This window comes from Meles meles, chromosome 1 (assembly GCF_922984935.1).
Source record: "Meles meles chromosome 1, mMelMel3.1 paternal haplotype, whole genome shotgun sequence".
NCBI classification, from domain to species: Eukaryota; Metazoa; Chordata; class Mammalia; order Carnivora; family Mustelidae; genus Meles; species Meles meles.
The window spans coordinates 216,212,230-216,483,879 of record NC_060066.1 but is presented as its reverse complement, the minus strand read 5'-3'; the positions used below and the strand labels follow the sequence as shown (position 1 = coordinate 216,483,879).

The 271,650-nt window shown below is 57.9% G+C and overlaps 11 protein-coding genes, 1 long non-coding RNA gene and 1 pseudogene across 35 annotated transcripts; 6 read left to right on the top strand and 7 right to left on the bottom strand.

Moving 5' to 3' along the window:
• The first annotated feature begins 4,060 nt into the window (after nucleotides 1-4,060).
• VWA1 (von Willebrand factor A domain containing 1) lies at nucleotides 4,061-9,245 on the top strand. Its single transcript, XM_045981117.1, has 4 exons — nucleotides 4,061-4,214; nucleotides 5,310-5,867; nucleotides 7,499-8,203; nucleotides 8,284-9,245. The coding sequence occupies exons 1-3, from the start codon at nucleotides 4,142-4,144 to the stop codon at nucleotides 8,161-8,163; spliced, it is 1,296 nt and encodes a 431-aa protein (XP_045837073.1). The 5' UTR covers nucleotides 4,061-4,141; the 3' UTR covers nucleotides 8,164-8,203; nucleotides 8,284-9,245.
• A 4,069-nt stretch (nucleotides 9,246-13,314) lies between these two features.
• LOC123943383 (ATPase family AAA domain-containing protein 3) lies at nucleotides 13,315-36,050 on the top strand. The gene is made up of 16 exons (XM_046007520.1): nucleotides 13,315-13,617; nucleotides 17,808-17,884; nucleotides 18,601-18,702; nucleotides 19,027-19,086; nucleotides 20,558-20,627; nucleotides 20,931-21,096; nucleotides 21,306-21,375; nucleotides 23,673-23,828; nucleotides 24,839-24,895; nucleotides 25,101-25,226; nucleotides 25,437-25,561; nucleotides 26,033-26,084; nucleotides 26,596-26,666; nucleotides 27,415-27,582; nucleotides 28,921-29,029; nucleotides 35,086-36,050. Exons 1-16 carry the CDS (start codon nucleotides 13,416-13,418, stop codon nucleotides 35,248-35,250), a joined length of 1,776 nt encoding a protein of 591 aa, XP_045863476.1. The 5' UTR covers nucleotides 13,315-13,415; the 3' UTR covers nucleotides 35,251-36,050.
• An 82-nt stretch (nucleotides 36,051-36,132) lies between these two features.
• Nucleotides 36,133-41,930, bottom strand: TMEM240 (transmembrane protein 240). Its single transcript, XM_046007533.1, has 4 exons — nucleotides 41,776-41,930; nucleotides 41,265-41,371; nucleotides 37,129-37,337; nucleotides 36,133-36,898 (listed from the first exon to the last, which is right to left on the bottom strand). Exons 1-4 carry the CDS (start codon nucleotides 41,830-41,832, stop codon nucleotides 36,750-36,752), a joined length of 522 nt encoding a protein of 173 aa, XP_045863489.1. The 5' UTR covers nucleotides 41,833-41,930; the 3' UTR covers nucleotides 36,133-36,749.
• Nucleotides 41,931-43,003: 1,073 nt separating this feature from the next.
• On the bottom strand, nucleotides 43,004-69,324 carry SSU72 (SSU72 homolog, RNA polymerase II CTD phosphatase). Its single transcript, XM_045999066.1, has 5 exons — nucleotides 68,973-69,324; nucleotides 59,362-59,505; nucleotides 45,416-45,555; nucleotides 44,894-45,012; nucleotides 43,004-43,493 (listed from the first exon to the last, which is right to left on the bottom strand). Exons 1-5 carry the CDS (start codon nucleotides 69,050-69,052, stop codon nucleotides 43,392-43,394), a joined length of 585 nt encoding a protein of 194 aa, XP_045855022.1. The 5' UTR covers nucleotides 69,053-69,324; the 3' UTR covers nucleotides 43,004-43,391.
• Nucleotides 69,325-70,235: 911 nt separating this feature from the next.
• Nucleotides 70,236-71,825, top strand: LOC123938078 (annotated as a pseudogene).
• Nucleotides 71,826-76,479: 4,654 nt separating this feature from the next.
• FNDC10 (fibronectin type III domain containing 10) lies at nucleotides 76,480-78,511 on the bottom strand. Its single transcript, XM_046013933.1, has one exon. It carries the CDS (start codon nucleotides 78,509-78,511, stop codon nucleotides 77,834-77,836), a length of 678 nt encoding a protein of 225 aa, XP_045869889.1. The 3' UTR covers nucleotides 76,480-77,833.
• Nucleotides 78,512-93,640: 15,129 nt separating this feature from the next.
• Nucleotides 93,641-105,896, top strand: MIB2 (MIB E3 ubiquitin protein ligase 2). Of its 10 annotated transcripts, none has more exons than XM_046010535.1 (21): nucleotides 94,075-94,211; nucleotides 95,222-95,375; nucleotides 98,941-99,017; nucleotides 99,205-99,474; nucleotides 99,556-99,727; nucleotides 100,538-100,644; nucleotides 100,729-100,923; nucleotides 101,089-101,231; nucleotides 101,337-101,444; nucleotides 102,389-102,493; nucleotides 102,574-102,736; nucleotides 102,978-103,111; nucleotides 103,203-103,351; nucleotides 103,437-103,593; nucleotides 103,680-103,840; nucleotides 103,944-104,070; nucleotides 104,172-104,405; nucleotides 104,871-105,049; nucleotides 105,140-105,327; nucleotides 105,403-105,468; nucleotides 105,558-105,896. In XM_046010535.1, exons 4-21 carry the CDS (start codon nucleotides 99,228-99,230, stop codon nucleotides 105,794-105,796), a joined length of 2,874 nt encoding a protein of 957 aa, XP_045866491.1. In that variant the 5' UTR covers nucleotides 94,075-94,211; nucleotides 95,222-95,375; nucleotides 98,941-99,017; nucleotides 99,205-99,227; the 3' UTR covers nucleotides 105,797-105,896. The 10 variants fall into 10 exon arrangements, with proteins under 10 accessions (XP_045866526.1, XP_045866519.1, XP_045866491.1 ...); XM_046010525.1 differs by having other exon boundaries at nucleotides 98,908-99,017; XM_046010519.1 differs by having other exon boundaries at nucleotides 98,827-99,017.
• Nucleotides 105,897-106,041: 145 nt separating this feature from the next.
• On the top strand, nucleotides 106,042-109,739 carry MMP23B (matrix metallopeptidase 23B). Its single transcript, XM_046010715.1, has 8 exons — nucleotides 106,042-107,601; nucleotides 107,933-108,072; nucleotides 108,159-108,298; nucleotides 108,389-108,556; nucleotides 108,879-109,043; nucleotides 109,115-109,225; nucleotides 109,323-109,449; nucleotides 109,538-109,739. Exons 1-8 carry the CDS (start codon nucleotides 107,443-107,445, stop codon nucleotides 109,710-109,712), a joined length of 1,185 nt encoding a protein of 394 aa, XP_045866671.1. The 5' UTR covers nucleotides 106,042-107,442; the 3' UTR covers nucleotides 109,713-109,739.
• Nucleotides 109,740-110,786: 1,047 nt separating this feature from the next.
• LOC123945741 (cyclin-dependent kinase 11B) lies at nucleotides 110,787-126,432 on the bottom strand. 3 transcript variants are annotated; one of them, XM_046010593.1, is made up of 20 exons: nucleotides 126,201-126,432; nucleotides 125,611-125,734; nucleotides 124,953-125,068; nucleotides 123,966-124,093; nucleotides 122,785-122,923; nucleotides 116,743-116,879; nucleotides 116,172-116,294; nucleotides 115,796-115,891; nucleotides 115,561-115,719; nucleotides 114,991-115,056; nucleotides 114,362-114,531; nucleotides 113,878-113,968; nucleotides 112,859-112,980; nucleotides 112,531-112,636; nucleotides 112,121-112,242; nucleotides 111,930-112,037; nucleotides 111,736-111,852; nucleotides 111,475-111,623; nucleotides 111,201-111,390; nucleotides 110,787-111,106 (listed from the first exon to the last, which is right to left on the bottom strand). In XM_046010593.1, exons 1-20 carry the CDS (start codon nucleotides 126,359-126,361, stop codon nucleotides 111,014-111,016), a joined length of 2,517 nt encoding a protein of 838 aa, XP_045866549.1. In that variant the 5' UTR covers nucleotides 126,362-126,432; the 3' UTR covers nucleotides 110,787-111,013. The 3 variants fall into 3 exon arrangements, with proteins under 3 accessions (XP_045866549.1, XP_045866539.1, XP_045866558.1); XM_046010583.1 differs by having other exon boundaries at nucleotides 110,788-111,106; nucleotides 114,362-114,537; nucleotides 126,201-126,423; XM_046010602.1 differs by lacking the exon at nucleotides 126,201-126,432 and adding an exon at nucleotides 125,883-126,163 and having other exon boundaries at nucleotides 110,788-111,106; nucleotides 114,362-114,537.
• A 1,732-nt stretch (nucleotides 126,433-128,164) lies between these two features.
• Nucleotides 128,165-152,384, bottom strand: SLC35E2B (solute carrier family 35 member E2B). 10 transcript variants are annotated; one of them, XM_046010653.1, is made up of 9 exons: nucleotides 152,258-152,384; nucleotides 140,999-141,430; nucleotides 140,678-140,813; nucleotides 140,136-140,263; nucleotides 137,645-137,765; nucleotides 135,900-135,953; nucleotides 135,335-135,407; nucleotides 132,918-133,063; nucleotides 128,165-131,136 (listed from the first exon to the last, which is right to left on the bottom strand). In XM_046010653.1, exons 2-9 carry the CDS (start codon nucleotides 141,318-141,320, stop codon nucleotides 130,899-130,901), a joined length of 1,218 nt encoding a protein of 405 aa, XP_045866609.1. In that variant the 5' UTR covers nucleotides 141,321-141,430; nucleotides 152,258-152,384; the 3' UTR covers nucleotides 128,165-130,898. The 10 variants fall into 10 exon arrangements, with proteins under 10 accessions (XP_045866609.1, XP_045866617.1, XP_045866634.1 ...); XM_046010661.1 differs by lacking the exon at nucleotides 152,258-152,384 and adding an exon at nucleotides 151,799-151,936; XM_046010678.1 differs by lacking the exon at nucleotides 152,258-152,384 and adding an exon at nucleotides 150,953-151,067.
• A 3,837-nt stretch (nucleotides 152,385-156,221) lies between these two features.
• NADK (NAD kinase) lies at nucleotides 156,222-180,001 on the bottom strand. Its single transcript, XM_046010701.1, has 12 exons — nucleotides 179,827-180,001; nucleotides 166,648-166,866; nucleotides 165,617-165,700; nucleotides 162,394-162,523; nucleotides 161,688-161,796; nucleotides 161,445-161,530; nucleotides 160,509-160,611; nucleotides 159,991-160,145; nucleotides 159,679-159,778; nucleotides 159,433-159,590; nucleotides 158,694-158,776; nucleotides 156,222-158,290 (listed from the first exon to the last, which is right to left on the bottom strand). The coding sequence occupies exons 2-12, from the start codon at nucleotides 166,824-166,826 to the stop codon at nucleotides 158,116-158,118; spliced, it is 1,362 nt and encodes a 453-aa protein (XP_045866657.1). The 5' UTR covers nucleotides 166,827-166,866; nucleotides 179,827-180,001; the 3' UTR covers nucleotides 156,222-158,115.
• A 4,604-nt stretch (nucleotides 180,002-184,605) lies between these two features.
• Nucleotides 184,606-270,964, bottom strand: GNB1 (G protein subunit beta 1). Of its 4 annotated transcripts, none has more exons than XM_046006895.1 (11): nucleotides 270,832-270,964; nucleotides 214,510-214,612; nucleotides 208,182-208,220; nucleotides 206,395-206,501; nucleotides 201,685-201,748; nucleotides 200,168-200,330; nucleotides 191,209-191,275; nucleotides 189,672-189,873; nucleotides 188,686-188,902; nucleotides 186,575-186,690; nucleotides 184,606-186,328 (listed from the first exon to the last, which is right to left on the bottom strand). In XM_046006895.1, the coding sequence occupies exons 2-10, from the start codon at nucleotides 214,564-214,566 to the stop codon at nucleotides 186,584-186,586; spliced, it is 1,023 nt and encodes a 340-aa protein (XP_045862851.1). In that variant the 5' UTR covers nucleotides 214,567-214,612; nucleotides 270,832-270,964; the 3' UTR covers nucleotides 184,606-186,328; nucleotides 186,575-186,583. The 4 variants fall into 4 exon arrangements, with proteins under 4 accessions (XP_045862851.1, XP_045862874.1, XP_045862868.1 ...); XM_046006918.1 differs by having other exon boundaries at nucleotides 184,606-186,323; XM_046006912.1 differs by lacking the exon at nucleotides 270,832-270,964 and adding an exon at nucleotides 270,605-270,706.
• LOC123942764 lies at nucleotides 248,769-256,581 on the top strand. The gene is made up of 3 exons (XR_006818468.1): nucleotides 248,769-249,634; nucleotides 252,446-252,617; nucleotides 255,295-256,581. It is a non-coding gene; the product is annotated as an uncharacterized LOC123942764 (long non-coding RNA).
• Nucleotides 270,965-271,650: the final 686 nt, after the last annotated feature.

The window sequence follows — 271,650 nt, the reverse complement described above, 5'->3', positions numbered from 1 at the left end:
GGGCCAGTGGTCTGCTTATAGAGGCCGGTCGGGAAAGCCGAGGGCTGAGGCACAGGATTACTGCTGGGGCGGGCACAGATCTCTGTTTTGGGCAACAAATGCTTTTTTCCCAGGTGCCCACGCCCCTGACCTGTAGTGTACCTGGTCGTGGGGGTCTCCACAGTGCGTGTGTGTGCGTGTGTGTGCACTGCATGTTTGTGTAGATGTGCACGCCTCCGTCTGTCTGCTTCCCGAACACCCCAGGCAGAGTCATAGTCCCAACCCCACGGATGGGGACGTGAGGCTCTGTCAGGTTCCTTGACCTGCCCCAGGTCATTTATTCATTCAGAGTGTTTCCTGCGATGGGTGCTCAGGCATTGCCCTCAGACCCCGGGGGCAGCGAGCCGGGCTCTGGGAGATTAGGCCAGTTCATTCCCTCTGAGGGCTGAGTTCCTCGCTCCTGCTTCCTGGGCCCCACCCTGACCTCTGTGGAGCTCCCCACCAAGGTGTTGGTACTGGTCTGTCCCTCCCCGGTCTCTATTTACCAATCCAAACTGGACTGGACTGTGCCTGGGGCTGGAGCGGGCTTTGGCGATCAGCTCCCTGTGGCAGAAGTTTCCAGCAGAGGGAACCAAAGCTGGGCTCCCACCTCAGGAGGGGCCCAGCATTCAGGTCTCTCCAGGCTGGAAACTCAGGAGTCTGGATGCCGGCCTTCCTCTCTGCCCCCTCCCACCCCCACCCCGGGCCTCCTCACTGCCCTGACGCACCAGCCAGCTGCCTCCCTAGGGTCTCAGCACTTCCTGCAACCCGGTGTGACATGGCCCCAGCCTTGTCCGGGAAAACAAGTAGACGTGCATCCTGGCAGGCACACGCCTGCTTGTCCCCCAACCAGCTTGGCAGCCCTTGGAGGACAGACAAGTCTGTGTGTCCCCAGAGCAGAATATGGCATCGGCTGGCCCTCGCAGAGACCTGATGGGATGAAGGCAGGCAGGGTGGTACCCGCCCCTCGCCCAGGCTGCCCGCTCTGCTGTTGCCGGCTCTGGGACCACAGTGGGCAGGTCTGGGTTCCTGGGCCATGAGAGGACAGAATCCAGACCCTTGGATGCTGCCCTGTCCCTGACCACTAACAGGCAGGTGGCATCTAAAAGGATGTGTGGGTGTGGCAGCTGGGCGGGGCGAAGGGACCTCTGGGCCCTGCGGCTCTGGGCCCCCCGCCCCCCCCTTCCGTTGTGGGGTGGCTTCTGAGGGCCTCTGGCTTGCCCCGCACCCTGCCTCAGGACCACAGCAGCCCCTCGCCCCCAGTGTGCGTATGTGAGGTACAAACATGTGAAAAACAGGCACAGGGCATCCCACTGGGTAGGGCGGGGACAGACACTGCTCAGGCCCAGAGTGCCCTGGGCTGGGGTCAGAGGCCCCGGGAGCTGCCCTTTTCCCTAGGGTCAACATGGCCACAGTGAGCTGGGGACAAAGGGCCCTTCTTCTCCACAGAGGCCTGGGCTGTGTGGAGGAGGAGTGTTCCCGCGGACCCTGTGGGGGCAGGGCCTTCAGAGAGCCGTGTCCCCAGGGTCCACAGAAGCCCCTCCACCTGCCTGTGGGAAGTGATGCTCTGGGGCTCTCAGCCGGGGCCAAGGCAGGGGCTGGGTGAGCCTAGGGGAGGGAGAGGGAGAGAGAAGGAGGGAGGCCGACTCCTGGCTGCTCTGTCCTTCTCAACCCCCCTGGCCTCCCAGCCTGTCTTTCTTCTGAGAGGAGGTTTCCGGATAATTATATTTGTGCTTCCTCTGGCGTCTGCCTCAAGCCTAGCCCTGACCCCGACTATGACACTCACTCCTGGCTGACCCCCACGCTCCCTGGGAACCCTCCATCTGCCCGAGTCTCCCGCGGGGAAGTGCAGGATGCTGGAATGAGACTTGCCTTGATGCTGGCAGCAGGAAAGCCTCAGGGGCTGGGACTAAAGCCGGCCACACTGCAGGGGGCGGGGGGGCTCTCCCAGGGGTCAGGTGAGAGCTCAGCTCTGTGTGTGAGCAGCAGGGATGACGAGGAGAGCGGAGGAAGAATGTACCGGGGCTGGTGGCCAGCTCAGCCAAGTCTGGGCAGAGGCCCTGGCAGACCAGTCCGAAGACTGGGCCTCTTATCCTTTCTCTGTCTCACGGAGAGGCCGGGGGGAGGAGGGCAGCTGCTTCCTCGAGGGCCTGAGTCACGGCCAAGAAGACCCGCTCAGTTTTTCCAGAAGGGACGGAAACTTCCCTGTCGGCCTGGCAGCACAGGCCGATGTGGGGCTGGGGCCTGCCTGCGACAGGCGTTTGGGGGCCAAGCTGGGGAGCTCCCGCCTTGCCCCAGGGCAGTCCGCCATGGCCCAGGACCCGCCCCTGGCGGGAGGGGGGTGCCCAGTGAGACAGAGGATGAACCAAGAAGTGTTTGCTCACGTTTACCTGGGTGGTTCCACCCCAGGGTCCCCGGGGTTGGCTCTGGGTGGGAGCCCCAGGCTCCAGCTGCTTCTGCTTGGCCATGGCCTCGATTCACTGTCCCCAGCAGCAGCAGCGGCCCCGGTCAGCCTTGTGTGCTTTGGGGGCGGGGGCCAGACAAGGCCCCCATGGGAGGCACACCCTGGACTTCAAGGGCCCAAGCCTGTTGTGCGTGCCTTCCCCCCACCCCCCAACGACAAGGCGCAGGCAGAAGCACCAGGCGGTTTCTGGTCCCAGCAGAGGCCTGAGGTCTGTGGAGCTGAGCCAGCACCACCGTGCCAAGACTCCCTTCGAGGGGGTGGGAGCGGCGGGGACACAGTTCCCGCTTGTTCCTGCCCCGGCTCCTCCAGCCTGGCTGGGCCACTTCCTTTTTTAGGCAAAGTTGGAGCTCCGGCCCGTCTCACAGTGTCTCACCTGCCATAAAGGGAGGAAGGAAAACCATTGAGTCCCATCCGTCCATGCTGCTGAGCGCCCTCCTAGGGAGGGGGGAAGGGAGGGGACATCCTCGCACTGGGGGACCTGTGCCTGCCCAGCTCCACAGAGTAGTGGCAGAAGTAGTGGGAGAAGCCAGTGGTCTTCGTAGTGACAGACCTTGGGGCGCCTGGGGTGCTTAGTGGGTTAAGCATCTGCCTTGGGCTCGGGTCATGATCCCAGGGTCCTGGCATGGAGCTCAGCATGGGCTCCCTGCTCCACGGGGAGCCTGTTTCTCTCCCACTTCCCCTGCTTGTTTTCCCTCTCTGGCTGTCTCTCTCTGTGTCAAATAAATAAATAAAATCTTTAAAAAAAAAGAAAAGAAATGGTGAGAGACCTCATCTGGACCCTCAGCTCCTGCCCAAGGGGAGGCCATCTGCCCTAAGGCCTGAGCAGCCTCAGGATGTTGACTGCCAGTCAGCCACCCCTGTGCTAATGGGTCCCTCCAGAGGGCTTGGGGGCCCGCCCTTGGGCCCGGAGTTGGATCTTGGGTCAAGCCCTGGCCCCTCATTGGGCAGGGTGTACGGGGACAGCACTAGTTCTGGCCCGGCCACACTGGACCGCCTGAACCAGCCACTCCCTGCTCCTACGCCTCTTCCTCCAAGCAGCCAGGCAGGGGTGGGGGAAGCTCCCTCCAGACCCCGCACCCTCCCAGGGCCCCCTTCCCTTTCCAAGTGTCCTGCCCACAACACCTACCCCTCTCAGCCCTGTGGTAGAGGTGAGTCCAGGGCCCCGGCCTTGCGAGGGTGACCTCATGCTCGGTGTCACCCCCGCCCCGTCGCATCCCCCGGGTTTCCCTCGGGCCTGATTTCAGAGACTCCTAGCACGGGGGGGTGGGGACACGGTGGTGGGCTCGGGTGCGAGTCCAGCCCGAGAGCTCCCTGCTCTGCTCCCGGCTGGGGGCAGGGCGCCCTGGGGACCCCGAAGCCTCCCGCCCAGGAAAGAGAGCTGCAGCGTCTGTGTCTGCGCACGCCCACGCGCGTGGGCCGCGGTCGCACCTCCCGGAGCGCTGCGCGTCGCTACCCGCCCGGGTCTCCCCGCGCGCACGCCTCCCGCCTCCCGGAGCCTGTGCGCCTCCGCACGCGGGGTGAGTGTGCACCGGGGGCGGGGCCTCGGGGACGGGGCCTCCCGGGGGCGGGGCCGGGGCCGGCCTGCGCGGCGGCGCGCCCTGCAGTCCCCGAGCGAGCGAGCGGCGAGCGGAGGCCGAGCGCGCCCCTTCCCGCCGCGCGATGCTGCCCTGGACGGCGTTCAGCCTGGCCCTGAGCCTGCGGCTGGCGCTGGCGCGGAGCGGCGCCGAACGTGGTGAGTGAGGCCGGCGGCGGGCTGGGCTCCAGCTCGGGCGGCGCCCCTAACCCCCGCTGCCGCGCGGGGCAGTCTCTTTCCCTTCCGCCGCCGCGGGGTAGGGGCGGCCGCCGCGCACCCCACCCACCTGCGCTGGGCGGACCCAGGTGCCCCCCCGCCCCCCGGCTGCCTGGCGGGCGCCAGATGTTGTGGGGGGCGGGTCTGGAAAGGGAGGAGGAGGTGTCTGTCGGGGAGGGGGTCCCTACCTCAGTTTCCTTCTCCTTGGGATGACGCTTAGTAGAGGGCTGGGGTGGTAAGAGGGCTCGAGTCGCCCCACCGGATTGGGGGAAACAGAGGGATACAGAGGCCGCAAGGCACAGATCAGAACCGAGACACCGCAGCTCCTGTCTGCCCTCTGCGCAGTGGTGGAAGAGGTCCTGTTGCCCCCTGGGGTGCCGGGAGCAAGGGGAAGGGTTTGGAGGGGCTGGTGGGCCCTCGGGCTGCTGCAGCAGGTAACCTGCCTCCTGGGTCCAGAGGAGGGGTGACATCGTCTGCAAGTGGGGTCATGACTCCAGCCGGGCCATGTGGGCTGTGACCATGCCCTGCGCCCCTCATCTGTCCAGCCACTTTGTGCCTCCCAGCCCCAGCAACTAGTCGCTTTACCTGGAGGCCGGGCTATGGGCCTGAATCCAAGCCTGAGGAAACCACCCCTGTGACCCAGGCCTGTCCACCCACACTCCTGGGGGCTGGGCCTGGACCCTCGGCTCCAGCCTGCACAAAGTCGGCTGAGCAAAGGGAGGGTGCAGGGGCTTAGAGGGGGCGGCTCTCCGCAACAGATGAGACCTGAGCCCAGAGAGCACCTTGGGCACATGACCAGGGTGCAGAGCTCGAGCCCACTGAGACTGTGGGCCACTTGTTGGCTCAGGATCCCTCTCCCCCTCCCCCCAGGGGTGCCAGCTTCAGGACCTTTGGGGGTGGGGCTGAGCAGACTTTCAGGGCCTACTTGGGTAAGGACAAGCTCCAGCTTAGGGGAAGCTCAGACCCTGGGGGTTCCGCCCTGGGTGCGGGGCTGTCTGGGGGCCACCACCTGGGGCTGAACCCTCCCCTCTCCCCCAGGCCCCCGAGCATCGGCCCCCCAGGGGGACCTGCTGTTTCTGTTGGACAGCTCGGCCAGCGTGTCTCATTATGAGTTTTCCCGAGTTCGGGAGTTTGTGGGGCAGCTGGTGGGCCTGCTGCCCCTGGGCCCCGGGGCTCTGCGTGCCAGCCTGGTGCATGTGGGCAGCCGCCCGTACACCGAGTTCCCCTTCGGCCAGCACAGCTCAGGTGAGGCTGTCCAGGACGCCATCCGTGCCGCAGCCCAGCGCATGGGCGACACCAACACGGGCCTGGCGCTGGCGTACGCCAAGGAGCAGCTCTTTGCAGAGGTGGCGGGGGCCCGGCCAGGGGTGCCCAAGGTGCTGGTGTGGGTGACAGACGGCGGATCCAGCGACCCCGTGGGACCCCCCATGCAGGAGCTGAAGGACCTGGGTGTCACTGTCTTCATCGTCAGCACCGGCCGCGGTAACCTCCTGGAACTGTCAGCTGCCGCCTCGGCGCCCCCCGAGAAGCACCTACACTTTGTGGATGTGGACGACCTGCACATCATTGCCCAGGAGCTGAGGGCATCCGTTCTGGGTAGGTAGCCAAGGAGCCCCGGAAGAGGTGCAGGGAGAGGGACTCCAGGGCCTGGAGCAGGGGCCAGGGGCTTGGGCCGGTGGCACTTCGTGGGGGGCGGTCAGCAGGGAGGCAACTCACAAGGCTGCTCTCTGCATCTTCCAGGGACACGGTCAGGCTGTGCGCCCTGTAGGCCGCACTGCCTGGGGCTCCAGCGGGCAGAGGGTCAGGCCTGAGTAGACACATGCGGGGGCCTTCTCTGCTGACGCTGACGGGCCCACCCCAGGGTGGAGGGCCTAGAGGGGCCGAGCGACCAAGGGGCTGCATGTGGTGGGATGGGGTTCAATGGAGAGGAAGAGGGAGGCCCAAGCCTGAGGACTGTGCCAATGGACACCTCAGGCTCCTGTACGTGCCCGCGGGCAAGAGAGCTGGGTCGGGATGGGCCAGGGTTGCACAGAGCGCCGGCCGGTCACCCTAGGGGGGAGGATAGTCACGGAGTGACTTGGCGCCAGTGGTGGTCTGGGGACATGCTAGGGAGGAGGCTGGACCAGGGAGGGCCCACTGAGGGCTAGCGGCTCCCCACCAACCTCCTTACAGACCACCTCCACCTCTGCACCCGCCACCCAGCCAAACCTCACCGCAGGAGGGGCTGGAGTGAAGGGCCTGATTCCTGGCTCAGCTGGCTCTATCCACTGAAAAATGCCACTAACCCAGGATTCTTCCTGAGCCTCCGCCTATGGGCTAATCATCCACCAAACACTGAAAGGGGTTGGACTGAGGATTGCAGGAGGCAGAGGGTCCTTTCAGAGTTTCTCCCAGGGATACCTGGGCTCTGGTGGCCCCTGAGTCAGCCACTGTGACTGAGTCTGGAGGGGACAGTAGGAGGAAAAGCAAGCAGCTGGACAGGAAGAACCCAAGGCTGCAGGGCAATGAGGCAGTGGGGCGGGGGCTCCTGGGGTGGCGTGGGGTCTGAATTTGGAGGATGGGCGGGAGAATGAGTGCTGGGCTGACCGCTGGAGCACCTGACGTTAAATGAGGAAGCATGAGGACCCCAATGGGCACAACTCTGCCCAGATATTTATCAACCTTACCTGCTTGCATGGTCGCTCAGATGGCCATGTGGTGTCACAGGCTCAGGAGTAATGCACATTTGGGGGTCCCACTCTGGAGACCCCCTCCTAGAAACCTGAGGCAGGTGGTATTCTGACCGCTCGCTCAGCTTCTGTTGGAGTTGTCACGTCGTCCCCCCTAGGGGTGTCCCCCCACCCGTGGCCTCTCATCTTCTGGCTGTCCCAGGGGTGCCCCTTTGCGTGGACTGTCCAGAGCAGACCCCACACTCTGTGCTGGCCACTGGGGCCCGGGAAGGGGGCTGGCCCTCTGTTCTCAAACACCACCTTTGAGGGGCCCTGTTTAGGCCACTGGAGTGGTGGGAAGTGGCCACGACGGCTCCTCACCTGCGGGGGTTTGCCGCTGAGCGCCTGATGGAGTCCCAGGTTCGCAGCCCAGCCCTGTCACTGGGTCGTGTATCATTAGCACGGCTGCGGTGGCGGAGCCTGGGCTGTCCCCCGCATCTCCCTGTCCCGTCCGCCCTGAGTCAGCCGTCAGGGCCCCAGGCCGGGCGAGAGGAGACTGACGCCCTGCACCACCCGCAGACGCGATGCGGCCACAGCAGCTCCGCGCCTCTGAGGTCACGTCCAGCGGCTTCCGCCTGGCCTGGCCGCCCCTGCTGACCGCCGACTCCGGCTACTACGTGTTGGAGCTGGCGCCCAGCGCTGACCCGGGGACCGTGCGTCGCCAACAGCTGCCGGGGAACGCCACGGGCTGGGCCTGGACCCACCTCGACCCCGACACCGACTACGAGGTGGCGCTGGTGCCCGAGTCCAACGTGCACCTCGTGAGGCCGCAGCACCTGCGGGTGCACACGCTGCCGGGGGAGCGGGGCGCGGGGGGCGGGGCCGCGGGGCGGGGCCAGGACGAGATCCCGCCCCCGCCGCCCCCGGAGGAGGCCGGGCCGGAGCGCATCGTCGTCTCGCACGCCCGGCCGCGCAGCCTGCGCGTGAGCTGGGCCCCGGCGCTGGGCCCGGCCGCGGTGCTCGGCTACCACGTGCAGTACGGGCCGCTGCCGGGGGGCGCGGCGCAGCGCGTGGAGGTGCCCGCGGGCCGCAACGGCACGACGCTGCAGGGGCTGGCGCCGGGCACCGCCTACCTGGTGACCGTGACGGCCGCCTTCCGCTCCGGCCGCGAGAGGGCGCTGTCGGCCAAGGCCTGCACCCCCGACGGCCCGCGCGGCCGCGCCCCGCACCCCCAGACGCCGTGAGCCGGAGCCGGCCGCCCCGCCCGCCGGAGGGCCCCCCGCCGCCGCCCCCGCGCGGCGGGGCAGCGCGCGCCGCCGCAACCTGGGCCTGGCCCCGCGGCGCCGGCGCCCGGACCCCCGCACCCCCAGCCCCGATCTCCGCCGGCTCGGGCGTCGGCCTTCCAGGACGGGGGCCTCGCCTGGCTCCCCAGCCTGACCCTGGGGATCCCCTTGCCATCGCGACCCCTGCCCTGCCCGGGCCCGGAGCTGGGCGCGCGGTGCTGTCCTCGGGGCAGGAGTTAGCCGGAAGGTGGGAAGGGGCCTGGGGCGGGCTGAGAACATCAGACGCAGGACTGGCCTCGAGCCCAGGACAGGAGGCGGCCGGGCGGAGCGGCCGGACCTGTCGCTTGCGAAGGGCCAGTCCCTCTGGGGGAAGGGCGGGCATCGGCTTGAGCGGGCTTGGTCCAGTCCGCCCCTCCGAGTCCCTGCGGCCACTCGGGTCCTAGATGTTGGTAGAAGGCGGTTGGGGAAGGGCAGGACCTGGCTCTGGCTGGGTTCCAAAGGCTTTCCGGAGGCGACAGGATCTGGAGAAGGGCAGGGAGTTGTGGCGGCAGGTAGATGGTGCGGTCAGCAGCTGGGTGAGCAGAAAGCTGGGCTTTACCAGGGCCTTCGGTTGGCCTGCGGGGTAGTGCTGGGGACAGTAGGCTGGGGACGGTGGCCCTGCCTTCCTGCCCAGGACCCCGCTGGGTCCCCCTGCAGCCACAGAGATGCCGACTGCACCTTCCGGAAGGAGCAGGACCCTGCAAGCCCCAAGGCTAGCCCATGCACAGGGTGGTACGTCTGGGTGGGGAGCTTCCATGCCTGGGCGGGGACAAACAAGGGTCCCCCGGGGGGGTCACCCCAGCGATTCTCTCTACAGCATCTTCTGACCCCACCTGCTGTCACTGCTACTTTACTGGGGCCACCAGACACGTCATAAGGGCAGCACCCACTGTCCCCCAGCCCCACCAAGGCGTGTAGTCCTGTCTTCTCCAACTCCGTGCTCACACTGCCTCTTCCCCACTAACACCCCAGACTTTGAAGTACATAAACTAGTTGTAAACTGAGCTCTGCGATCTCCTTGGAGTGCTTTACGCCGTCCGAACACTCCAGCCCTCTAAGAGCTCCAGACCGAAGGCCCGTGTTTGGTGGCTGGTGCTGGGGAAGAGGAGGGGAGCAGAGCCCCCCCCACCATGCGGAGGCTGGGAGCACCCTGACATCCGCACCTCCTCCTCAGAGGGCCGTGGGCATTTCCACAGGCCGACCCCGCGGTTTGGAGCACTGTGGCCGAAGGCAGGAGCAGGACCGGGCTATGCCCGGTGGTTCCCACCGCAGCTTTCAGACCAAGGGTGGGGCTGTGGCATCCTCTGCTGGCAAGACCACTCCCTCAGCAGCCGTTTGACGGGTTTCCCAAAAACCCCGCGTTGAGAGAGGTGGTCTCGGAGTCCTTGACGGCGTTCTCGGTTTGCCCACTCGGGCTTGGTGGGCATGGGTTTGGAGGCCGACTTCAGTTGGGCTGGACTGCCACCATTTCTCGAGGACCAGACTCCCAGGAATCACATGGCTCGCTAAGCACCCAGGGCCTGCAGCACACACTGGTCCGTGTACTGAACGTTCGTGGGGGCCGGCGATGCACGAGCCCACGGTGTGCCTATGTAACTGTGGCATGGGGGACAAAGGGCTCCTGCCCCTCCTGTGTGGCCGGGGCCGGGGCCGGCAGGGCAGGCAGGGGTGAAGGTGGTGGGTCCAGGGCACCCCGGTAGTGGCAGGCCAGGCCAGACTTGGTCAGAGGGTAGGGAAGCACTGCTGACTGGGTGTTGGGTTTCTCCTACATGTCCCATCAACCCCTGGCGGGTTCAGGCCCAGGGAAGCCAAGCGGCACTGTGTGGTCCATGTACCACTGCAGTCTCCGGCTTATACCCTGACCAGTGGTTAGCAGGCTGCACAGTCGGCTGACCCCTCCCAAGGCTGATGGATGTGAACAACAGAGTCTTAGGCAGTGTTGACCAGAGAGGGAACCCTTCCCCAGGCCTGATCAGAACACCCCATATGCAGGCCAGGGTGCCCCGCCCTGATGCCCTGGATACCTGTAGGTCCAAGCCCACTGGGCCCCTGGAAAGTTTCCCCTTCCACACTGAGCCCCCTGGTCCAGCCTGCAGAGTGGTGTGCAGGCGACAAGAGAAACAAGAATACTGGCACTTGCTTTCCTAACGGCTGTCATGCCCTTGAGACAGATGGGCTCCTCCCCCAAACATGCCTGCAACCCCAAGCAAGGGCAGAGTGGCCAAAGACACAGACCCTGCTTCCCAGGAGACGCTCCAGCTTCAGCCATCACTGCTGGATGCTGAGGGCAGGGAAAGGAGCCCTCACTTCCACGCCAACGAATGTCTCTTCTGGAAGCCCTTACCTTGGAAGCGCTGCCCTTTGCACCGTTCTAGGCAACTTTTTAAGATTTTTACTTATTTATTTGACAGAGATCACAAGTAGGCAGAGAGGCAGACAGAGAGGGGGAAGCAGTTTCCCCCACTGAGCAGAGAGTCCAATGCCGGGCTCGATCCTAAGACCCCAAGACCATGACCTGAGCCGAAGGCAGAGGCTCAACCCACTGAGCCACCCTGGTGCCCCTAATTTTTTTTAAAAAATATTTTATTTATTTATTTGACACAGAGAGAGAGAGATCACAAGTAGAGCAGCAGGCAGAGAGAGAGGGGGAAGCAGGCTCCCTGCAGAGCAGGGAGCCCGATGTGGGGCTCGATCCCAGGACCCTGATACCATGACCCAAGCCGAAGGCAGCGGCTTAACCCACTGAGCCACCCAGGTGCCCTAATTTTTTTTTTATAAGTTTTTTTCTTTGTTTGAGAGAGAGAGTGAGAGAGCACGTGCACAGGGTGGGGAGAGGCAGAGGGAGAATCTCCAGCAGATTCCACACTGAGCACAGAGCCAGATGGGGGGCTCCATCCCATGACCCTGAGGTCACGACCTGAGCCAAAATCCAGAGTCAGACCCTCAAATGACTGAGCCACCCATGCAACTCTTAAAGGTTGGTAAGTCTGGGCCATGTCTGGGAACAACCTCCAGGAAACAGTTTTGTCCTGGTGTCCCCCCACACCCCTGCTGTCTCCCCGATCTACTAGGTCCAGCCAAGGCTGCCACCTGCAGGGACAAATCCATGTCACTTTGTGTGCCGTGACACACGGAACTATGAGCCTTTGACGCAGGTGCGAAAATCAGAATGGGCTGTGCTCTGGTTACTTCCGGTCAGACAAGAAAAGCAAGACGGTGTATCGCGCCGCAGCCAAGGGCCCACTCCCAGCCCCTCTCGGAGAACGCATCTTCCTCAGTGGCCATGGCTTCTGACGCCTTTGCTCCCAAGGTCTGTCCAGACGGTGTATCTGCCCCTGCTTCTGTTGTGAGAAGGGCAGGCCAGTGGTCACAGTGCGTCTCCTGCCGGCAGGGTGGGGGCCTGTGCTAAGGACCCCTCACGCCAGGTGCCCGTGGGGATGTCCTGGCTGTGCAGACCTTCTGCAAGGTGGATGCACAGGGGGAGAAGACAGCCGGCCAGGGCATCTGAGTAGGCGACTGCTTACCTAAAAGCATACCGTACTCGGGAAGACAGAGTGGAGGCGCAGAGCCCTGGGCTCAGTCCTGAGTCACTCTCCAGACCGGGGCCCAAGGCAGCGCATCTGAGGACTCAGCACTATGACCCCTCATGCCCTCTTCTGACCCTCTGGAAGCCCACGGAAGAGCTGCAGGAGCCCGGTGGTCTGGGAGCCCTGCTTTGGTGGCGAGCATGGGACCAGCAGCCCGCGGCCCTTCTGGGGGCTCAGTCCTGGGAGGGCCGGCCGGGCAGCCTCTCTTTTGGCAGGATTGGAGTCTGTCCCATGAGGGTGGACGTGGGGTGTATGTGGGTTTGGGCGACTGTGAGCGACACCAGAACCAGCAGGTCCTTTTGGAAGCTGGAGAGAAAGAACAGAAAAGGGACCAGCATTTCCTCTTCTTAATCCAGCGCAGCCCTGCGGGGGGTGCTTTGGGAGGTCTAATTTGTGGCTAATCCATAAAAACCTGGAAGGCCACTGGTGAGGGGGAGGAGTGGCATCTGGCTGGGAAACTCATTTGGCTTTCTCTTGAGGATGAAAGATCACAGAATTATCTGTGACCCCCCCCCCATTTTTACTCAGGCTTAAAGCTGTTTTCAGTGTAGTGGGGACAACGCCATATAATTCTGGGACCTCGACCAATCCCATCAAGAAAAGAGTAAAGGGGCAACTTGGATGCTGGCCCCAGAAGCGAACGTTGCCAGCTCCGGGCACTGCGGGTTCTAGAGCCATGCTGGCTCTCTGCCAGCCTTCTCTCCCTCCGCCCCAAGCCGGCCGGCCTGGCCCTGTGTCCCGGAACCAGGCACGTGGCCCTCGCAGGTGCCCCCAGCCAGGACCCCTCCTGCAGCAAGGGCGCTCTCCTGGGGGAGCGGGGCTGAGGCTGCCCTGCGTCTCCACGCTTCTGGGGTTGGGTCGGCCTCCGTCGCGCTGGGAGCCGGATCGCACGAGCAGGGACCGCTGGGGTCTGCGGAGATACGTGGGAGGAGGCCGAGGAGAGCTCGACCTCCAGCCGGAGCGTGAACCTCCTGAGGCTGCGGGACACTGGCAGGGACCGCGGGGCCCGCCTCCGAACGTCCCATTCAGCGCCCGCTCTGTGTGCGAGCGCCCAGACCCACCGAGCTTGGCCTCCAGCCTCCGGGGACCCCGCATCCCCGCGCCCGGCCGGGTGCATGCTCTCCTCCGGCGGCCGCTCCCTCCGTCGGGGCCGCGCGTACCAAGGGCCCCGCCTCGGCTCCCCGGCACCCGCTCCTCCGTCCGCCTCGTGGGGATGCTGCGGGAGCCCGCCGCGCGCGGACACAGAACCGACGTCAACCAGGCGCACACGCACCCAGCCCGTCGAGTTTGTCCCGGATCGGTCCCCGTAATGAGGCGCTTCGGCCCGCCCCTCGACGGCCCGCCCCCAGAGCAAGTTCAGGCGGTCCGGGCGAGGACGCCGGTGACGTCACGTCACCCACGGCCAATCGGAAGGCCGCACGGTTCGCGTGCTTAACGCGCTTCCGTCGCCCGGGAGGAAGAGGCGTTGTTGCGCCTGCGCGGGACCTCTGACCGCCGGCTCGCGGCGCGTGGAGGCTGCTCGGCTCCTCGCGCTTCAGCTCGGCTTCGGCTCCCCGCGGCAACAGCGGCGCGTGGCCGTCTCGCGCCATGTCGTGGCTCTTCGGGATCAAGGGCCCCAAGGGCGAAGGCGCGGGGCCGCCGCTGTCTCTGCCGCCCGCTCAGCCTGGGGCGGAGGGCGGCGGGGACCGCGGCGCGGGGGATCGGCAGGCGCCCAAGGACAAATGGAGCAACTTTGACCCCACGGGCCTGGAGCGCGCAGCCAAGGCGGCGCGAGAGCTGGAGCATTCGCGTGAGTGCGGCGGCGAGGGTGGGGGCCGGGCTGGGGTGGGGGCCCGGGGAGCTCGGGGCTCTTCCCCGGAGAGCCGGTCCACCGAGCCCCCGGGCATGCCCGGTCCTGGGGCGCATTGGGCTCCCTGGCCATCCGAGTGGTAGGCGGCTGGCGGCAGTCCCACTTGCCCGGCGAGGAAACCGGCCTACGGGAATAAACCTGGCCGGAGCCACCGTGCGTGCGGGGACGCGGGGTATCGATACCGGCAGTCCTGGCGCCTTCCGCGCGTCCTCCAGCAAGGAAGCTGGTGCAGACGGAACTTTCGGAGGTCACAGGCAGCAGGTGCCGGGGCTGGAGCCTGGGCTTCGGTGACTGTCGCGGAGGGTCGCGGAGGGGAGCTCCTCGCGCCTGCTGCTGCCTCCTCGTGGCCAGAGCCTTGGCCAGATCCGGTCCGCGTGTGGGGCGGGTAACAGCCCTCCGCTTGGGCAGGGAAGTACGGTCGAGGGCCGTTGGCTTCGTGGAAAATAAAGCAGACTTGTGCTTGTTACTGGAAAGCAGGAGCGTTCACATGGGAGGGGTCTGTAGTGCAACGCAGGTCAGTATGGCCCGGCCTCTCCCGCTAGCCTTCCTGACTCAGGGCCCTCAAGGCACGGTCATCGGCTGGACCTTCACTAAGCCTGCATCCTTTCCTCCCAACTTCCTTTGCTCCTGTTGCCTTAATGACTTGTCTTAGGACGCAGTCGGAGTGTTTGAGAACCTGGGATGTAAAAGACACTGAATAAATACCGATTGAAAGAATACGGTTGTTCTCAAATTATTGCTTGAGCAGAGATGCCCGTTTTTCAGAGGCCGTGTGAAGACGCCGTGTTATAAACAGGTGTAAGGGAGAGTCTATCTGTTTAAGGACAGAGAGGCCTGACACTTTGTGGTTCAGTCCCTGCCCTTCCCCAGGGGACTGGGAACATTCTGGTGCAAGGATGCCTGGCTCTCAGGTCCCCTGGGGACATTAAATAAAAACATTTGGATATTTGGGCCTGGGCTTAGGACGGCCTGTTTCCTTAGGCATGCCTGGATAATTTCAGTTATGAGGTTGGGCTGGGCATCAGGGCTCCTCGGATGATGACAGATTTTTGACATGTGATCCAGTTTCTTGTTAACGCCTTGGAGGGAGGCACCTTTCTGCCCCAGCTCCTGTGACATTTTATCCACTCAGTCCTGCAGAGAATTTCAGAGTTTTCCCACTTGTGGAAGCTGAATCATACTGTCCCCAAACCCTTGCAGTTATAGGGGCCTTTATGAATAGCCTTGAGTGTGCCTGCGGGGAGGCAGGTCAGGGACCTCTCTTCCTCATCTGGTCATGCCTCTGAGCAGCTGCCACGTCTCTGGGACCAGCTGCCCGAGAGCTCCTCCCCCAGAATATTCTCCAGCTGAGTCCCCAGGGGACACTGTAGAGGAGGTATGGTCCCCTCTCAGTTTCTACATCTAGTGGTGTTTGTTTTTTTGTTTTTTTTTTAAGGTATGATTTATTTATTTGACAGAGCAAGAGAGCACAAGCAGGGAGAGCAGCAGAGGGAGAGGGGAAGCAGGCTGCACATGGAGCCGAGAGCCCGATGCGGGGCTCGATCCCAGGACCCTGGGATCATGACCCGAGCTGAAGGCAGAGGCCCCAATACACTGAGCCACCCAGGCGCCCCCTTTTTTTACTTTTTAAGTCATGTCTACCCCCAACTTAGGGTTCAAACTTAAAACCCCAAGATCAGGAGTCGCATGCTCTCCTACTGAGCCAGCCAGGCGTCCCTCTACTTCAGTCTGTTCCTGTGAGCCTTCCTGGCCTAACTGCTGGTCAGTGGGAGAGGTTTTTGCCCTGGTGTACCACCCTCTTTCTGTCCCCAAGCCATTATTCCCAGGGTGCCTCTTGCCTCTGCTCAATAGCCATTCTCCGGGGCCACCTGGGTTAAGCGTCTGCCTTCGGCCCAGGTCATGATATCAGGGTCCTGGGATCGAGCCCCGCATGGGGCTCTCTGCTCAGTGGGGAGTCTGCTTCCTCCTCTCTCTCTGCCTGCTTCTCTGCCTACTTGTGATCTTTGTCTGTCAAATAAATAAAGTCTTGAAAAAGAAAAGTAGTCGCTCTCCAAAACCTGTCTTTTCGGTACCCCCAGCTCACAGGCAGCATTGCCTTCCCGGCTGGGCTGAGCCTGTCCGTTGACCTCACTGCTCTCTCCAAGCAAACCGAGAAGCCGTCAGCAGCTCCTTGTAGCATGACTACCTGCTCTGTCCTTTGGGCCCAGCCTGACGCTCCCTCATCCCCTAGGCCTCTAGGCCTTCCTTGGAGGCCAGAGAAGCACATTTGGCCTTGAGATCTCTGAGTGCTCCAGTCCGCGTGCCTGTCCGCTCCACGAACCTGGGTGTGTACAAGAGCCCCTTGCCTGCAGGAGGCGCTACGGGGACGCTTAGGACGGCGCAGCTCCTTTCACGGGATGATCTCGAGGTGGTGGTAAATGGTCATTGGTAGTGTGAGGTCGGAGCTTGGGACGAGCCGGGCGTGTGCCAAGCCTTGGCCGAGGTCCTTGCTCTCCCCTTTCCCTCTTTCGAGGGGCAGTGGCTGGGGGATCCCGGATTGCCCTGTCTGCAGGTGAGGTTAGCCTGGCTGGCCAAAGGTCATGCCGGGAGTGAAAAGGGCTGCCGGACCTGGTCTCTGCGTTGTTGGCCTGAGGCGCCCACGTTCCTGTCGCTGCAGCAGGGTGAGCACTGTTGTGCCCTCACGCACTCCTGCTCAGATATTTACGTTCACGGGTCGCTGTGGTCTGTTCGAGGTTTGGCTTTGTGGCTTCCGATTTTATGGTGCAGGATATAGGACCCCGGTGCCTTTGTGCTGCCTCTCCTCAGGGGCGGGTCCCCCAGGGTCCCGCGCCTCCGATCACCAGACACCCAGGGAAGAGCCTTGCAGTGGAGGGTGGGAGGCTGTGTCAGCCCGACCCGGACTGGCTCGGAAGGTCCTTCCCAGGCGCAGGCACCATGTTCTCGTCGCCCGCCAGGGACCCTCCAAACAGGCAGCTTCCACCACGTCCACGTCCGCCTGTGCGGGCGCTGACAGCCCTGTGCACCGATCTGCTCAAGTTCTGGTGCGTGCGCTGCCGCTTGGGGGTGGTGGGCACCGGGGTCTGCAGCATACTTCAGAGGCTTCATAAACCAGGTTGTGGGTCTGGGGAGGAAGGGTAGATGCTCGGTACACAAAGGGAGAAAACCAGGTGCATTGTTTTGTCAGGGAGCTGGGTTCCCAGGGGTTCCCAGTTCCGCACTGTCGTATAGTAGAACGTTTGTTATGGTAAAGTCTCACGTATGGGAGAATTGTGTCCTCACCGAAATATTTGAGAAGCCAGGTGCAGGGGCTTTTTGGTTCAGAGAGGACCAGAATTGAGGTTTTTCCCAGAATACCCAATATCGATGGATGCGAATTGTACCTTAGGAATAAAATACACAGAGAAGGGACGCCTGGAGGGCTGAGGTCATGATCCCAGGGTCTTGGGATCGAGTCCCACATTGGGCTGCGGGCTGCTCCCCCTGCTTGGGCGCCTGCTCTCTCTCTGTTGACAAATAAATAAAACCTTAAAAAAAAATACACGCAGAAGACACTGATACCGTATGTGTTCCCGAGGTCTGTGAAGAGCCTTCACTCTGCGCGTTGCCTTATTTGTAACGTGACTGTTTACTTCCTGTTGCTCGTGCTACGTGCACCTGTTCCGTATCGGGTTAATAACGATGGGTGTTGGAGACTTGGGAGAAACCACCTACCGGGAAAACCGAGACACCTCGCCCCAGGCTGCTTTTTTATCTAACCGGGATGTGACTGTCCGGTTGACCCTCCTCTCAGCTGCGTGGGGCAGCCTTGCTGATAACCCTCCAGGCCGCAACAGCTGGTGGGGCGCGAGGCCTCGCATGCAGGGCGTTCTGGGGGGGGGAGCGGACACAGCAGATGAGAAGGGGGCAGTGGCTTGGAGGGTGGGGAGTCACCAAGCAAGACCACGGGAGTGAGGTGGGCACAGGCCGTTGCGGTTGAGGTGAGCTGCAGCTGCGGTCTCCCTGCAACCCCTCCCACCCCACCCCCACCCCCCCCCACCCCCCTCCCGCCCCCCCCCCACCCCCCCAGCACACAGGGACGCGCGCCTGGTGTGCCGGCGTCCTGACACCCACTCTGTCCCTCTCCCCGCCAGGACACGCCAAGGAGGCCCTGAGTCTGGCGCAGATGCAGGAGCAGACGCTGCAGCTGGAGCAGCAGTCCAAGCTCAAGGTGAGCCGCCGGGGCGTGGGGGGGGGGGGGGCTCACCCTGTGGCGCAGGGAGGGCCTGGCAGGAGAACGTGCAGGTGGGCGGTGGGCCCCGGCAGGCTTCCTCGGGCCTCTCCCTTCTTGGATTGGCCTTTGTGCTTCTGTTTGAGAGGGAAACAGGAAGAGGCCAAAGGCGCGCTGGGTTTGTGGCCCGGATGCTTGCTGTAGCCCCACCTGGAAGGGCTGCTGTGGGATGACCGTCTGGTCTCTCGGAGGCACGTTCTCACCTGGTCTGTCTGCATTTGGCGGGACCTTTAGCCGGGCACGCAGCAAGCCTAGGAAAGGCACAGGCTCTGGCCTGCATTGTTGGCTGTTGTCAAGCGTAGTCCAGAAGCGGGCATGGGACCTAAGCCATGGAGACAGCGTGGGGAAGGGAGTGACAGACATCCCAGCAGGTGTCCTGGATGCCCTTGCTTCTTTGGGGCCCAGCCTATCCGTTCTCCTGGCACTTCACTGCCCGTGGGACTGGGTGGTCCTGGGCCACGGTGCCCATGCGGCTGGGAGCCGACGGGCGTGCGGGGTGCCGGTCTAGGCCGTGTTTTCTGGGCGCCTCTCCTGCTCCTGTCCAGCCCCTTTGGAGCCCACACAGGAGAGGGTTGTTGAGGCACTGAGCCCCGAGCTCCGCGTCCTGAGAGGGAGGCCGCGGCAGCTCGGGGCTTGCAGCCGCTGGCATTCCGTAGGAGTACGAGGCCGCCGTGGAGCAGCTGAAGAGCGAGCAGATCCGCGTGCAGGCCGAAGAGAGGAGGAAGACTCTGAGCGAGGAGACGCGGCAGCACCAGGCCGTAAGGACCGCAGGGCCACACAGACACAGGGTGACCGGGGTGGAGTGCTGCTGGGGCACGCCATGGCCCGCAAATTCAGCCTGGGTCTGTCGCCCATCGAGGCTCTGGGAGACCGTTGCAAACCTCGGAAGCCCATGCATCGGCCCGTGCTGAGCGTGATGGGAGCACACGCGGCCCCAGCGTGTGTGCTCGCTCGCAGCAGGTAGGGGTGGTGGCTTAGCCCAGGGCCCAGCACCCAGGAAAGTCTGGATTCAGGTGTTGGTTTCAGGCTGTCCACCAGCTTTTCCGGCTGAGCCGTATTCACGCTGCCCTCTTCCTCCCTAGAGGGCCCAGTACCAAGACAAGCTGGCCCGGCAGCGCTACGAGGACCAGCTGAAGCAGCAGGTGAGCCACCTCCATCCGTGCCAAGGGCCCGGCATGTTCTGGGGCCGCTGGTGGGCCGGAATTAGCGCTGTTTTAACAGCAGTAGGTGCTGGGTCCCAGGGACGCACACGCACAGGAGACACGGGCCTCCGGGCTGGCAGCGGGGAGGCTGTTCTCGGTGAGAACCTGGGAACCCAGCCGTGACAAGGTCATGGCAGGGGTGGTTTCCAAATGCTGGTACCTGTTAGGGCGTCACAAGGAAACTCAGCCTTCAAAAAGAAAGAAATCTTCCCGTTGGCTACGGTTTGGATGGAGCTAGGGTATATAATGTTACGCAAAAAAAGTCGGTCAGAGCGAGACAACCTGATTTCGTTCATATGTGGAATTTTTTTTTTTAAAGATTTTATTTATTTATTTGACAGACAGAGATCACAAGCAGGCAGAGAGGCAGGCAGAGAGAGAAGGGGGAAGCAGGCTCCCTGCCGAGCAGAGAGCCCGATGCGGGGCTCGATCCCAGGACCCTGAGATCACGACCTGAGCCTAAGGCAGAGACTAACCCACTGAGCCACCCAGACGCCCCTCATATGTGGAACTTAAGAAACAAAACTGACGAACATAGGGGAAGGGTGAAGAGCAAAGGAGGGAAGGAAACAAACCATAAGAGGCTCCTAATGATGGGAACAAACTGTGGGTGCTTGGCGGGGGAGGGGTGGGATGGGCAATGGGGATGAAGGAGGCACTTGTGGGGGCGCCTGGGTAGCTCAGTCGTTAAGCGTCTGCCTTCGGCTCAGGTCATGATCCCAGGGTCCTGGGATCGAGCCCCGCATCGGGCTCCCCGCTCTGTGGGAGGCTGCTTCTCCCTCTCCCACTCCCCCTGCTTGTGTTCCCTCTCTTGCTTTCTCTGTCAAATAAATAAATAAAATATTAAAATTTTTTTTTTTCCCTAAAAGTAAATTTCACTGGGAAAGACCGTGTTCTGAGGACAGCTGTTTGTCTGGCCTAGGGTGCCCGGAGGCCTGGCCTCTGGCGGACCTGTGCTAGAGGCGAGGGCTCCTGCACCACCCCAGCCCCACGCACACGTGCACCTGCCCTCCGTGGGGCTCAGACCTGCCTCTGAGGCCCGTGGAGTGTGTAGGCCGCGGGCCGTCATGCCCAGGGAGGTTTGCAGACCCCGGGGCAGCAAAAGTGTCTCCACAGGCGGGGGCAGCTCAGCTCTTAGGTTGATTCCTGATCGTTTTTGTCATTTAAGAGTTTACTTACTTATTTTAAGGGGAGAGAGTGAGTGCCTGAGCAGGGGGTGGGGAGGCAGAGGGAGGAGGAGAAAGACAGGCAGGCTCCCTGCTGAGCACAGAGCCCGATGCAGGGCTCCATCCCATGATCCTGAGATCATGACCTGAGCCAAAACCAAGCTCAACCGATTGAGCTAGCCAGGCGCCCCAGATCAGTTTCCTAGTTTTGATAGTTTTCCCTTTTCCCTGTGGCTTCTTCTCAGCAACTTCTCAATGAGGAGAGTTTACGGAAGCAGGAAGAGTCGGTGCAGAAGCAGGAGGCCATGCGGCGAGGTAGAGTTGGGCTTGTGGGGGCTGCGTCCTCGGAGCTGCCCTAAGCTGGAGAGCGGCTGCTGGGGAACGCAGCCTGTGAGCAGGCACGTGCATCCCCAAGCAACACTGCAAGACTCTCGATAGGGCCTCCTAGGGGCTCTCCTTTCTCTGCCTGGGACCGCAGAGCAGAAGCCAGGCAAGCCGGGCATCCCCCGGCGACTGACAGGCGTCGCCTCCCTCCTGGGAGGATGGCTGCCTGGGCCTCACTGGGAGGATTAGGGGGCCACGGGCTGAACACCCTCTCCCTGCCCTTTCCCTGGGCAGCCACCGTGGAGCGGGAGATGGAACTGCGGCGCAAGAACGAAATGCTGCGTGTGGAGGCAGAGGCCCGGGCCCGGGCCAAGGCCGAGCGGGAGAACGCGGACATTATTCGTGAGCAGATCCGCCTGAAGGCTGCCGAGCACCGCCAGACCATCCTGGAGTCCATCAGGTGAGTCACAGGCCCCAGAGGCCCCTGGCGGAGCCCTCTGTCATCCGGCCTTGCACCTGGGCCAGGAGGCCCGCGGTTGGTACATCGGTGGGAGGCGGCCTCTCAGCAGGTCTTTCGTGTGCTGACCTTCCGGGCTGACCTTTATCGCCCTTGCCCTCTTCTCCAGCCAGGGGCCTAGCTCCCTAGTCACATAGCTGCTTCCTCTACAGGACAGCGGGCGCCCTGTTTGGTGAAGGATTCCATGCCTTTGTGACAGACTGGGACAAAGTGACAGCTACGGTAAGCGCCCCTGCCGCGTCTTCCTGCTTGTGGCCTGTGTCGCAGTCACTGCTGGGTCGCGTCCCCGCCTCCTCCCAGCAGCAAAAGGGGCCTGGCACCCGACTGGGGGACGCGCCCGACTGGGGGACGCGCCCGACGGGGGGAGGCCAGGCAGGGCCAAGGTGTGAGCCTTTGCTGCTGCCCTTCCCGTGAAAACAGGACGTGGTGCAGCCCCGGGGTGTGGGGCACGGCCAGCCCTTTGCTGTGGGCGTTGGGGTTAGGCTTTTTCGCCTTTGGCCTACAGGATGTGGGAAGATCTAGAAGCTAGACCTGAAGCCGGAGCTCCAGTTCCCTCTTCCTTAGAAGCGCTGCCCTTTGGAAAGCGTAACTGGAAATTTGCCCAGCAGCCTCAAGGGTGGGGCCCAGCTAGAGCTCCGGGGGCACCAGAGATGTGGCTGTGAACCCCTCTAAACCGTGCTCCTGTGAGGGCTCCCACCCTCTAGTGGGAAGCGGAGGGCAGCCAGCGAGGCTGTAGGACTCCAGGCACTTGTCCTCAGGCCCTGTGGTCTGTGCCCCGTGCTGTGCGGCTGGTCAGCACTCAGGGCAGTGGGGAGGGCGTCCGCCAGGGCAGGTTCCCAAAGAGCCCCCAACTCCGCAAGGCCTTCTGTGGTCGGCCTTGCGCCAGGCACTGCTCTGGACCATGCGGTGTGACTTAGCACCTGCTCCCATGGTAGTGAGGCCCGAACAAGTCGCCTGACTAACCAGCGTTGTCCCTTTACACCCGTGTTCCCGGCGCCCTTCCTGCTGGCACCCTGCTTTGCACGTAGTTCTAGCCTCGTTCTGGAGACGGTGAGGGGCAGTGGGGGAGGTCAGGCTGTGCCTCAAGGAGAGCGGGGGTGGACTGTCTGGGGAGGGCAGGACGCCAGTTAAGGAAACCTGCAGCTAGTGAGGTTGCTGCCTTTTTTTTTTTCCCTAAGATTTGATTTATTTAGGGGCGCCTGGGTGGCTCAGTCGTTAAGCCTCTGCCTTTGGCTCAGGTCAGGATCCCAGGGTCCTGGGATTGAGCCCCATGCTGGGGTCCCTGCTCAGCAGGAAGCCTGCATCTCCTTCTCCTGTTCCCTTGGCTTGTGTGCGGTCTCCTGTGTCAAATAAATAAGCAAAATCTTAAAAGAAAAAAAAAGATCGGATTTATTTATTTGAGGGAGAGAGTGCAAAGTGGGGGGAGGGGAGGGGTAGGAGAGGGAGAACGGGCTCCCTGCTGAGCAGAGGGCCAGATGCGGGGCTGATCCCAGGACCCTGAGGTCACGACCTGAGCCCAGGGCAGACTCTCTACCAACCAAGCCAGCCAGGTCCTACCACCCCCTCTCCCTGGAGTGTTTTAAGGTGAATTAAGGGCATTCTGACTGCTCCTGTGGTCTGAGCACCCCGTGCACTCAGATCTTTCCAGCTGTTCTAAACATCTGTGTTTGCCTTTGAATCTCTAACGTCCATCTTCGGTCTGGAAGTTGACCAGGGCTGCGTGGTGGGGTGGCATTCCGTCCCGGCCCTGCCCCCCTGACAGAGCCCCTCGGCAGGGAATTGGGCACAGGACAGGCTGAGCAGGAAATGCCCCTTGGCCGTCCTTGTTGGATCAGCTGCTCACGAGTCCAGCATGTACCTTCCCAGCAAGCTGGGGAGACACACCCAGGGGTGGTTGCTGGAGAACACCAGGCAGCGTTGGAGGCTGCTGTATTCACGAGCCGCTGGCTACCTTGGCTGTATTGGCGAGCCGCTGGCTACCTTGAGGCTGGCCCAGCCCCTGCTACCCTGCCACAGGCTCCTCGGACCCTTTTTCCTATCACTGTAGCTCCCACCTGGTGTCCTGGAACCTTGCTTCCTCCTGCAGTGGCGAGGCTTGTTGGCTTGTAAGGAAGACATTTCAGTTTTGTTTCCAGGTGTCGGCACACTTTCCAGGAGCCTCTGGTAGCTCTTGGTCCCGTGATTGTGCTCACACCACACCATTCGGTCCGTCTCCCGTGAGCTTTGGGGTCTCTGTCCCTCCACAGCTGGGGCTCCTGCCACCTGGAAGCTTCCCTAATCCCACTGGAGTGCACCCTGCAGTAACTTTCTTAGAAAGGGTGGTCATGATAAGCTTTTTGATATCTTGCCTATCTGGAAATACCTGTGCTCACGCGAAACTGAGCCCCAGCTGGGATGCTGCTGTGGGACCCTTGCGTCGCCTTGCATGGGATAGGATGAGCCAAGGGTGTGGTGCCAACCGCTGACGGCTCGGTGCGGGGTGGGCGGGCTCTGCCTGCCCTCCCACTCCCCCACTCCAGGTGGCTGGGCTGACGCTGCTGGCCGTCGGAGTCTATTCTGCCAAGAACGCCACATCTGTTGCGGGACGGTACATTGAGGCCCGGCTGGGGAAGCCGTCCCTGGTGAGGGAGACGTCTCGTATCACGGTGCTGGAGGCCCTGAGGCACCCCGTGCAGGTGAGTGCGGGCCCATTTCTCACTGTGGTCGCGTGTCCTGCCCAGTTCTTCCTGGCATTTCAGCTGAGTTCTGAACGTGTGTCTTCATTTCCCTCGTTACCTAAATACCGTCTGTTCTCTCCAGCACGTTGGATTTGACTGTGGCTTTTTCCTTCTTGGCGCTGTTCTGGGAGCCTGTCACGTCCGCACTGGGGAGACCCTCACCATATCCACTCGGTCACCTCTGGGGATCTGTTGGTGTGATTGTCCCTGGGCAGATTTTGGGTTGTTTACAAAATCCCGGGGCTCCTGTGTGCCATCATCCTGTGAGAAGTCGCTGGAAGTTGCACGCTGTGAGCTCCCTTCCTCAAGGGGAGCCAGGCCTCCTACCCGCTTGATGTCATTCCTGTTGCACGTCCTCCCACGGGCTGTGGCTAGATCTCCATAGTGATCACTGTGGGTAACGGAGAAAATTAGGATCCGTAAAGAATCTTTTTTCTTTACTTTTTTAAGATTTTATTAGAGGAAGAGAGCGCATGAGCGGGGACGGGGGTGTGTAGGAGTAGAGGGAGAAGCAGGCTCCCCACCGAGCAGGAGCCCCACGTGGGGCTCGATCCCGGGACCCTGGGACCATGACCCAAGCCAAAGGCAGGCGCTTAATCGAGTGCCCCCAGGCACCCCATGATCAGTACAGAATCTGAAGGGGCTCCTGGGCGGCTCTGTCGGATAAGCATTTGGCTCTTGATTTCACCGAGGCTCGTGACCTCCTTGTCATGGGATCAAGCCCCCCGTCGGGTTCCATGCCGCGTACTTGCTTGCGTCTCTGTATGTGGCCCAGCCCAGTAGCACAGGCAGCTCGTCGGCCGCCCTTCCGGAGCGGGCGCCGGGCCCAGGCACGTGTGGCCCGGAGTGTGCTCCACGGCAGTTGGTGTGGCGGCAGGCTGCTCCCGGCGCTCCGTGCCTGTGCCGTGTTGTGGGCTCTGCTGATGAGTTTACTGTCCCTGTGTTTTGTCCCCCATCCCCCCCAACAGGTCAGCAGGCGGCTCCTCAGTAAGCCTCAGGACGCACTGGAGGGCGTCGTCCTCAGCGTAAGTGGCGCCGCCCATCCCAGGGCTGTGGTAGGCTTTGGGGTGGGAGGCGCCCGTCTGCCCACAGAGCGCTCCCACAGGCTGGGGCCGCTTTTCCCTCCTGCAGCAGAATGCCTGGGATGAGCTGGCTTTGGGGCTGGTCCGGGTGCTCAGGAGGAGCACACTGGCAGCCGAGTCCCCCCCAACCTGCCGTGTCCCCTGGCAGCCCAGCCTGGAGGCCCGTGTGCGGGACATTGCCATAGCAACGAGGAACACCAAGAAGAACCACAGCCTGTACAGGAACATTCTGGTGTACGGGCCCCCCGGCACCGGCAAGACCCTGTTTGCCAAGGTGAGGGCATGCGCCGCACAGGTGGGCGGGGCGCCGTGGGCAGCGGCTGCTGCTGTGGCTCTCAGGGATGGGCCGAGCCGGGGCTGCTTTCGAGACAGGCGGCCTCCTAGCCGTGCCTGTGGTCGGGGCCCAGCTCAGTGCATGTGGGCTTCGGAGGGGAGGAGAGTGAACGGGCTTTGCCCTCCCACCCCCGGCCTCTTTCTCGCCTAGAAACTCGCGCTGCACTCGGGCATGGACTATGCCATCATGACAGGCGGGGATGTGGCCCCCCTGGGGCGGGACGGTGTGACTGCCATGCACAAGGTCTTCGACTGGGCCAGTACCAGCCGGCGAGGGTGAGCCGGGCCCCTCTGGGATGGCCCCCGGCGTGCATGTGCCTGCCTGGCCTGGGTTCCTGGCGCCCCCGGAGCGCCCGCTGGGAGGGGGGGTGAGCGGTGGGGGGGTCAGCGACTTTCCTTGCAGCGTGTCTCTGCTGGTGCCCCAAGCTGGGATACTCTGGGGACGGGAGTCCGAGGCAGAAACTCACCCCGAGAACAGGCTGGCGGCTACTGCTCGTCACAGCAGCCCGCGGTGCTTCTGGTTTTTGACCCGTGGAAGATGAGCAGCTGCCGGCCCCGAGACGTGTGCCGCATTAGGGTGTTTGGCACAAGCCAGTCGTTCCCCGAAGCACCGGCACCAGGCGCCCGTCGGTCCCGGTCCCCAGCCGCTGCCGAGGTCGCAGGCGCTCGGTTCCTGAAACGGGTTCTGTTGGCGCGTGCTCTGCTGGGCGGCCCTCACTGCTTCCGTCCGTCCTTTCCCCGTCCCAGCCTTCTGCTCTTCGTGGACGAAGCGGACGCTTTTCTCAGGAAGCGAGCGACTGTGAGTATTCTGGAAGCTTCTGTCTGGCCTGCTGGGCCCGGCCGGCCATAGATGCGTGGTCAGGAGTGGTGTCCGTTGGCCGTGTTTGGGCTTTATGGGGAGGTTGCCGGTTGCTTGGGATGAAGTCTGACCCGAACCCGCTCCTCAGCCGTACTTTCTTCATAAATTTGGTCTGAAAAGCAGGAGTTGGGGGCGCCTGGGTGGCTCAGTGGGTTAAAGCCTCTGCCTTCAGCTCGGGTCATGGTCTCAGGGTCCTGGGATCGAGTGCCACATCGGACTCTCTGCTCTGCGGGGAGCCTGCTTCCTTCTCTCTCTGCCTGCCTCTTTGCCTCCTTCTGATCTCTGTCAAATAAGTAAAATCTTTTAAAAAAACAAAACAGGAGTTGGTCCTGTGGCGTCTTCAGTGGCTTCTGAAGTGATGTTTAGTGCGGGGCTCCCGGAGGGCTGGAGCGGGGCCTTTGTTTGCCTCCGCGCAGCTGCCTCCCCGCTGACAGCAGGACTTTCTCTGCAGGAGAGGATCAGCGAGGACCTCAGGGCCACCCTGAACGCCTTCCTGCACCGGACGGGACAGCACAGCAGCAAGTGAGGGCCGCCTGCCGGCGCACAGCCGCTTCGCAGGGAAACTGAGGCTCCTGCTGCGGGGCCGGGCCAGTCGGGGTGCAGGGGGTCTCAGAGCCGGTGCCAGTCCTCGCCCACAGTCACCGCGCTTGGCATTGCTGGTTGCCCTCCATGGCGGGCTGCCCAGGTGGTCAGCCTACGGCCAGCTGCCCTGGGGCATAGGTTGCTCTGGGATGGGGCTCGCTGCTTCCGATTCCCCTACTCTTGCTCTCCTCCGTTGTTGAGGGGGGCCCCCTGGTCACCAGGGGGCTCCTTGCCCTCCGGTCAGCTGTGGGGCCACCCGGTCATACGCTTGCCCCTTGTCTGGCGCGGCTCCTGCCTGCAGAGGCCCTCGCCCCTGCTCAGACCTCCTGGGCGTCTGGCCCAGGTTCCTGCTGAGTTGGCCCTTCTGCTGAACTGGCTGAACCACGGACCCCGCAGCTCAGGCCGCTGCGGGGCTGAGGTCAGTCTCTGGCCGTGGGGTCCCTGTTCCTCCACACGGCGAAGCTTAAATGGCCACCCCATCAGGCCGGGCCATCGGTCAGCAGAGAAAGGTTTGACGCATGGGTGGGTGGCAAAGGGCAGTGCTGGGCATTGCTGGTTTTTTGGGTTAAAAGGCTGCCGAATAGATTCTCCTAGAAAATTGTCCTGTGTGGGTTTAAGAGACTCCCTGCCCTGGGGGCAAGCGCCCGGGTCAGCCAGCCCCTTAGTCCCCGCTGTCTGCCGGCTTCAGGTTCATGCTGGTCCTGGCCAGCAACCAACCCGAGCAGTTTGACTGGGCCGTCAACGACCGCATAGACGAGATGGTCCACTTCGGCCTGCCGCAGCAGGAGGAGCGGGAGCGCCTGGTCAGGCTGTATTTCCACAAGCATGTTCTGAAGCCGGCCACGGAGGGAAAGCAGTAAGTATCCCGACGGCTCGAGTGCTGCAGGGCCCTCTGCGACCTCCAGCTCCCCGCCCGGGTGCTGGCACCCCTGTCCTAACCCTGGGCTTGCCCGCGGGGGTCAGGTAGGCTCACCGGCTGGCCCCTGTGTCGGACTCTATGCCCCGTCATCACAGACCAGCATCTCTGCTTTTCTGCTGCGTGAAGTCTCCTAACAGTCCGGGGCTCCTGAGGGATCCCAGCTGCGGTCAGGCCCTGGAGAGCGAGGGCCTGTGATGGTGGTTGCCAGGCCTCGGCTGGGCTTTGTTCACCCTGAGGTGGTCGTGGCAATCTTGGAGGTGGACTCGCTCTTGTTCGCCGCTCACCCGGACTCCGGGGAGCCCGGGGCCCCTCGCCAGCACACACCAAGGCCCCCATTCTGCAAAAGTCACCCGGCGACGGGGGAGCCGTCCGCATTCCGTCTGGGCCTCCCTCACTCGTTGCTCTGTCCGGAGTGCTCCAGAAAGGAAAGGCTGCTCTAGTTTTAAGCATCTCCGGGGAGCCAGACCTCACAGCAGCACTGACCTGAATCCCTCCTGTCACTGGTGGCGGCGAGAGCCGTCTTCTGTTCTAGGACGGGCTCTGCCTGCCCGTGCTGTCCCTCTGCGGCCCGAGCCCCTGCGCTGCACTCCCCAGCCTCTTCCCCCTCGCACCCGGCCGCCGCCAGTACCGCCCCGCCTCCCGGCAGCCCAGACACCGGCTGCGGTGTGAGTTCCTGAGGTCTCTTTTCCCCGATGGACTGCCTCTCCCGGGTCTTTAGCTGGACCTGATCGGAAAGGGGACTCAGCATGTGATTGGCAGGAGTGGACCTCGCTCGAACCTGCAGTGTCCACTTTCCTGTGATTCCCCACTCGCCGGCAGCTCACCCCTGACAGGGTTTTGGCTGCTGTACCCTCTGGGCTCTGGGCTGGCCTGAGAAGGACGTGGTCCCTGCCCCCCGGTCTGGCGGTGGAGCTGGGCGTGAGGCTGCGGGAGCCCCTCCGCTCGTGCCCATCCCGGCCAGCCCGCAGCTGCCTCCCGCACGGCTGTCCCCACAAGCCCCTGCGCGGACACCTGGGCTCCCGAAGGAAGAGAGGTTCCTAGTGGGGCCGGGAGGGCAGAACTGGTAGCCGTGGAACCAAGAGCAGACATTAAGGCAGAGTTTGGCTCTTTAGAAGTTGGGGCGTTCGGATGTGGGGGTTCCTAGTACAGGTTCCTGCCCCTGGCCGATATCCCAGTCCTCCTTTCATGTGGGAGCCAAGGGGCCCTCCTAGATCTCTGGTCTTGTCCTGGGCCCCTTCGGTTCCAGGACGTCGCACGGGAATTTCTCCTTCACAGGCGCTTGAAGCTCGCTCAGTTTGACTACGGGAAGAAGTGTTCGGAGATCGCACGCCTGACGGAGGGCATGTCGGGCCGGGAAATCGCCCAGCTCGCTGTGGCGTGGCAGGTGAGCTGGCGACTCCAGGTGTGAGCCCGACCGGGCGGGAGATGATGAGGCCTTTGAAGGGAGCCGGTGCTGGCCGCTGCCCCCCCCGGGGTTTTCTGCGCACAGCTGTCATGCCCTGTCCTCCCCTGTGCCTGCAGCCTGCTTCTGCCCCCACTGCAGGAGGGCATGGAGAGGTGTCACTGACTTTGTGTATTATGGCCTGCCTCCTTGTCATTGTGGTTTTGTAGCAGGTCAGATAGGGCTCTGAAATCACGCGGGGTTTCCTGGAAGTGAACCAAGTGTCATACAGGCATCAAGGTCCCACAGGCCCATGCTTGATGTCTCGGGTACCACGGGAGTCTGTCCCACGCTGGAGCCTAGCACATTTGGGGCAGGCGATTCTGTATTTGGTGGGGGATAGGGGTCCACAGGGCCACATGGAGCGTCCCGTGAGCTGTCTGTGGGCTCATCAGAGGGCAAATGAGAGGAGGAACCCAGAACTGAACCTGACTTGATAAGGGGTTAGGCATCTCCTTCCCAGGTCTTTGCCCGATGTAGACCGTCGGTGCGGAGGGCTGTTTGCTTTGTGCACGGTCGGCTTTGCCGTGGGGTCTTAGGGCAGCGTAGAACACACGAGTTGGGCTGACTTTATCCTCGTGTTGTGACCCAGGGCGCACGGCCCAGAGTGGTTCTTGTCTTTTCCAACGCCCACTGTTTTCCTCCTGCAGTGTCCAACAGGGCCCCCCCCCCCAACCTCCAGGGAGGGGAGCCACTTGTTCCCCCAGGAGCCCTGGTGCAGGCATCCAGGAAGCATTTGCAGGTCGGTTATTGCTGAGGAGAGAAAAGCCCTGTCAGGTGGGGGCTGCTGAGTGGCTCCTGTTTATGGCCAGCCCTCGGCTTCGTGTCGGTCACTGCCTCGGTGGGGCCTGCGCCCAGATCTTCCAAGGCTGCCTGATGTCCAACCACTAGAAATTCCACGGTGCTTCTGAGCGGGCATGTGTTTGTTAGTGAGCATGGTAGCTTGGGTACCCCGGGGACTGGGTTAGAGTGAGACTGACCGGAGCAGGGGACTGGGTTAGAGTGAGACTGACCGGAGCAGGGGACTGGGTTAGAGTGAGACTGACCGGAACCAACTGCGCTGCTCCAGCAGCTGTGGAGGCTGAACTGCGTCCCAGTGTGGACCAGCGGGGCGGCTCTACGTCATCCTTAACTCAGGAGCCAGACCTCACGAGGGCGGCTCTGTGTCTGTAACCAGCCGAGGAGAGCGTCGCTGTGTGTCGGCTAGGGCTGCTCTGACAGTCCCACGGCCCAGGCCACCCCGACACAGACATTCATTTTCTAAGGTTTGAAGGCGGAAGTCCCAGACCAGGGTGGCAACACAGGGTTCTGACGGCGGGCCCTTCCTGCCTTCCGCTTGGTGATTTTCTGGCCTTGTCCCCCTCGTGTGGCAGAAACGGAACTCTAATGCATAAGGACACTAGTCCTGTGGGATCGGCCCCCACTCGCGACCTCGTCTGCTGCTAGTGTCGTCCTTGTCGGCCCCAACAGCTGCACTGGGGGGTCAGGGCTTCACGCTATCGATCTGGGGACACATTCGGTCCCTGACAGCAAACCACGCCCTGGTTCTCGATGTTTGCACCTAGAACCGGCACACCTCCTTTCTGTCCACGTCATATGTCGCCTGCCCAGACCAGGCGACAGGTCTGCCACAAGCCTGGTAGATGGAGAGTGAGGGATTGTCAGACACGGCGCCAGTGCGGGAGGCCGTGACTAGACCTCCGGAGCCTGGGGGCGTTCTCCCTGGAGGGTCGGTCCCTCCCCTGGGGGATCCCGTCACTGACCGGTTGGCCCAGCCTGAGGCGGGTCGGTCAGTCCTGTTGTGCTTGTGGGAGAGGAGTGTGAGGTCCAGAGAGGAGGGACCAGAGTGCCTCGGTGTCCCCTCTTGGGAGGAATGTGGTCTCCTTCTCTTTGTACCCTCAGGTGCCCAGAGGTGGTTTGGCTTGCGCTGGCCTCCCTGCCCCTCCTGGGCTGGACTGCAGGGTGGGGGCCCCATGCACCTGTTCCCTGAAGCCCAAGCCACTTGCATGACGTTTTCACGGCGGAGACCATGCTGTCCCCTAGCTCTCTGTTGTGGGAAGTCACTGTGTCGTTACTATTACTCTTCAAGCAAAGTTTACCATTTTAACCATTTTTAGGCCCGCAGCTTAGTGGCATTAAGTACATTCACATCGTTGTGTGGCCATCACAGGCATCCGTCCCCAGGACTTGTCCATCTCCCCAAGCTGCGGTGTCGTCCTGTGAAACGCTCACCCTCCTGCCCCCTCCCCATTTCCCGGCACCCGCTTTCCACCTTCCGTGACGGGGACTCCCCTCCGCGGCGCGTGTGAGCTGAACCGGCAGCATCTGTCCTTTTGTGACTGACTTCACTCAACATCATGTCCTTAAGGTCCATCCGTGTGGTACCTCGTGCCAGCATTTCGTTCCTTTTAAAGACAGAACCATAATTCCTTGTGGATATGTTTCATTTTGCGAATCCATTTATCCACTGACGTGGACATTTGGGTGGCTGTTGTGAATAATGCTCCTGTTAACTTCGGGTGTCCTGGTATCTCTGAAACCCCATTCTTTTTTTTTTTTTTTAAAAGATTTTATTTATTTATTTGACAGAGATCACAAGTAGGCAGGCAGAGAGAGAGGAGGAAGCAGGCTCCCTGCTGAGCAGAGAGCCCGATGCGGGGCTCGATCCCAGGACCCTGAGGTCATGACCTGAGCCGAAGGCAGACGCTTAAACCACTGAGCCACCCAGGCGCCCTGATTCCTTTGAGTCTTGATTCCTTTGAGTATGCACCCAGAGGGGAAATTACTGGATCACGTGACAATACTGTCTTCCGGGGCACCCCGGGGGACTCAGTGGGTTAAGCCTCTGCCTTCGGCTCAGCTCATGATCTCAGGGTCCTGGGATGGAGGCCCGCATCGGGCTCTCTGCTCTGTGGGGAGTCTGCTTCCCCCCCCCCCGCCTGCCTCCCTGCCTACTGGTGGTCCCTCTCTCTGTGTCAAATAAATAAATGAAATCTTTAAAGCAAAATACTATCTTTCATGTTTGAGGAGCTGCCGTGCCGGTTCCTGCAGCGGTTGCACACACTACGTTCCCACCAGGCATGCACGAGGGGTGTCCGGCCCGCTCACACACATTCGTTCTTTTCTGTCGTTTGGACAGTAGCCGTCGCCGTCCTAGTGGATGTGGAGTGACCACTCATGGCAACTGGGATTGCATTTCCCTGATGGTCAGTGATGTGGGCGTCTTGTGTGCTTTCTGGCCATGTGTCTGTTTTCCTGGAGAGATGTCTATTCATGTCCTTTGCCCATTTTTGAATCAGGTGGTTTTTTGTTGAGTTCTTTATGTGTTGTGGATACTAGCCATGTATCAGATATGTGACTTACAGATATTTCCTGCCCTTCAGTGAGTTGCTTCTTTACTCTTTATTTGGTGGATAATGTCCTTTGACGCACAAAAGGTTTAAGATTTTATTTTTGAGTAATGTCTACACCCAACATGGGGCTCAACTCACCAGCCAGAGGTCAGGAGTCGCCCCACTGAGAGCTAGCTGAGCAGCGGCCCCGCTTTTTTCTTTCTTTAAAGATTTCGATGCACAAAAGGTTTTAATTTTTTTTTAATGTTTTATTGATTTGACGGAGAGAGGTCACAAGTAGAGAGAGGAGGACGCAGGCTCCCCGCGGAGCAGAGAGCCCGATGCGGGGCTCGATCCCAACACCCTGGGATCATGACCTGAGCCGAAGGCAGAGGCTTAACTGACCGAGCCCCCAGGTGACACAAAACACAAATGGTTTTTGTGTGTTAGTTTTGTATCCTGCAAATTTGCTGAATTTGCTTATTAGTTTTATTTTTTACTCACAACCCTGAGATCAGGACCTGAGCTGAGATCAAGAGTCAGACACTTAATCCACTGAGCGACCCAGGCGCCCCGAGTTTATTAGTTTTAACTTTTGGGAAATCTTTAGGGTTTACTCCATATAAGCATATATTATCTTCAAATAGATAATTTTATTTCTTTCCTGCCAGTTTGGATCCCTTTTATTTCTTTTTCTTGCCTAATTGCTCTGGGCAGGACTTCTGCTCCTGTGCGGCGTGGAAGTGGTGAGAGTGGCCGTCGCGACTTGTTGCTGACCGTGGAGGAAAGTGTCGGTCTTTCACCATGGGTAACATATTTGCTGTGGGTTGTTCACAGATGACCTTTAGAACGTTAAGGAAATTTCCCTCCGTTCCTGGCTTATTGAGTGTTTTTACCAGGAAAGGGTGCAGAGTTTTGCCAGCTGCATTTTCTGCAGCCGTTGAGGTGGCCGCGTGGTTTTGGTCCTTCGTTCTATTAACGTGGTGCATCGGGGCGGTTAATTTTCTCTGTGGGCATCACGAGTGCTTCCCAGGAGTAAATCCCACCTGGCCACGGGGTATAATTCCCTCAACATGGTACTGAATGTGGTTTGCAAGTATTTTATTGAATGTGGTTTGCAAGTATTTTATTGAAGAATTTTGAATTAACATCAGGCAGGGTGTTGGTCTGTGGTTTCATTGCGGTGTTTCTGTCTGCTTTTACCGTCAAGGTTATGCTGGCTTCAGAACTGAATTCGCGTTCCTTCCTCTCCAGTGTTTTGGCACTTGGAGAAGGACCAGTGTCTTAAGTGTTGGGCAGAATTCACCAGCGAAGCCCTTGAGTCCGGGGCTTGCCTTTTTTCTTTAAGTGACGTTTCCTGTGTTTTAGTCACTTCAGGCTCAGAGGACGGTCGTGAGGACGGCGAGGAGCCTCCGCACGGTGCTCTGACTCCTCTCACGAGGCACGTTTGTCACTGTGGCCTCCACCTCGGACTTGGTCTTCTCCAGGCCCCCTCCAGAGCCCCCGTCTTCAGCTGCCATCTCTGCTTGGGCTCCTTGGGGCTGTGACAGTTCCCGGGTGTCTTTTGTTTCTGATGATCCTGGCGGTTTTGAGGAGTGCTGGTCAGGTGTTACAGAGACTGTCCTTCTGATGTTTTTCTCACAGTTAGACTGAGATTGTGGGTTTGGGGAGAAGACCGCAGAGATGAGGTGCCCTCCTGGTCACGTCCTGACAGGGGACACGTGACGTCCGTGCACCATCACAGGGATGTTGACCTGGTTAAGGTGGTGCCCGCCGGGTTTCTCCATGGTAAAGTGACTGGTTTCCCCGTTTCCTCATTTAGCTGGAAGCCCATCGCTCAGTCCAGCCATCCCTCAGTGGGGGTCCTGGCCCCCTTGGGCAGACATGTCTGCTCAGTTGCTCCGGGATTCTGGAGGGGGCTCCTCTCTCTACCTTCCCACCAGGGAAGCTTCCAGCTGCTTCGGGTGCTCAGCGTTCAGGGGCAGTTGGGCCCCCTGGGGAGCTCTCTTCCTAGGGCTCCTGCCCTCCCCTCAGTGTCAGAGTGGACCTGCCTCCCCAAATGGCGTGTGGTGGTTCTGTCGTGTGTGTCCGGGCCCGGAGCGTAGCTTCGCTCCCTGTGAGGGCCTTCCGGGTCTGTGCTGGGGGGCCTGAGCTGCCTCTTGACAGCCGGCCTCAGACCTGCTATTTTTAGAAAGTCACTGAGAAACTCAGTGATGCGAGAACATAGCATTCGTGCCAACTGGGGCCGTGGGCGGGGCCATGGGCATTGCAGGGGTGGTGGCTGCCGTGGCTGCGGGTTCCCTCGCAAGCGCGCTCCTGCACACATGGGGCGCCGGGCACGTGCTGCATGTGTGTGTTCTGCTGGGGGCCACGCCCCTCCCGAGACTGGCACGCGCCTGTGGTAGAGGGGACGGGCCAGCCTCCTCTTAGCGGACTCGCCGCCACCCCCCCCGGAGGCCTTCAGGTTCTGAGGGCATCTCCCAAGAGGCGAGCTCACGGGTGGGCCAGCCAGGCTGCCTCATCCCTGGGTCTGGCCCCGGTCCTGCGGGGCGCGTGGTTCCCGGTCACTGGTGGCACCCGGGGGCTGAAAGTCTGGGCTGGGGGACCCTTTTCCCCTGTGGGTAGCCCCTCCGCGTGCCCCACGACAGTGCTGTCTTTCCCTGCCAGGCCATGGCGTATGCCTCGGAGGACGGGGTCCTCACGGAGGCCATGATGGATGTCCGGGTCCAGGAGGCCGTCCGGCAGCACCGGCAGAAGAGGCAGTGGCTGCAGGCGGAGGGGGCCAGGCTTGAGGGTGACCAGCCCCCGCTCCCAAGCACACAGGCTCAGTGAGCTGGGCCTGGACGCCCAGCAGCCGCACTGGCCAGGCGGCTTTGCCAGGAAGAAGCCCTCCCCTCCGTGTCGGAATGGACCTGCCCCCCGCTGGCCCGGGGCGCTTCTGTTTTCTGCGCCCCGGGCCCGCGGGGAGCTTTGCTGTGAAGAGGCTCCCCTCTCCCGGCGATGGGCCTGCACGGCCGCCCACCTCAGCGTCTGCGTCTGCCCCGGGTCGGCGCCAGGACAGCCTTAAAGGCCCTCTGCTTGGGACCAAGTGCAGCACCTTTGTGGTAGGCTCGGCTCCTCTGCACCCCAGTCCGTTTCCTCCAGCCGGTGGTGCTTGCTGGGGTGGGCCGGACTGGGGAGAAGGCACTGTCCCCGAGCCCAGGGACGGACGGGTCATGCTGCCGCTGCCGGTCCGCAGATGCTGGCCGAGCTCTCGGAGCCGCTGCCCTTGTCCCCCGTGCTTGGCTGAGGGAGGGTGGGGCAGGGGTAGGAACCTGACCTTGCCCAGTCTCACCCGGCAGGGGAGGGGTAAGCAGAGCAGACCCCTGTGCGGCTGGCTGGGGGCTGCTCCCCCTCCCCCGCCTGCTGTCCCTGGGATCTCAGGAGAGGGACTCAGGAGTGGGACTGGGACACACCTAGAGGGTAAGAACTAGCTGCCGGCGACTGGTGGTGGTGCCTGGAAGGCCCCAGGACCCACTGGCCAGGGATGTCCAGTGCTGGGGGCGCTGCCCTAGCTGATGTGTGGTCCTCCATCCATTGGGGTTGGGGGCTTTTTATCCAGAATCCAATAAAATCTCCGACAGGATACCTCATAACGTGTGTATCTCATGGCTGAGTCAAGGGGCAGACGCTTGAAGGGGTCACAGGTTCAGCGATGAAAGAAGAGACCGAGACTGGAGCTTTCTGGAGAATTTACTGACCAGCAGGGGTGGGGGTCACAGTGAGGCGCCCGACCGGGGATGCCCTGGGCAGGGTGGCCGCACTTGCCGCAGTGGGGCTCAGGGGCCTTATTGCTGCTATAGGCCGGGGCCTCCACCAGACCCCCGCCCCCCGCCCCCCGCCCCCATTGCGGCCCGCGGACGCACACGCCCCATGCACGTGCTCCCGTGTGCAGACGTGGGCGCGGCCGGGGGGGCCCCATCCCCTGCGGAGCCCCTTTCCCGGCCTTGCTTCCCTGCGCCAGAAGCGGCGGGCTTAAGTAACAGACATGGTCCCCGCGCGGGTGCGGGGGAGACCGCAGTGTGCGGGGCGAGCAGGTGGTCCCGGCCGCCCGCACAGGTGCCCGCGCCCCCCCGTGCCCCTCGCGCCCATGCCCTGTCCGGCCCCGGAGGCCGGGGTCTTCCCCCCGGGCCGGCGGCCTGCCCCGCCCCGACCCCCTTTATAAAAAGAAGAGGAGACAGCACCTTCCGCTGGACACGCCCGGCGGCCGCGGGCGCCCTGGCCCGGGGCGGCCGTCCAGTCCCGTGTGCGTGGGCGCGTTGGCCGAGGGCCCCGCGAGTCCTGCGTGCGGCTCAGAGGTGCCGCGGGCTCGGGTGGCCGTTGTGGTAGAGTTTCTGCTTCACGTGCACCATGTTGCCGGCCGCCTCCTCGAAGGGTCTGTGCGGCCGCCGGCCCAGCTCCCGCAGGCTGCACAGCTTGGGCAGCCAGGTCCACGAGCCGTCTGCGGGGCGGGGGTGCGGTCAGCGCGGGGGCGGGCGGGGCGCGGGGGCGTTGGGGGCGTGGTCGAGCGGAGAAGCGGCCCGGGGGGGCGTGGCGAGGGCGGGCGGGCGGGGCGTTTGTGGGGGCGTGGCCGGGCGGGGACGCGCCCCGGTGGGGCGTGGCACGGGGGCGTGGCCGGGGAGGGAGGGGGCGGGGCCTTGCGGGGGCGGGGCCGGGGCCACCCTCGCTCACCGTAGCGCCGGCCGGCCCTCCAGGCGCGCACGGCGCAGTGCAGGACGCCGTCCATCCACACCAGGAACCAGCTGATGCAGAAGCCGAGCAGCAGCCCCAGCATGAGGTCGATCTCCTGCTTGGTGACGTTGTCGGTCACGAAGTAGTTCTCGGAGGCGTCCACCACCGACTGGTCCCCGTCGTAAGGGATCACGTAGTGGATGTGGTGCCTGGGGGCGGCAGGGCGGGCTGGCACCTCTCCCGCGGGGCGGGGGGGTCCCGGCGGTCCGCGGTACCCGCTCGCCCTGCTGGTCTTGAAGCGGCCCTTGTGCGGAGCTGAGGCCGGGAAGGGGCCCGCTCCCCGGAGGGCTCGGAGGCCGTGGTGCGGGGTCACGCGAACGCAGTGCAGGTGGACGAGCGTTCCAGGGCGAAGGCCCGGGGCAGGCTGTCCCAGCCAGGGGCAGGGTCTCGGCCTCCCCTCCCACAGGCCATCTGGTCCTCCTCCCTGCTGCCCAGTGCCAAGTGGGTCAGCCCTGTCCTGGGCCTCTGGTCTTCCCTCTCTTCCTTCATCCTTTGCGAGCAGCCCCGTTACTTAGTTCTCTGGGGTGGAGGTCCAGGGCGCTCTGCCCAGTGTCCATCTCTCACCCCCTCTCCTGCCCATGTCCCCACAGAGCGGCTTGTCCGTGGCCTGCCTGCGCCCCCGGGGATGCTCCAGCTGTCTGGGGTTCCCTGCACTCCCATGTGGCCCCTCCCCCACGGAGGCCTGTGCAGTGTTTCTCAGCCTCCCTCCCCTCCGCTGTCCAGCCTTGCCTCCGAGCAACTCTGAACTCTCCCCACGTGCTTCCTTCCCTCCAGTCGCAGGCCGTCTGGATCCCCTCCTGGGCCTGGAGATCCTGGGTGGGGAGGCCGTGCTCAGGCGATGGACAGCAGACTCTGGATCTGTCCCCACCCCCGACCTGGGCTTCGGCCTACTGGAGAGCCCAGGAGAGGGACCCGTGGGGTCCACCCTTTGCCCCTGTCATCATCACTGGCTGCAGCCCCTTCTGGCCTGGCAGAGCAGGGGCCGCTCCGGAGCCGTCCTGCCCAGGGGGCCACCTCCCATGGTTCCCCCTCCTCCCGCAGCCCCTTTGCTGGTCTTTCCAATTCTCCATGCCCCCCCCCCCCCCCGCCCCGTCTGCTGTGCGCTCTGGCTGCCTGTGCGGCGTCTCCACGTGGGATCTACAGACACCTCAAACTCATGCCTAAAAATAGCTCCTCCCTCCCCAAACCTGCTTCTCCGCATCTTCCCCGCACCTCCGCCTGGCGTTCCGCGGAGCTGCGTCCCTATTCCCCTCCCCCCAGCCTCGCAATTGGCCACGGTCCAGACTCCCCCACAGGGACCGTCTCAAAAATCCGAAGCCCCGCTTCTCCTCCCTGATCCCTGGCTGTTCCTTCCCTACCCGTGGGGTCCACACCGCGTCTTCCTCCCCGCAGGAGCCCAGCAGGGATGGCGGCAGGCGGGCCTCTCCTCACACCCCTCCTGCTCCTTCTGGGAACTCCTGGAGGCCATCCTGCTCAGTGGTGGGGCCTTGGCCACAGCCCTGTGGCACGGAGGCCACCAGCCCTGAGTCAGTAGCGAAGACAGCCAGATCCCTTTGTCCGCGGCTACTGTCGGTCCCGGTCCCCCGTAAGTGGTGGAAAAACTATTCATCGGCACCAGAAGGAGCAGCGGCTGCCGATTCCTCAGGCGCAGACGCCATTCCTGACCCGTTCGGGATCCCGGTCATCTGGGGTGCACCAGGCCAGGCAGGCCGTCACTGTCCCCTCCTGCTTTACCCCGCCTTTTGAGCCCAGGACCCCTACCAGGGCCTTCCTCAGGACACAGAGCTGGTCGAGGCAGGGAACTTGAAGATCGAGCTGCCAAAGGAGTCAGAGAATTGCCTGCTGCCCCACAAGCAGGGCGAGGCCAGGACCCCACGTGGCCCTGGTGGCTCAGAACCTGCAGCCGTCAGAGGTCACCGCCTGCAACCCGGTCCCTGGCCCACCAGCTGCAGCTCCTCTCTGCCCTGTCCGCTCCTCCCCTTCCAAGTGGGGCCCTGGGGGCATGGGCTCCGGTCTCACAGGAGCCCCGACTCTCCTGAGGCACACACGTCACCTGGGCCATGCATGCTGCATGCCCCTGTGGGGTCCGAGGCGTGTCGCATACACACGCCGGCCGCATGCATGCGTGTATACCGCGGACCGGCGCCACGAGCTCCACGCGTGTGCATGCGAGCCCGGGCACAGGCCCAGCGCGGGTCACATGCGGGCGCGCATGCACTCAGCGGGCGCACAGCCATCCCGGTGACACAGACATCGCCTGCCGGCACGTGCACCAGGAGCATTTACATACATGTCGTGGTATGAAACTGCACGTGGGCATGGCGGAGGCATACACATGGCAGGCTCATGCCTCATGGGGTAGGCGCACACGGATCGAGCCCGTGGCGGCAACGTGGGTACACGGTTTACACAGGGAGATTCGTGTGCAACACGGTTGTCCGCAGACACGGAGCACGCCCTTCGCTGGATGCTGCGTGCCACGCATGCACTGTGCGAACACACGTACGTTGTCGCTGTGTCAGCACGAACCACTGAATCCCATATCCCACATGAAGCGATGTGGACACACGCCCAGAACTCTACACCAGCGGCGGGGCCGTTCTCGGGTTTTCTGCGGCCACGGACACGCTAGCCTGCGCGCGCACGGCTCACTTCAGCGGCTTTCTGTGCACCCTCGTCCCACTCGAGTCCACATGGGACTCCAGGTGACACTCGGAAAACACCCCCTGGCTGCCCTGAGGGGTCCTGCTGGGGAGTCACAGGCACATACACGCGGGTCAGGACACCACAGCCCACACACATGTAAAATGTGCCTTCCTCATGGTTTCGGGACTCAGAGCCTGGGCCTCGTGTGTGCACACTGCCGGCCTCTGGGAGCGTCTCGAGACCCCCCCCCCCCGGTTTAACCTGCTCATAATAACGGCCGCCCCAGGAGACCACGGGGCTGACCTCGTGCCTTTCCTTAGCTGGGGGCTGTGTGCGGCAGGAGCGAACACGGGGATCTCTGGGAAAGAGTGGCCACCCCCACCGCCCCGGCAAACTCTTCCCATGGCTCTTGGGACAGCACATGCGAGGGTCATTCCACTCCCCTCTCCGCCTTCCCCGATGTCTGGGTTCCGCCCCCATATGCTGCTCGGCACCCTCAGGCATGGAGCCGTCCTGTCTCTCTTACACACACACCCACCGTGTGTGCGCACGTGTCCCCGGGGCGGAAATACGGGACAGGGGTGAGGAGCACAGCTTCTGGGCTGGGGCTCGCAGTCCCTCGCTGGCTGTGTGACCTTGGCCAAGTCTCTATCCACCCCAGTGCCCTTCTGTTTTCTCCTGGGTCCCGGCCTGAGGGCTTCCCGGGGGGCCGCTGCGCGTGCGGACGTGTGTGTGCTGTGTGCACGCACACGTATATGCACAGACAGTACACACACGCGCGTCTCGGGAGAAGATGTTTATTCTGTACACGGACGTACAAACATGCATGGCCAGGAAGACTCCGCCGGGACACGTGCACGGAATGGGGGCGGTCACGGTGCGCGTAGGGGCCGGGGCCCTCCCAGGGCTTCCCCGAATGACCTTGAGCAAGCCACACCCAGCTGTGCCTCAGTCCCTCCTCCGTGCAGGGAGAGGGTCGGACCCGAGGCCCCGCCCACCTCGACCTTCTGCACCTCCCCGTACCTGGCCTGCCGTTAAGTTCGTGAACAGGAGTGCGAGGCCCAGGCAGGACGGTGTACTCTGTGGGCACAGCCGTGCGCAGGATCCCTCCTGACCCACAGGGCTGGGCTGTGGCTCTCCTGGCCTCCAGGCCCTGGACCAGCAGGCCTGGGGCCCATTCTGCCCATCACCCTGGCACAGGCCATTTCTCTAAAGGCATTTTGGGAGGGGGTCCTAACCACTCAGGCACGCTCCCCCTCCTGGAACGCGATTGGCCAATCCCCAGGTGCCCAGCGGAGGCTGGGCAGTCCTTCCCCCACGGGCCTAGCGCAGTCCTGCAGCCAGGCCTGCCTGGGGCTTGCCCGCGCCCCAGTGGGCCCCACCGCCGAACATGTGTGATCACGCGTGTGCCCCACCGGGCGCGGACTCACCGGCCACAGTTGCAGTGGCAGACGCGGTCCTCGCCCCGCAGGTGCGGGAGGATGTAGTTGTGGAATCGGTCCAGCAGTGCGTTCATGTCCATCAAGCACGCGATGGCCTGGAAGAGCCCATGACCGGTCAGCGCCGAGGAGCGGGCCTGGCCGGGGCGCCCGGGGTGTGGGGTGGGGTGTGGGGGCGGCGCGCTGGGGGTGGGGGAGCGCTGGCCTGGGACAGGGGTGCCCGCGGCAGCTCCACGACCGGGGAGCTCAGGGCAGTCGGGTTGGGAAGCGCAGGCCAGAGATGGGGAGCTCGGCGCTGCCCGGAGACGGGGAGCGCAGCCCGGGGACCGGGAGCGCGAGGCCGCCCGGGACGGGAGGCGCAGGCCGGGGATGGGGAGCGCGGGGCAGCCCGGGGATGGGGAGCGCAGGCCGCGCGGGCCGGTAAACAAGGCGCGGGAGGTGGGGGAGGCGGCGCGCGGGCGCGGGAGGCGGGCGCGGGCGCACGGGAAGCCCCTCCGCTCACCATCACGATCGACGCCCCCAGAATCATGAAGATCATGGTGTTCGCGCTCATGGACATCGGGCGGGGCCGGGCCGGGCCGGAGCGCCGCCCCCCGGCCCCGGCGCCCCCCCGGCCCCGGCCCGATGCTGGGCCCCCGCCGCCTCCGCAGAGGTCAGCCCGCCGCGCACCCGCCGGGGAGGAGGCGCGGCGGGCGGGGCCGGCAGGGACGCGGGCGCTCCCGGGGTCGCTCGGCCGCGGGGCCGCCGCGCTCGCCGCGCCCGCGCGCTCCGCTCCGCCCTCGGCCTCCTCCCTCCGCGCGCTCGGCGCCGCTCCGGCCTCCGCTGCCTGCCCGCCCTCCGTGCCCGCCTCCCGGGAGGGGCCGCGCCGCCCGCCCGCCCCGCCCCGCGCCGCCGGCCGGACCCCTCCGGGCTCTGGCCCGATCGGGCCCCGGTCGCTTGCCCAGCGCCCCTGGACCCCGGGGCCACCGCCGGACCAGCCCCTGGGTCCTGGTGAGGGCTCTGGGGTTCCTCCCCCAACCCTCCTCCTGCGCCTTGGGGCCACCCGCACGTTGGTTGGCATCAGGCTTCCTCCAGCAAGTACCTGCCTTTGGCGGCGGGCCCTGCAGGGAGGTCACTCCAAAGCCATGGCCACATGGCCCAGCAAAGACCAAAGGATGCCCCGCAGTGGGGGCGAGGCCAGCCTCAGCACCATCTCCTCTCAGGGGTCAGCACCAGGCACCGGGACTGGGCAGCCTGGAGGCCCAGGCCAGTGTCCATGGCTCTCCCCAGGCTGCCCCATGATCCTGGGGTCCCGAGAGGAGCCTGAGCCAATCTGTCACCCACAGCCCCAGGTCAGCACTGCCTATGCGGGAGTCCCCAACACTTCCCCACGGGGACCTGAGGTCTTCCACGAGCTATGGGTCAGGAGGGGTCGTGGGGAAGTAAGGCCACCTGGGGCACAACTGATCTCAGCCCCAGAAGGGGCCGCGGGGAGAAGGGCTCCATTCTTCCAGCAGTCCCTGTGGGCAGCAGGACCCCAGGATCCTGCTGGGAAGTCGGCTGCCCCATGGGCTGTGCCCCCTTACTCCGTGCCCCCACCCCCAACCTTAGAAGCAGTCTGAGTTACAGGGTCAAGCCCGGAGGTCCCTCCAGAGGGACATGTGCCAGGCCTGCAGGAACAGGCCAGGTGGGGACTCAAGACAAAGCAAAGACGACCAGCAACGTCGATTTATTGGACAACTGCAAGTTCATTCCCAGCAAGATAGAGCCCACTGCTTTATTCAGAGTATTTGTACATTCCAGCAAGTTCGGAAGGTGGAAGGGAAGGAACCACGAGAGCCACAAATGCCTGGGGGAGACATACTACAAACCGTTGTTCACTGTTCGGGGTAAAGAAAAAAAAAACCTTTATAATCAACATCCCACCCGTAAGTACACGTGGGAGAGAAAAAGCGTGATTGTTCTGAATTGCGCATTTGTGTCTCTGCGTTTCCTGTGCACAGTCTATGGGTACCACTGCCGTCGGCCGGCAGAGCACCTGAAAGTAAAAACGAGTGTCAGGAAGGAGAAAGTATTAACAAAAGGAAGCTCGAAAAGACGGCTTCGGGAGGGTGCGCGCCAGGCGCCAGGCCAGCCGGGTCAGTAGAAGCAGACCGTGTGCAGGAAGGCTCTGCCGCTCTTTTCCTCGAACTCCTGAAGCAGCTCGTCGATCTCGTTCTCCATGTCCTCCGTGTGCTGAATCTGGGGAGAGCAGGTGGGCCGCCCTGAGCCCCGGGCCCGGCCCCAGCACCCGCCGAGCCGCCCCTCACCCGTCTCCGCACGCACGTTCCCACGTACCCCTGCCCTGGGCCTGCCTTGGCAGCAGCCTGCCGGGGAAGGGAGGCAGGGGGCACCTGCCGCGGGGCCCGCCCTCAGACGCCCCCAGTACACAAGCCGTGGGAGCGCACGGGCCTCCTGCCCCGCTGCGCAGAGGGGCAGCCACTTGCTCAAAGGCACGCCCCGCCATGCGGCTGAACACCGTCGTAGCCGCCACGCACCAGCCGCCCCTCACGTCCACTCCAAGCTGCGAGACCCACAAAAGTGTGCGGATGTGGCCAGGTGACCCTGGTGGAGAACTACTGCCCTAGAGGAGCCGCTGCAGCCAGCGGCCGACTCAGGGCTGACTCAGGGCTGGCGTGGGCCGGCCCAGGGCTGGGGCTGTTCGCTGGCCTAAGTCTTGGCCTATAAGCAATGCCTGTGTGAAGTGAAGACCAGCCCCCTGTGACTCATTTCTCGTCAGGGTGACCCAAACAGAAGTCACGTGTGCAACTTCTGGGACATGTGTTCCTCTTCAGCCCTTTCCCGTGCACAGTGGCCAGAACATGGGCACAAGTGCTGGCGCCCCAGCAGCCATGCTGGGCCCCGAGGGATCTGGGGAACAGAAGCTGTGTGGAAAGCAACAGGAGAGGAGGACCTGGGCCCCTCCCGTGGCAAACCAGTCCAGGCCCGCGCGTCTTGGACTTCCTGGTTAAGCCACTTGTTTCCCTCATTTTTCTGTCAGAGCCAGCTGACTTAATGCAGATCTCACAGGCGGAACAAAGGACAAGGCGTAGGGCTCTCTCCTTGGGTAGGTTCTTTCGTCACACTGAAGAGAAAATGTTTTGCTTTGGGCACAGCCACATCGCAGCTACAAAGCCCCTACAGTTTTCCACACAAGGGAGGATGCCCAGGGCCACTCTGGGAAGGCCAAGGACCGACAGGTCCTGAGGCTGAAGGGCAGGACACGACAGCATCCACAAGGCTCTGGGGGCCCCTGGGCTCTGCCGGACGGGACCGGAGTTCTGACAGGAGCTCTCGGTAGGGACACGGCCAGGCGCTGAGCAGGGCACTGAGCTCCCACCAACCGCACAACAAGCAGAAAGGCCAGTTCTTCAGTCAAGCCTGCGTGGTCGATGGGCAAACCAGCAGGGACATGGGCACTGACCCGGCTTTGGACCTGAAAATAACCCGACATGAACAGAACCGCGCGACAGCCCCTTTCCTGGTAAGACCTTCGTGTCAGGAGGAGGTGGTCCTGGTGTGTCCCTCCAGCACAGACTGCTCCCGGGGACCCCAGGTCAGGCCCACCTCGACCCTGGGCCAGAGCAGGGCCAGACACTCACACACTGGCACAGCTCACAGATGAGGAACGCCCCCAGGGTGGCCTCTTCGTGGTTGTCCTGGATGTCCACGTTGATGACGTGCACCGGCTGGCAGGTCTCCTGCTCTCTGGAATTCAGATCTGCCGGGAACAGAGCACAGCGGTCAGAGGCCGCAGGACCGGGGCACCCGCTCTACCTGTCCCTGGCCCCGGGGTGGTCGGCCAGGCCCGAGCGCTCCCAAGCCTGGTGGGGTCGATTCAAGGAAACCTGGGGGCCATCAAGCTCAACGCACCAGACGAAGCGCCAGACCCCCAGTTCCCTCGCTCCACACACGCCCTCCGTGTGCCCCAAGACCCCAAAACCTGCAGCGCGTGCTCCGACAACACGCAGGCGGTCTTGCACGGATGGGCACGCCCGCAGAGGGCACGCTCTCCCATCCCGACCTCCACCGTCAGGCGGGCCACGCAGGCTGGGGGCTTCCTTGTGAGGGCAGCCGCCGAGGCCGTGGCGGGCGAAGCAGGCACGATCGGTCTGCGGCCTTACCTTCCACCACCTGATCGTACACTCTCTCCTCACACGTGAGGATCAGGTCGAACAGGTCTCTGCAGTTCTGGAACCTTTCTGGCCGCGGCTTGATCCTCTTATTTCTGTCCAACATATGTAAGATGCCGTTCTGCGTGTAGCTACGTGCTGGGGTCAAGGAACTTTGGAAAGACTTCTCGGATGCAGGACGCGCCAGCCCCTGGCCAGCTCGGCGCCGGCGCGCACCAGCCCAGCTGCCCCCCGACCCCGGCAGGTGCCCTGGAGCAACGGAGAGGTGGAGGCCGGTCTGGGGAGCGGCCGTCCTCTGGGTCTCACAGGAGACAAGGAAGGCGGTCGGGGAGGCACCTGCCTTATGCCGCGCAGACAGGCTGCAGCCTTCACAGCAGCCCCTTTCCGGGAGGCAGCGAGCTGGTGTCTGCAACCTTCGCTCGCCTTTCCTCGACCTGCTGCTCTGACTCATCCTGGAGCAACGTGGTGACCACACACAAGAGCACAAAGACAAAGCCAGTCCCCCCAAGTCTGGCTCAGTTACAGCAGTACCAGAAAAATCTGGAAACCACCAAGAAGGGCAACTTCAGCAGCAAGAAGGGGGGAGAAGCCCCAGGTTAACTGGAAATAGTGAGCGGCCCAGAGCTCCAGCAGCCGGAGTCCCTCAGAGCTAAGGGGACACACACAGGCCCTGCAGCAGGAGTGCAGCCCCCCCGCCCCCACAAACCCAGTGACCCGGTATATACTCAGGGCCCCAGGGATAGGGTTCACTACCCTCAAGAGACAGGGACAAAGGCCCTAAAGGAGGTTCCTGACTACTGGGGATAAGCATCTCATTAATTCTATTTAAGAGACGGACGCTACCTGAGGATTTCCGAGTGACGCATTTAATGGTTTTCCCAGATGTTCGATTATGACAACTTATTAACCTCCTGTCACTCAGAATCCATTTCCTGCCTGTCCAGACGCAGAGAGAGCTTCCAGAACACACCCCTGCAGTCCGTGCGAGATTCTAAGTTGGAAAGACATGTCACTGTCAGCCGGGAGGTGCTTCTGTGACCGGTCATGTTTTAGCCAAGCGTCCATCCACTGTGCGTCCCCGGGGCCCGGCCCGCGCCCCACGGCTGCACCCAGGGCGGCCGTGAGCCACACGCAGGCAGTGGGGCGTGGAGCGCTCGGTCCTTCTTGCGCTCCGCGTCACAGTCCAGCGTGAAGAGACGGCGTAGGGCAGGCCCTGTGTGGGTGCAGCGAGGACAGAGGCGGCCAGGGCAGGCGGCACAGCACGCGTCCCCGCCGGCAGGAGGAAGACCACAGAGCACCAGCGTGTCCTCGGACCTGCCCCCCCGGGGCGCGGCTCCCGGCCACTAGGCACCCCACAGCAGCACTCCAGGGCCTCGCAAAACTGTCCCTCCCTTAAGCCTCCATGATTTATATGGAAGAGAAACAAACGAAACTGGGCTTCGTGTCAGGAAAAACGTCTAGTTCAGGGGCCACATCCCAGCCCCCCGCAGTGGCCCTCCTGGGCGACATTCTGGCCGACAGCAGCGACGTGAGGCCCGAGTTGGGCCGGGCGGGAAGTGCACAAGGCAGGAGCCCTTCATGATGAACCCACAAACCCACCTGCTGCTCCCAGTCACAGGGACCCGGAGCCCCAAAGGAACCACGCGAGGACAGGGACAGGATGTGAAGGTCAGCAGAGGGCAGTGAGATGCCCCACCACACAGAGGCCTGGACCAGCCCCTGGCCTGCCGACTCCCAGAAGCAGGGCAGCAGGCCCGAGTCTCGGCGGCAGGCCACAGCCTCCCGAGAAAGGGGCTCTCTTGACTGGCCTGGAAAACTGGGTTCCTAGGAGGTCGGGGGCAAAGACGTGGCATGCGGGCGCCCCCTCTCCCCAGCACCGACTGAAAGTGCCCTGGGAGCGATGGGGGGGCTCCTAGTGAAGCTTCAGCCTCCACACGAACCCCGAGATACTCCGAGAAGGCCGAGGGGATGAGGACAAAGCCACAGTTCCGCACTCTGGCTCCTGCAGGCCTCCGGGTGAGGACCCCCGGCCCCGCCCCGCCGAGCTCCGCGCCCGAGGCTCGCGCTTGTGTTGTGCACTCCCGGCCCCTGGTCTTCAGAAGACGCGCGTGCTCACTGCTCTCAGCAGCAGCAGGGGAAGGCGGCCTGTGAGCCGGTCCGCTGACCCCCTGCCCAGCAGCGAGGCCGGCACAGATCGGGGGCGCCTGGAGGGTGGGAGGGCCCAAGCAGCAACCTGGTGCTGTGCGATACCAAGGAAGCATGGAAAGGACCATCTTGAGACACCGCAGCGTCTGAACCAGCAGACGGACAACTCGGACCTTGTCACCAATGAGCACGCGCTCCTGAAGGACGGCCACGTAGTGCCAGCCTGTGGGCCCGAATGAAGCCCCCGGGCAGACACACGGGCTGCAGGAGGGGAGAGTATCCCCTGATAGAGAAACAGGAACGAGGCAGGATACCAAGTAGCCACAGGCGACCTGTCTTCTCTGTAAAGCTGAAATGCACACGGGAAACACGAGTCCCGTGCAGCAGAGACAGATGGGGGCCAGGGCCTGGGTGCAGCCTCGCCTGCACAGCCTGGGGCCCCGGGCCCGGAGGCCAGGCTAGGAGGTGCCTCAAAAGCCGCCCTTCTGGGACCCTGCACGTCTGTCCTCGCGAAGAGCGGCTCTAACCCTGACAGCCGAGGCACGCGGCTCTAGCTCGGATTCAGGGCAACTTTGCCACCATCAACCCTGATGTTCTCCTCAGCCCAAGACACAGAGGCTTAGCGGGACGTTTCCATCCTTAAAGCCACGTCGCATCTGGGGGACGTGGGCGCTGGGGCCCCAGAGAAAAGCCCTCACCGCGAGGCAGCCTCTCCCCACCCAGGGGAAGCCCCACGTGCCATCCTCGGAGGAGGGACGGAGGGAGCCGGGGCTGGCAGAGCAGGGCCCGCGCCCGTGGAGCCCGCCGCCGGCAGAGCCCGGGCTCAATGCGGAGACGTTTCTGCAAAGGAAGATGAAGAGAGGCAGAGGCGTAAGCTGAAGGCAACAAGGGACGAGCAGAAGAGCCATTTCCGAGCACGGAAAGGCGCCGACAGAAATCCAAAGGAGGGACCAGACGCTCGCTCTCCAAGGCCGCGGATTTACCAGCGGAGCCCCCCATCCTCCCTGAGCTGCGACGGGGCAGGGATCTGCGGCAGATCCTCCGCCCCAGGGCCTCGGCCGGGCCTGGCCAGACAGAGGCTCTTGCCAAGGACAGGTGAGCACAGCTCAAGCCTCATTTCCTCACAAGTGTCACGAGCCCAACACTAGACAAACCTGGGTGAGACAGGCTTGGGACACTGAGGACAGTAGAGCCCCAAGCGGAAACGACCGCAGCAGCACAAGGGCTCCCAGCGAGGTTGTGCCTGGGCACCAAGGGGCTTCGGGACCAAGGGCCTCGCAGCGCCCACGGATGGGGGCAGGGGCACAGGCCCCAAGTCTTCCCGCTCTGCAGCCAGGGGACCCCAGAGCTTCATCTTGGGGTAGGGGCCCCGGGTCCGCCGTACACCGCCGCGGGGTCAACACGCAGCTGGCAGCCGCCTGTGGCCCTGGTTGGACCAAGCACTGCTCACGCATCCCGCGCAGATGGTGCCTACCTCCGAGATACGGGGCAAAGCGCCCCAAGGACACGCACGCCAGGGACCAACACCTACTGTCCCCAAACGCTGCCATGCCTAATTCAGGTCCTTCCACTTTCTGGCCTTGGATGTGACCCAAATCTCTGCGGCTGAGTCTCCCCAAGAGTGGGCCGCGCCCAGATGCTCATCTTTTCGAATCCCCATAATCTAGTTTGACTCCGGTTCTAGACCTGATGGAACGGAAACAGACGCAAGACAAGAACTCTTACGCAGGGACCCACGTGCCCTCCCGGGAGGGAGAGCCAAAGGCAGTTCAGCTCAGAAATGCCCAAGTGCCAGCCGCCCGCCCCGCAGGCCGGGCCCCCACAGCCAGTCCTGCAGGACACAGTTGCGGGGGGCGCGATGCTGAGGAAGAGGGCCCCCCAGGAGGACTGGAGCGTCCGACAGCCCCTGGAAGGCTCAAGGACAAAACACAGCATCCAGGTAAGCGGGCCACGATCCCAGAAGCCCAGGGCCATTTCCCATTCCCAAACCCGTAACGCAGGACAACTCCCCGGCCTAGGAAATTAGAACCCCTAGTCAGGAGCCTTCCTCTCTCTCTTCTCTGCTGGGCTCAAGGATCTACACCCGCCCGTCTGCGGGCCTCCCTTTGGAGTGTGCGACAGGTGAGGGGCAGGGCAGTTGTCCGAGGAGACCGCTAGGCAGGGAGTGGTCTCCCCACCCCGTCTCCGGAAGAACTCGAGCATTTCCTTTCACTCTCAGGGCCGTGAGGCGGCAGCACCGTCTTCGCTTCAGATCGGCAACGAGGCGAGAACCAACAGCGCCGCGAGCCCGCGCCCTCGGCGGACACACGGGCTGGTCCACTCGGGGCCACACCATGACGTGGTGCCAGGCCCCACACACGCAGGGCCCCATGCTATGTGCCCCCCCCCCCCCGGTCACGGGGCATTTGTTGGAACAAAAGCTCCGGGGTTTCACTGAAGGCCCCTTTAGAAACACAACCCCAAGAGCCACAGGCAGTGGTCTCCGGAGGAAGCAAGACAGGCGCACGCCTGCCTCCGCGCAGACCTCGCAGGGCCATTTCCTGTCAGTCAGACGGCCGTGGCCCCCAACAGAACAGCAAGGATCACACAGGATCCTGCAGACGCACGCGGGAGCTCAGGGAACAGCCGTGTCGCACACTCCCAGAGAACACAGGCCCCGAGAGCCTGCCAGGAAAGGCCGACAGCGCCGTTTCTGGGGACAAGTGTTACTTACGTGATTAAAGAACCCTGGGAAAACAGGCCTCTGGGTTGGCACATCCAGAGTGCGGGGCCCGGAGCCCGCCCCCAGTCACCCACCTGCGCCACGCGGGGTGATGCTCCCAGTGGGGACCCGGGCCCGGGCGGCGCGGCCCGCAGGCAGCCGGGGCCAAGCGTGGGCACGTGGCGGCAGAGGTGCCCACGACCGTGTGGAGTCACACGGTGGCGGCAGAGTCGCTTCCACGGGGCTGGAATCAGCAGAGAACGTGCTGGAGAGGAGACGCTTGCGTCTGTCATCATGCTGTGCACGCCGGTGGCGGCAGCCACAGCCTCGGCTCCCAGGGCGCAGCATGGCCCAGAGCAGCGGCTGACGCCTGCCCCCCGCCCCCCAGGCTCGCTGGGGACGGGTCCCGTCCTGGCGGGGTCGAGGGGCAGCGGGGCGGACGCAGAGAGATGCCCATCTGCTTCACCTGGCCCTCTGCACGCTGTGCCGCCCGCGAGGCCAACCGCCCCGCGCGCAGCACGGCGGCTCCTGCTGGACTCCTGCACCAGGCACCAGCAGCGGAGGGCGGGGGAGGCCATCGCATTTCTTCGAAGGAAACACCCACCTTTGAACAGGGTTTGAAAGTACTGGCTGTCTGCCTTCCCTGGGTCTCCTGGGATCGAGCCCTGCATCGGGCCCTCTGCTCAGCGGGAGCCTGCTTCCTCCTCTCTCTCTGCCTGCCTCTCGGCCTACTTGTGATCTCTGTCAAATCAATCAATCTTAAAAAAGGACCGGCCGGAGGATCCTTTCTGCCGGGGGACACCAGGAGGTGGGGGCCGTGAGGCCAAACTTCAGGACCTCCTCTAAGGCTCCCCCAGCGTTGGTGAGAGCGAGGGTCTCACTCCTGGCCCCTGGAAGTCGGCCTGACGTGAACAGGCGACAAGGGTCATCGCAGTGCCCTGTCCAGTATGTCGTAGGAGACTTGATACAACTAGCAGACGACCACTTGTCCGAACCCGGAGAAACACTGCATTCGTTTAAATTTGAGAGAACGGGGCACCTGGGTGGCTCAGTGGGTTAAGCCGCTGCCTTTGGCTCAGGTCATGATCTCAGGGTCCTGGGATCGAGTCCCACATCGGGCTCTCTGCTCAGCGGGGAGCCTGCTTCCTCCTCTCTCTCTGCCTGCCTCTCTGCCTACTTGTGATCTCTCTCTCTCTGTCAAATAAATAAATAAAATCTTTAAAAAAATAAATAAATAAATAAATTTGAGAGAACATTCACAAAAAGACTTCAAGTAACTTGGCTGGACACATCAAATTGCAGTGGGAGAATTACTTTTAGTCTGTGCGCGCGTCTGAAGCAGCTCTACGCCCAACGTGCGGCTCCAAGTCCCGACCCTGAGCTTGAGGCACAAACTCTGCCCCGAGCCGGCCGGGCGCCCCTTGGTCTGTTTCAGACACACACGCCCGCCCCCAGCTGTTTAATTCTCTCAACATTCTAACCTCCAAACAAAAAGCTGACCCTGAAGATGAAGAATTTCAGTGAAGGTGACCTTACTTTTTAAAGAAAAAGCTTTAAAATTACGAATTAGTCTCCAACTCCGTGTCTTTTCTACATAAATGGTTCAAGACTGGACCACATCCCCAGCCTCCGTGGGGAAGAAGGGTGAGCCCAGCAGCGGGGGGCGTGCTGGGCTGCCGCGCTGGACACCGCCTGCCACCGGAAGGCAGCAGCATCCTGTGGGCTGGGGACGGTCTGCGGCGCCCCAGACGCCCACGTGACTGCAACACAGTACAAGGGAAAAAATAAAAGGACCCTCCTTCCCCACTGAAATTCTAATTACTAAGTGATGGAAAGAAAAATAGCGGTCTTACCATAAAGAACATTTAAAAAGGGGAGAGAGGCCAGCCAGAAGCAGGAACAGGGCACAGTAGCCAGACAAAGCCCGCGGAGCCCGCCCGCCCCGAGCGCGGCTTCCACGCTGTCCCGACAAGGCATTTTGCACGACGAACTGTCTGGCTCAAGGGGAGGGTGAGGAGCCCATGGGAGGGGCCAACAGTCCCTGGAAAACCACCCGCAGCACTCTTCACAGGGACCAGCAGGAGCAGCCAGAGCCACCGGCCTCCAAGAACGGCCAAGGCAGAGCGGTCGGCGAGGTTCACCAGCAACAGAAAGCCCAGCTGAACAGAGGCCACGGGAGAGAAGGGCGTCACTGAGTGTCTCCCAACTGGAACGCACCCAGAACTGCGTGAACCAGGGCCTGGCGGAGGCTTTTCATCATAAAGACCTCAAAATCTTACTCTTGGGGTAATGGGGACGCCCAGTGCGCCCTGAGTGAGGCTGGGACAGTAGCAGCTGCTGTCCGGGAAGAGGCCGGAGGCAGAACATGCGGCTCAGATAAGCTCTGGGGCCAGGGCAGGAGCCAGTCCTCCCCCCTCTTCCCGACGTGTGTCCCTGACGCTCCTTGCTTCAGGGGTCACACACCCACTGGGAGCCCCTCCTGGACAGAGGGCCGAGGGCATCCGCTGACAACACGGCATGGCAAGGCGACGCCCTGATGTAGTGCCCACACCCCCGCGCCCAAACGCAGGAGTCTGCTCCAAGGTGGACACAGCTGGAAAAGCGTCTCCATTCAGGGTGCCCTCCGTTGCCCTCCGCCCCCCAGGCTGGTGGGCAAGCTGTGCCTGGGTGAGGACCGCTGGGACTCGGACCCACACCTCCTGTCCGGCCTGGCGTCTCCCCGGAGCCCTCCTGCTCAACCCACTCTTGCCCCCACACGTCCTCCTGGGTCAGGGCCTGGGCAGTCTCCCCGGCCCGGGAAGAGGGTGCACTCCGAGCTGCCCCTCGAGCATACCCCTCTCCAAGGTCCTGACAGCTCACCTGATTTCCACCACCCAGAGCTACTATGTGCCAGCCACAGGCCGCGCCCAATCTAAGTTTAGATTCAGGGAAGAAAGGCCAAACGAGACCACACACGTGAATCACGCCAAGTAAAGGGGCACAGGCAGGAAGACCGGGCCACTCCTCACCTGTACGGATCCAGGAGACACCCCTCAGCCCGCGTTTTCAGGGCGAAGCACGAGTGTGTGGAAGCAAGAGGTTTCTCCTGGCTGCTCTGACGTCAGCAAGCTGTGAGGCTCGAGGGGCGCCCGGTGGCCTCCCCACACCCCGCGCGTCTGGTCTCCACAGGCCTCACAGTGACCAGCTGGACCCAGCAGCTCTGACCATCCCCCTTCCTCCCTCCCGAGAGGCGGAAGACCGCTGGAGAGGCCGAGCCCAGCGCTGCAGGGAGTGGGCGGATCTGGGGCCATCCTGGGGCTGTCGCAGGGCTTCCCAAGAACACAAACGCGGCCCACCAGCCATCAGAGGACAGGGACCCGGTGGGCGGGAGCCTCCGACAGAACCCTTGGCACACTTCCGGAGAGTGAGAAAGGCAAACAGCTTGGAGCCTGGGATCTTCTGCAAGGGCTGTGGGGACAGCTGGACCCTAGACCACACTCTGAGAACCACGACATGAAAAGCTTTCGAGCCAGGACTTCCTTGTATTAAAAGTCAGTTCATTCTGGAAACCAAAGCGGTTTCTGCAAAGCAGGTAGGCGGCACTAACAAGATGCCGGGAACCCCTGGAGGAAATTTCCACGCTAGCTCCTGAGCCCCGGCACCCGACCTAACTGTGGCCCCGTGGTGAGGCTCGGCGGCCAGGAGAGCTTCCGGTCTATGAAGTCCTCCTCCCGCCGTCCCTGGGGTTATCAGGCCATGGGAAACCACAGGTGCGATCCACTTGACCTAACCCACTCCCAACACACCTGGCATCAGCATCTCACCTACCGTGGGTTAGGGACACCACGTCTGTTCCCGGCCCTGGACGAGCTCTGGAAGCCGGGGGTGAGGTCAGCGTGGCTCTGTTACGCCCAGACACGCAAGTGACCCCTGGCAGCTACCAGCCAACCGTCTGTGTCCAACGTCCGGCCTCTCCCTAGAGGAGACACGATGGCGGCTCTTCTGCTTCGCTGGAGTAGTGTAAGGTCACGGCTTATATTTCAACCACAAGTGCTTTCCTAAAACCTGAAAGCTTAAAGATCAGCAAAACTAGATCAGAGTTTCTCCAGAAATCAGTGTTTAGCTTAGAACACACTCATTTGTTAAACAAACACTGTTTTCAAAAACTACTTAAAAACATAGCTGCCAACCAGCGTGCAGTGAGGTAAGGTCCAATACGGCTGAGGCAGGGGGCAGGGCCAAGCACCTCCAGCTCCGTGAGCCCACTGGGGGCAGGGAAGAAAGCGCTGGCTTGAGCTGCAGGAACCATTCCCATGATGGACCAGCAGCCCCGGCAGCTCCTTCCACCCGCGCCGAGCACAGTGGGAGACGGCCCGCTGACCTTGAAACAAGAGCCCAGGCAGACCTGAACAAAAAGGAAAAGACCAGTGGTCCTACTGCAGAACAACAGGACCTCTGAGAGGACAGAACCCTGAGCTTGTGTCCACTGGCCTCAGGCTCAGGACAGAGGTCAGGAGGCTGTGGGGATCCAGCAATCTCAGAATTCACTTTTATTTTCAGCTTTTACCCCAACACAAGAAAAATTGCACCTGGGCACACATCCAGCGGACCCTCAGACACTGGGGAGAGGGGCGCCCCCTGCAGGCGAAGATCCAAGTGTGACTGACTCTCCAAAACCTAGACCAGACAGCCCTCCGTCGCCCCGAAACCACACTGGTGACACCAACCCCACACCGAGACAGTTTGTCTACACCGCACGGTGTTCCCGGAGTCAGGTAAGCTAGAGAAACAGTGTTAAGGAGATCACGAGGAGACATTTACAGGGAGGTGCTGGGTCATCCGGGCAGCTCTGCTTTGAGGCCTTGTGTTACTGGGGCCTGCACACATATGGCAGCCCGAAGCCTCAAAGACGGAGCAGCCAGAGGACGACAGCGAGAATGTGGCTGAAAACCTAACCCGCGGGTGCCTGGCTGGCTCAGTGGGTTAAAGCCTCTGCCTTCAGCTCAGGTCATGATCCTGGGGTCCTGGGATCGAGCCCCGCATCGGGCTCTCTGCTCAGCAGGGAGCCTGCTTCCCCCTCTCTCTCTGCCTGCTTGTGATCTCTGTCGAATATATACATAAAATCTTAAAAAAAAAAAAAAAAAAAAAAGCCAAACCCCTAAGGCGAGTACACGAGAGAGAGAAAAATTAGAAAAACGTGCCGGATCCAGGCTCACACCCAGTGTCTCCCGACTGTGTGCAAAGCCAGGATCCCAGAAAGTGTTCGTTCTACTTGGGTTTCCAATCGGAGTTTAGGAGCAACCGGTCTCTTCTCCTATTAAAAATGCCACTATTATTTGCAGTTACTCTTCAAGACAAGTGATTTTAAGTGACTCTGTAGTTCGCAAAGCGATGATCTACTGCAAGGTTGGAAATGGGCTTCCGTGACACCTCACGAAGGCGCGGCAGCCCTCCCCTTGGAGATGCCCAATGGGGCCAGCGATCCGGGTGTGCGGTCCCAGATGGGCCCTTCAGACGTGAAGGAACTGTGGTCTCGTTTCAGCCAGACCATCCAGGCAGGCTGAGGGTTCAGCCGCAGACCCCACTCCCTCAGCGAGGGGAGCCCGGTCTGCTGGAGCCTGCATGCGGCTCCATCCCTCTGCTTGAGCCCACAGGGCACGGCTAAGGCTGCTCCGTATTCAAAATAACTCCAAGGTAAAGGAAGAAAAAAGGTTAAATCACATTAACACGTAAGACAGCCTGGCCCTCGCCAGCGCACGGGTGAGCCGCAAGCACGCTGGGGAGCCCACTCCAGGGCCCCGCGTGCAGGAAACGCGGGGGGCACCCAGGCACAGAAGGGGGTTTTCGGAAGGGGGCACGGGGTGACGGGCAACGTGATGGAATGAGGCCTGGGTGTTGCCGTAGCCGAGGAACCACTGAATTCTACCTCTGAGACGAACAATCCACTATATTCGCTAATTAAATTTAAATGAGATTTGAAAATGTGCTAAAACCTGCCCTGCGACGGCTGCTCAACCCTGAGGCACAGCAGCGCCCACCAGCCGCACTTCCCCAGCCACGCGCACCCTCTCCCGGCTGCGGTCTTCTGTGGCCCTCGCTAGCGAGAAAGTGGACGTTTCTGGTGGTCTGCAGAGGGTCAGGCCAGCGGGGATTCCCCGTGTTACCGGCAGATAATCCCCACGGGGAACTGGTAACCAGCCCGGTCTAGCCTCACTAGTTGAGAGTTGGTTTAACAAGGTTTCTGTCCCGACTCGCATCCCTGGCCTCCGCGTGCTCCCAGGGGCAGGTCCTGCAGGGACCGCAGACCAGTGCGTGGCCCTCCACCCCCTGGGGCCACCCTGCCCACAGACGGAGAGCCACAGGGAAAACCACCTAAAAGCAGCCAGAGTTTCAGAAATGAGGAGCTTCGGCACGAACAGGGCCGTGGGCCAGGACGAACTGAGAGCTCCGCGTCCCGGCCCTGCACCGAGCCTCTGGCGCCCGAGCGCGCGCAGGGGAGCCCGGCCCCCAGCCACGCCGCCTCACCGCCCGGCTCTGCCGTCAGGTACACTGTCCTCCTGTGACGTCACGCTCGCCCTCGAAAATGTGCAATTTACCGAACGTCCTGTTTCATCCGTGGTTGACATCCTAAAACCATCGCTTCCCCAGAAGCCCCAGTACCTGCGGCGAGACCTGGCTTCTGGTGCTCCTTCCGCTTTTTCCATCAGATGCCAACGCCGAAGCGGCTACACCAGCACCCCCCCGCCCCACTGCTAGTCAGGTAGTCCCCTCCTGTCCTCAGGGCACCTCCCAAGCCAGGTGTGGGACCCTCAACACACAGCTGAACGTCGCTGCCTCCTTCCGTTTCCCTCCTAAGGGGAAGGCCTGCACCCCCATCGCCGGGGTCCTGCCAGTGTGCACACCGACCCGTCCCCCCGTCCCCCCTCCCCGGGAGCAGATGCCCCTTCTTTACTGGCCCAGGGATGTACTTGGCACCCTTCCTAGAAGACAGAAATCCCACCCAAGTGAAGTCACTAACTGACAAAGGTATCTCTCTTCCAGAGCCTCGTGAGGGGCACTCAAAGGGGCGGTCCATGAAGGTGACCTTCCTACGCGGGGTCTCGGGAGGCAAATACAGCTGCTGACGGCGGAAGGAGCCGTGACCCCCAAGCAGCACACCGTCCCCAGGATGCAGCAATGGCGCACGTGAGCGGACGCCTCCTGGACCGGATGCTCTAGGGGAGACTGTGCGTCTGTGCGAAGACAACCCACAAGGACATTCTGAGTTCTGAGCAGCTGGTCTCCGCTCCTTCATTCAGAACTGCTAAGACGCACTCACCAACCCTCCTACTCCAAACCCTCTCATTCCGGTCTTCTTGAAACGTGGTAAAGTGCTGCCCACTCCTAGAAACAGAGCAACTAGGGTCAGCTCCCACGTCAGAAGGCCTCATTTGTAATAATTAAGGGAGTATGAACAAGCGCGTTATTTTCTTTTAGTTTCTCTGAGTACAAGAGCTTAAAAATGAATGGTGTTGGCTGGAAAACCTTAAAAAACAGATGTGGTCTCGAGAGAAGCTTCACGACATGTGGAGAGTTCAGACACAGTCAGAAAACCTGGAGTTACAGTCGGTGTCTCCAGGATAAGGGGGCTAGTGGTCACCTCTCTGCGAGGCTCAAGGGCGGCTCTCAACACAACAGAGAATTTCAGGGACAGCAGCCTTTCTGAGACGGGGCCTCTGGGTAAGCCAGGGCCCGCCCCCGCCCCCAACCCCCCGGCACGAGGGCGTGAGCAAGGCCCCAGCGCACGGCACAGCCACACGGAGACCGGACGCAGCTCACCGGGGCTGCGCAGGGGCTTCTCCCCAGTGCAGGCTCTGGCGCTTGTGAGAAAGGGGGGCACCCAGGACTTCCCAGAAGGACCTCGGGTCAGCTGCACCTCGAGTCCTGGACTCCCGCCTCCCACAAAGCCCTACACGCCCACGACGGCACTCTGCCTCAGCGCCCGACAGCTTTCTAATTGGAGCTGAGGGCAGCGAGCACTGGGCCAGACGGAGCAAGCGTCAGGGTCCAGTTTCACATTTTGCTAGCATGACCTCTGGGGCCATACTCCGTGCTAAGTAATCTACAGATTTACAAAAAACACCTGTAATTTATTAAAAATTGCAAGAGCGCCAACACAAAGACAGACTTTCCTCTCTGGTGCCTATGTTCCTTTCAGCTGGTGTATGTTTGAGTTCCATCCCGAGAACTAGAGAGCCCTCACTGTAGCAAGGCAGGCCCAGAAGTTCTAGAGTAGTACATGTGATCAGAAGTGTCCCGGGCAAAGGCCGGGCAACAGTGACCTTAACCACTATACAGGCTGAGGCCACGTTCATAATGAAAAATACCGTTTGTGGGGCACTGGGGTGGCTCAGTTGGTTAAGCATCGGACTCTTGGGTTTGAGCCTGGGTCGTGATCTCAGGGTTTTGAGACTGAGCCCCTCACTGGGCTTGGTTTTGAGACTGAGCCCCTCACTGGGCTCGGCACCCAGTGTGGAGTCTGCTTGGGATTCCCTCTCCTTCTCCCCCTGCTCCTCTCGCTTGTGTGCGTGCTCTCAGAATGAGTAACAATAAAAAATACCTTTTCTTTCACGTGAGTCTTAAGTAGCAGATCCGGTCTGTTTGCCTCTTCCTGAAATGAAATTCTCGCAAATTATTTGCTTCTAACATGCTTCCTTTGGTAGCAGACACGGCAGAGAGGAGTGAGGCTGCCTGTCTACCCGGGCCACCGCGCACGGTGTTCCTGTGTGCATATACACCCCCGCCTGCGGAGGGGAGCGGCCGTCAGCCCTGCAGCGGGAAAACCAACTCCGCTCTGTGGCTCCTGCCTCCTCACCTCTGCTGCCCTGGCCGATGTTACACCAGAACCCGCCCTCGACCTTGTCAACGTGGGCTCCACGTCTGCTTCCGCAGGCCCCACGCGTCCCCCTGCACACCACGTGTGCCGTGTGACCCAGCACTGCACGCCGAGGCAGCCGCTAGGTACCTGCATCACAGAAAGCCCTAGACTGGAGGCCAGAGCGACACCCACATCAGAGGACGCCTGCCAGAGACAAGCACGCGGGGTTTTTAAAAGGGCGACCCACTGGGATACAGTTCTTTGTCCTTCCTAAGGAGATCATTGTACATCTGATCATATGTAGTTTTGAAATCATAAACATTTGGCTTGTCGGGTGCTGGTCCTGGGAGCTTCACGTGCGTTCCCGTTCCGAAGGACCGGACGCTGAATCCCCGTTTGCTGAAAGACACAAAGAGAGAAAAAAATCACAGTTGGATTAAGATACAAAATTCTAAAGCCAAGGAATATGGAATGGAAAATAGACAAAATGAGTAACTGCTGATACTACAGACATGTTTTTAAATTCTAAACTTTCAGCGTATTATTCACAAATTTTTAGAAATTCTATAGCACAAGGGCGCCTGGGTGCTCGGACGTTGGGCATCTGCCTTCAGCTCAGGTCATGACCGCAGCGTCCTGGGATGGGGGACACCGCTTCTCCCTCTCCCACTTCCCCTGCTTGTGTCCCCTCTCTCACTGTCTCTCTGTCAGATAAATAAATCTTACAAAAAAAAAAAAAAAATCCTATAACATACTGGGGCATCCGAGTGGTCGCATGGTTGAGGGTCTGATTCTTGGTGTCGGCCCAGGTCATGTCTTGGGGGTCGTGGGACCCAGGCCTGCGTCGGGATCTGCGCTCAGCAGGGAGCTGGCGTGAGATCCTCTCTCCCTCGGCACCACCCCCCACTCACGCGCACAGAGCCCTCTAAGAAATAAAGTCCTTAAAAAAATTCTACAGCATATGACACCAAAACTGGATGAAAGCGATCGAGACGGAAGACAAGGGGTTGCTAGCGTGGTTACAGGGTGGCCGGTGAGCACCACATCTGTTCACCGCACGCCCCCCAGACCCTCTCTGACCGCCAGAGGCCCCACGGACACGCGGAGTTAGGAAGACTTCCTCCGGAGCACAGCTGACCACCGCCCGGACCGCTGTACAGGGTTCAGGTTCCCAGGACCTCCTCGTGTGTGACTCCTACGACTCTCCCACAGACAGGACCGCATGCGCCACAGACGGAGTGCCACGTGTCGGGCCCCCGACATCCTGTGGGCCGGGGCTCGCCGGGAAACCAGAACTGAGGTCAGAACTGAGTGTCATGAAGTGCAGCCCGTGAATGACAACTTGCACCGTAACAAACGTCCCCTGAAAGCAAACCTCCCAGGTGTCGCCACGGATAACCCCTCGGGTCGGCTGCGGTCACGTGCAATCGTCAGTCTGGCACAGAACTTGCTTCCAAACTCAGTCAGCAGAACTTTTAAGTGTTAGAAGCGTGTGACGAGAAACAGCTTTCTCATCACGGCTCCCTGCGCGGAAACCCGTACCGTCCCCATCTGAAGGAGCTCCGACAGGACGTGCGGCGAACGTATTCCCACCAGTGGCTCCGGCGTTCTCCCAGGCCCGCCTGGCTCCAAGATCCCCGGAGACAACGGTCTCAAGCTTTTCTAGGTCTTCCTGCAACTCCCACTTGACTGTGTCCAGAGATACGTCTGGTTTCCACAACGGAGAGGCGCTGCTGCATCTAGAGGCCAGGGGCGCTGCTAAAGCCCCACAATGAACGGACAGTCCTCCGACCCAAAGCGTCCTCAGGGCCAAGGCGGAGAACACCCTGACCTAGAAAATGAAATGACTAAACCCCACAGAGGGGCAAAGGTCTGAGCATAAAAGTCACAGGGAAGGAAAGAGCTTCATCTCACTCGTCCCAAGAGAAACACATCACGCAGAGGTTGAAGTCTGCTATGGGTCAGCACGGTCCCGCGGCCTCGCCAGGGTAAGGATGTGGTCCCTTCTGCTCACGGCCACGTCCCCGGCAGGCACACAGCAAGCAGCTGGCAAAGCGCAAGTAACACTTTTCACGGCAGGAAAACCTCCCTGAGATGGTGCCCCTGGGCACGACCTGCGAGCCTCTGGAGAAGGTGCCAACACCCGGCACGTGGACAGCGCTGTCCCCTCCAGCACAGACGCTTGAGTCCGGAAGCCGGTCCTACGGAACACACGCGGACCCGCCGCAAACAACCCCGCACGACACTCACTGCAGCCCTGAACGGACCCAAAGATGACGAGAGCCGCCCTGTGTGTTCCGCCCCCCAGCAGGGTCCGATCGCAATGGGAAAGAGGTGAGGGTGCCACACACACCAAAAAGCTCCTGCGATTATTCACAGAGAAAGCGAAGAGCGGAAACGCATCTGGCTCCAGCGGCACAGGGGCCCGGGAGAGGCCGCGACCCCGCGGAAGGGGGGCCTCCGCACCTGGCACACACTGAGCACCGAGCCCGCACATCCTGCAACGGTCGGTTTTAGCAGCATTCTCGTCAAGTTTCGTCCAAACACCTCACCCGAGTCCTCCGAGGTTGGTAAGAGCTGAGTCACATGCCTGCACCCCGGAAGCATGAGATGCGGAAACTGACCCCCCGAGGGTCGCTCGTGACCAAGAACGGAGCCTACCAGCACACTCCTGAGAAGCACACCAGGCCCCACGCACACCTGAACTGCTAAAACAACCCTCAAAAAGAGAAAAACCCAGCAACCCTCCAGACGACCAACATTTCCAATACCTGATCACAAGGCACCTGTGCTGTGACCACAGGGTGACGGGGCCCAGCCACAGGGCACGGACGCGCGGCACAAGTCGACGCGTGTGCACCGAGAAGGGGCGCACAGACCACCTTCACTCCAAATCCGAACCTGTTTCTGACCAGATGATGTACACTAAAATACATACTTTCTCCCAAGCACCAACAAGCCCGTGACGAAGGCAGCCTCTCAACAGCCCTCAAGGTCAGTCGGCGGGGCCCTTGTTTCTGCACAGGTCCCAAGCCCCTAAGACAGTCCCAGAGGAGCAGGCTGTGGCCAGGAGCACCGAGAGAACACAAAGCGGTGAGCCAACATGTCATCACAGTGCGAAGAAGGGCCCGGAAAAAGCAGCGCTTCGAGCTCCAGGCCCTTCTCCCCAAAGTGTCCCAAAGCCATTCTCCCACTGAGCCAGCGGCTTACTGGCTGCGGAAATGCGAAAACCACACATCGCTGGGGGGAGAAGACGAATTGCTCCTGAGACTAACTATGGGCAGCATAACCTTCCTTGAAGCTTGCCAACCCTCAAGTCTCCCTTGAGTTTTCTGGGTGTCTCACGGAAAAGCAAGGTGCCCAGAAGCGGCCAAGTGTCCTGGGCCCTGGTAAGCCGACATCACCGACCACTTCCCTTGTGTCCAGGAGTGGGTTTACTTCGAGGGCGCTCGGCCATTCACACACCCAACACCTGTATGTCACGGCACGGCCTCTCCAGCAGGTGGGGGAAAGGAGGGACGGGCACTGGGAAGCCACATGCGCCCACAGATAAGACCCCCAAGGACAGGACTGAAGCTTCAAAACCTAAAAATCACCACCACCGTCACTGGTGGCAGCCGGCCATTCCATTTCGATTCAGCAACTTTCCTGGGGCTTACTGCGCACCGGGGATACAACACGATCGAAACAGATCCAACACTCTCTCCTTCGACAGTCAGGGGCCGGCGGGCGGTGGGGGGCAGGACAAAGTAGGGAAAACCCCCAGTACACAGGACAGTGAGAGGACAGCGATGGAGAAAGCCACGGGGCAGGAGCAGAGCCCGCTCATGGGGAGAGGGAAACGGGACAGCGCACCTCAGAGCCTTTCACAGCACACACCTCACGATGCGGAGACCCTGGACAGGGCCCCGCGGTGTTTCGGGCCGGGGTAGGGGAGACAGGCCACCTGAAAGCTACCCACAGGGCTCCCGGGAGGCTCCAGATGGAGAGCCCCGATGCAGGGACTCACATCCCCCCTCCCGCCGGGGCAGCCCGAGACTGAATGGCCGGGATGATGGCACCTGCCAGGCCCACCTCTCTCTTCCACGCATCTTCTGTGGCTCGCATTAGCTGTCCAGATGGAAGATTCTCCACTTTTAGGCTAGCCACATCCGTAAAAGCAGATCGTCCCAAAGACAACCCAGCCCAGGGGCGCCTGGGTGGCTCAGTGGATTCAGCCGCTGCTTTCGGCTCAGGTCATGGTCTCAGGGTCCTGGGATCGAGCCCTGCATCGGGCTCTCTGCTCCGCAGGGAGCCTGCTTCCTCCTTTCTCTCTGCCTGCCTCTCTGCCTACTTGTGATCTCTGTCAAATAAATAAATAAAATCTTTAAAAAAAAAAGACAACCCAGCCCAACATTCCACCTGGCTTAACCAGGCTTCCGAGGGGGTGACTGCCGGAGCTGCAAAGGGACGGGTGGGGCTCGGAATGAAGGCAGCCGCCCCTCCCCCATCAGAAACAGCCCGGGGGCCTGGTGTCACTGGCCTCCCCAACTTTCCGAAATGGCGGTCGAGTGTATTTGAAAATAAAACCGAAGTGCCGTCCGTTCTTCCCCCGACGGAATGTTCCCGAGAGGCAAACAGGCTAATGAGCAACAGAAGTGCTGTTTCTTTGAAGCCGATGCAGCGCCCATCTCGCTGTGTGACCACACGCAGCTTGACGACGATCTTCCATAAAGAAGCGACGCTAAAAAAACATTCCCGACAACCTAGAGGCTCAACGTCTTTACAAGTACCAACAGATCGATCATAAAGAACCCATCACAGAAAATGTCAAGTTTTGGGAAAGAGAACTGTTTCCATTGCTATCCCCATGGCTAACGGTAAAACAAGGATGTTCAAACGAACCCGAAAAGGACCATAAGCAAACACCAAATTAACAGCATGGGCTACGCTTTGTTTTTTATTTTCCACAGTGAAATTACTAACCAATGCCATGCGTTTCTTTGGCCAAGACTGGAATCCTAGAGCCACGGCCAGCCTTCAGTAAGCACACTCTGCCTCTAAGTCGGGCCCAGCGCGCCCACAGCCCCAGGTCACCTTCCCTACAGGCACATCACTCACCGCTACCAGCCCGATGGCTGCCCGTGATGACCTCGAACCTACCGACCAATCGACTGCTCGCAAGCCAGCAAACCCCAATGCCTGCCTGCAGCTGCTCGGCCAGGCGCCGGCAAGATGAGCGCCCCTGAAACGTGAGCGCCCCAGCAAAACCCAAGTCATCGCCTGCTAAATGTGCGCTATAAACACGTTTTAGCAAACGCTTCCCAGGAGTCACACCTTGTTATCCTCCCACAAGGTCAACAACCAAACTGAGCAGCTAGGCCTGAGATGCCGGTGTCCCGCTGTGACAAGTGCACCTTCCGTTTAGCGCCACCCCCCTCTGGCACTCCCGCTTCGACGTCCCTCCCTCCCCGACTGCTCTTCCTCAACCTTGGCTTTCTGCTGGCCACCCTGCTCTGCTGGCTGCTGTCAGCCTGCCTGGTGCCCGCCCCGCCCCCCGTGACAGCAGAGCAGGCCCTGGAGATCCGGCACTTCGCAGGGTCAGCGACGAACGATCACAAGTGCGCTGCTTTCCTGCTCCAACCCTACGGGGCCCCAAGCCAGGATGTGTTACTAACACGGGCGAAACTGCTGAGCTATCTTCCCTGCTCCCGGCTCCACCCGTTCTCATCTGTAAAAGATTGGAGATGCAGGAAAGAATGTTTTAGCTGTGGGAGCGGTTACCCTACTTGGTCTACCCAGTTCTGAATCCGTGTTCGCATGGAAACTGCCTTTTCTCCAAACCACCCTCCTCACTTTAGCTCTGTCTCCGGAAGATGGAAAACAACGCAGTCCCTTAAAACCTAGGAAGGCAAATGTGTTCCTCTGTAGACACCTTTCCTGCATTCCCTGCCTTTCTTAAAAATTCATAATTTCTAATCCTTTCACCTTCCTAAACAGTTCCCCGTTTATTTTTTTTCAAACGTACCCAGAACCAAAATACCAAAAGAGGTAGGCAGAGAGGCTGCAGGGCACAGCTGACTACCGCTCCCTGGTAAAGGCAAGAGATTTCTGGAAATGGGTCCAAGATCAGGGAGTAAGTTTCACACCATGAATGGGGGTGCTCCTGTGACACAACCACAGACTTGGTCCCATCTGGGAGAGGATGTCCAGTTTTGCCCCGGTTCCAGTGTGGCTGGGAGCCCACATGACCTGGTGATGGTCTGAGAGCCCGACCCCAAACTGGAGAACCACAGGACCTGAGCTGATTCTGCTGCCTCCCCTCACCCTGGAACCTTCTTCAGCCCATGCTTTATCCATCTGGAGTCTCAGTTCTGTTACTCAACATAACCAGAGTCCCTTATGTCCAAATCCTTACTGTCCCTCATGAGCTAGGGCTTCCAGTTCTGGGCACTGCCTCTTCACATGTGTTAAATGCGGACATCTAAGGACTGCAAGGATGAAATCAAACGGCATTTAGAACGCACCTGGCATGGGGCGCCTGGGTGGCTCAGCTGTTAAGTGTCTGCCTTCGGCTCAGGTCATGATCCTAGGGTCCTGGGATCAAGCCCCCCATCAGGCTCCCTGCTCGGCAGAGAGTCTGCTTCTCCTTCTCCCACTCCCCCTGCTTGTGTTCCCTTTCTCGCTGTCAAATAAATAAAATATTAAAAAAAGAAAGAAAGAAAGAAAGAAAGAAAGAAAGAAAGAAAAGAAGCACCTGGCAGAGAGAGCTCAAGAGATTGACTCTCAACCTGGTTCCTTCATTTGCAGCCTCTCTGCTCCTGTTCCCCAAACCACACTGCCTTAGGACTGAAAACAGACCCGAGAACTCAGCTCAGCAATACGCAGAAGTCTGTCTCACAAAATTTGTTTTGAATGAGACTAAGAGGACTTCCAAGAATCAACATGCCCCTTAACATCCAGATTATTCTGAACAAAAAAATAAATTAATCGGCTCCAAAGGGAAATCTCGGTCTACAGCGTACAAAGAACAGAACAGGCGTCTGCGGAAAACACTCCCGGAGACCCTAGAGCTCCCACAGCTGGTGCTTGGAACAAGGCAGTCTCAAAAGATCAAAAATAATCACCCCAGGGAACACTGACATACGTGAGAGAGATATGTATGTGCGTGTGCGTGTGTACGATACATCGTGATATATGATGTAAGTGCCAACATTTATGACCATTTGTATTTGACTTGTCAGAAAACAGAGACGATTTGCGACAGGGCCATAACACATAAAGTAAAACAGGGTATCCCGCGTAAAACTAGCCCCTGCGCGGATTCACTTAACTGCGTTCCTTTCAGTACTTATTTCAGAAGACTCCCTGTGTTTCACAAACACCTTCTGTAGGGCCCTGACGTTCATAAGGTCTCTGGCGGTTTCTCTGCAGGTACCTTTAAAAACCACCATATCAAGTTCTGTAAAATCCAAACAGAAATAAAGCCACAAATAACTGTGAAAAGTGAAAGACATGGGAAGTTGTTCCATCTTAACAGCAATTTCAAAACTAAAGGAGGGTGAGATCCTCTTTTGCCCTAGCAGCATGAAAAAATGAAAGTAACGCCCAGCTGGAGAAAACGGGAGTCCTGTAAGTAGGTTCTCCTCTGGAAGGTAGTCTGGCAAAATATATGAAAACATGAACTATGCCCACTTTTCGAGTCAGCAATTCTACCCCTAGGAATTCACCCAAGGAAACAATCAGAAAACTGCGCAAATGGATTTATATGGCACAGGATGTTGACGTTTTAAGAATGAAAGATAAAAAGCAGCTAAAATGTCTACTAATCTGGGGTTGGCTACAAAATTAATTGCTCCACAGAATTCCTCTGGATTACTACTGTGCCCTAATTTTGTAACCACTGCCATTACTCAATATGAATAAACGTATTCAAATTCAATAAACAAAATAACCCCCAAAATCTAACATTATGTGGAGAGAAATTTCAGAACATTTTACTCTCCCTTCAGTGTACGCACACCCAGGACACACCCAGAAGGTGCCCCAGCGGTCCTGTAGGAACCATGGCTGCCTCTGTCTTCGATGCATTCTGTTTGCCATTTCTTCTTCTAAGGAATACTATTTTCTAACAAAGGAAAACATCCCCCGAGTTTAGGTATTTCAGCAATTCAAGATTCAGGTCTAAGTCAACATCATATTCGTGATGTCAATAATACAGATTACCCTGGAGCGCCTGGATGGCTCAGTGGGTTGAGCCTCTGCCTTCGGCTCAGGTCATGATCTCAGGGTCCTGGGATCGAGCCCCGCATCGGGCTCTCTGCGCGGCCAGGAACCTGCATCCCCCTGTCTCTGCCTGCCTCTCTGCCTACTTGTGATCTGTCTGTCCGATAAATAAATAAAATCTTTAAAAACTGATAATACTAATAGAGATTACCCTGAACTTACCTTCGTTTGGAGCCTCCTCTCGAAGCAAATTTGAAACACGGTACAGGGGTACAAGCACACCTAAGAACTCTGCCCTGGCGGTGACCGGAGGGTTCCTTCTGCACCCCCACTTCCGCAGGAGACCCACTGCCGGGCCGGCCACCACCGCTCTCAACTACACAAGGACGAAGCGTCCTGTAGGGATCGGCTTGGGGAAGTATCGGATGGGCAAGTTGTGGAACTGGTTTCATGACAAAACTGCCAGAGGTAGTTTAAAAAGAAAAAAACAAAAACATGTCCCTTCCGTCGAGTTCCCCTGACCCCTGCCCCGCGGATACTGAAGACCAGCCAGGATCAGCACCACGAGGGGGTCTCCAGATCCCCTCTTCTCACTGAGGGCACCAAGTTTCATTTTCCTTCAGTGACTCCGCAGGAGCGTTAAACTTACCCAACTCCGAACGCCTGTAAACTTAATACTAGCACTTTTCGGTTTAAAACAAGCTTGCAGTTGTAAAGGTTTCTGGTTAAAAACCACCTTCACACTGAATTGTGAGGTGCAAACCATCCCACTCTGACGGAAAACGGCAGTGAATGCGGTGGGCCGCGGGGACAGGTTAGGAAAGACGACGCTCCTAACTAGCAGAGCTGAACCCTGACGCGGTGAAAAAAAGAAAAGAAAAGAAAGAAGAGAACGTGCAGAAAATTCTAAGTTTTCCAGGTCACTGAGGAAGGTGGTCCCGGGGAGGCGGCGGCGCTGCTGTCCTCTGGGCCGGGGACACTCCGGGAAGAGGCTTCCCGCACACCAGACTCCACCCGCGAGTGGTCAGTGTCACGGCCTGCGAGGCCTCGTGACGGACGCCTCATGACACACCCGACGCCAGCGTCGCGGGAGACCAGCCAGCGCGGACGTGCAGCCTAGAAACGCAACACCGAACCCCGTGGGGCGCGCACGCGCGCGGCTGGAGGCTTATGGGACCGAGGGCATGCTCGGCCCCAAACTCAACGAGATACAAACTCGTGGCGTTCACAAAGCCGGCCGTGCCCGCGTTCGGGGGTTCGGTTTTCCCGGGCTAGGCCGCGTCGTGCAAGCTTTCCGGGGGGCCCGTGAACGGCCACGCGGCCTGCACCCCGTCGTGGGACGCGACCCGGGCTGGCACTCTCGGGCGGACACCCCACAGAAGGGCCGCCACCGCCGGAGGCACAGACGTGCGAACACAGCGGACGCCAAGGCACCAGCCCCTCGGCTTCGCCGGGAGCTGGGAGCGCCCGGGAGCCTCCGGGCTCAGAACCCGAAACCTCGCGCGGACGACCGAGCCTTGGGGCTCCTCGCTGCGCTCGGCCCCGGGACCGACGAGCCCGGCGCGGCCCACCCGGCGTCGGGCCTAAGGGAGCGGGGCGGCCGCCCAGCATGGGCCGGCGTCCGACGGGGCGCGCGAGGCCAGGGCGGAGACCCCAACTACCTGAGGATGTTGTGCGCCTCCATGCTCCGGTTCTGGTTGCTCGAGCACACCACCGCCACCCGCAGCGGCGACGACGGCATAGCGGCGGCCGCAGCGACCGCGACGCAACCGCTCCGGGACGCCCACCCAGCCGCGGCGCTTCCGCGCGAGCAATATGGCGGCCGCGGCGCCCGGAAGTCATGACGCCAAGGCGGCGGCGCCGGCGACGTAGCGCGTCAGGACGCGGGCGCGGGCGTGTGCGCGGCGTCCCGGCGGCCCACCCGCGCCGGCCCACAGCGCCCCGTCGCGAGAGCAGGGAGGCTCCTCCGGCGGGCGCCGAGCCCACAGCGAGCGCGCCGCTGTTCCCGGCGGGCCCGGCAGAAGCCCGAGCTCCTCGCAGGGGCCGCCCTCGGCCCGGAGCCCGGCGCTGGCGTGCTACGTCACAAAACCCGGCCGCCGTCGCCAGGAATGACGTGGCGCCGCGCCGTCGCCAGGAATGACGTGGCGCCGCGCCGTCGCCCATGACGCGTCGGACGTGCGGCCGTCGTCGACCAGAGCGACGCGCAGCGCGCCGCGCCGGTCGGTCGGCGGCCAGGGGCGCTGGAGCGTCGCTTCAGCGCGGTGGCTGGCGGCTGGGTCCCGCTCCCGCGGCCTGGGCCGTCAGTGCGCCCTCGGCCCACAGTGGGCTCATTCTCAGCGGGTCCCCGCGAGACCCCGCCTCTAGCCCCGGCCGCTTGGCCTCGTGTGCTCGGGCTCGCGCAAGCGTCCGCACGTCGCTCTCGGAGCCCCGCCGCGTAGCGTTCGGGCCGAGATCTGGAAGCCTTCGAGGAGGGGAGTCGTGCAGGGCCTCCCGGCTGGGAGCGCAGCTTGACCCGGGCCCCGCGCTGGCCTGGAGGCACCGGGGGCCGGAGTCGCAGGGTCGGGGTAGGACCGGCTTCGGTGTCCCGCCGCGTGGATCTGGCCGGAGCGTGGGCCCTGCTGGCTTCCAGGGGCGCGCGGCCGGGGCCGGGAGAGGACGGCGCCGTGGAGAGGCGCGCTGCGCGTTGGCCTGCAGACCCCGCCGGCGTGGAGGAAGGCGGGGGGGTGGGGCTGCTCGGCGCTGCGGGCGTGCGGGCGGCCGGCCGGCGGAGGAGAAGCTCCCTCACCGTGGCTGACGTTTCCCGGCACTGCCCTTGTCTTCGGGGGGGCGGGGGGACGCGGAGAAGGCCCTCAATTTTTCTACTTTTTATTTTTTTAGACTTGAGTCATCTCAGAGGCAGCCGAGAGAGGGGGAAGCAGGCTCCCCGCTGAGCAGAGAGTCCGACAGGTGGCTTGATCCCAGGATCCTGAGATCATGACCTGAGTGGAAGGCAGAGGCTTTAACCCACTGAGCCACGCACCCCTGAAATTGAACACATTTTAATGTGCTTCTTGGCCATGGCCACATTTTTTTTTTTTTAAGATTTTATTTATTTATTTGACAGAGATCACAAGTAGGCAGAGAGGCAGGCAGAGAGAGAGGAGGAAGCAGGCTCCCTGCTGGGGCGCCAGCCAGGTGCCCCAGGAAAATATTTTTTTATACTTTGTGTGTGCAAGGATTGCTTAAGACCAAAAAGATGCCTACAACGCAGAAGAAAATGACAAGTCTCACGTCACCAAAATTAAGGATTTCTTTTCAACAGAAGCTGGAGAGCAGCATGAAACAGATTTTCCCTCAGAGCCCTCAGAAGGAGCCGACCCTGCGGACTTCCGGATTTCAGACTTCTGGCCTCCGGCAGACCGTGCAAAATGTCCTGCTGTTTTAGGTCTCCCGGTCTGTGGTGACTTGTAGCCTGTAGTCAACGCAGATAAAGAAGTAGTCTCAGGAGGTCCTATCAGATAGGACTGGTTTAGAATATTTGTGGAACTCTTGAGAATCCAAAGGAAAAATTCCGAGTGATAGAAAAATGTACCAAGAATAGGAATAAGCTGTTCATTCAGGGGAAAGACTAAGTGATGGAGAGAAGTGACAAAATGTTAGTGCATTCTGCAGCAGGGGTTAATCTCAGATGTGATGCTGAGTAAAGACAATAAAAATCTGCAGCCCAGAGGCACGGAGGAAAGGAGTTACAACCAGCCGCCGAGAGGCCACAGAGCCAGCCGAGCCGCCGCCGCCGCGCCCCCATGGCAGCCGCCAAGGACACCCATGAGGACCGTGATACCTCCACTGAGAATGCAGACGAGTCCAACCACGACCCCCAGTTTGAGCCTATAGTTTCTCTTCCTGAGCAAGAAATTAAAACGCTGGAAGAAGATGAAGAAGAGCTTTTTAAAATGCAGGCAAGCTATTCCGATTCGCTTCAGAGAACGATCTCCCACAGTGGAAGGAACGAGGCACTGGTGACGTTAAGCTTCTGAAGCATAAGGAAAAAGGGACCATCTGCTTCCTCACGAGGAGGGACAAGACCCTGAAGATACGCGCCCACCACTACACACCGATGATGGAACTGAAGCCGAACGCGGGCAGCGACCGTGCCTGGGTCTGGAACACCCACGCTGACTTTCCGACGAGTGCCCCGAGCCAGCACTACTGGCCATCCGCTTCCTAAATGCTGAAAATGCACAGCAATTCAAAACAAAGTTTGAAGAATGCAGGAAAGACATCGAGGAGAGAGAAAAGAAAGGGTCGGGCAAAAACAATGATGCCGAGAAGGTGACTGAGAAGCTAGAAGCTCTCTCCGTGAAGGAGGAGAGCAAGGAGTCGGAAGACGCCGAGAGCAAGGCTGGAGCGGAGGAGGAGCAATAAGCCACCGCCCCGTTTTCTCTTCCTTCCGTTCTTTCCCTCCTTTTTCTTTTTTAAAATTTTGCCCTGCCCCTTCTTTTCAGTTTGTTTTTATTCTGTTTTGTTTTTACAAGGGACTTTTTTTTTTTTTAAAGATTTTATTTTATTTATTTGACAGAGAGAGAGATCACAAGTAAGCAGAGAGGCAGGCAGAGAGAGAGAGAGGAGGAAGCAGGCTCCCCGTGGAGCAGAGAGCCCGATGCGGGGCTCGATCCCAGGACCCTGAGATCATGACCTGAGCCGAAGGCAGCAGCTTAATCCACCGAGCCACCCAGGCGCCCCTACAAGGGACTTTTTATATAAAGAACTGAATTCCAACAACAACAACAAAAAATCTGCAGCCCAGCTTTGGGGTAAATTTTTTAAAAAAGGCACACACGTATCTGAGGGCACATCAGAGTGGTTGCTAATGAGGGAAGAAAGGAATGGGCATGAACGAATTTGTGGGTCTAGAATCCAAACTGAGCAGGTTGGAGACACCAGGGGCAAAGGACAAGGAAGTCCACATAAAAGTGAACGAGGAGGGGCGCCTGAGTGGCTCAGTGGTTTAAGTCTCTGCCTTCGGCTCAGGTCATGATCTCAGGGTCCTGGGATCGAGCCCCGCATCAGGCTCTCTGCTCAGTGGGGAGCCTGTTTCTCCCTCCCTCTCTCTGCCTGCCTCTCTGCCTACTTGTGACCTCTCTCTCTGTCAAATAAATAAAATCTTAAAAAAAAAAAAAAGTGAACGAGGGGAGAGGCAGATCCCGGACACCGTGAGGCCACATATTTAATGATGTAGGAAGAGGGACGTCTGGGTGGCTCAGTTAAGCGTCTGCCTTCAGCTCAGGTCATGATGTCAGGATCCTCACTAAGATCAAGTCCTGCACTGGGCTCCCTGCTCAGTAGGGAGTTTGCTCCTCCCTCTCTCTCTGTACCTTCCCGGGGCTCATGCTCTCTCCTCTGTCTCTTTCTCTCTCAAATAAATAAAATCTTTTTGTATTTCTTTAAAGATTTTATTTTATTTGACATAGAGTGAGAGATCACAAGTAGGCAGAGAGGCAGGCAGAGAGAGAGGGAGAAGGCTGAGCAGAGAGCCCGATGCGGGGCTCGATCCCAGGACCCTGGGATCATGACCTGAACCAAAGACAAAGGCTTAACCCACTGAGCCACCCAGGCACCCCAATAAAATCTTTTTTAAAAAAAGATTTATTTATTTTGACAGACACAGCGAGAGAGAACACAAGCAGGGGCAGAGAGAGGGAGAAGCAGGCTTCCCGCTGAGCAGGGAGCCCAATACGGGGCTCGATCCCAGGACCCTGGGGTCATGACCTGAGCCGAAGGCAGATGCTTAACCACTGAGCCACCCAGGTGCCCTCAAATAAATAAACGCTTTTTAAGAAATGTTGTAGGAAAGACATTATGGTTTGAAGCCAATGGCCAATAAGGAATTCTTGAGATGTCTTTGGTGCAAAAAGATGGTTTTATTAAAACACAGGGACAGCACCCGTGGGCAGAAAGAGCTGCACTGGGGTCACGAGGAGTGGCCCGTTATCTACTTTAAGTTTGGGAGGGGGTTAGGATAGCCTAAGTCTCTAAAGAATTGGGAAGCAAGGTTTCTAGGACCTTGAGGAGCTAACTGTAGTTGGGAAAGGTCACTTATTACCGCCTAATAAAACCTGAGTTCTGGGGCCCCTGGGTTGTTCAGTGGGTTAAGCCTCTGCCTTCGGCTCAGGTCATGGTCTCAGGGTCCTGGGATCGAGCCCCGCATCGGGCTCTCTGCTCAGCAGGGAGCCTGCTTCCTCCTCTCTCTCTGCCTGCCTCTCTGCCTACTTGTGATCTCTGTCTGTCAAATAAATAAATAAAATCTTTAAAAATAAATACATAAATAGAATCTGAGTCCTGACACCCTTCAGATGTGTATCAGTGGGTCACATGTTTGGGAGATGATTGCCAACATGTATCTTGGGGGGGGGGTGGTTAGAGATAAAGGAAGTTTCCAAAGGAATATCTGTATGTTAAAGTAGACTTAGAGGATCCTGGGGGTCGGACTAGGATTGTTTTTTGCCCTTAGCAAAGTGCCAACATCGAGGCAGTTGAGTCCCTAGAGGAAGGTCACTCTGCCTGTTTTAAGGACTTGTCAATGGGCTGTAGGTAGTAGGAAATTCAATACTTTTTCTTCTGCTTTTTTTTTTTTTCTAAATTTATTTATTTGACAGAGAGAGATCACAAGTAGGCAGAGAGGCAGGCAGAGAGAGAGGAGGAAGCAGTCTCCCTGCAGAGCAGAGAGCCCGATGCGGGGCTCGATCCCAGGACCCTGAGATCATGACCTGAGCCGAAGGCAGAGGCTTTAACCCACTGAGCCACCCAGGCGCCCCTTTCTTCTGCTTTTTTCCCCCACATCATTCAACAGTGCTCACAGAGTCGGGAGGTCAGGGAAGCTATCTTGGCTCACCCACTCCTCACCCAAGAGCCTGGGGAAACCCATCTCTCTTATACGGGACCGAAAGAACAGAGTAGCCGTTGAACCCCACAGACTTACGCTGAGAAAAGCATAGTAACATCCCGACAGAGAAGAGTCCTGGCAGAAAGCCATGCCCAGAGCAGAGAAAAGTCACAACTGCCCATGTTACCAAAGTCAAACAGGAAACAGCAGCAGTTAGGGAAGAAATGGATGCAACGCGGGTGTGGCCCAGGTGGGAGGCTCGGTGCCAGGGGCCAAACACCTGTCCCTGCGGCCAGGGGCCTCGGCAGCTCCTGGTGATCCCCGAACACAGATCCAACAGCCCTGCCCCCCAGTCCTGAGCTGAGCTGGAAATGCCAGCTCCACGACGCGCTCCTCAGCCTGCCTGCTGCCCGCTCTCCTCCCCCAGCCCACTCCAGCTTAGCAGCCTCTGAGCGCGCAGGGGCCGGGGCATTCCCAAGGGGCCGCACTGGGGGGACCGTGGGCTCCTAGGATGCCGCAGGAGGCCCCAGTGGCCTTCGAGCATGGGAGGACCTGTGCCCACCCTCAGGGACCGGGGGAGCAGGCTGTCGCCGCAGGCCATGCAGAGGAATCTGGGGGGCCGGTCAGCCCCCTCCTGTCACTGCTGGGGTCCCAGGAGCTGGTCACACGGGCCTGCAGCACGCGCTCATAGAAGAGCGGATCTTTCCTGTGGGCAGGGCGAGGAGTCCAGGCTGTGGGGGAGCTCTGGGGCGTGAGCCCGGAATCAGCTCTGCGCTGTACACAGAAGCCATCACAACAGGAATTCCGTGGATGGGCTGCGTGTCTAGATCGTGCAGGGGTGAGGCTGGGGAGGCGGTGGTCTCAGCCCAGAGGAGGCATGGACAGTAGTAACGAGGGCCGTGCCGTTTTCGTCTCTGTCCGCCGATCTTAGGTAAGCTTCGCCACCAGCCTGCGAATCCGGCTCCGTTACTGATGCTATTTTACGGATGAGGAAACAGAGGCTTTCAAAGGCCGCATGGCTCTTCGAAGGCTGAGTCGGGCCGACAGCGCCGGAAACCCGTTTCGGGCCATGAAGATGCTCCGGAGAGGGGCATGTCTGCCCTTAGCCACACTGTCAGAGCCGAGACCATGGTGAGGACAGAAAGAGGGAGAGAAGGGGGCGGGAGATGGAGGCGGTTCACTGGACAGGCGTGCGGTCAGTCTTTCAGGTGGACTGGGTGGACTCGGTGGGCGCCGGGGCGTCCCCAGGAGGGTGGGCCCCCGGGGAGAAGGAGCAGCTCTGGGGGTTGAGTGTGAGCTCAGAAGCGGAAGTGCTCAGCCTGGGCACCAGCCCCAGGGCATCTCCCAAGCCCAGCAACCCCCACCCCCTGACTGGACCATGCTGGGGCAGGACTGCTCAGCTCCCCCTCTGCAAACCCAAAGCTGCACTCGAGTCCTTCGAGAAGCCCCTGAATGGAGCAGAAGGCTTCAAGTCCGCGCGGACCAGCCTTGCAGAGCCGCTGACTGGACAGGGGCTGGTATGAGCCCCAGCCCACCAAGGGGCCCCAAACCTGGTAGAGAGTCAGGGGAGGGGAAGAGATGAGAGCTGGCCTCACAGAACCTCACGGGGCTCCAGTCCTGGAACCCAGCTGCAGCCAGGAGCTGAGGACAGACACCCGGGCTCCCACTTCTACCCTGAGGAAGACTCCCAAGCGCACGACGGGCCAGGAGGGGTTGCAGCAGGCAAAGGAAGCCAGAGAGAAGGCTGCTAGAAGCCGAACTCCTCCCACTTCTGCCCAGCGGTGTGACACATTGCTGTACCCTGCCCCCTCCAAAGGGATGAGTCACGCCTCAGAGCCTGGCCCGCCCCCAGCGGCTTCTGATTCTCAGGGTCACAGCCAGCTCCAGCATCTCAAGGACAGCCAAGGAGGGGGAGAGTTTTTGGGGGAGCAGGTGACGGTCTCGTGCACACCCCACACGGGGACTCAGGGTCCCTCTTTTCCGCAGTCGTAGCACTACATGGGGAAGCCCATGCTGGGGAGGGGACCCTCCCGCAGCCGCCTAATTACTGCATGTCACAGCTCAACTGGGTCAGCCATGAGACTGGGCTATTTCTAACTGCAGCAAATGCCATCCCCACACCCCCTACCCAGCCCAGGAGGCCCAGAAAGGATGTTTCCTCAAGGTCTGAGGATGGATAGAGCTGCCTGTTCCTCTGCTTGTAACAAGGTGCCTTGGAACTGGGGAGGGGCCCTCCTCTTCCCCTCTCCCCCACCGCACTCCGCCTTCCCCTCTCCCCAGTAAGCACACGAGACAGCGGTTTTGGTCTAAAATGATGGACATTTAGACATTGACGACAGGCTCACACCTGACCAGCGCCATGCCAGGGGCAGGCCGAGCAAAGACAGAGAGGTAGGGAGTGGGCACTGTGGGGGTGCCAGCCAGGACCCGAGGTCGCCACTGGCCGCCGGGGTGGGGGTGGGCGGGGTTAGCCACAGTGACTCTGGAAGTGCCAGGTCCAGGACGGTCGTGGTCGGGGACTTGCGGAGAGCCGAGCGCGCCTTACCCCTCCTGCTGAGGCCAGGTGCCCAGCTCAGGAAGCAACCTTGGCTCGGGTCTTCCCAGGAAGGGACAAGGCCGGCCTTCAGTTCGGTGGGTGCCAGCATCACCAGCCAGCTCCTGGGCTCTTGGCTGCCAACACGAGTAAGCGGTGGGATGGTGCTGTCCGTCACGCCATGGCGGAGGCTTGGGATCCAGGCCGTAGTGGCAAGTTGTTCCGCGCCAGGCTGGCCTCAATTCTTCTGCTCTCTGGACACACGCTGTCGTCTGAGAGGAGCCCTCTCCTCCCAGCCACTTGCCCCCACTCGCCATGGAAAGCCCTCATCAGAAGCAGCACCCACGAAAGAAAGAGAGGGAGCCCTGGAGAACTGCCAGCCTCCCCCGAGGTCAGAGGGCACTGCCCCTGGACACGCCCATCAGAGGCCAGGTTCCCAGAGGCCTGGCCCATCTCTGTCCCCGCGCCGCAGATGCCCAAGGAGGGAAACAGCGCGGGAGGCTGCTTAGCCACACCGGAGGCTCCTGCACAGCTCGCAGGGGGCTTCCCAGGGGGCTCCGGCTGGAACGGACACAAGCCGGCCAGTGCCAGGGCCACAGGCCCCCTCGACAGCACAGGACCGGTGGTTGGCTCCCGCGGTGGCCCCAAGACACTAAGGCACGACGCTACTCTAAGCCCACTGGGGTGAGGTGGGGAGAGGATAGGCTCCAAGGGGCCTCCTCAAGTCCGCAAAGCACACAGTGACCAAGCAATGACGACAGCCTGTCTTTTCCAACTTGGCACAGGCTGCAGGTGCAGCGTGGTGACCCGGGGGGGTGCCAATGGCTCTTGCCAGAAGGGGCAGTAAGTCCCGGCGGCCCCAGTAAAGGCCTCTGGAAAGCAGGGAGAGCCCTGGTCGAGGCTGGCACCCCCGCGCGGGCCCAAGGGTCAGTCCCGACCTGGAGTGTGGGAGGCGAATGCCGGGCTAGGAAGGTCGTGCAATGACTCCAAGGCCCTGGCGGGCTGGGGCCCTACCGGTCTCCAGCAGGCCCTGCGTGGACATCCTAAGGAGGGAGCAGGAGCGACGAGTGGGGAGCGGGCGCCAATCTCGGGCCAGCGGAGCGCCGGTGGGCCGGCCGCCGGGTGCTTCAGGGCTGCCTGCGCAGGCCGGGGCGCCCGAAAGCCGGGTGCATGAGGTTCTCGGTGATGTAGGCCACGAGCAGGCAGATGACCACCAGCATGACGCAGATGGAGCCGCCCACCGCCGTCATGGCCACCACGATCTCCCGCATGCCGGCCGGCTCGGCAGCGAACTCCACGCACTCGGCGGGCCCGGCGGGCTCCGGCGCGGCGGCGGGCTCGGCGCGCAGCGGCAGCGGCTGCAGGCACAGGCGGTAGCGCACGCCGTCGTGCACGTCGGGCAGCAGGTAGTCGCGGCAGGACGCGCCCAGCAGCACGCGCTCGCACGGGAAGCGCGTGTAGGCGCCGCGCCACGAGCAGTTGAGCGCGAAGGCGCGCACGCGGCGCGCCTCGGCCGGCGCCAGGCGCCACTGCAGCAGCACCGTGCGGTTGCGCAGGACGCTGGCGCGCAGCGAGCGGCCGGCCGAGGCGTGCGCCGCGCAGCCGGGCGCCTGGCAGCGGAAGCCGCGCGCGGGGCTGCGGAAGCACAGGCGCCCGCCGCCCGCCTCCGGGCCCTCGGGCAGCACCTTGTAGGGGCACCAGGGCGCGTCGGCCGCCGGCTCCCAGCCCGGCGGCGTGGGGACGGCGGCGGCGGAGGGCGGCGGCGCGCAGGCGGCCAGCAGCAGCAGCAGCGGCGGGGCGCGCATCCTGGGGCTGGGCGGCGCGGCGGGGCGCGGGCTCACGGGCGCGGCGGAGGGTCACGCGGGCCGCGCCGCCGCAGCCGCCACCGCCGCCGCTCCCCGGCGCGCCGCCGCCCTCCGCCCTCCGCCGCCGCCGCCCGCTCCGACCCGCCCCCGCGCCCCGTGCGCGCTCGGGCCCGGCGTGGCGGCGGAGGCGGGGCCGCCCCGTGCCCCGCCCCCCTTAACCCTCGCGGGCCCGCGGCCCGGGACGGCGGCTGGCGGGGGGGAGGGGGCGGCCCGCGCGTTGGGGGGGGGGGGGGGGTGTGCCGCAGGCGCCCGCGCGCGCGGTCCCCGCTGCCTGTCCCTTCTCCTGTCGCCGAGCGGGCGGCTTCCCGCCCCTTCCTCGCCCCCGCCGGGCCTCTCCAAAGGCTTTCCGGGGGGCCGGGGCCCCGGTCGCGGCCCCCGAGGGCAGCCCCTCGACTGGCCTTGGCCGTCCCTCCCGATTGGGACGAGAGGCAGCGGCCTGGAGCGCCCTGGGTCACCGCAGCCACGTATCCCGCCCCCGCCCGCGGTGGGGAGCCAAAGTCAGGGTCGGTCTGCCCCGACGAGGAGGCGAGGACGGAAACCTGCCCCGGCGGGTGAGGGAGGGACGGCGCCCACGTGCGGGGCGCGCTGGAGAGAGGAGGGTCCCCGCGGCGAAAACTTGAGTCGCTCTTCCCGCCCAGGGCAGCCTCTGCTCTAACCAGCCTTCGCTCCGCCCTTCCCCGGGGTCAGGGCTCCACAAGGGAGAGTCTCCCACAAGTTCACGTGGTGCACCCAGCAGGGAAGGAGGGACACACGCCTTGTCTTGTCTTCAGGACCCGCCCGAGACCCCAGCCCCTCAGTAGCGCCCCCCGCCCGGAGCACCGAGCTCTCTGGGCACCCCGCCCCCCCCCCCCCCCCCCCGGGGCGAGGGGTCTGCCTGACCTGACTGGACTTGATGCAGAAACACCTTAGGTGCAAGGGGTCTGTCTCTGGCGGAGGGGCCACTCTGTGCCCTGGGCAGGGAGGTGAGGAGTGGTCCCCAGCAGCTGTCCTGCGGGCCCTGGGTTCCCTGTAGCACCGCCCAAGTGCAGTTTTCACCGGCGGGGGAAGGGAAGGATGTACTCTATGGCTGCCCTGCTCATTGAGTCCCCCCACCCATCCTTACTAATTCCTGGTCATCCCAGAAAATTCTGGATCAGGTCGGCACCAGATGTCAAGGCCTCCACCACACTTTCCCCGGGCCCAGCATGCCTCATTACGCCCTGGAAGACCCTCACCCAGATACTAGGCCCCTTCAGCTAGTTGGGACCCTGAATGGGGTCTCTCCAGGCCTCTGCACCTGGTGGAGAAGGCTTCCGAGTAAAGATTTGGGAGGGGTGTTCCCTGGTCCTGGGCCCGGCTTCTGCCCTTTCCTCAGGCACAGAGATCCCTGGGCTTGGACACCTGACCCAGCTTGGAGGGTGGAGGGGGGACACTCAGGAGCTTCCACAGGGAAGCAAAAAATGATGATGATCTAGGGACCCCCCGTCCCTACTCCGAGCTCCCTGGCCCTCAGTTTCCAGTGGAAGCCTGAAGGAACTGCAGCCGCTCTGGTCCCAAGCAACAGGACGGTGGGGGGGGTGGGGCACGCCATAGTCTCCAGTGACCAGATCACTACTGTGGCATCTCTGGGCCTGAGGACCGCTGGGTGGCCGGTTTGTCAGCCCACTCCCGAGAGGAGAGCCAGGCGGAATCAGGAGTTCTGTGCATGGTCTTGCAAAGCGGGCGAGGTAGAGATCCACTTGGATCCAGCCCGGTGCCCCTCCCCGGGGTCTGGTGTGCATACCCTGAGCCTGTTTTGGGGCTGGGGGCTCACCAGGGCGGAGCTTTTCCTGGTCAGGGCAACTCCTGGCCAGGGCTGGGGGCTCTGCTGTCTGTCCACCCCTTTGTGGGCATTTGCTCTGCCCAGGGCCCCCTGCCTGTTGGGGACACAGAGCAGGCGATGATGAGGAGAGAGCTGTGCCCAGTGTCCCTGTGCAGGCTCTGCGGGGCGGCAGCGGGGCTGCCGAAGAAAGCCTTTATTCCCACGTGAAGCAAAGAATTGTCCCCAGAGACCGGGAGGGACTCCCCCGCCCTTTCCCCCACACCGGCCTCCACAACTGCCCCTGCCAGTGGCCAGCAGGGCCACCTTCTCTAGTCCTACTGAGGCCCGGTCCCAGCGCTCGCCTCTGTGTGGGCCTGGAGCCCACAGGCCACCGGCCGCAACCTGAAGGGAACACGGAAGGGTTGGGGCCCTTGCCTCTGGCGCCACAGAGACGGTCCATCTCTGACTCTGGGACCAAGTCCTGAGAGCCTCCGGTGAGAGCCCCTTTGACCGCCCCCTGCCCAGAAATATAAGGGCTCGTGGCCTTTTCTGGAGTATCTGAGCCTGTTGTCATCTCTGCTCCACTAAAGGGAGGGGAGGGGAGGAGGGGGTTGCGAGTCAGCACCTGCCTTCCCCAGGCAGCTGCGTGTGGCCCTGGTGGCCCCCCTCCCTCCGGAAAGGGCATGTGGGCGTGACTACAGAGATGAGGGCCTGGGACACGCGACTCGGGCGTGGACCGCCTCCCACGCGCAGAGACCGGGTGGCCGGTCCGTTGGCCCACCTCGGAGAGAAGAGCCAGGCACCGTCCAAGTTCACACGAGCGCCGGAGGCTTTCCCGCCCCCCACTTCTCCCCCGACCCCAGAGATGAGGTGGAGGTGGGCGGGAAGAGGGGGCCCCCCCGCTTCTGACCGGAGGGAGCCACCTTCCCGGGCAGTTCCACTGGAAGCCCGAGGCGGGGGCCTGGGCTCCGGGGCATGGCTGCCGAGTGCTGGGCTGGCGCCAGGCTGGCACGACGGAGGGAAGAGAGTGAAGACCCAGCCCCCTGCCGAAGCTGACCCCACGGTCCTCCCACAGCGGCACGGCCAGGATGTGTCCCCCTGCCCGCAGCCTTTCTAACTCCCAGTAGCAGTGACCCCTGTTTCTCTCTGGGAACCTCCTTTCTCCCTCCCGACTCTGTGCGGGTTTGGGTGGGGCTCACGCACCCCTGTCCGGGGGCTGGGGGGGCACCCAGGTTCGCACCCAGTGCAAACGCAAACACACGCGCACTCTCACTTGCTCTCTCTCAAGTAAAACCTTTAAAAAATCCGTTCACTTTTTCACTTACAGATTTTTTAAAGACCCCTAATGGCATGAACATCAATAGCAGACAGTCGTCTCGTCCTGCTCAGAGGCACCAGACTGACCTTAAGGGTGTCCCCGGCGGGGGTCTGGGTGTTGCAGTTGGTTAAGCATCGACTCTTGGTTTTGTCTCACTCTCTCTCTCTCTGAGAAATAAAATTTTTTTTAAAGTCTTTTTTTAAAGACTATTTGGGGGCACCTGGGTGGCTCAGTGGGTTAAGCCTCTGCCTTTGGCTCAGGTCATGACCTCAGGGTCCTGGGATCGAGCCCCACATCGGGCTCTCTGCTCAGCGGGGAGCCTGCTTCCTCCTCTCTCTCTGCCTGCCTCTCTGCCTACTTGTGATCTCCGTCTGTCAAATAAATCAATAAAACCCTTTAAAAAAAGACGATTTGAGAGAGTGAGAGAGCGAGGGCACAAGAGGGGGAGAGGAGGAAGCAGGCTCCCCCGCCGAGCAGGGAGCTCCATGTGGGGCTGGATCCCAGAACCCCAGGACCACGACCTGAGCCAAAGGCAAACACTTGATTGACTGAGCCACCCATGTGCCCCTAAATAAGTCTTTAAAACAAAGGCTGTGCCCAGAAGCCTCGTGGTTTCACCCTCCTGCACCCCCAGTACTGCCCGTCCCTTTGCTGCCGGAGCCTGAGAGCTGCCCGGGCCTGTCCCGGAGCTCGGTGGGCCACGGCCACCCACAGTAACCCTTTGGTTGCCACTCCTGCCTGGAGAGGGAGCCTCCCCGTGAACCCACCCAGGTCACACGTGCTGGCTGCCCTGGGCTGGTGTCCGTCTGAGCTCCCGTGCGGAGTGGGGGGTCCAACCCTCATGGTCCCCTGCCCAAAGAAATGCTTCTGCCCAGTGGGACAGCCAGACCAGCCCGAGGTGACAACTTCCAGGGGCCATCTGGAAGCATCCCGGGGGATGCTTGCAGACAAGGTTGTCACGCTGGCAAGGGCCTGGAGAGAGCCAGGGGCCTCCCTGAGGCTGGCATCAGGCCTGCGGGGATGGGGAGCGCGGAGACGTAGGGACATGGGCTGGCGGCTGTTTAGGCTCTGGGAGGGCGGCGGCTGCCCATGGCCATGGCCCCCACAGCCAGGGGGTCTCCGTGGCACAGCAGTCTGCGTGTGTGGCACACTCCATCCCCAGGACTCTAAGGGCCACCATCCCACTCCCTCTGTCCAGCTGCAGGGGCACCTTTCTCTCCTGGAGAAGCCTGGCCTGAGAGGTAACCTCTGGTCGAGCCACAAAGCACCAGGCAGGACAGGGATCTCAGCGAGGCGAGGGGTGGGCCCCGCGTCGTGCCCCTCTCTGGGCGGGGGGGGGGGGGGACTGATGTCAAGTCAGAAGGGCCCTTGGTGGGAGCCATACTCCCTTCTGACTCAGGCTCCCAGAACTTGGCAAAGCTCTCTCCTCAAGTGGACAGCAAGTCCCCAGACTTGCTGGGGAGAGGTCTGAGGTGGTCTCCCTCCACGAGAGCAGACCATGGTCTGGTTACCCTGCAAGGCCCTCAGCCACCAGTGGACCAGAACACACAGTGACCTGGGCATCTGTGTGGCCTGAGCTGGGGGAAGGGATGGTCTCCACAGCAGCCCCCAGTCCCCTGTCCCCGGCAGGCATCCACGGGGGGCGTCACCATGTGTGACAAATGCTCCACGGACCCCAGACCCAGGGCACCGTGGCTGCTAGTGGCCAGCAGGGCTGGGGGCGGGTGCAGAGGGGACAGAGAGAACATGTTCCGAGTGGCTGCTCCTGACCCTGGATGCCAGGGCCCCAGGGCCAGTCCTCAGAGCCCGAATGACCTCGGGGCCTGGGTGCCACTGTTTACAGCAGCAACGGGAACCTGCTGCCCGGTGATGCTCTGAGGCTATGTGGGGGGAGGCTCTGCCCACCTTACCCATCACCTTTGTTTCTGCGTGGGAGAAAGCTGGTGTAGCGGGTGACCGCTCTTGCCGCTGTCCCTGCTGGGTGGGGGCAGACCGGCTCTCCAGCCTGGACATAACTGCCGTGTGCTCCTTTTGGGCGGAGATGTCCTGGGCTTTCGAAGCGCACCTCCAGGGCCATACGGGCACAGGCTGGCGTCGCTGTCCCTATTGGCACCTAGTCCTGTTTGCTCACGTGTGGGGCAAGTCCCACCTGCTCTTGGTCATGCTGTCTGCACAGAGGCACCTTCTCAGGACCTGCACTTCTATGAGTGTGACCTGTCGCCCCCAAATCCAACATTCTGCTTGGATCCACCACAGTGACGTCATGCCCTGGTGCCGCTCTCCAAGTCGGCATGTGTCTGCTCTGAAGGGCATCTGAGCCATCTCCCCGTGAAGCCAGAAGAAAGCGCCGGGATTTCCCTCTTCTCCCTTTCTGCAAAAACTGGTGCTGAATCTCCTCATTTTGTTGGTTTCGCTACTTGAAAAGGGTCAAAAGTCTCTCTTTCTGGAAGGCGCTGTTCTCAGCATTACCCTGCTGAGGGGCACCTGTAGGTCGGCTGTCTGCACAGCCGCGGCCCCGCGGCCCCTGCGTGTTGGTAGCTACACAACGCTGGTCACTTAGTCATTTAGACATGCAGGGCCCTACTGGCTAGGGAGATGGGGGGGCAAGGCCCAATTCCTCCGGGATGTCTGAGCCACCCAGGTGCCCCCAAATAAATAAAATCTTAAAAAAAAAAAAGCCTTCCAAGTTGATGTTAAAAAAGGATTCTCTATAAAAAAATAAAAAAAAAATTAGGGGCGCCTGGGTGGCTCAGTGGGTTAAAGCCTCTGCCTTCGGCTCAGGTCATGATCTCAGGGTCCTGGGATCCAGCCCCGCATGGAGCTCTCTGCTCAGCAGGGAGACTGCTTCCTCTTCTCTCTCTGCCTGCCTCTCTGCCTACTGGTGATCTCTGTCAAATACATAAATAAAATCTTTAAAAAAAAAACTAAAAAACTAAAAAAATTAAAAATTAAAAATTAAATTTAAAAAAAAAAAGGATTCTCTGGGGCCTTGGCTGGCTCAGCTGGTGGAGTGTGAGACTTGACCTGGGGCCCTGAGCTGAAGCCTCACCTTGGGCGTACAGATGACTTAAATATACAATCTTCAGGAAGAAAAAAAGGGGGGATTCTCCTTTGGTTCCCCCAAGCTGTCATAATTTTATTTATTTATTCCAGGTCTGACTTTGATCAACTTGGGATTTGTTGTGGTGCAAGGCCCAGGCTCCCGAATCCGCTTCATGGATTAAATGGTCCCCCTGGCCCCAGGGGTTCATGACGGGGGCTCACCCCCAGCCCTACAGGAGTCCCACGCAGCGTTGCTGGCTCTGCTCTGCCGCACACGGTTCTAATCATTTGGCTCTGAATATGCTTCTCCATCTGGTAGGGCTCACGCCTCTTCACTTTGTTTGCCGTAAATGTTCTGGGTATTCTTGCCTTTCTAATGGATGACCTTTAACTCTCTCTTTCTCTCTTTTTTTACTTAAATTCAGGTTAGTGAACATAGAGTGTGGTATGTGTCTTAGGAGTGGAGTTTAGCGACTCATCGCCTATACACGGCACCTCGTACTCACCCCAGCAAGTGCCCTCCCGACGCCGTCGCCCAGTTACCCCGTCCCCCACCTCCGACGACCCGCAGTTGGTTCTCTGTAGCCCAGAGTCTCTCACGGTTTGTCTTCCTTTCTGTTTTTATCTCATGTCCCCTTCCCTTCCCCAGTGTTCATCTGTTTCCTTAAATTCCACACATGTGTGAAATCGTGTTTGCTGTTCTCTGACCTTGTTTAGCATGGTACACTCACGTTCTATTTTAACTGTCTTTTCTTAAACATACATTTTATCGGGGCGCCTGGGGCTCAAGCTGACTGAGCGCCGGACTCTTGGTTTCAGCTCAGGGTGCGGTCACAGGGTCCTGAGCAGGGGCCCCTCGTAGGGCCCTGCGCTCAGCGGGGAGTCAGCCTGACAGTCTCCCTCTGCCCCTCCCCGCTTCAGCGCCCCAACCTGTGTGCGCCCACGCTCTCGCTCTCGCAGTAAATAAAATAAAACGCATCCATTTTCAGAGTAAAGTTTGATGGATTTTGGCAGAAGTGGACGCCTGTGCAGGCCCTCCCTAAGCCCAACACGAACATCCCCCGCCCCTGCCAGGCCCCCAGACCCCCCTCGTGCTCCACCTCTCGTGGCCGCCGTGGCCCCAGGCCCTGCAGCCTTGCTCTTACGGGCTGTCCCACGGAGGCACGTGCCCTGTCCTTGGTGTATGCTCCCCTCACTCCGGGGTTCTAAGCCTTTTCCCTGTCACAAGTTCCTCCTCCTGCTTCAGAGCAACATCCACTCCACGACCTGCTCACAGGGTCCCGTGCTGCGGGACATCGGCAGGCTTTAGCAATGACAAATAAGCTGCTTATCTATGGGGCAGGGGGTGTGTGCGATTAACGCAGCAATGGGCCACATTATTTTCCAAAGTGGCCGCACTGTCCTACGCTTCTATCCGCACCGGCACCTCCGAGCCGGACCCTGGGCTCTCGCCGTCCTTATCCGTAGAACAGGACAGAGGCTCCTCCCCAGCTCCTTGGCCTGAGTAGGAATTACGTGTGAAAACACGCGTGAGGCAGCTCTCACCGGGGCCGCTCTGCTCTCAGCACAGAAAACAATGACGTTGACTCAACTCAAGAGAATCGTGGAGGGAAGGTGGTGGAAAGAGAGAGGTTTGGTGACGGGCGCCTGGGTGGCTCAGTCGTTAAGCATCTGCCTTCGGCTCGGGGCACGGGATCGAGCCCTGCTCGGCGGGAAACCTGCTTCTCCGTCTTCTCCATCTCCCCCTCCTCCTGCTTGTGTTCCCTCTCTTGGTGTGTCTCTGTCAGATAAATAAAAACATCTTAAAAAAAAAAAAAAAGAGAGGGAGGTTAGGTGGAAATCTGCCCCTCCCCTGTGGGGCATACTGTCCAAGCTTCTTCCCCGCATTCTGCTTCCAGAAGGAAGCCTGCCAGGCACGCCTTCCAAGGGCGGAAAGAGATGGGTCCCAGAAGTGCAGAAAGGAGCCTCAGCTGCGGGAAGTGGCCGGGGAGGCCTCCGGAGGGGCTGGGCGGCTGCGACCTGCCCAGGCAGGGGGTGCTCCAGCACGGAGGCTGCCGGTTTCCCCAACATCCGTTCTTCCCTCCTTCCTCGGTAATACCTGCACGAGCTTAACCGATGCCCATCTCCATAAAAACCACACATCCCAGCCTTCCTTGCTGGGTGTGCCAAGTTCTGGTCACCCGCCAGCTGCTAGAAGTCCCCTTGCTACCAGACAGTTGGCTTCCAGGCAGGAGGGAACCAGGAGGACAGAAGAGCAGCAAAGGAGAATAAGACGGGGTCCCTGGGGACTCGGGACCTTTGGCACCAGCCCCAGGCCACCTCCACTCAAGAGAGCAACCATCCTCTGTCTGTATGTTTTAAAGAGATTTTATTTTGAGTGTGGGTGGGGAGACAAGAGTAGACAGAGAAGGAGAAGCAGACGCCCTGTGGAGCAGGGAGCCTGACATAGGATGTGATCCCAGGGCCCCAGGATCACGACCTGAGCCGAAGACAGATGCCCAGGCGACTGAGCCACCCAGGCGTCCCCAAATCACTTTTGTCTGGAGGTTTTCCCACGTGCTTGCTTGAGCCTGAGCCTACGCTCTGCTCTTAAATTTGTTTTTTTTTAATTTTTAAAAAATATTTTATTTATTTGACAGAGAGAAATCACAAGTAGGCAGAGAGGCAGGCAGAGAGAGAGGAGGAAGCAGGCTCCCCGCGGAGCAGAGAGCCTGATGAGGGGCTCGATCCCAGGACCCCGAGATCATGACCTGAGCCGAAGGCAGAGGCTTTAACCCACTGAGCCACCCAGGCGCCCTTAAATTTGAACAGAGAAAGAAGACTCATCAGACATTCGAGGAAAGCGTCCAACATGGAGCAGAGGGACCAAAGCACACAGAGGACAGGACACTGAGTGGAAGAGAGTGCCAGCAGGAAGCAGAAAAAAAGGCTTGAAACTCGATTGTTAACTATAGAAGTAATTCTAATTTCTCCATGAGTGAGAGAAAATGCATTTATGAAAGAACACTGTCTACGAAAAGGAACCAGAAAAAAATAAACATGCACTCAGGAAGACAAAATACACGAGAGTTTCCGACGTGCTGTTCCAGCATCGCCGGACAGGTCCGCGACTCCCGGCAGACGCTCACTTGGTGCTTTACAGTTTAACTAAAAAAGAAAAAGAAAAAAATTAGCAAACGTGAGCTAAGAGGCTCTCCTCGGTGGCTCAGTTGTTAAGCGTCTGCCTTTGGCTCAGGTCATGACCCCGGGGTCCTGGGACGGAGCCCGCATCCAATGTGGACTGTGCCTCTCCCTCTCCCTCCGTCCCTCCCCCCGTTTGTGCTCTCTTCTGCACTCTGGCTCTCAAATAAATAAAATCTTAAAAAAAAAAAAACCTTAAAGAAAAAAATTATGGTTTCACACAAACCTCATGGGATGTTTTATTTTATTTTTAACTTTTTAATTTTTATTTTTAGAATATGTTATTTATTTATTTGCTAGAGAGAGAGACAATGAGAGGGATCACAAGCAGAGGGAGTGGGAGAGGGAGAAGCAGGCTCCCCGCCGAGCAGGGAGCCCAACACGGGGCTCGATCCCAGGACCCTGAGATCGTGACCTGAGCCAAAGGCAGATGCTTAATGATGGAGCCACCCAGGCGCCCCTTAATTTTTTTAAGATTTATTATTTGAGAGCGAGAAAGAGAGAGACAGTGAGGGGGGCAGAGGGAGAGAAGCGGACTGCCCCATTGCGTGGGAACCTGACACAGGGCTTGTCCTCAAGAGCCTGAGATCATGACCTGAGCTGCAGTCAGGAGTCGGGGCTTCACTGGCAGGCGCCCCGCACCGGGCGTTTTACGTCCCGGCCGCTCACCGCACCCTTCCTCGGCGCTCCGGACAGCGAGGGCGGCTGGTCTTCCCACTCCGGCTGCTCCCGAGGGTGTCCACGTTGGTCGGCAACAGCTGCGGCTGCTACCAGGCGGCTGGGTTCACTGGCCCTGCGAGGGCCTTCTCCGTGGCCGCTCCCGGCAGGGTCCGCGCTCCTGCTGTCATTCTGAGGGACTGACTTGTACTCCTGCTACGCGTGGCTTCAGTGTCGCAGATCAAGCAGTCTCTTTTTCCTCTGAAGGACGATCTAGACGTGTGTCCCCACCTGGAGCGTCGCCCTTCTAGGACGGCGAAGAGAGCTGGAGAAAAGATCTGCTCCTTCCTGGTTGCTCTACGCTTTTTTCCCGTCTAAAAATGATGTTGCTTCCCTGGGAGTTCTTCTTCTTTTTTTTAAGATTTTATTTATTGGGGGCGCCTGGGTGGCTCAGTGGTTTGGGCCGCTGCCTTCGGCTCCGGTCATGGTCTCGGGGTCCTGGGATCGGGTCCCGCGTCGGGCTCTCTGCTCAGCGGGGAGCCTGCTTCCCTCTCACTCTTCTCTGCTTGCCTCTCTGCCTACTTGTGATCTCTCTCTGTCAAATGGATGAATAAAATCTTTAAAAAAAAAAGATTTTATTTATTTATTTGACAGACAGAGATCACAAGTAGGCAGAGAGAGAGAGGAGGAAGCAGGCTCCCCACTGAGCAGAGAGCCCGATGTGGGGCTCGATCCCAGGACCCTGAGGCCATGACCTGAGCTGAAGGCAGAGGCTTTAACCTACTGAGCCACCCAGGCGCCCCGCCCTGGGCGTTCTTCTAACCACATCACCGACTGGTTCCCCGGCTTCTGGTGGTGAGGAGTCACGGATGCGCCCGTCCACCTCTTTGGTAACCCGCGTCCGTGGCTTTTCTTCTTCCCTTTGTTTATGCTGTAGCAGCCGCTGTTCTTTCCCCCAGAACATTCCCGAGGTTTGCCGGATCTAGCGCCGGCTGGCCCCTCATCTTCACGGTCTCCTGGCCCAGAAGCACCGGCCGGTCCTTCCAGGGAGGGAAGCTGGCGCGCAGGGTGTGTCCTCTTTGCAGGGGTTTTTGCTTTCAGGGTGCCTCTTTGGCTATGTGACAGATGTCTTTGTGTGTGACATCCTGTAGTAAAGATCTATGTGAGCGAGCGCACACAGGCGGGCAGAGGAGAGGGAGAGAGAATCCCAAGCTAGCTCCCCGCCCAGCACGGAGCCGGACACAGGGCTTGATCTCACGACCTTGAGGTTGTGACCTGAGCAGAAATCAAGAGCCTGACACTTCCCCGACTGAGCCCCCGGGGTGCCTCCAGTCAGGACCATTTTTGTCGTTTGATTCCCTGTTCTTCGGTGCCCTCAGGTTCCCTCTGCTCCTCTGGGGACCGGACAGGGACCAGCAAGGCGTGCGGCTCCAGCATTCCCAGCGTCTGGGGCCTCCCTCGTCATCACAAATGTACGTCTCTGAGGGAAAGAAGGGCCGTCTTCTCCATCAGCATCTTCCATGGCCTTCTTTTCTGTTTCTGGAAAATTGTGGCCATTTTTGTCCCATCTTTGTCTTCCTCCAACTTCTGCTTTTCTTTTCTTTTTTTTAAAGATTTTCTTTATTTGACACAGAGAGCGAGCCCGAGTAGGGGGAGCAGCAGACGGAGAGGGAGAAGCAGGCTCCCCACTGAGCAGGGAGCCTGAAGTGGGGCCGATCCCAGGGCTCTGGAATCATGACCTGAGCTGGAGACAGATGCTCAACCGACTGAGCCACCCGGGCGCCCCTCAGGTTCCGAACCCTCCTGAACCCAAGCTGGAAGACTGCGGCGTTTTACTGCAGCGGTCTGGGGCGGCTCCGGCTTCACAGGGTGGCCATAGGTGAGCACTGCTGGTCCCTGATGAAGGTGGCCTTTGTGTCCGATTCTGGGAAAGTGCCAGAAGTCCCGGAGGTTCTGAATGCCATTGAGGAGGAGGAAAGTCACCTTGCAGGGGACCAAAAACAGCCCCATGCTGATAACCAAACTGTTACACTGGCCCCATCGCAGAATTAGTGCGTGGCCGCCAAAGCCGGGATTGTTCTGGTTGAATAGATCCCTGCCATCAGGGGCAAATTCCCCGCTGTCTTGACGGCTGCTATCTCCAGAAGGAGAGCTACGTCCTTAGGGCTTGGGGCTGACGGCGCCCACGGCTGGACTGGGCGGTGGGGGAGGGTAGCATGGGCGTGCAGACACGCTCTTTCTGGTTGCCGCATTCTGTTAAACTTTGAATCCCCTTAAAAATTCCCACGACTGTTTGGACCAAAACCCATGTGGATGGGTCCTGGCACTTTGGCATCATTCCCAGTGGTTGTTCCACCAGAGTCTGCTGTCCTGAAGCTTCTCTTTGGTCAATCCATGTTTGAGCCAATGCACTCGGGTCAGTTCGGGTGCTTATCGGTACTGGAGTAACCGCACCCATTGTGGCGGGTTTGAGGCCCCTTGCTGCCAAGGCTGACCACCTTGACCCCATATCCTATCTCCTCAATTTATTTAACTTCCTATCTCAGAGGGTGGCCTTCTGCATGAGGGTTAGGTTGATTCCGACTACAGCTCAGAGGGGAGCAGCAAGCTCACTTGTGCCCTCCCTGGTTCGGGAACACACGGTCACACGTTTCCTGTAACGCCTCTCTGACCCTACAATGCTCCCACTTCCTCACAAACAGGATTCAATTTAACTCAGTTCTAACGCTATTTACGTGGGGATAGCATCGGATCTCACCGGCTCATGGGTCAGTCCCACAAGACTCCCCCCACACACAAGGAAATATTTTATTTACTAGATGACTAGCTTATGATCGAGGCTGTAACTCAGGAACAGCCCGATGGACGAGCTGCCTGTGGTCGGGGTGGGGGAAGGGTGCAGAGCTCCCGTGCCCGTCGGGGCACCACATGTCCACCGCCCCACGCTCCAGACCCGTCCTTCAGGCTTCTTTGGAGACGTCATAACAGGAGCACGATTGATTAGGTTGTTGGCCACTGGAGAATGGGCTCAGCCCCTCACCCCTCTCCTGTCCCTGGAGGAGCTCGGGGTGAGGCTGAGTTCCGGAGCCTCCAGTCACATGGATGGTCTCCCCTCACCCACCCCTAGAAGCAGGAACACTTTATTTTTTTTTTTTTAGATTTTATTTATTTATTTGTCAGACAGAGATCACAAGCAGGCAGAGAGGCAGGCAGAGAAAGGAAGGGAAGCAGGCTCCCTGCTGAGCAGAGAGCTGGATGTGGGACTCGATCCCAGGACCCTGGGATCATGACCTGAGCTGCAGGCAGAGGCTTTAACCCACTGAGCCACCCAGGCGCCCCCCAAATAAACCATTTTTGTGGGTAAAAAAACTTTTGTTCTTAAAGTTAACAAAGACTTTCCAAAAATCACCTTATTAACAAACTCAGATGCTGCTAAGAGACTGTTTATGAGTATCAAAACACACTTCTATGATTCAGAGGTTTTAGGAGCCAGAAACGGGGGATGAAAACCAAGTGTAGGTTTCTTGGTGCACGTCACACACCCGTGGAGGTTAATGACCAACAGGAGGGACCGACCGTAACGTCCAGGTCTCCCAGGAAGGCACAAGGTGAGAACCAAGTTACAGGTTAGTGCCAAGAAACCCAGTGACCAGCTGAGAGGCGGGCACCCGCCAGGAGGAGCAGAGCCAGGGGCCTGGGGACAGTCGGGTCCTGATCGCGGTCAGGAAGGCGGGACCGAGCCTCGGGACGAGAGCTGCGTGCGGAGACCGGAGAGGGCCCCGCGCAGGCCCGCCGCCGCCCCGCAGGGCGCCGAGGAGGGAAGGGAAGGTCGGAGGAGAAGGCGCCGGCCCCAGACCTGCCCAGGCTGAAGGGTCCCCAAGCCGCAGGGCCGGTCCGAGCCGCGCCCCGAAGGAGCCCTCTGCACGGAGCCGGGCGCCGGAGCGAAGGGAGCGGGACGCGCGACGGGGCGGCGCAGACGCCGGGAAGACGTGGGGGCGCGGGAGCCGCGGCGGGGAGATCGGGCGCTCCGGGGCGGGGGTCCGGGGGGCCCGGGGCCGGCCCTGCGGAGGAGACACGGGGCTCCGGCCGGCGGACTCCAGGCGTCGCGGGGCAGGACGGCCGCGGCTCCGCGGGAGTCAAAGCCATCGGCCCGCGTCACTCTGGTTGTCCGCGGCCAGGACGCCTGCGCGCGCTCTCCGTCTCCACGGCAACGGGCAGCGTCCCTGCGCCGAGGGCCTCAGAGCCGCGCCACGTCGTGCCGACGCGGGGTGACGCACTTCCGGCGGGGGTCCCGCCTCCTCCCGCCAGGGGGCGTGACCGCCAACTCCGCGCCCCGGCCGCGCTGGCCTCGGGTCCCGGCGGCGTGGCCCCCTTTGTCCGGCCCGCACGAGCCCGGTCCTCGGTGGCTTCCTGGGTGCCAGGGTCTCGGCGCCCAACCGGACAAGCAGCCCGGCTCCTTCCAGTCCAGGCGCCGCTGCTCGGCTCCGCGCCCCCGGCCCGCGGCGCGGTGACAGGTCCGCCGAGGCCGCCGCCGCCCTCTGACGACGTGTACTACGCGCTGTCCGATGTGAGCGCGCCTTCCGTCGGCGTTTGGCGCAGAGGCGAGCCCGGACCCTTGCCGGGAGCAGGGCGGGAGGCTTCCCGTCGCTCTAGGGACACGGGCCGGGATTCCTTCCCTCACGTCCCGCCTCCTGCGGCCGCGTGCGTCACCGCCGCCGCGGAGCCTCCTGGGAGTTGTGGTTCAGATCCTCCCCCCCGCCTCCGGCGCCAGTGGGCTGCAGACTACAACTCCCGGCAGGCCCCGCGGCGGCCCCCGGAGCCCCGGACTCGGGGTCCTCGGCGGCCTCAGCCGGTGGTCGCGGCGCGGCAGGCAGGCCTGGCTGGCGGGGTTGAGCAGCAGAGGGGCCGCGGGCGGGCTGTCGCACACACCGAGGCCGCTCGGCAGGCCACTGGCAGATAGACTCGGCGCTTTTCGGTCCCTGGAGCTCCCAGGCCGAGCGGGCGGGACGCAAACTTACGGGCAAGTGGAGGGGTCGGCGGGGGCACTAGGGTCTGGCCGCGACCGGGGCCCGGGGCGGCTTCCCGAGGAAGGGGGGTGGGACGGCAGGAGGTGGGGCGGCCCCGGGCTGGTGGGGCGGGGTCACGCTTGGGGGTGCGCGTCCGCCCTGCCCAGTCCGGCCCGGCCCGCCCCCGCTGTCCCCGCGGAGCCTCGGCCGGGACGCAGCGCCGGGCCCTGACGTCTGCAGCGCCCGGGCCACCGGCCCTCCGGCTCCGCTCGCGGCGGCAGGTCGTGTTCGGGCGCTGCGGCTCCTGCGCGCGCCGGACGGACTGCTGCAGCGGGAGCGAGGCCGCCAGAGCCCAGGGAAGCCCTGCAAGGCGGGAGGCAGGCCCCCGGGGCAGCGCTGGCCGTCGCGGTGTCGGCACGGAAATGGGCATGTAGACGGCGGGCAGCCCAGGAGCAGACCGGCCGGCTCCGTCCGCCCGCCGCGGTCCCGTCGGCGGTGCTAACTGTGCGTCTTGGCATTTCCCAGGCGCCACGGGGCTGGATGGCTCTGGGCTTGGACGCTCGGCAAGGCTAGAGGCCAACCCCCAGGTCTCCAGGCGCCAGGGCTGCAGCCGGCAGGCTCAAGGCGGGCAGGGGGGGCGACTGGACACCCAGACAGGTGAGCTCTTGACAAGCTTGTGCCGTGACGGGTCGGATCTGCTGTTTCATCCTGTGGCTTCTGTTGGATGCGTGTCAGAGGAGTTTGGGTTGTTTCTGAGCGTGTGCGTCTGCGTGCGGGGGGTGCTCCATCATGCGGCTTGCGGTCCTCTGCGTTCAGAACCCACTGAAGAAATAAGGAGGGGTGCCGGGCAGGCTGTTTCTGGTGGCGCTTGCGGGGCAGGGGTGAGGCAGGCCAGATGGAAGCCCTGGCAAGTGCAGCCCCTCCTGGCAGGTCCCCTCCCGGCCTGTTGCTCCAGATGCAACACGTGTCTGAGCGCCTTGCCCCCGCGCAGAGCGGCCCCTGCAGTGGTTGGGGCCGGACGTCCCAGGTTGCAGGGTGCCTGAGGGCTTCCGTTTCGGCCGAGACTCAGGTGATGACAGCCTTGTCCTTCCTTTGGGTCTTCCGCCGGCAGGTGTCTCCTCGCTGGGCCAGACTGGGTGCCTGGGTGCTCTGTCTCAGGGCTTCCTCCCAGTCGCTGATGGGTCAGACTCACCAGCACCCAGAATGTCCACCTTGGTCTTAGCCAGACCTGCTGCATGACAGGAGCCCGTGATGCACCACGCTTTGCCGGGTGACTGTGCCCCACATGGTGTCGCTCAGACAGCATCGCCGGGTACAGCTGGAGACACAGGGAAAGGCGTGGCGGCCGCGCGTCGCACGTCCCGTCAGCGTCATGTAACCGTGTTCTTCTGAATAAAAGCAACTTGCCAACCTCCTAGCTAAATGGGATTGGATCTTTATGGTTTTTAAAAGTTTTTCCAATAAAATATTCACCAATAGGGAAAACCTCTTGTTTCTGTGCTGTCCTAACGTATGTGTTAGAAGTCGTTCTGCCCCCCCAGAGCTGGCGGGTCCTTGAGACAAGAGAGACTAGTGCCCAGCAAAACAGACCCAGACGCCTGCCTGTTTGCTTGAGGTGGTTAGACGCTAAAAATGTAAAACTGCCTTTTAAAAACCGTTTTCTCCAGACTTGCTTGTTGGCTGCCTGTGTGGTTTGCTGTGTTCTGTGTTGGCATGGCTGCTAGTTTCCAACAGGAAATCTCGGTGGCTTTCCAATTTGTGACCCGAGAAGCAGCCGCTGAGTGTCTGGAGCCCTGACTCGAGGCTGGTCTGTGTTCTAAGGTGAGTTGACTTTCGCTAAGTGTGCGTCTGTCCTTCCAGTCCTGTGCTTTGACCGGCTCAGACTCTTTTTCTTTTTTGAGAGAGAGAGAGAGAGAGAGTGCCCGTGTGTCTTCGCATGTCGGTGAGAGGGAGGGTCCAAGGGAGACGGAGAGAGAATCTTAAGCAGATCCCCTCTGAGCGTGGAGCCTGAGGGGCCTGATCTCACGACCCTGACGTCATGACCTGAGCCGAAATCAAGAGTCACATGCTTAACTGACTGAGGCGCCCAGACGTCTCTGCTGCAGAGTCATTTTACTTTACTTTACTTTTTTTTTTTTAAAGATTTTATTTATTTGAGGGGGAGAGAGCATGAGAGGGGAGAAGGTCAGAGGGAGCAGCAGACTCCCCGTGGAGCTGGGAGCCCGATGTGGGACTCGATCCCGCGACTCTAGGACCATGATCTGAGCCGAAGGCAGTTGCCCAACCAACTGAGCCACCCAGGCGCCCCCACAGAGTTATTTTAGACAAATGTCTTGACAGCCTCTGCCGGGGTTTGGGTGCCGGGCAGGGGTATGGCCTGTGAGCTGTGAGGAACATGTCAGAGTACAGCTTTTGCGGCAAAGGAGGAAACAGAAAGCAGTCTCTCGGTGAATATTCCCACGGAAGCGGGTGCTCGCTTCCTCTGTAGCCTCTCTGGGTTTGGTCACTGCCTCCCGACTCCTGAGCCTGGGCCATTCCCCACTTGCCACCCCCTCCCCACACACCCTGGCGGGATCTGCCGAAGAAAAGTAGTGAGCCCCGATACCAGGAGGGCTGGGCACCTGCCGTCCCGTGGAGCGTGCTCAGTGCTGGGCCCCAGGGACGACAGTGACAAAGACCAGGCAGACGGGCGGAGAGAAGGGATGGAGAGACTCGGAAAGCTCCCCGGCCCCCCAGGCCAGAATGCCGCGCCGGGATGCTTCCGAGGCCCTGTAGGAAGGGACGGGGTAGGGGGTGCTCTCGGAGGCTCTGCTCAGGCCCGAGGAGAGGCGGCACCTCTGCTGAAGCAGACGTCACGACCCGTGCGGGTCAGGGGAGGTGAGGAGCCCGGGAGGCTCCTAGGGCAGCTTGCTGTCCTTCTCGGGTGCCCCTGTGTCCTGTCGGAAATGCTCCTGTAGCGTGTGGCCCGGGGATCCCTAAGGCCAGCGGGTGGGCAGGCTGAGCGGCCGGCCCTGGAATGGCCCAGGACACGTGGGTCCTTTCCTGCCCTGAGTCCTTTGTTTGCGGGTGGAGCCGATTTCTGGGCTCTGCAGGTCGGGGGGCCCCTGCCAGCCGGGGCCTGCGGTGGGGCTGTCTGTGCACGCACGTTCGGGCTCGTGGTTGCCTGGGACGAGGCACACTCTGGCTGAGTGTAGCTGGGGCGTGTAGGAAGGGCAAGGAGTAGCGGTTCTGGTGGCTTCCCAGCGTGCAGGTTCCCAGCAGAGGGAGGCAGGGGAGGGGGCACGCAGGCCGCCGGCTCAGGCTGTGCTGCTCCGTGCAGCTCGCGTATCTGGACCCACCCGGGGGAGCCCATGGCGTCCCTCCCCGGTCTGGGGCTTGTTGGTGCCCCGGGGGTCGCAGGCTTTCTCGGGGGTGTTCTCGGGCGGCGGGCCTGGGCTGGGTGCTGCTCTGTAGAGGAAATAAGAAGCCTGGCCCAGGAGCCCCACGTCAGCAGGGCAGAGCCTGGAAGGGAAGACAGCCGGGGAGTGACAGGACAGGGAGGCTGAGTGGCCCACGAGGTGAGGAGTTTCTTCGTGGAAAGGCTCCTGAGTAGTCGTGGGTTGGGAGGGTTTATCGTTCCAGAACATGCACCTGCTTCTGCGGGAGCCCCTGGAGGTCCCGCACGGGCCGGTGGAGAAGCCGCCGCCACAGGCAGCCTGTGCGGGAAGGAGGAGGATTTGCAGAAGCTGGAGCTGGATCCCACCCATGGGAGTCTGGGGCACAGGCTGAGTCTGGCCCGGCCCTGCCCACCCTGTGCTGGACCCGGGTCTCAGAGTGGAGCCGGGCAGAGGGTGGGTGTCAGATGGCCCATGGGGCTCAGCTCCTGCCCCTGGCAAAGCCTGGCCACCACGCCTCCTCTGCCCACCAGTGGCCTCCGGTGGGTGGCAGTGTTTCCTGGGCGGGGCCAGGCCTGGGATGCCTAGGGTCGGCCTTGGGGGTGGGGCGACGCTTGGTTTTCCTCCCGTGTTGGCTGACGGGGCCCCCCGGGCCCTAGTGGGAGCTGGCAGTGACCGGGCTGGTCCTCAGCCACACCCAGCCAGCCTCGGTCTGCCCCCAGCCTCCTGGGCGCGCGGTGAGGAGACGGCCAGGTACACCCGGGCTCGCTGCTTTTGCAGCCTTAGAGCCCTGCTGGCAGCGTGGCAGACGCCTCCAGAAGTGGGGTGCTGACTGCGCTCTTACAGTCTGGGCGTCCCTGGGCCTCTCCAAGTCCTGTTGATTTTCTCCCAGCTGTGTCGTTAGTTACAAAAAAACTTTATTAAGAAACATAATACCAGGTTCCAGGGGCGCCTGGGTGGTCAGTGGGTGAAGCCTCTGCCTTCGGCTCGGGTCATGATCTCAGGGTCCTGAGGATCGAGCCCCACATGGGGCTCCCCGCTCAGCGGGGTTCCCGCCTGCCTTTCTGCCTACTTGTGATGTGTCTGTCAAATAAATAAATAAATAGGTCTTTCAAAAATAATAATAGCAGGTTCCAGGTCGTAAGCGGTTGGCCTGTAATCAGCAGCCAGATCAGGACGTAGGACGGTCCCGTGTCGCAGAGCCCCACGATGGCCCGCGTTGCTGTCTCCCTGCTTTGGGAACCTTTTGTAAATGGACTCCAGGGGTGGGCTGTGAAGAGTGCAGGGTGGGGGGTTTAGGCTCCCTTGGGGGTAGATCCCATCTCATGCTCCGGTTCACCCTCGAGACGGGACGGTGTTGCGGTGAGCACAGGTGGCCCCTTCTTCTGGTGCAGTCTGGAGTGGGCGGGCCACAGTCCTGCAGGAAGGGCCCAGAAGCTCGAGTGACCTCAAGGCACGGTTTCCCGACCTGGGTAGGGTCCCCCTCGTGAGTAGTGGCCTGTGACCAGATGACCCAGGTGACCCAGATGAGTCCGGCGGGGCGTACCTGTGCCAGGCTGTGCCCCTTTACCTCAGGGTGTCCGCTCCGCAGCCGTCTGCCTTCCCTGCATGCTGTGGAGACAGGCCCCCTGTGGGCAGAGGCAGCTTCTCAGGGCTGCGGCCTTTTTAGTCTCTTCGTGGTGTCTTGATGGACGCTGGTTCCTGACTTGGGCGCAGCCCAACTCACCGGCCGCACGAACGAGTCTGTTTTCTGAAAGCGGCGCTGTCTTACCTTCGTGTTGGTATCTGCAGTCCAAACCCACCGACTTGGGAACAGTAGGTCCTGGTGGCCCACTGTGCGCCGACCACCCTGCACTGGGTCTGCCGGCACAGGTGGACCCTCTGTGGGCATTTGCCAGGCCTTGTTCCTTGGGGGTCCGTCGTCCTCTCACCAGGACTGCCCCCTCCCCCCACTTCTGCCTGTGATCACCTCGAGGCAGGGTCTCATAGCGGCTGGAGGGGCCTTTCCACAGAGGTGCCCAGCTTTCCTCCAGGACAGCTGCCGCTGGTACTTCCCAGACTAGCGTCCCCTGCTGCTGGCCGCGGCCAGGTGAGCCTCCTTTGGTCCGTGGCGCTGACCACGCCTCCTTCAGCCCCAGGGCATTTGCACTTGCCCTCCTCCCCCTCCCTGCCTCGCTCTCCCAGACTTGTCCCCACCTGCCTCTGTGGCGGTCCTCGCAGAGCCGGGGAGAGCCTGTGTGGCCTTGATGTGGCCTGAGCGCGCCGTCTGCCTGCAGGTCCTGGAGCAGCTCCACCCACCATGGACCCAGACCCCCAGGCAGGCGTGCAGGTGGGCATGCGTGTGGTGCGCGGCGTGGACTGGAAGTGGGGCCAGCAGGACGGCGGCGAGGGCGGCGTGGGCACGGTGGTGGAGCTTGGCCGCCACGGGAGCCCCTCGACCCCTGACCGCACGGTGGTCGTGCAGTGGGACCACGGCACCCGCACCAACTACCGCGCGGGCTACCAGGGCGCGCACGACCTGCTGCTCTACGACAACGCGCAGATCGGTGCGTGCGTGAACCCGCGGCAGCGCCCGGGCGTGGGGGTGGGGTGGGGCCCGGTGCGCCCTGACCCTGCCCTGCCCCCAGGCGTGCGCCACCCCAACATCATCTGCGACGGCTGCGGGCGGCACGGGCTGCGGGGCATGCGCTGGAAGTGCGGCGTCTGCCCCGACTACGACCTGTGTACGCACTGCTACATGCACAACCGGCACGACCTGGCCCACGCCTTCGAGCGCTACGAGACCGCCCACTCCCGCCCGTGAGTTCCCGCCCGCGCCCCCGCGCCTGGTCTCGGCCTTGGCCCCGGCCACGCGCTCCCCAGGCTGCAGCTCAAGCCCTTCCTGAGCGGCTTCCTGGAAGAGTGACCGAGTGACCGAGGTCGCGGTCCCTCCAGAGGCCGGGTCCCTGACACCAGCCCCCACGCCCCAGGGAAGGTAGCCCCCTCCGCCAGAGCGGGTCTGCAGAGGTCGGTGGGGGGGGGCGGGGTGTCTGTCCTGGCACCGGCCCCAGAACCGGATGTGGCTGGCTGCCCCCGGACGGCTGTGCCGGCCTGTGTGGCCACATCCCGAACTAACCCAGAGACACAGCTGGGGACACCCCGCTGGCCAGCCTGGGGGGCTCTGTCCCGGAGGGAGTGCGGCTGGAGGATCTCCTGGGCGGGGGCGGCCACCCAGAGGCCCCGCCCACAAGAGGCTGCTGCCCCGTCTCCAGGTCGAGTCCCCCATGGGGGAGGGGTGTGTGTCCCATCCCAGCTGCCTGCTGGCCGGAGGGGGAAGCGGGACCAGCTGTCTGGGCGCCTCTGCGCAAGCCTGTGTTCCTCCCTCTTCGGTTACTCGGTGCTGAGCCCTCCCTGGGCCAGGCCGCGCCCTGAGCTCTGGGGCGACCCTCACAGCTCAGCAGCTCACTAGGGGGCAGCAGGTGTGGAAAGAGGACTGCGCTCGTGGGGGCCGCGCTGTGAGGGGCCCAGAGTGGAGGGCGCTGACCGGCGGGGCGGGAGAGCTGGGTGGGGCCGGGCTCGCGCCCTCGTCCTGCCGCCCACGTGGCCCAGCAGCCACTTGCTCTCTTGCAGGGTCACCCTGAGTCCCCGCCAGGGCCTCCCAAGGATCCCATTGAGGGGCATCTTCCAAGGCGCGAAGGTGGTGCGGGGCCCGGACTGGGAGTGGGGCTCGCAAGACGGTGAGTGGGGGTCTCGGCTGCCGCTGGCTGTGTGTGAGTCTTGTGACGCCGGCTTGGCCTGCCATGGGGCCTTTGTCCCCCCAGGAGGGGAAGGGAAGCCAGGCCGAGTGGTGGACATCCGTGGCTGGGATGTGGAGACGGGCCGGAGCGTGGCCAGTGTGACGTGGGCCGATGGCACCACCAATGTGTACCGTGTGGGCCACAAGGGCAAGGTGGACCTCAAGTGTGTGGGCGAGGCAGCTGGTGGCTTCTACTACAAGGAGCATCTCCCAAGGCTCGGTAGGGTTTGGCCCCAAGGACACCACACCTGCCTGCCCGCTGCCCCCTGTCCTGGCTGGGGCCTGGGGCAGCGCTGGGCCGGGGCCAGGCGCTGAAGCTGCTGAGTGGGGGGACGCCGCTGGGCGGGGGGACGCTGCTGAAGGGGGGCCTGTCGCCCGCCCTCAGGCAAGCCAGCGGAGCTGCAGCGCAGGGTGAGTGCGGATGGCCCGCCTTTCCAGCACGGGGACAAGGTTAAGTGTCTGCTGGACACGGACGTCCTAAGGGAGATGCAGGACGGCCACGGCGGGTGGAACCCCCGGATGGCGGAGGTGAGCTGCCCCGCCTGCTCAGCCCCCCCCGTCCCCCCCCCCCACGTCCTCTGGACCCCCGGCCCTCCCGCTCCACCCGGCCACAGCCTCCGTGACCCGCCACAGTTTATCGGACAGACGGGCACCGTGCACCGCATCACGGACCGCGGGGACGTGCGTGTGCAGTTCGGCCGCGAGACGCGCTGGACCTTCCACCCCGGGGCTCTCACCAAGGTGCATGGGGGGCTGGGCTGAGCCCCGTCTGTTCGCCTCTGCGCCCCTCCGTGTCCCTCGTCGGCTCTGGGAGTGCCTTTCTGCAGTCCCTGGGAACAGGGGAGGGCTTGGTGGGGTCCAGAGGGGCTGAGTTCCGCAGGGAGGGGATCCTGGCGTGAGGGACGGGCAGGGGAGGCGCTGGCACCGGCAGCCCAGGCACTCGCTGTCGTCCTGCTGGGCCAAGCAGCCCCTGCAGCCTTAGCGGTGGGAAGCACCTTTTCAAATGTTCTTCAGTGGTGTGGCATGGGGAGCACTGGGGGCAGTGGAAAGGGCCTTTAGGAAGAGGGCGCCACAGCCCAGGGCGACAGGGACAGGCATAGTGCTGTGCGGGTCGGGGCCCTGGGGGGAGGCGTGTACCCCCAGCGCTCGGCTCTGGGCCTGGAGCTCTGGCCCCTCGAGGGTGGGGCTTTGGGCCGGGTGCCATGAGACCCATGGTTCTCAGTGTGAGTCTCATACAGGGGAGGGCACGGGTGTGGGGGAAGTGGCCCGGAAAGGTTTGGGCACGGGGGAGGAGTGGCCCCTGACCCCCCCCTCCCCTGGTAGTCTGCCCTGCCCCCTGGTTGTCCCAGGGCCCCACACCACCCCCTGTGCCAGTCTGCACCGGCCTCGGCCATGCCGTCTGCCTCTCCGGCTGAGTGTAGGGACAGGCCTGCCTTGGCTTTCACCGCCGAGTCGGTGTTGGTCTGCTCTGGGTGCCACTGCCTGGCTGTCTCTCTGGCGGTCACCCCCATGGCTCCAGGGCTGCCTACCCAGGACTGACCTGGTCACGTGTGACTCCTCCACCTCTGAGGCAGGGGCTGGGGTCGAGTTCAGGTCTGCCTGTTCCGCGGAGGTGCCCTCCTGCTCCATGGCCCAGGGCAGCCACACCTGCGGGGGGGGCCCTCACGTGCCTTTCTCTCTCTCAGCACAACGCCTTCTGGGTGGGCGATGTGGTGCGGGTCATCGACGACCTTGACACCGTGAAGCGGCTGCAGGCTGGGCACGGCGAGTGGACCGATGACATGGCTCCTGTGAGTGCCCCCGTGCCCAGCCCCACCTCCCCTCCCGCCGGCGCGAGACCCGCCAGTGACCTTCCTCTCTCCCCGCTCAGGCCCTGGGCCGCGTCGGGAAGGTGGTGAAGGTTTTCAGGGACGGGAACCTGCGCGTGGCGGTCGGCGGTCAGCCGTGGACCTTCAGCCCCTCCTGCCTGGTGGCCTACCGGCCCGAGGAGGACGCCAACCTGGACGTGGCGGAGCGCGCCCGGGAGAACAAAAGTGCGCGAGCCCGGCGGGGGCGGCCGGCAGGAGGCGGGGCCGGCCGGCAGGAGGCGGGGCCGGCCGGCAGGAGGCGGGGCCGGCCGGCAGGAGGCGGGGCCGGCCGGCAGGAGGCGGGGCCGGCCGGCAGGAGGCGGGGCCGGCCGGCAGGAGGCGGGGCCGGCCGGCAGGAGGCGGGGCCGGCCGGCAGGAGGCGGGGCCGCCCTGGGCCCGCCCCTAACTGGAGCCCCGCCCCGCCCAGGCTCCCTGAGTGTGGCCCTGGACAAGCTGCGAGCCCAGAAGAGTGACCTTGAGCACCCGGGCAGACTGGTGGTGGAGGCGGCCCTGGGCAGTACGGCCGGGGCCCTGGACCTGCTGAGGCGGCACCCCGAGCAGGCGAGCCCCCGACGCCCCCCTGCCCTCCCTTCAGCCAGGCCCGGGGAGCGGGGTGGAGGACGGGGGACTGACCCGCGGGCTCTCCCGGCAGGTGGACACCAAGAACCAGGGAAGGACGGCCCTGCAGGTGGCCGCCTACCTGGGCCAGCTGGAGCTGGTGGGGCTGCTGCTGCAGGCGCGGGCGGCCGCGGACCTGCCAGATGACGAGGGCAACACGGCGCTGCACTACGCCGCCCTGGGGTGAGGCCTGGGTCGGAGCGCGGTGGGGGCGGGGCAGCCCGCAGGTCAGTGGGCATCACGCACCTGCTGCTCCCTCTCCTGTCAGGAACCAGCCCGAGGCTGCCCGCTTGCTCCTGAGCTCTGGCTGCGGGGCTAATGCCCTGAATGGCACCCGCAGCGCAGCCCTGCACGTGGCCGTGCAGAGGGGCTTCCTGGAGGTCGTGAGGGTCCTCTGTGAGCGCGGCTGTGATGTCAACCTGCCTGTAAGTGCTGGGTCCGCTGGCCCCGGGCTCAAGGACGCAGTGGTGTTGACTTTCCTGCCGAGTGACCACTGGCCCCCCGCCGGCAGGATGCCCACGCCAACACGCCTCTGCACTGTGCCATCTCGGCGGGCGCTGGCGCCAGCGGCATCGTGGAGGTCCTCACCGAGGTGCCGGGCATCGACGTCACTGCCACTAACAGCCAGGGCTTCACCCTGTTGCACCACGCGTCCCTCAAGGGCCACACGCTGTGAGTTGGGGGGAGGGGCACAACCAGCGGAGCCGACTCCCGTGGTGCTGCCGGGCCACTGCGGGCACAGTCCGGACCCCAGGCACATCTCCCCGCTCCCCAGAGCTGTCAGGAGGATTCTCGCTCGCGCACGCCAGCTGGTGGATGCCAAGAAGGAGGACGGCTTCACGGCCTTGCACTTGGCCGCCCTTAACAACCACCGGGAGGTGGCTCAGATTCTCATCCGCGAGGTGTGGACACGGGGCCCTGGACCAGCCCGGGGCCCTGGGGGTCAGGCCCCAGCTGGGGTCCCTGGGCTGAGCCGGTGCCCACCCCCTCTGCCCCTTCTCAGGGCCGCTGTGACGTGAACGTCCGCAACCGGAAGCTCCAGTCCCCGCTGCACCTGGCCGTGCGGCAGGCCCACGTGGGGCTGGTGCCGCTGCTGGTGGACGCGGGCTGCAGCGTCAACGCCGAGGACGAGGAGGGGGACACGGCCTTGCACGTGGCGCTGCAGCGTCATCAGCTGCTGCCTCTGGTGGCTGATGGGGCTGGGGGGGACCCAGGGCCCTTGCAGCTGCTGTCCAGGGTGAGGAAGTGTGGATCTGGGCGCTGCAGAAGTGGGCCGGAGTGCCCGGCTGCAGCCAACAGGCGGGGCCTGAGGGACTGTCCCCCTCGGCTGTGGGCGTCTGCCCCGGGAGTCAGGCCTTTGTGGGGGTGGGCTGGGCTGGGGCGCTGGGGTTTGCCAGAGACGTTTTCTGTGACCCGTCAGGGCAGCGTGGCCTGACCAGCCTGGGAAAGGGGATGGGGTGTGGGGTGGGTGTGGGGGGCACCGTCTGGGAACTCAGCCCCTGGTGTGGGGCTCCCTGGTGGGGGCCCTTTTCCTGCCTGCCTCCCTCCTGTTCCAGCGGCCTCAGGTGGCGAGGGGTTGCCCGAGACTCTGACCCGAGACCCGGGCAGCCAGGGGCTGGTGGGGCGTCCCCGATGGCTACTGGGCCGGCCCTAGGGCCTGCTCCGGCGCGCCCGCCCTCACCAGCCTCTGTCTGCCGCCCAGCTACAGGCCTCGGGCCTCCCGGGCAGCGGGGAGCTGACGGTGGGCGCGGCGATCGCCTGCTTCCTGGCGCTGGAGGGCGCCGACGTGAGCTACGCCAACCACCGCGGCCAGAGCCCGCTGGACCTGGCCTCGGAGGGCCGCGTGCTCAAGGCCCTGCAGGGCTGCGCGCAGCGCTTCCGGTGAGCCCGGCGGGGCGGGGCGGGGCGGGGCGGGGCGGGGGCGCCCTCCCCGGACCCGGGCCGCTTTCAAGCCCCCTCTTCCCACCGCAGGGAGCGGCACGCGGGCGGCAGCGGGGGCGCGGCTGCGGGCCCGAGGCTGGTGCTGGGCCCCCCCAACACCGTGACGAACCTGCACGTGGCCGCGCCGTCGGGGCCCGAGGCCGCCGAGTGCCTGGTGTGCTCGGAGCTGGCGCTGCTGGTGCTGTTCTCGCCGTGCCGGCACCGCACGGTGTGCGAGGGTGAGTGCGGGGGCTGCGGGGGTGTGGAGGGGGCCGAGCCCACGCGCACCCGCCCGACCGACCCCCGCCCCGCAGAGTGCGCGCGCAGGATGAAGAAGTGCATCAGGTGCCAGGTGGCCATCGGCAGGAAGCTGCGCCCAGGTGCGTGCCCGGCCGCGCCCCGCCGCGCCCCGCCGCGCCCCGCCTCCCCTCGCCTCCCCTCACCCCCGTCCCGCGATGCCGGCCCGCAGACGGCACGGAGGTGGCCAGCGCGACCCCGACGCCCGGGCCGCCGCGGCAGCTGGTGGAGGAGCTGCAGAGCCGCTACCGGCAGATGGAGGAGCGCATCACCTGCCCCATCTGCATCGACAGCCACATCCGCCTCGTGTTCCAGTGCGGCCACGGCGCGTGCGCACCCTGCGGCGCCGCGCTCAGCGCCTGCCCCATCTGCCGCCAGCCCATCCGCGACCGCATCCAGATCTTCGTGTAGCCCCCGCCCCGCGCCCCGGCCGCGCCCGCCGCCTTCCGGAGCCACGTCCCCCGTCGCCTTCGCAAGCCCCCGCGCGTGTTTTATAAAAAGATTCTCGGACTTTTTCGCTTGGTGCCTGCCTGGGGCGGGCTCGGGGGCCGGGGGGGGGGGGTTGTCCGCCCCGGGGTCCCGCCCCGCCCCGCCGCTGCCCCCCACCCGGGCTGGCCTGCGCAGACCCCGTCCCCGGAGCCCGAGTCCTGCCCCCGGGCCGAGTTGCAGGCCGCCTCCCAGGCTCCCTGCCTGGGGCGGCGGAAGGATGGAGCCTGGGGATGTGGTGTCCGCCAGAAGTCCCGGTGTCCGCCCCGCTGGGGGGCTTCCCCCGACCCGCTGCTGCGTCGCCCTCACTGCCCCTTTCTCTTCCCCCGGGCGGGCGGTGAGGTCGTCTCTGACCCTGTTCTCTCCCGGCCGGTGGGGTCCCCGCTAAGCAGGGAGTTGCAGAAGGGGTTTCGGGGGGGGGGGGCACGGGTAGGGTCTTAACGACTTTGAGCGTGGTAGGGCGGAACAGGGCCGGGGGAGAAGGCAGACCCAGGGCGGAAGGGAGCCGTTTTTGGGGGCAAATACTGAACTCGGGCAGCCGGACAGGGCGCTTTCCAAGAACCACCCGAAATGCTCCCCTGGAGCCTCCCGGCTGTCGGCCAGCAGCTTGGCACTGACCCCGCTGGCCTGGTGTGCCGCCGTCGCTCCGGGCACGAGGCCTGGATGGAGAACGAGGAGTGCCAAGCCCCCCAGCCTGGTCTGGCCCTGTGCCTCTTCGTCTGCTCCCTCCCCACACCAGTCCCTGTCTGCTCCCGCCCTCTCAGGCATCCCACATCCAGTTCCCCCGGCCCCACGGAGCCCCCGCCAGCATCCCACCTGGCTCAGCTCCTCCAGCCGGCAGGCCGCCCCGTCGAGGCTTCCGGCCTCAGGACAGTGATCCCCTGGCCCCCCTGCCCAGGCCCATTCCAGACCTTGGCCCCAGCCGGGGCTTTCCTGCTCCCACAAACCCCGCACCTTGTTCGCTTCCCTTCTAGCTCCATAGGGTCTGCTTCCTTCCACTCCCCCAGCCTGGTCCTCTGGGCTGCGGCCCCCCTGCCCCTGCCTCTTGCCCCCACCCAGCACCCAGTACCCAGTACTCACACTCCTCATCCCACCACTCTCTCCGGGACCTGGGTCAGGCAGCTGCTGGGGTGGGGGCGGGGGCGGGGGGGGGCAGGTCCTGAGTTGAGAACAGAGGCTGTTCTCCCAGATCTCGCTCGCGGGTCCGGGAGCTGGAGGAGCTCCGTCCGGTGCAGGAGCAGCGCTCGGGACCCCAACTGCCTACCCGTCCCTCCGTGCCGGAGCCTCTGCGTCGGTCCCTTCTCTCGCTGCCGGGCCCTCCTCGCCCCCACCCCCCACGTGACCCCGCCCAGCTGGCCCTGCCCAGGCTGCTGCCACCGACCCACAGGCCCCGGGTCCGCACCCTAGGCTGGCGGCGGGACTGTCCTGACAGTGGGGACGGCCAGCCAGCTGGTTCCCTTCAGGGGCACGCACCTCCCCCCCGCACCCATCCCTGTAACCCGAGCCGCTCGTCGCGCCTCCCCGCGCAGCCCCACTGGGCCCGCGGCCCCGACAGTGAATCCGCAGGCGCCATGGGCCTCGGGGCCTGCATGTCCTCAGCGGCGTCGGGGAACCAAGCCCAGGCCCGTCGGCTGGAAGCTGTGCTGGGCACCCTGTGCCTGCTGCCCGCGCTCCTGCTGCTGGCCCGGCTCGGGGCCCCTGCCGCCCGGTTGGGGGCCAGCGGGGCACAGGTGAGAGCGGGTGTGGCCGGCAGAGGGGTGGGTGGCCGAAGGGTCTGAGAGCCTGCGTGTCCCGGCGGGGAGGGGGAAGGGGGAGGAGGAAGCCAGTATCAGGCCTGCAGCTCCGCCCAGTCCGACCTGGGCTGCGGTTACTGACCTTCTCTTCCTGGCTGCGAAGCACGCCGGCTGGGCTAGAAAACCCGAACTCGCGGAAAGACCAAAGGAGGGAATTTCAAGGCTCCCTGAAGCACGCACCCGCCCGCTTTCTTTAGTTCTTTTTCCAAGCTTGTTCAGATGTGGGGACGGTCCCTACTGTGTCCCCATGAGCACTCTTTCCTTGAAGGGAGCCGTCGCCGCACCCTACCAGGCGGGGGTCTTCGCCACTCCAGGACCGGGTCCTCCGCCCCTCCAGGTGGCCCGCAGACGCCGCTACGCGCTGACCCCAGCCAGGCTGCGCTGGGACCACTTCAACCTCACCTACAGGTGGGACGGTGGCCCAGGACGGTGGGCGCAGGGGAGTGTGCCCTAGCCCTGCCACCCACCACCCTTGACCTTAACCCCCATCCCAGGATCCTCTCCTTCCCGCGGAACCTGCTGAGCCCCAGTGAGACCCGGCGGGGCCTGGCTACCGCCTTCCGCATGTGGAGTGACGTGTCCCCCTTCAGCTTCCGAGAGGTGGCCCCCGAGCAGCCCAGCGACCTCCGCATAGGTGCGCACCGTGCCCCCGCCCCCGCCCGGCCCTGTGGCCCCCCCCCCCCCCCCCCCCCCCCCCCCCCCGCTCAGCCCTGTGCTCCCCCAGGCTTCTACTCGGTCAACCACACGGACTGCCTCGTCTCCGCGCTGCACCACTGCTTTGACGGCCCGACAGGCGAGCTGGCCCACGCCTTCTTCCCCCCGCACGGCGGCATCCACTTTGACGACAGCGAGTACTGGGTCCTGGGCCCCACGCGCTACAGCTGGAAGAAAGGTGACGGCTGGACTCCCGCGGGGCCCTCCGCACCAGGGTGGGCACCGCAGGAGGGCTTTGGGGGTGGTGGCTGCGATTTGGGGTCAAGTAGGCAGGAAGGGGGAGGCTGGGAGGAGGCCATAGGCCTAGGTTCCAGGAACCCTGAGCACCCCCACCCCCGCCCTGCTGCTGGAGACGGAGCTGGAGCTGCATTCCTGGGGACCGAGCTCACCGCCTCTGGAACATTCTTATCTTCCCATGGCCGTGCTGAGGGAGGCTCCGCGGGCCGCAGAGCCGGGAGGGCTGGGCCGGGGCTCGGGGGGCTGACCCGCGGGTCCCGCAGGCGTCTGGCTCACCGACCTGGTGCACGTGGCGGCCCACGAGATCGGCCACGCGCTGGGCCTGATGCACTCGCAGCACGGCCGGGCGCTCATGCACCTGAACGCCACTCTGCGCGGCTGGAAGACACTGTCGCAGGACGAGCTGTGGGGGCTGCACCGGCTGTACGGTGAGTGCCGTGGGGGCCGGCCGGGTGCGCGGGCGGGCGGGGAGGCCTAAGGCCCGGTCAACCTCCTGCAGGCTGCCTGGACCGGCTCTTCGTGTGCACATCCTGGGCCCGGAGGGGCTTCTGCGACACCCGCCGCAGGCTCATGAAGAGGCTGTGTCCCAGCAGCTGTGACTTCTGCTATGGTGAGGCCGCGGCCCTACTGCTGGCCGGCTCCGGCCGACGTAGGGGCGGGCGTCGCTGTGGCCCTCTCTGAGCCCCGCCCCTCCTGCCGCTCTGCAGAGTTTCCCTTCCCCACCGTGGCTGCCACCGCGCCGCCGCCCAGAACCAAGACCAGGCTGGTGCCCGAGGGCCGGAACGTGACCTTCCGCTGTGGCCAGAAGATCCTGCACAAGAAAGGCAAAGTGTAGTGAGTGGCCCTGCCCTGTGCCCTCCCCACCGAGGGTGGGCGGCGGGCACTCGGGACCCCGCCCAGCCCCGTGCCCTGCTCCCCGCAGCTGGTACAAGGACCAGGAGCCCCTGGAGTTCTCCTACCCCGGCTACCTGGCGCTGGGCGAGGCGCACCTGAGCATCATCGCCAACGCCATCAACGAGGGCACGTACACGTGCGTGGTGCGCCGGCGGCAGCGCGTGCTCAGCACCTACTCCTGGCGCGTCCGAGTGCGCGGCTGAGCTGCCCGCGGGGCCCAGGCCGCTCATAAAGCACTTTCTCTCTGAAGTCTGCGCGCCTTTCTTGGGACGGAGGGCGGCCAGCCTTGGGGCCCGCGGGGTGGAGCCGCTCGGCCTGTGCTCCGCTTCATGTGGGGAGCGTGGGGCCGGGACACCCCAACTTCCCCACGGTTCCTTGGGGTGAGGATGTGGTCCTTGGAGGCCCGGGCCAAGGCGGGCTTTTCCCGGCCGGTCCTGGGGAAATGGGGTAAACGAAGGCGCAATGTGGAAGCAGCCCCAGGAGAGCAGGCTGAGCCCAGGCAGCCCGGGGGTCCCTGGGAGGGTCCGGGGTTTGCTCAGGGGCGCGGGAGGCAGGAAGGCCGAGAAGGGCAGGCCGCGGTGCCCGCAAGGCTGCCAAAGGAGTGGGGGTGGGGTGGGGCAAGTGAGGCCCGAGAGGGAGGGCCCACACCGGAGTTGGGGGAGGAGCGGCCGGTGCCAACAGAAGGGACCGGGTGGGGCTGGTGGACGCCCTGGGCAGTGGCCAGCACCCCCCTTTGCCACGGCGACGCCCCGTCCCGCTAGGCTGGGAGCTCGAGAGCTGGCAGGCCGGGAAGAGCCCGGCCAACACGGGGTCCGAGGCTGCCCTTCCTTCCCGGCCTCCACCCCGAGAACGCGGGCCCAGGCCCCGCAGGCAGCACGAGGGCAGGCCTTGTTCGCTAGGGGCCAGCTGCGGAAGGACGTGCCAGAGCTTTCCTCCAAGAACGCTTTACTGCCATCTGCAAACGCGTTAACAACTTCGTACAAAACCCGCTGTGGCCAGGAGCTTGCGCGCCGGCTCGAGGGGCCCGGGGCCACGGATGCCCTGAGTGAGGGGCGGGAGGCTGTGAAGCAGGAGCCTGAAGATCAAAAGTAGAAAATTCCTGCCCCCCCCCCCCCCGACTTCATTCCACAGCAAGGCCAGTCGGCCCGCGGCGATGCGTGTCGAGGGTGCGCGGTCGGCACTGGCCTCTGCTGGTCGCCGCCTCCACTCCCTGCGGCAAGTCTGACACATTCGAAAAAATACAGCCTTTCCTTCCACAACGAGGAAAATGTGATTTAATTCTACAAATTTACAAGCCAAGATAAAACAAAACATGGAAAAGCAAACGAGGCGGGCGGTCAGAGACTTGAGGTGGAGACCTGCAGCCACGCCAGCCCTGGCAGCGGCGTCCCGGCGGAGCAGGGCCTGGGGCCGGACAGGCGCGCTGCCTCCGGCACCCGCCCTGGTCCCGGCCAAGTCTTGCTGGGCGGCCCCCACGGGGCTGGTGTGGGCTCCGCGCCAGACCTCAGAACTTGAGGCTGAAGCCGGGGCCCGCGGCCGAGGCCCCCTGGTTGGTGGTCGTGAGGTGGAAACCCGTCTCCTTCAGGTCGTCGTCGCCCTGGGGAGCAAGTGGCACTGTGGGGTCCCTGCCGGGCCAGCCTCGCCTCGGGGAGCCCCCGCATCTTCCCTCCTCCGCCAGCCCGGCCCCTCACCAGCTGGCTGTACCCCAGGCCTCCCTCTGGGGGCCGTGGGCTCGTGCCACGCTTGACCCTTTGCTGCTCACTCTTGGCAGGCCACGTGGGGAACATCGAGGGGTCGATGGGGAGGGGGGTCTCTCGGAAATACTCATGTTTGAGGCCGTCCTCTGCACTGACTCTCCGCCCAGGGAAGTAGGTTAGGAACCTGGGGGAAGAGGAGCCCTTGGCGTCCAGCCCAGGGGTGGGGGTCAGGGCAGGGGGGAGGGGGTGCACCCACAGGTTCACACACTTGTTCATGAGGTCAAAGCCCTGGTCTGAGAGCAGCGCCCCAAAGCGTTTGCGGAGGTTGTTGTAGGGATACTCGGTGAAGGTCATCTTCTTGACCGCGGGGAGCTCATTGTAGCCAGGCCAGATTTTCTCACTGGGGGTACCCAGGTCCTGAGAGACAGACAGATGGATCTCAGAACGGCCCCGGCCTGCAGGGGAGGCTCTGGCCCCGGGTGCGGCATGTGCCAGGCAGGGCGCTTTGCAACGGGAGCCACAGACGCACCTTAAACACTTTGTTGATCTGATCGATTTCTGACTTCCCAGGGAAAAGCGGCTTCTGGGTCAGCAGCTCCCCAAAGATGCAGCCCACCGACCACATGTCCACAGCCGTGGAGTACTCCTGGGGGTCCAGGGGTGCGCTCAGGGGGCTGCATGGGCAGCGAGCACAGGTCAGGTCCCCCAGCCCCCAGCACTCACCTTGGCGCCAAGCAGCAGCTCCGGGGCACGGTACCACAGGGTCACCACAACTGGGGTGTAGGCCTTCAGAGGGGACCCGTATTCCCTTGCCAGCCCGAAATCCCCGACCTGCAAGGACAGAGGGCGGGCTGTGGGCAGGCCACGGAGGCCCAGGTGGGGGGCAGCCCCGAGGGTGAGCCGCGGGGACCCACCTTGAGGATGCCCGCGTGGCTCAGCAGCAGGTTGGAGGTCTTGAGGTCCCGGTGCAGGATCCAGTTGTCATGCAGGTGCTTCACACCCCGCAGCAGCTGGATCATCAGGGTCTTCACCTCCCCTAGAGGGCAGTGGGGTCATGGTCCTAGGTCATCTGCCTGCCTCAGCAGCGACCAGGCTCCTCGGGTACATTTGTCCTGGGAGCGTGCCCAGCTCGGCACAGCCCTGAGGCGCCTGCACACGCGCACGCGCGCGCGCGCACTGGGAGCGCGTCAGTTACAAGGTCAGGGACACTGTCTGCAGCCCAGGCGGCCCGAGGGGGGGGATGTTCCTGGTGGGGGACAGCAGCCAGAGGGCCACAGCTGTAGGAGTGACTCGGGGCTGTGCCCGCCGTGCCCGCAGGCCCCACCTGGCAAGAAAGGCTGCTTCATGGTCTCCATGAGGCTCTTGAGGTCGTGTTCCACGTAGTTCATCACGATGTAGATCTTGTCCATGTTGCTGCCCACAACTATTTCCTGAGAGACAAAAGCCGGCAGGTGAGTCACCTGGGGGTCACCTCTAGGCCCCAGCCCTGTAACCGCTGACTCCTGAGGCCTAGGCACACACAGACGGCAGGGACCTGTTAGGTGTGGTAACCGTCAAGGGGCTGACGTGGCGGGGACACCAAGACTCCATTTTTGCATGACACGGGTGAGCCTGACCCCAGGCTGCCCTTGGGGTCACCCGGGAGGCCTTACCCGGACCGTGACGATGTTGGGGTGCTGCGCCTTAAGGATGGTGTTGATCTCCCTCAGAGATGTGATCGGAAAGCCCTCTTTCTCCTTCTCCATCTTCAGCCGCTTCAAAGCCACAATCTCATCTGAAAACAGTTCGGAGGCAGGTTGAGGACACCTCCCTCCGCGCACACGCACTTGGCTGGGGCTCGGGAAGTGCTTCTTGTGCGCAGGGAAGCCTCGCTTTCACGGCTGTCTCACACCCGCACCAAGAGAAAAAGCCCAAACCTGCTACCCCGAAAGAAACATGAGGCTTATTTCCAAACCAGCTTTCATCCAAAATAGGTAAGGATTTCCCATTCTCTCTGTCCCTGCTGTGGTTTGCCAGGAGACACCGCAAACCTCAACATCCCCACACAGAACATTCACCAGGGTCTCAAGATCTCAAGTGGCCTCCCTGAGCTTCCAAGACCCAGACGCGCTGCCAGGGAAGCTTCCAGGCCCCGGCTCACACGCCTGTTCAGGTGCTAGCACTCCAAGCAGACTCCACTTCCCCTGGAGCCGAGGCACCTGCCGCCACAAGCAAGCAGCAGAGCCTCATGAGCAGGCTGACCTCTGGACTCCACAGACATCAAGGAGTCAACTGCTCAGGCGCCCGTGAGTCACTAGCTGCTGCTCGCCAGGTAAGGTGAGGCCGTGACTGGGCACCTGCGGAGGGAAGACTCCCAGGAGAGTCGGAACTGCGTGTCCAAAGACCTGGACACTGAGGGTGCCAAGGGCCAGGATGGACCGGGCTTGGATCTCAGTCCCTGCAAGCTGGCTGTGGCTTAAGCAGAACGCCCTGCCTCCCTCCCAGAGTCCACGTGGGCCCAGCAAGACTGTGCAGGGGAAACATGCCAGGCCTGAGAAGGTGCGGTGGGTTTGCCCAAGGACGATGCTCCTTAGGAGAAATTCCTTCCTGCCCGAGGACAGGTTCTCTGTGCCACGTGGTTCCTACCCTACACCTCCCCTCCCCCACCTTGGGGGACCACTCGATCCTGCACCTGTTTTCTTGTCCTTTGCTCTGTACACCACCCCGTAAGTGCCTTCTTCAATCCTGTTCAGGCACTGGAACTCCTCCACGCTGCGACACCCCTGGAAGGAAGCACGCCGTGAGGACGCAGCGGCCGCGGCCGCGCTCACAGCTGCATGGAGCTGGGGCAGCAGGCCCTGCCCCGAACGCGGCTGGTGGGAGTGCCGCAGCGCCCCCCCCCCGCCCGGCTTCCTCGGGGAGCACGTGCTCCCGGGTCAAGAAATAAAACCGCCTGCCATAAAACCTGGTCCCGGGCGCACCCTTCTGAGCCAGGCCTGGCCTGCCCGCTCTGCGCTAAGATAACACCAGGGACGCCACCGCCAAAGCCCCGGCACCTTCCCTCGCGGCACGGGTGGCCCAGTGGCAGGTGCCCACTGCCAAGGCCCCGCTCTCAATCCCCAGCGCTATCCGCTGTCGGCCAAGCCGAGCCACCCTGGGGTGGAGGGTTGCCTGACCTGCAGGGCGGGGAGGTACTTGGGCAGCTCCTGTTTGAGTTCAATGGGTGACAAGGCAGGAGAGTCGGGCACAAAGTCGCCTTCAGTCAGGGCGCTGCTCTGCGGAGTGCCCTCGCCGGCTTCTTCCTCCCCTTCCTCACTTTCTCCGGAGTCTCGGTCAAACCGGGATTCTGGAACTTCAAACGTTAAACCCAACCGTGGAACCAGGAATGAGCAGTATCATCGTCCCTCTGTGCTTTGGGGCGGGGGGACACCAAGCGCATGCCAGAGCCGCAGAAGCCGCTCCAGATGTGTACACCCCACACCCTGGACTGAGGGCTCTGGGGTCTTGGGGTTCACCAGCTCAGCCGGGGGCCTGGGGGCCGCCGCCCGGAGCCGGGGCTCCAAGGCGACACAGCCGGGACTCGTCTCAGGCCCAGAGGGCCCAGCCCGGCTGCTGTCTCCCTGCCGTGTCTAAGCCACGGGGATGCTGAGGACTCAGGGACGCCGGCCCTCCACGGTCACAAGCGGGTCTCTCAGGGAGCTGGCTGCCTGTGCCTCGGGTGAGGGGTACGCGCACCAGACGGTGACCTGCTGGCTTTGGAAAGGGTCACAGAGCTGGGGAGCAGCCTTGCGGGGGTGCCGCTCACCGACCAGGACGTGGTTCTCACTCTCCCGCTCTCCGTCCTCACTCATCTCGTCCTCACTCACTTCCTCTGCAAGACAGAGCGGGCGTCTGCTCACACCTGCAGGGCCTGGGCCCCGCACAGGTTTGGGCTTGGCCTCATTCTAGGGCTCTTCAGACCCTCCATGGGCACAAACAAGGGTCTGCTTTAGCTAACGGAAAGCAAAAACCACTGTAAATAATCACTTTTGGGGTCTAATGGGAATCCCAGATACCAAAGCATTTTCCATTCGGGAGCATTTTTGTTTTTGTTTTTTTAATTTTTTTTTTTTTTTTTTTAAATTTGACAGAGACCACAAGTAGACAGAGAGGCAGGCAGAGAGAGGGGGGGAAGCAGGCTATAGCCGCTGAGCAGAGAGCCCGATGCGGGACTCGATCCCAGGACCCTGGGATCATGACCAGAGCGGAAGGCAGCGGCTTAACCCACTGAGCCACCCAGGCGCCCCTCGGGAGCATTTTTGAACTGAGAGTGCCAGTGACCCCTCTGCAGTCTGTAAACCCCGAAGAGACGGTGGGAGCCCCACGCCCTCCTCACCGGCCGACTGTCCCGACGCGTCCTCGGAGTTGCTGCCCGTCTCCTCCTCCTCCTCTTCCTCCTCCTCCGACTCTTCACTGCTGCTCCCCTCCTCTTCCTCTTCCTCCTCCTCCTCCTCCTCCTCCTCCTCTTCCTCCTCCGAACCCGACCCCGACTCCGCTTTGGGAAGAAAACAGTTGGGAGCGCACAGCGGGACGGGCAGCCCTCCCTGCGCGGCCGCGGAGCCGGCGCGTACCTGACGAGGACTCGGCAGAACTGGTTTTCCTTTCGCTGTCACTGACGTCCTGCAGGTCTGACAGCAGGTCTCGCTCTTCCGTCTTCTCTTCCTTCACTTAGGAAACAAACCATCAAAGTTGAACGTGGGAAGCGTGTGACCACAAACAAGACCCGATGGCATCTTTCCTGCAGAGGCTGACTGTGGCCTGTGACACACGGCCCCCACCGAGCGGGAGGCCCGCTCTCACACCGTGCAGCACACTAAGGACCGTCCCACCGCGCCGTCCGCGAGCGCCACAGCCCGTCTCAGTGTGCAACAGAAGCAGGTTTTCGTGAAGGCTGTCTGCCGAGAGCCACGCCATGCTGGCCCGCGGGCAGGCCCCACGCACCCTCACCTGGCTTCCGGCCGTCTGTCAGCTCAAACCTCTCCCGGGGCGGCCGCAGCGGGCTGCGACTCCAGTGGCTTGCTTTCACTTTGTCGCCGTAGTCTTCTCTCACGGTCCGGTGATGGGCGGACACTGCGGCACAGAGCACAGCGGGAGGCGGGGCTGCAGCACCCTCTCCAGCAGGGCCCGCCGCACCCCTGCTGGGGGTGACGCAGGACAGGTGCTCAGAGCTCTGGCGACAGAGGCTGGAGGGTGTCCCTGGGGACCCACGAGGACCTTCCAGACTCCTCTCCACGGGTCAGAAAGGAAGGGGCCATGACCCACCTCTTCAAGCCTGTGCCTGGCCAGTGCGGGCAGCGCACACGGCGGCCCGGTGCCGCGCACCCTCCCCGCACACTTCAAGCGCCCACGGCACTCCTTGGCAGGGGACCACACGGTCAAGCTCAACTCCTGAGCCCCAAGGCCTGCCCCCGCATCGCACGGCCACTGTCCGGAGCACCTCATCCCTCAGGGTCGTTCGTGGGGCCCTGAGCTCGCCCACGGGAGCAGCACCCCAGCCATAAGGCGCGCCCGCCCGCACCTTCCCTGCGGGCCTCGCGCTCCTTGCGCCGCTCCTCGGCCCGCCGCTCCCGCTCCTTCTGCTCCCGCTGCTCCTTCTGTTGCTCCCGCATCTTCCGCTCCCGCTCCCGCTTCCTCTCCAGCTGCTCGAGGCGGTCCCTGCAACGAGCACAGGCCAACGCTCTCTCCAGTCTTCCCTTCTCACCCCAAGCGCTTTCTGTTCAAACCTAAAAATCGCCCATTTACGTTATTCAAACCATGAAGGGCTTTTCAAAGCCGCCGATACCCGTGCACACGTCCTGACAGACGCGACACAACTGAGCGAGCGGCGCCGGGGCTCAGCCGCGGAGCGTCACGCTCTTGATTTGGCCTTGGGGTCATGAGACAGAGCCCCGCGTCAGGCTCCATGGCCGGCGCAGAGTCTGCTTATCTCCCTATCTCCGCCCCCTCCCTGTTTGTACACTTCCTCTCTCTCAAATAAAAGTTTTTCTTTTTAAAAACACTTTTATCGATTGACAGAGACTGAGAGGTCGAGAGAGAGAGCTCACGCACAAGCAGGGAACAGCAGGCAGAGGGAGAGGACCCAGTAGGCTCCCCACCAAGCAGGGAACCCGATGCGGGGCTTGATCCCAGGAAGCCAGGATTATGCCCTGGGCTGAAGACAGAGGCTTCACTGACTGAGCCACCCAGGTGCCCCTGAAATGAATAAAATTTTTTAAAAAAAGAAGAAAGGGGTGCCTGAGTGGCTCAGTGGGTTGAGCCTCTGCCTTGGGCTCGGGTCATGACCTCGGGGGCCTGGGATTGAGCCCCGCATCGGGCCCTCTGCTCAGCAGGAGCCTGCTTCCCCCTCTCTCTCTCTGCCTACTTGTGATCTCTCTCTGTCAAATAAATAAATAGAGTCGAAGAAGAAGAGGACAAAGAGGAGGAGGAGGAGGAGGAGGAGGAAAGCAAATGCTGGCACAATGAGCCCAGTGCTTCTGGACGCCGGTCTGGCGGGCCTGCTAGGGGTGGCCAACAGAGCTGCTTACATCCACCTTTACGGCGTTCTAGGTCTTCAGGGCCTACAGCGGGGGTGGAGGAGTCCACCTCGGGAAGGCGGGGAGGAGGATCTGGACGCAGGCCTGGGCCCTGTCCCTCCTCCTCACTGGATTCCGCGGCAGACGGACCCCAGGCGGTTCACCGGCCCAGCAGGCACGAGTGTGGCATGTGAAAGGCAGTGGGAAAAAAGCCGCTTCGCGAAGGCGGTGAGTCAGCAAGGACCGCGTGTGCGGCCTGCCCCACAACACAGGCAAACAGCGCCAACGGGCCAGTTGCAGTCAATTTTCACGTCCCTACAGTTATGTCCAAACATAAAAGAGCCGGTACGTTGAAAAAGAAGAAAGTAAGCACCAGCATACACAAGCAGAAATGAGCATGAACAATGGCGAAAATGGAACAAGGCCTGCGGTCCGGTCCCCAGGCCTGTGCTGACTCCGGGGCCCCTCAGAGGGTCCTGCTGCGGAAGCCTGGGATTCCAGGCACTATTCTGTGAGTGCCCGAGGCCAAACTGCTGTGAGATAAAAGCTGTAACACGACACGAGATCCAAGCAGAGAATTCCATTTCTCGTGAACGCATGAAGTCGTGCAGCCGTCACCATGAGCCAGTTCGAAAATACACCCATCGCCTGACAGGCCCGTCGTGCGCACCTGTGGCCAGCTCCTAGCCTGCCCCACGAGCCCGTTTCTTTGCGCTTGGGATCCTGTGGCTATTCCTCCTGCTTTCTTTGGGTTGAGTCTGCCTCTCTCTTCTGCTAAGGGTGAGACTGGGCTGCTGACCCGACAACGTCTCTGTTATCAGTGCCTACAAGCCAGAACGTCTCACTCCATGCACAGCCTTTTCTGCATCACTAACTCTGGGCATCCTGCTTCTGTTTTCAGTCAGTTCAAAATGTTTTTTTCTTCTTCCAGTAGGTTTCATGTTCAGGGAGGCGACCCTGAGACCAAGACCTGAGTTGAGATCAAGTCGGAAGCTTGACCGACAGAGCCCCCAGGCCCTTGTGTTTCCTTGTGATGTATTTGGGTCGTAGGTTATTCAGAAAAGGACTGTGGGAATTCTAAACATTCGAGGATCCCCTCAGGTCTGTTTCTTCGTGTTGATTTCTACTCTAGCCCTTTTGTGGGAAGAGGGTATATTTTCTACGACCTCAGTTCTCAGATTGGAAACTTGCTGTGCGGCCCACGTGGGATCCACGCGGCACAACCTTCCCTTTCCGAGTGCGTACCCGCAGCTGGCTGTGGGCGCTCTGTGCGAGGTCGGTGAGATCGAGCCTGTGCAGGCTACTTTCCAGATGTTTTACATCCTTCTCTCCGGTCGTTCTGCCAACAGTGACAACACGGGACTGAAACTGCCACAGGCATGACGAGTGACCCACTGCTCCCTTCAGCCGTCAGGCACGTACACGTCCGCGGCCGCCGCTCCCTTCTGCCGTGCGGACCCGTCGCGGGGAAGCCCGGGTCGGCGCTGGTCGGGCTGTCACGTGACCGGTCACTGAGCCACTTGTGCTCTGCGGCTGCTGCGGGTGTGGGACGTCTCTGTCCCGATGTTCACTTTTGACTTACTTCTGTCCCGGACGCAGAGGTTCTCCTTACAGAAAACATCCTGGATCTTGCTTGGCTGTCGAAGAACCTCTCCTCTGAGGTACACAAACCACGCCACATCTCACGTAATTATGGATTTGGCTGAATCTGCTTTCTGTTCTTGTTTGAATTTTATGCCTTCTGTCTTTTTGGTTTAAGTAAGGGTTTTCAGAAAACCCTGCCAAGTCCCGTTCGCACAAGTCAGTCCCTCTCTCCGTGGCTGCTCCAGGATGGGCGGCGCGCATCTTCTCAGACTCACTTCATCGCAGAGAATGCAGGAGCCCCGTGCGGAAGAGCTCGGGCCCTCCCCGTTCTCTGTGCAGCCCACGAACGGCGCCGCACCGCAGCACTGCACTCGTCACTGTTCCATGCAATCGTGTCTCTTACGGAAATTAAGACGTGAGAAGAAACATTTGTAGATTCTGTTAACCCGAGCCTTTACCATTTCCAGTGCTCGTCTTTTCTTCCTGACTTTGATACCTTCTGCTGTGATTTCCATTCAACACAAAGGTCTTCCTTGAGTATTTACGGCAGGTCTTGTTAATAATGAATTCCATCGGTTTATCTTTCTTATTACCCTCACTTTGGAAGAAGAGTTTTGCTGGATACAAAATTCCTGGTTGCCAGGCTTTGTTTCGGCAGTGGGACCTGCCACGCCACCGCCTTCCGGCCCCCACTGACTCTGAGAAGTCAGCCATCAATCACACTGAAGCCCGCCTTCTATGAAGACTTTTCTCCTGCTTCAAGATTTTTCTCTGGCTTTCACCAGTTTCACTAAGATGTCACTTTATGGATCCTACTTGGGGTACTGAGCTTCTAGGATGTGTCGATAAATGTTTTTCATCAAATCTGAGACGTTCTCGGGCGTTATTTAAAGAGACATCTTTGTGCTGCTTCCCTCTGCTCTCCTGGGACCACTGATTACATGGTGTGGGAAGAACAGATGCTGACCCACAGGTTTTTTTTCTTTTTTAAGATTTTATTTATTTGACAGACAGAGATCACAACTAGGCAGAGAGGCAGGCAGAGAGAGAGGAGGAAGCAGGCTCCCCGCTGAGCAGAGAACCCGATGTGGGGCTCGATCCCAGGACCCTGAGATCATGACCTGAGCCGAAGGCAGAGGCTTTAACCCCCTGAGCCCCCCAGACGCCCCAATTCTCTCCACTCTTCAGAAAGCATGATTTCTTTTTTTTTTTTAAGATTTTATTTATCTATTTGACAGACAAAGATCACAAGTAGGCAGAGAGAGAGGAGGAGGAAGCAGGCTCCCCGACAAGCAGAGAGCCCGATGCGGGGCTCGATCCCAGGACCCCGAGACCACGACCCGAGCCGAAGGCAGAGGCTTCAACCCACCGAGCCACCCAGGCGCCCAGAAAGCATGATTTCTATTGCTCCATTTCAAGTTCCTTGCTAATGCGGAACACTCGGTTTCTACTGATGCTTTTCTTCCTTCAGACAGAGTCACACTTTCCTATTTATGTCTCAAAACTTTTTGTTGAAAACTGGACATATTTCAGGGGTGCCTGGGTGGCTCAGTGCACTAAGCCTCTGCCTTCAGCTCGGGTCATGGTCCTGGGGTCCTGGGATGGAGTCCCACGTCGGGCTCTCTGCACCGCGGGGAGCCTGATTCCCTGCCTCTCTCTGCCTACTTGTGATCTCTGTTGAATAAATAAATAAAAATCTTAAAAAAAAAAAAGAAAAAACTGGACATATTTCAGGGGCACTCTAACAAAATTTTTTTTTTTGAGACTTTATTTGAATGAGTGAGAGAGAGAGAGCGAGCGTGAGCGCACACATGCAGGGGAAGCAGAGGGAGAGGCTGAGCAGGGAGGCCAACGCAGGGCTCGATCCCAGGACCCTGGGCTGAATGCAGACATTTAACCGACTAAATGACCCAGGCGGCCCTCTAACAAAAATCTTAAAAAAAGAAAGAAAGAAGAGAGAGAGAGAGAGAAAGAAACCTGGACATTTCGGTTAACACACTGTAGTAACTCTGGGTTCTCATTTTTCCTCTTAGTTGCTGTTTGGTAACATGCTGTGCTCATCTGTGAACTCTGTCTCCGGACTAGAGTGCAGCCACTGCTCTTTTTTTCCGATACGTTTTTTATTTTCAAGCTTGGCTTCCTGGGGTCACCGCGGTGTGAGCACAGCTATGCCCGTCCTAAACTGAGTCAGCACAGAGCCGGGCAGACGTGGGCGATTCACATGCTCGCCGTAACCTGGCCACAAAGCTCTGCTCACCTCGTGATCTCCGACCTTCACCTGAAGACTCAGTTTGTCCCATCCCACACCACCTCCACGAGAACAAAGGCTCTTGTCATACCTTCTTCAGTTCGCCCCTTCGGCCTTTGTTGCCGGGAACGTCGGCAACATCCACCCTCCCACTTCTCCCTTCCTTGTAGCAGGCCGGCCACCAGGCTTCCTCTGGAAACGACCTCAACAGGCAGAGGGGGCCCTCCTATTCACATCTGGCCCTTATGAACAGGTCTGGGGCTATACAGAAGCTTTCCTCTGGGAATCCGACCCACAGAGGTGTGCTTAGACACAAAGGTCCAAGAGTCTGGCGTCTCAGCTCCCAGGCCTCTGGGTTTCCCTTTGTCTGAAAGAACTACAGAGTAATCTGCAGTCTACAGTCCGTTAGAGAACCCCAAGCCATGTATTGCCTTAGTTTTCCTGGCTTAGGCCACCTAGAACACAGCTTGGTACAGACCATGCACTCAGTAAGTACTTCTGCAGAAATCACCCTAAACTAGACTTCTCTTGGGTGTAGATTCTGACTTGGGTGTAGGAATTCAGAATTCCTACATGTGCACTGGGCTGTCTCCGAGAGGGCCTCACTACCATGCCTCGAATCCAGTACCCCCCATCCTCTCACGAGGCGTGCCCTATCCTGATGCATCAAGCTCAGAGGTATTTACAGCTCCTCCTCCTCCTTACCCATCATCAGCTGAGAGGCCCAGGAAGATCACTTCTCCCTCCTCTATCTTCCTTCCCCTCTCCACTGTTTGGCTTCATTCCTTGTGTCCGAATCCCTACCTCAGACCAGCTCCTGCCAGCAATGCCCCTTCCCTCAGGTCCACATCGCACTCTCACACGGAATCTCAGGCACTGCCGGCATGGCCTGCCTCCTGAGTACCTTCCCCAGCAGCCTCCACCCGGAGAAAGCGACACCCAGAGTTCCATTCCTTTCATGGTCTTTTCTCAGGAAGATTCACACCTATTTCTGTCTTCGAGATGCAATAAAAACTTAATCCCTTCGGGACAAATCTCTTGACAAGCACCACCACACGTTCACTGCACTGGGACTCTGGGCCCACAAGCACTTCCGTGCCATATCTGTGTTACGCTGCAAGGTCACTGTGTGTCAAGATGGTCTCTTCTGCCACCCCGACGGGCTGCTGTCCCCAGGAGCGCTCCATTTGGGCTCCTTAACACTGCGTTCACTCACCTCTCCCTTCTGGAGTGTTCCCGGGCCATCTCCCTCCTCTTCTGCCTCTCCCATTCCCGACGAGCCTTGTCCTGTTCCTCTCGGTGCCGTTTCCGGCGCTCGTGCTCGCGCTCCTTTTCCTTCGCTCTGGCATGCTTCCCTAAGGAGAAACAAAGTGTCACGCAAAGGGGCCCAATTCCCAAAACGTAATTTGCAAATACAGAGTGAAGAGAAGAATTTTAATGAATGACTTGGAGCCTCCAAATCAGGGGAAAATAAGGTGGTGACTACTGAACAGAATTGTAACTTCATCCTGTCTTTCGACTTTCTGTATTAAATCAACTGCGACTGGACGACAGCTGAGCCCTGAACACAGGGCAGGGGCACATGCACCCAACGCAGCCGGAAACCCAAGGGTAATTATGAGTCCTGAGCACTCAGCTACGAACAGCCTACTGCTGACCAGAGGCTTTCCTGACGACGTGTCTTCTGTGTCACTTGTCCCCCACCGCACTGTTCCAACTGTGTGAGCTACACCCGAGAGATCATCGTCAGAAAAACAAGAAGGGGAAGTGCATTTACGGCCCTGTCCTGCGGTTACCGGGAAACATCCATGTACAAGCGGACCATGGAGTTCCAGCCCGTGCTGTTCAGGGCTCAGCTGTACACCAGTTCTGTAATTAAGCACCACCACCAGCATCGTTCGTAAAGAACCCAGGACAGAGCTCAACTCCTGGTGGATTTCCATCTTGTATGACAGAACCACGCTCATCAACTGCATTTGTAACAATGACACTTAAACGGGGTGCCGGGGCCATGTTTCCCAACATCCTAAGAACCCTTAATAATGGTGGGAGATCAAACCCATTGGGACTTGATCAAAGATCTTTCTTTCTTCAGGTAATTCAACACTGAATCGCTATAAAAAATGCATACAGATTCCCTACATTTGTTGAATTAACACAATATTATGTTTAAATGAACCCACAACAACGTAACAAGGAGAAAAAGACACCAGAAGGAAAATGAAACAGCCATTTGGAATGATCTATAATAAATTTATGCTTTCAGCTAAAATTTTACTTTCTCTTTTCTTTCAACTGTTCTCTGGAGGAATGAGCAGATCGTGATACAGGAAATAGACCACACCTGAACATGATACCAAAAAGAAATAAAAGTAAAAATAAGATAAACTTCTGTACCCCCTTCTGCTGAATGGCTACGATGCCTACGTTTCTCTTTCCTCTTTTCATCTTTCCTGTGATGAGCCTTTTCTTTCCGAGACATTTGCTGCGGTGGTTTGATAGCCAAAGAATCATCCTCCTCTCCTCTGAAATACACGACAGCATCACATCATGCTCGAGAGTAACGCGGGGAGTCGGGGCGCCACGGAGCTCCTCCGCCCCAGAAACACGCACCGTTCAGAACACAAGAGTCCAATCTACCATCATTTTACGCACTGTTAACTATTAAACTTAGGCCGAAACGATTATCAAATACAGACTCAGATCAGAAGTGTACGTGAAAAATCAACATCCACATGGAACTGTAAGACTCAGGAACGTTTAGGGGCGGTGGACATGTTCCTTACCGTGACCATAACTGCACAAGTACGTACCAGTATCTCCAACCGCACACTCCGTGTACACACACACACACCTTATCGTGTACGTATCAATAAAGGTGTTAGAATACAGGTGTCACAATCTTAATAAAACTTAATGACCCCAAAGGGCCCCTCAACAATATCTTCAACTGCCTGTATGACTGGAACCCTGGAAGACTTGATCTATGTCTCTGTACCTTACTTTCTGGTTACGCCGGCTTCAACTTTCTGATGATGAATACTTTGGTGCTGACCATGGGTATGAGAATGAGTCAAAAATATAAATAAAAATCCTTACAAATAAGTAAACAAATGAATAAATGTAGCTTGCGGATGGTGTGACCTTAACTGAAGGCTGAGTGCACGAAAAGAGATACACACTCAGCTGAACCTTCCTAAGACGGGTGAGGGGGCAGTGGTCCCAGAGTCGGCCTGGACTGTGAGGTCACAACTACAAACGTTTCTGAAGTAATGCGGGGAAGAGCCCAACGGGCCCCCAGCTCCGCGGTGGGACCCAGCCGGCTCCGAAGCGAAGAGCAGGTGCGGCGGGGACCCTGCTCCTCGCTGAGTCCCTCTCCCCCACCTGTCTTCCATGGAGTCCTCTCGTCGGTACGGTGAGTTCCGGATGGTAATCTCCATGCGGTGGTCCCTCAGCTCCCCTTCCTCCAGGGAATCCCGCTTGGAGTCCCGGTCATCAGACTACGAAGCGAGGAGAAAGTCACTCAGTGTCTTCTCCCGGTACCCACGCCTGCCAACCTCCGAAGACACCACCAAGCCCTCCCCGCCAGCTCACACGACGCCAGAAGGAACCCCTGCAAGCTCGACCCAGCGCGGCGCCGCAGGGACGAGACTCCAGGCCCAGCGGCCCGGGTCTGCGCACCAGACCGGCTGCCCCACGCGCGCTGCGCCGGCCGCTCAGCCGCGAGTCGCGAGTGCGGGCTCCGGAGCCTGCTTGGCCGACACCCCGCGCGGCCACCCGCTTGCTCCGAACGGTATCACGCAAGCCGCGAAGGGAACGCGGGACGAAACGTTAGCCCCGACGCGGCCCCCGGGCGGACCGAGCCGGACACGGTGTCACCGGCCACGAGCACCGCGGGGCGAGCCCAGCCGCCCGCACACGGCCGCGCCGTCCCGCCGTCCGGCCCGGGCGCCCCTGCGACCCCGGGAAGCCACGGCTCCTGCGCGCAGACGCGCCGAGAAACGGGACGTCGCTCGGGAGAAGCGCCCGGGACGCGCCTTACGTTCTTCAGGCGTTTGATCTCCGCTTTCTCCTCCTGCTCCTTCCGCCGCTTCTTCTCCTGCAGGATCTCATCCAGCGTCTTCACCTTCCAGGAGTCCTTCTCATCCCCCATTGGAGTGAGGGCGCTGCGGGGGCACAGCCCGTCAGGACGCGGCGCCCCGCCCGGCTCGCGCCGCCTCCGGCACAGCCCCGCGGGGGCAGCGCCGCCCGCGCTCGGACCGCCGTCGCGGGGGCATCCCCGACGGCCCGGGGCGCGCCCTCGCCCGCGGTTACCTTTCCGCCAGAGCTCACGGCAGCCCCGCCGGGGCTACATGAGCTCCTCCGTGCGGAGCTCGCGGCGCGCTCCCCGGTCCTCCCCGCGCACCGGGCTGGCCGTCAGGAGGGTCCGGGAGCCGGGGTGGGGCGCTGCGACACGGCCGCGGCGCCGGGACCCTCGCCCCCCGGGCTCAGCCGCCGCGAGCCGGGGTTCGGGCCCGACGCCGCCTCAACCCCCAGCTCCGCGCGGGGCGACGAGGCGGGAAGCGACGCCCGGACGCGAGAGGTCAGGGAGCTGGCTGCGCCCGCCGCTCGTTCCGGCCCTCCGCCACTCACCCCTGCACCGCTGCTGCTGCCGCCGCCACCGCCGCCGCCGGTCCCGGAGCCTGAGGAGAAACAGCGCCCGGCGCGCGCCAGTAGCGTCGCCACTTCCTGCGTCGGCGCCGGCTGATGACACACGGGGGCGGAGCCCGGCGCCGGCTCGGGACAGAGGGCATCCGGCGCGCTGGCCTGGCGTCACTTCCGTCCTGGAATACCCGCGGCGGCGCCCCCCGCCCCCCTCCCCGTACCCGCCGCGTCCCGCACGTCGCTGGGCCCGGTGGCTGTCCCTGTCCCGCCCCGCGCCAGGCCGGCCTGCTGGTCCCAGGGGGCCGCAGAGACAGGGACGGGGGCGGGGAGGTAGGCGTCCCCACTATGGCGACCAGTTCGGGCTTGAAGAGGGCGAGTGGGACGAGCTGGTCGCCCCGAGCTCCTGGGGACGGGGCATCCCTCGCTTTTCTCCTCCGTGCTGAGCACTGCGGGCGCCCGCGGCTCCGTCGCGCCGACCCAGGAGGGCCCCCGAGGGAAACGCAGGCGGACAGGGCTCCCGGTTTCGCACTTCGGCAGAACCGGAGCCCCGGGCCGGGCCGAGGCGCAGCGATGTGTCCCCGCAGCAGGCTTGACCCACGCGCCCGAGGCCAGAGCTGACGTAGTCCCGGAGCACTGCCCCGGCGCAGGCCGCAGCCCCGCCCGCGTTCCGCTCCCAGCCGACATCCGTGTGGGGAAGCCACGGAGACGCGTCCTCCCCAGCCCAGCGCCCTGGACGCCCCGGGCGGGTTCGCACTCAGACGGGACTAGAAATAGCAGTGAAGGGGCGCCTGGGTGGCTCAGTGGGTTAAAGCCTCTGCCTTCGGCTCAGGCTATGATCTCAGGGTCCTGGGATCGAGCCCTGCATCGAGCTCTCTGCTCAGCGGGGAGCCTGCTTCCCTCTCTCTCTCTCTCTCTCTCTGCCTGCCTCTCTGCCTACCTGTGATCTCTCTCTCTCGCTGTCAAATAAATAAATAAAATCTTTAAAAAAAAAAATAGCAGTGAACACCGATTTTCCTCAAAACTGGGAAAGAGGGGCGCCTGGGTGGCTCAGTGCATTGAGCCGCTGCCTTCGGCTCAGGTCACGATCTCAGGGTCCTGGGATCGAGCCCCGCATCGAGCTCTCTGCTCAGCAGGGAGCCTGCTTCCTCTTCTCTCTCTGCCTACTTGTGATCGCTGTCAAATAAATAAAATCTTGGAAAAAAAAACTGGGAAAGAAAGAAGGGGGCACGTGGCGGGCTTAGCCGGGCAGCATGTGGCTCCCGCTTGTACTGTGAGATGGAGCCGCACACGGGATGTGGACATTACTTAAGTCTTTAAAACAGTGGGCGCTTCTGGTTACTATTACTATTTCTTAACCAAGTAGAATAGTTTCCAACTCCTTTTGGAATCTGGGCACCGATCCAGTTTCCGTTAAACCCACAGTCAGAACCTCAGGAAAACGGGGATAAGTTCTGCAGAGATGGCAACCTGGAAGGCTTGTGGTCAGGTGGTCAGCAGAACCTCCCCTCGGCGCTTGGCTCCGCAGCCCGGAGAGAGGGAAACAGGCAGATTCGGCAGGGGAGCTGGGGCATTCTTATTTCTAACCCAAGGAAAGGAAGAGGCCCCAACCAGAGCGGGTACGGACATTGTGAAAGAATGAAGCCCTCAGAGGTACATTGGTCAAAGGCAGACGAAGAGACCCCCATGTGCACTACTCCTTTAGTTTTTCCAACCCAGGGAAACCATGAAAACACTTCAGGCCTTGGGAAAGCACACCACCAGCCAGATGTAAAACGCCACGTTTTACAAAACTACCAGCCCATCCAAGGGACCACTCGCAGGCAGAACCCACGGGTTCTGGGAAAAGCATTTCCGGTGCGGCGGATGTCGCTGTGCCGCGTGTGACCGTCTCTGATTCACCATGTGTGCTTTCCTCAAATTAAAGACACATTTTGGATTGTGCAAGAATATTCTCAGCTTTCCAGGGCAGATTATTTTAATGCTGATATACAGGAAATTATGACTACTCGAATTTAAAAAAAAAAAGAAAAAGAAAAAAGCTTTTTAGGCCCTTCAGTGGAAGCTTCCGTAAAGCCAGACATCCTACATCTCTAAGTATCAATGCAGGTGAGCAAATGACCTGACCTGACGCCTGTCTGAAGTGCTTCTTCACACAGGCACAGACAGCGACCACGGACACGGGAGGAACCGACCCGAGGAAGCGGGGCCACCCAGTGTCAACACTGATACAAGCGTGTCTGGGACGGCTCAATAACATACTAGAAACGCTACTACACGGTTAATAAAAAACCTATCTTGTCTGTACATTCATTCCACACATGGCCAACACAGGCCACGGGTTTTGGCTCCTGGCAGGGCTGTCCTGGACAGAGACCAGACACAGGAAGGAGGAACGTAAGCGCCGGGCCAGCACAGCGCTGGCCACAACTTGTGTTCTGAGGAAATGTCTCAGAAGCAGCTTTGCTGGGAACGACCTCATTTGCTAATAATTCAGGAAAATCTTCGTTTTGATTCTGGAAAACTGCACCTGCCGACAGCCGCTTGCGAGGAGACTGGACACAGGTGACACGCAGGGTGCTCGGTCCCTCATGAGGCTCAGAAGCAGGCGCTGCCCACCTGGTCACACTCCGAGGATGCCCTCCGTGAGAAAGGCAGCATGAAATCATCTTGCAACGAGATGACCGCAGATGTGTCCTCTACCCCATCCCGTCGGCAGCGGGGCGCAGCGGCCACATTCTCGGGGTGGGGGGGAGCACGGTGCTGTGCAAGCCAGGCCTTCCCTCTGGTCCTCCCAGACCCAGGCACATCCTGCCGCCCCAGGTACCTCCGACGAGTCCTCCTCAGCGTTGTTTGTGGGGGAAGCGGCGAGGAAAGGGGCTAGAAATGGGGCAAGTCTCATGATAAACGTCTTCACGCAGGCCAGCCCACGCCTGCCTGTCCGCTGGGCGCACAAGTCAGCTTCATGAAAAGGTTGCAGTTTCTTGTTTTGTTTTGTTCGTTCATTTTTGGTGGAAAATGTGGGCACTGGAAAAGGCTGTAGTTTTAAAGGCCTTGCTTTAACCCGCCATCGCGGCACACTTCTTCCAGCAGGGCAGAAGTTAACGACACATAATTATTGCTCTTTGTCTCCAAGAGATTTGACCTCTTCATTTTCCCAGCTGAGACGCCGGCCGGAAAACCAGTGAAGAGATGATGGGAGCCAAGGACTGAACAACAGGGAGGGGGAACCCGACGGAGGGCTGTCAGCGCCAAGGCCCTTCTGTCGGCTACTTCACTCAGTCACGGCAGGCGGGCCTCAGGCGGCCGGGCTGCGGGTGACACGCCCCAGCGTGTGAGCGTGGCACCACAGAGAGGTCTGAGAGCCTGGCCGGCAGAGGACAGAGCCCTGACCAGAACCCACCAGGACGTGAGAGGAGGAGCAGAGTGCGGAGGCCTGGAGCCCGAACCTTGCGAAGGGCTCAGATGCCCAGCGTGGTGGTCCGTCTGCTCTGGGAGGCGAGAGCCAGGCCAAGCCAGCCTGCGGGTTCAGTGTGTTATCGGCCGCACAGCACACCTTCCAGAAGCCACCTGGCTGTTTCCTTCTTTCAAAACTCCACCGTCGTCGTCAGGGCAGTGCGACCAAACTGTGAGCACACCAAATGTTCTTCCCAGCACCCCCAACTCCCTCATGCATGAGGGAAACCCTTAGCATCCTTGTCCAAGAGACAAGGTATGGTGCGGCCCGACCAGCGGGGTCATGGCAGGAGGACCTCTAGGGAACCTTCCGAAGAGCCCATGTTACACACACGGGCCCAGAAAACAAAAGGGAATGTCTGTATATCCTTGTCCTGAGCTAAACGCCACAAACACCGGTCTGTCTTCCACCTCTGTGACCAGCAGCCACCATCATCACATCGGGGGTCCCTGAATGAAGGCCACAGGTGAGAGCTGGGACCCTCGGGAGGTCTGGGGCCTAATGCAACAGAGACCCTGAAAGGGGTGGGGCACTTTCCCCTCCACAAGTGGCCTTTCCCTACGTGGTACCGGCTGCTGACAGCTCTGGGGCGCAGAGGACGCCTTGGCTGAAAGGGCAGGAGGGCAAGGGCCCAGCAGCCTGCCCTCCTCCGTGCCCCCCCCTCCCTCCTCTGTGCCCCTTCCCCTCTCTCCTAGCTCTGTGGTCACCTGGCTACTGTGGCCTCTGGCCCAGGCAGTGGCACCTGGGCCTTTTGTCTCAGGACGGCAGCCCCGCCAGATGGCAGAATGACATGTGCAGGCCCAGGGACACGGAGCTGGCACCAAGCTGTGGGAGTGGTGCATGCTGGCACCTGTGGACGCCCCCTCGCCGAGGCACCGGGGCCTGGCCTCACTGTCGCCGGACCTGGGTGCTGGTGAGGGCCTGCAGAGGCTAGCGTGGGTCCCAGTGCCCCTCATGTGTTCATCACGGGGTCGGCAGGTGGGGGTTTCACATTACGCGGCCGTGGCTCGGCTGCCGGCTCTGGGCTCTGCCCCAGGAAGCTGGCATCCGGGATCCCTGTACAAGTTCCCGTGGTTTTCACTGAAAACTCAAGAAAGGAGCAGGGAAGGCGGCACGTCCCTTGGTCTCCTGCACCCTACTGACCTGAGGGGCTGGGTGTCTGTGTCAGTGAGGAGGACAGCAGCGGTGGGCAGCACCTCGGGGCCCCGGGCACCTGCCGGGGCTTCCACAGCTCAGTGGTGTGGCCGGGGGTCCTTGGGGGTCAGCGGCTCTGTGTCATCCTCTGCTGTCCGGCTGGCGGCCGCAGCCAGGCTCTGCATGGTCTCCCGCTGGTGCTGCTTGGCTTTGTTGTAGAGCAGGACACCAGCCGTCACTAGTGCGGTGCCGGTCGCTGACAGGCTGGTGACGCTGTTGCCGAAGACGATGACACTGAGCCACGTGGTTGAGGCGTGCTTCACGGTGCTGGCGACGCTGCAACGACAGGGGTTACAGCCTGGGCTTGGCCCGCCGCCCGCACAGCCCAGGGTCGCTGCCTCGCCGGCTCCCTCCTTCTCACTTTCACTAGCAAGGGTGTCCAACAGAGAAGCAGGGACAGGTTATGACGAACGGCCATGCTCCCGTCCTGCAGACTAAACTGACATTTTGCTTTATTTGCTTCCTCCTATTTTGGGACTGAAGTATTTTAAGTAAATCACAGACATTATGGCATTTTCCCCTAAACAGCTCAGCGTTCTGCTGAAGAGCCGGAGAGCTCTGCAGACGCCGCCGGGCGGAGAGGAACAGCAGCCACCCCAGAAAGGCCCTCGGGACTCCGTCTCGTCAGTGAAAACAGCACTGTGCGAGCCAGGCTCGGCCCCGCAGAAGCGCAGTTAATGTGACGGACTGGCGTGTTCACGGCACTTGTGTCTGGGGAGCGCGAGCTACGTGAGCTTTACTCTTTGTCCTTTTCGGTCTTCTCCAAGCTTCCAATGACGAATTAAGTATTGCTCTTACGATAGGAATAAGACACACACCAAAAAGCTATTTTCTTTAAAGAGAATTGGTTTTCTGCTTTTGCCCTTTTTGAACCATTGTTAACAATTACGAAAAAACAAAGTTCCAGGGATATTTGGAAATAATTTCTGGCCCCAGATGGATACCAGCACCTGTGGCAGAGACAGTGACCACCCCGGGCCTCAGAATGTCAAAGCCCTGACCGACTTTGGCCGGCGCTGCTACAGACCTGCCCCAGTCAGAAGCCAGGAAGGGGGAGGGCCACACGGGTCACAGGGCAGGGAGCGCAGCCGGTGGCCCGCACGGCCGCCGCACTGGGCCAGAGCAGCCTGAGCAGGGAGGGGCGACAGCCGCCCGAGGGAGCCCCGGAGAAATGGAGGCCTGGCTGTTCCACGTCTCTGCTGCCCGTTCAGAAGTTAAAAAAAAAAAGGCCCACTGACCTCCGCAACACGTGGCCAAAGCTAAGAACGTGGATTTCTAGGTTTGCTATGGACACGAGCTCGTGCTTTTCTGCTTGTTACTGAAAACTCTCTAGTCTTGAAATGGTGCTTTTATTAAACGTTTTAAGTTATAGAAAGAAAGAGAAGCCAGTAAGGTCTCTGGCTCGTCTCTGTTTCCAGAGTTGTGCCTCCAATGTGGGAGCCTACGGCTACATGTGGCTATTCAAATTAAAATTGCTGAAAATTCGATGAAATTAAGAATTCATCTCTTGGGGGGTGCCTGGGTGGCTCAGTGGGTTAGGCCTCTGCCCCTCGGCTAAGGTCATGATCCCAGGGTCCTGGGACTGAGCCCCGCATCGGGCTCCCTGCTCCACGGGGCCTGCGTCTCCGTCTCCCGCTCTCCCTGCTTATGCTCTCTCTTTCAAATAACTAAATAAATAAATAAAATCATAAAAGAAGAATTCTGTTCCTTACTGCACTCACCCCACGTCAGGTGCCCGTGGCCCCCCCCCACCGGACAGCCCAGGAGCAGAACATTCCGGCATCACAGGCCGTACCACGGACGCGCTGACCCAGACAGACAGACACTCGATCTGCTCCTGTTTCCAGGCGGGGCCCCCTAGGGACTGATGTCCTGGGCCTCACCGTGCATCAAACAGCTCCGAACAGCACAGCCTGGCGGTCACAGCAGGTGGCTACGGCCCTCCCTTCACATCCGACGCGCACAGAGACCGTTCGTGCGATCCCTGGGCTGAAAGCCCGCTCCTCTGCCAACGAGCAGGACGCGCGCTTCGTCTCTTGGGAAACCACCGCGCTCACCTGAACGTCACCGGGGAGACCCTGCCCATGAGGGCGTAGGCTGTGACGCTCTGCAGGTGGAAGAGCGCGCCGTCGGCCAGCAGCAGCAGCGCCGCGTCCCGGCTGAAACCGAAGCTCCTGCCGCTTCGGCCGATCACCGGCAAGTCCTGTGGGTCAGAACAGAAGCGACGCTCTGCTGTTGCCGTCTTCCCTTCGCGGCGCTCCTCGGGGAAGCCGGCGGTCACGGGTACCCAGTCTTCTGGGCCCACAAGCTGAGGCTAAGCAGTGGTCTGCAAACAGCCTTCTCGCGCGGCACCCAAACAGCACCCGCCCACACTCTGAACGAGCACACGCACGCGCGTGGCCAAGAAGCCCACGACAGGGAGCTCAGCATCACTGACCATCCGGGAAATGCAAAGCCATAGCACCGGGGGAGACGCCTCACACCCGCGAGCACAGTGAGCATTGCAAACAGAAAATGGAAAGGACAGGCGCAGGGCAGGATGGGGGGTAGCCGGAGCCCTTGAGCGCTGCTGGGGGCAAGTAAAATGGTGTAGGCACCGCAGGGAAGTCCTCAGCACGTTCAGCAGACAACTCCTGCGAGAACGGCAACCCCACGTCTGGGTGCACGCCCAAGGAACCGAGAGCGGGGTCTTGAATCGTTCTGTGCACGCCCAGGTTCACAGCAGGACTGTCCGCCAAAGCCGAAATGAGGAAGCAACCAGACATCCGTCAGTGGAGGGATGGACGGACAAACGTACTCGGACGACTCAGCCCAAAAAAGGAGGAGGTGAGGGGGCGCCTGGGGGGCTCAGTGGGTTGAGCCTCTGCCTTCGCCTCAGGTCATGGTCTCAGGGTCCTGGGATCGAGTCCCGCATCGGGCTCCCTGCTCAGGGGGGAGTCTGCTTCCTCCTCTCTCTCTGCCTGCCTCTCTGCCTACGTGTGATCTCTGTCTGTCAGATAAATAATAAAATCTTTAAAATAAAAAAGGAGGAGCGGGACCTGCTAGAGCAGGAAGGCCCGGGGACACCTCGCCCGGTGACATAAGCCAGTCCCCAAAGGACTGATCCCAGAGGGCTCCACTTACACGAGAGACCTAGGGTCGCCAGATCCACACAGACAGAAAGGACAGCGTGGGTGCCGCCGGCTGGGGGAGGGATGAAGGAGCTCAGAACACAACTATGCCACTTGGGCACCAGGATTATTTTGGGCTGAAGACCCTTAAAAACAGCAGGAGCACGAAGGGCCTGAGCTCCCTTCCCGTCCCTGAGGAGACAGAGGCCATGTGGAGGCCGCGCGCCGTTGGAGGAAAGACGCTCCTCGCCAGAGCCTGAGAGCCTGGCGGACTCACGGCCTCCGCCCCACAAACAGCCGTTCCCCCGCGGCCACGTCTCCCTGCTCGGCCTGGAGCGCGCGCACAGACTCGCCCTCCTTTGGTCTCCTCGTGAGGCTCCCCTGTCACGGAAAGCTTATGTAAAATCAGTCTGTGGGCTCGTGCCCGGCTCCTCGGGCAGCCGGAGCCCCAGCAGGGAGAGGTAAAGCCTTGCTCCCCCAGTGGGGCAAGCGGGGAGTTCCTGTTTAGTGGGGACAGAATGTGAGTCCGAGATAATGAAAGTCTGCACACGGATGGTGACGGCTGCACCACCACGTGAACTTAACTGACGCACACTTTAAAGTGGTCAGAATGGCCAATTTTATGCTTATGTACGTTTTACCACAATAAAAACATTTTTAGATATATACATCTTTCCATCAACCGTTTCAATTCCAAGAATGTATCCTAGAGAAACACCCTTGTCTGCTCAAGACATGACAAGGGAAACTCGCCGTCTGTGCGAAACGTGCCAAGCAGTCAGGTGTCTGTTCAAGGGGCTGTGACAGGTCCGCACAGCCACACCCCGGGGCACAAGCATAGGACGGAAGAGGCCAGTTCCATTTGTGTTTAAAAAAAAACAAAACAAAAAGGTCCGCGTGGACACGGACACACAGCTTCCTAAGACTGCTAGAATCAAACCACACACGTGTCTGCCCGAGTATGATCCCAGCCATGGAGACAGGCTGGAAAAGGGCTTTGCAGGAGTGGGTCGGGGTGATGAGGAGACAGACCGTCTCTGCTTTATCTCCTCCCGTCCTGTTGCTCGCTCTAAGTGGGCACCTGTTACTTTAAACCAATAATAAAACAAGCCTAAAAACCCTCATGCTAAGACTTCAGGACACTTCCGCAGCCTCAGTTGGCCTTGACGGGCACAAGCCAGCATCAGACGCCTCTCGGAGCTTTGGCTTCTCAAGTGCACGCCGCTGACCCCTTGTGAGTGATGTGGCAAGCAGCCATCCCCGCCATCCCTGCACCCTGGACAGTTAGGTTAAACCCCCCGCTCGCCCGTCACCGCGGAGACACGACGGCACAGGCCAGCACCCAGCGGCGTCCTGAGACTCACCATGAAGAAGACCCAGGCGGGGACCAGCATGGCCACGGCCGCGGCACTGGTGTAGAACTGCAGCTCTGCGGCCCTGTGGGGGCAAGGAAGGCGCCTGATGCTCCCCCGGTGCAGTGGAGGCCAGGCTCCCGCAGCCCGCTCGCAGCTCCCAAGCGCCCGCAAACTAGCGTCTGCGCTGTGCGGCCCGATGGGGAGGGCCTGGGAGCACTCACAGACGCAGCCAGGAACCAGCCGGCCCTTCAGGTGCCTCAGGGGGCAACTGGAAACAGGAGGGGTTTTTCTTCCAAGTTTCCACCAAGTAGTTTTATTTATTTACTTATTTTTTAAGGTTTATTTTTTTAAGTAGTCTCTCCACCCAACACGGGGCTCGAACCCACACCCTGAGATCAAGGGTCGCCTGCTCTTCCGACGGGGCTGGCCAGGCACCCCTCCACAAAGTACCTTTAAAAGCCACGTTAGCCCAAGTGGAAAAAGCGTCAGGTCTGTAGGGGACCCTCAATTCAAATGGGCAGGAAGTCCTCTCGGGCCTACAAAACTGGGAGTTTTACGGGCAAATGATACTTACGAGAACCTGTATTTGTCCCCACTGAGGAGCTTTTTTGAAAAAACATTTTGCAAACTAGAATAGAGGAAAGAGGAGGTTAGAGGAGATACAAGGAGTCAGTGTGGACCTCAGAGGACTCAGCATCTGCTCCCTTCCTAAGCAGTGACGACGGCGGCAGCCCCTCGGGGACAGTCCCCGTCCGTGCACCACGAGCCAGGCCCACGCTGGGGAGTTCCTGGGCATTGCTTCACTGGGGGGGGGGGGGGGGGCATGACCGGCCCCTTTTACAGAAGGGCAAACTGAGGCACTCAGAGATTAAGTGGTGTGCCTGAGGGTCCCCAGTTCTTAGGGGTCAGAGGAGCCCAAAGTCCCTGCTCTAAGTGCATAGAAACCCCGCCCTGGACCTCGAGTTCCCATAAATCAGTACGGGCCGCGGGCCGGGCCCCGGGGACGGACTGTGTGGGAGGGAGCGGACAACGGTCTGAGCTCTCGGAGGCGCCCATGGAAGACTAACGGACAAAACTCCGGACGGAACAGACCCGCCGGAGGAGGAGAGGAGACAGCGCCCGGCTTGCCCAGGAACCAAGGGGCTCGTCACGTCTACCGGGGACCCGGCCCTCTGGGCCCCAGAAGCAGCGGCTGGTTTCATTTGGTTTTGATGCAAAAACTTAGCTGAGGACAAGGTAAGACCAAAGCTCTGGCTACAGAACTAGAAACCAGAACGACTGTCTGGGAAACACCGGCAGTGTGGGTCAAGGGCCCTTGTCCATGTTCACGGGCTGTGTCGCGGCTGGGAATCCACCCTGATGACGTCAGACACTTCAACGCAGCCTCGTGTGAGGAGACCCCCCCTGCACATCCAGACAAAGAGGCACTGATCCGCAGGCGGCTGGGGCCGCACCAGGAGGCAGTCACGGGCCCAGGCTTCTGAGCCCCCGGTGCCAGCAGGCGACGCTCACAGGACCACACAGAGGGAGTGGAGCCAGACCCAGACCGAACACACAATGAGGCTGTATTGGATTTCTGGGAGCTACAAACGTAGAGGGGAAAAGCCAGAAGGAAATACATCTAAATGTCAGAAATGAAATTACAAGTGACTTTTAAACGTCTACGTGGCCCAGCACCGGAAACCTCAGGGTGAGCTGTCTGACTTCAACAGCTACGGCAACAATAAACTCCCGTGTGGCTCTCTCCGCCTTCCCAGAAGCAGGACAGCCCTGGTGCGAGGCAGGACTTCTCCAAGAGAAGGGCTAGCCGAGGCCTAGTGTACGCTCGGCACGGCAGCCCGGATGCAGGCTGGCCGCGCTCACTGATCCCGAGAGAAGTCTGCGACACGGTGTCTGTCCCCTCTTGCTGTAGGATGAGGAAACTCCCGGGCAGTGCTTTCCCTCCGGCACCTGACTGGGGCTGCCCCCTTCCTAGTGCCAGCCCCGGACACGGACCAGAAACTGCTCCTCTGTTCCAGCCGCAAGATGGCCTGTTCCCCTTTGCTTAGCTGAACGCGGACGGACACGTGAAGCCACAGGGCACTCGGCGCGCAGCTAACCGCGTCCTTACGAGCAGTGTACTTCGTACCAGGACCACGTGTTGTCCGACTCTGGCTTGTTTCCTGAGGAAAGGCTGCCTTACTGCGACACAAACTGTTTGGTATTTCGGAAAAGCATTGGGTGTGTCCAGTGTGGATTATGGGACGAGATTCTGAGTTAATCTGGACTTGCACGCCCATCACCCTGATCACACCACCTGCCTCCACACCCTCGACTCACCAGTCCATGATGTTGGTGGACAACGCGGCTGAAAACCCCAGGACGTTGAAGCTTATCTCCGTGGCCGTGCACAGTGCCAGGCCCCCCATGATAGGGATGAGGGAGAGGTTGACCAGCAAGCCTGGAAAGGGCAAAATACACAGAAGGGAGGCCGCATCAGTCCCCCCGCTGAAAATCTTTGCTGGGCGCCAAGGCTGTTTTCATAGCCCTCACGAAGGCTGCCAACTTCCACTTGTGTTAAAAAACCAGCAGTTAGGGCGCCTGGGGGGCTCAGTGGGTTAAGCCTCTGCCTTCGGCTCAGGTCGTGATCTCAGGGTCCTGGGATCGAGTCCCGCATCTCTGCTGAGCAGAGAGCCTGCTTCTCCTTCTCTCTCTCTCTGCCTGCCTCTCTGCCTACTTGTAATCTCTCTCTCTCCTTCTGTCAAATAAATAAATAAAAATCTTTAAAAAAAAACAAACCCAGCAGTTAATGATTCCTTACACCGGAGAGAAACAGAACACGTCCATGTCCACGTCAGCTCCCAGCCCACCACCCTCTCCCAGGCCGGGAACCTCACGAGGCTTCTCCGTGAGGCATGTCTACAGGCCCGCAGGCGAGACCCACGAGGTTGGGCCCCATGCCCTGGAGCCCCGCCTGCCCTGCAGGCACAGCCGTTGCCCAAACTCTCCCTTGAGAACGAGCGGTCTCCGGACCAGTCTGTCCACACGGGGGGCCAGGGGCAGAGGCTGCTCGACGCCCCAGCGCAGGGGGCCTCCCGTCGGGAGCCGCACATGGTGAGGAGGCAACTTCGCTCCGCTTCACTCTGGAGCCCAAGGAACAAACTTGACGCGGAGTTAAAGTCCGCTGAGCAGAACGGAAAAGCACATTCACTCTGGAGACAGGGCACTGGGCCTCATGCTGCTTCAACGCCAGATCCCACTGTTTCAGTCGATGAGGGAAGAAGCCTTCCGTGCGAGAGGTCCCCGCTGGCCTCTGAGGACGATGGCCACCTCCCAGCACAGGACCATGCTGTCCAGGCTCCTGTCGCTAGGGAGCCCCCAGACACCAAGGAGCAGCCCGCAGGCCCACGCGGCTGCCAGGCTGAGAGCTGGAGGAAGGGAATGTGGCATGGTGGGCCTTCCGCCTGCCGGCACCCTCTCGCTTTTCCAGCATATGGTCTTGGCTCCACAGTCTTCCCAGAATCGTCTGCTGCATGACGGACTATACGTGTGAAAACCCGGGGAATGTGAGGCCCCCGGTACCCTCTTGTCCTCAGGAAGGACTTGCTCTGCTGTTAGGAGGCAGCCATGGGCGTGGGTGTGTGTGGAGTCTCGGGAGAGCCCAGGGCTTTCCTGGAGTGTCCCCCAGGCAGGCCGCACTTGCCCTCAGGCTTGCAGCCCCACAGGCCTCTCTGTCCCGAGTCCCAGCCACTGCTCGAGGATCAGCAGACACCTCCGTGGGAAGGGCGTCACACATCGGGTCCCTTTTGCGGGTGACCCTCAGCTCTGGAGTCCTGGCCCCTCGGTCACTCTCCCCAACAGATTCTCTTTGTAAGTTTTATCGAGACGTTCCCACTGTTCTCAACAAGAGAGCTTAGAGGCACCACAACTGGAAGCCAAACCCTGCTGTTCTCATGTCACTGAAGGTAACGTTGTGCAGCTGAGCGGCCCACTGCCCCCGCTACGCAGTGCGCTTCGGCACTGTTTCTGGAGTGTTTGTTTCTGGAGGCGTGGGATTTCTAGGGGCTGCCGTTTGCACCGATCGGACTGTCTTACCACCACCTCAAACGTGTGTGGTTTGGGACGCACATCTGCGAGGGTCCAGCTGTGTCCTTCATTGTCTTAACTGAAGCCGGTGTGTCTGCAGCTCCACGTCGGTCAGTCCTGGCTTCAGACGAGAGCCCGCGCAGCACACGCTTCCTTCCGCTCCCTGCTTGCTTCCACGGAACGACGCTGGACGGGCTCCATTTTCAAAGGCTGGTGGGAAAAGCAGGAGCGTGTGTGTGCTGCGTCGCTGGGAACAGTCTGCTGTCACCCAAGGCTGGCGATTTGTAATAAATCAGCTTTCTGGCCCTTGTGAAGAACGGAGCCAGGCAGCTGAGAAGCAGGGGCGAGCAGGAGGCTGTCAGAGGAGTCGAGGAGGAGGAAGGAGGCGGCCAACCTGGGCACGACCGCTGGGCGCACGAGCAGGTGACTGTCACCAGGCAGTCTCTTGCGTGACACAGAAGGCCGTCTCACCTTCTGGGACCAGTGACTCCTCCCTTCCTGGTTTCTTCCTTCCCCAGCTTCGACGTACCCACCAGCCACGAGGCCTCTACATACCCAAACAGCCTTGCGCTCAGCTGAGGCGAAGCAGCGCTTGCTGAAACGAGTGTGTGAGGCACCGTCACCGCTCAGAGATGTTCTGGGACAGAAGTCAACAAGTCCACCTCGGAGAGGCGAGCTCGGCGCCCGGCTGCAGCTGGGGAAAGGGGCAGAGGTAGGTGGGAAGGGGCGCCAGGGGACCACTCACCCGTGTACTCTCCCAGGATCATCCGGGACATGATCACAGTGAAAATGGGAGCAGAGCTCTTCACCGTCTCCGCAAACGAAACTGCCACATTTTTCAGGCTGACCAGACCCAAAACCACTGTCGCAAACCTGAAAATAAGCCAGAAGTGTCACCGTGACGGAGGAGGCGGTTTGTAGTGCCCTCCTCCTCTCCGCACCCCGCCCTGCTTGCCTCCCCCGTGAAGACTTGGGTCCGGCCCCGCGGTCCCAACAGCGAGGCGCTGCTCCACACGCTCAGAGCGGCAGGCCCAGGGAGAGGAGGGGTGAACCGCCAAACCATTCTTAAACCAGATCATGGCAGTTCCAGAAGGAATCTGACTGCATTCAGATCCACAGAACCAATACAGGTGTCGTCCTGAAGTCTAGACAGCCCTGGGACCCCATGAACTTTGCACTGGAAACACGCCTGTACCACGTAATTACGGCGTCAGCCAGCCAGCCTCCCGCTCCTGGTGGCGGCCAAGACCTTCTCTGCAGCACTCAACCCACACGCCAGATCCTTACCTCATGAGCCCCACAAACAGCATGATCATGACGAAGTTGGGTGGGTAAGAAAGCCGGGCTTTGTGCCGATGCAGACAGCAGGGAACAAAGGTCTTCGCGCAGCCGATGACCGTGGTGCACAGCATCTGCACGGCGCCTGAACAGGGGACAGACGGACTCGCCCCGGCCCGACCCGCAGGTGCTCAGGCCGCGCCCCACGCCCCCCGCGCCCTCCCTCCCAGGGGCTGGGCTCCTCCGTGTGCCCCTCACCCGGACCCAGCAGCAACCCGCAGGCTCCAGGGGCCTGGCCCGCACCCCCTGAAGGCCGTGGAGCTGCGCTACCTAGCACGCTGGGCTCCCCTTCCAGCAAGGACAGGATGTACTTGTTGAGGAAGAGGGTACAGAAGCTGAAAAAGAACCACAGCGTGAGGTAGACCAGAGCCCGGGAGCTCCACACGCCCAGGTCGGACTCGATGGCGGTGGTCTCGGTGATGGTTATGGTGAGCACGTTCTCCTCGGGGGCTCCCTCGCTCCTGCTGAAAACAATTTTCTCGCTGCGGTGGCCCGAGAGAGAGCCCCAGGCAAGGAGCGGCTTCCCCCTGGGCTTGTCGTCGGGGCCGGGGGCCAGCTCTGCCGGCGCCAGGGGTTTTGCCGAAGCCGACATGCTGGTCTCCTCAGGACTGCGGGCAGCACGGGCCGGGCCGACTCCCGGCTGAAGGTCTGCAGGGCAGAGAGTGCGCGGACCACGACTCGCCTCTCCCAAGAGAGTGCAGGCTGAAACGTTCAGGAAAAGAACCCGCATTATCGACTGTGGACATTCTAACGTCTTTAAAAAGTTTGAACCACCGGGGCGCCTGGGTGGCTCAGTGGGGTAAAGCCTCTGCCTTGGGCTCGAGCCATGATCCCAGGGTCCTGGGATCGAGCCCCGCATTGGGCTCTCTGCTCAGCAGGGAGCCTGCTTCCCCCTCTCTCTGCCTGCTTGTGATCTCTGTCAAATGAATAAATAAAATCTTTAAAAAAAAAAAAGTTTGAACCACCAAGCTGCGGCGAGTGTGGAAATGCGAACACGGAATTCCAGCCTTCTTTCCACCTCCACATGCCTGTCCGCTGCGCTGCAATGACGGGGCCCCGACAGCTCCCGTCTCCCCTCCCCAAGGGGCTGGAGACCAAAGGTTCCAGCAGCCCCTCCCCACGCGCCCACCGTCTGCACAGAGGCCCCAGAAGGACCCCACCCAGGCCGCTGCCCCCCTGAAGCCATCCCAGGGGCTCTGCACCTTTCCGCCTAATCTGCCCAAGTTCCTGAGGACAGGCCTCAGCCCCGGCCCACTCTGTGGGTCTCCGTGCTGCGTCCGCATGCTTGCTGCCTCTCCCCGCCCGTGCCTCACGGTTTGTGTTTTATCCCGCTTTCCCAGCTGCTCTTTGCAGGAGGACTGACCTGCCAGAGACACGGGCTTTTTGATCTGTCCACGGGGTTTTCGGTTATAATCCCCCGATTTTTCATTGTAGACTTCTATTTGGTTCCACCTGAAACTGTCTGCTTTCCTCACTGCATCTTGTTCTTTGTTTTTAACATAGAATTTTTTTTTAAAAAGATTTTATGTATTTATTTGACACAGATCACACGTAGGCAGAGAGAGGGGGAAGCAGGCTCCCTGCTGAGCAGAGAGCCCGACGTGGGGCTCGATCCCAGGACCCTGAGATCATGACCTGAGCCGAAGGCAGAGATCTTAACCCACTGAGCCACCCAGGCGCCCCTTCGTGTAAAATTTTTTTTAAGTAAACTTGACACCCAACATGGGGCTTGAACTCACGACCCCCAGGATCTCTGACGGAGCTGGCTGGGCAACCCCAGTGTCTTGCTCTCTCCTCCCTTCTTACATCTTCTGTCTTGGGTTCTCTAGGGGCCCCGTACCCGAGACCTCAGCCGCGGCACCTGGGCCTGACTGGCAGGCTCGGCCTTGGGGCTGCGTGTGGTGCACATCAGTTACCTGCAGCAGACCCTGCGTGCGGGGCCCTGTGCGCCCCGGGCCCAAACTGAGGGACTGGGGTCTGCTTCTGTCACATGCCCCAGGGTGTCACTGGCCCAGGACCAATGTTATGCTACTTTCTAGACAAACCCTCCGCATGCCAAACCCACGCCTGCTGGTCTCAGACCTACGGGGACGGCTTCTCAGGTGCGCCTCCATACTCTCCCCTAAGATCACAGGCTCAGTCAGACCTGGCTTTTCCGGTGGTGGGCAGGAAAGCTCTCCAAGTTCCTGCTTTAAGTCGAGGCCCAGTGACAGCAGCCTGCCCTATCTCAGGAGGGCCAGGGTCCCCCCTCCTTTCCCAGTGACGTCAGACTCAAGTCCCCAGCCAGCCTCAAACGGGCCGCGCACCGGACTTCCTGTTCCCTCCGTTTCTGACACCTGGGCCTTCCTCCCGTCAGTTACGCATCTAGAAGGACGTCCACCCTTCCTCATCCCTGGCTCCTGGCGTGGGCAGTGGGAGGCGTCCGGGGGCTAAGTCGGCCGCTCCACCACTGGGGCTTGGCAGCTTCTCTCCTGCACGCCGGCCCCCCAGCAGGACCTCCCATGGGAGTGTGCGCTGCCCGCCCCACTTCTCGCCTGCTCATCTGCAGACACGTGCTCAGGGCTCCTCAAATTTAAGACTCTGAATTTCCGCACACCCAGAAGCCGGCTTCGGTCCTGGCCCCAGGCACGGGCAGCACCAGGGACTCCGCCGTCCTCCCTCCGCCTTGCCTTGGCCCCCAGCGCTCCTGGCTCAGGCCCCCCGGCGCCACAGGCCCCAGCGAGCACCCCGTCGCACCCTGGCTGCCCACATGCACCCGAGCCGTGGCTATACCCTGCCCCAAATGCACTGCAGAGCACAACGGGGTGTGCCTGGTCCTTCCAGCCGCTCCACTGCACTGGGGACGAGCCCTTCACCACTCAGGGCTCCGAGACCGTCCCCCTGCTCAGCCTCCTCTTCTCCAGCCCAGTCCCACTGTTCCATTCGGGGCGATGAGGTGCTCAGTGCAGCTAGGACTGGCCACGCCGGAGGGGACGTGGGGGGTCCGCCACCCCCACCGCCCCGGCTTGGAACCAGGGACTGGCTGCGAGTGCAGATCGGATGCAGGGATCCTAAGACCAGAGAGAGTGCCCCCCCGCCACAAGGGTCCCAGACCCTGGCTCCTGCCCCTCCCCGCCTCTGTAGACTCTGCCTTCTCAGGAAAGCCTCCCCGTCAGGGCCAAATCCCAAGTTCGAGGCCCCCATTACCACCAGGGCCTGCTCCCCAGAGACGCCGTCCAGTGCCGGTCGCAGGTGCCCGGAAGCCACAGCTGATTGCAGAGCTCAGCGTCTGCAGGGTGCGGGGGCTCGGGAAACAGCCACAGACCGACGAACACGGTGAAGAGCGTGCCGGCGGGTAACTGACCCCTTGCGGGCCAAGCACCCCTCCCACTGGGCTTCCACCGGAGAAAACTCACTCTCCTTCTCCTACGTCCATGTCATGTCCCCCCGAGAAGCCCCAGGAGGGGCTTCTGAGGGCCAGATCCTCCCTGCGCCACATCTGCTTGTGGTTGGAGGTTTAGGAAACTGGAAACCACCACTCGACGGCCCATATACTCCCGTGTAAAGACCTTCAACAAGACGTGGGTTTCCAGTCAAGGAGAGCCCGAGCACATGGTTCCACACAGCTAGGGTCCCGCTCCCGTGCCTGAACGCCAGCGCACGCCCTCTGCTAACAAACCGCCGCGCCACCAGGAACGTTATGGGAGCGTCTCTTCACGTGTCTCTGTCACATCTGTGCTGGGCAGTGACTCTGCTTGGTGGGGGGCGCCCACGACACAAGAGAGTCACACGCTGACCTGCCCCGACCACCCGCCCTCGGTGCCCCCACGTCCGGCTGCCCCGCTGCTGCAGGGTCCCGTGGGAAGCACCGAGCAGAGGTCCTCCTGCTGGCTGCATGCTCCCACGCCCGAGCTCCAAGCGCTGACACAAAGCGGCCCGTCTCTGCGCAGACCAGTGAGGTCAGAACACTGCGGGCACAGCCCAAGCACCGGAATGACTTCGAGCTCCCAGGCTGATCAAACGCCGCCAAGCAGAGAGCCGCCACGGGGGTGGGAGAGCGCTCCCTCCGAGGAGCCCACGGTTCCGTCACTGACAGTCCCAGGCTGGAGACACCCAGTGGCACACACAGACCCAACCACTGTCTCCGCGAGTGACAAGAAATGATAAAAGCAGAGACCCACGGGCGTGTGGCCGAGGCTGCCTGCGGCGACCAGTGATCCCGGGAGACCCGTGTGTGATACTCACACAAGTCGCCAGAAGATGGGCGGTTAACATAGCATGTTTTTTAAAAAAAGATTTTGTTTATCTGACAGACAGAGATCACAAGTAGGCAGAGAGGCTGGCAGGGGGAGGGGGAAGCAGGCTCCCTGCTGAGCAGAGAGCCCGATGCCGGGCTTGATCCCAGGATCCTGAGACCATGACCTGAGCCCAAGGCAGGGGCTAAACCCACTGAGGCACCCAGGCGCCCCACCGTAGCATTTTTTAGAAGACTTACTGATTTAACTAAGAGAGCGCGCACGAGCACGAGAAGGGGGAGCAGCAGAGGGAGCGGGAGAAGCAGGCTCCCTGTAGAGTGCGGAGCCCCAGTGCAAGAATGACCCCAGGACCCCGAGGTTATGTCCTGAGCCGAAATCAAGAGCTGGACACTTGACGGACTGAGCCACCCAAGTGTCCCAGCATTTGTTAGTAGCAAAACACAACGTAAACGTCTCCTGAAGGAGAAACCGATCCCAGCACATCACGGACCAAGGCCTCTGCCACAAGAGCCAAAGGGCAACCTTAAAACGGCCGGAGGTCCGAAATGACAGGACCGAGCGCGGAAGGCTCACCCGAGGCGGGGAAACATGCCGAACACCCAATACTGATTCAGAACGAAAACATAAAAAGTTGTGGAAAAGAGCAGGGACCAGGGAACCGGGCCGGAGTTCACATGGTGGGGGGCTCGGCAGGGATGGGGTGCGGCGAAGGGCAAGCATGTGTGCAGAGAGGCGTCGTGTGATCTTCCAGACTGTTCTGAGCTCGGATTTGCGCAGAAGGACCCCGGGCGCCGGAAAGCGGTTCTCCCCGAGCCCCAGAACCCACACAGACGATGCCTGCTTAGGCCAGAGCTCGTTCGGTTAGAGCCAAACCTTCCTTTCTATGATGGATTCAGAGTTCAAGCCAGACCAGCTTCCAGTGAGGAAGGCGGGGAAGGAGGGCAGGGTGGGCAGCACCCCCCAGAGGACCTCACTTGCCTGCCCCTCCCCAGCCCCACGGAGCCTGGCGTGTAGCTGCCCGGACCAGGCTTCCGAGCATGAGGGCCTCTCCTGGCAACCGGGGGTCGCCTCACTCACCATCTGCCCCTTGGTGACCAGGTCTCCCTGGCTGCCTGGGAGCCTTCTCCTGTGCACCTTCCCTCCTTCCAGCCACACAGAAGCAGCCACCAGGCTTCCGGGGTGGAATGCAGCGGGGGCTGGAGACCCGGAGGCCCCGTCACACCAACCAGCAGACAACACACCAGCGCTCCCTTGCCCCATGTCCAGAATGGCGCCCGGAGTCCCAAGGCAAATGCTCAGGCCACCAGGACACACTCGCCTTCCGGCGCAAGCTCTTCTCATGACCACCAACCTCTCCACAGACAGCCCACCCAGCTCGGCGATGAAGCCATGTGACAACCGGGCCCAGGGACGGAGAGACCCCAGGCCGCCTGCCCAGCAGGGTGGCTGAGGGGCAGCAGACCTCCACGTGCGCACGGTTTCCACACCAAGTCCAAAGATGAAAATCAGGTCTGGAGCAGTCTAAGACGGAACAGACACCGGCCCTGCTCACGCCCTCCACCTCCAAAGACTCACTAATCACGCCAGGATTCCTGGCTGCTCGCGTGCTTTTCTTTGGTGAGACAGAAACCGACAGAGGTGGGGGAGGGAAGCAAGAAAGGAAGAATGTCAAGGGGCTTGGCCAGGAGAGTGACCACACTCAGACTCCTCCTGGGGCTCCGGGGGCCCAGGGTCAGGGGCTGAAACAGGCCTCAGCCTACAGGGAAAGCAGAGACCGAGGATCACAGAGGGGCCAGGCAGCACCTCCCCGCTTCCGACAGGAGACCAGATGACTCTTCTCTGGAGAATTCAACAAGTGAAGGACAGACCTTGAGTATGGAAATCAGGGCCCCGAGGAGAGGCTTGGACAGAGAACGCAGCGAGGAGAAGAGGAAGGCCAGACGCTAGAGGAACGATCTGGAAGGAGGCAGAGAAGGCGGGAGTAGGTCCCAGGAAGGGGGGGAGTGGAGAGACGAAGCGCTCAGCGACCAGGAGACGCCACCGGAAAAGGGGCCTTGGGATCAAGGGCAGGACAGAAGCAGAATCTCACCAGAGGCTCCCAGGAAGCTCCAACTCAGGACAGGAACCCCCCAAAAAGCAGCCGGGGGTGCCTGAGGCAGGTGGGCCCAGTCACATCCACAGCAGCTGGTGGCAGAAGCAATAGGCTCCGGAGAAAATCTTGCTCAATTCAGGCCTGAAGACCTTGGCAGCTGAAGATCAATGGGTGCGGTTCAAAGGTCAAAGGTTACCTGGAGAGGGTGGCTGGTGGGGGAGGAGCTCCCACCTGGCGGCTCCAGGGAGGGACAGACAGAGCCCAAGGGCAGCAGGTCCGCAGGACAAGCCCAAGACAGCGTCAGGGATAAATGTGCAGAGATGAGTCCCCCGACTGCCGAGCTGTATGTAACAAGGACGCGTTTGCATCCAAACCGCTCCCCTCGCAGGGGCCACGCATGACAGAGGGGAGGAGTGACTTTACTCCGAGACACTGGCGGACACTAAGCCCAACCCAGCGACCAAAGCCAAAAACACTACAGACAGAGCGCCGTCCTCTTTGCCCTGACCCGACGCACTAGGAGGACGTGGCACGGCTGTGGATTTCGTGCCACGGACAAGTGACCACAAATCTAGTCAAGAGAACGTGTCAGACAAACACCAAAGTACACAGGTCACAAAGTACTCCAGGCCAAGGACTGGAGACCACGGGGACGCGGCCGCGGAACGCAGGTCGCACGCAGACTGGACTGCACGCCGGAGAAGGGACGCCAGCGGCCTTTAGGCCGAAGCTGTGTGCGGCCTGCGGATGAGCCGCGGGCTGTTGGGACGTGCGGGCAGAGCGCTGCTCCCGAGGTGCTTTCCGGGTCTCCCCGAGGCCGCGGGGGACAGCGGCGGGAGGGAGCTGACGGAACGGCGTACAGGTTGGGTGGTTTCCTGTCAGTCTACAGTTTCAAACAGAAAACAGAAAAATCTGGAATACAAAACAACTCAATCGATGGGTTACACAGAAATGACAGACCTGAAAAAAGTTACTGCATTCGAGAAAAATGTCCGAGGAAATTATCTGGAATGCAGCAAAAGATATGAAATCAAACCATTACAGAGACAGTGACCTGGGCATGGAGGAACTATGGAGAATGAAAGTTCCAGCAGAGAAAAGCAGGAGCACGAGATGACGCTGGGTACCGGACTGGCTTGGCGGGGAGCATGCGGCTCTCGGTCTCGGGCTCTTGGGTCTGAGCCCCACTCTGGGTGACTAAAAATAAATAAATTTAGAGATGACAAGCAAGCAAGCAAGCAAGTCCAGTCACACTGAGCAACAAAAGGCCTGAGCCCGAGGAGACTGGTGGTGGCGGACAGCGTGGAGAGGGAAACAAGAGCCATGGTTCTCGAATGCCCTGTTCAGAGAGCGACGACTTCTGGAACGATATTAATGTCCCACATGCTTAAAAAACAAAAATAAACTTCTGAAGTGCGACACAAACAGAAAGAGGGGAACCAAGCCACGGATCAAATAAATCACATCGTCGCACTGGAGAGAGGAGACAAAACGCATCCATGTACCTTCTGAACGGTTTGCAGAATATATGTGCTCAGATTAAAGACGGACAGAACCTCGACAGTGAATCAGATGGTGGGCTTTGTTGTGGACTCATGGCTCAGGGGTTTTGGACTGAGCAGTGACAGTTCTGTGGCTACTGGGAGTGAGACCTCAGCGGACTGAGCTGCTGGGATCCGCAGAGGAGTCGGGCATCGGCACTTGTGGGTACAGACAGGCGGAGCCACACACATCACGGCTGACCACAGTCCACACATCTCTGCATCTGCTTCATCATCTGGCCACTGAGGGCCCAGAGGCAGGGACAGCCCAGCCGCAGTGAGCACCCTGTCCTGGTCTTGTTTCTAAATCTCATTCTCCACGGAAATAACTGGCCCCCACAGAGAAATGGCCGATTTCAGGGCTCGGGCATTAACTGGGCCAGAAGAAGGGGAAGTGCTCAGACACTGACAGGACAGGTTAAAGGACACAGAAGCACACGAGGGAACGCCCTCTGGAGGAAACCAGGGGCAGCATGAGAGAGAGTGAGTAAGGGCAGCGCAGATCAGAACCCACCGAATTAAGATAAACCTGAACAGCCACAGCAATAAATGGGGAAGAGAAGAAAGTCCTTGTTTACAGACCAAAGTCAATGGGCTGATGTAAAAGAGAGGGTAGAATTAGAAAATCACCATCCGGCCACCTTCCTCATGATCCCATGAACCACTGCATCCCGGAGACCTTCTCCCAGAGAAAGTCTTGCCCGTGTGCACAAGACACATATAAGAACGCCCACAGCAGAAACCCAGCCATCTGTCCACAAGAGAACCAACACGTCCGGCAGGGGACGTTCACCTGATGCCACATCGGACAGCAGAAACAGGTGACGCGCAGCGACACACATCAGAGGTGAGCGAAAGGAAGCTCTTCTTGGCACGGATCAAATGAAGTCCCGATCATCGGTCGTGAGCCTGCGGTTCAGACTGAACAGAACACCCAGTCCGCGGTGCAGCCAAGACCCCGAGTGACTGCCGGGCATGACCCACAGCAGCCACAGGTCGGCGGGTCCTGAGCTCAGGTCGCACTCATTACCCGGTTGCAGAGGCCTCCCTGGACTCCAACTCACTGTCCTCAGGGCCTGGTGCTCTTGCATAGACCACGTGACCCAAGGAGTTTTCAGAGGGAAGCAACTCTCGTCCTGCAGACACTGAAGGTCAGCGACCCTCATCTGACCCAGAGCTGGCTTTGCGCGCCAATGGCAGTTCTGAGTCAGCCTGGAAACAAGCTCCCCCAGCTCACGGGGGTCTCCGTTTCAGAGCAGGAAGAACAAGAACTAAGCCGGAATCTTCTCCGACCAGCGACGGAGCAGGTGCTTCATGAACTGTCTGCACTCGGCCAGGGAGCAGCGCTTCTCTCCGGCCCAGAGCTGACCTCACAATGTGCAGGACTAAAAGGAAACCAGGTCTACCGAGATGTGGTGACACCACAAGAAACAAACGCGGCACATCGTGAGTTGGTCTGAGAGTCCTCAGTGGGGGTCAGGACACTGCTCAACTCTGCAGCGAGGGGGGAGGGGCCAGCCAGGAAGGTTCCGGGCTCCAAACAGGAGACTACGTCACAGGTGCTGCGCCTGTCACGGTGAAGAAAAGCTCAGCTGGAGGCTGATGAAATCAAGATGTCCATGCTTCCCCAGCCAATCTGCAGAATCCTAAATCCCAAAGCTCACAGCCTGAGGTTAGGACGAGCAGCTCGTCCAGCTCGTCACAGCTCTAGGACGAGCAACTCAAGATGTTCTCAAACACTGGGTAAGGAAATCTAGATCAGTTCAAACTGTCAGCAGGGCATTTCAGGTAAGACGTACTGAAAGTCTACAAGTTTTACACAGTACACCATCTCTGGGAACCTATTCTAAAGGAACAACCGAACGAAGGTCTTGCTGGACCTCTGTGCACACCAGGGCCGATGTAGAGCTTTGTCTCTCAGACTGAGACACTGGACGCTACCGGAGTATCCAATAGGGAGCCACGTGTCCCATGCTGGCCTCTTACCAAGGGGACACAATGTAGTCCGACAACTTTGGACAAAAAGATATCGTCATAGATTAAGCCAGAGCAGTTCTAAGTTCTGCACCATGTGCTCTGATGTAAACCAACGATTCCGAGGAACCTAGACCGGGTTAGGGCTGCAGGCGACTCTGGGAGGCAAGTCCCACATTCGTTCAAGTCCTGGTTTGTTTCTCTCCAGCTTCTAATTCATTTACCTTGAAAGTGGCTTTCTTGCATCCCAAATCCTTTCTATGCCCACTCTTGGTGCCCCTTTTCATGCTGTTTCCTACACTCCCGTTGCGCTCTAAAACGCTACTCGCCAGTTCCAGCACTTGCGGGGAAGGACCTCCAACTCCATCGTAAAAAAACAGACCTAGAAACAAGGCCACTGAACAGAAGAACCCGCCTCCGGACAGGCTTTCTCTCCCTTTCCCGCAGCGGTGACCAGAAGCAGACGGACTGCGAGGGCATCAGGGGGACGCGGCCCAGCACAGCCGGGGGAGAAGTCATCTGAGGACCCGAGCGAACCAACAGGCCGCCGCACAGCCGAGTCTTCCAAAGCCCGAGGCAGGAAAGACAGCAATCCCGGGCGGCGGTGCCTTCAGGCCCCAGGGCGGATGCGGCGTCGGTTACCCGGTTCCGGTTCCGCCGCAAAGTCCTGGCCGCCTCGGGGGCCCGCGCCCAGGGAGTTACAGCGCAAGGAGCCCCGGGTCCGAGCACACGGCCCGGCCCGAGCGCTGCCCCCCAGCCCGCGCGGCCCCGGCAGCCAGGAAGGGCGGACGCGGGTGCGCCCCGCGGGGGCCGCGCCTTCGGACCAGCGAGGCGGGGGAGAGCGGGAGGCGCGGGCGCGCGGAGGAGGGCCGACCCGGCGAGGTGGGGAGCGCCGGCCGAGCTACCGGCCCCGAGGCTGGGGGCCTCTCTGAGGAGGGGTCCGCTGGGGTCGCGAGCGCAAGGGCATGGGGTGGGCCGGGGGCTGGAGCAGGCTGGCGGGCTCAGGTCCGGGGCGCGACAGGCCACCCCCGGCCGCACCCTTCGCCGCTTCTTTTACTCCGCGTTCCGGGTCCACCGGCCGCCCTCCCGCTAACAAACGGCCCGGACGGGTGGCATCAGGGCTCTCCCGACCGAAGCTTCCCGGGCCCGACTCCGCCGCGGGACTGGGGGGGCCCGGCCCGGGGCTCGCCCGCGGCCCCCTCCCCCACGCCGCGGCCTCTCCACCCACCGGTCGCAGCGGGGCCGCGGGCCGACAGCCAGCGCGGGGTCTCCGTGCGCCTCCGACAGGCGCCCACGCAGGGGCTGGCTCTGCGCCCGCCGCAAGGGTCGCCTCAGGGCCGTCCCCGCGAGCCAGGCTCGGAGGACGCCCGACTCCGGGGAGGGCCGAGGGGGCCGAGCTGCGCGGGCGGGGGCGCGGCGCCTTCCCGACGCCGGGCGACCCCGCCCCACGTCGGGGCCTCAAGGGCGCGCGGCGTTTAAGGGGGGCGGCGGGCGGCGGGCCGGAGAGAGCGGCCTCCGGGGAAACAGACGCGGCCGGCCCGCGGCCTGGGGTCGGGTGGGCGAGCTACGACGCCCCGAGGGCTCCGCGCAGCGGGGGTGGAGGAGGGGTCGCATCGCGCGCGCCGGGAAGCCCCGAGCAGACCGTTCCGTCCCGTGTGGGGCGGAGGCCGGGCGGGCAGCGCCTCACCGTGGGGCGGCCATCGTCCCTCCGCCCCTCAACGCGACCGCCGGGCCGGGGGGGGGGGGGGGGGGGGGCGGGCCGAGCCGCGGGCGGAAGTGCTCGCCGCCGGCCGGAAGCGACGCGCCGGAAGTGATGCGCCGGGCTCCGCCCTCGACGCCTGCGGCCCGCTCTTCCGAGTCGTGGGCACGAGAGCTTCCCTGCGGCCGCGCCGGAACTGCGCTCGCTGCTGGCGACGGTGCCCCCGGGCCGTCCCAGCGCGGCGCAGGTCGGGGGTGTGTTCTGGCGGGTCCCGCTCGTGCGAGGCGGCTCCGGCCTCCCATTCCCGCGGGGCCGCCGCGCGGTTCTGATCTCAGGGGACGGTAGAGCGAGAGACGGAGGGAGCGCCCTGCGGGGGCTGGTGCCTGCGAGCGCCCCGCGCACCTGGGTCCCGAGGCCGCGCGCCTGCCCCCGCGGCTGATGACCGCTGCGAGACCGGGGTCGTTCGGTTCTCACTTGCTTTTCTCACAGCGCTTTGCCGTGAGCACGGTTTCCCCTTCGGACCGGTCAGCGCAAGGTGCCCGCAGGCCGCCCCTCCCCGGGACGGTCCCAGGCCGCGAAGGGAGCCCCAGGGCCGGCCCCCGGGGAAACAGGACGAAAGCGGCAGAAGTGGGAGTGTGCGGCGCCGGCTGCACCACGCCTCGGGCCCTGAGGACGAGTGCGCCGGCCCGAAGCTCGCAGCGTAGATTCTGCTTTTTGCGCAAAACCCTGAGACGCTTGATGCCTTCCGCGGACCTGGGGTTGGGCGGTCTGAGTCGTTCGTAGTCAGATAATCTCCAGAGCAAAGTCATAAAAACTCAACATTGTTACAGCAAACCCTTCCTTACGTGTCATCCGGGGAAACGGTTTGGAAGTGATGTCGTGCGCCGGGACCTTCCCTCCTGCCGTCTGAGCTCCCCGGTGGCCTCCAGCCGCTGCCTGCAGAGCCTTTGCTCCGCAGACGCATCCCAGAGCTGGCGGCCGTCCCCTCTCTCTGCCTGCCCACAGTTCCTGTCTGAGTACGCGGGGGAAACGCTGCCGCCCGCTCCGGTGGCCTCGGAGGTTTCACCGCGGCCCAGTTGGGTGCAAACCGGTGTGTGTATGGGCACGGGCTGGAGCTCCAGCTTCTTCCTTTGACGGATTCCAGGAAGCAGAATTTTGCGTGAAGGAATACAGACCGGCCAGGATTCTGCACGCTCGGCTGGGTTTCAAGTGGGGTCGTTAAATAATGCCTCTGCTCCTCTGCACACCCAGGGCTGCAGCGTGGACGCCAGTGTAGACGTGAATCGGTTAGGGTGCAGTCCCTGGGACGGAGGAGACCTGACCTGACCAACAAAGACTCTGAGGCCGAGACTCCGCTGAAACCTGCCTGTGAAGCTCTAGCTGGGGTGTCAGGCCCTCTGTCCAAGCCCTGCCTCCCTCTGAGACACAGGGGACTTCTGACCTCTGGGCCCCCTTCTGACAACGATCTCTCTTTAGGGTTTGGATGACGTTTAAGGGTGATCTGGAAAGCAGGGAGGAAAGCGTCCGTGGCAAGTTCACGGGTCCCTCCCAGATGGCTGAGCTGCTGTGTGTGCAGCTCCGGGCTTCCTGGCCCTCACCCCTCTCATCAGGCCTCATCTGTGTGTGGGTCCTAGTCTGACGGTCCCACCCGGGTGGGATAATGGGGTCTACAGGCCCAGAGGAAACCCCATTCCCAGGCAACAGTGAGGACAGCAAAGAAGTCTGGATGGGGGCCCAGGAGCCTCCAAAGCCCAGAGAATGGGGCCTGGATCAAGTTCTGTTGGGTGGGAAGGAGGAGGCCCCCTTTTCTGTGCCAGCCGGCCCACTGACGAAGTTGTCAGGAAGCATCAACCAAAGCTGGTTTGGAAAAACAGCTCCTGTCCCTAAACCAGAGACACGAGCCCTTCCTGAGAACCCTTTGGGTACCCCTACCCCCCACTCTACAGTGTGACCCCTTGGTCTGCCCCCAGTCGAGGCACCTGCAGCCTGTCCCTGAGATTCAGCCTCTGGGCACCACAGGGCTAAAAGTCACGGAAGCAAGACCACAGGATTAGGGAGCAGCCCCTTTGCTGTCTCAGGCCAGTGTCTGGGGAGCAGTGCTGGTGAGCAAGGGGCCACGCCTGGCCTCACTGTGCTCACAGGAAGCCCTGGGCTGAGGTCAACTCCTGCCTTTGTCCTCTGTGCTGCTGGGGCGGAAGGCCAGCCTTGACTGGAGGCCTCTGTGGGAGGCACAGCACGGGAGGGCCACAGCTGATGCAGGCCACCCGCGGGTCTGCAGGCGGCTTGGGACCTAGCCTGCCATTCCCTTTCCCCTGCCCCACCCCAACCTCAACCCCACTTCACCCCTTCCCACCAAACCCTCAGTGTTTCCATGATTCTGAAAACCACCCAACCTCTGGCCTGGATCTTTCTGAAGGAAAACGTGCCAGAAGTGGCTGATCTCCACGTGGCCACTGTGCAGTTCCGCCTCCTCCCACGTCCCTCCCACCAACGTCCCCCCCCCCCGCCGTTCTCTCTGTGCTCTCCAACTGATCCTCCACTCTGGGTCCCCCTCACCCCCAGGCACACTAGCTGGTTCCTGGCATCTTGTGGCTTCCAGGTCAGGTACCGCGGGGCAGGAGGGGCGCTACTGCTTTTTGGGACAGCATTGCTGTGACACGGCCCGTGGCCTGGCCGGAGATGGAAGGGAGGCCAGCCGGGGGGCGGGGGGGGGGGACGACTCAGCAGAGGCCTGGGTTGGGGTCTGGCCCTGTGCTGCTCCAGCCTAGCCAGCAAAGGCCAGAAAGGGTTCTAAGGCTACTGCCCTGAAGCCTGGAAGCTTGGAGCGGCCTGAGACCCTGTGGCCTCTGTGCCCCACCCTCCTCCTCTCCCCAAGGCAGGAAAGTCCAAGGCTCACAGGTCAACAGCCATTATTGAGACACGTGGCCTTGTGGTTAAAGGCAGTGCCCAACACTGAGCCAGCCCCTCTAGCCAGCTGATTCTGGCCCTTGCCCTCAAAGCGGGCCTTCTGCCACCAGAGGGGACAAAGCCCAGCCTGGGATCTGCACACACGGCCGGCTCGAATCTTGAGAACCTCTGGATGCCAGGGTTGAGTTCAGGCACCTGCGCCGCCCTTCTGCCCGTGGCACAGGTGCGAACTGACCACAGGTGCTTGTATTTCCCAGCAGGCCCAGCCACGGGACACCTGAGCAGTAAGGTGACTTGCTCCCACGTGCGCACCAGGAGAGCCGGGGGTCCCGGTCAGGGCAGGCCAAGGCCACCTATGGTCCTGCGAGGCTGATGCTCTAGGGCTGGCCTGGGAGGAGGGATAGGGAGGCTGGGGGAGAGCTCAGCCGCTTCTCCCCTTCCTCCCAGTCCTCTTCAAATGGCTGGGGGCACCCAGTGTCCCAGCACCCAGGGCTGTCCATGTCCTCCTGCACGTCTGCAGTGCTCAGGGGGGCTCCTGGCAAAGCGTTCCCCCACCTTCACCGACACCCAGACAAGACCATGTGGAATGGGAGGGGGGAGCAGGGGTGGAGAGAGGAGTGTGCGCCCGAGCCTGGCCCATGCCCCCAACCCCAACAGGCCTGGCTGGAGCTGTGGGGAGGACTTCGAAGCCTCTGGGGGTCCCCTTGGGCCAGCCCTCCGATTGACCGGGAGCAGGTCCTATCTGTAGGCTCAAGCCCGATCCCTCACCCAAGCCTCCGCTCTACCCTTCAGGACAGGTGGTGACACCCAGTTCTACACCCCTTCCGGGGAGAACAGGTGCTGAGCCCCAGGCCTACCGGTGCCAATGGCAAGGCTGACGGGGGCACCTGGGATGGGATTCAACGTGGCGGCTGCCAGGGCAAGACCCCTCTGCCTCATGCATCCCAACGGCACACTTGGTGTCCTCAGACTCTAGAAGCCTGGCCTGCCTCTCCAAGCATCTCTGTGTTGGTTACAAAGAACTAAATAAAGTTGCCGGCCAATCCAAGTTTTTAAACAAGTCTGTTTATTGAAAGGATCTGAAAATATTGTAATAAGGCTTTCGACGACATCTAACAAATTTTCAAGATATTGACAATATGAAACATTAAGAATTTACTTCAAAAAATCCAAAGTTTTCTAGATCATTCCAAATCATGCTGCCTTTGGACTTGGTTAATACTTGCTTTTTTTTTTTTTTCTAAACCAGTGACCCAAATCCCAAATGCCACTGTCTTTTGGACCTAAAGCTGGGAGTTTTGGTTTGGGCCCCTCTCAGCCCGAGGGAGGCTGGGCAGCAGCCCTCTAACCGCGTCCTGCCCCTGCTGGATGGCGATGCGGGCCCCCTCCCTTTCCTACCCCAGGCCGTCAGCCAAGAACCACCCTGAGGGCCAGAAGCCCCGAAGCATGGATGTGGGAGGCCACGCTCAGGCCACAGAGCCTGCTCTACGGAGGCCCCTGGCTGAGTGTGGCTGCCCGTGCGGGCCCCCAGCCTTTCTATCAGCCCAAGAATGAGGCACGTGACCCTCCACAAGACAAAGCACAGGACCGTCCCTCCCTGTCACCCCAGAAGCAGGTCCAAGAAAAAGGGCAGTTTCTGTCCCTTCTATCCTTGCCAATAGATAAAAACTGCAGCTCCAAGGAAACCAGTTACTCAGAAACAGATGCCCGCGTGTAGGACGTCTGTCAGGCAGCAATCACCAGGGGCCAAAGCCACATGCACTGAGCCACGGCTCCCGCCAGACCACATGGTCTCTGGGTCCCACGTGGCACGCACATGTGCCCAGGCCCCGCGCAGCCAGCGGGCAGTGGAGGGACCATGGAATGACGGGGGCTTCCTCGCGAGCCCAAGACCCACAGGGAGAAGCAAGAGCAGAACCGACACAAAACGTCCCCAACCACCCCTGTCCTCACTAAGCAATGCGTCCCCATCTTCTAGCTGCAGTCACAAGTACCACGGCTACTAACCGAGAAGCACCCTCTCCCCCGGGGCGTCACCCCCACGGTGAGCGCCGAACAGAGTGGTCCCAGCACACGGTGCCACAAAACACGTGTAAACAGCGGAGCAAGGCTCCATTTCACAACAGTACAAATCCCGCTCCCTCCGTCACCGCCAAGTGTGTACAATCAAATCTGTACATAAGCAGTTCAAAAAGCTTAAAATGATCTCTACAAAGTGTACACAGGACTTCAAACACCTTCCAGGGTGCAAAGGGGCCGCCCCTGCTTGGTGAGGAATGTGCATGGGTCTGACCTCCCACCGGGCCACGGCTGGGCTCGCACACCACAGCAGTGGGGGAGGGGAGGGCCTGGAGACCAAGGCAGGAAGGTGTGCCCAGAGGAGGTGCGGGTGCCGGGCAGGAGGGAGCCAGTCACATACCCAACTGCTCTCTGCAGAAGCGCCCCTTCAGGGGAAAAGGTGCAGGGTTTAAGGGGAAAATCGTGGTAGCTAAAGGAAGATTTTTGGCTACAAGACATTTATTCTCGACGTGGAAAGACAGATCAGGCCGTTCTGATCCCCTCTGAATTTCAACAGACTGACTGAAGCACGAGTTTTCTGACGAGGAACCACGGAAGAGCACATCCCGCTCTGGCGTCCCCGCCCCGGGACCAGGCTCTGAGGGAAAGCACGGGCGCACCGCCTGGTGTGGACTTCCGAGCCCCCCCAGCACTCGCTTTTCTTGTTTAGAAATGCAAAAAGAAGTCAGATTTAAAATGTTAAAAATGGCTGATCTGGTCGACAAAAGGCTACAAAAGAAAGTGCTGTGACTTCTGATGCCTGCTCGGGGCTCACAGCGCAGGTGCTCAGGTCAGCCTGCTCCCGGAGGGCAAGTGGGAACGAGGCGGCGGAGCAGCTTCGGGTCTCTGGGGTCCCTAGTGTAGACGGCAGGAGCTCAGGCCTAGCCCTCCCCCTCCTCCCCCTCCCCCTGCTCCTCCTCCTCTTCCTCCGTGAAGTGCGCCTGCTTCTTCCGCACGTTCCAGTGGAGACACTGCGCCAGGCTCTCGAACCAGTCGCTCACGGGGTCTCGGACGCAGATGGAGGGGAGCGGGTAGCAAGAGGTAGTGATGCTGATGCTGAGGCAACGGGAGACACAGCACAGGTGAGCCCTTCCCCAGGGGCCATGCCCGCCCCGGCCCAGCTGGGGTCCACCTCGGCTCTGCTCGTGCCACTGGCTGCACAGCCAGGGCCTGCGGCACCCTGAGGGCAGGCGCAGCTGGCGGGGCAGCAGGGCAGCCGGAGTGAGGGGCTGTGGGTCTGCTGCCCCCAAGGTCAGCACAGAACATGGGTCAGCACGCTTCAACCTGCGTGGGAGACCAGCTGCCCGACAGGCCCGCGTCTCCCCCCGCAGCTCTCAGGGCCAGGGCTCTGTCTGTGGGGCCCACACAAGCCAACCTCAACAAGGGTATGAAAGCGGCAGGTAGGGCCCGTGTCCGCCCCTCATTCCTACTCCTCGCTCCAGCCCCAAGGCTCACACACCTGTCCCCATGGCGGATCTCCTGTCTCTTTCGTCCATCGAAGGACACCCATGCAGTGTTCCTTGCTTCCGGTGACAGCATGATCTGGAGGCGGGCAAGCAGGACAGATGTGGGCTCGTGAGTGCAGCTGAGCACCTTGGACCCCTGCCCTGGGAGGGCAGCACTGGGCAGGAGGGCTCGTGAAGGTATCCCGATAGCCCACTCTCCACCAAGGGCAGTTCCAGGCCGTGAAGGTCTCATACTTTTGTCTCGCCGACACCGATCCCGGGAACAAGACGGGCAGCCATCGAGCCCAGTTGCCAACCACCCACCCAGGGCCAGGGACACCATCCAGGGGTCTGGCTCTAGTCCTCTCTCGCTGTGACCTGCAGATGTGGCCCTGCCTACCGGGGCTCACAGCCAGGGCCACGCGGGCCCAGGGTGGACCAAGGTGGGGAGTGCGAGGCGGGCAAAGAACAGAGGCGGAGGAGCTGTGACAGGCGCCAGGTATGCCGGGACCACGTGCCGCCCACCTGCCCCCATCCAGTGGGGACCAGCCCCTCCCCCCAAGGGCCCACAGCCCTTCTCAGTGCTGCACCTGGCCAGACAGACAAGGTAGACAGTGAAGCCCCTTCCAGCACCCAGCAAGGTGGGCCCACAACCCAGCGGGTGCTGGGGTCACGGCCGGGGGCAAAGGGGGTGGTCAGCGTGGCAGGTCCCAGGCACCCGCTTAAACCGTACAGGGAAGAGGGTGGACTGACCTTCAGCTCGACCCCCGCGGGGACCACGATAGGCCGGAATGACAGCGAGTGGGGGCAGATGGGTGTGATCATGACGGCTGGCACGTTGGGGTGGATCATGGAGGCCCCGGCAGCGGCCGCGTACGCTGTGCTGCCCGTCGGGGTGGAGACGATCACCCCTGGTGGACAGGCCGCAGGGTCACTCTCTGTGGGCTCCTGTTCCCGCCCCCCCCCCCCACCGCCGTGGGACCCCAGGTGGCTACCTACCGTCACCCTGCACCGTGGTGATGAGGTGCCCGTCCAGGTAGACATCCACGTTGGACAGGTATGAGGAGGGGCCTCTGTCAATCACCACCTCGTTCAGGACCTGGGGGAACAAAGTCACTGCACACAGGCAGGGGCCGTCCTGGGTGGTCGGCCCCATAGGCACCTGCACTGTTCCTGGGCTCTGTGGGAGGTCCGGAGGTCAGGGGACCCCACCGGGCCCAGACCTGAGTCCCACCACCCTGTGCCCCTTCCTGAGGCCGTAGCACAGGCAAGGCAGGGCCTGGAGCCGGGGCAGGGCCCGTGTCCACAGACCTGGTACTGCATGACCTGCTTCCCGACCTCCGCGTCCAGGTCCGCAGGCAGCACGCCGTTCTCGCTGATCCCGTTGGGCACTGCCATCTTCTTCCCTCTGAGTTCCTTCACGACCCTGACCTTCAGCCGGCTCCGAAGAACGATGGCCGCGTTCCCTGGGGGCCAGCAGGGTCACGGCCAGGGAGGTTGGTGGGGAATGGGCAGTGGCAGCCCGCAGGAGGCAAAGACACCCCTGCCCGACCGGAGACCACCCTTCTTCTCCCAAACTGAGGGCAGCACCCAAGCCTTCTGTAAATGCCAATCCCCGGCTGCCAACCAGCACACACGGCCGCTTCAGCCAGTGACCCCCTCCAACTTCTCAGTGTGAGGAAGACAGTACTGGGACTGTTTGAAAATCTTAAGTCTCTGAATCTTCCAACACTTAAATATTGCTCTACACATCATTAAAATCCCAAGACCAGGTGAGCTGACAATCCCATGTTTGAGCTCCTTGTGAGTTCCAGAACATTCTGACTTACCCTGTATCACCTGAGCAACTTGGGACTGAAAGTTCTCAAAGTTGAAGGGGGTCAGGAAGCCCAGGGAGCCCAGGTGGAAGGCCATGACCGGAGGCACGCTGCCCTGTGAGCCGATGAGGCAGGCCAGTCAGCTGGCCAATCCACTCAAGAGCCACCCCACTTGTCCCCGGCACCGACGGCCCCGCCCCCCCGCCTGACCGTTCCCGGGAATGGACAGGCACAGGCGTGCACGGCCAGTGGCGGGGTGTGGAAGGCGGCCAGCAGGCTGGTTCCAAGCACAGGAGGGGGTGAGCCAGCACACAGGGAGGCCGGAGGAGCTGACGCAGAGCTGATGAGAAGCCAGTGCAAGCGGACCGACCAGCTGGCCGTGGAGGACAGAGAGAGCTGGTCAGGCAAGGACACAAGCCACCAAGCCAGAGCCTCCCCCTGCAGAGTGAAGACGGACTCTGGGCAACCCCAGTGGGCTTCCAGGCAGACTCCCATCCTCCGGCGCCTCCACAGGCCTCCCGGGTACCCTGGAGGGTCAGCCTGGGGCCACCGCCATCATCCTGCCGTGGGCCCCGTCCCCTAGGCCACGAGGTGCTGCTTCTTCTCGTGGGTGCCACGTGTCTGTGGGCCGGCAGCAGCCCCCCCAGGCCCGTTTCTCCACCATCGCCCCCGTCTTCCCAGCCAGTCCTGCTGCCCGGCCCGGGCTCCACTGTGAGCAGCGCTCCCGGTGAGGACGGAGGCCCAGGCAGGGGGATGAGTCACTTGGCATTATTTGCTGACCTGCTTTACAGCCAAACAACCAAACTAAAAGTTCCGTGTCAGAGTAAGAAGAGCGTAGAACCCGGCACCCCCGAGGCATCAAGTCACGAGGTACAAGAAGGGGCGGAAAGCCTCCCTGGGAAACCACCTCCTCACGCAGGGCCGAGGCTGGAACCCCGCACGCCGCACCTGGAACAGCGAGGACGCGTAGAGTAGGGTCCCATCCCCTCCCAGGCAGATGATGAAATCGATCTGATTGGAAATATCATCGTAATCTAGAAAACACAACCGACACAGGACAAGCGGTCTCGGTGGCCCGTGACGCCACAGGGCGCTGTGCCCACGGTGAGGCAGGAGCGCGAGAAGCTTCTGCCAGGTCTGGGGCAGGGGTGCGAACACCTTCGGAAGTGGCAGAGCCGAAGGCCAACGCACCTTCTCTGAAGGTGCAGAACTTCTTCTTGACCGGTCCGAAGTTGTCGTCGGTCACTATGGCGGGGTCCTCCAGCACTTTCTTCTCCACATACACGATCATGTTGTTCTCCTGAAAGGGGGACAACGGCACGTCAGCCCCACCACCAAGACCCGGTTTGGATCAGGCTGGTCTTCCGGGAAGCCTCCTCTTGAGCCTCTGGACTTTACAACGAGGAGGAAATGCATTCCTCAGGCCCGGAGGGCAGACTGCTTTCAACCTGCTCATGCAGGTCCTTCTGGAGGCCTGTGACCCTCCGCTACTGAAGTCACCTGCTTGAATGGGGCGGCTGCTGCTTTTTTTTTTTTTAATTTTACTTATTTATGTGACAGAGACACACAGCGAGAGGGAACATAAGCAAGGGGAGTGGGAGAGGGAGAAGCAGGCTTCCCGCTGAGCAGGGAGCCCGATGCGGGGGCTTGATCCCAGGACCCTGGGGTCATGGAATCATGATCCCAGATGCCCCTGAAATGGGCTTCCTGACTTGGTCAGCTCTGGGATCCCAAAGCCAGAACCTGGCTAGGCGGCCAGCTCCATGCCCACCCCTGCCCCGTGGCCCAGGAGAACACAGAGCCCGCCGAGCTCCAGGGCAGTCTGGCTGGCGCAGATGCGGTGGTGGTGCCGGGGGCGGGGAGTCTGGGTTGCCGCCCCCCAACCAGGCTCACTCGCCTCCATCAGGTACACACACAGCTCCTTGAAGGGCTGCAGCAGACTGGCGTCCCGGATCTTCTTGACGACGAGAACACTCTTCGGGGACTTGTTCCACGTCAGCCGCTGGCTGGCAGGGTCCTGGATGTGCCTGCGAGGGGAGAGGAGTGTCGGCACTGGGAGGACAGACACACCACATCCTCGGAGGCCTTTCTCCCAGGCCTTAGACCGTGTGCGAGTCCCACGAAAAACCTCCAAAACCCATGACCCAAACCACCAACACAGAGGCGTGGTGTCTATGTTCTCCGTTAGTGAGCATCACTCACCCTTGCCAAGCATTTCCGCACGGGGAGGGGCCGCTCACCACACCCTCTGTGAGCTTCATTGTCTGCCCAGGTCGCGTGCTGGCTCACAAGTGCAGTACAGCGGCTTCGGTCACAGCGGTTCAGCCCCACTTTGCTAACAACGGAAGTGCAGGGCACACCAGTCCCCCAAAACTCTCCCAACCGAGCATCTGCGCTATAAACGTAATTTCTGCAAACTCAAAACTGAAAGCGAAACAATCCTAACGTTGACTTCTGAAAGGCGCTACGGCAGGAAAACTCCCTAAATTAAAAACCAAGCGCGTCTTACTGAGTCTTCTTACCGTTTACACGACCCTCTTGGCCAATCACCTATTTGAAACAGAAAGTCCTGAGATCACCTTTAACAGAAAAGAGGCCGGACGCCAGGCGCAGTGCACGTCACTGAGCTCGCTGGCCGCGCTTGGCTGTTCAGGGCCGGGTGCGGGACACGTCCCAGCCGCGCGGGAGTCTGAGCCGGCTGCGAACCGGCTTGGCCCGGGGCTGAGCTGGGCTGCGGAACCGGCTTGGCCCGGGGGAGGAGCTACCCGGGCTTCGGCCGTGGAGGGTGTGCGCCCCCAACGTCATCCCTGTGCTTGGCCGTGGGCCTCAGGAGCAGTGTGGGCGGAGCAGGACCTTTGCCTGGGTCGAAGCCCCTTTGTGCTGACCCCGGCGTGCAGGGCCCGTGGCCCCGCTGGCCCTGAGACTGTGCCCAGGCAAAACCACCACAGTGTGTCCTGCACAGGCCTGGGTGTCAACTGTGATCAGCCTCCCGCTGGGTCACGACAGGGCGGGGATGTGACCCTTCCCCGGCATCCAGGCTGTGGATGCCAGCCGGGAGAGGGAGGACGCCTGGGAGCTAACAGCTGACCGACGGGAACCACTGCCAAAGGCAACGACACGCCGGCAACTCCACATGTTTCAGCATGAAAGAAAACACACACGTGTTCCCGGCGAAATTTCAGACAGAAATTAGGACGTAAAGTCCTCTGTGATCTCGATCCTATCTTACTTCCGAGCATTAGAGAAGTTAGGGCACTCAGCCTCAGCCAGGTGCAGCGCTGGAGGGGCAGGTCCAAGGTGGAGAAGAGGAGCCCCGTCACCCAGAGACAGCGGCAGCCCCGACAGAAGGGTCGGGCACCGGGGCCGGAAAGGGCAGACGAGGCTGTTCCTTCCTCAGCTCCAACCTGTGGCCCCAGGGACCCTCCGGGGCATCTGCCGTTCTGCTTGGAGCACCCGCCGCAACCAGCCCGTCTAACCACCTGAGGCTCACGAGGCCGCCGCCCCCGCCCCCCACACAGCGACCGTGGCGCGGCTGGAAGTACAGGATGGCTAATCAAGGCTGGACAGTGAGGCCACCTGTGGTGGCACTTAGGCCGAGTAGAGTGACAAGGAGAGAACAGGTCTGCCAGGACCGGGAAGTGCTGGGTGGGCCCTTGGGCAGCTGGTGAAAGGCCAAGGGAGGGCCGGGCTGGGCCAGAGCAAACAGGAAGGCAGGGGGCACGGGGATGGCGCGGCTCGGCACAGCAGCAGGCTGCTGGGGCTCCGGGTCTGGGGGCGCCGGGGGCGGCCAGGTTACCCATGTGGCTGCCGTGCGGGGCGGGCTGCAGGGTACTAGAGGGGCCGCGTCCGGACAGGACCTGCCCAGAGCCGTGCAGGAACCAGCAGCCGTAGACAGCACCTGGATCTGGCAGACACTAAGACTTCATTCCTGCGCCGGTAAGAGGTGGGGCAGCCTGTCACTGGTTCCTGGTCACAGGACCTACCAGTTGACACGGCCCTGCCTGGGGAGCCTGGAGGCGGAGCAGCACTGCACCAGCCGCCTGGAACCGGTTCAGCCCGTGACCCAAGGCCGGGGGTCCCCACGGCTGGGGTTGCCTCCCGGAGCGCAAGGACCCCAGACAAGTCAGTCAAGGAGGCACACCTGAGCCCGCGGCTCTCACCCCTGTGCAAAATGTGGGATCCCCAGAGCTTGCCCCGAAGGAGAGGAGCCTGTGAGGGCCCCTCCAAAGGCCTAGACCGCAGGGGCTGGGGAGCTGGCACAGGTGCCAGGCGCAAGGCTCAGGGTGGGATGGCATTCGGACTGATTAACAGAAAGCACCAACGCCAGTAAGTGACGTCAGCGCGTTTTCCTCAGACACCAAGCACAGCCAGACCACACAGCGGCCTTTATGGAGGTCCCTGCCTTCTGCAGCCGTGTGACTCTTCGCACGCGAGAAGCTGGACAGTCACTGAGTCCAGAGAAATGACCCTGATTGCTTCATTTTTAGTTTCTCATCCAGGCACTGCAGGGCCCCCGAAGACGCCCTGGTGGCCTGGGAGCACTTGTAACAGCCACACCTGCAAGGAGGCACTTCTCTCAAAAGTAAACACAGAAACCCCAAATAGCCGACTGACGTCTGTTTTAAGAATAATGAAAGGAGGGGAGCCCGGGGGGCTCAGTGGGTGAAGCCCCTGCCTTCGGCTCAGGTCATGATCTCAGGGTCCTGGGATCGAGCCCGCATCAGGGGGCTCTGCTCAGCGGGGAGCCTGCTTCCTCCTCTCCTGCTCCCACCACCTCGTGCTCTCCCTCTCTCAAAAAAAAAATCAAATCAAATCAAACCAGCGGAGAAGCATGTCTGACCCTACTCCTGTGTGAAATACATTGTTTCCTCCTACGCTTCTCACTGTCAAAACGAAACAGTAACTCCGAAGACGGTAGCTAAAGCCCGTCCAGCTGCAGGACCGGCCCGACCCCCACCCGCCGGCGGGAAGGCAGAGAGGCCCGTGCTGGCTGGAGCCGGCGGATGCCCTGTGGCTTCCCTGACTAGAAAAGTGCACTTCTCATCCGGAGTCAGAACCTTCCCGGGTGCCGTGACCCCACAACAGCACGGACCCCAAGGAGCCCCCGCCCCCGCACTCACATGATGGTCTGGGGGTTCTGCAGCACACAGGCCTTTGGTCCAAACGTGGTCACCGGGCACGGCCCATGCAGAGAGCGAGTCCTCCTGTGGGGAGGGGACACAGCCAGTGAGCAGACCTAATGGACTGTTACACCCTAGAAAGGCTTTTAATCATAATGACTTTACGCCCATCACCTGCCCAGCACCCAGTGGCCGCCCCAGGAGATCCCGCCCTGGAGCGCCAAGTGCCGTTTGTGTAGCATTTGTGTAGCATAACAGGAGAGCGGCTCAGAGCAAGGCCCCCAAACCAGGGCAGGTGCCCAGGCCCCACCCCGGAAGACTCCCTCGGGGGAGAGGCCTGGAACTCGGAATCCGAGCAGTCCCTCTGACCAAGTCTGTCTGGTGACCCGTCCTCCGGCCTATACTTGGGAATCAAAACCTGAGAGACCAACCCTTAGTGACCTAGATGCAAATTCTAACAAAAGTGCTCACGCTGAGTTGCTCGGTCACTAAAAGCGATACTACCTGAAAGGCCCGACTTCTCCAATAACTGAAATGTGACTCAGCCATAATCCAATGACCAAACGAAGCGGCTGTGGCCAGCTCACGTCACGGGGACACCACCACCTGGCTGGCCTGTCCCCCTCCCTGCTCGAGAGGGCTCAACGCCCACCCTGGCACAGGCTGAAGGGAGCGACAGGGACATCCCCGCAGCGACAGGGTAATGGAACGTGTTCAACCCCAATGGCCTCGCCGTCCCCTTCTGCACCCAAAGATGGCTGAAGGGTGCAGACTTCATCTTCAACTGTCTCGTAGGGTCACCGCGTGGGGCCCGCTGCTGTGCCTTCAGGGGCCACCCACACGCCTCGGACACCCGAAGTCGGGGCGGGCGCTGGCCGAGAGGGGAAGGAAGGAACCCCGTCCCCAGCGGATGCCCCTGGGCAGCCGCACCAGCCGGGCACCGGCGCCACTCTGGGACACGCGCCCTGTCAGTCCGCGCGACTGCACAGATGAGGGTGGCGGGGGGGAGGGCGAGGGGGCGCGCTTCGTACCTGAACTCTTTGGTGCTCGCCAGGGCGGGCGAGGCAGACAGGCTGCGGGACTTGGCCCGGCCCCGGATGGGGTGGCTGGGGCCCCAGTCCTCGTCCCCATGGCACGCGGAGCAGCGGTATGAGGCCGGGTCTGCGCTCAACGCCTTACTCATGTTGACTTTCTCGTGTTCTGTGTCCATAGCCGGTAAACAAGGACTCCGATCAGAAAAACACTGACGCCTTAATTTAGTAAAACAAATAAAGTCAGTAAACATGCAGGCAGAAAACACTATGTACACATAGATGCACCTGTTCCACCAGGAGACAAGAACGGCTGAAGTCCCATCTGCCGAAGGACTTGAGAACAGTCTCTTTCTATCCCAAAGATGGTTAAGAGCTCAGGAACCTACCTGTGTTTCCAGTGAGTTCCCAAGACCTAAGGGTTGCAGGGTAAGAAAGAGCTAGCGGGCAGCTGTGGTACTTCTCGCACAGACAAGGCCCAGCGCCGGCGAGAGGAGCAGTCACCAGCGGGGACAGCGCACACCACTGCGGGACAAAGCCCCGCCGGGCTGTGCAGCGTTAAAGGCCCCTCGGGGCCGCAGAGCTCAACGGTTCTCTCAGTAAGACATTCAAGCGGATACACACGGGACTCCAGGCCCTGGGAACGAGCCGATTAAACATCTGCCAAAACTGACCTCTTTTAGCCTCAAAGAAAACATCAATTTCCAAACACCAGTAAGGCAGAGAACCTTACCATCCAACCACAGTACAATAAAATCAGGAAAAAACCAAAAAGTAGAAACAATCCTGCAACCGCCCGGAACCGCCTCAACTTTGTCCCGCACTCCTTGGGGCTCAAACCAACACTGCGACGCATCAAAACCACCAGAACAGGATGAGCGCAAACCCAAGTCTATGCCGCCCCGCTCAGGTGTGCTGGAGTTTTCAAGAATGAAGAGTAATGAGCCGAGATTCTTACAAAGATGGAAAAGGAATAAAATAAGTGTAAGAAAGGCAGAGGCGGCGACAAAGAGAGGCGGAACTCAGTACACTGAACAATGGAAGAAGAAGGGCAGGGTTTGACGAAACCCAGGGTAGATCAAGGGACCAAACGGGGAATTCTCCAAGGACAGGAAGGGCCACCACAGGGTCACGGTGAGCATCCTGCAGCCATGGAGCCACCCGGACCTGCCCAAGGGGGAGAGCAGGCGGCGCAGGCTTTTCACGGGCGTGAGAAGGTGGCACCCGGGGACCAGCAGGGTAACCAGCCACACAGCCCCCCCTGCAGGGACAAGCAAAGCAAACGAGGGCCACCAGCACACTGGAGCGCACAGTAAAACCCCCTGTGCTCAAGCAGGGGCTGAGGACGTGTCAGAGGACGACGGCCCCGCAGGAGGTGAACGCGGAGCTGGGGCGGGGAGGGGGGGAGGAGAAGGGACCCTCAGAGACCACAGACAAGCCCGGGCCTCTGCGGCAGGAGAAAGGCGGTGGCGCCCTTGCACCCCTACCCTGGCCGCACCTTACAGCTAGCGGACGGGCTTCAGGAAATCGTTCCCACACTCAGCCCAGACTGAAGGCATCAGTAGTTTTAGGAGCTCCCAGCTGGGGGCGACTGCAGGGCTCAGAGGGTGAAGCCATCGCCTTCGGCTCAGGTCATGATGCACAGGGTCCTCGGATCGAGCCCCACGTTGGAGCCCCACGTTCCCCAGCGAGATGTCCAGCTGCTTGCTCAGCGGGAAGTCTGCCTCTCCCTCTCCCCGCTTGTGTTCTGTCTCACTCGCTCTCAAATAAATAAAATCTTTAAACAAACAAAAAAAGCTTCCCAGGTGATTCTAAATTTTAGCTAGAGCGGACAACACGGCCCTAGTGGGTCAGGACCCTCACACCTCGAGGAACACGGACGTTTCAACCAAGCACGAAAAAATCATTACTAAAACCCCAAACCTACAAGAACATGTCTGGGGCGCCTGGGTGGCTCAGTAGGTTAAAGCCTCTGCCTTCAGCTCAGGTCATGATCTCAGGGTCCTGGGATCGAGCCCCGCATTGGACTCTCTGCTCAGCGGGGAGCCTGCTTCCTCCTCTCTCTCTGCCTGCTTCTCTGCCTACTTGTGATCTCTCTCTCTCTCTCTGTCAAATAAATAAATAAAATCTTAAAAAAAAAAAAAAAGACAAACTGATTCTAGAACTCACATGGAAATGTGGACGCCCTCGGCCTAGGGTAGCTTAAAAAAACCGAAGAAGAACAAAGGAAGACTAACATTTCCTGACTTCACGATCTACAGTCAAGCTACCGTGCCCAGACAGCGCGGTGCCAACACACACACGCAGACCAAGGAAACAGAACAAAGTCCAAAGTGACGCCCTCACACAGGTACAACCAACAGATTTTCTTTTTAAATTAAATTAATTTGTAATTAAATGATGCCTACACCCCATGTGGGGTTCAAATCCACAAGCCTGAGATCGGGAGTCACATGCTTTTCCAACCGAGCCGGCCAGGCGCCCCTCGATCAGTGGATCTTCAGCAGACGCGCCAAGGGGAGTCGACGGACAGAGCACCATCTTTTCCTCAAGCAATGCTACAAAAACTTGATAGCCGCGTCTAAAAGAATGAAGTCAAACTCTTCACCCCACCCACAGGCATTACACACGACATTTTCTACAAATTGAGGGTCTGTGGCTGTCCTGCGCCAACGCACCGACCAGCGCCATTTTCCCACCAGCATCGCTCATTCACTTTGTGTCTCTGTGTCACACTGCGGTAATTCTTGCAATATTTCCAAGCTTTTCCCTATTACATGTGTTACGGTGGTCTGTGATCAGTGGTAACTGTTCTGGGGCACCACTCCCTTGCGCCCATTTAAGACAGCAAACTCAGGGTAAGTGTTGCGTGTGTTTTGACTACTGCACAGACCACTGGTCCGTCCCTTCCCCTTCCTCAGGCCTCCCTATTCCCTCAGACAGAACACTACTGAAACCGGGCCGGTCGACACCCTTACAACGGCCTCTAAGTGCTCAAGTGGAGGAGAGTGGCCCACCTCTCACATCACCGACCTTTTTCTCAAAAGTAGGCTCTATGCCCAACTTGGGGCCTGAACTCATGACCGTGAGATCGAGAGTCGCACAGTTTATTGACCGAACCAGCCGGCCAGGCCCCCTGCACGTCTCTCACTTTAAATCAAGGCTAGACATGACGCAGGGCCGTGAGGAAGGCTGAAAACCGAGATGGGCCAAAAGCTAGCCTCGTGCCCCAGTGGGCCGAGCTGTGAGTTCAAAGGAGAAACTCCTGAAGGGTCACTCCAGTGAACACACAAAGGCCAGAAAGGAAACAGCCTTATTGCTGATCGAACCAGCCACCGTCTATCGCCTCTCGGCCTTTTGGCTAAGATCAAGTGAAACCAGCCACAGTCGAATGCAAAGGAAAGCCCTGACTCTCCTCGACTCTGTAAAGGCTGAGAGAGGGGGGAAGCTGCAGGAGGGGAGCGGGAAGCCAGCAGATGTGGTTTGGACAGACGGAAGCCGTCTGTCCCGCGAAGGCACACGCAGAGAAGCACCTGCCGATGCACAAGCAGTATCAAGTTCTCCAGAAGGCCCAGCGGAGATCACCAGGGAAGGTGGCTCGCTTAACAGATTTTCAACGGAGACAAAGGCGCCTGACTGTGGGAGAAGATGCCACCTAGGGCTGTCTTAGCCAGAGAGCAGAAGTCATTGCCTGACTTCAAAGCTTCAAAGGACAAGCTGACTCTCGTCAGGGCTAACGTAGCTGGTGACTTTAGGTTGAAGCCGATGCTCACTGACCACTGAGAAAATCCAGGTATCCTTAAGAATTATGCTAAGAAAGGCGCCTGGGGGGCTCAGTGGGTTAAAGCCTCTGCCTTCAGCTCAGGTCATGGTCTCAGGGTCCTGGGATCGAGCCCCGCATCGGGCTCTCTGCTCAGTGGGGAGCCTGCTTCCCCCTCTCTCTCTGCCTGACTCTCTGCCTACTTGTGATCTGTCAAATAAATAAAATCAAATCTTAAAAAAAAAAAAGAATTAGGCTAAGAGTACCAGCCTGAACTCTAGAAATGGAGCAACAAAGCCAGGATGTCTGCTTACAACGTGGTTGACTAAATTTTTAAACAATGATTATTAATTTGAGGGAGCGAGCAAGCAAGCGTGCGTGCTAGAGTGTGTGGGGTGGGGCAGAAGAGAGGAGAGAGAATCTCAGGCAGACTGAGCAGGGAGCCCAATGCAGGACTCCATCCCATGACCCTGAGATCAGGACCTGAGCTGAAACCAAGAGCTGGACGCTTAACCGATGGAGACACCCAGGCGCCCTGGGTGATGGAGTATTTTAAGCCCATGGCTGACTGTTCAGAAAAAATTCTTCAGGGGCGCCTGGGTGGCTCATTCATTTAAGTGTCTGCCTTCGGCTCAGGTCATGATCCCAGCGTCCTGGGATCGAGCCCCGCGTCGGCAGGAAGCCTGCTTCTCCCTCTCCCACTCCCCCTGCTTGTGTTCCCTCTCCCACTGTCTTCTCTGTCAAATAAATAAATAAAATCTTAAAAAAAAAACTAAAAAAAAAAAAAGATTCTTTCAAAATATTACTACTCATTGACAGTGTACCTACTCCCTCAGGAGCTCTGGTGGAGAAGTGCAAGAGACAAACGTCGTCTCCACGCAGCCAACACAACGTCCATCGTGCAGCCCGCGGGTCAAGGAGTGACCTCAACTCCCAAGTTACTATTTAAGAAACGCACTTCAGTAGGCGACAGCTGTCCTAGCTACGAATCCCTCTGATGCACGTGGGCAAAGTCAATGGAAAGCCTGGGAAGGATTCACCATCTAGATGCCACGAAGAACATTCATGATTCACGGGAAGAGGACAAAACGCCAACAAGCACAGGAGTCTGGAAGAAGCAGATTCCCTCCCTCGCGGACGGCGCTGAGCGGTCAGGACTTCGGGGGAGGAAGTCCCGGCAGACGGCGGCCGCGGGAGAGCTAGAGTGGGACGTGGAGCCTGAGCCGCGGCGGAACGGCGGCAGGCCCGTGGTGACCTGACCGGCGAGGGGCTGCTCCCACGGACCGCAGAGAAAGCGGCATCTTGAGGGGGAGTCGACGGTGCGGACGCCGCGAAGGCTGTCGGAGCAACAGCGGCCGACGGAGCTCATCACGTGCGCGGAGCGGATAAAGCAGCGGCAGGGGAGAGAGGACGACTCCAGGGCGGAAGACGTCGTCCTGCGGGTACAATGCGACCAAACTGCATCGCCTGCCGCACAGACATCGTTTGTGAAAGAGTTAATGGGGCGAAGTTCATTAGTGTCTTATTTTAGGAAATGACCGCAGCCACCGCAGCCTCCAGCAACCACTACCTGATCAGTCGGCAGCCCTCCCTGCTGCTCACACGAGGCTGGCACTTTTTAGCACTAAAGTTTGTTTGTTTGTTTGTTTATTAATGTGGTCCCCTGCTGGGCTCACGACCTGAGCTGACAGCAACAGCTGGACACTTGGGGGTACCTGGTGGTCCCGCTAGTTAAGCATCCCGCTCTTGGTTTTGGCTCGGGTCATCTCATGGTTGTGAGGCTGAGCCCTGCCTCGGGTTCCACGCTCAGCAGGATGTCTGCTAAGTCTCCCTGGCCCTCACCCCTCGCTCCAAAATAAATGATATTTAGGGGCACCTGGGGGGCTCAGTGGGTGAAGCATCTGCCTTCGGCTCAGGTCATGATCCCAGGGTCCAGGGATGGAGCCCCGCACTGGGCTCTCTGCTCAGCGGGGAGCCTGCTTCTCCCCCTCCCACTGCCCCTCCTCCCCGTTCATGCGCTCTCTCTTGCTGACAAATAAATAGAATCTTTAAAAACTATAAAATAAAAAAATCTCTAAGCAAACAACGAAAACACATGAAAGAGTAACGTAAGGGAGCAGTGATCACCGTAAAGACAAGGAATGAGTGTGAGGGGTAAGGACGGTGTGTGTGTGTGTGCACACGCAGGGGTTTTTCCTGAGGAAATGACACCTGAGTAAAGATGAATGGAGGCTTGTTTCCAGCTCTGGGGTATCACAAGTAGGGTCACATACATGTCTTTGTGTGGACACAAGATTTTATCTCTCTTGGCTACACGCAGGATGGGAACAGCGGAGCCAGCGCAGACAAGATTTTTGTTCCCAGCAGGGCTGTGGGAGGCCTCCGGTTCCTCCCTGGCCTCATCAACGCTTGCTGTTGTCAGTTTTCTTACGTGTTTAGCTGTTCCAGTTTGCTGTTAAGTGGGATCTTTTTTTTTTTTAAGACTATTTATTTATTTGACAGACAGAGATCACAAGCAGGCAGAGAGGCAGGCAGAGAGAGAGAGGGAAGCAGGCTCCCCGCTGAGCAGAGAGCCCGATGTGGGGCTCGATCCCAGGACCCTGGAATCATGACCTGAGCCGAAGGCAGAGGCTTTAACCCATTGAGCCACTCAGGCGCCCCGCAATCAAGTATTTTTAAATTAAGATATGTACATTGTTTTAGACACTGGATACTTCAGAGACTACAGTATAGTCTGAGCATAAGTTTTATACGCACTGGGAAGCCAAAAAAATTCATTTGACTTGCTTTATTGCAATATTTGCTTTCCTGTGGTCTGGAGCCAAGCCTGCAATATCCCTGATGAAAGCCTGTGCAAAGATTAGGGCAAAGCGGGTTAGACACACAAGTGGGTTTTCTGGAAAACGCACTGGAGAACATCTTAGTGGCCGTGGGTTTGGCAAAAAAGTTTCCTAAATAGGACATAAAGATCACAGAGTATTAAAGAGAAAAATGGGGGCGCCTGGGTGGCTCAGTCAGTTAAGCATCTACCTTTGGCTCAGGTTGGGATCCAGCCGTGCATTGGTCTCTGTGCTCAGCAGGGAGCCTGCTTCTCCCTCTCCCTCTACCTGCCTCTCTTTCCCCTGCTTATGCGCTCTCGGCTCTGTCAACTAAATAAATAAAATCTTTAAAAAAGTATTTATGTATTAGAGTGCACGTGAGAGAGAGGGAGAGCACTGAAGGAGAAGGAGAGAGAGAAGAAGACTCCCTGCTGAGCTGAGAGCCCAATGCGGAGCTCTGTCCCAGGACCCCGGGATCACGACCCAAGCTGAAGACAGATGCTTAGCTGACTGAGCCACCAATGTGCCCCATAAATAAAATCTTAAAAAAAAGAAAAAAAATTTTTTTTTTTTAAAGATTATTTACTTATTTATTTGACACAGAGAGAGATCACAAGTAGGTAGAGAGGCAGGCAGAGAGAGAGGAGGAAGCAGGCTCCCTGCGGAGCAGAGAGCCCGATGCGGGGCTCGATCCCAGGACCCTGAGATCATGACCTGAGCCGAAGGCAGCGGCTTAATCCACTGAGCCACCCAGGCGCCCCAAGAAAAAAAATTTTTGACGAATTCATTATAATTTATTTTTTTTAAAGATTTTATTTATTTATTTGACAGAGAGAAGATCACAAGTAGGCAGAGAGGCAGGCAGAGAGAGAGGAGGAAGCAGGCCCCCCCGCGGAGCAGAGAGCCCGATGCGGGGCTCGATCCCAGGACCCTGAGATCATGACCCCAGCCGAAGGCAGCGGCTTAACCCACTGAGCCACCCAGGCGCCCCAAGAAAAAAAATTTTTGACGAATTCATTACAATTTAAATCTTTTACCCTTCGTAAAACAAGTATTAAGAAAATGAAAATATAAGCTACAGACAAAAAGTATTTGCTAAACATACGTGTTACAAAACGTAATGTTACGAAGGACTTATATCCAGAATGCATAAAGAGTTCTGAAATCTTAGTAAGAAAACAACCAATCAGAAATGGGCAAAAGATCCCCACTTCGGGCAGATTCCCCAACGAAGATATATCGACCACAGAGAAGCGCATGAAAAGATCCCAACAGCATCGGTCGTCAGGGAAACACAAATGTGAACCACAATAGGAGAGACCACTTGAGGGGCAACTCGGTGGCTCAGTGGGTTAAGCCTCTGCCTTCGGCTCAGGTCATGATCTCAGGGTCCTGGGATCGAGCCCCGCATCGGGCTCCCTGCTCAGCGGGGAGCCTGCTTCTCCCTCTCTCTCTGCCTGCCTTCCTGCCTATTTGTGATCTCTCTCTGTTAAGTGAATAAATAAAATCTTAAAAAAAAAAAAAAAAGGCTTGCACCCTCCACTGACTGGGCTGGCTGGATGCCCCTCATGTGTGGCGTCTCCTTCCCCTTCTGAGAATGGAAGCTCCAGAAATTCTGGGTTACTGAGGCTCTCCCCGCCTGCAAGGAGCCTCACCGAATTCACACGGTTATTACCAGCCAAGACAAGGAGAGGACAAGCAGGCAGCTGTATGTTTAAGGTCAGAGCTCTGGGGACAGGCTGGTCTGGGCACAGAGATCCGGGCTCTATCAGCACGTGGTGAGTGCTTACAGCCTGGAACTAGCTGGACTAGAACTAGAACAAAATGGACTCCCTAGGGGGGTGGGCAGGAGACCCAAGGACTGAATCTGGGGCAGGCCCCCATGTAGGAGCCACATGGAAGGGTCAGGAGAGAAGTCTGGGAGGAAACCGGCAGCGCGAGGTGGAGAACGCAAGAGCAGCGAGCATTTCGGGAGGCACAACGGGGGCAGTACCCAGTGCCAGGAGGGGAGGACAGAAAGGCCGTGCGGGGCCCAAAAAAGTGCCAGGACAAACTGGCAAGAGATTCAAGATGGCAGAGTTTTGTTCAATACATTGTTTGTTCAAAACAATGGTGTGCGTGTTTCCCTCCTTCCTGCGCTAAGAATTGCGCAAAGGCTGCGGAGTCAGTAACTTAACGGAGCATCTTCTCTGCGCCCAGCACTGCCCCAAGGGCTTCTCTTTCATAATTTACTTAGTCCCCACAAGGACCAGGGGCACTTGGGAGGCTCAGCCAGTTAAGCGGCTGCCTTCGCCTCAGGTCATGACCCCAGGGTCCTGGGATCGGGTCCCAGATCGGGCTCCCTGCTGAGGAGGGAATCTGCTTCTCCCTCTGCCTCTGCTCTCCCTGCTTGCGTGCACATGCTCTCCCTCTCTGTCTCATTCTCTCTCTGACAAATAAATAGCTTTTGAAAAATAAATATATGTTTAAACAAAATAATAGCGTCATAATGCTGAATGGTTACAGACGGTGACCGCACTGATGTCGGTGAACACCGAGGGACCTATAGGAACCGCTGAGTCGACGCTGTACGCCCGCTATGATGCGAGGAAAACCCTCTAAGGGTCTGATGTACAAGAGAAAGCATCTTAGAGTTACGGCGACAGGACTGTACGTCAACTTCGCTCAAACCCGAAGTCTGATTTACGGCCCCCACACCTGCCGAAGGAGCAGCCTAGGGAAAACCAGCTGTCCTCGAGCTGACCGGCAGCATTCCCGCTCCCCGCCTTCCTTCCCCACAAACTTGTGACTCCTGCCTACGGGCTCGTCTATCATCTTTTGAGCTTTTAAAGATGTAAAAAGCATATTATGCTGCAAAAATCATTCATCTCCTGGAGCACCTTCTTCCCTGTGAAGATGCGTTTCCAGGGCAACCATCCTAACTTGAGCTCAAATAAAACTTTTTTACTTCTAGAGATTCTTTTTTTTTTTAAGATTTATTTATTTGAGAAAGAGAGCATGCACGTGCGGGAGTGCAGGGCGGGAGGGTCAGAGGGAGAATCTCAAACAGACGCCCCGGTGAGGGCAGAGCCTGACCTGGAACTTGACCTCACAGCCCTGAGTTCGTGACCTTAGGCGAAATCAAGAGTCACTGACTGGGCCATCCAGGCGCTTCTACTTTGACTCGAAAAGGTTTGTTCACTTTGTGTTGACAACTCCACATGAATTAAAACAAGCAAACACACTACCATTCTTTGCCAACAGAAGCTCAGCAAAGTAGGGGCAGCTTTAGCTCTGCGCCGGGGCTGAGAGGCCTCGCGGCAGCCTCACCTGCCGCCCTGAGAGGTGAGGCCAACCACATCCTCTCCGGACCCGCAGCTCCAGCCAAGGCCACTGAAGCGCCTCGCTGTGCCTGGGACTCAGAGCTACTTACTGCCAAGAAAGGACAAAAGAGGCCCGTCGCTCAAAGGAGCCTGCTAGGTGAGTTGTAACAGTGCAACCTTTAAAAGGAAATAACCAGCACGGTCGGAACCAAAGATGTCTGAGAAAGAAAGGGCAGGCTGACCAGGGACACAGAGGCTAGCTATGACCCGAACACCGTGAACGCGGGGAGGTGCGTGACTGCCACCTCAATGCGGGGAGCGCAGCCAGGGTTGTGCCGTTCTCCGGCAGGCGCACTGCCGTCCGTCTAAGAACCGGAGGAGAAGCAGAAGCAGGGCTGCCTGCAGGAATAGGGACCCTCATCCAAGACCAGGACGGCCGGCGAGCAGCAGAAATACATCCAGGTCCGGTGCCCACCCTGCCAGGTCCCGACTGAGCGCTCACCTCGTGGCACCTGACACGCGCTCAAATGAGACGCACGGGCGTGTCTAGGACACGGAGGCCCAGGGTCACACAGCTAGGACGGGGCAGAGCTGACATCTGGGCCAGTGCTCCTAAGCCCCTGTTCAAGGCCACGGCACACAGATGAGAGCTCCCAACGAGCAGCGCGTGGTGTGTTAAGCCGCATTTCAACCAGGCCCAGATCACCTTCCACCAGCTCCTCGCCGCGCAGGGAGAAGTGCTGAGTACAAACCGGTCTGCGGCAGAGCTCGCAGGCGACGCCGTCTCAGCCTCCAGGCACAGCTTAACAACTGGACTGTGCCGCGCCTGGGACAACGCTCTGTGCCGGACAAGCGTGGTCTGCTCGGGCTCACGCAGTGATGTGTGGCAGTTATTCATCATAAAGCTGGGGAAAGAAAACGGACCTCAAGCTGAACTTCACACTGCCAACAAACATTAACGAAACAGAAATCAAAATGGGTTATGTCAAGTGTAAAACACAACCTGTAAAACCTTTATTAGAAAACGTAGCAGCAGGCTGCCCAGCTGGTTCTGCTGCTGGGGCTGCGGTCTTGGGGGTGTAAGTTCAAGCCCCACACTGGGTGGCGAGGTGAACTGAAAAATAAAATCTCGGGGGCGCCTGGGGGGCTCAGTGGGTTAAGCCGCTGCCTTCGGCTCGGGTCATGGTCTCAGGGTCCTGGGATTGAGCCCCGCGTCAGGCTCTCTGCTCGGCGGGGAGCCTGCTTCCCTCTCTCCCTCTCTGCCTGCCTCTCTGCCTACTTGTGATCTCTCTCTGTCAAATAAATAAAATCTTAAAATAAATAAATAAACCTATCAAAACTACAAAAGGCAAATATATTTAAAAACCTTCTATCACCCATTATCTAGAAGCTGTCAATCTTTACTCACAAAAACTAATGTGATGACAAGGTTGTTCCAGTACGTTAACTGTTTGAAAAGGATGAGACTCGAATTCCATCCAAATTCACGCACATTCCTAACAGCATGAATCTCATTTTAATTTTTTAAGTCTCTTTTTTAGGGGTGCCTGGGTGGCTCAATCAGTTGGGCATCTCACTCTGGGTTTCAGCTCAGGTCATGATCTCACCGTTGTAGATCGAGTCCCCCGTCGGGCTCTGAATTCGGCGCAGAGTCTGCTTCAGAGTCTCTCTCCCTCTCCCTCCCGTTCTCTCTCTTTTTTTTAGTATATGTGCTGCTGAAGCGAGCACTCCCTCCCGTTCTCTAATAAATAAACAAAATCTTAAAAAAAAAGTTTCATTGCACTCAATACGGGGCTCGAACTCATAACCCTGAGGTCAAGAGCAGTGCACCGCACCGCACGGAAGGAGCTAGCCAGGTGCCACAGCACTTATCTACTTTTATTTTATTTTTTTAAAGATTTTATTTATTTGTTTGACAGACAGAGATCACAAGTAGGCAGAGGCAGGCAGAGAGAGAGGAGGAAGCAGGCTCCCCGCAGAGCAGAGAGCCCGATGCGGGGCTCGATCCCAGGACCCTGGGATCGTGAGGGGAGCGGAAGGCAGAGGCTTCATCCGCTGAGGCCCCCAGGCGCCCCACAAATCTAATTTTAAAAAACAACCCTAGCACTGGGAAATTTTATTAGGAGAAAAGTGCCGGGCAGCAACGTTTCCCAGAACTCATACACGGTGGGCAGGGACAGGCCGAGATGGCGGTGAGAAACCCAGGACAGGAGTCGGACACACACCCACAGACCCACGGCCGACGGCGACATGCGCCGGGGGCTCTCAGCGTGCACTGGTTAAAAACACCGAGTGAAAAAGGAAAGCGTATCTGGTGACAGAAACAGAAGTGTTGACCCTCACTAGTGGACGCGGGGCGGACCCCCGCCGAAGATCGCCCTCCCCTCCGCCCCTCCTGCCATCGGCGCCGTCAACTGGGCGTCCGCACCGGCAGTGTGTGCGCCAAGGAAGACCTTTCGGACGGTTCTCTGGCACCCGAGCGCGGCGCCGGACCCGCAACCCCAGGAGCGGGGCAGGTGGACACGGGAAGGGGCTGTTACAGACGCGCGGCCGCGCTCTCCGGGCGGGCGAGGAGGCGCGGGGTCCGCCGGCCCCGAGGGAAGCGAGGCGCGCAGACACGCATCCGCGTCCGAGGGGCCCCGGGGCCGCTTCTCCAGCCGCTGCGGCGCAGGACACTGAGGAGCCGGCGGTCGCGCCTCCAGCGGAACAGCGACGGGCCGGGCCGCCGAACCCTGGACGCAAAGGGGCCTCGTGTCCTCCCCAGGGGTGCAGCGCGCCGCGGGGACGCTGCCTCCGCGAAGAGCCCAGCGCGGCGAGGACCCCCTCCGGCGGCACCACCGAGCGCCCGCGGCCGCGGCCCTGCCCAGGCGCCGGCGGCGGGGCCAAAGGTCACTGCGAGGGCGCGGCAGGGCGGCGGGGACGGCCTCGGGGAGCGCGTCCGCGGACGGGCAGCAGCCGCCCTCCTAGGCCCGGGGCGCGTCCCAGGCGAGCGAGCAGGTCCGCGGTGCGGGGAGCAGGGACCTGCCACTCAGAACCGCGGCCCCGGGCATCCGTCCGCTCGCGCCGGGCCCTGCGGCCGCCCCAGCCACCGCGGGCGCCGCGACCCCACCTGCCCCGACGGCCCGACCCGGAGGCGGCCGCGACGGCGGCCGTCGCGCCCCAGGCCCACACCCGGGCGGCGGGCAGGCCCATCCCCCCGCCCCCGGCCCCCGCGCCCCCAGGCCCCCGGGCCGCCGCGCGACCACGGACGGCGGCGACCGCGGGCGGAGGGCCGGGCCGGACGGCCGCGCGCACTCACCGTTCGCGGCCCTGGGCGCCTGCGGGGCCGTCCCCTCTCCGGACCGAGCCCGCGGGCCACGCCGCCCCGCCGCCGCTCACCGCCGCTAGCCGGGCCCCGACGCCGCGGCCGCCCCCCGCCCCATGGCCGCCCCCCGCCCCACGGCCGCAGGGACCGCGGCGCCGGCCCGCCGAGCAGCAATGCAGCCAGTGCGCACGCGCGCCCGCCCACGCAAGCGCCCCGCCCCGCGTGCACGCCCCGCCCCACGCATGCGTCTCGCCTTGCCCCGCGTGCACGCCCCGCCCCCGCGCATGCGCCCCGCCCTCGCACGTGGGTCAGCGAGGACGGACCTGGGGCTGGGAGCGGGCGCCCGGGCGCTGCGGTCTGGGGGTCCGCAGGGCTGCAGGCGGGAGGCCCGCGGTGGGACCTCGGCCGCCCGGACACCGACAGCGGCCGCCGCGAAGAAGAACCTTGGTTCCCACTCATCCCGCCGCGCTGGGAGCACGTCCACTCGCGCCCCTTGCCCCTGCCCCCTTGCCGCCGCCGCTCCCCTCCGCCGCCGCCGTGAGGATGCCGGCACGGACGGGGTGTGAACCTGCTCGGGAGGCACACGTTTTGGGAACACTGGTTGCGGGACAGCCAGCGGGGGCGGGGTGCGCCCCTCCCCCCAGCACCGGGACTACAGGGGCCTGGGATGGCAAAGGTCAGCCTCCAGGGTGACCTGCCGGCACCGTCGTCCCCCGCCCACCTCACCATCACCACCCGAGGACACAGAGGAGAGAGGAAGGACCAAGGACAGTTACCCACTTTGTAGCTTCTGTTGGGGCGCCAGGCCTCCCCCCAGTCCACCCAGGAGTCAGGTGTCCCGACAGTGTGCGGGGCCCCAGGGACACGTCTGCGAATAAGGGGTCACTGTAGAAGAACGGGGTAGTGCAGCGTTCGGTCCTTGGTGCCCTGCCTGGACCCCACGTGCCCACTGCTGTCGCGGGTGCGCACCAGGGCCGCCACCTCGTGTGGAGAGGAGTCCTCTGCAGCCCCTCCCCCTGCCCGCGTACCTGTGGTGCTCAGTCTCCTCTGGTGGAGTCTTCCGGCCCTGCGTGCAGAGACTCCAAACACAGATGGGCACAAAGCGGGACATGTCTCACTACTGTCCGGGGACCACTGGGCAGTGGGGTCACCAAGAGTGAGTAGAAAGGGGGGCAAGGATGTCAGGAATTTGGGGGGATTTCTCAAGTGCTGTAAGTTCCCCATCTGGTTGTTTTGGAAATCAACCACTTCCCGAAAGTGACAGCCAGCCACACCCACAGCGGGGGAGAAGCCTTTTGAGCTGTGTGTTTTGGACATTTCATGAACAGAAAATTAATGCTTGATCCAGCACTTACTATGTTCTAGGGACTGGACTGAGCCTCCGAAGAACCTTCTGGAGCAGGAAGTCTCTAGAGAGGGCACCAGGGCAGGAGAGCCAGTCTGGTAACTAGCCAGAGTCACAGGGCAGGCCCCTTCCTGTGTGCCCGTCTGCAAAGGGAACTCGTGCAGATGGCTGTAGTCATGGAAAGCCTCTGTCCAGCCTAGAGCTCAAGACTTCACACGGGACTGCTTCCCCATTTCAGAGATGAGAACACAGGGGCTGTGGCTTCCTTCCGCTGACCAGATTGTGCAATTTCTCCCAGCAGGCCCTAACCCCACCCAGCCCCCTCAAGGGCTGACCAGCAATAATGGAAGCCAGCGCTGGGAGGGGTTCCTTAGGGCATCCGGAAGGTTCCTAGAAGTTTTGCTTGGGCTGAGTCCAAAGGTGGAATAGGAAAAAGCCAGGCCTGCTGGGGAGAGGGAAGGGCCAGCGGCGGGGACAAAGGCTGGTGTGGGGGTGGGGGATGCCAGGCAGGTTAGTTTGGGCAGAGGTTGGGGGTTCTGCCTCAGAGGCTCTCAGGTAAAGCTTTCCCAGCACTAGTATTTGTTTCTTTGCATTTTTCTGAAACGTGACTTGTGACTCCGGGTTTTTTGAACCCTCGGACCCTAAGCCTAGATGCACCGTGTTTTGAGGCTGGAATGATGGCGGACAGCAGAGTCGGGGGGTTAGGTGGTGGGAGAAGGGAGCCTGGGTCATGGAAGGTACAGCCGGATAGGCTGCCTGCTCAGACCTGGACGCATTCAGGTAGGCTGGGGGGTCCTGGATTTTGAGTGCAGTTTGGTGGTCCTGGCTCTCGGGTGGAGCTGGGTGCTCCCAGCTCACAAGGAAGTTGGCCTCAGCTGTGCCTGGCAAGGGTGGGGGGGAGTGAACAGAGGCTGCCCAGTATTCAAAAGGGGAAGTGGCCAGGAGCCTTGGGTGACAGGGGTGGCAGGGAGGGACCAAGGCTCCCTGTGGAGGACAGGGGTATGTCTTGGGGTATGCAGAGGTCATCTCGTCCATCCCCAGCCTCAGGCCTCTGATGAGTACGAATGGGACAAGTCCAGCCCCTCCCGCATGGCCATTCCTTCCCAGGGGCCAGTGTCTGGAATTGCCAATGTCGCAGTGTCCTGTTTGGAGCAGTTTAGGGGGACGGAGTGGAGCAGACCCTCTTCCGGCCGACCCATGAAGTGCCACGCACACAGTTCAGCAGGGACCACGATCTTCAAGCGGATGGTCGGCTTCTCACCGGGTGCTCGTGAAGGGCCTGCCAGCAGCTGGGAGGAGCCCTGTGGGGCAGAGGCAGTGGGGCGGGTGGGGTCTGGCACCTGCGTATGGGGCTCGAGGAAGCAGGTGCTTTTGTCGTCTGTGGTTTTCACTCGGGGAATCCCGGGCACAGACAGGCCAAGTAACCTGCAGCGAGGACACGAAGGGCACGGTCTGCCCTTGGCTCCAGAAAGGGCGTTGACTGGACTCAAGCAGCAGGCAGTGGTGGGGGTAGACAGTGCTAGGAAGAAGGGAGGCCCTGCCGGGACGGCATACCCCTCCAGGCAGCCCCCAGGGCTGGTGGGGCCAAGTTGAGGGTCAGGGTCTATGGGAGGTGGCAGGAGACCCCAGCATCCATCTGGGGCACAACACTGAGTGGGTGTGGTGGGGACAGGGCCCTAGAAGTCAGAGAGAGGCTCCAGCTGGAGTCTAGCCTCCGAGGGCTCCATGTGGGGCTTGGACAGCGTGCCTGCAACAGGTGTGCCCCCAAGGGCAGGGCCACGACTAGAACAGGAGGGGAGGTGGTCGCAGGGGAGACTGGAGCAGTGGAAGGGAGCAGGGTGGGCAGCCTGGAGGGGGACACGTGGCACAGAGCAAGAGGTCACTTCCCAGGACTGTCCCAACAGCACAGGCCAAGTGCCTAAGGTCCACTCTGTCTGGGCAACCCTGAGTTCTGTGCCTGAAGGTTGAGAACTGGCACAGTCCACCCAGGCAGCGCGGGTGCCCCTTTCTAGACGCCCTACTGATGCCTGTTTCCAGTGCCTGCTTTGGTGAGGAAGTGGGACAGTCATCTCAAAGCCAGCAGAGGCCCACGCAGGGCCATGTCAGCTTCTCTGCCCTGGAGTCAGGGAACAGGGGGCATGCTGGGTGCCAGGCTGGGACACCGGACAGAGGGAACAGGTAGGCATCGAGGGCTACCAGTTTCCATTTTACCCCATGCCCACTTCGTGCCCACTCTAGGGTGTGCCCCTGGGCAGGCTAACCACCTGCTTTTTTTTTTTTTTTTTTTTTTTAAACATTGTACTTACTGGACGGAGTCAGGGAGCGAGAGAGCACGTGACCTGAGCCGGGAACAGCCGCTGTAACTGACTGAGACACCCAGGCACCCCTAACCACCTGCTTTTTTTAAAAAAAATTTTTTTATTTTATTTTTTTAAAGATTTTTATTTATTTGACAGAGAGAGCGATCACAAGTAGGCAGAGAGGCAGGCAGAGAGAGAAGAGGAAGCAGGCTCCCCGCAGAGCAGAGAGCCCGATGCGGGGCTCGATCCCAGGACCCTGAGATCATGACCTGAGCCGAAGGCAGCGGCTTAATCCACTGAGCCACCCAGGCGCCCCATCACCTGCTTTTTGATCCTAGGAGAACCTCCCTCCCAGGAACTCTGGCTGTCAGCCCCGGGGGCACCTCGGATGCTCTCTGGCATTTCGTAAGACAGCTGGCAGCGTCTTCCAGGGAGCTGCGGGGGAGGAGGGTAAAGCCAGGCAAACCCACCGTTCAGGCTGCCAGTCTCCGAGGAGACAGCACCCCAGTCCTCGCAGGAGCGCTCAGGAAGCCCCCGCTGCTCCAGCTTGCTGATAATTGGGAGGACGGAGACTCCGACGGGAGCCTTCCCATGGAGAGCACTCTTCACCTATTGATGAAAAAGTACCAACATTTAACCCGAGAAGTTAGCGCTGCCGGCTACGAAGAGGAAGGAACGGGGCCGCCCAGGTGCGGGGCCTTCGGGAGCGCGGCCCGTTCTGACACGCGGCTCACGCTTTGGCGGCAGATGCTTATTTTCCTTCGGAGCTGCAATTCTTTTTATCCATACCGAGATCAGAAAGTCAGCAGGAGCATCCTCAGACATCTTCCAGAGGGAAGAGAAGAAGCAAGGGGCTCAGGCCCAGAAGACAAGAGACCGGAGGGAGGGCCAGCTGGGGACACTCCATGCACCCTGGGCAGCGGCCTGGGAGGTCGGGAGGGGCGGGGGGCATGGTCTGGGCGGTCGCAGACGCCTCCTTTCATGGACTCTTGGTGGTGAGGATGCAAGACCTGGCAGAGAAATGGGCAGCCATGGGACAGCCCACACGACCGGATCCGGCCGACCCCCCGGAGCAGGGCGGCCGGGACCCCAAACAGCCTGGCAAATAAGCAGCCACACCAAAGTCCCTCATGTCAAACTGCTTTATTACATCTTAAATAACAGTACAGTTTAATATAGTATCTATCTTGCATCCAGCCTCCTTGCAATACACTGACTTTAAAATTAAATACAAACAGTGAGGGGCACAGGGAGCAGAGAGCGCTACAGAGGTGTGGACGGAAAGGAAGGAGGCTCGTGCTCATTCTCTCTGCCGACCCAGGCCCACTGCACATCACAGCACAGTTCTCTACGGGCTGCTGCAGACTCAGGGCAGAGGGAAGCCAGCCCTGCTGCTGGGAAGCGGGCTCGGGTGCAGGGGCCGCTCCCAGCACTGCCGCTGGCCACGGGCCTCCAGCGGGACCGGGGCGGCCTGTGTATTCGAGAACGATGGGCCTCCTTGCAGAATGGTGCAAAAGGCTGGCTCCACGGCCGAGACAGGCCAAGAGGAAGTTACAGAGGAAGGCCAGGGTCTCCAGTCCCTGCCCCCCACCCCCGCCCACGAATCCAACAGTGATCATTTGGAACAGGACTTTTTTTTTTTTTTTTTTTTTTAAGAGAAAGAAAGGAACAGTGACGACCCCGCTGCCCGAGCATGTCGCGCTGCCGGCCGCCCGGCTCCCGACGCTGGTGCAGAGCAGCAGTGAGGGGACAGAGCCGCAGTGGTTACAACTGTAAAGAGGTTATTTCTTAAAAGAAAAAGAACATCTAAGGACTGAGTCCTGTATGCGCTTTTGAGCATTTCTACAGCATGCGATTCTAAGAGTAAACCCACCCAATATGGCAAACAATCAGATTTTTTAAAATTTAACTTAGAAAGTTTGAGATCATTATTTTCAAAACATTGATTTGTACATGGTTTCATACACAAATAATTGACTGACTATCCAAGCACAGGACGGGCGCCTCTCTGGACAACAGAGGTTCCTGACGGCTGGGGGCGGAGCGCAGGGTAGTGTCGGGCTCTCCTTACCAACTTCCCTCCGACTTCACAAGGAAACCCAAGGTGAGATTAAGAACGGAACTGAGAAGGCAGGAGGACAGGTGGGGGGCGGGGGGCAGAAGGTGCCGGATCACGCATTCAAGACCACCCGCAGCGTGTGCTTGGCTCCTCTCCGTACTAGCATCATCCTTTCTAGGCCGTGTTTGTGCGGAACAATTGTGGGACACAGACAGCAACTAAAAGGTGAGGGACTCAGTTGACGTCATTAACAACTTCAGAGAGGCCGCACCACACCCTCTTCCTCTGTGTAACTACCGGCCGCAAAGGAATCTATTTTAAAAAGGAAACATGAATGTTTGCAAAATCCTGTTACGAACACAACCTGAAATTTAGAACCAATTACAAGATAAAATCCTCAACTTGTTTTGCATGAACAGCACAAAACAGGGTCACTGACCTAAAATTCAAATGAACGAGTGAAAAGGTGTGTCTGCCTCGCAATTACACTCAGGTTTACCTTCTGGTTAGCACGTTTATTATAGTATTTCCTTTTAAATTCGTTTGAGACAAAAAAGAAAACAAAGACAATGGTCCCGGGAGGAATGCACAATTTGTTTTAGTTTACAGCACAGAGACTCTTCTCTTCGTGGGAATTGTGCTCTTGGTTTCAGCAATAAGTGAGGGAAAAGGTCTTGCCCTTTTGAAGTTCTGAGGGAGGGCGTCCGCGTCAGTAGGGTGGATTGGAAATGCTATATCACTGTCACGCTTCAAGGTTGGAATGATCTTGCAGTCGCCACGACACCTGCTGTTCTGAAACAGTGTGAAGACCCGTAAAAGGACAACACCTGAAACCAGAGCCACTGCTCCTCCTCCCGCCCCCGCCCGCAGGGCTCGCCGGCTCAGGGGCCGCGGCGCTCACCTCCCCGCAGTCCGGGTCAGCTCCTGGGTCAGCTCCCGGGGTCAGCTCCCGGCGGGAGCCCCGGCAGCCGCGAACGCCCCGTGCTGGGAGGGGCACGCAGGGGGTGCGCGGGGAGGACGCCTGGGCTGTTGCGTTACCTGTCGGTGTTAGTTCCAGATCTTGAGGAAGCTATCCCAGGACCCCGTCGCCACGGCCATCCCGTCGTCAGTCACCCCCAGGCAGCTGACGCGGTTGTCGTGCCCGGCCAAGACACCTGAGAGCAGAGAACAGCCAGTCACCCCGGGACCCAGGGATGCCCCAGCCAGCAGTGACGTGGTGATGCGATGCAGGGCTGGGTGGCGGGACCTCGCGGGACCCCTGGGTCCTGAGGCCCAGCCCCTGCGGCGCCCCCGTGGCCGGAAAGGCTGAGGCCGGAGGAGGAGAAGCCGCGCTCCTCCAGGCCCAGTACAGCTCAGCGCGCCGTCGAGGGGAAGAAGCCCCAGTGGAGCCCCAGTGGAGCGCACCGAGGCGCCGGGCGCCAAGTCGGCTACGAAGAGAAGAGCGACGACAAGGAGCAGAGGCAGTAACAAGGGCACAGAACCGCGGAGAACTCAGGGCCTCTTGCGCCAGCTCCTGAGTGTGCGCATGACGGCGAGAACCTTAAATAAGGGGCGCCCGGGGGGTCCCGTCGCTGGGGTGTCTGACTCCTGATTTCCGCTCCGCTCCCGAGCCCAGGCTCAGGAGACAGAAGCCGCCGTGGCGATCCCCGCCCAGCCTGCCGCCTGCAGGCTTCTCTCTCCCTCTGCCCCTCCCACTAGTGCACTCTCGCCCTCCCTCGAAAATAAGTAAATCTTTCAGCAAAAGCAAATCCAACCATCTCAACCTCAGGGCAGTTGCGACTCAAGGGTGTAAGGCTGTAAGGCTGTGGGCTGTTCCTCCTTATAACCCCTGAAGCCTAGCGCTGGGCACAAGGCTCAGAGGGCTGGTGACAGACGTAGGAAGGGAGGGCCACCGGAATGTCACACGGCGACCCCACGCTGAACCCGCAGTGAGACAGGCCTCCTGCCGGCTGATTTCAGAGAACCCCTGTCCGTTTCCTACAGTCCCTAGTGTCCCAACTGCGTAAACAGCCGCGCCGGACGGAGCAGTGTTCTCTGCCGTGGCACCTGACCGGGGAATGGCTGGGGCAGAGGCAGCGGGAGCGAGGGGTCTGTGAGAGGGAGCAGGCCAGGCCGGAGGGGAGCTCAGCCTGGGCAGGAAAAGATCCATTGGAAACTGGGAGGTCACATAAGAACCCCAGGAGACCCCGAGTCACGCTCTGTTCCTCCCCTGCCAAGATACAGAGTTGAAAGATTCTGAACGTGTCGATTCAACGGAGTTGGCTGACTGTCCATGTTTAATACAGGAAGTTTCTCATCTTTTGTGCAACTTGCATTTTATTATTACTTTTTAAGACTTTATTCTTGGGGCCCCTGGGTGGCTCAGTCGGTTGAGCGTCTGACTGTTGGTTTCGGCTCAGGTCATGGTCTCAGGATGGCGAGACGGAGCTCTGCGTCCACCTCCACATCAGCGGTAAGTCCGCTTCTCCTCTGTCCCCTCCCCCTGTTCGTGCTCTCTCTCAAATAAAAACGTAAGTCTTAAAAGGAAATAATTCATACATACATACACACACACACACACACACACACACACACACACACACACACGTATTTCATTTTTAAGCAATGTCTACACCCTGCGTGGGGCTTGAACTAACAACCCAGAGATCAACAAGAGTCGCACGCATCACCGAATGAGCCAGCCAGACGCCCCGAACAAGCTGAATTTTCATGCACTTGACAACCACTCGCTCGCCTTTGATGTGTGAACTTCAGACTTTATCCTTCGCTGGGCACACCGGGCCAAGCCTGTGCTCCACACTTAGCTGACGCAGTCCCACCGCGTACAAGCAGACGGGACAGAAAGCAAGGCGAGGGCCCTGAAGAGCCGGCACCTCGCGCGGCTGTCCACGTGCACCGCACACGGTAAGCACGGGGGAGCTGCCGGCGCTCCAGAAGCCCGTGCGCCAGGACAGCCTGAGCACGGACGCCCTGGCCTGTCCCCCAGCCGTCCACCGGGCCCTGCCGGAAGGCAGGCAGGCGTACTCAGGCGTGTGTTTCTCAGCAGCACCACCGGCCCAGAGCTAAACGTTCCAGCCTCTGCATCACGTCCATCCTCGAAGGAACTACCCGAGCCCCAGGAGGCCCAGGAGGGCCCAGCGAGCACCTACCTGCCCTGTCGGCCTTGAGCGCGTCCCACACGTTGCAGTTGAAGTCATCGTACCCCGCGAGGAGGAGGCGGCCGCTCTTGGAGAAAGACACCGAGGTGATCCCGCAGATGATGTTGTCGTGGGAGTAAGTCATGAGCTCCTGGTCCGCACGGAGGTCGAACAGCCTGCAGGTGGCGTCATCCGAGCCAGTGGCGAACGCGTTGCCATTTGGAAAGAACTAGAAAGCAAGTGAAGAGCGTGCAAATACACAAAGAGAAGTCCTGGAAACAGGGTCGGCACGGGAATGCAAGGTCAGCCTGGGCACCTGGACGGGAGGACGTGGGTACTGGGACAGACACAGCTGCTGTCTCCCCCAGATTTGACTACTCTTCGCGATTAACTATTTCCCAGGGGATCAGGAAGAGCACGGTCGTCCCTGAGGGCTGCCAACAGCCAGACTAGCCTTGTGCAGAAGGGACCCCGAGCCCCAACTGACCAGATCCCACCCTTCACATCTCACACGAAGCCCCTCACATGAGGGTGAGGTGGCAAAGGGAAGGCTCCTTTGGCTGGCTGGGCCCCAACCTCAGGGAGGGGTCGAGGGGGCAAGGTTCCTACTCAAAACTCAGCTTCTGCCTCCCGCTCCTAAGAGGCTGTGCTGACTGGGCTGACTACTGCCTCGTTTGCCCCCACCTAGAGGGAAGCCAAGGTACGATCGCTGGCTTGCCCTGGGGCTGGGAGCAGGTCCCTGCACGCCACAGGCCCAACCCCAGTGTCTGTGGGCTGAGCAGCGGCACAGAGTTCGCGGGTGTCATGAGGACACAACGCATCCCACCTAAGTTTTCTATAGGGAACTTTCCGTAAAACAGGTTAGCGGTGCATACGAAACGCAGAACCTGCAACCCTGAACACATCTAAGAACGTGCTGTGCTCTGCAGCATGCAGGATGGAATCTAACTTGCTAACGGCTCGCAAAGGCCCCGACCCACGGCTTCGCCGCTACTCACACAGATGGCGTTGATGTCAGACTCGTGGCCGGTGAAGGTTTGCCGGCACATCCCTTCTCGCACGTCCCAGAGCTTGGCTGAAGCGTCACAGGCACCAGAGACAAACAGTCTGGTGTCAGGAGCGAGGGAAAGGCTCATAACATCCCCAGTGTGTCCAGTGAACGTGGTCGTCTGCTGGCCGGTCTCGATGTCCCACAGAGCACTGCAGCGTGGACACACAAGCAGTCACCTCACTCTGTCAGATGACCGGTCACAGACAAACCGTCCCTCAGACCATCTAGGACCACAGCAGACCCTCTGCACTTTTTCTCCCAACAAAATCTAAATTCTGTCATGTGACTGTGTGGAAGGGGAACAAAGCCACAAACGGGATAGTGCTCACGAGCAGCCCCGCGCCTGGTGCCCAGTGGCGTCTGCCGAGCAGCTCCGGACGGGGTGTACGGTGACACGCAGACAGAGCCACGAGGGTGGCACGTGCCATTTTCTGTGCTACAGACTCCAGGAAGCGTCCCCACTGAAAACCGCTCGGTCCATGCCAGCCCGCCAGGGCATCCGGCTCAGACGCAAACCCACTCACACCGTTCACACCTACACTGTGTGGGGTTCCTTGCCCGGGGCCTGAGGGACTACAGGGAGGAAACCAAACGTGCCCAGGACTCTGAAAAACACTTATTCGTAAATAATAAAGCTTTAAAAATTATCTTCTAATAAAGAAATTCTTCCCAAAATTGACAATCTAGATTACACCTCTTCTGTGAACTTTCCAAGTTGATACAAAAAGGACACTTTGAAGACGACAAGCTGGATCTGGGAGTCAGGCCCCAGCTCAGGGCATGCGACATCATGTCTCAAAGACCAGAAAAGCCCCCAGGAGAGTTTCAGTCTAAAACGACTCCTAAAATCCCCGTCTGAACCAAACCAAACGATGTTAACAACCCGGAAGGCGAACCTCCGGCCTCAGCAGACGGCTTACTCTTTTCAACAGGCAGCGATTAAAAATGTGACCCGCAACAAACCAATAAGCAAGCCAGCGAACCTGATCACTCACACTGCGTCCTGGCCCCGCAAATGGAGACGTTCCAGAGATTCTCTAACTGGCTTCTAACTCAAGGCAAGGGAACAGCTCGAACTCGGGGAGTCTGCCCAGTCCATCTGCCATGGCGCCCCTGCGCGCCCTGAGCTCTGCGGGGTCCACGCAGCACCGCGTCCCACCGAGAGCGCAGGTGAGCACACCCCCTCCCCCAGAGCGCTGCCGAGTGCTGGCCGGCCAGGGAGGGTGTGCAGGGAGAGAAAAACGGGCATTTCTCCTGCAGCTGCAGCCTCAACGTCTATGAGTCCGTCCTTTCTCGTTCAAAATTAAACTCGGAGCTTTAAAATTTGCAGAGTACAGTGAACTCACTCATCACTCACACACTTGCGTTTGACGCCTCACGGCCGCTTCAAACCAATAAAAGACGGCCTAGTTAACACCAAGAATCTTATTTCCTACACACCTAAGGCAAGCAGTGGGAGAAAGGCATGGTGCTCAGATGCTTACCAGGTGGTGTCCCCAGAGCTGGTGACGATCTGATTGTCATCCAGGAAGCGGCAGCAGGACAGGTAACCTGGAGAACAGACAGAGATGATGACCCGGAGCTGCAAGCCCCCCCCCCCAACTCTAAGGGCCTGTAAGCAGAAAAGCGCATTGGCAGAACGACTACACCTGGGAGTCCCACGTGGAGGCGAACACTGCCGCCTTGTCGGCGACATCGGGCCTCGGTGCACAGCACAGCTGGCTCACAGCCCCCAGGCCAGGAGGCATGGGCCCCCCCGCACAAAGGGGAGGCAGTAAGCCGCCCGCCCGCACCCTGGGTGAACATGGGGCAGATGCAGGGAACACACGCCGTCTCTGCTCCTCTGACCACATGCAGGGACAGAGGTTCCCTTCCCACTCACACACCCACTCATCCCACAACTACGCACCCGGGCGCCTGGAACACATCCGTGAGCGAAGGAGCACTCCTCTCACTCCCGGAGCTCACACTCCAGGGGCAGAGACAGCGCGCACGTGTTAGGGGAAGGAGAGAGGGTGGTCTGCAGAGGCCTCCTGAGCCTCCGGGAAGGCGCAGAGCTGGGGTTGGGTGCCCGGTGGAGCAGTGGATTTGTTTTCTCCAGGACGCTGCGGTACGGAGGGTGGCGTGGGAGCGGTCGTGCGCTGCCCCCGAGCACCCGCCCTGCCGAGCGTGGGGAAGGCAGAGCTGTGGAGCGCAGACTGGGAGGCTGAGGCTGGGACGTAGGAGACCCCTAGCCTGCACCGGCGTGTGCCAGGAGGAAAGGTAAACCAGGAAACCGACTCTGCAGGACCTCCATGTTACGATTTCTACTTATCAGCTCCGTTTACTGCAGTTCACAACTGTGTTCTACCGTAAGGGACCCCAAGAACTACAAGGGCAGGGTCAACAAATCTGACCACAGAAGGAGCGTGCCCAGCGGGCGGCCCAGCACAGCGCCCGCGCCGCCCGCACCCCAGCCGGCCAGCGTCATACGCAAGGGGCAGCAACACTGCCTGTCTTGCAAGGACGGGCCGCCCTGCCTCGTTTGCCCGGAAACCCTTATTCCCAGTCCACAGCACAGCCACATACGACGCTGTGCAAATCAGTGAAATAAAAAACAAAATACACACAAAGAAGAAACCCACAGAAGGGTTTTGGTATGGAAAGTATAAGAATACAGGAAAAACAAAGCATTTATCTAAGAAATATCGCCAAAATACTTAGCAATGACAACTTCTAAACGCTGTCTCTGTGCCTACAAAAGGATGTACCGTCAAGCACTTCCCAGAGCCCAGCTCACACCCACCCACAGGCCAGCAGGCAGCCCGGGGCGCGTCAGTGCCCCACTAGGTGAGCAGTGGCCTGTGCCGAGAAATCCCGATACCAAATCCACACTGTGCACCTGACCCGTGGCCCCACCGCTCGGCGTGCCCCCAGGTCCTGGTCTCGCTTCCTGCCAAAGCCCTGGCCCAAGGTCCTCTCCAAGACGAGCATCTGCTTCCTGGCGCGTCTGATGCGGCTCCCGCCGGCGCACACACCCCTCCCTTCCAGAAGCCAGCGCCGGCGTCCACCCCACCCCGCGAGGCGCCCTCCACTGATGCTCACGCTGCACCGTCACAACCTCAGCCTGTCTGACTGGGGAGAGCAGGGCAGACAGGAGAGGGCAGCCCTGGGGACTCCAGCAGCAGCGTCTCACGCAGTGCCAGGCAGAACACACCCAGGCCAATGGCCCAAAGAATCATGGCCTCCGAGATGGCCTCTGTCCACCTCGTGCATCACCTGTGGACACTAAGACCCATCAGGTGAAGAGTAGGGGCAGGGCCATCCCCCCTCTCCAGGTGCTGAAGGCTGCAGGCGTGGTTAGGGAGAGCGGCCTTCCGCACTCATTCCCGAACTTGCCAGGGTTGGAGCTTTCAAAATATATACACGAATATTACTTTGAATTAAAGTCACGGCTGCCAGCTCACAGTCGTGTAACTCATTTCTTGGTCCTCTTCATATTTTGTGCATTAAGAGACAAAAAACAGTAACTGGGGGGCGCCTGGGTGGCTCAGTCGGTGAAGCATCTGCCTTCAGCTCAGGTCGTGATCCCAGGGACCTGGGGTCAAGTCCCACATGGGGCTCTCTGCCCACCGGGGAGGCTGCTTCCCTCTCCCCGTTGTGCTCACTTTCTCTCTCTCACTCTCTCAAATAAATAAACAAAATCTTTTAAGTAAAAATGAAAGGATGTCCTTAAAAAAAAAAACAAAATAAAACAACAACCAGGTAGCTATTTCATGTGTATCTGTATCTTTTTGAATACTATGTCTTTATGTTTCGCTCCTTCCAGAAAGAAAAAGGGGAAACCAACTTCTAAATGGGGGCTCACAAGCAAGTGTTGGCCCTCAGTGTTCAGTAGCGCTGCGCCGTGGCCCGTCTGGTGTGGCCTGTGAGCTCGGCGGGCGTCCCCGCGACACCAGCCTCGGAAGGGCCCGGCTGCACGCCACACAGTCAGAGACCAGGACAGCCTCAGAGGAGCCACCGGGCTGGACACAGTCAGTGGCTTCAAATGTGGACTCCGCGGCACCTGGGTGGCTCAGGAGTTAAAGCAGCCAACTCTTAATTTCGGCTCAGGGCCCAATTTCCCGCTCTCACTTTCTGGCACTCTCTCAAAAAAGAAAAAAAAAGGAAAAAGAAAGAAAGAAAACAGAATGTGGGCTCTGAAATCAGAAATACATGGCTCAGTCCTCAGGCCGTGGCTGAACCCGCACTACGTTCTGTGATGAGCCCCGGTCTCCCCAGTAACTGGGGGCCCCAGAGAACGAGGACCAGAGCTGTGTGTGCACTTCACGGGTTCTGAGAGGTCGGCGGGAGTTACCTCTGCGACCGAAGAATGAATACATGACACAGGGACTGAGTTTGTGCAGACGCGTGTGTACTGGTCCGTGGACAGGGGAAGACAGCCCCCAGCAGGTGTGTGTGTTTGTGGATATGGGGTCTGCACCAAGTTCGGGGGGTGCCACCCAGTGACCCGCCAATGGCGCTGGAGTCTTTGGGAGCCTACAGAGGGGCTGGGAAAGCACAGCCGTCAAGCACGGGAGCTGAGTCTGGGGGTGCACGGGCACGAGGGTGTCCCTGTGCCCCTCACAGAGACAATGGAGGACAGTGTCAGGACATGCTGGGGACAGCCTGGGGCAGGGACCAGGCTGCCACAGTCCAGAGACAGGAGGCTCGAAACGGGCAGTGCAGAGAGCAGGCGCCTGGGTCAGGGACCGGGGGAGCTCAGGGAGCGCTGTCAGCCGAGGCCCGGAGGGCGGGGGCAGGACGTCCTGCCAGAGCACGTCGTCTGGCTGGAAATCTGTTGCTCGAGAAGCAAATACACTTACTTCTGCATTGGAAAAGCTACTGACCCAGAGAGAGCACAACCGATTACTAATGTGGGTAGAGGAGTGACTTGTGTGGCTCCCCCAAGACCGAAGGCCCAATGAAGGTAACTTATCCCGAGAAAATGGCTATGAGCGTGAGGGGTCATTCACCTACAAGAACGTTCACGCTACCGACAAATGGGAAACCGGCCAGACATCCAGCAACAGGAGCTCATCAGCAGGCAATGGAACTCTCTCAACTCTTTTTTTTTTTCTTTTTTAAAGATTTTATTTATTTATCTGACAGAGATCACAAGTAGGCAGAGAGGCAGGCAAAGAGAGAGGGGGAAGCAGGCTCCCCGCTGAGCAGAGAGCCCGATGTGGGACTCGATCCCAGGACCCGGAGACCATGACCCGAGCCGAAAGCAGAGGCTTTAACCCACTGAGCCACCCAGGCGCCCCTGGGACTCTCTCTACTCTTTTGAAACAGCACAGTTCTGGGTGAGATTACAGGTTAAAAACACAAAGGAAGAGCATTTAAAGTTATCTCCCCAAATTTCTGCAGTGGGCATGGGGTGCTGGTTGAGGCCAGCCCGCCCCTGGAGAGCACCAGGGCGGGCACCACGGCGGAGTCGCAGCTGGAGGCGGAGACGCAGGGCCCCCCCACGGGCGCCCACCAGGCAGGGGCTTGTGCAGCATCTGCGGCAGCGGCTGCTCTGGGAGGGAGCGCCTGCCGGCTGCACGCTAGAGGGCAAACCACCTGCCTCCCTCTGCGGTGTGCGCAGCAGCCGAGAGCAGGACGGAGCACACTGCTTGAGGAGGTTGGTGAAAAGGGAGAAAAGACACAACACGGTGACTCAAAGATGGGAGAGGGAGGAAATGCCAAAGAAGAGTTTTATTAAGAGTCGGAAGACCTTGGGGGTGCCTGGGTGGCTCAGTCATTAAGGGTCTGACTGATTTTGGCTCACGTCGAGATCTCTGGGTCGTGGGATCGAGCCCTGCACTGGGCTCTGTGCTGGGCACGGAGCCTGCCTCTCTCCCTCCCTCTCTTAAGTCAGTCAGTCAGTCAGTCAGTCAGAGTTAAGAGAGTTTACAGCACCCGGAGAGACGAGTTTATGAAGTGCCAACGGCAGAGGACGGCACCGGACGAAAACACGAGCAGCCTGGAAGCAGCTCCAGGTGCACTCGCAAGGCTGTGCGGCCTCGTCCTCTCGGGGCTGGGGGTTCTGGGCAGTCTGCCGTCATCCTTCCAGGATGCTGTGAGGTCTGGATCTAGGCAGTCCGTCCAGGAGGCTGTGTGGGTGGGTGTGGAACCTAGTGTGGCCAATGGCGGGCACAGACAGGACCTGCGGCCACGCTAGAAAAAGAGGCTCTTTCTCTGCTGGGGCTGCTAAGCGGGCCAGATGGAAAGGAGGCCCAGGGGGCCATCCAGAGGGAAGCCAAGGGGCAAGCACGGAGCAGACGGCACCATGAGCCCTGCACCCCGCCAGGCGTCAGGCAGCCCGACCCCCCAGGAATGGTCCGTGAGATTACTCAGTGGGCAGGGGGACCAGACTGACACACACACCCAAAGCCCAAAGCAGGTCACATTTAACTAACTGCCAACGACGACGGTGCCAACAAGCAGCCCAGTGGTAACCCTGGAGCGGAGTGACGATCTCGCCCGCACCGAGTTTGCCCGCATGCGCCAGAGAAACGAGGCGTTGGTACAGAGCGGGCCCGGTCACTGTGCCCTCACATGGATGTAAAATATTCAGCCTCAGATTATATGAACAAACCCTCCCTACAGAACAAAGTTTTAGCCACCACAGCCGGTTTGGCAGGAACGCTAGGCAGTCACAGACAACATACCATGTTGTACCCAGAAAATTTCTGGCTAAACTCCTGATCAAAATGTTTATGCCTCTGATGTCAGGAAGGGCACTGTGTCCACACTGCAGTGACATGTTTGGGAAGGAAGGGACCTCTGAGAGCAGGTGTCCATTCTCTCCTCATTAGCACGCAGGGACCGGCTCTGAAAACAGTCGTGAGACCAGGCCTGACACTTCCGCCCGATGTGAGTCTTCAGGGAGCCCCTCTCTCTCGAACATGAGGATTTCCACCAAACAGCACTTGGAAAGCTGTATTCTGTATGTAATACTTTTATACTAACGATAATAAATGTCTCCTCTCCATCCCTGGGAGCTCAGTGCACCAGCCGCTCCCAGAGGCATCCTTTGCTCTGTAAGACAGAGCCCCGTCAAGTGCCCCTCTCTAAAGTGCGAGCCGAGAGTTTCCCAACCCTGGGTAGCTGACTCTACAGAAAGAAGCGCTGTTGGTTCCATGTGGACCCTCATATTGCAAGGAAACAAGAGCAGGCCACAGATGATTACAACGAGCCTTAATTCCCGAGGCTCAGTGCACGACTCCCGTCCTGGCCTCAGACGGGACCAGGAAGGATGCAGTACGCCTGCCGGTAACAGTGCTCACAGGAGTCCTTCCTAAGATTCCACAAGGAAATGTCCCGCCACGGCTTGACAAACAGTTCTCAACCTGATGCTCAGGCCAGAGAGAGGCATCGTTAAGTGACGGACGGACGCCCAGGTCTGAGACGAGACAAAGACCACAAACCCTCCGATGTGCTGAACCCACTAACAGTTCACACCTGTACCCTCTGATTAAAACAAGATTATTTTAAGCTTATCAGATTTCAACCTTTATGGACTTGAAGATGAAGATTACGTATCCTGTCTGAAGAAGATAATACATACACTTTTTTTTTAAATAAAGATTTTATTTATTTGACAGAGATCACAAGTAGGCAGAGAGGCAGGCAGAGGGAGAGGAGGAAGCAGGCCCCCCGCTGAGCAGAGAGCCCGATGAGGGGCTCGATCCCAGGACCCTGGGATCATGACCTGAGCGGAAGGCAGAGGCTTCACCCACTGAGCCCCCCAGGCGCCCCAGTAATACATATTCTTACGAGGCCAAATGCTTTTAAGGAACCACTCAACTCCCAGGAAGTCAAATTTTGCGGCATGGGAAGAAAACAAAAATTGCAAAACGTTTCCTCTACGCTTCATCTGCTTCTTTTCTTGACAAGTGCAGTGTTAAAAACTTTAAAGCCTGAATTAAAAATGGAAGTCAATATACTGAATCTGAGGATAAATCAGGGACCGATAAACATTAAAAACATATGTTTTTTCTGTGCTGGATGCTCATCAGTGCGAGAAACAAAGCGGTTTATGAGGGGCGCTCCCTGGACAGAATCACGCGGCTCACGAGCACTGTGCAGAGAGCCTACCCCGGCGTCTGGCTACGGGGCAGCAGTTCCCACCCAGAGGAGCAACTTTCCCACAGAAAATAACCAGGAGCTCTGGACAAATATAAAACAAACAGGGGTGCTTGGCTGGCTCATTCAGTGAAGTGTGTGGCTCTTAATCTCAGGGTCATGAGTTCACGCCCCACAGTGGGTGTGGAGACTGCTTAAAAATAAAATCTTTGGGGCGCCTGGGTGGCTCAGTGGGTGAAGCCTTCGGCTCAGGTCATGATCCCAGGGTCCTGGGATCGAGCCCCGCATCGGGCTCTCCGCTCAGCAGAAAGTCTGCTTCCTCCTCTCTCTCTCTCTGCCTGCCTCTCTGCCTACTTGTGATCTCTGCCTATCAAATAAATAAATAAAATCTTTAAAAAAAAAGATTAAAAATAAAATCTTTGAAACAAATAAAGAAGCAAATAAAGAAACAAATAAAGAAACAAATAAAGAAGCATAATAAATAAATAAATAAAGAGCCGAGGCCAACTGTATGCTTCGCGACACCTGCTCCAGGAACCGGGAGTGAACCAGCACCACTGGAAAGACAGAGCCCTTTAGAACGGGTAACAGACACGACCCCACTAGAGGCTGTCTATAATGGACCCTACTTATAAAGATACAGCCAAGTTGAAAGAAAATGGATGGAAAAAAACACTTGGAAACAAAAGAAATTGGGAGTGACTCTGCAGGTATCAGCTAAGCAGACTTACGACAAAGAATGTTCTGAGAGAAAAGGGGACATCACAGCATGACAAGAGGATCGATTCGTTAGGAAGACACGACACCCATAAGTGGATGGACTTCTAATAAGAGCTCAGAATTCACAAAGCAAAAATTGCCAGAACTAGAGGGAGAAAGTCCGTAGTCAGGGCCCTTAACATCTGCCCTGAGCAGCTCAGAGAGAGACGCGAGAGACTTGAACAGGAGGTCTGGCTCGAATAAGCACACGGACAGGGCCCGGCACCTGCCAAACAGACCAGTTTGAGTGTCTGCGGCCTGCTCACCCTGACCCTCTCTGCGCCACTAAAAACAAGGCCCACCGAACAGAGAAGAACTGAAACGACACAGGGTTTGTTTTCTGAACACAGAAATTGAATTATAAATCCGTGATAAGCTGTGCAAGGAAACTTCAGGTACTTGAAGATTAAACATCATACTTGTAAGGAACATACGAACCAGAGAAGTAATCGAACGGATAGTAAAAATACTTCAAGCTGAATAAGAGAGTTAAAGCCCTGTGTAGACAGAAATTTATAGCTTTAAGTGGTTTTCTTTGAAAAAGAAAGGTCTAAGGTTCCACCTTAAGAAGCCAGAAAGGTAAGGAGGGAGCAACCCCAGCCCGGCAGAGAGCAGACGGCGTAGGGCGGTGGTGAATGAAAGGCAGGACCCCCACCCTGGGGAGGCTGGACAGGGACGGAGGAAACCAAGGGGACTGAAGTGCACTTGCCGTGATGAGCCCTGAGCGCCGTGTGCGGGTGTGAAACAACTGGGCTGCACCCGAGGCTAACAGAACGCTCTTGCTAGTTATACGTTAATAAAGACAAACAAAACGTCACAATAATTAGGGGGAAAAAACCGACCACAGACGTCCTCTCGTTTGGCTGAAGTTAATTTAACAGACGGCCCCACCCGAGTCAGAGGCGTGTCACATGCGCTGCGCTGACGACCACCTCCCTGGGTGCGCACGCTGTGCTGGGCCTAGCCGGGAGTGACTGTGAGAACTGAGCAGTCACACAAGTAAGATCTGAGGACCAGGCTTCCTTCTCCGGAAACACGACACCGTTGGTTCTGAAGACAAGCGTCACAGGTCAACTAAACTCGGACAGTCATATACCACCTAACCCTTAAAGCCAGCTGCGTTCACAAGAACAGCCCAGAGGACTCGATTCTGTGTCCTTTCAGTGGGCGTGCTAGCGGGTATGAAGTGGCTAGAGGGGACCGCGCTGATCTGTCCGTGTACGTATGTGTGTATGCACACGTCTCCATGCGTCACACATGCATGCGTAGATTAGGAAACCCTCGTGGAAGGACACTCGATATGCAAGACGGCTTACAGGAAACTAAGGGACCGAACTACGTTACCATAGAATGAAAACGGGTGGCTGCGCGGTGGGAAGGCCGTGACCGAATAAGTCCCCGAGATCCTTGCAAACAGGATGCTATGAAGACCTCAACCCAAAGGTTTCTTACCAGGGACAGCACTGCCAGGACATCTCTGGCCATTATTACGATCAATCCCATTCAATGATCACTGAAAAGAAGCCTCTACAAAGCCAGGAGCGCACGGCAGGCAAACATCTCCGCCCCGAAGTTACCGGTGAGAACACGTACCTGTATGTCCGGCCAGTTCACGGCTCACACGTACATTCCCTTCACGAGTTTTCAGATTGTAAATGGAGCAAATGTTATCCAGGCCGCCGCAGGCCACATAGTTCCCAGAAGGGGCGTACGCACAGGTCATGACCCACGAGGAGCGCAGAGGGATGGCATGGACCTAAGTGAGAGAACACAGACGCGCGCTCGCTCCGGTTCAAAACCAGGGACGACGGACACTGGGGCTCTACTTCCAGTCTGCAACTTGCGCTGCAGAGACGATGATGCAGCAGAACGACAGCCAGAATCACTCTGAAGATAATTTATACACGTGGCCAGTCAGAGGAAGAACCAATTAGAAATCCAGGGCGTGGGGCGCCTGGGTGGCTCAGTGGGTTAAAGCCTCTGCCTTCCGCTCGGGTCATGGTCCCAGGGTCCTGGGATCCAGCCCCGCATCGGGCTCTCTGCTCAGCGGGGAGCCTGCTTCTCCCCCTCCCCTTTCTCTACCTGCCTCTCTGCCTACTTGTGATCTTTGTCTATCAAATAAATAAATAAAACCTTTTATAAAAAGAAAAAGAAAGAAATACAGGGCACCTGGGTGGCTCGGTTGGTTAAGTGTCTGCCTTCGGCTCAGGTCATGGTCCTGGCATCCAAGTATCGAGCCCCACATCAGGCTCCCTGCTCAGCGGGGGGTTGGCGTCTCCCTCTGACCCTCCCCTTGTCTTGCGCTTTCTCTCGCTCTCTAAGAGAGAGCAGGGAGCCCAATATGGGGCTTAATCCCAGGGCCCTGGGATCATGACCTGAGCCGAAGGCAGACACTAATGATTGAGCCACCCAAGCGCCCCAAATAAAATCTTTTTTTTTAAGGATTTTATTTATTTATTTGACAGACAGAGATCACAAGGAGGCAGAGAGACAGACAGAGAGAGAGCGGGGAAGCAGGTTCCCTGTTGAGCAGAGAGCCTGTTGCGGGGCTGGATCCCAGGACCCTGAGATCATGACCTGAGCCGAAGGCAAGGGTTTAACCCACTGAGCCCCCCAGGCGCCCCTACATTTTTTTTTTTTAAAGATTTTATTTATTTATTTGATAGACAGAGATGATAAGCAGGCAGAGAGAGAGGGGGTAAGCAGGCTCCCTGTTGAGCAGAGAGCCCGATATGGGGCTCGATCCCAGGACCCTGGGATCATGACCTGAGCCGAAGGCAGAGGCTTAACCCACTGAGCCACCCAGGCGCCCCGCCCCTACATTTTTTAATGAAACCTAAAATTTCTCAGACTGAGTGAACTCCGGAATGCAGGTCTTTCAGAACCATTAAGGAGGGACATAGCTCCCGGCTGCCCTGCAATGAGACCACAGGCCGCAGCCTCAGACGCCCGCAGCCCGGGTCCGCCACGAGATTTGGCGTCACACTGAGAACAGAACTCGCAGCGACTCCCTCCCTGTCCTGTGGGACGTGTTTTCACACAAGTGGGCCGCAGGTTGGACACGCATCCTCCGGGGGCAGTTGCTCAGGGCGGGGCTCCGCAGTCCTTACCTTGTTCGTGGTGTAGCTGTCCCAGATGATCAGTTTGCCGTCCTGTGAGGCACTGACTAGAAGCCTGCAGGGGGAGGGCGGAAGACGACCGGTCAGTGCCCCAGCAGCACCACAGCTACCCCGAATCACAGAAGGGCAACGGGACAGACTACGAACACATGCTCCAGCGTCACATTCGTTTGAGGCAAAGCACACTGATTTATAAAAATATTAAAACGGTCTAATTGTTAGTTCAACTTTGAAAGCATGAAAGAAAATGCTCCCCTAAGTAGTAGTTCAGATTCAAGACTGCCTGCCTTCAAATGCAGATGAGATCACCAAAGCGACTCTCTGGTGAGCTAAGACAGGTTGATTTCCCTTTTTTCTCTTTTTTTAATTTTTAAAGATTTTTATGTATTTGACAGAGAGAGACAGTGCGTGCGAGAGTGAGCGCACAAGCATGGGGAGTGCCAGGCAGAGGGAGAGGGAGAAGCAGGCCCCCCCGCCGAGAGGAGAGCCCGATGTGGGACTCGATCCCTGGACCCATGATCATGACCTGAGCCAAAGGCAGTTACTTAACTGACTGAGACACCCAGGAGCCCCAACAGGTTGATTTCTTTTAACTGCTTATGTTTGGTTTTTATTCGTTATAAATCAAATTTTAGACATATAGATCTCTTAGAACCAAAGCTGGCAGAAAATATTTAGTATACAACTTTGTATTCCATTTGATATGCAGAAAGCTTAGATAGTAAAGAATAATCAGCTTTTAGATATTCCAAATTTATGAGACATTTCTCACCAAAAAGAAAATGAAACAAAAATCTTGCGAATTCCCCAGACTGAGCTAAATCGGGAGTTTGGGTCTCCTGGAGACATCAAGGAGGCACTTCACCTCCCACCTGCTTTGCAAAGAGACGATGAACTACAGGAGAATCGTGTCTGTCCTGCCGAAGAGAACAGCTCACTGTCCTAAATTCGCGGCACGATTATTTTCTTGCTTTGGTTAATGGCTACGTTTGGAACCCTGGGTTGGAAAGGTACTCACTCTGTCTTTACTTGCAGAATTAAGACAGGACACTGCAGAAGGAGAGCATGACTAACGGGCAAAGGGACCGAGCAACTCTGGGAATCACAGCTGCTCAGAAGATACCCTAAGAACTGTCCTCAGAAGGTGGTATTTTCGAGGAATGCCAAGAAGGCTCTATTCATAATGCTGGGCAGACATACGCCACAGTATGGTAAATAATGAGATTGATTTTTTTTCTTCTTTCTTTTTTTAGGCAGAGCATTCCAGCAATGCCCCCAAGGGTGAGTTCAGATGCCGTACAGGTGCCGAGGACCCGTGTGCAGGGCCCTGCTTCCGACGGTCCCTCTTACCACAGGAGAGGACAGCAGCGGGGTCAGACCTGCGGGAGAAGGACCAGGTCTCCAGACTCCCCACGGGCCCAACCGCCCCAATGAAGGGGGACAGGTAGCCCCCAAGGGTCTTTAACCCTCTGCACTAGGACGCTCTAGAAACCTGGAAACAGGGTGATGTGGGAACAGGGCTGCATGGCCACCGCTCCAACAGATTTTTTAATTTATTTTTATTTTTTTAAAAAAGATTTTATTTATTTATTAGACAGAGAGAGACACAGCGAGAGAGGGAACACACGCGGGGGGAGTGGGAGAGGAGAAGCAGTCTTCCTGGCGAGCAGGGAGCCCAGTGCAGGGCTCCATCCCAGGACCCTGGGATCCTGACCTGAGCCGAAGGCAGACACTTAACGACTGAGCCACCTAGGCGCCCGCCGGATTTTTAATTTAAAGATTTCAATCAAACACAGGTTTTGACCATTTCAGCCAAGAGCCTATCTGACTTAACTAACTGATCAAAACCTGGAGGTAATACTGAGTCAAGACATTCTGCCAACTGCGATATTTCCCACCAAATCCTACGTCCTGACGCGGAGTCAACGAGTCTGTTTCCGCGCCGCACTGCCAGGTTCATCCCAGAAGCAAGCGCAGAGCAGGGCGAACCTGACCGCTCTCCAGATGCACTTTCTTAAAGCAAAGCCCTGCACCCAGGTTCAGGAACAAACCTATTAGGCTCGTAAAGCTATCTCCTTCCACATGACAGAGTAAGGTTCAGTCTGCTGCGCAAGCTCTGGTTGGCCCTTTACACGGGCTTTGATGGAAAATCCAAGCCAACGTAAAGAAGCTCGTCCTCCAGGAGGGTCACCCTTAGAAAAGTCTCCTGGTCAGAGAGCTTAGTATTTGCTGACTCACGCAGGGCTAGAGAAACGTTAAGCTGCCCGATGATCCCCCGGAAGGTGAGAGAGGACACTTCTTGATCCGAGACAGGACAACTGCGGGAGAACTGCGTTCATTCGGGCGGAGAGCCTCCAGCGACTGCTGGGGCTGTTCCTGTGAGGCACGGCCCACCCAGAACAGAGGCCGGAGCCAGCACAGAAGCGAGGCTCCAGGGAGCTGAGGACAGAGGTTGAAGAGAGGCCCGCATCCAAATGCCTCCGGCCCCTCGTCTGCTTGGAGGAGGGAGCGCTCTCAGGCCTAGTGGGGCCAACTGTGTTTGACTCTCAATTATAGTGAGAGTTCAGAAGAACTTAGGGGAGAAAAAGTTTCACTTTAACTCACGTAACTGAAAGACACCCTCAAATGTTGTAAAAGGTACAATTTAAGTATAAAGGAACATATTCTGTTGATAAACATAAATGTATATGTAATACACACTGATACGCACACACGCACAGGCCTCTCATTGTGGGCTCTCCTACAGTTCTGAAAACTAAACGGCTAATCAGCACAACAGCTTGAGAACATCTATAAACTACACAAACACGGTCAGATAACTGGAAATCATGAATTAGCCTTGAATCATGAAGAACAAATATTCTGGACTTCAAAAAGACAAAAATTTACCGACTCAGAAAATACAGCTATCCAGAAAAAGAGAGTATCTGAGGCTCGGAATAGCAGAGATCCTCCTTAATATCATTTTTTGTTTTCTTTTGTTTGTGATTACAGACTAGGGCCCCCAGAAGGACCCTGTGAAACCCAACTGCGCAGTTTCAAAGGCAGTTATGAAACAATGCCACCGCCCCAAGCAGAAAACAGAACAAGACCACAGCACCCCCCAGCCTCCCACACCGTCTTTCATGTCACCGCTTCTTCAAGGGGTGACCAGGAACCTGAATCTGGTGCTGCTCACTCATGCCTTGCTTCTCCTCCTTCTAGCTCTGAGGCTCTCAAAGCACAGCGTGTCTGAACCAGACGGAACACGAAGCTCACACACGGTGACTGCGGGAAGCTGGTCTGGTGTCCACCTGCCCTCCTGCCTCACCTTGAGCCCCAGTCCTCATTCCCACTGCTGCTTGCAGGGTGATCTGGTGCTCCCAGGGACCCTTAGGACAAGAGATGTGTCCCTTCTGCAACTCCCCTAACTATAGCCTGGCTGTTGCAGGAGAGCGAATGGCTTAGGAAGCCTCGACCACGACTGGCTCCGAGGACCAGGCTCCAAGTGCTGGACTCCTGAGTGCCAGGTTCTGAGCACAGCCTGGCTGCAGCGTCTATCAAGTGTCCTATCCCGGAAGGACACTGCTGTTCCTACAGATGGAGGAAAGGCCCTGGAGGCAATGTACCATTTGGTTACTGTCTACTTTCGATAACAAAGTCCAAGGTGGACTGATTAGCAAGGGCATTTTTCTTGCTTTCCCCTTTCTTAGTCTTTCTGATTATTGCCATCATTAAAATGATCGAAGTTAGCTCTCATTTGCATTTGAAATTGTACAGAACAGCGTATAGAACAAACTAAAGATAGATTCTTTTGTTCTGTAGCTGTTTACACTCTGAAGCAGACAATTTCAGGAACAAAGAGAAAACCAAGCAATTCCTCTCTGACACACAAAATCATGCTCCTCGAAGAAAGGCTCTTCGAGAACCACGCGTCAGGTGTCTGGGAGAGCGCGCTGCAGCCACCAAGTCACGAGCATGCGACTTAATGGTTCAGGTGGGGAAGACAGAAGAGACAAACTCTCCAGCAGCCTCCAAAAGACACAGTCCAACAGATTTCGCTCTAGTGAAGCTGCCGGAGAGGGGAGGGGAAGGAAGGACCCAGGACATGATGGCGATGAGCCACCCAGAGTGGAAAAGTCCAAATAAGGGGCAGAAATTCAAGTAGAATAAATGAGTGCCCAAGGGGCACTTTCTTGTTGGGATGACAGGTAAAAGGGAGGCAGGGCAGCAGCTAAGACACGCACTTCCACACGCCTCCCGTGGGCTCCCAGAAAATCAGCAGCAAATCTGTCCACAGCACTTAGGGTGTTTTAGTCGCTGCCGTAAGGCTCAACACACTGCATCTTCCCCACATGGCAGCTTCACAGGGTGTGATCCCTGAGCCAGGACGCCGAAACCGAGTTCTGCGGAACAGGCTGCAAAGGCAAGGAGCCCTGGCACAGAGAAGTTGGGTGACCTCCCCCAGGTCACACAGGCACGGAACAGTGGAGCTGGGAGAGCCAAGGTCGGGGCGGGGGTCAGAGCTCACACAAACGTGAGGAGGGCACCGAAGCAGCGACAGGGCGCCATCAGCCCAGTGAGTGGAAATGTCTACAGGGAGCGCGCTTGTCTCACTCTGTCTTTACAAGTAACAGCAGGTGAGTTCAGGTTGTTTTTCCTCAGAAAAACAGAACAACCCTTGAGCGTCTCAAACACTGTTTTGCTCCTGCTCCCACACACCTGGAATCCGTGCCCCAGTGCATGGCATAAATTTTGGCCAAGTGCCCCCTCAGCGTTCTCCTGGTGCGCATCTGGATTCTTCCCACAGGGTCGATGTTGTTTGTGATCTTAAAAAAATAAAAGTTACGGCAAATTAACAGTCGGTCATGGAATGACCTCCCAAGACCTCCTCCCTCACCCTCCCCCGCAGCCCCACCGCCCTTGTTCTGGCCGCGCCGCTCACCCACGGTGCTGTGCCCACCGTGCCAGTCCCCCGCAGTCCCCCGCAGCTCTCCACTGCGCTGCGGCTGCGGCATCTACCTCTTTTTCGCGGTCTGTATGAAGTCCGTCGCGACCTGCTCTTCAACACCTGCTCCCCCAGCCCCTCTCCCCAGAATGTGCACACACAGGCTGGCCCACAGGTGCGCTGACCTCCCCGGAGCCTGTCCCTCTCCCCCCCAACTGCTCATCCAGGCCCGGCTCGGCCTGTCCCTCAGTCCTCATGGGCCTGCTCTCCTTCCAGATCATAGTCCCGTCAGCCCCCGTCACACTGAACACAGGCCCGCGGCTCACACACTGTCCCCAGTGACCAGGCTGGGCAATGATCTGGACCACGGTCAGCAGCGACTAGAAATGTGGCTGCTTATGGCCCAGAACTGGAAGTGCAGACCTGCAGATTCACTCCAACATGTAAAAACGGACCCTCACGATTCTGCGCTGACAGCTGAACTAAGTGTATCACAATAAGGTTTTTTGAAAAGATTTTATTTTTAAGTAATCTCTACTAAAATCCCCAACATGGGGCTCAAACTTACAACCCCGAGATCAGGAACTGCATGTACTGTTGACTGAGCCAGCCAGGAGCCTCAATGATGGGTTTAAAAAATGTACAGTCCCAAAGTATTTGAAATTTATCTGAGAATTCAAATTTAGGAATTCTATGCAGTAGAAGTTTCTCTTTAACTTACTGTTTAACCCCAACGAAAGCGCATCCCCTAAAGCAGCGGGACAAGGTAAAACCTTGAATCATCCTCAGGAGAAGTATGAATATAATTTTTCGTTCACATTTCTATTTAATTCTTTAGACAAAAAATTTTTTCTTAATGAGATGAAACTCACCATTTTAAAGTGAACAGTTCCGGGGCGATCAGCACATTCCTACCTCTGAGCAACCACCACACCCCCCACTCCGGTCCCAGCAAGGGCCACCGCCCAGGACACAACCCCTCCACCTCTCCCCACCCTCCTTCCTAACTCCCGCAGAGCCTCATGAACTTCGGGCCCCTGGGATCTGCCCAGCCCGGACATTTCCCATCAGCGGGATCCACACCCCGTGACCCTGCACGTCTGCTGCTTTCACTGGGCATCACGTCTGAGGCTCGGCCACGCCGCCAATACGCCGTGAAGGCGTCTGTGTGACGGCTACGTGACCCTGCGCTGCGGGAGCCCGCACCGCACCACACACTCGTCCGTTCCTGGGACTGTCTGGAAGCAGCGGACGGGGCCGCCGCGGAGAACACGCGTCTGCGTGTACTCGTCCGAGCACCAGTCCTGGGGGGCATCTAGGAGCAGCGCCGCTGGCTCATCGTTTATGTGCCCGAACGGAGGATCTGCCCACCCGGAGACACTTATCTATCCCGCCCAGAGAAACCACGACCTCCCCAGCCTCCGCACGGAAAACGCTTCCAGCAGCGTGCCCGCCCTCGCTGGGGAGGAGCCCGAGCACAGCTCGTTCTCCAGGCGCCAAGTGCCGGCGGCCCCGAGCAGGGCCCGGGCCAGGCAGGCGGCTCTGTGCACAGGGTTCTTACCTGAGACAGAGTCGCATCCGCACACGCTTTTCTAGCATCCTAGGAAATAAGAGCGACAAAGTGGAAGTTAGTAACATCTCACGTGCATTCAATCCCAGGTCCTCACGCCCAAGTTTCGGAGCGCGTCGACAGACAGACAGGACGGACAGACAGAGGTAAAGGTGGACAGGAAGCGGGCGGCTTCCTCTCTCCGCCCCACTCCTCGAACGCAGTGCAGGGCTGCAGACCGTCCTGCGCTCCGTGCTCTGGGCTCTACTGAACGGAGCACAGCGGCACCCCATGCATGTGACAACCAGCACAACGCCCCTGGGACCCCAGAAATGGAGGCTGTGCTGGGAACGCCACACCGGAAGCCAGGTGGCACCTGAGAAACCGAGTCGGGCGCGGCCTCCTCTCCCGCCCAGCGAGGCTCCTGTACTTTCTCACAGGCCTGCTCGTGTACCTCGCGGTCTTTCCACCAGCCCAGGAGCCCTGGGGCCCAGAGAAAGACGTCCAGAAAGCACTGGATGTCCAGCCCGAAGAATTTTCCCTCCAGATCATGTTAGCGAAGGACTGTGCTTTGAAGCCAAACGATATCTGACGCTGAGCTCTATGAGGAAAGGGTCTGGAGTCAAGACAATCCAGTTCAGAAAGACTTTCTGGCTGCTGTACGTGCGACCTGCTTTCCTACCTAGAAAATGACCTTGTGAAGCAGCAGGTAAGAACCATGAAGGGACACTCTAAGGCTACCTAAGATGTTTTTATCGTTCCTAAGTGATCACACTTCCTCGGAAATACAGAAAATAGCCATATATTATGAAGGAAAATAGCGCAACGGCTTGGAAGGGGCAAAAACTTGAGTACAAGAGTAATTTCAAAGGAAATGATGACAAATTTGTAATAAGAAAAACGTTTCCATGACGCGGCCATCTGATTGTCAGAACGACAGCTGGCTGCGTGACAGCGTTTACACAGGCCCGCACCTCCGTGGGGGTGGGGAGCGCGTGTCCCAGGACGCTTGTTTTTTTGGAAGATTTTATTCATTTGACAGAGATCGCAAGGAGGCAGAGAGGCAGGCAGGCTCCCTGCTGAGCACAGAGCCCCATGTGGGGCCCGATCCCAGGACCCCGGGATCATGACCCGAGCTGAAGGCAGAGGCTTCCCCCACTGAGCCCCCCAGGCGCCCCCCAGGACACCGTTCTTTCAGGGCAAACTGCCTCACTACTAATTCATGAAGCTGGAGGGAATATTTATCAATTGGGAACGTGGAAACATACTCAAAGGCATTATTGTTATAAATGTGCCAAGGATCTAGATTTCAGATTCAGCTTTCATTATCCTATGAGAAGTCATTCTGCTTAATTAATTCTACTTAATGGATTAAATAATTAAAACACCAAAAATCATGTCATCAAGCATTTCTATGCCAGCACCTAAATTTGGGGTAAGGAGCAAGCCGAGGGAAGGTCCAGAGTACTTTAAACAGGGATTCTACCTGTCAACTACTGAGTTCAACGTTTATTTCTGAGTATCACTCTGACTGATGTTATCCATGGCCTTTAGTTATAAAAAAGAATAATGATGGGGCGCCTGGGTGGCTCAGTTGGTTAAGTGTCTGCCTTTGGCTCAGGCCATGCGGGATGGAGACCCACATCGGGCTCCTTGCTCGCTCGACAGGAGCCTGCTTCTCCCTCTACCTGCCACTCCCCCTGCTTGTGCTCTCGCTCTTTCTTTCTCTGACAAATATATGAATAAAAATCTTCATTTAAAAAAAAAAGAATATGAGAATTTTGTAAGTGGAAAAAATAAGCCATGGGACTTAGGCAACTTCACCTTGTATAGTGTACGAAGATCAACCTGGACTTTCACACTGTATTGTACAACAGACCGTGGTGATACTACTGGTAAACAGAGGAAAAGACATTTTATTTTATTTTTAAGATTTTATTTACTTATTTGATAGAGCGATCACAAGTAGGCCGAGAGGCAGGCAGAGAGAGAGGAGGAAGCAGTCTCCCCGCTGAGCAGAGAGCCCGATGCGGGGCTCGATCCCAGGACCCTAAGACCATGACCTGAGCCAAAGGCAGAGGCTTTAACCCACTGAGCCCCCCAAGCGCCCCCGGAAAAGCCACTTTATTTATTTATTTATTTTTAAAGATTTTATTTATTTATTTTACAGTGAGAGAGAGAGAGATCACAAGTAGGCAGAGGGGCAGGCAGAGAGAGAGGGGGAAGCAGGCTCCCTGCGGAGCAGAGAGCCCGATGCGGGGCTCGATCCCAGGACGCCGAGATCATGACCTGAGCCGAAGGCAGTGGCTTAACCCACTGAGCCACCCAGGCGCCCGGAAAAGCCACTCTAAAAACTAAACACAGAGAGCGCCAAGTCCGTCCTCATTCTAACCTATCAGTGCTTATGTCACCGGGTGCGGCATTTCTCAGAACCAGGAGAAAGTCGTCTTCCGGTGGAAGCGACCTCTGTAACCGCCTCATAAAACGGAAATGTCTGCTCGCTTCAGATTAATCTCCAACTGCGCGCGCAGGTGGGAACGCGCATAAAGGGTGTATTATTTAGTGCAAAGGCTTTCATGCCGGCTGCGATGAGCAACGCCAGTGGGGACAACAGGCCATCTCTTTTGTCCCCTTAAACCAGAGTACACCCAAACCTGTGATCACTCAGTTCCCCACACAGCAAGGGTTCTTCCTACTTGGACCCCAGGGGGAGCACCTGCTTGGCTCAGTCGCTGGACAGCGACACTGGGGACGGTCACTGCGCGGAGTCCTCTCGCCTGCATGGGTTGGTACAGTCGCTTTGTGAACAATTTGCTCCTGCACTTTCTGTTTTTCCTTAATTCCATCCATGAGCTCATGCACTTTAAGACAGGCCACTGTCTGATCAGCACCCCTCGGAGAGCCTGTGTCTCCTCACAATCTAAAGTGGGACGAGGGCACCTGAGTGGTTCGGTCAGCTCAGTTCAAGTCTTGTTCTCAGGCTTGTGAGTTCAAGCCCTGAGCTGGGCTCCACGCTGGCTGTAGAGCCCACAGGCACGCACGCCTGCATAAGTAACGGGATGACAAGGTCAGTCCATTGGGGTCTTTCAGCTTCAGAACAAATCTAAGAAAGCAAGGCCTCTTAGAATCATCTACTACTGCGTGTTTGATTCCCTATGCCCTGCGCTCTTTAACAAGTATGTATTCCCTGGGTAGTCAGGGGGAAAAAAGAGGGGCATTTTTTTTCTCTTTGAAAGAAAGTCTTCCCTTCCTGTTTGGTGTAATGGACTTTGCTGTCCGTCCCTGTGCTGTACAAAGAAACCGACCCCGACTCAGCTCCTGAGACTGGCCTGGACAGGGGGTAGACAGAAGGCCGCAGCTCAAGAGCTCGCCTCAGGATGTCCAGCGTGGGAGCGGCGAGCACGTGAAGACAGCAAGACAAACAGAGGCCTGTCATTCAGTGTATGACACACTGAGCTCTTGAAGCTTAGTTCAGAAAAGGAATGTGAAATAATAAAAAATACCTATTCTTAAAATTTTATTTATTTATTTTTAAGATTTTATTTATTTATTTGACAGACAGAGACCACGAGTAGGCAGAAAGGCAGGCAGAGAGGCAGGCAGAGAGAGAGGGGGAAGCAGGCTCCCCGCTGAGCAGAGAGCCCAATGCGGGGCTCGATCCCAGGACCCTGGGATCATGACCTGAGCCGAAGGCAGAGGCTTTAACCCACTGAGCCACCCAGGTGCCCCTAAATTTTTATTTTTAAAAGACTTTATTTTTGGGGTGTCTTGGGTGACTCAGTTGGTTAAGGGTCTGCCTTCAGCTCAGGTCATGATCTCAGGGTCCTGGGATCCAGGATCCAGTCCTGCATCGGGCTCCCTGCTCAGGGGGAAGCCTGCTTCTCCCTCTGCCCCTCCCCTCAATTTGTGTGTCCACATGCCTCTCAAATAAATAAAATCTTTTAAAAAAGAAATTAAAATAAAAATAAGAAAAAATAAGAGATTTTCTTTATTTTTCATTTTTTTTAGAGAGAGAGAGAGCATGAGAGACCATAAGCAGGGAAGGCAGAGAAGGAGGGAGGAACAGACTCCCTGCTGAGCAGGGAGCTCAATGCAGGGCTCGATCCAAGGACCACGACCTGAGCTGAAAGGAGATGCTTAACCAACAGAGCCATCTGGGCGCCCCAAAAGATTTTATTTTTAAGTCATCTCTGCACCCAACATGGGCCTCGAACTTGCAATCTCAAGGCCAAGAGTCACACCCCCCTGACTGTGCCAGCCAGGCACCCTCTATTCATACTTTCAAATCCCACAGGTGGTCACACGACAGCCCTGGCCCCTGGGAAGAGGCATGCAATTCACAATGAAGCGGAAAGAGACGCAACGTGAACACTTGGGCTTTGTTTTTTTTACCCAAAATTTCAATGTCTTTCCCCTATGCCATACAAAATTTCTTTCTTTCTTTTTTTAAAGGATTTCTTTAGCTGTTTGTCAGAGAGTGAGAGAGAGCAAAAGCAGGGGGAGCAGCAGGCAGAGGGAGAAGCAGGTTCCTCGCTGAGCAGGGACTGTGATGCGGGTCTCAGTCCTAGCACGCTGGGACCACGACCCGATCCAAAGGCAGACATCCAACCGATTGAGGCACCAGGCGTCCCCCCACAAACTTTCTTTATCTGATATGCACAGATCTGAACCCACGATGAACAACTTCTAAACAATAATTTGTAGCTATCAGAAAAAACAAAATTCTGAATTCTATATTCTGGAAAGTAGACAGGCAATGTTAAACAAATCCGATCAGAGCAAACCATTAAAAACACCAAGTCTTGCTTATTTTTATTGAGCTGTATCCAATCTTTTTATTTTTTTTAAGATTGGATTTATTCGAGACAAAAATAGAGAAGTGCGTGAGCATGAGGAGAGGGAGAAGGAGAAGCGGATTCCCTACTGAGCCAGGAGCCCAACACGGGGCTCTATCCCAGGACCCGGAGATCATGACCTGAGCTGAAGGCAGACGCTTCATCATCTGAGATGCCTAGGATGCCCTGTGTAGTTGATCTTTTAAATGTTGGGATTTGAAATTTGAAAGATACTTTGTATCCTCTTGGCTGTAGATCTTTAAAAATTCTGTTATCTTTCCTCAGGTGTAAGAAAAAAAGTTGGTTACCATGATGCTGATGCTTCTTTCCCCAGTCACCACTAAAGAACACGGACGGAGCTGGTCATCTGAAGGGGTTAAGGCTCCATCCTTAGCGCGGATAAATAAACTGCTGTTTAGACACACACTGAAAAAATGATGCTCTGAAGAGAGCTGGGCCGTAAGAAGCCTCTTCAAGTGGCCACGAATCTGTCTCAGTGTCCTAGAGGATGGGTTCTCTGGGGGTCGACCCCTCCTTGTCACTGTCTTCTTGTGGACAGTGTGAGAACGGGAACAAGTACTTGTATTTAATGTTTCTGTAGAAAATGTTCCTTACAAGTTCTGTCTTTCAACATGGGAGGAGGCAGAACTCATGGCTGCAGAACCCTCCCAGCCCTGCCTCTTCAGAAGCACGTGGGCGCTGCGGCCGGCCAGGCTGGGATCTAAAGCTGCAGAACTCTGGGCGCTACTGGTCGTACGCGGCGGCTCCGCTTCCTTCCACGAGATGTGTCACTCCCACTAGCAGCCTGTCAGAACTTGCAGGTGCCGGCGTCCGTCCCAGGACCCTTCTCTCGGACACCTTGGGCAGACCTGAGACACTTTCCCCTGCTGTTGCTAATACTTTTGTTCTTCAACAAGTTTCCTGTCAGGGAGTCTGGGGGGCTCAGTGGGTTAAATAAAGCCTCTGCCTTCGGCTCAGGTCATGATCCCAGGGTCCTGGGATCGAGCCCCACATCGGGGTCTCTGCTCAGTGCGGAGCCTGCTTCCCCCTCCCCCCCGCCTGTCTCTCTGCCTACTTGTGATCTCTGTCTGTCAAATAAATAAATAAAAAGTAAAATCTTAAAAAAAAAATAAACAAGGTTCCTGTCCTCAACTTAAGAGTCACAAGGGAGGGAAGCAGACACCACAGTCTACGCAGTGACCAAGAAGACGTCGTGAATGGGGAAAAAAAAAGTCATGAATGAATTCCCAAGATAAAGAAAAAATACAGAGAGAGATCTTTATAAATTCTATGGAAACATTTTTTGTATATTCAAATAATGACATACTGGAAAACAAAACCCTGAAAACCATCCTTAGGCCAAATATCTTGCTTCAGTGAAAATTCAGTTTTAATCCAAAATACTATGTAGTCATTCTGAAACCCACCTTTCCCAAAACAGATAACATCTTACCTGAAATCGGAATGATTTACAAACTAAGCTAAGCACACACATAGCTACATACCCTAATTTGGTTTTTCAGCTGCTCGGCCTCCTGCCGTAACTGGTCAAGTTCACTCATCTTCGGGTGCCGGTGCTCCTCAGTGCTACCTCAAGGAAACTGAGATCTGAAACAGAAACACAAGCATAAGGAAAATTAATAAACAATGGCTGAGTAGCTTAACAAAGCAGGTGAGAAAAGGGAACCGGCATTTTGAGAGCTGTTGTTTCATCGCAGGTCGGAGCGCTTCTCTTCAGCGCACACCAGAGCCTCGACATTTCTCCCAAGGGCCGGACCGGTCAGATGTGGTCAGTGCCGCCCACCACTCCGAAGACGGTGGTGGGATGAAAAAGCAAAAATGTTTAACACATTTTTGTTAAACATTTTTCCTGAAGGATCGGAGTCTCACTCTAAACCCAAGAGCGTACGACGGACGTGAGACGAGCTCACACGGGCCGCCAGGGAAGTCTGTTCAGGAGACGAGCAGAGTGGACAGCCCAGAACCTCAGCACCACGTCGATGCTCTTGAAACCAGGACCCCCTCCGCCGCCGCGCCCCACGCTGTCAGAATGTTTACACTGCAGTTCTGAAAGCACTCAGTGCGGCGGCCAGCAGGCTCTGGGCCTGGGGCGTCTCCCTCCCCCACCAACGGGGTCCCGGGCCACAGCAGCACTAACTTCAGCCTACAGGCACAGGCCGGATCAGGCTCGGGACAAACAGCCTCCTCAGACAGCATTCCTGAAACCACGCTCAAAACAAAGTCTCCCTGTTGGACCAGACGACCTTCCCAAGGGAGTGCGGTAACTGGGGATGTATTTCCGACCAAGAACATGACCGTCACACCAGTCATGGTTACAACCAACCTATCTCAAAGCTGAAGCGATAATTACTAACATCTCGATCGCCTAAGCGCACGGCGAGCGCCCATTCGCAAATACGGCTCATCAGAGGGCCTCACCGTCCTGTGCAAACCCACACTGGAGACGGTGTGCAAAAGCGACACGGTTGGTATGACATACACCAGATATTTAATTCGCAAGTTCTTTTCCTGAGACTGAAACCTATCTGGGGGAATCTGGAGGAGGCAAGAAGCGTACCTGTTCGAGTTCCCAGGCTAGTAAATCTTCCTATTCTGCACAAAAGCATTTAGGATAAATTTACGGTTTACATTACAGAACCTTGATGTAAACTTACTGATGAAAACAAAAAATATCTTTCCCAATAAGGAGTATCTTTAAAAAGCGTGTGTCTGAGTTCTTCGTTCTTGCTTTCAGCCGCGCTATCCACTCCCAGCTACAAAGACCCGCCAGGCAGGAGGCAGGGGCGAGAGGGGTGCGTGCAGGACCTCCAGGAAGCAAGCCCCGTGGCCAGTCCTGACCTTCAGGGACAGTCTGCAGAACCACCAGGAAAGGCCTTACAGGGACGGGACGGGGTGTGAAGGCACCCCTGGGAAGCGATACATGCTGACGCAGATTCAGAAATATTTCGGACCAAAATAGCTGTTTCTAAAGCCATTACTTTAAGTGGGAGCCGGAGCGCGTGGAAGGCTTCAAGAGACTTGGAGCCTCCCCGGCGAAAAGCCGCACTACCGAAGAAGCTCGAGGTGGAAGCGGCCGCCCTGCAGACACTTCACCCGACGCCACGGGCTAGTGCTCTCTCCGGTCCTCGCGGACAAACGCCTCAGAGCTGCAGCCTACGGACAGTAACGTATGCAACAGGGACAGCGCCAAGAGAAGAGGAGATCATTTCTAAAAGAGAAAGCTGGGAAGCTGGGATGACGTGTCCCCCGCGTTTGTGGACTGCCGCGTGCCGCCAGCCAGGACATCCTGCCGCCGCTCCCGCGCGGATCCGTGCTCCCCGCCGCGCACAGCCACAGGGCGCGGGGGGCTCTCACGCCCGCAGCAGCACCCCGCCCCGGGTCAGGGAACTGCTCGTGCTCTGCAAAGAAGCCCTTTTACTCAGGCCTTCCAAAACCAGTGCTGAAGAGAAGTAATAGCTAATGGTTGGCGTGGGGTAAACGGAACTGTTACTTTTACAAATAAATAAGAATTCTAAAAAGATGGGAGGGCGCCTGGGTAGCTCAGTCCGTCAAGCGTCCAACTGCAGGTATCAGCTCAGGTCATGGTCTTGGGGTCCTGAGATGGAGCCCCGCTCCGTGCTCAGCGGGGGGTCTGCTGGAGATGCTCTCTCCCTCTGCCTCTGCCCTGCCTCGCCTCCCACCTGCATGCATGCTCTCCCTCTCTAAAATAAATAAATAAATAAAATCTTCAATTACTGGGACGCCTGCGGGGCTCAGGCAGTTACGGGTCTGCCTTTGGCTCCAGTCATGATCCCAGGGTTCTGGGACCGAGTCCTGCGGGTCCCGCGTGGGGCTTCGGGCTCCTTGCTCAGCGAGGAGCCTGCTTCTCCTTCTGCCTGTTTCTGCCTGCTGTTCCCCCTGCTTGTGCTCCCTCTCTCTCTCTGACAAACAAATAAATAAAATCTTAAAAAAAAAAACTGTAATTGTTAGTTTTAGTCAACAAACATAACTTCTGATTTTAACTTCTACACTAAAAAGTTAAGGTTAATTTTTAAAGTAAGGACTAAAAACAGCAAACTCTTAGGACCTAGGTAAACAGGAAGTACTTTCTGAGATGCTGGGTCTTTAGATAAATGACCCAAATTATATTATTAGGTGGGATGACCCCTGAGATCTTAAGTTTAAGTATTTCTTTTTAGTTAGATGTTCTTTTTAAACATATTATAGAATATATACATGATAATCACCCAGCTATATTGTTCTAGAGAAATGAATTAATTGAAAACTCAGTGTCTGTATTTTTGTTTTACGATTTTACTTCATTGAGAGAGAGAAAAAGAGAGAGAGAGCACAGGTGGAGGGAAGGGGCAGAGGGAGAGGGATAAGCAGACGACTGTGGCCCGAGCCGAAGGCAGATGCTTCACCGACTGAGTCCTCCAAGTGCCCCCCCAAGTGTGTTTAAAACAAGAAGATCCGGGGCACCTGGGGGGCTCAGTGGGTTAAAGCCTCTGCCTTCGGCTCAGGTCATGATCTCAGGGTCCTGGGATCGAGTCCCACATCGGGCTTTCCACCTGGCGGGGAGCCTGCTTCCTCCTCTTTCTCTCTGCCTACTTGTGATCTCTGTCTGTCAAATAAATAAATAAAATCTTAAAAAAAAAAAAAAAGAGAATATCCATTTAATTCAGTTATCCCAAAAATTTCAGAAGCAATAATATCAATACTTGCTGGCTTGAATCTTCAGTCACAAGCAAAGAGAACAAAACCAGATCTATCTCTTTCCTCAGTAAGTATCATAAATGACTAATGCTTTGACTTACAGCTCCCTCTATCACCAGTGTCCGCATCTGAGTCTCAAGAGAGACTCAAAATCCATGTCTGTTCATTCTTAAGAGAAGAGGTATTCCTGTGGCTACTAGCAATAAAGACCAAAGTCCTTTCAGACCTATTTAATCCAGACAACTGGTCTGGTGAGAAAAAGTAACCTACGGTTAAGAATTTAAAAATCTTTTAAAATCACATTCTCTACTCTCCACGTCAAAGGTGTATTTTCTGAAATCGACTCTGGAAAAGAAGTTTTTTCACAGAGGGACAGACTTTCACTGCTGAAGGGGCACTCAGGGTGTCCAGCACACCGGCCTTACTGTCCCCGAGCGGGGGCCGCCCAGGACCGCCTTAATGAGAGGTGCGTGCGTACCCTCTGCTCGAAGCTAATGGGCACGCTCCTGGGGTCACAGCCTGGGTGTGGAAGGTCAGACGACAGCGCCACCACAGTCACTGCTGCCCCAGAGAGAACCTGGCGCCCATGGGCAAGGAGCGCTCACACTCAGATGCCGGCGGAACTAAGAGGAAGCAAGAAACTCCCGAACTCCTATAAATTAAAAGTTCACCCCAAATGCTCTTCTATGAGGATACAGTAAATGAAATAAACAAGGTACAGAACACTGTATGTGTGATGGCACGTTTCTCTCTGTGCTCAAAAAGGACAAACATCTACGCTAGCGTAAGCAATGGTTTTTCTGCACGCGGGGGAGAGCGCTAACGGCGGCTGTTCGCAGAGAACGAAGCAGGGGCGGCGGGCAGCTCCTCTCTTCCACACGACCTTTTCTACAGACAAGCATTTTGTCTTTTTAAAATAATGGTAACAGGTTATCTGGGCCCTGACACCAAGAAGCATTCACACTGTTTGTCCATACTTTTGGTTTAAAAAAAAAACCAACGTTTTTTGTTAAAACATAATGTGTTTGTTAAAACACGTTAATGTTCAATGTTAACTTTTAACTGGAAGAAATATTATGTATCACTAAGAACAGTGACGAAGATGGAATAAACACTTGGAAAATTGCCTGATGTATATTAAAACAAAAACAGGGGCGCCTGGGTGGCTCAGTGGGTTAAAGCCTCTGCCTTCGGCTCGGGTCATGATCCCGGAGTCCTGGGATCGCCCCCGCGTCGGGCTCTCTGCTCAGCAGGGAGCCTGCTTCCTCCTCTCTCTCCGCCTGCCTCTCTGCCTACGTGTGATCTCTCTCTCTGTCAAATAAATAAAATCTTTAAAAATAAATAAATAAAACAAAAACAAAGTTGTGTAATAATTTCAGCTATTTTCTAAAAAGATTTTATTTATTTATTTGAGAGAGAGAGAGGAAGGGAGAAAGCACAAGCAGCAGGAGCGGCAGGCAGAGGGAGAGGGAGAAGCCAGCTCCCCGCGGAGCAGCGAGCCCACATCCCGGGACATGAGCTGAAGGCACAAGCTTAACCAACGGAGACACCCAGGCATCCCTAATTATAGCTATTTTAGAAGATTAAAATATATTATTTTAGTGGAAAAAAGACACAAAAAGACTAATAGCATTTTGTTAGTATTATTGGTCATATTTTCCTCTTCATTTTCTAAACACTGATAATGCAGTTTATGTTATTTTGGTTAAAAGAAAATGTACATTTTAAAAATCTTACTTACACGGAATCACTTTGCTTTTCTCTTCACTATCCTTAGGTCCCCAAAGCCTTCAGAAAACCCCACCATCGGGTCTCCGTGGCCCGGGTTCCTTCTCCCCTTGCTAAAGTCAAGGCTAAGCCCTGGCTGTGCTGACTCAGTGCCTTCGCCACATCTAATCCAGTAAGACGGGACCTGCTGAGAGTTTCACATCTGTTCTTCATGACCCACATTGCCACTAGCTTTCATTTAGAACGTCTATCCTAGAAATACTTTCCATAGAAATTTAAATAACTTAGAAGTGTATGATCTGCCCTCACTCAGATTATATCCAAAATCTTTGTAAGTCAAAGCGTTAACACAAATTTTTTATTCAAATAATTCACGTCTGCAACATAAAAGGCTTCAGGTGGCCCCATCAATTCGTTCCCTCTCATCGAGCCCCCAGTAAGGTGTGGGAAGGAACTTCAAAGGGTGCCCCCCCGATACCCCAGTCACTAACAATGACATTCACGCTGCAAGGCTTGTTAATGACAAAATGGGGTGAGTCTATCAAAAAACGATCCCTAGTTTTGGTTCTGACACATACTAGGAATGTGACACCAAATCACTTTTCAGTCTAGTCCCTCACGGAATGGTGTTACCCACATCACAGGGCTGAAATGAAAATGAAGACAGACAAAGCTGGGACGTGCTCCGCAGCCCTTCACAGTCTGTAGGACTCCGAGGCGCACCTTTTGTCACAGTGCACACACGCGGTCCCACGGCGTTAGACGCCAGCTGCTGGCTACCCCTGGGCCCACGGTGCTGCACTGAACTGGACAGCCGTAGCACCTGTTAGCCTTTAAAATCAAACTGCTAGTATTTTACCCCCAAAGAGGGTTTATTTGGGAAGAGCAGAGAACTGCAATTCCGGATAAGCAAACCACAGTAAAACCATAGGCAAGTCCCACAAGCAAAGGGAAGGAACAGTGTTTTAGGGAAGGAGGAGGGAAGGGAGGAGGAGGAAGTTGGGAGGGCTGTTTGGAACGAAAGCCCACTGGAGAGAAGCAGGAGGTCAGGGTAATGATGGTTTCTCACCGGTTGAGTCGCAGGGCCAGGGGAGTTTTTTTTAAGGCTCCACACTCAACCCCGAGGTCAAGAGTCATATACTCCATCAACTGAGCCAGTCGGGCACCCGGGGGCACTGGCTCTCTTATAGAAGATACAATGCACATCTTTTCCCACTGGGGCCTCTAAGCGATGACTGGCCCTGCAACAGATACCAGCGGTACCGGCTTTCTCTATCAACCGCCCCTGCCAGTACCCCTGGTCCATTTCAGTGAGGTTTCCTGCCATTTTCATACGCCTCTGAAACTATGAATCAGGGGAAGAAGCTGGCTGGCTAGTTCAGCCACAAAAGTGCTCCCCGTCATCTCCAAGTCGAAAAAGCATTTTGAGGGAAAGAGTTTCACATGAGGGGCTCCTGGTGGCTCAGCTGTTAAGCCTCTGCCTTCAGCTCAAGTCATGATCTCAGGGTCCTGGGATCGAGTTCCATATCGGGCTCTCTGCTGAACAGGGAGCCTGCTTCCCCCTCTCCCTCTGCTGCTCCCCCTGCTTGTGTTCTCTCTCCTCCTCTCACTCTCTGTCAAATAAATAAATTCTTTTAAAAAATAAAGAAAGAAAGAGTTTCACATGAGGAATTTAAACTGATTTCATCAGTTTGTCTTTTTCATTCAGAAAAAGAAAGTAGAGAAACCCTCCTTCCTTCCATGGCATACTGCCCTAACACAACCGTGGGCAACACACGGCAGCAGAACAAGGTCACCGTGCTCGAGGACAGGTGCTGTGGCTGCAGCAGGTGCACAGTCTCCTCTGTCCCACAGAACTGGTCCGCAACCTCCCGACACCTGGAGGTGGACGCAAACATACCCAAGAACAGAATGCCATGTTTGAAGTTTGCTTTGCAACAACCAAAAGGGAAGAGAACAGGCAAGGGCAGATATAAACAAGACTGGTTGTGAGCTGGTCGCTGCTGTAGTTTGGTGATGAAGTTCCTATGCTACTAACTTTTATGTGCATTTCAATTTCCCTATAGGACAGTCGTTTTTTTTTCTTTTTTAATGTTAGTAACTTTGTATCTTGATTCAAAATCCAAATGTATAGACTTCAGAGAAAATCAGGAAGATGTGAATATGGCCTGGGTGTTTGGTGACATGAGAGCAGAGCTCTGTCTTTGTTGTCACAGCAGGAGTAAAGGCCACAGTGTTAGAAATACTTCTTACCTGTGGGTGAGATGATGTCATTTGGGCATTTGCTTTAAAATACTCCAAGATAAAATGGAAGGAAGGAGGAAGATGATTAAATGAAACTGGCAAAACTCTATAAATGCTGGAGATGGGTGATTACGTAATATTTTTTATCTACGTTTGAATATTCTTATAATAAATTTTTTCAAAGTCAGTATTTCTTGGTATTGTCCTACTACATTACGAACATGTGATAAATCTGTCATAAACCTCTTGATTTAAAAGCATGGGAGCAGAGGGGCACTGGGTAGCTCAGCTGCTTGAGTGTCCAACTCTTGACATCTGCTGTAGTCATGATCTCAGGGTCATGGGATCCTGCCCCACGTCAGGCTCCACGCTGGGTGGGGGTCTGCTTGGGATTCTCTCTCCTTCTTCTTCTGCCCCTCCCACTCCCCCGCTCACGCTCTCTCTCTCTCAAATAAATAAAATCTTAAAGAAAAAAAGTCTGGGAGCACAGGCATCCCCCACGTAGATCGCGCAGTGTCCTCACATTTTCCCTGCAATGACACAGACTGCCCACCTCTCCAGCTGGCTGCGAGGAAGACTCGACCTCAGTAATCCCCAAATTTGTCTGAACAACCAAATGGTCAACCTTGGAGGTTTCTATATCGTGTTTCAAAAGTGATAAAAATTAATATTACATTTTGATGCTATATTACCATGAAATTAGCTTCTATGAAATAGCAGGTATGAGAAACTTCAATGAAATAAAAAGTAAACCGTGACTAGTTTTTTTTTTACAGGGAACCAAATGGTAATGAAGATGCAGAAAGGAAATGCAATCACACGCTACACCCTCACTGGGCTCTGGCTTAGCGATCCGGCACACTTTTACATGTTATTTGAAAACTACTCTATTAGGAAGCAGTGTATTTAAATAGTCTGCCCTCAGCATCTCGGGTGTCTCCTCAGATTTCCCTGCAACTCAGTTTTCCGATGCAAATTTCCAACCGTCCTCCACTTAGGTAAGCAGCTCCTATTCGGTGAGGCACGCACAGAACACGTCTACTTGGCACATTTTACACTTAGGACAATGCACTATAATTTTTTTCTTAACTTACTGTTTAACTCCATTCAAAGGGCATCCCCTAAAGCATCAGGACCATGTAAAAAACTTAATCATCTTCAGTAGAAATAACTTCATACAACAATCATGTTAGTCGCATAAACAGAAAAATAAGGCACAAGAAACAATCTCTACGTACAAGGAAATGCCTACTAGCTCTACAAACATTCTGACCGTCCCAGGGTCCCCAGCAGACATTCCAGAAAATAGGAGGAGCCTCACTCACTTCAGCTTACTACCTTTGAAAAATAAAGGTTCTTACAGTTTTCAAATGACAACAAAATCTACAGCAGATAACTCATAAAGTCACCGACAGCCAAATGCCACTCACACTCACATTGAATTTGTGGGAAGCCAACGTGTCCTTCTTGAAGTCCATGCTCAAGCCCGAGACCAAAGCAGCGGAGCACGCCCTCCCCTTCCCAGCTCCCTGCCAGTGCTCCAGTGAGGAGTCGTAACGGGGCTGTGCGCACCAGAAAGAACTACTGTCTGACAAAAATCAGCCATGCACCTGGCGACAGCAGAAGGCAACCGAGCTGCACGGACGGAGTGCAGAGCACGGTTTCTCTCACGACCAGAAGTAAGACCAATCACTTTTGTAAGACACCCCGAGCCCTGTATGCACAGAGAGTGCCTGACTGAGAAGGGCAGTATCGATAACTAGAACTTCCAAAGTTCCAGGGCGCCTGGGTGGCTTAGTCCTTAGGTGTCTGCCTTTGCCTCGGGTCATGGTCCCGGGGTCCTGGGATCGAGCCCCACGTCCAGCTCCCTGCTCGGCGGGAGGCCTGCTTCTCCCTCTACCACTCCCCCTGCTAGTGTTTTCGCTCTCTCACTGTGTCTCTGGCAAATGAATAAATAAAATCTTTATTAAATAAATAAATTCATTCCGAGGGTCCTTGAAACCCGTTGCTCAGAAGGCGCCGTTCACCTACACGTGTGAGTTCTTTGCAGGCGGCTATGCAACGCCACATCTAAAAATTACTATAAAGAATTTACACTTCAGAACATATGAAAATCAAATCCAGGAGCACCAGAGTGGCTCAGTCGGTTGAGCACCTGCCTTCAGTTCAAGTCAGGTCCCGGGACCCCGGTAAGTGGTCTCACTGTACGACTCAGTGTACGAGCGCTGCTGAAGCCCTTAAGAGGAAGTGGGTGCTGCGACTGCCCTCCTCTGGGGCTGAGGTGCTGCTCCCTCACGGAATCCGGACCTGAGTCTGCGGCGCCTTGTTTCACTGGTCCTGATGGCGTTTCGTCTTTTCGCCTTGACACCCCAGTGAAAGGTGCCTCCCGTCGGGCAGGGCGGCCACCTCTGCCACAGGCTGGCCTCTGAAGGTGGCGGCCCCAGAGCCATAGTGGCGGCAGCACGCGCGCATCCTCCTGTGACACGTTCCAACGACAGCATCCCCTCGGTCACCTCCCTCTGCAGCCGGGACCCGACACCAGAAGGCGCGCCGTTGTTCTCTAGCTCTACAAAGTAATCGTAAACTCAGGCTTATTTAAACACCTGAATTAGACAAGAACTTGAGACTCTGTCCACTCCTATTCCAGCTGACAGAACACCGAGCGGAAGCTGGAGGACCGACCCTTTGGGTCCCAGCACTTGCCGGAGCCCAAGGGAGCTGAGCCTTGTACTGCTGCTGCTCAGAAGGGGCCTCAGGGAAGGGAAAGAGACCACCCGGCCCAGCTCCGTTTCCTCCACGGTACCCGCCCGACCAGGCCCAGGAAGTCACAGAAGTTTGGCAACAGCTTGTCTGCCCAGGAGCTCCGAGGGACATTCTTCTCACTCTCCAGCCCCTTGACAAGCGTCCCTCATCTTCGAGCAACCCCGCCCCCAAGACACGACTCCCCTCCGTGTGCCTCCTCCAGAGCCAGACGTCCTTCGGAGCTCACCCATGGAGACTCTCCCCACTGTGCCCAGGCTGCCCTTACGCTCCCCGCGAGGCCGCCTGATTCTTCCTTCCCGCCTGGAGGCAATGGCCCAGGTTTGTCCACAGTCGAAAAGCGAGCCCTGAGAGCAGAAACGCAACCGTATAGGCTGTATAAATACGCTCCTGTAGACGGCGGTGAACACGGTCGACCTGACACCCCAAGGAGCCAACGGCCAGGTAGGCAGAGCCGTCCTACGCTGCCCCTCTGAGCGGACCGTAAACTCAGACAGCAGCTTGCATCTCCCCCCAAAACGACAGAAACCAACAGCATGACTCATACTCATCAATATATATTAATTTCTTCTGAATATGCCTGGATTTTCCCCCAAGAGCTCTGAGTCCTCACCCTCACATCACGTCTGTGGCGACGGGGAGCAGGTGCGGGCTGGCTGCCTTCTCATCAGGCGGCGTGTCCAGTCTGCGTCCAAAGAGGGAGCCCTCCTCTCCCAGCAGCACTCCTGGCCTTGCTCCACAAGCACCGATTCCCTTCCTCACATTTGTTCACTAAGCACCTGCCACGGACAGAGGACGCTGGAGTGAAAACACAAACTCCCACCCCCAGGCGCCAGTCTGAAGAGGGACAGCCAAATGTCCTTTCAAGGATCTGACTCCGAAAATCTCTATGATTTCACCACGTGGACACCTAACGACTTCAGAAGTACAAGGGGATTTACGACTCACTCCCAGGTCAGAGCTGGGACCGAGGAGCACAAACTGTGTCCTCACCATCGTGGAAAGAGGTCCTACCGAGTGTCCACGTGGTCACCAAGAGAGGCGGATGCAGTCCCAAATGGCCACAATTCCAACGGAGGCTACTCTGGAGTTACCCACGCCGGGCACCCTAAGCAGTCTGACGGGCTCGCAGTGCTCCCAGGACCATAAAACAACGCTTCACTTCCTTGTCACCTGCACGCACACCGCACCCCACCAGGGCAAGCTCTCGGACACTGACGCAAGGGAAGTCAGTAGCTCAGGCCAGCCTAACGACCTGGACAGTTACGCGCAGGCCTTTCTGCTCACGGTCACACGCGCTCCGCTGCGGCGAGAGGTCTTAGCTTCCCCACTTCTGGAGAAGCACCTTTAAATTGCTTTCCAGGGGCGCCCGGGTGGCTCAGGGGGTTAAGCCTCTGCCTTTGGCTCAGGTCATAATCTCAGGGTCCTGGGATCGAGCCCCACATCGGGCTCTCTGCTCGGCAGGGAGCCTGCCCCCCAACCCGCCTGCCTCTAAGCCTCCTTGTGATCTCTCTCTGTCAAATAAATAAATAAAATCTTTTTTTTTTTTTAAATTGCTTTTCCAGCCAAATGCCATCAATTCAGGAGAGCCGACTCGTCAGGGATGAGAGTTTCTGCGTGTCCCCTGCAGCCCCCACCCTCACAGGCTCTTAGATCTCGTCCAGTCCGCTCGCCAGTGCTGTCCAGCAGAAACACACCTTGAACCACACATAGAGGTTTTCATTTTCCCGTACCCATATTAAAAAAGTAAAAAAGAAAAAAAGGGGGCACCTGGGTGGCTCAGTGGGTTAAGCCTCTGCCTTAGGCTCAGGTCACGATCTCAGGGTCCTGGAATCGAGCCCTGCATCGGGCTCTCTGCTCAGCGGGGAGTCTGCTTCCTCCTCTCTCTCTGCCTGCCTCTCTGCCTGCTTATGATCTCTGTCTGTCAAATAAATAAATAAAATCTTTAAAAAAAAAAAAAGGTAAAAAAAATAGGTCAATGTAATTTGTAAAGATTATGTTATTCGTAAAGAAATTTGTAAAGAAATGTTATTTGTAAAGATTATTTATTTATTCATTTGACAGAGAGAGACAGCGAGAGCGGGAACACAAGTAGGGAGCTGGGGAAGAGGAAGCAGGCTCCCTGCTGAGCAGGAAGCTGAACGCGGGGCGCTCTGGCCATCTTTTCAATCACGCTTCTCTGCTCACTCGCTCTCTCCCTACTCTCCACTGAGTGTCTGTTCGCATCACTTGCTCCCTTCATACTGAGTTTGACGAGTTCTTTATTTACTCTGTATACAAGTCGTCTAAGATGCGTCACGGGTACCACGTTTGCCAGCCTGTGGCTTGTCTTTCCATTTTATTAACAGTGTCTTTGAAGGAGAGGCTTTTAATCTTGACAAAGTCTAATTTATAAATGTTCTCTTTTATGGCTTTTATCTTTGATGTCATAATTAAGAAATCTTTGCCAAACCTGAAGTCTTAACAATCTTCAACGTCTTCTAGTTAGGGTGACTATTAACGTCTATGGTTCACTTTGAGTTAATTTTTGTCTATGGCACCAAGTTCACCTTCTGCATAGGGACGACCAATTGTTCAAGCAATGAAGTCATTTAATTTAGTTTTGGGGGTTTTTTTGTTTTTGAAGATTTTATTTAATTATTTGAGAGAGAGCACGTGTGCACAGGAGAGAGTGGGAGCACAGAGAGAGAGGGAGGAGGAAGCAGGCTCCCTACTGAGCAGAGAGCCCGATGCGGGGCTCGATCCCAGAACCCCGAGATCATGACCTGAGCCGAAGGCAAACGCTTAACCATCTGAGCCACAGTCGTGTTCCTAATTTAGTTTTGCTTTTTAAAATTCCTTCGACTTGGGCTGTCTGGGTGGTTCTGTCTGTTAAACATCTGACTCTTGGTTTCAGCTCAGGTTGTGATCTCAGGGTTGTAGAATCAAGCCCTGACTTGGGCTGGGCACCTCAGCAAGGAGTCTGCCTGGGATTCCCTCCCTCTCCCTCCCCCCCGCCCCTTTTGCCCTTCTCTCCAGGTGCACGTGCACGCACGCGACCTCTCTCAAATAAATAAGATCTGTTAAAAGAAAGAACCCTTTCAACTTAGAGCTCTAAGAACTACAGAAAGAACTGCACCCTCGGCCGGCCCCGCGGAGCCCAGGCTCCGGGACACATTTGCTGTGCCGCTCCCACGCCACACGAGTTTAAAGGGAGTTTCCTACGAATCACGCGGCTTTCCTTTTACCTGCACAATCTACCGTATTCCAACCAAGGTCTGATTTGAAAAATGGCTCTCCTGCTTTCTAATGAAAACAGCTGGAGAAAGTCCACCCTTGTTCCGAACGCTGGGACTTCAGCTCTTCCTTCTGAACCCCGGATAGAGCCTTTCAAACAAATGTGCTTCTCAGGAACACTGTGCTCTGAAAACCAGCTACAAGCTTAAAAAAGAGACGGGCAAAACTGTACAAAAACCAGGTTATTAAAGTAAGACACCCCGAAGAAATGTAAACGTTGTGCTTTAAAACCCGACAGGATCGACTGCACCAGCATCACCTTCATTCGGAAGTGCTTCTGGTCTGGTCTCCAGTGCATGGAAAATCGTCTGCAACAGACAAAAAAGGCTCTCGATGCACTGCATCCAGGCTGCGATGACCTACATTCCACACGGCTGAAGGAGCACATGAACCCGTCCCTTCCCTCTTACCATTTCTTGTCCCGTGTCATTTTGCTTAGCACTTGGTATTAACTTAGTATTTGGCTTTTCAAGGTGGGAAAGAACCCTGACCTCAGTTTCTTTTTAAAAAATCCTTAGCAATGCCTCCTGGAAAATACCTTGAATCCTACTGAATCCAACTAGAAAAATTATAGTAACAGTAAAAACCACCACTGCAGTTCCAGAAGCTTCTGAAGGGCCCCTACCCAGACTCTGGCATCAGCCATGTAAAGGAATGTGTCTGAATCTGAAAAGGAGTCCTGGACACTTTCCAAGTGTGCCTGGTCCACAGGGGCACAGGTGCCACTCCCATCGCCAGGCCTGGCCCTGGTGGCCAGGAGTCCCCCCGGAAGAGCTCCCAACTCTCCTCTCCCAGTACTGCAGCCAGAACAAAAGCACCCTTAATTCTAGATTTCTTCTGGACTATCTGCTTGTTGTTTCTCAGAAACTAAGTTTCAAAACACTTATATAGGCTTCTGTGATCACTCCAAATTAAACTGTGCGTGAAAAGCCCCATTCTGGACGTTTCAAGGATCACCACCTGCCTGCTGATGGGGTCACTTTCTCCTGCATCTGAAACCCCCAGCCACACGCTTAGTCTGGAGGCCAGCAGAGGTATTAACAGCTGAAATGTCCCCCACTCCAACCTGAATTCTAAGGCATTTATTTAACAAAATAGCTTTATTTTGGAATTATGTTACATATGTAACGAGCAAACACAAGCTTTTCTGTCAATACAAGTAAGTGTGGAAAGAAAACAGTATGGTATGGAGGTTCTTCAGAAAGTTAAACACACATCTGCCGTGTGATCCAGCAAGACCACTCCCAGGCATATGTCCCCCAGAACTAAAACCCGGTACACTCACACACACACACACTCATAGCAGTGCTACGTGCAATGGCCAAGAGCTCGGTGTCCATGAGTAAATAAATGGACAGGGACGCCTGGGTGGCTCAGTGGGTTAAGCCTCTGCCTTTGGCTCAAGTCATGATCCCAGCGTCCTGGGATCAAGCCCCACATCGGGCTCCCTGCTCTGCGGGAACCTGCTTCCTCCTCTCTCTCTGCCTACCTGTGACCTCTGTCTGTCAAATAAATAAATAAATATTCAAAAAAATTTTTAATAAATAAATAAATGGATAAATGGCGTACAGCCACACACTGGAACATTACTCGGCAGTGAAAAGGAGTGAAACACTGGCGCGCGCTACAGTGTGGCTGGTCCCTGAAAACATTCCGCCTAAAGAAGCCAGATGCAAACGATCACAAACTGTGTGACTCCGTGTATATGAAATATTCTGTTTACATGAAAGAGGCAAATGCACAGAGACAAAATGCGGTGGTTGCTAGGGGTTCTGTGTACATGCGTGTGGGATGAACACTGCTCAACAGGTACAGGGCTCCCCTGGGAAAACAAAGACCTTCTGTAGTAAGACGGAGGTGATGGTTATACAACACAGTGAATGTGCTAAAAGCCACTATGTGGTTCACATTTAATAAAGTGTGACACGAAGGGGAGTCAAGATGGCGGGGAAGTAGGAGGAGGCACCGTTTCAACCTGTACCCTAAAGTGAGCTGATTACCTACCAAAGAACTCCGACCACCCATGAAATCAGCCTGAGATCAGAATTATACACGTCTGGATCTCTACTGGAGCAGAAGACGCCAGTGGCAGCAATGGCTACGGTCGCCAAACTGTGGAAAGAACCAAGATGCCCTTCAACGGACGAATGGATAAGGAAGATGTGGTCCATATACACGATGGAGTATTATGCCTCCATCAGAAAGGACGAATACCCAACTTTTGTAGCAACATGGACGGGACTGGAAGAAATTATGCTGAGCGAAATAAGTCAAGCAGAGAGAGTCAAGTATCATATGGTCTCACTTATTTGTGGAGCATAACAAAGAACACGGAGGACATGGGGAGATGGAGAGGAGAAGGAGTTGAGGGAAACTGGAAGGGGAGATGAACCATGAGAGACTATGGACTCTGAAAAACAACCAGAGGGTTTTGAAGGGTCAGGGGTGGGAGGTTGGGGAACCAGGTGGTGGGTAATAGGGAGGGCACGTACTGCATGGAGCACTGGGTGTGGTGCCAAAACAATGAACACTGTTATGCTGTAAATAAACAAATAAAAAAATAAATAAATAAAGTGTGCCACGAAAGGTACTTAAAAGAACACCCGAATCAGAAGGTATGGAAATGGAAGCTGGGGCTCAGTCAGCGAACGGTGGCCAGCGGGCTGTCACAAACCCTCAGAGGGGAGCGCTCAGGCGCGCACACCCACACTGTCACCGAATTACCAAGTTTAAAAGCGGGCAATCTTACCTTCAGCGTGACTAGAGTTTTAGGCTGGGTCACACTCTCTGGTGGGGGCTGTCCTGTCCACCATGGGATTTTTAGCAGCACACTCTTCCCCAGCCTGACAACCTAAACTGTCTCCAGACACCACGAGATGTCTCTGAAGATAGCATGAGCCCAGGTAAGAGCTTCTTCAAACCGGTTGTCACAATGATCCCTATCTCCAAATGCAAACCCTTCCAGGCACTTGCCACATCAAGAGACAAGAGGGAAAAAAATTAAAATGGAAAAATGTATCAGTTTGCTCTGATTCAAATACCTAGACTGTCTTGCCGCTCAAGGCATGAAACAAAGTTAAAGTTCCTTATTTTTCTTTGGAAGAAGGAAAAGGGAAGCCAGCCCTCCATGAGCGTCTGTCTACCAAGAGCTCCTACAGGCACGGCCGCAGTGGGGCGAAGGGCATGGGGGCCACCGCCAAACCACCTCAGCCTGCATTCATGTGTACAGCCGACGAGACTCTTCTGGTTAAAAATCAGACCCAAGTGGGGCTCTTTTTCTGACTCCCCAGCCCAGACCACTGTCCCGGACAGCAGCGCACACTCATGTGGTCCCAATCCAGGAGCCAGCACCGGCCTCGCAGAAAATCTGGAAACGGGGGATTCAGCGAAACCAAAGCCCAAGCTTGACAATACTACCCTCCGTGCTGGAGGTCAGGGTCAGTGGAGAGGCGAGGAGCATCTTCAGATGGAAGGCAGACCGCAGAGGCTGTCGGAAGGGCGCCAGGGCCCACGAGGCGGGACAGGGGGCAGCGGCTGGTCAGACGTGAGAAAGGATGGTTCTCAGGGCAGGCAGGGACGGACCCTCCCCAGTTACTCTGAAGTCTGGCTGCAAGGGAGGGGTGCCGTTGCTGAAGTGGAATTAAGGGAGGACATACGCATGCTGAATTTTTCTCTCGTCTTTTTAGAAAGCAATCCATGAGGGCAGTTGGAGGAAGATAAGGGAATGCAGGCATAAAAAAAAAAAAAAAAAGCCAATTATACAGCCAATTCTAGTAAAAATTTAAAATATATAAAATTCAAATCATACATTTAACCAAGTAAATACAAATGTCCCATCAATTTAAAGAGCAAACCGAACTTTTTTTAAGATTTTATTTTTATTATTTATTTGACAGAGAGACACAGCGAGAGAGAGAACGCAAGCAGGGGGAGTGGGAGAGGGAGAAGCAGGCTGCCCACCCAGCAGGGAGCCTGATGCGATCCCAGGACCCTGGGACCATGACCTGAACTGAAGGCAGACACTCAACGGCTAAGCCACGCAGCCGTCCCCAAACCAAACATTTTTTTTTTTTTTTAAGATTTTATTTATTTGACAGACAGAGGTCACAAGTAGGCAGAGAGGCAGGTAGAGAGAGAGGAAGGGAAGCAGGCTCCCTGCTGAGCAGAGAGCCCGATGTGGGACTCGATCCCAGGACCCTGGGATCATGACCTGAGCCGAAGGCAGAGGCTTTAACCCACTGAGCCCCCCAGGCGCCCCCAAACCAAACATTTTTAATGACCCAAACAAACAACTCCTCACCCACCGATTCTGCTGCTTTGAAACTCTCTTCTCTTGGCGATGGCAACTCCGCTAGAAGGCAGGAGGCCTGACGTGTCTCTCTCATCTCCTGCACACAAATCTACCTGCAGAAGCTGACATGGTGCAGTGCTTCTAGACCATTCCATCACGAAAGGACCAAACTGCTGCACACGACACCCCTTCCTTCCCAGCACGGTCTCAGGCTGCCTTTGACTACACCTCAAACACTAGTCTCTGAAGATATGCTGGCTTTATTTGATTTATGGATCAAAACCCCTGAACATCCATCCACTCACTCGAATACACTTCATGCCTAGGAAGTAAGCCAGTGCGCACACAAGCCAGAACGGGCTTAGCCCAGCTGCCCACGAGGGTCTCACAGGCAAGGGGGAGAAGCACGGGACACTGTCCTACGATGCACAGAGAGGGGAAAAGAGAGGGGCTCTACCTACAGAAGCTGAACTAATAAAAATCCTAGGGACTAGTTTCACTCAGGCCTCTGTGATCCACATGAAGTCCTGGAAGCTAGCACAGCCCAACCTGGGCCACTGGTGAACGGCCAGGACAGGACTCCAAGGCTCAGGGAGGAAAGAGGGAGGCAGAGCGTGAGCTGATCCCCTCTCTAGGCTCAGAGGGAAAGACGCGTGCCAGTGTGGGCAAGGCCGCTTGACAAGAAAAGGAGGGGTGGGTGGCGGACTCAGTGACCCTGGGCACCATCTCACTCAGCGGAGATGCCCACCGGCAAAGAGGACTGTAGGTTAAAATCCTCACAGCAGATTTCCAAAGATGGAATTATTATGTCAAAGATTGCGTACCCTTTGAAGGCTCTCGAAAAAAATCAGCTGAGGGCACCTGGGTGGCTCAGTCAGGCGAGTGTCCAACTCTTGGTTTCAGCTCAGGTCGTGACCTTAGAGTCACGCGCTGGCCTCCACACTCAACAGAGCCAGCTTGGGATTGTCTCTCCCTCTGTCCCTCCCCACGGTGTGCACGTGCGCTCTCTCTCAAATAAATAAATAAGTCTTTTAAAGAGTCATTAGGGGCATCTGGGTGGCTCCGTGGGTTAAGCATCTGCCTTCCACTCAGGTCATGGTCCCAGGGCCCTGGGATGGAGTCCCTTCGGGCTCCCTGCTCAGCGGGGAGTCTGCTTTCCCCTCTGCCCCTACCCCCGCTCTTGCTCTCTCTCAAATAAGTAAAATCTTTTTTTAAAAGATTTTATTTATTTATTTGACAGAGATCACAAGCAGGCAGAGAGAGAGAGAAAGGAGGAAGCAGGCTCCCCACTGAGCAGAGAGCCCGATGTGGGGCTCGATCCCATGACCTGAGCCGAAGGCAGAGGCTTAACCCACGGAGCCACCCAGGCACCCTCACATAAGTAAAATCTTTTAAAAAAATTAATATAAATTTTCTTTTAAAATGTTCTTGACTTGGGGTACCTGGGTGGCTCAGTTGGTTGGGCGACTGCCTTCAGCTCAGATCATGACCCCGGAGTCCCCGGACTGAGTCCCTCATCAGGCTCCCAGCTACTCAGGGAGTCTGCTTTTCCCTCCGATCTTCTCCCCTCTCATGCTCTCTCTAATAAATAAATAAAATCTTTAAAAAATAATAAAAAAAAAATAAAAGCCCTTGACCTTATCTAACGAAAGATGTGATTACCTACAGATCAAATGCGGAAATTACTGTTTTCGTAACTCTCAGCTGGAGCAGCTTCTTCAGCAGCCAGGAAACTCCGTGATCTACCAACACCATCTAAGGCCACTGGGGGAACCAGATGAATCAATATTTCATGTTTAATTTTCGTATTTAACTTCTCCTTTTAACAATGTCTCAGTGTCTTTTTCCCCGGCTGGCTACAGATTTATCAATTTGTTCCTTTCAAAACACCAATTTTCTGTGTCACTGATTTTCTCTGCCATACTTGTTTTCACGTCCACAAATTCCTGCTCTTACCTTCAGTACTTCTTCCTTCCGCTTGCTTTGTGCTCACCGCGCCTTCTGGTGTCGGAAGGTGGAAGCCGGCGGAGGCCCCGGCTGTTTGCAGCGCGCCATCCCGGCACAGCCCCGCGGCCCCTCTCACCGAGCCCACAAATGTCGAGGTGCGCGTTTCAGTCGCATTCAAACAAAAGTATTTGCAAATTTCCCTCATGATGTCATCTTTGGCTTGGTTAATTTCCAGTTAGCTGAGGATTCCCCGGGCACGGTTCTGTTCCTGGTCTCTAGTAAACCAACGGCCGCCGCAGTTACTTCGAAGCCCCGTCTCACAGGCCCCACATCTGGGTCGCTCCCAGGTCCGATCCACGGACTTCTCTGTCAACAGCGGCCCGATTTCCGGAGCCACAGAGGCCGGCAGCAGCAGGCACGAGCAGCGTCCGCGGGGAAGCGCGGCGCCCCTCGTCCTCCGCCAGGTGTGGCCCGACAGCTGCGGCCGCCCGCCTCCCCGGCTGCGAGCTCGGTGCACGGCAGGCCTCCGACCGCTCCCCTGGCTCGTCGCCTCACCCTTCACGCCAAAACAAGTCTCTCACAAATCCCCGGCTGAAAAAGGAACTTCTTCCACGCCTGCTGCAAGCTGGATGTGAGGCAGAAAAGCAAACCGTCCAGCGTGTGCTCAAAATTCAGATTCACATGACGACGTAGATGGACGCGAGCTGCTTCGGTGTGAGGGGCCGTGGCTTCCTCCGGGCAGAACACGAACGCCTGCTCCAGGACACTGGAACCCGCGAGAGCACGCAGAGGGCGCAGCGACAGGCTCGCGGCCTGCACCGGTGTGCGCACGGTCTCGGGCTCCCTCTGGGCAAAGAGCGCGCCTTGCCCCAGAGCCACGGCAGTCTCCAACCAGCCGGTTCCCAAAGCCGGGCTCCGCCTGGCTTCCACGGGCATCCACAGGCTCCTCTGCGGCTGCCTTCGGGGACGACACTGCAGATTCTGCACAAAACCTGCACCTGCATGTAATCACCACGAGCCAGACTTCCAACTCACCCCGCACCGACTGCACGCAGTGACGCGCTGAGAATCTCACATGTACACGTACTTCTTCTCAAGCCCTGAGAGATGTAAGAACATTCCGGAGCTGCTATCCCAACCATCTCAGTGTGGGGGAACCCGCTGTGTATTAATGTATGCAGGGCATGTGAGAATTTAAACACTTGTGGGGGCGCCTGGGTGGCTCAGTCGTTAAGCATCTGCCTTCGGCTCAGGTCATGGTCTCAGGGTCCCGGGATCAAGCCCCGTGTGGGGCTCCCTGCTTAGCGGGAAGTCTGCTTCTCCCTCTCCCACTCCCCCTGCTTGTGTTCCCTCTCTCGCTGTGTCTCATCTCTCTCTCCCAAGTAAATAAAATCTTAGTGCCTACAGGAAATAGTTTTCGCTGACCCCAATTACTGAAGTAATAAAATTTCCGAACATGTTCAGTTGTCTTTTTAGTTATCCTGTATTCCTGTGTTCATTAAAAGTTTTGGTTTGGTTTTTTTTTGTTTTTGTTTGTTTTTGTTTTTTGACATTTCACTGTGGTTTCTCATGGGACAAAGCAAATCTTTCAAGGAAGAGTTATGCTGGAAAAGCTTTATTTTTTACAGAAGGGTATTGATTATGCAATAAGCACTGAAAAGACCTCTCCAACTTTCTCCCAAATTAGGTTCTGCCTAGATGAATAACTCAAATTCTGCAATAAAAAAACAATTTTGTCATCAAGCACAGTAGTTACCACTAAACATTCAACATGCTTTCGGAGGAACCATCAAGGAAATACATCAATAGGACAAGTATGTAAAAGGCAGCACATGCTTGAATTCAGTAAGGAAACGCAGAGACGCGAGCGAGGTGCCAGCTCCCGAGCTCCTGTGGCTGACGACTTTCTCCCAGAGCTGCCTGCGGCCCATCCAGACTGAGAAGACAGGCCAGGACCAGAGAAATGGATGAAAAGAGACTGCGCTCCAGAAATGTGTCATATTCCAGAACACTAAGGACACAGTTACATCCTGCAAGTTTTCAGATGGAAAAAGACGATATACAAAGGACCAAAAGTCAGTGACATTCGACTTGTCAACAGCAAAACTGGACACCGGAAGAAAAGACAGTGAAGTTCGGAGCTGATTCCGAAACAGAAGTCCGTGTTCAACCCAATGACCAAGTGTAAGGTCAGAACAGAGACATGCACAGTTTAGGAAGCTACGAGGGGATATCTCCTCCCAAGAGGGGAAGGAATAAGGAAGACATTACATCCTCAGCTCAGAAGGCCCAGAGGACACCTGACTTCCTTCCTGGTCCCTTCCGGTTGACTAGGCAGTGGGTGCCCGCTGACAGTCACCCCACGGACAGGTCTGTCCGTTCGGCACTCGGGGGTCTGTCGGGCACCGCTCCACTCACCACGCCTGGCATTTAGTGAAGTCACACCAATTTAATGAGTAGCCTTACAAATAGAACTGCTACACTAGGGCTAACTAAGTAGATTTATTCTAAGCCACAAACTGGATATTAAAAGTGTACCTGGAGGGCCGCCTGGGGGGCTGGCTTTAAGCGTCTGCCTCCGGCTCAGGTCATGACCTCCGGGTTCTGGGATCCAGCCCCACACTGGGCTCCCTGCTCAGCGGGGAGCCTGCTTCTCCCTCTCCCTCTGCTTCCCCACCTGCAGCCCCATGTGTGCTTTCTCGCGCTCTCTCTCCTGCTGTCAAATAAATAAAATCCTAACAAAAAAAAAGTACGGCTGGAGAGAAGATACAGCTTCGGTTATTTTTAGCTAATAACCTTAAAATGCACCAAGTACTCACGCGCCAGGTGCTACAGTGCTAAGACCCCGCGCACCACCTGATTAACCCTCAGGAGCCCCGTGAGGTATCGAATGTCGTCACTCCTTGCAATTTTAAATCTGTGAAATCGGGGCGCCCGGGTGGCTGTCGTTTAAGCCTCTGCCTTCTTCTCAGGTCCTGATCCCAGGGTCCTGGCATGGAGAGCCTGCATCGGGCTCCCTGCTGAGCTTCTCCCTCTGCCTGCCGCTCCCCCTGCTTGTGCTCACTTGCACTCTCTCTGACAAATAAATAAAATCTTTTTTAAAAAATCTGTAAAACTATAAAAAAAGGTATCCGAGGCAAAGAGAGGTCAGGATCTAGCTCCAAGTTGTTTAAACAGTTCCTGTCACAGCCGGCAACTGGACAAGCCCAGGGGCTTACCCGGACCTTACTCTTATTTTAAGACAATAAGTCTTTTTTTTTTTTTTTAAGATTTTATTTATTTGACAGACAGAGACCACAAGCAGGCAGAGAGAGAGGAGGAAGCAGGCTCCCCGCGGAGCAGAGAGCCTGACGCAGGGCTTGATCCCAGGACCCTGAGATCATGACCCCAGCCGAAGGCAGAGGCCCAACCCACTGAGCCACCCAGGCGCCCAAGATAATAAGTCTTTTTTTTTTTAAAGATTTTATTTATTTATGTGACAGAGAGAGATCACAAGTAGACAGAGAGGCAGGCAGAGAGAGAGAGAGGGAAGCAGGCTCCCCGCGGAGCAGAGAGCCCGATGCGGGACTCGATCCCAGGACCCTGAGATCATGACCCGAGGCGAAGGCAGCGGCCTAACCCACTGAGCCACCCAGGCGCCCAAGATAATAAGTTTCTAAACATTTTTAAAGATTAATAAAATTTTTTTTAAAGATTTATTTATTGGGGGGAGCAGAGGGAGAGGATCTTCAAGCAAAACCCCTTACCACCACTGAGTGTGGAGCCTGCCAATGGTGACAACCACAAGGACAGTGACACGGGGCTTGACCTCACAACCGGTAAGATCATGAGTCCACCCAGAACCAAGAGTCAGACACTTAACCACCTGAGCCAGGCAGGCGCCCCGAGTCTATATAAAATTTTTTTAAAGTAAGAAAACCAGATACAAAAATTAAGACTTGTCCCCTTGCTCATACTTTTCCCCTCCGGTCTCAACGTTCCTGGTCCTCTCCCTCCTTCTTTCGGGAAGTATCACTCAACCTTAAAATGAGACCTTAAAGACACATCACTAAACCGTCCTGACCACCCTTCTCCCAGGGAACAACTCTCCCTTCCGTCCTCCTGGTCCATTTCTATTTTTCTATTCTACGAGACCATAAGCGGGAACTATGCCCTGCCTTCACTGCTGGTTTGGGTGGGAGAGCATGTGTTCGGCCTATAAACAACCTTCTCTAGGAGGTACCTCCACGGCTGCTCCTCGCACCCTGTCTTGGGGATGGCCCAGCAGCTCCTGACAGCGCACAAGGCTGTCCCCTGCTACCACCCCTGGTCGCAGCCGAGCAGACCAGGAATAGGTTCCCATCTCAAAGCAGACAGAACAAACTCTACCCCCAATAATGTGGAAACTGGGACTCCCAGTGGGGCAGACTGTCGTGTCTGGAAGTGGGACATGAACTTGAAAGCTGGAGCGGGCTCCCCTTCACAACCTGGACACGGCTTTGCGAGCAGCAGACGCATGGGACAAGCACAGCTACCGCTCCTGTTCCTGTCCCTTCTCTGGCTCCTACACGTTTCAGTCCGTATAGCTTATTCTTCCTGGGTTTTGTTAATCTAGGGCTTCAGCTGTTTGCTTCTTGCAATGAGGTGATCTGTATACCACATCTGAGCCAGCCCCAAGCACCCATTCCCTGGGTGCTTGCAACAAAGTACACAAACTCCTCATTTTACGGTTTCAACAGTGGTCTCTGCAAGAGGTCTCCCAAATTCCACCTGTCTTCCTTTCCAAGCTGGAATGCTCTCTCTGCCCGCAATCACATACCCTCCATCCATCTCCCACCTGCATGACGGCAACAACAGGACCTCAGCCCTCCTCTTACTTGACCTTATTAGCAACATGTGACGCACCTATCACTTCACCTCCTCCTCGAGTCCCATCTCCAGCTGGGTTAAGGGACACCATTCTCTCATACTTCTCCTTCCCCTGACTGCACTCAATGCCTAGAATCCTGAACACTGCAGTGTGCTCAGGCTTACGCTCCTGCTGTCTTTACAGGCCTTACCTTTCCAAACAGACTCGTGGTGACTGGACCACCCTCCTCAAGCACAGACTCAAATACACCCTTCCTACCGGGTTGCCACTCACTCCATCCGTCCCCTCTCGCACCCTTTGCTCTCCACCCCCGCCGGCCCTGGCCTCCATCTCTGCCTAGCCTGCTACTGACTCGCTCCCCCGGCTGTCTCTTTTCCTCTTCAAGCCACCCTACACATCCCTGCCTGATTTATCTTCTGAAGGACAGCTCTGACATCTGACTCCTCCGCTCAAGTCTTCAAACACTCCTCCTACGGAAGAAAATCGAACTTCTCAGCCCGGCCTCATTTAAAGCTCTTCACCTTACCCACTGTGTCCTAGGTATTTCCCACGCCCCCCAACCCAGGGCTCTGACCATTAAGTCTGAGGAGGGCCGGACAGATGTACACAAACACGCCAGGAGAGTCTGCTGCTCTCTACCAGATCTGGACTAAGATCCTGACCACTTCAACAGAATTTCTCTTAAACGTAAGTCCTAGAAACACAAATGCATTTTTGCCTTGGAGAATTCGAGACAATTTTAAAAAGTAAAATATCCCGCCCTCCCCCGCCCAGGTCAAGGAGAAGGACATGTCCTCAACATGCATGAGATGAAGACAGGAGTATGAGATTTCCTCAACAAAATGAAAGACGCAGAAAGCACTCTGAACTGGGAGGGTTTAACTCACGTCACTGTTTGTGACTTACAGTGGGAACTGGAAAGAAGCAAGAACAGAGACTCCGTACCTTCAGGCCACCGACATCGTGCGGCGCTCTTCACCGGACGCCACGAAGACGGCTGTGTTCCTCACGCTGCCATTGCTGGAAAAGGGCTGAGGGAGCCCATCCTGGCGCCAGGCACCCGTTTAGGCCAGAATGAGGTCAAAAGGAGTACTCACCTCCGGTTTGAGGACACGCACAGCCATACTGCACAACAGCACTCAAAAGGGATGAAAGCTTTAAACTGCTGATAAGAAGATTTAACAACATACTGGCCTGTAGATCTGAGTTCCTATGCGTGAGCCCGGCACACACACTCATCCATTCAACAAATATTCACCAAGACTCATGTCACATGCCAGGCCCTGAAGCAAGCGTGTTCCTCCCTAGACAAGTCCTAGTTCTCACTGCTGGGGAGCTTCCCTTCCAGTTGAGGAAGGCGTACATAAATGACCTAAGCATGCAATTCTGATACAGCAGGTGCTGCCCAGTGTTAAGGAAAAACAGAACTGGGTGAGACGGTGAGGTGAAGCGGGATGGGGGGGATCCGCCATAAACGTAACTAAAGGGCGCCTGGAAGGCTCAGTCGGTTAAGCATCTCCCTCCTGCTCAGGTCATGATCTCAGGGTCCTGGAATGGAGTCCGGCATCAGGCTCCCTGCTCAGAGGGAATCTGCTTCTCCCTCTCATTCTTTCTCTCAAATAAATAGATACAATCTAAAGTAAATCAGGGTGCCTGGGTGGCTCAGTAGGTTAAAGCCTCTGCCTTCTGCTCAGGTCATGATCTCAGGGTCCTGGGATCGAGCCCCGCGTCGGGCTCTCTGCTCAGAGGGGATCCTGCTTCCTCCTCTCTCTCTGCCTGCCTCTGCCTGCTTGTGATCTCTGTCCAAATAATAAATAAAATCTTAAAAAAAATAAAGTAAATAAGGAAGTAAGGGAAGGAGGGAGGGAGGGGAAGGGGAGGGAGGAGGCTAGAGAAGGCGGGGAGCCATCTAAGCGAGCAGAGTCCTGAGGAGTGGGGCAAGCAGGTGCAAAGTCCCTGGGACACTTTTTCCCGCTACTCAAGTTCCTACCTCCTTAGACACTGATAAACCCTGCCACTTCTCTTTGGATGTGACAGCAAGTTAACAAATCAACTTTCTATCCCTCCCTCTCTTAGAAGAAAGCTTGTTGATACAAAAACAGCTCGGTCATACAAAATAGGGGAAGGTAAGGCCCACAGTAGAGTAGCAAATGCTCAACTAAGATAAAATTCCTTGATCAAAGAATCCCTAGTCATTAGAAGTACACCAAGCAGCTTACTAAATGTAAGAAAACCGAATTCCATCTAAGTTACTCATTCATCAGGAATGTTTACTAACAAGACCCCCAGAGAAGGGGAGCTACGCAGGGAGGAAAGCACTTGGAGGTCACAGGCTGTTTGTTTCCCGGCTTGGGGTGTGGGGGCAGGGGGATCCTTCCACAGAACTGGACGGTGCGAAGTGAGTGAGTGACTCCTGAACGGGGAGAGACTCTGGGGGGAGAACAGCACTTGGACACGGCTCAGGACCATGGCACACCTGGCCCATTCTTCGCGTGGGCCTCAGGGTCCAGGTCTAGCACAAAGTGTCCTCCCAAGCATCTAACATCAGTTTACTTCTTTCTTCAGTGAATGAGTCTTCCTCCTCCCAGTCCTACTTAACGCAGTAATTAGCAAGTCGAGGATGCACTGGGGTGGTCACGAAGACAAACTCTGACAATACCTGCCACAAACACGAGCACTAATCTGTGAACAACGGGAGGTTCGTGGGTCACTGCACCTCCTTGAGGCAAGTGTCCTAGAAAAAAATTACATAGAAAAGGCACCCAGGAAAGACTCCGTGGAGGGCATATTCTGATTTTTTAAGCACTTCATATATTTTCATGGGATAAATTCATCATCTGATCATCTGTCCTGTCTTTCCTGTTTCCTCACAGGAAAACGGAAATCTGCCATTAACAACTACTGGGGAAATGGTTAACTCTAGATGTGAAAAATTAAAATGACTCCTGTTTCTCCTGACTACCCCGCCCCACCCCCAAAAGTTTAACTGGTTTAGTCAAGGCTCTTCTGTTTGCCAAAAAGAAAGAGCTCCTGCTGGGAGGTGGACAGAGACCTGACAGTTCCCAAGGACAGGAAGTGCAGCGGGCTCCAGGGATCGTTTCTGCTTCTCTGGGTACACTGTATCCTCTACCAGCTTCTCTGCGGACCATCGACTGTCATCTTGTGCACAGTCCAAAACCACCTGCAGTTCCACATCCTCAGCACCATCCAGAGACCCCCATGTCTGTTTCTAGAAAGAGCCCCCTGCACCAGCTCACTGGCTGCCTGTGCTCAGGTAGGTGGCCGGCCGGCTGGCTACGTCCCAGGAGACGGCGGCCCCCGCCACGGGCACTGTGGGTGGGACCTGTAGAAGGGAATCTGGGCCGAGAAATGGCTGGTGTCTTTAAGAGAGGAACATGTCCCCCTTTAAGTTAATAAGCATTTACTCCTCTCCTGTCATCATTTAACTAGTTGAAAAGGATGAATCGTAAAGTATCGTACATGAATCGAAACACCCAATAATTCAGTTCCCCAAAACTTATGGTGAACAGACACATGGGGCCCTAAAGAATCAAAAAGACAAGTACAAAATCGCTTTAAATCTTTTTCTTCTTTACAAGCATTCACGAATATCCCCAAGGTCTTACGAGCTTATCGCGCCGACTCTAGGAGAAAGGCCCGTGGCCAGAGCGGGCAGCACCCAAGAAAGGAGGCCGTCTGCTCTTCCGATCCAACACGCACTTTCAGTTCCTCTGTTGCAAGTGTCAGGAAGCGCGACAGGCAACTTCCCCAGATCCATGTTTACGTGGAGTTTCTTAGACGATGAATTCGTTTTCCTCTAGAAGCTACATTATGAATGCCAGTGGGGCCTCTTCAGTCCACGTCTGTGGGTTGTTTCTGTGTGTCCCCCAGTTTCCCCTCTGGTGACAGCATAAAGGACTTGACTTTGACTCCTCCCACCCTCACCCAGGAACTTGGGGAGGGCAGGCCCCTTCTCACGTGAACACCCCCCCCCAAGCCCGCAGTGACTGGCTCAGGCCCAGCAGGAGTCATCAAAACCCCGGCTCCGGAGGGGCACCGGGAGGTGCCTGGGACACCGCGGCCAACTCCCCGCGCTCACAAGATCCTCTGAAGGGGGACACTCAGCAAACCCTCTGAGGCTGGGCACAGCCCCACCAGCAATGGCAGTACAGCCTCGGCCATGACGTCACACCCTCGCAAAGCTCGGTTCGGTGGTTGCTTTGATGGAGAAGCCAGAGCAGCGAGAACATCGCCGGAACAGGAAACGAAGCCCGCGGTGCTATGCGGACTACTTATCACGTGGCTTATTCCACAATAACAGAAAAAAATAGGTCTTTTAAAAATGTACGTGTATTATTTTTTTCAAGTGAGGACTAAGTTCTTGGGACACAAATACTTGCGGAACTGACGACTCAACAAAGGTCACTTCAGGTGTTTATTTCGGCACAGGCGCACTGTGAAAATCCTCATGGTGCTAAACGTGCCTCAAATCTGGGAATCTTCACATTCACACTCAAATACGGACCTTGCGAGGGCAGAGGAGAGCGAGCGGGCAGCACCTCCTGAAAACCTACACCACGCGCGTGGGCTCGAGGCACCCGTGGAGCCCACCTCTCCCTCTGCCCCCTGCGCCGGGCGGGCCGTGAAGTGCAGCAGTGAACGAGAAGTTCATCTAGACTAGGAGCCTCGTGTTCTCTGAACAAAATCCAAGAGGGACGTAGCAACTGCTTCCTGGAACAGGGACCCGCCTCCACGCAGCCCTGACGCAGGTGCATCTCAAAGACCTTGGGTGCTTCGGGGGAAGCCAGAAAAGGGCTGGAAGAGCTGAGGCTGTGGCTCCCCTGGGGGCCCGACATGAGCAAGGCGGCTGAAACCAAGGGCTGGTGCAGAGAGAGACAAGAGACATGGCCCCAGCCTTGAGGGCCTCAGACTGGACGGTGCAAGCGGTGCCAGGGGCTGGAAGAACGAACAGACGAGCCGGGACACAGCCCTTCAACGGTACTCTGCCCCAAATGCGAAGCCTGAATCTAGATGTTAGAAAGCCCGGACAGACCCAAAGTTGGGTCAAAACCAGCCTGTCCTCTTTAAAAAGTCAAGGGCAACAAAGACAAAGAAAGAAAGGCTGTTCCAGATCAAAGACAAATAGACATGATCTCAAATACATGTGTTCTGGACTGACTGGCCCTGGGCCAGGAGAGACAGCTGTAAAAAGACATTATAGGGACAATGACAAAACATAAAATAGAAAACAGCTTAGTATCAGTGCGGACCAACAAATTTTGGTGAGTGAACTATGGTTTTACAAAAACACATGCAGGTTCTCGGGTCGCCTGTGTGGCTCAGTGCTTAAAGCCTCTGCCTTCGGCTCAGGTCATGATCCCAGGATTCTGGGATCGAGCCCCGCATCGGGCTCTCTGCTCAGTGGGGAGCCTGCTTCCCTTCCTCTCTCTCTGCCTCTCTGCCTACTCGTGATCTCTGTCAAATAAACAAATGGAGTCTTAAAAAAAAAAAAAAAAAACATCCAGGTTCTCAAAAAATACACACTTAGGGAGCCCGGGTGGCTCAGTCATTAAGCATCTGCTTTCAACTCAGGTCATGATCCCAGGGTTCTGGGATCGAGCCCCGCATCGGGCTCCTCGCTCAGCGGGAAGCCTGCTTCTCCCTCTCCCAGTCCCCCTGCTCATGTTCCCTCTCTCGATGTCTCTCTCTCTCTGTCGAATAAATAAATAAAATCTTAACAAATTCACATTTTAAAATATTTTATTTATTTATTTGACAGAAAGAGACAGGAGAGCGAGCACAACGCGGGGAGTGGAAGAAGGAGAAGCAGGCTCCCCACTGGGCAGGGCTCGACCCCAGGACCCTGGGATCATGACCTGAACTGAAGGCAGATGCTTAACGACTGAGCCACCCAGGCATCCCTAAATTCACATGTTTTAAAATAAAAGTGGCACGTGCATTCGGACGGCAACCCGCCAATCACATTTAGCGTGAACTGGAAAACAAGGAGCACATTCTCCGCTACCCAGTCTGCTACTCAGTGACTACTGGGGACATCCTCTCCTCCCCCAGTCCTGGCACCAGCCCCAGGGCCACCCCGTCTAGCAGGGAAGAAGAGCTCAGCCAGAGGGGCTGGCTCTTCGGGTAAGAGTGGAGTGCTCTAGACACGAGCCTCCCCGACTTGGCAAGCTGCGCGATCAGGAGACTAACAACAATCCGAGTGGGGTGTGGCCGCCCACTGACTCCTCCTCACAGTGTGGGGGCCATGCTCCTCGCTTCCTAAGTTGACTACCCAATGGTGCGAAGTACTTCATTTTTACAGAAGCAGAACTAACGAGCCCAACACAAAGATAACGAAACCGGAGAGAGCCCAGTGGAGCGCATGGAATCACCCCTTGGAGGCGTGCAGAAATGTCACGGGGAGGGAAGGCAGTGCCGTTCAAACTGCAGTGTGCCAAGGCCACACGAACTGCCCCCATTCACGGAAGGGGGAACCTACCCAGCCCACAGCCGTGACCCAGAGACCAAGAGATGCATGTTCTACCCTCCAACAGCACGGTGCTAGGCCGCAGGCAGGACACACAGGTCACCCCGAGGCACTGCTCACACTAGGTAGTCCTGTGCACTGCAGGGGCTTGGGCAGCACCCCTGGCCTCTACCCAGTAGATACCAGTAACACCCAAGTTACTGGTATCCCTCTGAATGTCCCTCTGAAATTCAGTCACTGTCCCTCTCCACAGCCTGCCAAGAGTCCATGAATGGGCGGAAGTTTCCCAACCAATCATTAGAGTCAGAGCAGTTCCAGTGGGCAGGCTGGGGAGAGGGGCTGGCTTAGGCACAGAAGTGAGGGCCAGGGAACAAAGAGTGCAAGTGACAAATGCCTGAACGTGTCAACTGTTGAAGGTAACCTGTTAGGACCCCATCCCCCAGGACAAGCACACGGTGGGGGGGGTGGGGGGGACGGGGACGCAGTGCACTGGAAGGGAGACAGGAGGGGGCGCTGCCACCGGGAACAAGCACACTACAGACGCTTTTACAGACTTAAGCACCTTTACCAAGTGCCTCCTTGGAGTTATGAATGCCTTTCGGGGGGGGGCGGGGGGCGCTGGGTGGCTCAGTTGTTAAGCATCTGTCTTTAGCTCAAATCATGATCCCAGGGTCCTAGGATCAAGCCCTGTGTCGGGCTCCTTGCTCAGCAGGAAGTCTGCTTCCCCCTCTCCAACTCCCCCGGCTTTTGTCAAATAAATAAATAAAATCTTTAAAAATAAATAAATAGATGGCTAAACCCACAGTGATTAAGTCCCAATGCGATCCAGATGCTGTCCTGAAAACAACCAAAAAAAAAAAAAAAAAGAGAAAGAAAGAAAAAAATCCCAAAGACCTTACTCCCTACCCTCACAGTTAGTTTTTAGATCCCCTCATTCAACTGCCCTCAAGGAATTAGCCTTCCGAGGAGGTACTTCCTATACATAAACATGCAAGTTTCAAACACCACCGTAAGCTTCCAAACGAAATTTAAACTGGAAAATTTGAGAAAACCTATCTCTGTTTCTTGTATATAAAATACTCCATTGACTTGGCATACGAGAGCACGTAACTGGCCACAGAAGATTCTGGAAGGCAAACAAGGTGCAGCAGTGTCTCTGTGGGGGCCCGAGCCGCCCAGCAGGGCACACAAAGCGTTTGGGATCAGAAGGCAGGTCTGGGTCCCAACTCTGTAACCTGAGATCAACTGCTGAACCCTCAGACCCGCTTCTCTGCTGATAAAAGGTCGAAAGATGCCTCGCTGGTCAGGAGCTCAGAGCAAGGACGGCGCTTTTTCGTGGAGGGCCAGACGGCGAATGTCTGAGGCTCGGAGGCAACCAGGCAAGGCCGCTGTGGGTTCCGCGGTCGCGAAAGCCACCACAGACAACACGTGAGTGACGGCGGCTGTGCTGATACGAAAATCTACAGACGCAGGCTGGAACTTCCCAGAACTTTCCCATGTCACAAAGTATTCTCCCTTTGATTTGCTTAACCATTTAAAACATAAAAACCAGGGGCACCTGGGGGGCTCAGCGGTTAAGCGTCTGCCTTCGGCTCGGGTCATGATCCCGGGGTCCCAGGATCCATCCTGGCATCGGGCTCCCTGCTCAGCCCGCGAGAAGCCCACTTCTCCCTCCCGCACTCCGCCTGCTTGTGTTCCCTCTCTGTGAAGTAAAGAAATAAACCTTTAAAAAAATAATAAAACGGGGGCACCTGGGTGGCTCAGTGGGTTAAAGCCTCTGCCTTCGGCTCAGGTCATGATCCCAGCGTCCTGGGATCGAGCACCGCATCGGGCTCTCTGCTCAGTGGAGAGCCTGCTTCCCTTCCTCTATCTCTCTGCCTGCCTCTCTGCCTACTTGTGATCTCTGTCTGTCAAATAAATAAATAAAATCTTTAAAAAAAAAAATAATAAAACATAGGAACCATTCTTAGCTCGCGGGCCGTACAGAAAGGATGGCAGGCTGCGGCTCGCCCGGCTGCGGCGCGGAGGGCCCAGGGCAGGGATCAGCGCGCGGCTCCGGTTCCCAGCGGGAGAGCTTCACCGGCCACAGCAGCGACGAGCTGCGAAGCTCTCGGAGCCGGTATCGGGCCTCGCCTGCGGCCTCAAGGACCGGCCTCCCCCCAGCCACTTCTGTCCCCAGCCCTGAGGCGCCGCAGTGGCTTCTGCAGCCTGACCACTACACTCCCGCGCTCCGAGTTTCGTCCTTTACATCAAATCATATCGTCTTGCCAATCCTGAAAATCCATCACACGAAAGATGTTCCCCCAGAAATTCATACTTCAGGTGGGATTCTACCTCTTACACTGCACGTTAACCAAGAGGTCACCTTTTAGCTGAGGGTCTGCCGTGATTCTGCTGTCGTCATGCTCTCCTCAGCTCCACGACAGGCGCTGACGCGTCTCCCCTCTCACATGGCCTGCATCGGCGACAGTGGGCCTCGCTGACTACATTCTGCTTGGTCACTGGTTTTGCCCGACGGCCCTGCGGGGGCTGGCTGCACACGGTCACCATCTGACGTCACTGAAAAGCACTGTTATTCAAAGCCAGCAGGGGCACCTGGGCGGCTCAGTCAGCGGAGCATGCGACTCTTGATTTCCGCTTGGGTCACCATCTCAGGGCCACGGGATGGAGCCCACGTCGAGGCTGTGCACTCAGCAGGAGTCTGCTTGGACGTGCTCTCTCGAGAGGCCCCTTCCCTCACTTGTACGCACGCTCTCTCTCAAATCAATCAATCAATCTTAAGAAACAAAACCAAAACCAAAACCCCACAACTGGACACCTGGGCGGCTCAGTCGGTTAACCGTCTGCCCTTGGCTCAGGTCAGTGATCCCAGAGTCCTGAGATCGAGAGCCTACTCCTGTGGGCTCCCTGCTCCACAGCAAGTCTCCTTCTCCCTCTGCCTCTGTCTCTCTCCGTCTCTCATGAAAAAATAAATAAAAATTTTTAAAAACCCCACAGCTTAACTAAAGATAACAAGAGAAGAAATACAGAACTTCAATAGTCAATTTCTATGTTAAAAATTAAACACAGAATTTAAGACACTCCCACAAAGGAAACTCCAGGCCCATAGGGCTTTACTGGTGAATTCTTCCACATAATTAAGTTTGAAATAATATCAATCTTATGGAAAATCTTCTCAAGAATTAAAAAAAAGCTCATTCCATAAGGCTAATATACCTCCGTGTTAAATTCTGACAGTGACATTAGAAAACAGGAGAACTCGGGGCACCTGGGTGGCTCAGTGGGTTAAAGCCTCTGCCTTCGGCTCAGGTCATGATCTCAGGGTCCTGGGATCAAGCCCCGCATGGGGCTCTCTGCTCAGCGGGGAGCCTGCTTCCCTTCCTTTCTCTCTCTGCCTGCCTCTCTGCCTAGTTGTGATTTCTCTCTATCAAATAAATAAAATATTAAAAAAAAAAGAAAAAGAAAACAGGAGAACTCGAGGCCAATCCCTCTCACAAATACAGTCTGAGATGCTCTCTCCCTCCCTTTAAAAGATATGTAAAAACTAAGTTAAAAATTAAAATCTTCAGAACACCAAAAGCAAAATGCAGCAGACTGCAGCTGTTCTATGTCAATTTTAACAGAACGTCTGCGTTAATTCTTTTACAAAGCAACGAAAAGATGCAGAAAAACCACACCATGAGCCTAAGATCCAACGAAAGAACAGACTACAGCACCAGTAAAAACCTTTTACCTCAAAGGCAAACTTAGTTAACCTCATCTCAATAAAAAAATAAGGACAAACTCAAACTACGAGATTTCTATAATACACTTACATCTCTTTGAGAGAGCTTCTAATATGTTCAAACATGAATCCTATCCGTTTGCATTTCCTCCAAAATGAAATGTCTTTTCCCAAATTTACCAAGATGTTGGTAAATTTTCCACAAAAAATACAGAGACACCGGCATCTTAGTACACGCTCCTCGCCCCTATCCACCCACAGGGTGAACAGGAGCCTGTATATGACACATGGGTGCGTCACTTCTCGTAAATGAATCAAATGAGACCCTGCGTATTCTGAAAATTCTTCCCGCCCCCCATTCACTGCCCTGTGGTCATGTCCTCATGACCGCAACAAGGCGTGCCCTGAAGTCCTTTGTGAGGGCTGCACAGTGCCCTGTGAGTAGCCAGCCCTTCCGCCAGGGGCTCAGACACCGCCACAAACGCACCCACAGGCGCACGGAGCTCCAGGACAGCAGAGGCCCTGTGGGGTACTGGAGATCTCTGCCCTCGCACAGCTCATGTCCTAGTCACCACGACCACGGTTCGCTTCTACTTCAAAAATTCAAGGTAAGGGTCTCTAACAACTGTTTTAAAAACTAAAAATAAGTAAAATAAGTATCTTGGGTTTTCTCCCCCTTTGGATAAAGTCCTAAAAGTAAAATTGTTGGATTATTTACCTTGGAAATGCCTCTTTTAATACTGAGGATATCAACCTTTATCGTATGTATTTCTTTTTTAATTTTTTTTTAAGATTTTATTTATTTATCTGACAGAGAGAGATACCGCAAGAGAGGGAACACAAGCAGGGGGAGTAGGAGAGGGAGAAGCAGGCTCCCCGCCGAGCAGGGAGCCCGATGCGGGGCTCGATCCCGAGACCCCTGGGATCATGACCTGAGCCAAAGGTAGACGCCTAACGCTGAGCACCCAAGCGCCCCTGTCATATGTATTTCTAGTATTTCCTCCGATTGGCTTGCCTTTGAGCTACAGTTCAAAGGTCCTCTATCAGGTGTCCTTTGGTAGAGACAGAATGTTCTAAGTATTTCAGCAAATGATCTTTTTATGGCTTCCAGCCTCATTGTCACGTGAAGAAACTCTTGCCCAACAAGCCCAACTGCAAAGGACGTAAAATGTACCCCCAGTATTTGTCTAATACTTTCATTTTAAAAATGTTTACATTTAAATCTTTAATCCAGGGGCGCTGGGGTGGCTCAGTCGGTTAAACGTTTGCCTCTGGCTCCAGTCATCATCCCAGGGTGCTGCGATAAAAGCCCGGGGCTCCCTGTTTCTCCCTCTCCCTCTGCTCCTCCCCCAACTCTATGTGCTCTCTGTCAAATAAAATCTTAAAAAAAAAAAATCTTTAATCGACAGAATCGGTATATGCTGTGGAACAGAGTCTTCACCTTTATTCCGTCCAGCAGATACCACTCGATCCAACATCCTTCCCTCATGACCCACCCAGTCCCAACCGACTTCAGATGCCACCCTGAGGTGAACTAAGCTCCCATAAGGTTACAGATCATTATCTAGACGACTTTGTCCCACCCACCCAAATTTATATCAAATAGAACACTTGACCACTCATCTTTTACAGAACGGACTCCTCTCAAGTATTTATTCCCCCGGGGGCGCCTCGGTGGCTCAGTGTGTTAAGTCTGCCCTTGGCTCTGGTCATGATCCCAGGGTCCTGGGATCGAGCCCGTGTGGGGCTCCCTGCCCAGCAGGGAGTCTGCTTGTCCCTCTCCCTCTGCTCCTGCCCCCCACTCATACTCTCTCTCAAATAAATAAAATCTTAAAAAAAAAAAAAAGAACACATCTAAGTTTTGTCCATATAGTCTCATGACTGACCTAAATATGCTTTCTCTTTAAAAAAGAAAAAAGATTCAGGCCTAAGAAACAAAAAAATTGGCAGCGGTCTACTTGCCTAAGAATATAAAAAGTTATTTTTTTTTTTTTTTTTTTTTTTTTTAAAGATTTTTATTTATTTATTTGACAGCGAGAGAGAGAGATCACAGGTAGGCAGAGAGGCAGGCAGAGAGAGAGGGAAGCAGGCTCCCCGCCGAGCAGAGAGCCCGATGCGGGACTCGATCCCAGGACCCTGAGATCATGACCCGAGCCGAAGGCAGCGGCTCAACCCACTGAGCCATTTATTTATTTGACAGACAGAGATCACAAGTAGGCAGAGAGGCAGGCAGAGAGGGGGAAGCAGGCTCCCCGCTGAGGGGCTCGATCCCAGGACCCTGGGATAAAGCCGAAGGCAGAGGCTTTAACCCACTGAGCCACCCAGGCACCCCTAAAAAGTTATTTTTTTAAAGCTAGTTTTATAAAAGAGTAAGTTCTTTACAAAAAACCAAACTTACAACATGAAGACTCACGGCTTGTCAGGAACCGCTGCCTTTTCTTTGACCCTTTGTCTTTTCTACTCATTATTTAAGACGCCAGACTCAAGTTCCTGACTTTTGTAACGACACTAAAAACAGAACTTCACTATAAAGCACCCAGAAAGTTTACTCTGTCTAAACACTCAGGATGAACAACTTAATTACAGGCATTCCCTGTGGCCAGGGCCCAGCAGGCGTCTCTATCCTCCTGGGGCTCTCTGAGGTGGGTTAAGGCCAGTGGAAGGGTGTGCCTGGAGCCGGAGCTTACTGTCCCCTGCTGAACCTCAGGCAAGTCACTCAGAGGAACAGAAAGCAGGAAAGGCGAGGGGGTGGCAATGAGAGGAACCTGCTTGTCTCAGCACAGTTATTCATCATGCCGGGTCCTCCTTTCTGCCTCTTCTTCCAGATGACCCAAACACCCCCAAATCTTCTTCCCCGGGAATGTCCCTGATTTTATAACAGGTCAGTAGGTGTCACACTCCAGAGCCACCTCTCTTCCGTCTATCAGGGAGTGTCGACGTTAGCCTGCATCCACTCATCCTGCTGCTTTGTCTGGAGTCTTAACTTAAAAAACAAAGACAGGGCGCCTGGGTGGCTCAGTGGGTTAAAGCCTCTGCCTTCGGCTCAGGTCATGATCCCAGGGTCCTCGGATCGAGCCCCGCATCAGGCTCTCTGCTCTGCAGGGAGCCTGCTTCCTCCTCTCTCTCTGCCTGCCTCTCTGCCTAGGTGTGATTTCTCTCTGTCAAATAAATGAAATATTTAAAAAAAAAAAAAAAAAACCACCAAAGACAATCTTTTGTTTGAAACCCAATCCCGAGATGCCTGGGTGGCTGGGTTGGTTGAACAGCTGCCTTAGGCTCAGGTCATGACCTGCTTCTCCCTCTGACCTTTCCCCTCTCCTGCTCTCTCTCAAATAAATTTAAAAAAGAAAAGAAAAGAAACCTAATCCCACCCCTTCCCAATCACAGCCATTTTTTTTTTTTTTTTTTTTTTTTTTTAGGTAGGCTCCATGCCCAACATGGGGCTTGAACTCACAACCCAGAGACCACAAGACGCATCCTCTACCAACTGAGCCAGCCAGGCACCCCTCAAAGCCATCTTCAAATCCTGAGCTTACATGTCACTATAAGCAGACTTGCGCGCAGGAGAGCTTCTGCAGTGACAGTTGAAAGGTAACTTCGGAGCACCTGGATGGCTGGGCGGGTTTAGCCTCTGCCTTCGACTCAGGTCATGATCTGGGACTGAGCCCCGCATCGGGCTCTCTGCTCAGCGGGGAGCCTGCTTCCTCCTCTCTCTCTCTGCCTGCCTCTGCCTACTTGTGATCTCTGTCTGTCAAATAAATAAATAAAATCTTTAAAAAGAAAAATCTAAAAAAAAAAAAAAGGTAGCAGGTTCAACCCATTGCTCAGATACAAACAAATTAAATTTTAGACCAGAACTGCTGTTTAAGCTCCAAGAGTTAATGATAAGAGGTCTGGCGCTCATGTCCTCACCCCTTCCAGCCTCTGCCACATCATCTCTCATCAGCATGATCTTTGCCTCTATTTCCCCCCCAACAACCCATTCTTCATTCAGCCCAACAATCTAAAATCTCACATCTTGTCACTTCCTGCCTAAACTCAATGGCTTTCCGATGCACCAAGAAAAAAATCCAACCTTTTCTCCACAGTGTGTGGTAGCCACACACCAGGGCACTTCTGAAAATCAAAGGCACTGACCAGACAGAACCACAGCTCACCAGGCGTAAAGGGACCCTGTCCTGGGCAAACTGGTGACTGAGGACGTCTTCCCTCGAAGCTTTGGCCGTGCGGTTCACCCCATCTCAAGACCTGTGTAATTGCTGCTCTCCTCCCTCACCTGCCTGGCCCCTCTCATCTACTCACAAACGTCTTCCCCAGCTGCCCTCAACCAAGCCCCCTCCGCCATACAGTACCCTGCAGTACTCACCCTGACATTAGAAATCTGCTGTCTCCCCCATGAGGATAAAATTAGAAGCTATTTCCTAGTGTTACTGACAAGCACCCTGTATCACTCAGATAGCACTTGTCAAGTGTTTGATAATAAACTGGAATAAACTGGGACACCGCAGTGGCTCAGTCGGTTAAGCATCTGCTTTCGGCTCAGGTCAAGATCCCAGGGTCCTGGGATGAGTCCGGTATCAGGCTCCCTGCAAAGCAGGGAGTCTGCTTCTCCTTCTGGCTACTACTCCCCCTGCTCGTGCTCTCTCTCTCACTCTTTCTGACAAATAAAGAAATAAAATCTTAAAAAAAAAAAAAAAAAAAAAAAAACCTGAGGGCGCCTGGGTGGCTAAGTCGGTGAGCGACTACCTTGGGCTCAGGTCATGATCCCGGATTTCCAGGATCGAGCCCCGACTCAGGCTCCCAGCTCCTTGGGGAGTCTGCTTCTCCCTCTGACCTTCTCCTCTCTCATGCTCTCTCTCACTCATTCTCTCTCAAATCAACAAATAAAATCTTTAAAACAAAACAAAACAAACAAACAAAAACAAACCTGAAATAAGTTGTTTTTCTGAGAACTTCATTTTTGGAATTCACTCACAGAAATCTTATTAGCTGGACATCGTAAAGCAGGCGATTCTGGATGCCATGCTATGGAAAGGTCCATGATGGGTTCTCAGAAACGGCCACAGATTCTTCGCAGCTCCTTCCACCAAGACCCGGAGTCTAATTCCCTACACTCACAGTCTGGGCTAGGCCTTCTAACTTGGCTTTGACCAACAGAATGTAGCTATGGCGAGACTGTGTGACTTCTGAAATTGGCTTTTTTTTTTTAAGATTTTTTATTTATTTATTTGACAGACAGAGATCACAAGTATGCCGAGAGACAGACAGAGAGGCAGGCGGGTGGGGGCGGGGAGGAGCAGGCTCCCTGCCGAGCAGAGAGCCCGATGTGGGGCTCGATCCCAGGACCCTGAGATCATGACCTGAGCCGAAGGCAGAGGCTTAACCCACTGAGCCACCCAGGCGCCCCTGAGATTGGCTTTAAGAAGCAAAGCAACTTCTGTCCCTGCCCTCTCGGATCTCAGCCACCACAAGACGGCTGACTGGCCTGCTAGAGACGTCATGTGGAGGACAGAGGCGCCCTGGCTGCAAGTCCGTGCAGGTTAGGCCACCCAGGAAGCATGACCCCAGCCCACCTGCCAACGTCTGCCGGTGCACAAGTGAGCACGGCCAACGCCAGGCAGAGCACGGGTGAGCTCACCAGCTGCGCCCTGCCGGAACACAAAGGTGAGCGCGTCCCTACTCTTCTCCTCCAGCACGTCTGAGGGCAGTCACTTGCTGCTGTGCACTAACAGATACGGACAGAAGGCCACGATGAATTTTCCTTACGTGCACAACACGTATCAGTTGAAGTCGGAGTTCCCAACGTGGGCACTGCTGACATCTGGGGCTGGCCGACCCGTTGCCGTGGAGTAGCAGTCCCACAGCAGACCCCGAGCGGTGACAACCACAAATGCCTCCAGACAAAAGCCAAGAGCGGAGGGGCACCTGGGTGGTTCAGGAGGTTAAGCGCCTGACTCCTGATTTTGGCTCAGGTCACGATCTCAGGGTTGGGAGACTGAGCCCTGCGCTGGGCTCCACACCGAGCCTGGAGCCTGCTTTACATTTTCTCTCTCCCTTTCGCACGGCCCCTCCTACACAGACCCGGCCCCTCCTACACAGACCCGCCCCCTCCAGAAATAGCAAGAGCAGAATACGGTCTGCACCTCTAGGGGAACGGGCGGCTTCCACACCAGAGGAAGGATTGCTCGTTTTGGAGGGCATTCTTTGTGCTATCTCTTTCCATTAACTTTTCATCTGAGTTGACCCACACGATCTTTCCCTCAATTAGTGAAACAGACACTGGTGGTCGCCCCTCCCTTCGCCCTGTGAGAATCAGCATAAGGACGTCACTCTTCTGTTCCCGTGAAAGACACAAGACAGACGCAAAGACCGTAAAGCACTTCCAGGGCCCTCGCAGCACAGTGCCTGCTCCCGGCAGCTACTGAAACCCCAGTGACCGAGTAAATTCCAAAGACCCCAGAAGACAAAAATAGTGAAAACTAGCCAAAACCACAATCTACGATGCTTTAAATCCAGCAAGTTTATGAACCATGTATTTTTTAAAAAGGTAAAATATTTACAAGTAAATTTAACTATGGCACCTGGGTAGCTCAGTTGGTTAAGCAACTGACTCTGGATTTTGGCTTAGGTCATGACCTCAGAGTTGGGAGATGGAGCCCTGTGTCGGGCGGGGCAGGGCCCGTGCTCAGGGCAGAGTGGGCCAGAGAAGCTCTTGGCCTCCCGCCAGCCCCGCCCCTCCTGCTCCAGGGCACTCACACAAGGGCCCTCTCTCTTTCAGATAAATAGTGAAGTCTTCAAAAAAAAAAAGTAAATTTAACTAGCAAAATTCAGTTCTTTATACAATATAAACTATTCTTTTAAACATACCTGTATCACATGGGCGCCCAGGGGGCTCAGTCGGTTAAGCACTCGACTCCTGATTTTGGCTCATGATCTCCGGGTGTCGGGATCAAGCCGCGTTGGGCTCCAGGCTCCCCCAGTGTCTGCCTGAGAATCTTCCCTCTCCCTCCCACTCTGCCTCTCTCCCTGCCATGTGCACACATGCTCTCTTCAAAAAATAAAATCTTTAAACATGAATTTAACGTATTTGACAAACACTCCAAGATCTACACAACATCGGTTCCCAACCATAGATACGTAAGAGATGCTAAACAGAAGTTCTGAATGGACTAAATTTCCCAAATTCTTATCCCCCTTATGTAGAGACTATATGGAGACTCCCCGCTCAGCAGGGAGCCTGCTTCTTTTCCTCTCCCACTCCCTGTTTGTGTTCCCTATCTCCCTGTCTTCCTCTGTGCCAAATAAATAAATAAAATCTTAAAAAAAAAAAAAAAAGCTTTTACTGGAGATGGAGAAATGTGCATTTCCAGGAGTGGGGCAGCCTTTCTTCTGTCCAGAATGCTCACTGCTGTATACCAACACATATACGGTCATTTAAGAAAATAACTGTAGAGGGCGCCTGGGTGGCTCAGCCCGTTAAGTGTCTGCCTTCAGCTCAGGTCATGATCCTAGAGTCCTGGGATGGAGCCCCACACTGGCTCCTTGCTCGGCAGAGAACCTGCTTCCCCTCTGCCTCTGCTTGTCTCCCCCTGCTTGTGCTTTCTCTGTCAAATAAACAAATAAAAACTGTTTTTTTAAAGATTTTATTTATTTATTTGACAGAGAGATCACAAGTAGACAGAGAGGCAGGCAGAGAGAGAGAGAGGGAAGCAGGCTCCCTGCTGAGCAGAGAGCCCCATGCAGGACTCGATCCCAGGACCCCGAGATCATGACCTGAGCCGAAGGCAGCGGCTTAACCCACTGAGCCCCCCAGGCACCCGGTCAGTTCCCACATTTTAAGAAAAGGTACAGAGAGCACCACGGTCACTTACCAATTCAAAAAGCACATTTTAAATGCCTTCCCAGTCAATGTGAGGCACCAAGACTCCCTGCTGAGCCCATCAGTGCCCAGGAGACCGCTCCCGCCTTCCTTCTCCTGTCTCTGGGTCTATAGCAGCCACCCCAAACCCAAATCCCACTGGAAAGGGACCTAAAGCTTTGTCAAGAACTCTCTTACCCATTCCCAGAAGAAGTGCCTCGAAGTTCATATCCAGGCCACTGTCCCCAAGTCTGTGTAGCAGATCCATTTGGGGCACTTCTCTAAAACCCCCCAAGTCGTGGGCTTACACATGGACTGACGGACACTTCTGGGAGTCTTGACTCACAGGTTCAAGAACAAACCCTGCCCACATGCACAGCTCGACTGGTGTGCCTTCTGCTTTCAACCCCGGCTGGTTAGGGAGAAACGAGGCCAGGGTTTACCGTTGTCCCTATCACATAAGGTGAACACTATGAAGGGGTAACTGTGGCCTATCTATGAGACCAGGAACAGGGTGACGGGGAAAAGCCTGTCTGAGCAGGAAGCGGTCCGGCTGAAACCTGGCAGCTGCGCGCAGACTGACAACAGCGAGGGGCTGGGGACGCCAGGCGGGCGAGCCAAGGGATGGGTCTGGAGGTCAGAAAGGCTGGAGGAGGTTACAAATCTCCGCGCCATCAAAACATCAGTAAACAGCAGTTAAAACAGACGACAGGGGCGCCTGGGTGGCTCAGTGGGTTAAAGCCTCTGCCTTCAGCTCGGGTCACAATCCTGGGGTCCTGGGATCGAGCCCCGCATCGGGCTCTCTGCTCGGCGGGGAGCCCGCTTCCTCCTCTCTCTCTGCCTGCCTCTCTGCCTACTTGTGATCTATGTCTGTCAAATAAATAAATAAAATCGTTTAAAAAAAAAACAAAACAGACGACAGATGGGAACAGCCATGATCACCTGAGAGCCCAAGAACGGAGAAAAGCCTGGACTCAAGAGTGAGAAATGCCGGACAACTGAGGATATGTAGGGCCGACAGAGAGGAAACCTGGAAGGAAACCAAGGACAAACCGAAGGGGAGCAGGCGAGCCCAGAACTAAGACAGCAGAGCGTTTCAAAGAGGTGGTCGTGGTCCACCAAGTTCAACACCAGCAGACAACATGCTGAAAACAGGGGAGAAAAGTGTTTTTTTCCCAGAGAGCTTTCCCTCTGCAAGCAGAAGCAGAGAGGTGCTTGCAGACAAGGAAAACAAAAAGAAGATGGACAGAGTCTCCCAAATGGTTCTTCCAGCCCTGACCCAACGCAGACCTGAAAAGCCCAGCTCTATTCCTGAACTTCAGTTCTGTGAGACATCAAGAATCCTTTTAAAACATGTACCTGTCTATTCAAGTTGTCTCTGACTGGTTTCTTTCACTTGCAACTAAGTCTTCTGTTCACGAGCTTGGCCATGAAGGGAAGGGAAGGACCCTGAAGACAGGGAGTTAGGAACTTAAGGAGACCGGGGATAAGGAGGAAACTCTAGGTAACTCTTGCAAGTTCTTCTTACCAGTATCCCCTGAGGGACGCCTGGGTGGCTCAGTGGGTTAATAATCTGCCTTTGGGGTGCCTGGGTGGCTCAGTGGGTTAAGCCGCTGCCTTCGGCTCAGGTCATGATCTCAGAGTCCTGGGATCGAGTCCCGCATCGGGCTCTCTGCTTGGCGGGGAGCCTGCTTCCTCCTCTCTCTCTGCCTGCCTCTGCCTACTTGTGATCTCTGCCTGTCAAATAAATAAATAAAATCTTTAAAAAAAAAAAAAAATCTGCCTTTGGCTCAGGTCATGATCCCAGGGTCCTGAGATCCGGCCCCACACTGGGCTCCCTGCACCGTGCGGAGCCTGCTTCTCCGTCTTCCTCTGCTGCTCCCCCTGCTTGTGGTCTCTCTCAGTATCAAATAAATAAATAAAACCTTTAAAAACAAAACAGTATCCCCTGAAAACTGCTGTCTACCTGTACGCATGACTTTATTTGGACAAAGGGTCTTTGCAAGTATCATTAGTGTGGATCCTCACCCAACGGGCGCACCTTGTAAGAGAAGAGACATGCACCGAGAGAAGGTCAAGTGAAAACAAGAGGCAAAAACTGGACTGCGGGCAACCCCCAGAAGCTAGAAAGAAGTAGAGGGAGCTGCCCGGCCAACACCCTGGTTTTAGACTTTCAGCCTCCAAAACCGTGAGAGTGAATTTGTTTCAGCCCCGTAGTTTGTGATAATTTTATAGCACCCCAGGAAAGCAAGAGTCCGATTTCAAAACCAAGCACAAGAACCCCTGAGAGCTTTAAGACAGCGGCCACCATGACAGGAACAGAGAGCATGAGTCGGCCTGACAAGCACCCAAGGAAAGGAGGAAGGCAAAGGGGCCAGAAAGCCTACGCGCCAGTGGAAATGGAAGCAAACACTCCAGTTCCCGCAGCGAAGCAGGCGGGCCAGCATTTTTTTTTTTTTTTTAAAGGCATGTATTAGTGTACACTCTTTTTTTTTTTTTAGATTTTATTTATTTATTTGACAGAGAGAGATCACAGTAGGCAGAGAGGCAGGCAGAGAGAGAGAGAGAGGGAAGCAGGCTCCCTGCCAAGCAGAGAGCCCATTGCGGGACTCGATCCCAGGACCCCGAGATCATGACCTGAGCCGAAGGCAGCGGCTTAAACCACTGAGCCACCCAGGCGCGGGCCAGCATTTTATTTGCGCCACCTCACTTAACCCTCCCGAATCCTGAGATGAGAAAACTGGTACAGAAATTACTCACTTACGGGGCGCCTGGGGGGCTCAGTCTGTGAAGCGTCTGCCTACAGCTCAGGTCATGATCCCAGGGTCCTGGGACCAAGTCCCACATCGGGCTCCCTCTCCCTCTGCCTGCTGCTCCCACTTGTGCGCGCACTCTCTCTCTCTCTCAAGTAAATAAATAAAATCTTTAAAAAAAATAAAGAGGGGGAACAGGAACAAAGAGATCCTCAGAGAATGAGAACAGGACAGAGAACTGAAGCAGGAAACAGATCTCCTGTCCAGGGAGTGGCTGAAAAAGAGACCAAGATTAACCAGTAGGTTAAGTTAAAGAAGACTCAGTCACCTTAAGGGTGCGTGGCTGGCTCAGTCGGGAGCACATGCGACTCCTGGTCTCGGGGTCGTGGGTTCAAGCCCCAAGCTGGGTGTAGAGACTACTTAAATAAAAACTTAAATAAAACTCAAATTACTTAAATCTTAAAGCGTCTGTCACGTTTGAAGGTAGAATAGAGCCCCCAGAGAAACTAAAGATGAAACTGTTGGTAAACGTATTCCAAGTGCAAGAGTCTTCGCTTTAGTAACAGAGGAAGGGGCAGATGCAGACACCCTCAGCTTCCAGGAGGAGGGAGGGAGAGGATCCAGCTGGAGGCTCCACCGTGTGGAGCTCTGGAGGCAAACGACTCAAGTTCAAACAGGGGTCCCCCTGCTTAATCCCCCGGAGGGGTTAGCCATCTGTGAAATGGGGCTATTCACAGTCCCTGCCTCAGAGCTGACGCGAGAATCACAGGGCAGTATGCTCCCGGCACCGCACCGGGGTCACCGAAACCGAGTCCGCCTGCCGCCAGGTGGAGCGGCCAAGCCAAGGTCTGAAGGAATGCATTTCTACAGGGCAATCCAAGTACTTCCCCCAACCGATTTTATATTTACGTAACATCTGTGCCAAGTGGCGATTATCAATCCAAGGCCTGCTGTCCTCTCACCGTCTCCTGCTCGCCGCTCAGACGCTTCAACCTCCCGCTGTAAGACGAAAGTCCAGCAAGACGAGAGCTCCGTCGGTGCAGCGGCTGCCTTCGGCTCTGGTCATGATCCCAGGGTCCTGGGATGGGGTCCCATGGCGGGGTTCCCGTGCGGCGAACAGTCTGCTTCTCCCTCTTCCTCTGCCCCTCTCCCCGTCCGTGCTCCCCAATAAAATCTTCTTAAAAAAGGGGAAATTCTTGCAACCACTACGGCCCTGTCCGCCTTGTTTCGCGGCAGTCTTTTCCACCACCTGGCGGACGGCACTCGTACCGGGCAGAGCTGCTGTCTCCCCGCTGCCCCAACAGCACACGCTCCCGGGCACTGCCGGGCCCCTCAGCAAGCCTGCTCGCGCTGCTCCCCTCCGCCACCGCACTTTCCCTCCTCCCCGCACCTGGCAGTGCTCTAGCGACTCCGTCCGAAGTCGGCACAGAACAGAGCCCTCCCTCCTCACTGCCTCTGCGCCCCTTCCCTTCAGAGCCTCCCACACCACACTGTCAATCCTTGGCCCTGGGGAGTCCTGGCAGTAAACCCGCTAGTCTACTTCTCCCAGCCGAATTTGCTGCTCTGATCACTCCCACCGCACCCCTGCCCAAGGCCTTCTGAGGCTCTAACCACCCTTCTCAGAGCTCCTCTCTGCCTGCTCTCACAGCCACTCAGGTCTCGGTCCCAAGGCCTCTTCTCTAGCTACTCCAACGGGTTTTCTTCTTTTTAATAATTTTTTTAAATGATTTTATTTACTTATTTGACAGAGAGAGAGCTCACCAGTAGGCAGAGAGGCAGGCAGAGAGAGGGGGAAGCAGGCTCCCTGCTGAGTCAAGAGCCCAATCTGGGGCTCGATCCCAGGACCCTGAGATCATGACCTGAGCCGAAGGCAGAGGCTTAACCCACTGAGCCACGCAATTTAACAATTGTTAAAAATTTAACAATCGTTAAAAATTTAACAATTTTTAGTTGTTTTTTTTTTAAGATTTTATTTATTTGACAGAGAGACAGAGAGAGAGGAAACACAAACAGGGGGAGTGGGAGAGGGAGAGGCAGGCTTCCCACTGAGCAGGGAGCCCGATGCGGGGCTCAATCCCAGGACCCCGGGATCATGACCTGAGCAGAAGGCAGAAGCTTAATGACTGAGCCACCCAGGTGCCCCTGGGGCTTTCAACCTTTAGAGAGATCTCTGGGTTCCCCCCCAGGAAAAGGCACAATCTTACACCATAATGCTCCAACAACAGGGGGAGGAGGGGAGACGGACACATCAGGACAGAGTGCCTGTCTCTAGGTGAGGACCGCTCTGGTCCCTGGAGGCACCCTGGGCCAGTTCCCTAGATGTGACCCAGCTGGTCCGAGCACGGCACTGCTCTCCACATCACTGCTGTTCAGACGGCGTGTTCTTCTTCTCCCTCCACACGTAATCACAGAGGATCAGGGACTTTTCCTTCTGTGGGTTACACCTATGGGTATTTAGTGTGTTTGACATTAAAACGGAGAAGGTTTTAAATGTTTAATAAGCCTATTACATGTCACCATAAAGGACATTTTTACAAAAAACAGCTAAAAGAGCACCTCAGTGGTTCAGTCGGTTAAGTGTCCGCCTTCCGCTCAGGTCATGATCCTGCTTCTCCCGCTGCCCCTCCTCCCACTCGTTCTCTCAATCTCTTTCTCTCTCAAATAAATAATCTTTTTTTAAAAAATTAGCTAAAAAAATGGGACACCTGGGTGGCTCAGCCAGTTAAGCATCTGACTTCAGCCCAGGTCATCATCTTGGGGTCCTGGGAGTGAGCCCCACTGTCAGGATCCACGTTCAGCTCAGGGTCGACTTGTCCCTCAGCCCCGCCCCCTGCTCGCGCACTCTCTCTTTCTTTCTCAAATAAGTAAAATCTAAAAAAAAAAAAACCAACTACTAAGAAATCATTTGAGAAGAGCTACACTTCAGCCCTGCGTCTTTAACGTGCGCCGAACAGGGGCTGCCTTCTCACGTCCATTTGTGTGCACTCTGCGGCAACCACACACTGCTAGGCTGAAACACGGGAGGAAAACTCAGACTCACACAGATACACAGCTGGAAAAGGAAGAAGTATTTTAACAACCTTCTCAAATAAAGGTGCACAGTCTTCTTTGATACTAAATCAAAACTTGACAAGTATTATGTTTTCTAAAGGGAAGTTCTGATGTGGAATCTGAATCCGTACCAGCTAATTTTTAATGCCACTACATTAAACTCCATGGGATTTCGTCCGTTCCTGGGCTCTGAATGGATCCTTCACCATCTGTGACTGAGTAGCATCACACACAGGCTATTGGGAAACTATCAGTTCACTGAATTAAGCACATCTTCCAAATGTTGACACATTTCATTACATAACATTAAAAAGAAACATTTCCTAAGCATCATCACCTACAAGAAAAGTCTTTAAATACTGGGAAGCTGTCAAGCTCATGATAGCAGAATCAAGTTTTCCAAAATTCTAATTTCCATTTGAAAGCTCAAATTTTATCACTGCCAACAATAATGTCAGTTACATTCCTTGAACTATCTGGTTCACTTGTTCAATTTCAAGAGAGTATCTGCTGTGTAAATAACCCGTCGGAAGGGCCAGCGGCTTCTGTCGGCTGCACTTCCAACGCCTCGGCCCACCCTGGGCTGGGAGACCAGACACCTCCGCTTCCGGATGCACTGGCGCTCTGCGCACCCTTCCCACTTCATCTCCCAGCCGGGGTGCTCAGGGTCAAAGTGTAATGAAGTTAATTTCTAGGCTTCATGGAAGACATTAAACTGGATTTTCCCAAACACAGTTCCTGGTGGTGAATATCTGACTTCACCAACACTGTAACAGCTCTGATCCCGGCCGGTTGGTTAGAGAACCAGCAGGTTACCCACCATGTTTGCACCGTCCACACAAGTATCAATACAGTGAAGGTCAAATAGCGTCTTCAGGACTGTGTAAGTAGCTTTGACCCAATGAACCACACAAAAGGGTCTCAGGGAACCGCAAGAGTCCACAGATCATATTTTAAGACCTCCCCTTCCCAATTATTATTAGTGTTAACTCTGCGAGCGCCTGGGCGGCTCAGTTGGTTAAGTGTTTGCCTTTGGCTCAGGTCATGATCCCAGGGTCCTCGGAGTGAGTCCCACATTGGGCTCCCTGCTCAGCAGGAAGTCTGCTTCTCCCTCTGCCTGCAGCTTCTCCTCCTTGTGCTCTCTGACAAATACAAAAATAAAAATATTTAAATAGTGTTAACTCTTAAAAGCCTGCCTCCAAGCCAGCCCACTCCTCCAGAGCGCCACATTCACGTTCACAAAATCCAGAGAGTTACTGGGCATCCTGTTAGAGGTTGGTAATACTGCAGTGAGCCAAAATTCTTGTCTTCGTGGAGCTTAGAACTAGAGGGGAGATCAGCACAAGGACTAGGAAAGCAGAGCAAGGTAAAATGGTAGATTAATGAGATGAGAGAATGACCTCCGAGGAGGGGATATTTGAACAAGAGCTAACGAAGGCAGTGAACTCTGTAAGCCAGCCTTGAGGAGACAAGCTTTAGAGGGAAAGGAGCTGAAAGCCTAAGGACGATCCACCCTTGAGAGAAAATGTCCTAGAGTCCTCCAACCCAACGTGCATAAACTGAACTCATAATCCACTGCCCACCCCCTACTAAACCATGCCCAGGACAGACAGACACCTGCGGTCTCTTCTTGCCTTCCACGCAGCCATCACGTCTTTCAGTCACCAGCTGTACCGCCCTGGTCCAGACTCCTGCCTCTCTACACCAGCACCCCGTGTGGCCATCTCTGGCCAGTCTTCCTCCCTCATCTGAACGTGCTCCAAGCCCAAGTACCTTGTCATGGCCCAGATTAGGTCAATCTCCTCTCCAAAAGCCCTTTAAAGTTTGCCCAGAGGCCTGCAGCCCTTTAGACCTCCCGCCCCTGACGAGCCACGTCAATAAATGATTACTGAGCACCGGCCACTACCGCACAATAGACCCTGTTCTGGGCGCCAGAGACACAGCGGATGGAGGAGGCCGATTAGTGATCAACACTCACACCCTCCTCAGCTTCAAACGTGCTTCCCTTCCCTTCCACACACCAACCGCCAGACAGGCTCTGACTAGAGGGTCCTTCAGGTCTCAACTTTAAAACACACTTTATTCCGGGGCACCTGGGCAGCTCAGTCGGTTAAGCATCTGACTCAGTCATGCTCTCTAGCTGTCTCGCTAACCCCCTGACCTTGAATCTCTCCTCTGCACCTGCTTGTTAGGCTATTAAACTATAAACTCAGTGAGGCCCTGGGACACACCCACTCTATGGCAGTTTATAGCCTCAGCACCTACCGGAAAAGGTACTGAATAAGCACTTTTTCTTTTGGGGGGGTGTTTAAGATTTTTCTTTATTCAGGGGCGCCTGGGTGGCTCAGTCGGTTTAGCGTCTGCCTCCGGCTCAGGGTCCTGGAATCGAGCCCCACAGCAGGCTCCCTGCTCAGCGGGGAGCCTGCTTCTCTGCCTCCCTCTGCTGTTCCCCCTGCTATGCTCTCCACTCGTGCTCTCTCTCAAATAAATAAAGCCTTAAATAAAAGTAAACAAACAATAATTTTGCCAGTTTTCAAAATGAATTATAGTATCAAAACTCTCCTATAAAGGTAAGGAAAGCCCTTCAAGAAAAGAACACCATGTGGGAAGACTCTGGAGAGAGTGAGGCAGTAAATCTGAATCTGATGCAGATACCCCGTCCTCTGAAGCAGTGATACTCCTCTGGAACCATGAGGAAGAAAGAAAAACAATCTCTTCGTAAGCTGTCTTCTTACAGCATTTAACAGCACCACAGTTAAAGGGATTTTTGCGAAGCAAGGCCACCAGCACCAGGAAGGGCTAAAGGGTTTTTTTTTGTTGTTTTTTTTTTTTTCACGTTAAGGGAGAAAACGTTTAATTTTTTTTTTTTTTAGGGCTAAAGGGTATAGTGCGGGCCAGGCCCTGCTGCTGGAAGGGTTCATCATCTGTCTGCTCAGCCCACCTGCAAGCCCCCGCTAGGAAAGGAGGTTCTAGAATACCTGCTTGACAGGTAAGAAAACAGACACAGTGAAGGAACAATCCACAACCAAACCAGCAAGCTGAATCACAACACTAGGCTCTAACTCCACGGTAGCAGAAAGGAGGAAACTTCTCTCCCTCTCAGTAAGTTATGAATTATTTTGTCTTGTTTTTAAGATTTTATTTATTTGACAAGACAGAGATCACAAGTAAGGAGAGAGACAGGCAGGGGCTGGGGGGGGGAGCAGGCTCCCCGCCGAGTAAAGAGCCCGATGTGGGACTTGATCCCAGGACCCTAAGATCGTGACTTGAGCCAAAGGCAGAGGCTTTTACCCACTGAGCCACCCAGGTGCCCCAGGAAGTTATGCTTTTAAAGTTCCTATGACAATTTTTTGAAAACCTACTGTAGATGCTTTAACACAACACTCTGTAGTCTAATTAGAACGTGTCCAGAATTTGTTAAAGCTTTATCAGCTACAACACTGGAGAGACGGTCAAGAGAACTTGTAATACTCATCAGGACTGTATTTTATAATCGCCACAGAACTGAGTCAGGAGACAGATATACGTAAATATACAAATATACCCACAAGTAACCAGTATGTTCAACCAATTCCCTGATAATTCTAGTCCTGACAGGCTAAAGAATATACAAATCTTTTTCCATCTTGGTAAAATGCATTAAGTTTGGAGTAGCTAATTACTAAATCATATCCTTTTATTAGTGCCAATATATAGGTTCAACTGAATAATCTCTTAAAAATTACCCTAGATGGGTGCCTGGGTGGCTCAGTGGGTAAAAGCCTCTGCCTTCGGCTCAAGTCACGATCTTAGGGTCCTGGGATCAAGTCCCACATCGGGCTCTTTGCTCAGCGGGGAGCCTGCTTCCTCCTCTCTCTCTGCCAGCCTCTCTGCCTACTTGTGATCTCTGTCAAGTAAATAAATAAAATCTTTAAAAAAAAATTAACCTGAATAATCCTGACTTGATTTTTAAGATTTTTTTTAATTTTCTGAGATAGAGAGCAAGAGAGAGAGAACTCGCAAGGGAGGGGGGTCGGGCGGGCCAGAAGCAGAGGGAGAAGCAGGTCCTTCTCTGAGCAGGGAGCCCTATGTATGGCTTGATCCCAGGACCCTGGGATCATGACCTGAGTCGAAGGCAGACCCTTAACAGGTCTTAACCACCCAGGTGCTCCTTGACTTGATCTTTAACCTTTTTTTGTTTTTATTTTTTTAAGTAATCTCTACCCCCAAGGTGGGGCTCAAACTCACACCCCGGAGATCAGGAGTCTCAGGCTCTACAGACTGATCCAGCCAGGTGCCTCTAGTCTCTTAAACAGGTGTTTGTAAAAATGGCTTTCCCCAGAACTTCAGTTTAGTAAGTCAAATAAGTGGATACTTAAGTCTTTAAGAAAAAGAAAGCAACACTACTCTATAAAAGAAGCTTTTTTTTTTTTTTTTAAAGAAGCTTTTTTATCACTGGAAGCCAGCAGGAATTTCTTTCCATTGATTACCAGGGCACCTAATCCAAGGCACCACCACAAGAAAGGACTAAAAGGTTTAATGGACCCATTTGAATGCCTATAGATCGCCTATATTTCCCAAATAAGAGTTCTGGAACAAAACACAGAGCCTTAGAAAGAAGTGCTGCTCCATTTTCTTACCAAAATACTCAACACAATGTTGCATTACCCAATGCATGCACACACCCGCACACATGTTCAGACCAGACCTTCTTCCACCTTTCCGTGTTGTGTGTGTGAACAGACGTCTGACCGCAGTGTCCATATAAGCCTCTCGTTATCTCTTCGTCCTGCGTTCACTAAACCAAACACCTAACTGGCCCATCTTTGTACTTTCTCTAACCATTCAGCAATGAATGCAAACCCGAAATCAGAATTTTTCCCAGGGTTAAAAGATTCTAAGATATTTTTGTTCACTGCCTTACTAGATTGGGGTAACCGAGGTTTCAAAATAATATAGCATGCCATATGGTCAAGCCCAGATAATAACATTGAGAATATCTGTTACCAATCCACTAATGCTTTTAAAAGCCAAAGTCTGTAGACAGTAAGAATTTAATCCAATTTGGAGACCAACATGAGCCAGAGAAACCAACACGGTCAGAGAAAAAACAATCCAGTGAAGAAACTATAATAAATGCCAATACTGCATTTATTGTCTAAAATAAAATCAATGTTACTCATTAAAGAATTTATGAGCTAAAAAGCCAACGGATGGTGCATAGGCAAGTCTAAAGATATCCTGAAGACCTTTCTCAAAGTGATTTGTAGAAATACAACGTTTTCAAACAAGCCCATGGGCAACAGAAATCTTTATCAAAGGAAAAAGTCACAGAACAGAGCTTTGAAAAATAAGTTAAGTCCTCATAAAATCAGTCCCTTTCTCAAGCTGTCACTATTAGTCTACCAAGGTGATTCAAGCTTTGCAATCAAAGTCACTAGGCATGAAAAAATCTGAAAAGAACCTTTAAGTCTTACTCTAAAAAACACAGCCCAGGGGCGCCTGGGTGGCCCAGTCAGTTGTCTGACTTTGGCTCAGGTCCTGGGTCCTGGCCTGGAGTTGGACTCCTTACTCATTAGGGCGTCTGCTTGCCCCTCTCCCTCTCCCCCGGTTTTGTGCTGTCCCTCTCGAAAATAAATACAATCTTTAAAAAAAAAAACAACCTACTACATTTTTCTGCAGTCTTCTAACAGTCTTCTAGATCTGTTCTAAGATGAAAATTCCATCTGAGGAAACTGACTACAACTCCCCTCCAAACAGAAGTAACTCAAAATATTAAACAAAGAAATCTTTAAAGGTATCACTAATGTCCTTCAACGGACATTAACTCAACGGGTGAGTCCTTCCGCGATGCTATCCACACAGACCCCTGGAAAAGACCAGCGACAGGCTGGAGGAACAGTTTTTGTCCAGCAGGTGTTCACTGAAGGAAGTATCAATTCTGAACCACAACTGCAGGGCTGAACAGTCTCCCTTCCAGGCATACTCTTGAGTCATTCGCACAGAAGAAGAAATGTAGCCCTAACACGGGTCCCCCCCGCAGAAAGAAATGGGCGTAAGTCACAGGCACAATCACAAAACTTAACTCTGCTTTCCCAAATTCCCACTTCTAAGAAAAACTTGCAGCACCTGCAACGCCCTGACTGCAGGAGCGGGGAAGCAAGCCGGGAGCCTGCACCTGGGCCCAGACGGGCCCTGCAGTCCCAGCCTCCCAGCAGCCAGAGGTCCCACCCCCTCACCCCCTACTGGGTCCGACAGCATCGGTCTCTAACCAACCACCCCAGATGCTCCCCATTTCGGCCAGTTCCAGTATTAGAAAGCTCCCATCCAGTCGCGCTGGGGAGCGGATCTCAGACCTGCTTCCATGCCGGCGGCACCAACGCTGTCCCCACCCACACGCCCGGTATTAGTAAGGAAGCAAAAAAGGAACTGCCTGTTCACTTTCTTGTTGCAATATACACCTTCCGGAGCAATCTAGAACAGACCCTACCCATCTCAAGAGAATTCAAACTAAAACCTTACTTTCAAAGAAAGAACCCCTCCACCCCCAAATGCCAAAGCTTCAAATTCGACAATGAAAAATCCCTGTCAACTTACTCATCGGAACTCTCGGGCACCCTACCCGATCTAGAGTGGAAAGGGACTCCCACAAAGCGGGGCTTCCGTTTGCTCACCCCCAAGCCACGCTCGGGCCGGCCCGGTCTCCGGTCTCCGGAGCAGCGGCCGGGCCGTCCCGCGAGAGCCGAGCGCTCAGACGCACAGAAGACACACAACAGAGACCCCCGCGGGCACGGCAGGCGCAGGGGTCTGCACCGGCCTGCGGCCCCGACACGCTAGCTGGGTTCCCGGAGCCGCCGCGTCCCGCAGCCTCCCGCCCCGACAGACCGTCACACCCGGCCGCGGGCCTCCGGCTCGGCTCACGGTCCCGGCCAGAAGCCTCCGTGCAGCGGGCGGAGCCGGCGGACACTACCACTTCCGCGCGCAGCGGCGCAATCCGGGGCGCTGGAGGCGGTGTCAATACCTTCGGAAGCGCAAACGATCCGCAAGAAAAATACCGGGGGGCGGGGGGGCTTCGAAAGTCCGAGGGCTCGGCCACCCCCGGGCGGGATCTTCGGCCCAGCGCCCCTCCCCCACCCGCCGCCGGCGCAGGGCTCGCAGGGCGACGGGGCGCACGCACCCGGGGTCCCCTGCGCCCCCCGCCCGCCACAGCACGCAAGTGGGCCCCCAACACCACCGGGGCGCAGGCGGCCGGGAGCGCGCGGCGGCTGACAATGGCAGCGGCGGCGACGCGCCATCTTGTAGCGGCGCCCGGCCCCAGCCATTCATTCGGCGCGGGGGCGGGGGGCGCGGGGACCCCGGCCCGCCCCGCCGCCCGCACCCCCGGCCCCCGGCCCGCCCGGCCCGCGCCGCGCCCGGCGAGGGGCCCACGACGGCGGGCTCGCGGCGGGGCTGCCTCCCGCTTCGCGCTCGGAACGCGAGCCCCGGGGCCCGCCGCGCTCGGCCGTCCGGGCTCAGCCCTTTGTGTCTGCGGCCTCCGCGGCGCCCGGCCGCGCCTCAGCTTCCTCCTTCCGCGGCCCCCCTTCCCCGCGGGCCGCCGCCGGCGCCAACTTCCGAGGCCCCGGAAAAGGGGTGTCGGGACCCGGCGCCCAGGGGCGAAGGACGAGCCCCTCCGCCCGCCGCTCCCTTTGTTCTCGCCGCCGGCCCGCCTGCCCGAGACCCCGGCCCCGCACACGGCCCCCGCGCAGGCAGGTCGGGCCGGACGGCACCGCGGACCCCGACCTGGGACCCGGTACCCCGCGCCGCGGACCCGACACCCGCCCGACTCGGGACGCCGGGCCCCGGACTGGAACCGGGCCCCCAGCCCCGCAGCCAGGGTCCCAGAGCCCCGCGCCCAGACCCCGGCCCCCGATCCCGGCCGCAGACCCCGGACCCCGGACCTGGGACACCCGACCGCCGACCAGGGCCCGGACCCCAGCCGCAGCCCGCAGGGTCCCCGCCCGCTCCCGGCCCGCGACCCCACCCGGGCGGGGCAGGAAGACGCGCTGCCCGGCGGCGGGGTGGGGGCGGGGAGGGTGGGGGCGGGGCGGCTCCGGCGGGCGACTGCGGGGGAGGGGCCGGGCCCGGGTCGCCGGGCAGGGGCAGGGGCAGGGGACGCCGCGCTCACCTCGGCGCCTCGTCCCGCCGGTCTCGCCCGCGCCCCGCCGCCTCAGCCGCCTCGGCCGCCGCTCTGGAGGTGGTCGCGCTCGGGCCGCTCCGCGGGCGCTGCGGGCAGGTGCGCCGGCGAGGATCGGTCCGGTCCCGCGGCGGCTGCTCCACTCCCGCGCCCGCGCCCGCTCCCGCTCCCGCTCCCGCTCCGCCGCCGCCTCCGTCCGCCCCTCAGACGCCTCCAGCCATCGGGATGGGCGCGGCGGCCCCTGCCCGCAGCCTCGGGAAACCCCACGCCGCGTCACCGCGCACGCCGCGCGCGCACGCACGGCCCGGCCGCGGCCCCGGCGCGCGCACGTCCGCGCGCTTCCTCCCCGCGCGGCCCCCCAGAGCGTGCGCGAGCTGCTTAAAGGGGCCGCGCCCGCCCTAGGGGAAGCGGCTCGCGGGACACCCCTCGGGCCTGATGCGTCCCTCGCGGGTGCCCCAGGGCCTTCCCGCGGCGCCCCTGCAGTAGCGGGGGCGGGCTCCTCGCTGCGAACCCGCGCGGCTTCCCAGCCAAGGGGACGTGGGTGGAGGCCGCAGGACCACAGCTGGGACTCTCCTGGCCCTGCACCAGTCCCCATTCTAGCGTCCCGCCCTACATCCCGCACCCAGGCCGAGTATCCCATCCGGCACCCTGCATTCAGCACCCTGTGCCTGCATTCTGCACGGCTACCTGCATGCGCCCGCACTCAGCCCAGGCCGGCCGCCAGGCCTGGGGGTGCCAACAAGCTGACTGGATCCCAAAGGGGCCCACGCGGGACGGGGTCGACCTCCAGGGAAGCCCAGCTTCTGCCGG

What these genes read in the sequence shown, in the direction of transcription:
- VWA1 (XM_045981117.1), top strand. Translation starts at nt 4,142, where the DNA reads ATGCTGCCCTGGACGGCGTTCAGCCTGGCCCTGAGCCTGCGGCTGGCG. An exon ending in GCGGAGCGGCGCCGAACGTG is followed by an intron (nt 4,215 to 5,309) that starts GTGAGTGAGGCC and finishes CCTCTCCCCCAG; the next exon opens with GCCCCCGAGCATCGGCCCCC. An exon ending in GCTGAGGGCATCCGTTCTGG is followed by an intron (nt 5,868 to 7,498) that starts GTAGGTAGCCAA and finishes CACCACCCGCAG; the next exon opens with ACGCGATGCGGCCACAGCAG.
- LOC123943383 (XM_046007520.1), top strand. Translation starts at nt 13,416, where the DNA reads ATGTCGTGGCTCTTCGGGATCAAGGGCCCCAAGGGCGAAGGCGCGGGG. An exon ending in GCGAGAGCTGGAGCATTCGC is followed by an intron (nt 13,618 to 17,807) that starts GTGAGTGCGGCG and finishes TCTCCCCGCCAG; the next exon opens with GACACGCCAAGGAGGCCCTG. An exon ending in TTCTCAGGAAGCGAGCGACT is followed by an intron (nt 26,085 to 26,595) that starts GTGAGTATTCTG and finishes CTTTCTCTGCAG; the next exon opens with GAGAGGATCAGCGAGGACCT.
- TMEM240 (XM_046007533.1), bottom strand. Translation starts at nt 41,832, where the DNA reads ATGTCCATGAGCGCGAACACCATGATCTTCATGATTCTGGGGGCGTCG. An exon ending in TGGGGGCGTCGATCGTGATG is followed by an intron (nt 41,372 to 41,775) that starts GTGAGCGGAGGG and finishes GGGCTCTTCCAG; the next exon opens with GCCATCGCGTGCTTGATGGA. An exon ending in TGCCACTGCAACTGTGGCCG is followed by an intron (nt 37,338 to 41,264) that starts GTGAGTCCGCGC and finishes TGCCGCCCCCAG; the next exon opens with GCACCACATCCACTACGTGA.
- SSU72 (XM_045999066.1), bottom strand. Translation starts at nt 69,052, where the DNA reads ATGCCGTCGTCGCCGCTGCGGGTGGCGGTGGTGTGCTCGAGCAACCAG. An exon ending in GTACGATCAGGTGGTGGAAG is followed by an intron (nt 45,013 to 45,415) that starts GTAAGGCCGCAG and finishes TGTTCCCGGCAG; the next exon opens with ATCTGAATTCCAGAGAGCAG. An exon ending in TCTGTGAGCTGTGCCAGTGT is followed by an intron (nt 43,494 to 44,893) that starts GTGAGTGTCTGG and finishes TGCTCTCCCCAG; the next exon opens with ATTCAGCACACGGAGGACAT.
- FNDC10 (XM_046013933.1), bottom strand. Translation starts at nt 78,511, where the DNA reads ATGCGCGCCCCGCCGCTGCTGCTGCTGCTGGCCGCCTGCGCGCCGCCG.
- MIB2 (XM_046010563.1), top strand. Translation starts at nt 99,228, where the DNA reads ATGGACCCAGACCCCCAGGCAGGCGTGCAGGTGGGCATGCGTGTGGTG. An exon ending in GCGCGCCCGGGAGAACAAAA is followed by an intron (nt 102,737 to 102,977) that starts GTGCGCGAGCCC and finishes CGCCCCGCCCAG; the next exon opens with GCTCCCTGAGTGTGGCCCTG. An exon ending in GCACCGCACGGTGTGCGAGG is followed by an intron (nt 105,328 to 105,402) that starts GTGAGTGCGGGG and finishes CCCGCCCCGCAG; the next exon opens with AGTGCGCGCGCAGGATGAAG.
- MMP23B (XM_046010715.1), top strand. Translation starts at nt 107,443, where the DNA reads ATGGGCCTCGGGGCCTGCATGTCCTCAGCGGCGTCGGGGAACCAAGCC. An exon ending in GGGGCTGCACCGGCTGTACG is followed by an intron (nt 109,044 to 109,114) that starts GTGAGTGCCGTG and finishes AACCTCCTGCAG; the next exon opens with GCTGCCTGGACCGGCTCTTC. An exon ending in CAGCTGTGACTTCTGCTATG is followed by an intron (nt 109,226 to 109,322) that starts GTGAGGCCGCGG and finishes GCCGCTCTGCAG; the next exon opens with AGTTTCCCTTCCCCACCGTG.
- LOC123945741 (XM_046010583.1), bottom strand. Translation starts at nt 126,361, where the DNA reads ATGCCCTCTGTCCCGAGCCGGCGCCGGGCTCCGCCCCCGTGTGTCATC. An exon ending in AGATCAAACGCCTGAAGAAC is followed by an intron (nt 125,069 to 125,610) that starts GTAAGGCGCGTC and finishes CTCGCTTCGTAG; the next exon opens with TCTGATGACCGGGACTCCAA. An exon ending in GAGGACTCCATGGAAGACAG is followed by an intron (nt 124,094 to 124,952) that starts GTGGGGGAGAGG and finishes CGTGTATTTCAG; the next exon opens with AGGAGAGGAGGATGATTCTT.
- SLC35E2B (XM_046010618.1), bottom strand. Translation starts at nt 149,438, where the DNA reads ATGTGTGTCGCTGCGCGTCACCTGTTTCTGCTGTCCGATGTGGCATCA. An exon ending in GGGGACAAATACAGGTTCTC is followed by an intron (nt 135,408 to 135,899) that starts GTAAGTATCATT and finishes TTGCCCCCACAG; the next exon opens with GGCCGCAGAGCTGCAGTTCT. An exon ending in CCGCCTGGGTCTTCTTCATG is followed by an intron (nt 133,064 to 135,334) that starts GTGAGTCTCAGG and finishes TCTGACCCACAG; the next exon opens with GACTTGCCGGTGATCGGCCG.
- NADK (XM_046010701.1), bottom strand. Translation starts at nt 166,826, where the DNA reads ATGGACACAGAACACGAGAAAGTCAACATGAGTAAGGCGTTGAGCGCA. An exon ending in AGCAGGTCATGCAGTACCAG is followed by an intron (nt 159,779 to 159,990) that starts GTCTGTGGACAC and finishes TTGTTCCCCCAG; the next exon opens with GTCCTGAACGAGGTGGTGAT. An exon ending in CCGCGGGGGTCGAGCTGAAG is followed by an intron (nt 158,777 to 159,432) that starts GTCAGTCCACCC and finishes GCCCGCCTCCAG; the next exon opens with ATCATGCTGTCACCGGAAGC.
- GNB1 (XM_046006895.1), bottom strand. Translation starts at nt 214,566, where the DNA reads ATGAGTGAACTTGACCAGTTACGGCAGGAGGCCGAGCAGCTGAAAAAC. An exon ending in AGCTGAAAAACCAAATTAGG is followed by an intron (nt 208,221 to 214,509) that starts GTATGTAGCTAT and finishes CTTATTTCCTAG; the next exon opens with GATGCTAGAAAAGCGTGTGC. An exon ending in CTGACATCAACGCCATCTGT is followed by an intron (nt 188,903 to 189,671) that starts GTGAGTAGCGGC and finishes CTTGCTTTCTAG; the next exon opens with TTCTTTCCAAATGGCAACGC.